The sequence below is a fragment of the Periophthalmus magnuspinnatus genome, chromosome 6 (genome assembly GCF_009829125.3).
Source record: "Periophthalmus magnuspinnatus isolate fPerMag1 chromosome 6, fPerMag1.2.pri, whole genome shotgun sequence".
Lineage (NCBI taxonomy): Eukaryota > Metazoa > Chordata > Actinopteri > Gobiiformes > Gobiidae > Periophthalmus > Periophthalmus magnuspinnatus.
In genome coordinates this window covers 19,209,792-19,498,149 of record NC_047131.1, presented here as the reverse complement: position 1 = coordinate 19,498,149, position 288,358 = coordinate 19,209,792, and the positions used below count along the sequence as shown (strand labels likewise).

General features: G+C 38.7%; 7 protein-coding genes across 7 annotated transcripts in view; 4 read left to right on the top strand and 3 right to left on the bottom strand.

The window, feature by feature from the left end:
• The first annotated feature begins 37,836 nt into the window (after window positions 1-37,836).
• Window positions 37,837-65,639, top strand: pparab (peroxisome proliferator-activated receptor alpha b). The gene is made up of 7 exons (XM_033968228.2): window positions 37,837-38,069; window positions 53,598-53,858; window positions 56,046-56,206; window positions 57,825-57,963; window positions 60,330-60,529; window positions 62,634-63,087; window positions 63,628-65,639. The coding sequence occupies exons 2-7, from the start codon at window positions 53,636-53,638 to the stop codon at window positions 63,870-63,872; spliced, it is 1,422 nt and encodes a 473-aa protein (XP_033824119.1). The 5' UTR covers window positions 37,837-38,069; window positions 53,598-53,635; the 3' UTR covers window positions 63,873-65,639.
• Window positions 65,640-67,962: 2,323 nt separating this feature from the next.
• On the top strand, window positions 67,963-71,335 carry yars2 (tyrosyl-tRNA synthetase 2, mitochondrial). Its single transcript, XM_033968226.2, has 5 exons — window positions 67,963-68,756; window positions 69,226-69,393; window positions 69,467-69,622; window positions 70,315-70,485; window positions 70,971-71,335. Exons 1-5 carry the CDS (start codon window positions 67,969-67,971, stop codon window positions 71,128-71,130), a joined length of 1,443 nt encoding a protein of 480 aa, XP_033824117.1. The 5' UTR covers window positions 67,963-67,968; the 3' UTR covers window positions 71,131-71,335.
• A 1,168-nt stretch (window positions 71,336-72,503) lies between these two features.
• Window positions 72,504-75,928, top strand: cdkn1bb (cyclin-dependent kinase inhibitor 1Bb). Its single transcript, XM_033968229.2, has 3 exons — window positions 72,504-73,311; window positions 73,474-73,594; window positions 74,583-75,928. The coding sequence occupies exons 1-2, from the start codon at window positions 72,876-72,878 to the stop codon at window positions 73,587-73,589; spliced, it is 552 nt and encodes a 183-aa protein (XP_033824120.1). The 5' UTR covers window positions 72,504-72,875; the 3' UTR covers window positions 73,590-73,594; window positions 74,583-75,928.
• Window positions 75,929-91,528: 15,600 nt separating this feature from the next.
• kcnq1.2 (potassium voltage-gated channel, KQT-like subfamily, member 1.2) lies at window positions 91,529-261,605 on the bottom strand. The gene is made up of 18 exons (XM_055222387.1): window positions 261,121-261,605; window positions 251,294-251,384; window positions 244,583-244,709; window positions 244,377-244,455; window positions 243,002-243,098; window positions 242,784-242,924; window positions 240,603-240,713; window positions 240,428-240,523; window positions 240,221-240,358; window positions 237,806-237,971; window positions 236,047-236,073; window positions 234,832-234,885; window positions 234,231-234,348; window positions 165,249-165,324; window positions 163,883-163,977; window positions 161,401-161,441; window positions 160,633-160,694; window positions 91,529-91,757 (listed from the first exon to the last, which is right to left on the bottom strand). Exons 1-18 carry the CDS (start codon window positions 261,603-261,605, stop codon window positions 91,611-91,613), a joined length of 2,151 nt encoding a protein of 716 aa, XP_055078362.1. The 3' UTR covers window positions 91,529-91,610.
• Window positions 261,606-264,386: 2,781 nt separating this feature from the next.
• Window positions 264,387-270,697, top strand: mrps35 (mitochondrial ribosomal protein S35). Its single transcript, XM_033968704.2, has 8 exons — window positions 264,387-264,531; window positions 265,017-265,069; window positions 265,137-265,304; window positions 266,068-266,128; window positions 266,521-266,660; window positions 267,983-268,092; window positions 268,194-268,263; window positions 270,358-270,697. The coding sequence occupies exons 1-8, from the start codon at window positions 264,399-264,401 to the stop codon at window positions 270,625-270,627; spliced, it is 1,005 nt and encodes a 334-aa protein (XP_033824595.1). The 5' UTR covers window positions 264,387-264,398; the 3' UTR covers window positions 270,628-270,697.
• Window positions 270,698-272,022: 1,325 nt separating this feature from the next.
• Window positions 272,023-274,044, bottom strand: LOC117372627 (MANSC domain-containing protein 4-like). The gene is made up of 3 exons (XM_033968448.2): window positions 273,825-274,044; window positions 273,616-273,750; window positions 272,023-273,046 (listed from the first exon to the last, which is right to left on the bottom strand). The coding sequence occupies exons 1-3, from the start codon at window positions 274,042-274,044 to the stop codon at window positions 272,106-272,108; spliced, it is 1,296 nt and encodes a 431-aa protein (XP_033824339.1). The 3' UTR covers window positions 272,023-272,105.
• Window positions 274,045-277,928: 3,884 nt separating this feature from the next.
• LOC117371850 (transcriptional enhancer factor TEF-3-like) overlaps window positions 277,929-288,358 on the bottom strand; it is a 30,666-nt gene continuing 20,236 nt past the window's right edge. Inside the window, exons 5-12 of the mRNA XM_033967527.2 lie at window positions 287,077-287,211; window positions 286,632-286,675; window positions 286,098-286,159; window positions 285,451-285,581; window positions 284,995-285,168; window positions 281,522-281,662; window positions 280,070-280,222; window positions 277,929-278,726 (exon numbers count right to left, since the gene is read on the bottom strand). Coding sequence (XP_033823418.1) covers window positions 278,613-278,726; window positions 280,070-280,222; window positions 281,522-281,662; window positions 284,995-285,168; window positions 285,451-285,581; window positions 286,098-286,159; window positions 286,632-286,675; window positions 287,077-287,211 — 954 coding nt within the window. The 3' untranslated portion in view covers window positions 277,929-278,612. The remainder of the gene's footprint in view (window positions 278,727-280,069; window positions 280,223-281,521; window positions 281,663-284,994; window positions 285,169-285,450; window positions 285,582-286,097; window positions 286,160-286,631; window positions 286,676-287,076; window positions 287,212-288,358) is intronic.

The following is a 288,358-nucleotide window of genomic DNA, read 5'->3' as shown; positions in this document are numbered from 1 at the left end:
ATTGATGTTAATTTTTGTCAATATTGCCCACCCCTGTTAGTATATCTTAAATGATATAAAACCTTATCAATAATAAAATTCAGACAAAGGTCTTGAGGTTTTAGCATCTATAACAAGCAAAGATGTCATATTATTTCCAAAAGAGGTCTTCATCAGGGCGTAGCTGCTCCTTCTCAGACTGGCCATGTTTGCTCACATTGTTTTATTGGTGATATACTCTACAGGGCACTTATTGGTAACTTTTGGAAGTAATGAAGATATAGCAAAGATTCTACCTGAAAGACTACCCCTGCTGTGATATTATTAGGGTCCCCGCAGCTTGGGTTACAGATAGTTTGACTTATAAAGGTTAGGAGATAGCTGGTTAGCAAAAACATCATCCCTTTGTACTACTCCACAGCCAATATTGAACCTGGAAACAAATTACGCTTTTTTCATATCTATTAGTAATTATTCTAACCTCTTATTCCCTCAGTCTACCTTCCGTCTTACCAGCGTCTAGAACCCAACTCCGCAGCACAGCGTGAGTGTGTGTGTCTGCGATGTAGACAGAGGAGGAGGGGTGCTAGGGGGGCTTTTTAATTCTGCAGCCGGCCCCTTCTACTTGTGCTGGCCCCATCAGACACAGGGCCGAGCGAGGACTTTGGAGAGCCAGTGGTGGGCCCGGTCTCCAAGCGTGAGTTATGGAGACTGGGGAATGGCAGCCAGCCTAATTACAATGAGTGATTGGCCGTCCGTTGGCATTCCTCACATGGTGATTGTCGTGGTGTGTGCAGGATACGAGGAGAAGGCGGAGGGGCTATTTCTCATTGGCTTCCCCTTTCCTTTCTTTTGCATGAGAACAGCCTCGCATTGGGCCCTGATTGGCTGCGGAGAAAAGAGATGTTTCACAATTTGGCGAGGGGCAGAATTGGTTTTTAGCCAGAGACAGGTGATGTTGCAAGTGATGGTGCACGCTAGCCAAATCAGAGTTTGGCACCAAGTCTTGCATCATTACTTTATCAAGATATTTTTTTTATATTCTTAAAACCAATTCAGTCCACATTTAATTGTGGTAGGATGTGAAATGTTCGAGTTTTATGAGGTTTAGGTGGTATAAAAGCAAAAAGGTGTGGCCCTAAGAGGAGTATTCTGAAGTATGCATGTTACAATAGAACTTGTCTTGCCTTTCTTTGTCCAGTGTTTTGGCATTGGTTTGTGCAGTAATGAATTGTGGACGTCTTGGCTAGGGCTAAAGTGTCTCGTAGCAACTGGCAAAGAGAGGGCAGATCGTGGGTTTCGTCCAAAAGGCAAGATCGAACAATCTATAGCTTTGTTTTATCAGGAAACACAAGTGGCCAATGTATAAGAAATTATTGGCTTCATTAAATGTCTGGCATGGAGGTGGTGTGCAGCTAGTGTGCTTCTCTTTCAGTCTAAAATGGCTTGTACTGCTATTGCTTATCCCCACGCTATAGCAGGATACGTGTGTTGAGAATAAAATTGTATGTACCAGAGGTTATTTATGTTCTCATTAAAGTGCAGGTTCTAAGTAGACTGAAGTAAGCCAAACTATTGCATGTAACTGGAGCAATACCTGCAGGTAGGGCCATTTGTCAAGTTAGTGAAAGATTGGACAGGTGTTGAGAGATAGTACAAAAACAATGTGTCTGCTTTATTCAGTGTAATGATGACTTGTATAACAAACCACAAATTAAGTAAGATTCATTAGACCAAAAAAAATAGATTTTTTTCTCAGATTGATCATTTTTTCGCCATACAATTTCCTTGATTTTCTGAACGTAAACAAGGCATATTTTTAATAATTGCCATTTAAACCCACAAATGGTAAAATGTCTTCTTCCAAAGTATGAACTCAGCTCCAAAGCGCATGCTTTTACTGATGAAAGGTTATAGACCTTGTTTAAAAAGACCCAAGCTGATCATTGGAAATGATCTTGATCAGTATTAAAATTTGATTAATTGCACATCCTTAAATTGGATGTCACTGTGTTGTTCAGCAAAACACTTCATCATTTGCTTCTGTTGAGTTTGATGTGATGTTGGTAAAATACTTGTTGAAAGTTGAATAAAAAAATCTGCAAAACATAACAAGGACTAAACGTGGACTATTAACACATAATCCATTTTCTGTTATCTATATTATGATGAAAAAAGAAAAACAAAGATATATTTATATTTTTGCTAATTACCCTGTCAGTTTCACACCAGTTCCATGTTCCTCTTAATGCAAAATTGGATCTCTTTTTGCCTGTGTGTGCTCATATTTATTAACCGTCCGATGTTGAAGTCAGCCATGTTTGCCCTGTGACCCAGACACTACCTGTCTGCTGCCATGGTTACGAGGACGGCGCAGGTTTAGTGGGCAGACTCGTGGGATTACTTTCCTCTGGTCTTAACGGTCCAGCTTGTGTCCCAGTGGCTGTAAAAGGGAGCAGACTGCGCTGGTACAGTTAAGGGGGCACTCCACTGCGCCTCAGCCTAATTGTTCTGGTGTCACCGAATAGCCCTTTGTGAGTTAGTACTGATTAGCTGAGCATTACATATTTATCCTAGAAACTTGAGTAATCAAAAGTATTGAAAATCAGAAACTAATCGATTAAAAAAAAAAAAAAAAAAAAAAGTATCAAAACTACTAATTTGAGCAAACATTGATACTGAAAAGAAAAAAAAATACTGGACAAAATTTGACCTTTCCTGAATATTTTTTGAATGATCTTGAGCTTGATCAGAAACAAGTATAAGACCACATGGTATAATAATGTACTATTATTTTGCATTGCAAATTACAGTTTATTGTCTAGAGCATTTTTTTCTATTGTGATGTTGAAAATGGTATTGAATATTGAGTTCCAGAGTATTGAAATCAAGGTTGAAATTTTTATATCGTGACAGCAGTAATAGATACTAGCGATGGGACAAGATAAGATAAATTGCCACAAGATTGTGCACACATGCTTAGAATGATCTTGTGCGATTTTTTCCACGTGATTACATTTGTCTCTAACAAAAGTGGATTGAGTTACCGAGTTACATCCATCTGAGAACCATAGATAAAAAAATCAGTGCTGCAATGACTGCATTTTTTTATCTTAATAAATCAAAAATTTGAATTGAGCCACACTATTTATTTGCTTTTTGGTGGTGCAGAACTACCACTTTTACAGCGCACTCACACTTAGTGCTACTGTTACTACCAATGCTATTTCTTCTGTTACTATTGTAGTTACTTCTATTACTATTGTAAGTATCACTTCTTATACTAGTAGCCTATACTGCTGCTATGGTAAACTGATAATATCTGTATTCTAGTTTGGTGAAAAGTAAATAACAAGTAAATTTGCTGGCTAGTGCTGTAGAACCTCCTCTTTTTGGCTGATCAGATTGGTGTTGACATTTTAACTGCCATCCGTTGACTGCTCATTATTTATGTAGCATTTGATTTAGTGATGCAGGCTTGGATATATATACTCTGGATATACCCCACATGGCAGCCAGGGCTCGGTCTGCCAGGTCAGGAGTCTACCGAACACTTTCTGGTGACTTAGCAGAAACATAAAGAAATCTGCTCTTGTCTTTCACAGCTACTGAGACTTACAGGTGTGATCCAGATGCTGTAGGCACTTTGGATGGGCCCTCTCAGGCCAGTCACCATGGAGATGTATGTCCACGTGCACTATAGTCTTCTCGTTGTATGCAACATGTTGAAGGCTATTTCCCATTCAGACAATATAATATTTGGTTTTAAATTGTTAATCACTATGGCAACGGTCATAATTAAATACTAAAATATAATTTTTTTTGAATGGCTATTGATAAGACAAACGTTTTATTACCACTCTACTCAGAACAATGAATTGGAATGAAAAATATAAAGGCATGCATGAATTAAGGTTGATTTTGACAGAATATACACTATTATTAAAAAAAAAAAAAACATATTAAGTATTATGACTAACTAGGGAGGCAAACTGTTTATTTTTGGTGTGTGTATTGCTTTGAAAAAATATTTGCAATTACAGCTGTGAACTCAGTCAGCTCTAAAATACTTTATGTAGAAAACAAAACACTTGACCTTGTCTGATTACCTAAATAATTTTCTTTTATTATGGCTGCAAAAATATGACTTGCTTATAATATTTTGGCAAAAGTTAAATAAAATTTGTAATGAATTACTATGCGGGACTATTGTGCACTGATTGTAAATCTCTATGCAGTGTCATGTAAATGAAATCTATGTGGAGAGAGTGTAGATGTCTAAGAATGTTGAGAAATGTTATATTTGTAAAATTAATATTCATTTGCAAATAGGCCTGTCATGATAATTACTATATCGACTTTGTTGTTCAATACATATACAGATGGAACAATTATTTTTAGGGGTCAATATTTATCGTGGGTACTTTTTCTTTGTATCAGTGGATGTTCTATGATTTGAAGATTTGAGCCATAGAATACAGCAATATATCGCACATCACGTTTTTTTTTTATCGTGAGGCAGACTAAATGCTATATTCATCATCATTGGCTTGTGTTTTCAGTCTAAGATTAACCAATTTCACATTGTTAAACTGTTTACATTTTGTTTTTTATTGTACATTTAAAAATACGATGAAGCTCTCAGTAGTATATTTGTAGTTGTCCATGAATGCTAAGCCCATGTTTTTTTAAACGTTCCCGTAAAGTATCTTGTCGAGTGTCTCCTGTCCTCATTTCAGTACGAGTATTAGTGTTGACCTCATGTTAGGGGTCACAGGAGCAGATCTGTTTCAGGACGTTGGACCAGATCTGCCTGTCTCAGAACTAAGGCGTAGATCTGTCTCAAGACTCAGGAGCAGGTTTGTCTCAAGAGTCAGAAGAAGGTTTGTCTCAGGACCAGGTCTGTTTGTCTCAGGACTGAGGAGCAGGTCTGTCTCAGGACTCAGGACTCAGGACTAGTCAATCTTAGGACTGAGGACCAGGTTAGTCTGTCTCAGGAGAAGGTGTGAGTCAAGAACAAGTATGTCTCAGGACTCAGGAGAAAGTCTTTCTGTCTCAGGACTCAGAAGCAGGTCTGTCTGTCTCAGAACACATGAGCCAGTCTGTCTTAGGACTCAGGAGCAGGTCTGTCTTAGGACCTAGGAGCAGGTCTGTCTCAGGACTCAGCAGCAGGTTTGTCTCAGGAGTCAGGACCAGGTCTATCTGTCTCAGGACTCAGGAGCAGGTCTGTCTCAGGACACAGGAGCTTGTCTGTTTCTCTCAGGACTCAGGAGCAGGTCTATTTGTCTCAGGACTCAGGAGCAGGTCTGTCTCAGGAGCAGGTCTATCTCAGGACACAGGAGCATGTGTGACTGTCTCAGGACTCAGGAGCAGGTCTGTCCGTGTCAGGACTAACTGCTAACGGATGGGACTCACCCTTCATGACTAACCGAAGGCTATACAATCCTGATCCAGTAGCACCCTCAAAGAGTACAGTCCCAACCAACTTTCAGCCAAAAGCCTTCACAACATGGAAGCTCATGTAAGGTGTCATTGTGGCTAAGATAAGTGGGCACATGGATCAATACATAGCACAGCACAGAATGGCATCGGTAAAGATATCAGGGGAGCCAAACACTAGCTCTGTGACTGTAGAACCCTTCAGAACAACCTGTGCACATCCTGGATTGATTACAAGAAAACCTATGACTCAATACCACTCACATCATTGAATGCCTGGAGCTGTACATCATCAACATCAACAGGACTCTAAGACCCTTCATTGCAAACTCGATGACGTTGTGGAAAACCACCCTGAGGCCAATGGAAAGCTACCTGCAGAAGTTACTATCAATTGTGACATATACCGAGGAGACACACTGTCCCCAGTGCTGTTCTGTATAGGTCTGAATCCCCTCAGCCAAATCATCACAAAGACTGGCTCTGGATACCAACTCAATAACGGAGCTACATCCAGTCACTTCCTCTACATGGATGACATCAAGCTGTACACTAAGAGTGAGCAAGACATTAACTCACTGATCCGTATCACCAGAATCTACAGCACAGGCACTGGTATGTCATTCAGGCTTGAGAAGTGTATTCTCACTTCCACAAGGAACAATAGCAGACACTGGAGACAGTTAAAAGTACCTTGGTATCTCACAAGCAAATGAGGCAATAAGGATATTTGACTATACCAAATACCTACAAGGAGTAAGGAAAGTTGTAATAAGTCAGCTTAATGCAAGAACCCGGGCAATAAACAGCTACTCTCTGCTCTCTCTACTCTGCCAGTAATGAGATACCCAGCAGGAATCATAAGGTAGAGATACATCCCTCTACATGTCCCAAGGGAACATAACTGAAGTGGCTGATAACAAGAAATCCTATCAATGGCTTGAGAGAGCTAGTCTGAAGGATAACACAGAGCCAGACATCCTGGTTGCACAGTAACAGGCCTTGAGAATGAGAGCAATAGAGCTCCAGATCTACCACACCAGACAAGATCCAAGGTGTAGGCCACTGAGACAATCCAGCACATAACTGCAGGGTGTAAGATGCTGGCAGGTAAATCAGCATTAGTCCAGAAAAGTGCAGTACCAAGAACAACAAAGATACTGTGCAGAACCCTCATGCTCCCAGGCCTGGTAGAGGACCTGAGCTTGGAAAAAGGAGGAGACCACCCGTGGAGAGTAAGGAAGAGATTTTTTTTATTCTCAATATTTCTCTCTCACAGGGATGTTAAGTCTCCCTTAAGGTCTCTGCACTGGAGCAGACACAGTGATGGCACTCGTTGTAAGAGCGGCCCCTCCTTCTGTGCCATAGGCCAGGCCTGGGACCTCCATGTGCACAAAGAGCCTGCTCTATCTGCATACGCTGCACATAAAAGGCCCTTTTGTCATGAGCTCTGCACACATGACCGTCCACTTTTCACCCGCACTATCCGGCACCTCCTCCAAGCAGGCTCCGCCCCAAAGTTAGTCCTCGCCCCCTACAATAGGCCACTCCCCTTTCTGGTCTGAGGGCTGCCTGTAAACTGTGCTGAACACACAACATCACATGGGGCTGCATCCATTAGTAAGTTCTTGCTCCATTTTTCATTTCCCCTTTCCTCGTCTGGCTCTGCTCTGTCCTGTCCTCAGGTGCCCTCACTGCAGACTATGGTGCATTATTACAACTGCTTCTCTCAAATATAAATGCACCGCTGTCGTGCCATCTCTCTGACATTTAAGGGGCATTAGCAGTTGGGTGTGTGCCAGGTGTGCCCCCTCCACCTCATTACAGAGGCTCAGTGACAGGAGCAACTGTCATCAGGATCCTGTTTTTTATCCCTGAATTGTCATGTTATAGATGTACAGTAAATATCCCCTGCAGAGGTCAGGCGAGGTGCACTAGACACCTGACGGACTGCCATGTGGGCCTCTAAAGATGACACAAATGTGTGTTGTGAGATTTGACTTGTGAATGAGTAAAAAAGCTCTATCGCACAGTGAAGTGCACAGGGCTGCCACAAAACGCCTCCTCAGCGTTTCCTTTGACACACTCAGCCCGGTGCCTTGCTTGCAGCCAAACAAGTGTGGATTTTGGAAAGCTCTGCAGCTCCTCTTGCTGTGGCTGCACTAGGGCCCGTAGTGCAGCGGAAGGAGAAGATTGACTCCTCTGTAAAGCAGCAGTATACCCTCTGTGTGACCTCTGTGTGACCCGGGACAGGCTAAGGGTCAGAGCTACTTAGCACCCTGCTCAACACCTTGCTCTCACCCTCTCAGGACGTTGTGACACAGTAGTCGCATACTGCATGACTATATCACAATTCAAAATAAATATTTGCGAAGTAGAAACGTGCAGCAAACAAGTACTACATGTTGCTTAAACGCTATGGTGATATATTTTTTATTCAGAAAAGTAATAATTGCCTCTTAACTTTAATGCCAAATCCTTGCGCACATTTGGTCTAGTTGAAGTGTGTTTTCTGGATCTGTCAACAGTGCTGTCAGCTGTACTGTATAGTGCTCAGTTCTAATATTTGCTAAGTGAGTGTGACATGTGCGTGCTGCTCATTGCACAAAAGAAAACTTATTTAGAAAGTCATAGTCGTTTCACCCTAAAGCTTAGCATGCTTCAGTATGTTTGAGGTTTAATATTCTCTAATATTTTTGCTGGACAGAAAACATAAGTGCTATAATGTTATCTAGTGCACAATACAAAATCACCTACAATGGGAGCATAAATGTTGAATGCAATAATTTTGGATGAAATAATAATAATAATATTTGGGCATGCACCTTATTAATCTAGCGTTTTTAGATTGTCCCTGTTGCAGTGGTGGGCTGTCGGGGCAGTAGTCAGCTGCAGTAGTCACTGGTAGGGCGCGTCCCTCTCTGATAGGTCGTCCTGGAGGCCTGATATCGAATAGGTCCAGAACGCTTGCTCTCCCTGGAGAAGCTCTGCTCACTCTCTTTCTCCCTCCACTCCTCTCCTAACTCTGCCCTGGCCCAAACACCGAGGTAAGAGCTGTTTATTCTATCAACCTTTTCTTTGGAGCATGATTTGTCTTCTGTATGTTCACTTTCTGAACGTGACTTTGTGGATTTGGGCGATTCTGAGGGCTACATATAAATTGCACACCGACAGGAATAAGCAAGATGTGTGTGTGTTCATGTAAAATGCTTTCTTTGTATTTTTGTGCAATCAAGATGCTGTCTTCATATAGGTAATTTGACTTTAATATTTCACTCAAATTTGTATATTTTACAAAACAAAAAAAAACAATGAATTTGCTTACAGAAAAAAGTGAAGCGGATATTGTTAATGCAGACGTATGCATGGATACATTTATAAAGAGCATTTATAAATAACCATATTGTATACATGTCAATATGAAATTCTGTTTCCTGCAGAGGAGTTCTAAAATTAAATAAATGTTGTAAAATTCAAAATCAGTCTTAAAGTGATTGACTTTGAATGGAAGAAAATTAAGATTATTTTAGCATCTACTTTAACAGTAGACTTTGTGATAGTTGAAGCTATGTTTTAAATCCATTACGTACATACCTTGTACATATTGATGAAAGTTTATCAACTTTTAACTTTTTATGGTAAAATATGGCTTTTATTTTAACATGCTGTATAAGACAATGATTGATAACACTAATAATGACCTAAATACAAAGTAGTTAACATTTTGTATTATGTTCCTCATGGTAGTGAGGAGCACCCCGATCAAGGCAGAGGCAGTAGCACTAGTCGTGCTGGATCAGATTGGGGTTGTTCCTCCCGACACTGTGCTGTGGGCTCTGGGCTCACGGGGTTAAAAGTATCTCTCCTGCAGCTGCTCTGTCTGCACACTTTCTCATCGCAGCTCCCAGAGTTTGAGTCTAAACTTTGACACACAACGATCATCATCATTATTATTATGTGATACTCGTACAGGGGGGTCAGTTCTGCGCATGTCCACTGGCCGCCATTTTATGCTCCCAACTTTATGGACCCCATTTTAGGAACTTAAGGACAAGCGGTCTTCAGTCCATGTAATGAGACTGATGTTCTGTTTTTTGTTTTTTATTGCTTGCACTATGACAATCAGTATAGTCTACTTTCTACTTAGGTTTATTCTGTTGGGCTGTCCCAGGTCCCCATGTGAAGAGACAGGAGAACAGACAGGGAAAGCTCGGTCACGGTCAGCTGGCTGAGGTGACTGCAGGGGTCAAAGGTCAGCCTGCCTTAATGAGACATGATGTGTAGCAGAGGGACCAGGTCCCTGGAGGGCCTGCAGCTAATCGGTATTAGTTAATGTGTTGGTAATCTTTACCTTCTTAAAGCAAACAGCAGTGGGACACTCAATGGCCCCTGTGGCCTCCTATGTAACTCTTTTGACCCTAGGGTCATGACCTTTGCCCCAGCTTGGTGGGGAGTGCCCTCAGAGGTCTCGGTTGTAATTGAGAAGTTGTTTAGACACGTGCGCTGCTTAAGCAGGACCACCTCTCGTCTTGGCTGTGCTCCTGTCACGGCGGTGCTCACGTCTGTGGTCCCAGTCATCCTTCTGAAGCCCTCCATTAGAGCCCATGCGTTTTATGTGCCACATATCATGCAGCGTGTTGATGTAGCTGTGGTTGCTGACCAAGCACCAAAGCCCCTCTCCCTCTGGTCCTAATGCCTCCTCCATGTTTGCAAATCACTGAGTGCAAATGTTGTTTTTCTTTGTGGATCCTGTGGCAGCACTCTCATATTCCTCTGGGCTGCCCTGTTATTTTATACACTGAATGTGGCCTACTCCAACTTTAACTTCAACTTTTTATGAAAACTGCTGATAAATGAATATGTCTGTGCTGGTGGATTTTATGGTATATGTGCAGCTGAAAAGTGCAGAATAAACATGCCTGTGTATCTTATGATTTCATTATAGACTTTTAAATAAATAATAAATAATATGTATCGTATTTATTTGCTTTGTTCAATCATCGACACAAAGTGGGTGTGATTTCTTTTGCTTTACACAAAATTGCTCGCTAGAAAAAATAACCCCTGATTTACAAGAGAGTGTTGAAGTTGAAACTTACCATGTGCAAAAAAAAGACTGTGATCAAAAGGTGCACTTAACCAAAAGCTTGTATTCTGAATTGTACATTTCAATACCGCTCTGCCTAACGTCTTCTCTATAAGTGAACATAAGTCTTACACATTGACCCCATATTGAAATCATGGCATTTTCAATTGGTTCAAACGTGTGGCGAGGTGTGACGTGACTGCTTCTATAGTAAACGTCTTCTGCTGCTGCTGCCAATGCAAACTGCTGCTTGGGCTTTGATTTAAGGCACAAAACTCAGCACAGATCGACATTTTTTCTATGTTTTTCCAGAGCTCCTTCAAGAAAAGTGTGTGCAGCTACTAAGGAGAAGAAAACGTAACTCTGTCTCTACCAGAGCAGCCATATTAGATAAGCCTCCATACACTATGCTAATAATGAGTATATAAAGTTTACCGCCCCTTTTTCTTTCTCGTTGTCTCTACAGCCCTCTTAAAATCTCAGTATCGCAAAAGCAACCAAAATAGTTCCTCGGTAGCAGGCACACTCTATACACACTTCCTGCTTTTCTTCCCTCACGCTGCTGCTGCAGTTCAAGGCCGAAGGGAAAAGTTAACTCTGCCATAGCCCTCCATATTCTCTATACGCAGAATCACGGCCAAAAGAGACAGGAAGTGGCCGTACAATAGTGGTACAGTAATCTGCCTCCAGTGGAAAAAGCCAAGCCAACCATCGCGTGGAAGGTGCAGAATACAGCCCAAAGAGAGGGAGGGAGAGGGGCGAGAGAGACAGACTGAACACAGCGAGATTAATCAATACAATCTAAGATGGAGGAGACAGCCATGTTTGTGAGCTCAACCCACATAATGCTTAGATTTGTCTTTGTCATTTTGAAGCGTAGTTTTTGCATGATTTCTGGTTTAAAATCGTGTCTCAACTGTTGAACATGAGGTTTGCCTGGCAACTGCAAAAAAAAATAAATAAATTGTCCGCCGGACTTTGCGGCTGACTTGAGGTGAGGAGGAAGTTTGTGCCATACATGCCACATGCTATTGTGCTGTGCTGCTTATGCTGTCTACATGCTGTTTGTGAGCTCTGAGCGTACTCACTCAAGTTACTGTGGCACGCTAAAGAGTTAACTCGCTGGGAGCCAAAGCTGCTAGGACGGGTGCAGCCACATGAGCTGTGGTGCACGTTAAAAGAATGGCTCAATAATTCATAGTCTTCTCTAGAGTACTGCATATTTCAGAGCTCCTTTAGCGGGACACTGCACTGCACTGCGTCTTGTTCCGCCACTGCTCTTTTCACTAGTTGATACAGGAGCTGAGCTGGTGTAAAGTGTATCCCAGTATGGCGTGAGAGTGCAGTGCGTCTGCGCACAGCCAGAGGAGTGGATTTCTATGTCATTCTTCCTCCTCCACTCCCAGAGCGCTCCACCCTCCCCTCTCTCCCTCTCTCTCCCTCTCTCTCTCTCTCCCTCTCTCTCTCATCTTCGGCCCATACTCTCTCGCTCGCTCCTGTCTCTAGTGCAAATAGACTTCCTTGCCGCGTTGGTCTGATGGTGTAGTGAGGTTGGCGCGCTGCGCTGCTCCTCTGCTTCTGCTGCTGCTTCAGCCCGCTGCTTTTCTCTGCTTTGGCTCACTCTCCTCTCTCTGCTCCAGCCACACGCAGGGGGAGACTTAAGCTTTGCCAGGGGAAAAAAACAAAAAGTGTGCTGCTATTTCTACAGTTGGGCCTCCCCACTGCCCGCCCTCCACACACCGAGCTTTTTTTTCACTCACTACAACTGGATTTTAACCCTCTGCCTCCAACTGCTACACAGCAGCTCAGCCAAACCTGGCAACAAGTTGCTTTTGAGGCCTTTTCTCACTTTTGCGGCATACCTGATTGCACCACACTGGATTTTATCAAACGGGTTTGAATTTTTGGGTGATTTTAGAGTCTTCAGTATTTCTTTGTCCACAAGTTATATGAGTTCTCTGTTTTTGCCTTGGATTAGATTGTACTGGCAGTGTGTTCTGCATGGATCCTCGTTCTGATGGACTGGAGCGGTGGTGTGTGTGGTAGTAGTATATGGCCCTGCTGTGGAGATGCCCACACTAGCTGCGGGCGCACGTGTTGGACAGCCTCAGTAGAGTTCCTCCTTCACTCAGGCTGAGTAACCTGTGTCTGTGGCTCTGTGCGGAGTCACTGAGCAAAGCTGCTCCATCTGGGACAGGTGCCAACTGCAAACAAAGACACGAAATCAGTGTTTTAAATGTAGCTGAGCTCCCTGTGTGTTTACCATGGCCATAGTGTACCCCTGCTGCATGTCTGTAACAAGTATTAGCACAGATTTGTGCCACTAAAGCTCAGGGTAAAGGGCATATCTGAATAGTTTGCGACACTTCTTGTAGTGAAGGCATGTGCACAGGGCAGAGGGAGCTGTGGGAGCACCATATAGACTGCTGAATAATTCATGTGGCCATCCAGGCCTGGACCGCTCTCTGTGTTGTGCATAGGCAGACATGCTGTTTGTCTGTTTGCTAACATTCCTCATAGAGAGACGTGTCACAGCAGACGGGCTACTCCTGCTGCTGCTGGAGTCTTCAGACAGCCTCATGGCCTCCCATTGTCCCAAGCCTCTGCAGGCCTGTCCAGCCCGGGACAGACCTGAGCCTGGAGCCCAGAGCCTGGAGCACGGAGCCCAGACAGAGGCACGACTGTGGAGCAAATTCACTGCTAAGACTTGAGCATGTAGCGTTCGCTTTTTCACTTTAAATGTGGATACGGGCAAGAAGAGGCCACACTTTCTGGAACTCACGTAGAAGGTAAGTCATTTGTTTTTAGCGCACCTGTGTGGTTTGAAGTTTCCCCGTGTTCTGAACTGGTTTGTATAGCCTGTGGCCTTCTCTTCTGTGTTTAATGGTAATGTCTGTGCTGTATCTCTGAAAACATGATGAATGACATACAGATATGATGATAACCAGAGTGTTGTCTATTAGGACTGGACTGAGAGGTGTGATGAGGATGCTCCTCTGTGTCCTATGGCCTTTAGGAACGCCATGTTCTACTCCTTTACACTTCACTATTTGAACCCAGCGCTATGGGTCCTCGTGAGATGTACGTTATCATTTTGTTATAATTGTTTAATTTAAACACTATAATACTGAGCCTCATTTATTTCAATACGGGCAAGAATTTAGAAATTTATGAAAATACAAATTTTTAGGCTTTTTTAAACCTTACTAGCTTTACAATTAGCAAATCTGTGTTGTCATGGATTTTGTTGCATTGAAACTGATGAATACATTTTAATTGTATTTATATTAAATAAATCATCAATTATATGATTAACAATACTGTTGTAATAATGCAATTTTAGGTCTCAGGTTCAATCCTTTATAAGTTAGGCTGTGCTGGGGCTTAGGGCTATCTCTTTGTGTAGAATGAGGGTAGAAACCTACCGCTGTGTGGTTAAAGTTTACATCTACTTCATGTACATTTGCTGTTGTGTGTGGGTCTGTTGTTGGCGTGAATGTTTGGTGAGCGCTGGGCATCAGGATGTTGCATTTGTGGCATGGTGTGGCAGTGGGCCAGGGCAGGAGCAGGACAGGAGCAGGGCAGGTGACCCGATCAGGCCCTGAACACTTCACACACCCCTTCCTTCATTTGCTTTGCAATGCAAAGCTACAATGTACATACTTTTAATTCACTGTATAGTAATATTTAGAGTATAATCAAATACATTTATTTCAGGTGAACAATTATTGATACACTTCATGTAACCATGTATTTTAGTTCACAATGTTCTTACCTCAGAATGTCTGTGTGTTGTACCAAACCTCTATAACAGTAAATGTTTAAAGAAATGATTAAACATCGTAAATGTATTTTAGATTTAATTTCGCTATGTGGCATCAGCATTTAGCTGTGTTTTTTGCACAGAAAGTATGGCAAAGGAAATAAGTCAAGAGTGTCCGAACTTGAGCTTAAACTTCACCTTTGCAGCAGCCTTTGAACTTGAACTTGACAAATGTCTTAAAGTCGAGCATTTTGTGTTTGTAGTTTCTAAAGCAAAAAGTTTCCGCGACAATATTGTTGGATCTTTAAGTTCATTAGCACATCCACAAGGCAAAGGAATGTGTCCCCAACAAATAAAATAAAAAGGTTTTAATTTATGCTTATGAACCAAAGATATATTTTGTACATGTCGTGTCCAGTTGGATTTATTTTTTCAAACATTCTTTGTCTTCTTTTAAGTTCTATTTAGACCACAGTATATATACAGTATTTCTACAGAGTGTAGATGTGCTTAAAAGTGATCCCCCCCCCCCCCCCCCCCCCCCCCCCCCCTCTGTTCCATGTAAAATATGGAATTATTTATTTGCTATTCTTATACCATATAAGTAAGGTAATATTTTTATTATATGTATCCTATATACATACATTACATATATGTTACGTTATAGAGAGTGTGTGTGTGTGTGGGGGTGGGGGTGGGTGTGTGTGTGTGTGTGTTTGTTTTAGGCAGACATGTGTTCCAGATTGTATGGATTTCCACTCTTTTTTTAGATTAAAAAAATTAAATAAAGTCCAAAATTCTTGCACAGAAATATGTAAAATATAAATCAGAACTATTCTATCATAATTTGAATTTTTGGGTCGGATGTTCGGATGTTATTTTTGCATAATTTTCAATAATTGTGAAACATATTTAAACCGGCAAACAAGATGTTTTTGGTCATTTCATACCCAGGTTTTGTTTAAAATGTGGCAAATGAAAAACATATTGAAAACGCGACACATATTTATTGCATGTCTTTATTTGATATCTATAAAACTCTATCATATATATATATATATATATATATATATATATATATATATATATATATACATACATAATGGTAGTTTGAGTCTTGGATAATCATAATAAAGTGACATGTGCCATGTATAGCTTGCATACGTCTATAGTGTATAAAAGCAGACATTCTAAACTCAAGTGTGTGTCAGGTGCCAGAGCTCTTTTCAGCAGTGCAGTGTAAGCCACACACTGCTCCATTTGTGAAGTAGATCAAATGCTATTTAAGATGTTGTGATTCTGTTTCATTTTCCCGATTTGCTCAGTTGTGGCTAATTTTATCCAATTTCCTCCTGGCACATGCAAAATGTACTTCATATGCTGTGAGTGGGGAGTTGAGCACTAGTTTCCTTTTCATACTTGTAACGTAGAAACTAAAATATAATAAAATAAGAATCGCTCTAGTTAAACAAAGCCTACTTATATTGTGTGTGAGCTTAATGACAGTTTGATTGGCTGAAATGTGTACTAGGAAAATAGACCGCATTGAGGACTGCATTGTCACGTTTGCTCCCTGTATTTTTTACTAACTGAAAAAGATGTAGTGCTAAATGAAATACAAAACACCCCAAAATTCCAAAGAAGTAGAGTAACAAAGTACTTTTTAGAAATGGATTGACTCCTTTAGATGTGAGTGAATGCTTGTTTGTACTCAAGGAATTACACAGCCTACATTATCCTACATTTCTTTATCAGTTATATTTATTTATTTATTTATTTTAACTCTATTACTATTATTATTATTGTAGGGAATCTATATTAAAATTTTTAAATACAAAAATTCCGTAGTTCTAAACATTAGTGTGTGAGGATAAAGTAAGTTGGTCGTAAGTCTGTTTTATTAATTAATTTATTTTCGTTATTTTTTATTACTCTTTTTTTCCTAATAAAAAATACCATATGCTTTTAATACAAAAACTGTAAAAGGTTATACACAGCAGCACTATAGTACAAGCATTAAAGTGGTAATCTAAATGAGTATACAGCTTCTCCAGTGTCAGTACTATTCAGCTCCCTATATTGCTCAAATGCTTATTCCAGCCATGAACTCATCTTGCGTTTGTTGCTAATATATAATAATAAAGTAAACCATAGACCCAAATCCGACTTGTAGAGTGGGTCTACAGTGGCCACTACAGGGCATCGGCTCCACACAGCAGAGGAGCAGTGAGAAGAGGCTGTAACGTTTGAACACATCCAAAATAGAAGAAATGTAGGAGCTGACTTTGATGGTTGCAGGCTTTGACTTTGTGTGGTGTGTATGTAACATTATTTATAAAACTTTGTCAGACAGGAATTCCCAATTGCTTTATGCTTTATGTGTTATGCTTTATGCCAATTCATTTCGGAATAACAACTATACCATTTCTTTAACCAAAAGCTAAGTCTACACCAGCATGAACGCTGTGTGGACGAATATTGTACAAAAGCATAGTATCTTCACGTTATAGTTGTATGGTAATTTCTAATACATTTTTGATATTGGTGACATATAGCCTACAAAGGTATCTGCAAAGAATTGGGATTTTTATGTTTTTTATGTAGTGCTAAATGTTAAAATGAAAAATGTCTTCTTATATCACTATTTATGTATTATATGATTTTTTTCACCTGAAGTTGAAGATCTGACTTTGACTTTTGAAATAACTTTTACCGGTAGTATCCAGCTCATACATTGGCGTAAACTTGAGTGTATGTGAGTACTGCTTTTAATCTCCCATAGTGTTATCTCATGTTATGTTAAAATCAAGGCCATTCTGAGTTACAAGAAAATCAATGAAATAGCCTTTTTATTTAACCTATAGATAGGACCAATTTTCTGTGACTATAATTTCATTTTCTGCTTTGCTTTGCTTGACAATAGGAATTTGACTTAGATCAAATTTGCATATTGTCAACCAGTTTTACACCCAAATTATGTACTGATTTAGAAAGACATACAGTTTCCTAAAATGGATGGCTTTTCCAGTGGGTGTGTCATGTAGACTATTGTATTTTTTATAGTGTATTCTAAGGCTGCAAGATTAATAGCAAATTGAAATCACAATCTGCATGGAGTTAATAAGCAAATCATGAAAGCTGGATTTTTTGTAGCATTACAATTTCCAACAACAAAATATTGTGTCTTAATTTGCTTAGTTTTTAAGCAAATTAAGACCAACCTGAAGTTAAAATCTTTTTGGCAGTTCCTCTGGATGAGTTTAAAATTTGAACTTGAACAGAATCCTATTATTAAAATCTACTGCAAATCTAATCGCAGTGCTCGGCATAAAAATGGCACTTTTCTACTATTTTCCCAAAATTGTTCAGCCCCAGTCTATACAGCTGTTAAGTCATGTCACAAATGATAGTTTTTCAGTCCTCCAGAGTCTTACTAAAGCTCCCATGCTTATATTGGGATGGCTTATATTCACATGTGTACTTAAACCACCCCTTCACCACATACTGTAGATGGAAGCTATTAGTCCATTACTGCGCTGGCTACTGAGAACTGGCTCCTATTTATTCCCCCGTGTTAATCAGGACGTCAGCAAGGAGCGTCACTTGTAATTTATACACACATGAGGTTAGCACAATGACACAATAATGGCATAATAATGAGTGGTTTTGGGAAAGCGACAGGTTTCTGCCCACTTTCTGCAATTGGGAACTTAATTTTGCTGGTCATACTGCAGTATTTTCCTACGTACAAGTCGTGTCTAAAGTTGAAGTGAATATAGGGCTACTTTAAATATCACAAAAGGTGCAGTAGAAAGCCATCTGTAAAATGAAATATCCTGTCTTTTTAAGGAAACCCTAACTCCTGCGCATGTCTTAGAACGTGTGGGATTCTTGTACTAGTTAATCATGTCATACTTCAGTTTTTTATCAAATGTACAAATGTTAATGTTCCTGGACATGTTTAAAATGTTCACTAAGAACTGAATTAAACCTCATTGGAAAACAAAATTCAATCCCAATCGCATACTTCACTGAAAAATCACAATTTGGTTATTTCCAAAATTCCGCAGCCCTGATATGAAGCCAATTCTGCTCACACTGATATCAAAAGTGGCTTACATTTGTACAACATTGGACCAGTTAATTTGAAATCAGGGTTTAGCTTCCTACAGGTTTCTCTTAATAGATGTATGGTATATAGAACATGTCTTTTTATTTTTTTATATATATTTAAATGTGCTGTACAGAATTTTTACTATTTTCTCTACTTTGTCTTAAAAACATGAAAAACACAACCTTGCCTCAGTCCAAATGCATTTTTACCATTAATTTTAAGCACTTTTCTCAATTTTCCGAGGCCAAAGCGGAGTTCACTGTCGCAGTAAAGCTAACAACAACTAGCACGCCATTGCAGCACTTCCTGTTTTGCAGAGAATGTTTGATAGTTAGATGCAGAAAGCAGACATCAGTTTCATCTCAAGTCTCAGTTTCACCCTAAGATCTGCTTTTACAATATATCTGTACTCGGGCAAAACAAATTTTACTTAGATGTGTACAGCCCATTTAAAAGACTGTAGCGTCCTGACTATGGTGAAATAATATTATAGGTTTTATTACTTCACTTTACAGTCCATAACAGGTTGTTTCGGTTTTATTGATTTATGGTTTCCACTTCTTAAGAAATTTGAAATTACAAGCCACCTTTCTGCTGTTGTGTGAACATTACCTAATCCGAGAATACATTACGAGCCTTTTTGATGAAGTTCAGCAAGTTTTTTAGCGGTTTGTTGACGCAGTATTTTCTTACACACATTTGAACCTGCAGCACAAGTGGACTATTACAATTCAATGGCTCTCATTTAGGGTGGGATCCAGGGGGAATTGGTTGAGTCCAGACTGATGTGTTCCACCCGACCACATTAATAATTTGAATCCTGAAAGTGAGATGCTGTTTTCTTAACCCCCTAAACCGCATAGAGTGAAGTTTGTGCTTTTTGGTCTTTGGCGCTTGCCGTACGTCACATTTAACCCTTTCTAGGGACTGGTCTTTAGGGCCACATGATTTTAGAAAAAAATCAAGTTGTGGCTATTGCTGTAGATTTGCAATTTATATTTTTAAAAGTAGGATTCTGTTTATAGAGTACATTGTAACGTACTCCACATTTGACCAAAGACTTGAATCTGAACTGCTGAACTTATTAAAGAATCCAGTGCGTTTCATATTGCAACATATTTAGTTGTTAGCAGTGGACATTGTATAACCTAAATATTTGCGATTTGATAATTGTACCTTATCAAATTGCGATTTAAATTTGATGATGAGGGTGCTATATTGTGCTGCCCTATTTGGGACAGATCAGTGCTGTCACAATACTAAAATTTCAAATATTTTGATACTAGACAATATAGACTGTGATTTTCAATATGACACTAGTACATTTTTGTTACCATATCCTCTTGCACTAATTCTGATTACTAAAATGTATCTAGTTTCGCTAATAGTTTTAGTAGTGATTAGTATCTGATTTTCGATACTTTTGACAAGCCTAGGACAGCTACAGTGGACCTTCCAAAGCGATATTCCAGATTAGGTCTTTAAGCTGCTGCACCCACTCACTTTCTGGAGGGTTTTCAGGGCCCCTCTTGTCGCCAAGGCAATCCAGTCCCAGGCAGAAAAGTGCACGGTCAGCACATTTGTTCCACTAGGAGGTAAAGTTGGATGTGATGAGAGGAACTGCCTGCAACTCTTCCATTAGTTAAATACTGTAAATCCCACTCCCAGCTTTCTCTTGTCTCTGCCCTATAGTGTTCAGCATTATGTTATCAGGGTTTACAATGTATATTAAGTGATTCTACATGTAAAAAGTGTTGAATTATGGCAGAAATTACCATTCAGTAGCTGTCAGAAGTGAAGATTTACATACGGCGTTGTCACGATACAAACATTTCAGACTCGATTTTGTTACCGATTTCAGTACCGGAATAATTTATAAAAACACTTTTTAATATACAATAGAATGTAATTTTCAACACATACAAATTGTAGTGCTTTCTTGAATAATATCATGTGTGATACTTATATATTGATGAAGACCATTCTAAAACTGTTCACACTCCAGTTTTGTTCTTATGTGATTTTTATTTTAAATTTTTTTTTTCCTGTATTGTTACTGGGTCAAATGAGTAACTAGTTTCAATTCTTGTTTTAGTATCAATTAGTATCTGGGCTTTCATAGCCTACTTTTGACAACCTTACACCACTTGCTACCGGTGTTTCTAGTCTTGCCAAATAAATGTATCTACTTTGAAAATTATTAATTTTCTTGTTTCTCTGATCATATGTTCAAAGAGCATTTGTCCAGAGGCAGTTTATAATGATATATAATGAATGCAGTGAGCTGAATGTTTAAAGGTTATGTTTAGATGTGTTTGTTTTTAATTTTCTTTTTCAAATGTCTGTGTAGAGGTTGAAATTACTTGAACAAGCTACAGTGACAAGTTGTATTAATTTGGCACTGCAAAACTGGACAAGTAGTTATTTGAACATATGTGTATGTTTAAGTCATCCATCTGCGGAAAAAACAAAGACCAAATGATCAGAGGAAAGCTATTAGCCAAGTTGCAATCAAAAATACAAAAGACACAAACTTTTGGACATCTGCCACCTGTGTGTGCTGTGCACTTTGTTTACTTGTTTAGATTTTTTAATTTGCTGTTCCCTGAATTGGTGTGAATCAGTCTTTAATTTAGGTCATCCACCAACATCTCAAGAGCTTGCCCCATAGTTTGCTATGTGTTGTTTTCTTCATATATTATGCATTACCCCCTCCAATCATATTACGACATAGTGTGCGCAAACAACAAACATTTGAATTAAATCGAGTTTTATGTTTCATGTGTAAATATACTTTTACATTAAAGCTGGTGTATGTTTGTATAGTATGATGAACCATCACAAAAAATATGCAGCTTGAAACAAGATTTAAGTCGTCTATCTCCAAGCTGTCCACAAAATAATACAATTTGCATGAGAATACATCTTTGTAATCCTCCATGGCCTCCTATACGGTACATATACAGGCTGTAATGCATTCTTAAATACATTTGCCCTGTACATAATGGCTGTGCTTGGTGAATCATCCACTGGAACATGCTTGACAAACACAGAGTGCAGTGAGTGCAGCAGACATGGATCTGCCTCCACGGGCCGGAGGAGTAGGGTTACTCATGAGCCCATAAACATGTGCTGGCAGCGGGCCAATCCTCCGCACTGTAATTACAAACGCTAGAAACAATATATAAAAGAGGCTTCGCGGGAAGCTGTGTGCTGTCCTGCAATTAGCCAAGGCCGCTGCTCAGTGATCAGCCCTTAGCAGCAAGGGGCAGGCTGATTGGGCTGGCCTAATTGGTAGTGTCCTCTTCAGGATGCCAGAGGACAACTGCAACATCGATGTGGGCATTTTTATGCTGCTGACTGCCTTCTTAGCCTGGGGAAATTATTAACATTGTTGTTTTTTATTTTTTGTTTGATTTTATATTTTTGTTTATTTGTTTTTTGTTTTTTGTTCTTAGTTTGTTTTTAAGGTGGCATTTTTTTCAAACACAACATAAAAATGCCTATTTATCTATCTGCCTATCACAAGGATTGTAGTTTTTTATTTTTATCTTCCAAGGTTGTCACCACAAGTAATCTACCTCCTGGTCTGTGGTTATTTGCACAGGGACTGTTTCGGGATAGGTTTTACACCAGATGCCCAACTTGACCTTTCCATTTATCTGAGCCTGAGACTGGCACAAAGAGCCACGGCTAATGAGTTTACGGTCTAACTAGAGTTTAATATCAACAGAAATAAACAAACATATATAACGTTTGATTATGGAGCCTTATACGTTCTCTCCTGTCCTCATTCACCTCTGCACCCTGCTATCACACACCCACTCATGCTAAGCTAACGTGCGCACATGTAAAAAAAACTAGCCTCGTAAATTAACACTGTGCGGTCTGTACATGCCCTCTTTATGTGTGTGTGTATGTGGGTGTGCGTGTTTGAATTTGAACCCAGCATTGCTGCCTCCTGCGTGTTCATAAAATCGCTTTTTCGGCTCACAAGTACAGCGCGCCACATTGGCCACTTCACCCACGCACATGACAGAGGAGCGCTTCGAAGGTTCGGAGTGGGTGCAGCGAGCGAGTGGGTGCTGCCGGGCGAGGCCAAGGCCAATGAGGGTGCTTGTGTCTGTGTGATGGGTGAGCCTGTGGTGGTGAATGCAGCCAGATTTGGAGCAGCAGAGAGGGAGTGGTGTGCTACATGTTTCACTAATGAGTTTGTGTAGCCAGGCAGGACTGTGGGGCAGGCTTATTAGTAAATATGATTTTTAGAACAGCACTTAGCCTCCCTCTCTTGCCCTTTGTGCACCTTTTTGTATCATAAAATAAAAATAAGTTCAAATACATTTTGCCTTAGAATTTTCTTACACTTGTAATATGTATGTGTATTGTGCTTTACAGGCTTGTGGAAGCCAAAGTGCTACACCGTAGTCATTTTTGATTCACTTGGTGGTGAAGAGTTACTGTCGTAGCCACATCTTCCCTGAGGCAGACTGTCAGAGGTGAAGCTGCCAATGTGCACCTCTGACCACCACCAATCACGCACACACTGCATTCATACTAAAAAATGTGGGTAAACTGTCTTGCCTAAGGACACAATGACAGAACTTGGTCCAAATGGGAATTGATCCTCTGACCTTAGAGTTGGGACACCATTACTCTAACCACTGAGCCACTGTCGCCATTTTACCCAAACCAATTATTTTCCAGTACTGCCCATTTCTTTTCTTTTTATTTACTTCAGTCTTTCCATTGTTCAAAGTTTTCCTCTAGGTTTTTGCTGATTTTATATAGATATAAATATGGATATAGATTTTTATTTTTTTTGGTACAACTCATAAATCAAACATAAATGAACAGTTTATCTTGCCACTATTTTGGTTATGGTGTCACTCATAAGATACTTTTCTGTTGGAGGATCTGTCACCTGCTTGTTTCCGTGGAGATGTAGTTGCTTTGCCTGAAATGTTTCACCGTATGGCAAAGTTGGCCTCTGGTTCATAACCTGTTCTTTTGCCATTTACTTCTTTACCATTAGCATGCATTATATATTGTGTGCATGGATCATTTTGATATTAACAATGTACATTCTTTTGTTGTTTTACAGGTTGTGTATCTGACTGAGATGTGCATAATTTAGCCAGCCATTCTTACGTGAATCATATGGACCAGTAACACAACCCCTGTAAGTACCATAACACTAATGTATAATAAATGTAATGTCTTAGTCTTTTCCATAATGCGATTTGGCCTGTAGTCACACCCTACTATTTTTGTTATATGTTAGATGGGTTCCATTTAACAGCTCTCATTGTATTCGAATGGATGAGAATGGTTTTACATGATATGTTTGTGCAGTCTGAAAATTGTTTCCGACTAAATTTTAAAACCAGATATAATTGTAAATGTTCACAGAAGGCTTCATTCTTTATCGTCCAGTAAGTCGCGAGTCTGTGTTCGGGTCTTGCACTGTTATAAAATGGCTTCCCGTCTGCCTTCCAGTGCCGTGCACCCGCCGCCATTTTGTGCCAAAGTAGTCAGGTAGCGGGACGAGAGGGGATCCCTAAAACTGGACCAAATGGTAGATTGAAAAAGAGCGTAGTAAAAAGCATTGTGTTGGGCAGTAGTAAAAGTAAATCTGTCATGTCCTCACGGAACAGCGGCGGTGATTGTAGCCTCCCTCTGGCCTGCTCCCAGCTCCTCTGCTCAAAGGGCTGACCTTGGGTACGTGCCATCGACAGTTCTTTTCCAATGGGGCAAATGTGCTGGCAGTGTCCGCAGCTGCATGACCCCCGCGCACCCGCTCCCTGCTACACTCCACCATTAGTTTCAGCAGCCTGGCACTAAAGTCACGCCATCTGCACTGTTACTATAGACCTACGGAGACAGCATGGATATGCTCGCAGCTCCGTCTATCTGCTGTACCTGCCTCCAGCTGTCTCAACCTTTACAGTGCTGGATCATGAACTGACTAACCCCAGCCCCACCCCGCACCGTTGGCTCTGGAATCCTGTGTGTGCCAGGCATTTGATTACATGTGCAGATGTTATTAAAGGCCTCTTATCCTCTTACCACTCAACGCCAGATACAGTGTCGAGATTGGAGCTTAAGTACAGATTGGCCATTTGCAGAGTAGTCTTATGGACAGTGATATTACAGTTATATTAAAACTTAATAAATAAGGCTGATGTCATAGCACAGATGTAAGTGTGTGACATATTTCTGCAGCTCAGCAGACATGTGCTGAGCTGTGCTGGTCTGATGAAATGCCTCTGTCATTTGCATAGCCGCATATTTCACACAGTGTCAGTGGGTCAGGACTTATTGATAGTCTGCTCACAGACACTGCACAGTCTGTTACAGAGCAGGAGTAGTGTTTAAAATACTGCCACTGTATCATTGGTGTGAAACTGATTCAGCCTGTGCAGAATATAGAGGAGGTCCCTGCAGCCGGAGGACCTGGCCTATTTAGGCCTGTCATATACAGACTCCCATTGACACACAGGGGCTGTGCGGAGATTTCAGAATACTCTGTCCCTCAGGCTCACACTCTGTAATCTGCCCATGTGTTTGCATATGGGACATTGTGGCCTCTATATTGTGTTTGTGGAATGAATTATGAATGCTATTGCATAACCACGGCTCGTTTCTAGGGCATATCTCTACAGTATCTACCCAGAGACCAAGGCATGAATACATTTACCCGGCCTAGACCTCTTGGAACTGATACTGCCTGCATTTGTTTATGATTATATGGAGCAGATGGCCGTGCAACATGGTCCGCATATCACACTCAGGGTGCTCTCCTGGCATGGCCAAGGCTGCACAGGCTCTAATGTATGGCTAGTTAAAGAGAAATGGGCTTGTTTTCTTCTTGTGTAACTCCAAATGGTTTGATCAAAGTACATTAGCATACTCGAACCTTTTTGGTGAGCACTGGCTCTGACTACAGCCAGCTGCAGCCGGGAGCTAACGGGCTCTTCAAGGTTACACTGTGCAGATGCCTGTCTGTCTCCTCTGTCTGTCAGCTCAAGTTCATATGCAGCACAAAGGTATGTGTCCCATTGCCTAAATATAGAGCCACAGATGCAGCAGAGGGGCAGTGCCAGGCTCAGGGGCTCAGTGGGCCGACCGGGCTGGGCAAATTTGGACACTGTCAGAACTGATGAAAGGGTCAGCACAGGTCAGCAGACACAGGAGATGAAAGCCTCTCCTATATTCTACAGCTTTCTCAACAAGACTATACAGATCTTTCTCTTAATTGATATGTGTGCTATTGGATTATTTATATAGTATAGTATGAGTGAAAAGTGATAAAAGAAATGCGTTTAATGGTGCTCGCATTCCAGACCCAAGGAGGGTTTCAACATCAGCTTTCATTCTTTCTTTTCTCTCCATATAGTGCAGTGTACAGTATGTAATGTATGTATTTGTTTGAACAGAGCAGCTCAGTAATTAGAAGTGAGTGTCCTCTTTCTGTAACAGACACCTGTGCCCTTCATAAACAAGTGGTTTCCATGCTGACGTGTTCTGGCCCTCTCCCTGCGGTGCATCCTGGACACATGGCTCACAGTGGATGTGTGGACATGTGACAAACTGTACTGTACTGTGCTGTACTGTAAAGTCAGATGAGAAGCAGCTGCTCAGGATGGACTGGCTGGTCATGGCTGACCCCTGCTGTGTGCCCTGTCATTACAGTGATTGGGGTCATTTTTTACCTCTAAAGATGGGGCTGGGGGCCCACTCTAGGCTCAGTGCGGTCTAAGTCAAGCCTCTTCACCTGGCATGTTTATAGCTGCTGAGGGGGCGGAGGGTTGGAGGGGCAGCGGGGGCAGCGGGTTTGTGGCCAGGGCCGGTTCATCTCACAGTCTGACAGGTCGACACACACATTATGCACATAGGCGTGAGTACATGTGCACTTCACACGTGTGTGCCGCTGCTCCATGTCAAAGAACACAAAGCCCAGGATGCATGTTGTACCAAGGTCCACTCACACATGCAAACACTTTGATAAACAGGCTTCAGGATCTACACAGCCTGACCGGAGCTCCACAGCCCCACATGGAGAGTGCTCTGTGGGCCGTGAGGAGGTGACGGAGAGGTCAGCCTGTCTGACTTTGAGCACAATCCCCCTGCGGCCTGCCCCAGCCGTCCCCCCTGGCATGTGTAACAGGACCTGTCCATGCTGCCTCTCACACCACTGCCCTCCCTCTCACTGTCTCCCACTGGCCTGGGTATAAATAGATGGGTCACGCTTGCTGCATTAGCCTGAGGGGGCTACGGCAAGGTACTTCTGCTGTTTTAGCCTAGACACCAGTGTAGGTTACCAGAGCAACATCTCTACTGGTAGCTCAGTAAGCTCACGCCACTCATAAGCTCAACAGTGTATCGACTTTTATCACAATTCAAAAATTAGCTGAATTTTAACTGAACTTTGTAATGATTGCAAATCACATTTTTTCTTGCAACCCTTGTAACTTTCCATTTAAAACCAAATAAAATGTCAGTTATCGTCGATATTATTATTATTTTTTTCCTATAGACATGACAAACGTAGATCAAAAGCCATCAGCTCTCCATCTAGTCAGTGTTGTGCTGCTTGTGCTGAATCACCTGCCACTCCACACACTGACCACTGGACCACATAAACCCACAGATCCGGTTACACGGTTATGGCCTGCCCCTGTGTTGTACTAGAGTCCGCTCCAGTATTGATCGATTGCAGCTCTGTAGCACTTAGACTCAAGAGTGATTAAATTAAAGTGGCCTTTTAAGCCACACGTGTCTTTGCTGTGAGATTCTGATCAGATAAATGAATAATGTGTTGTCTTCTTGGTAAGGGTGTTTTAGCTTTATATGTAATTGTTTGTGTATCCACTATAAACCATAATGTGTCATTATTTGATTATTTGATAGAAGGGTATTTGCACATGAGTTTTCTAAAGAGATTATCTACTTTACTTTCCCTTTTGCAGTAAGTGCAACAAATGTGTCTCCTCTCTTGCCTGGTAAGCCCAGAATGGTGTATTTTTTTTATACAGATGTCAGTCTGGTCACCGCTTACTGTTGCACCTCGAGCTAGATTCAGACAGAACCTGGGAATCAGATTTTTTATTTCAGTGACACATTTGAGACAAGGAGCTCATTGGTCATCTGTCATTTGGAAAAAAATCTAACTTCTCCCATCTCAGTGTAGAGTTTAGTGCTTCATACATTGATCCTTTAGAAATCTGTGATGTTTTACAGTTCCCCATGCCATGATATATATTTTTTTATTTTTTCCTCGTAAGCAGCCATGTTTGTTTAGATACGGACAAACCCTGCGTGTCCCCGACTGGCTGATCTATCTGTCAGTCGTGCATCTGAAAAAGGGGGATATTCAACAGTGCTCACATGTACTCACATGTTTGTGAAGTATTGGAGAAGTGTGTATTCTTGATCCCATTCAACCTTATGTTTAAAGATTAGCATGTTTAATATTATCAGTAGGCTTTACACTAGTTGCTCTTCCATTCTTAAAATGAACTATTCCATTTGGATCTGAATTTTATTTTAAGTAACCCAACAAATATGGTTGAATATGGCCAAATGTCACATTTACATTAAAAATGTGCAAGGACGACATGGGAAACATTTGACAATTTATTACCTCCACCAAGTTGATGTGTTGAAAATGTAAAACATTTGAATATCAAGTTTGAAAAATAAATAAATACATAATAGAAAAATTTTGAAAAAGTTGGAGTATCTTTCAAACAAGGATATAAGCATTGTGGTTACTTTTACAGTAAATTTTTATCCAAAACTTGAACCACAACAGAAAACCATTTGCACACTCATTTTTGCATGTCTCACTTGCTTGCCAAATTTATAATAAATCTATCCATAAAAATATTGAGATATATATTCTGTCAACATCCCCCACGCCCTGACTAAAAGTACTATATATTCTATCAAATAACCCCATAAAACTCCCTAAATCAGCTTGACGTGTCTGCCTGTATGCTAGTGCCAATGTAACTGTGTGGTTGGAGTTGGCGGGAGTTGAAAGCTGTAGTCTTCCTGGCGCTGCTCTGCTGGTCAGGACCTGGAGCCATCTACTATATTAGATTGAAGTGTGTCCAGTCAGCAGAGTGAGAGCAGAGCAGTATTGACCTCATGAAGTCTGAGCCCTTCAGCTTTTAGCCAGGCTGCGCAATGAGTAACTTCTACTGCATGCTAATAAGACTTACACATTTTGTGAATAGGTATCGTATAATTATGATCAAAAATTATATATATATTTTTAATTATCTCAATTGGGGCTGAGTAGTATGGTGGTAAAAATGTAATCGAGATCTCACTGCTGTGTTGCTATTTTGGTAATGTGGTTCAATACTTTTGTCTTGAATGCAGCTCTATGCTCAAAAGACGATCCTCCGGCCTCAGCAGTCAATGAGTGAGCTGGATTTAACCATTTGCAATGAAGTGGGAACTTTCAGGACAAGCAGATGACAATTTTACCTCTTAAAAATACAAAGTGTAATCTGGCTCCTATAAAATTATGATACTATATTTTGGCATATCACTCACCCTTAGTTTTAATGATATGATATTGAGACCCAAACAGTCAGAAATGTGCTAAAACACGTCTGGAAATATCATAGTTGAGGTTTAAGTATCAATAGAGTATGATTAACTACAAAAGTCAAGTTGTATCACTTCGTGCACTTGAAAGTTTACACTGCAAGTTTGTTTTAATTTTAATTTTTAACCAACAATTTTTCAGCTTTTCTAATCTTCTATTTTTGCATAACTACAAAACAACCATTGTGTTATGTTTTGATATATCTCCTTTAAGCAGCCACACACATCTTGTTACATTTGGGACAAGAAAGTGATGTGAGCTAGTGCTAATTTATTGAGAAGCTAGGTCCAAAAAAACAGTGGTACGATGACACCAAGAATTGAGTAAATAAAAAATGGTGAGGTCAAAATTGTGAACTGAACCACCTTATATAATTGTGTCTCGACCCACTCCTAATAAACAATAGTGCGTTCTAGTCCTGGTTTAGTCCGAGTTCAGTCCTCATTAGGTCCTAGTTTGAGCCCTGTTAAGTCCTGATGTAGACTTGTTTTCGGTCCTATCCTTGTTCTGGTTTAGTCCTGGTGTAGTCCAGGTTTAATCCCAATGTAGTCTTAACTTTATGTATGCAAATGTGAATGTGATTTTAGTCCCTGTTAATCTTAGTTTAATTCTGGTTTAATCCTGGTTCAGGCTTCTGGTTTAAATATTGTTACAGTTATATTTTTACTTTTGTTTTTATTTGTAAAGGTAAAAAAAACTTGGCTACCATTAATTCCAAAATTTCTTGAACCTTTTTGATTGATTTTTCCAGTATTAGTCACCATTGTCTCTTGGTTGTAATGTGGATATACTGAGCCTACTCATTTGGTGCGGTCTTGTCTCTAAGCCTGTGTTGAATAATGCACAAGCCCTCGGACCCCCCACTGAGCCTACACAACGCGCCTCTGTACATGGAGATATCTGCGTTACAGCTCTATCTGAAGTATGCAGTGTTCATCTGCACAGTGGCAATCGCAGTATCACAAAGGCATGTGCTGACAAAGGCTCACCTCACGCGACTGCAATGTGCCTTATGCAAATCGCTCTACGTTCAGAAAGTAGGACACGTACTATACGATACTACTATAGCCACTAGGTGTGTTTTATGTGTCACTCCAGGGCAAGATACAACAGGTGAGGGCTCATTCAGGTCAGGCGTTAATCCAAATGTTATGGAGCAATTTGTTTAAAAATGGCAATTTGACAGTTACAGTTATTTATTATATTTATTTATTACCAATTAGTTTCAGAAAATAAATAAATAAAATGAATAAATAAATCCAAATTCAAAATCACATCTTTCATCTTGTACATATAAACTTTTACTAGAAAAAACATGTATATTTCAGACTGATCGATTGACTCAAAACTGACTTGGTTTTGCCAGTGGCTCCCAAACTTTTCACACCAACTACCACCAAAGAAAAGATTTGACTTTCCAAGTATCACCAGCTCTAAATCAAGTGTATATAACGGAGCTATTCCAGGTATAATCTAGGGCTAAAGCAGGTCTAAAAGTGGACTACATCATTTCCACTGTAGTTCTAAAAAAGGACAAAAAGTGGAAGAAATTAACTCTAAATTAGGCAAACCACATACTGAAGGCAACCACCTGAAGGAATTCGTGTACCACCACTGGTACACATAGCACTTAGTTTGCTCTGTCTTTTATATATGTGATAGTACTATAAATCAAGACAATAACTAACAGTGACAAATGTTTGCAATAGCTCCTACTTTGCATATTAAAATGTATTACACCAAGCATGCAATAAATAGTTATATAGTAATGTAGCTGAGATAGTAATGTTATATAGTGTTAAAATGACCTCATGTATATTATGTGTTTGTTTTGCAGATGCAGTCAGCCTGACCCAGTCTCTTGTTTGGAGGTGAGATGGAGCAGGTGAGAGACATGTCCAGCAGCTGCAGCTCTGCACATGTGAGCTCAGCTAGTCCAATATCTACACTACCAGAGCAGTGGATTGCTAACTATAGTACAGTCTAGTATATATACAGTATAGTACAATTTATAAATGTCATAGCCTATATAGCAATTGACAACGCCTCATCATAATTTCAGCAGTTAAATATTTCAAAGATTGTTTTAAAGTGCAAAACTCTGTAACAACCTTGGTCTAGTTCCTCCGTATCTCACTAAGATTTTTTTTCAACACATTTGAATATGGAAATGAACTATCTATGTTATTTGTTTAGGAACACGTTTATTTGAATCTTCTGTCTCCAGGAGTGAACCCAATGACCCGACCAGGACATAGTGTTCTTACAGCCCTCAGAGTGGCACGTGTTTTTGTCTTTCTCTTTGAATGAATACAATTGTACGAGAGCTCTGCGTGACAGAAGAGGAAGGAGGGAGACCGTAGAACGCACTGTCCTTTGGGGTGAGGTAGTAGGTTGTATAGTTTTAGGGTGTACCCTCCCAGTCAGATAACTATACAACTTACTGTCTTTCCTGAAGTGGCTGTAATGTCACCGCTGTCTTTGTTGGAGACGAAGACTGACACTGGAATGCGCTGGTTAAACACTGTCAGCCAAGAACACAGCTCCTCTACTGTAAGGCAGAGGACTCATGGCACGCCAGGATTTCCATGCAAGTTATTGTTAGTTTTACCGGTTTCCTATGTGTTCTTTACATTTTACTCAGGCATTTTGCATTTGACGTTAGTGAAGCTGTCATCGTTCTGCAGTGTTGTCACAGTATGTAACTTTCAAAGTCAAAGTTGATACCAAGGAAAAGGCTTGACACTCAGTACCAATTTCAAAATCACAGAGATAATAAAAACAGCACTTTCTTTAGACAATAGAATGCAATTTTCAACAGCATAATAGTAGTTTCTATAATAGTTCCATGTAGTCTAGAGTCTAGACCATTCTACATGTTCAATTTTGTCGTATTTGTGTGATTTTATTTTTCAGAATTTATACTTCAAATGTGTCTCAATACTAGTTTTCAATAAAAGTTAGTAACTGGGATTTTTTTTTTTTTTGGAATTGTATAGTGAAAGTAATAGTCGTAGCAATTACATTAATGATTTGCAAGCAACAAAGAAGTAGAAGGGGTATTCGAAAAAGTCATTATTGTTTCCATTTGTTCATCCGTAATTATGACTGACCTTGCCTGTGTCGGGAACGTTGCTGTGACTGTGATGTTCGGACGGGGTGAGGTAGTAGGTTGTGTGGTTTCAGGGTGGTGATTTTGCCCGATCAGGAGATAACTATACAACCTACTGCCTTCCCCGAAGGGCAGCAATCCTTCACCGTGCACCAAGCCTCCTACATCAGCTCTGAAACACAGTGTGCAACTGGTGGCCATCACCCAGTGTTCATCATAAATGCAAAAGGTAATATGTGTTTCTGTATTTTTTTTTCTTAAAAATAATAAATTACATGGACATAATCTGGAGTGTCTGTATTTCATTGTGTTATTTTTGTTTTGATTTTTAAAATTTAAGTAAGGATTATGAGATATAGATTTCTTTCAAGCAATATCCAATATTTGTGTTGCTGTTGTGGCTGATAATATATTTGCTTTGATATTTGATATTTGTTTATCAGTATTTTAGAAATTTTAGTTAAATTCTCTGATATAATTTGTTGTACTTATATGATGCACAGCCACCCCTTTAACGTTTTCTTTTCATTAGAAATAGGTAAAAAAAAAATTTAAAAAATGGCCCGGTGTATTTGAAAATTATAACAATAAATATTTTAAACAATTTTAAAAAAAATCCTTGATATTGATATCCACACCAACATATCAACCATCCTTATTAAAAAGAATAAACAGTTGTAAATAAAATGGATTAATATACAATGTGTGTAAATAATGTAATTGTAAAAGCAAATATGGTTCTGTGTTGAGTGTCTGTGTGATCAGAAAGCCCAGATGGCCCTGGTGCAGTCTCACCTCCGAGTTGCACCATGATTCATGTGCTAACAGATGACACTACAGTACTGAGCCCTCCCTGGACACACACACACACACACACACACACACACACACACACACACACACACACACACACAGAGAGAGGTGGGTGCCAGCAGATACCGGGCCAGTGGGCATGCCACAGTGTCTAGGACTGCAGACCCATATCTTATATCAAGCTCCTGATAAAGTCCTGTATTTAAAACTTGTGCTAACTGTTGCATCTAAATCACCCGGTCATTATGTTTGACCTCCCCTTCCTCGTCCTCGTCCTCTTCCTCTTCCTCGGGGCACCTCAGCATACTGCATATTCATTCTGTCTAACTTTCATGCTAGATGTTATTCTTAATTCCATTACTTTCATGGGTTTGGAGCTGCCACAAATGATACACTGTCTTCTTTCTACTAGACCTGGGCAATATGGAAAAAATGCTACTTTATAATAACAACACCTTAATAAAGCCTTAATAAAGTATGAACTTCGAAATTAAATAAGGAGGTTAAGTTGTTTTTTTTTTATGAACTAAGACTGAATCATTCTTAATAAACTATTATTTAAGTCTTCCTGCTTTATTAAGTCCATTAAAAGTGTATCGATCACTAATTACAAATAATAGCCCTCTTTTCCTGACAGCAGATTAACTGTGGACCTTTCAATTAAAAAGCCCAAAGCTCATGACGATTTCAAATAATTCTATTAAAATCATTTAGGCTACAGAGACCAACTTTCTGCATCCAAGTATTGTGCTATTTACATCTATAACATTCTCTGCTTAGTTTATTTGCACAATTTGACCCTAAAAAGGAAACTGACCGAGTTTACAGTGTGGGAAAAACCCAGACTTTACGATCATGTGCTCGGGCCGGCGCTGTCCGCTGGAGCTCTACACCCACGAGGTGCTCCGTTGCCAGTCCATATTGAATTGATTTGAGTGTTGGCCCTGTCCCGGGAGCAGAGTGGACTGAATACTAAGGCACTGAGGACAATGGCTCTGTGTGCGTCCTGTCTCTGGACTGTGTCTCCGAATGCCAGGGTCCATCCTTCATGCGCCCCAGCCTCCCAAAGGTGCCCGCGCTGGGACGCGCTCTCATAGGTCCACACGCACGTGATGAAAAGTCCTCTGGAAAACTCAATTGGGTCATGTAAGTGTCTGTTGCTTTCGTCCAGTTTGCCAGGAATGTGGGGTAAATAGTGTTATTTTTCACTGGCTTCAATAATGTCATGACTTTATAAATGGTGAAAGAGGATAGGACTGAAGAGTGGTCCAGTCACAAATAAGCCACTCAGCCACGTGCACTTTACAAAACATGTCCAGATTTGGTTTATTGATTTAGTAAATTATAACAATGAAAATTAAAAACATTTTGAGGTGGTTTGCTTACCATTAGAAAACGTATAGTAGCGTAATATTTAATGTGTTGACAGAAATCCGAAAGCCACATTATGTTATACCTCCACCAAGTGGTTGCTTGTTGGCACCACACCACAAGTTTATTGTTTGAAGGACTGGTTTGAAGCACTACCTACTATTTGTCTCTAATGAATACCTCCAAAAGTTTGGGTACTACTTGGGTACTTTTATACTTATTGCCTTTTCTGATTTGTAGTGTTTTTGTATGTTTTTTTTCTGTGTCTGTAGCACTCTGAAATTTCTTTGAAATGTAAAGTGCAATACAAATAAAATGTATTATTATTATTATTATTATTATTATTATTATTATTATTATTATTATTATTACTAGATAAATAAAACTTTTTCCTATAGTATACTGTCAATCAGGCTCTTATATTTTCTCATTTTAATGATATGTTTGTCCAAAATTTCCCAAATGTTCTTACGTATGTGAAAATGTACTACGATGCACATATTTTTAATTCAAACATTTTTATTCAAATGCTTTTTACTTTCTTTTTTCCCCTTTTTAATCTGAAACCATTCCAAGGTCCCCTGGTCAGTGCTTTATAGGGACCCCCAGAGGTCCCTCTACCTCTGGTTGAGACTTACACTGGTTTAGAGTAGGAGCATAACTTTGGTTGTTTATTATGAAACAACAGCACAACATGTGTGTATGATTATTTAATTGGAACATCAGTAAAAAGGAACATGAGGAATAGAGAATTACCAGTGGCTCAAGAGCAGGAGAAGGCATAGACGGTGAAGGCATCACTGGTGCCTGTGGTCATCAGAGCAAAGATACTGTGCAGAACCCACAAGCTCCTAGGGTCAGAGTTTGATATAGGCTATATGCCTTTGTTGCCTAAAATATTTACATGGCAACAAAATAAGGTGCAGTATTTATGTATTGTGTATAAATGAATTAGACACCGAACACTGACACCTTCTCACAGGTAGATGGCAGCATTTGACTACTGACAAAGTCCTATACAGCAAATCATTACCTAAATTAAAGGGCGATACGTTGTAAATAAAATAGTAATACACATTCATAGATATTTTAATATACATCTAAATAAGTAGTGTATTTGATAATATGTGCAGAAACATACTATTTAACCTTACTAATCCTTTCAAAGCAGGACACTGCTTTGGCCTATGACAAAATTTTATTCCATCCGAAGCTGTTGCTGACAGTTTCATTGCTGTTAGTATCTGGTCAAAGACACATCGTTAGCAAAAGATGAGTTTGCCATCTATTATATGTTTGCACGTGGAAATCTCTCAGTTTTTTGGGGTCTGGTTGATTGTCAAAGCAGCTGTAGTCCAGACACTGTTCTGACCAGCCCCTTATTGTAACTACATTTGTGCTCCTCTCCAGTAATGTCACAATGGCCCGTATCCTCCAACTCCTCCCCGCGTCCCCCTTCACATGGGGAAAGGATCAGCTGCCCGGGCAGTTAAGAGGCCCATATGCTCTGCGAAACAAGTATGCAATATATAATGTTTAAGAGTTGTATGCAATAACAGGCTGTCAAAACCTTATCAGTATGGATCCCCCTGGAAAACAAAATGGATGCTGTGCATGTTAAAGTGAATGACTGTCTGTTTGTATTTGAATTTTATTGTACTGACCACTATGGAGGCTTTGCACCATTTAAAGTTAGTGCACATAGGGTCCAGAAGATGTCGCAGGTCAACCTGACAAATAGCTTGCTCATGAATACTAATCAGAATGTGGGTCTGGTCTGAGAGTAGATGCAATGTGCGAATGTACAAAGATATCGAAATCCTCGTAAAACATCCATTATGTTACATTTTTGGTGGCATGTGCTATGCTTTGCCTGGAATGTTCTACAGAAAAGTTTACTGTTTAAAGTGCATGTTTAACTGTACTGGAATAAAATAACTATAAAGTAAGAAACACTGTTGCATGCAATGACATACAAACTATATGCAACTGTCCTTTTTCCTAAACCTAAAGCTGCACTCTGTAATGTTTTTCTGATGGAGAAGAACGACACGTGGTTGTATCCATGACAATGCCCAGAATGTTCCACAGCATGGCAATTATCATATTTAGATCCATGGAGACAAGCAGGTGACACCACCAGTTATAAGTCAGATCTGGTATTTTGGAGTAATTTAAACTAAAGAAACACCTGTAATTTAACAAAGAAGATTTTTAATGCCATACCATGGGACTTTCCTGAAAAACTAATAACATCACCATGGAGACAAGCAGCTGGAACTTCTCCTAGAAAAGCTACATAGTCCACCTTTACATTTTAGATAGCTTCATGTGAATCTGTATTATTCTCTCCATCACAGTGCAGAGATTGTTTGACTATAAATGCTGATCCTGCAGAATGAAGCCCTGGCAGAGCAGAGCAGACCAGAGTCTGTCTCTGGACTGGAGCCAGGGTGTAATGTGACGCCCACATCGCTCTTGTTCAGACGTGGACACAATGTGATGGACACGGCACAGTGGGTAACATGAGGAAACAAAGGAGGAAAAAAACATACACACACATGCACATGTATAGCCTCTATATGTAGGACTATAACAAAGAGACATCTATGCATCATGTTCTATACACAGACATAAATTATGTCACAGTGCTCCCATGTGCACTTAGAAATACAGCCCACCTGGACTCATCCCAGGACATATGGTCTCTCAATATGAATACAATCATTTACAAGATGTTGGCCAACCTGGAGCAGCTATTACGTGATATAATAAAACACTGGAAGACACAATTTGCATAACATTATATTCATCTGGACTAGGAGCATTTATTATTGAATAACCATGTTGCAATACTTACACAATACTTCAATGCTTATACAATACTTCAATTCTCAATTTGTAGTCAGTATTGTACATTTTTTTAAATAGCTGCATTGTTCTGATTATCTTTTGTAGATTTTGTAGGTTTAATATATTTTACTACTATTACTTTTCTGTTTGTACTGTTACTGTGTCTTATGTATGTATATATATATATATATATATATATATATATATATATATATATATATATATATATATATATATATATATATATATATATATATATATATATATATATATATATATATATATATATATATATATATATATATATATATGCGCGCACTGAGTGCACTTTATTTGTGCCACTTGTGCGCACAGACCAGCTTAGTGGTCGCCTCTGCAAGTGATTAGAATAGCTGAACGACTTGAGTAAGTGGGTCATGCGAGGACATATGCAAATGTATTCCTCCATTATTTGTGCTGCCAACTCTAAAACGCCCCTGACACCGCGCGCTGCAGAGACCCTCGCTGCTGTGCCATACCATAGCCCCCACTGGCCTCGCGTTATGTGCTTTATAATCGCTATTCTTTGCCATTTTATAGGTCTCTCCTCTCGCGCTCTGCTTCTGGTTAGGGGACGTCCTTCGCCATGTCCGTAGCTCGCCGTTTATTTGCTGAGAATATAGGTGTGTCAGTGGGTGTGCGCCTTCCCATGTGTCAATCAACACGTCATTTCCTACGGGTGCGAACCATGGCCCTGCTCTGGATGGACGTGGTTGAGGATTTTTGACAGCCGCAGCGCCGTGGTTAAAAAAATAAAAGAAAAACACAAGGACGCAGCGTGTGACGGACTGGATTTTGGCCGTGCGTCTTTCTTTGGATCTTGCGCCCAACTCTTCCCGTTTTGGTATGGCGGTTTCTGATGGCGGTGTTTGCGTCAAGGTACGTATTTTATTAGGCTTTTTGTCTTGTGTTTGCACAGAGTCGTGCTGCTGCAGCTCAGTGCCTGTCTGTAGAGGAATGTCACTCCTGGGTAATCAATGCATTGTGCAAGACGCGGGGCTGAATAAGAGAGACATATCCCTCCACTCGTAATCTCCACATCACGTCCCATTTCATATATTTTTGCACAATTCTATACCGTTGTTATTGTCTGTAGACAGCGGGGTAATCTTATTTCAGCTTTCACGCCTGCGCAGCTCTGTTGGTGCTGCTTGATCAATAGGATGGGTGCATTTTCCTTTAGTACATGAAATTAAAACATCAACAGGATTTTTCAATATTCTGTTTGCACGCCATTTTTGTCTTTGTTGTGGTTATAAAGAACCATTTGGGTGATAGCTTCCTGGTTCTGGTTAATTCATCTTTCTATCTAATGACACCTATAAGACAATGCTATTGCGTTAAGTGCAAATATAATGGTGGTGTTCAGTTTGCTCTGTGGATTAAGAGGCAGGTATGGCAGTACAGTTAATAATATTCTCATTAATTGTTGCCTATGAAGAAAATAAAATTCTAACTAACCTACTGGAAAAAATAGTAGTACAACCTCCATAAAAGCAATATTGTTTTCAGTAATACAGTTAAATATTGCATAGATAAGCATAAGAAGTAAAGGGAAGCCATATTAATTAAAGCAAACATCAGTGGCTTGGCAGGTGCGGCTGAGCCTAGTGAGTGCACCTTAAGCTGTCACTATTATTGAAGTAGTGAACAGAACCAAAATGCATTGTTGGTGCAACTGAAGTATTGAAGCAGATGACTTAATTACTGTTATTAAAATCTAAACTCTAAAATCTTGAACATCAACCAGTAATACCTTATACTGGGAATTTATTCTGTTGGGGCATCAGGATTATATTGTCAAAATGATAAGATAAACATTTCAGAAAGGAAATTATTTTAGTGCGTTTAAATCTGTTAAATAGAGAGAGTTATTAACAATATAATGGCATTATACAAAAGGAAGTAGGGTTGTCAAAAGTATCAAAAATCAGATTCTAAATGATAATAAAACTAGTTTTGAAACTAGATACTCATTTTGGGAAAAGGTTTGTTACACAATAGCCTCTGGCCTTAAACCTTGCTATCTCCATTAAGACAAACAGGTGGTGCCACTGTTGATGCTGCTTGATCAATAGGATGGATGCATTTGTCTTTAGCATATTATATTAAAACATCAACAGGATTCTTCAATATTCCATTTGCATGTTACTACGCCATTTTTATCTATGTAATGGTTATAAAGAAGCGTGGGGGTGATAGCTTCCTGTTTCTGGTTAAGAGACTGGCTACTGTATCTTTCTGTCTAATGACAAGTATCAGAAATCAGATTTACAGCTCAGGTCTGTGGAGAGACTATCCTGCTCACAGTAAGAATCCATTTTTTCTAGATATTTTTAACAGTAAGACAGCCATATGCAAATAAATGCTATATAGAAAAAGTTAATTAAAATATATACATTTTCCAGAACATGAGGTTGTGTCTTTTTGGCTCACTTTCAAATCATGCGACGAGATAAAGGTATTGATTGAACTTAGTGTGTTTTTGGTCTATTCAAATATGCACACTCAAATACAGTGGTGTTTAATGGGCTGAGTCTGACCCTTACACAGTCTCCACATCAGCATGGCATTTCGCCTCTGTCCAAAGGTCTGCAGCCATAACACGCCGTTTTATGCTGCATGGAATGTCATGTCACAATGTCACTCAGCTCATGGACAGCAAGTAGAGGAGAGCAGTACTGACAAAAATGTTCAACTTGATTTTGATACGAAAAAACACTCCTCAATATAAAATAATAACATTTTTGTACTAGTCTGGTATAGATCAAGACCAGTGGACTTACCCTGATGACATATTCAGGGGATTTTGTGAAAATTCATTCAACCTGTAAAGATCTTGACTCAACTATTGCTCAACTATTTATTTCAACTATTTATTTCAACTATTGCACAAAAATGACTGAACTTTGAAATTAACCCCGAAAGTTCAGAAATATCACTTTTCACCCCTATTTTAAAGATGTTTGTTCTATTTTATTTTTAATAGATTGTTATTTTACACAATATTCTCATTTGACATGCATCCAAAACAACTTTTACAATAAAAAGAACCAAATAAAAAGCCCTTACTGATTCAGACTGGCAATGATCTTTTTTTATCTGTGAATGTGGTAGGTATCTTTGGTCTATATATCAGAAATATCTTTTACCCCTTGTTGGCTTTTGTGTCTTTGAGGCAACTAGTAAACTGTCGTGCATTGACCCCTTCAGTGAGACTATATTTGGACAAAATGTGCTGCTCAGTGGCACAACAAAGTCTGGGGTCAGGTGAAAAGGGCTAGAATCACTATGCCACTTATAGAGCTACAAATTGCAAACAAAATGAAATTGCAGTTTGAATGGTCATAATGAGCAAATTGCACAGGTTGCTATCATTTTGTGCATACAGTTACAAAAATCAACAAAATATCCTGTGAAGTGTACCGGTAATTATAATGCCTCCTAACCTTGTAATTTAGATTCAGGTTTTCATGTTTTTCTAATTATTACTCGGTTTGGTGGGATAGTACTTTTGATTAATATTTATAATAGTTTTACATCAGTCAGGTTTGTGTAGAAATGAAGGGGGGTAAAAGTTGAAAATGACAGGAAGTAGTTCTGTGTTCTAAAAAGGAATGTTATCCAAAAAAAAAAAAAAAAGGAATGTTATCAATTTACACAATTCATCAAAAATGCAGGCAGTTTTTGTGCAAATGAACACATTTCTAGGAGTTTTAACATGTCTTGTTTTTTTTGTTTTTTATCACAATTATTGGGAAAAGATAAGCTTTGGCCCTTATTTACATCCACAACTGCCCTGTCCTTTTCAATGTTTGTTTTTATCTGAATGCTTTTAACTGTATGTTCATAAATGTTGATTTTAACTGTCTGTAAATTGTATATTATATTGTATTGTAAGGTGACCTTGAGTGCCCAGAAAGGCGCCCTATAAATAAAATGTATTATTATTATAATACAAATTCTTCAGCCCTTCCACTTTGTCTTTGTGCTCTATTAAAGTCAAACAAAGTGTCTCTCCCCTTTTTTAAAATGAGCATAATATATTATCTAACACATTGTACTTTTTCTTGTTAAGTAACCTCTCAGTGACCCTGTTTTTTGTGGTTTTGGAGTTTTCTGTGGTTTCATTCTGCAGATTTAGTTTCTCTGAGACATATAATCTGAGTCACCCTCACAAAACACGAAACAAATGAGTAATACGAAAAGGGAATCAATGGCCTTTTTTTTCTACTCAAACTGGACTTTCAGGTTCTCAACCGTCTGGAAGCTGTAATTCTGTTATGGCTTCACAAACTTGTTCTACTAACCTATTTGTTCATTGTTTTATCAATAACAATAAGGCTGTTTATGCAGGTATATTCCAGTTTAGTGAGAGTTTATTTTTAATGTGTAAAAATCCATTGGAGATGATGATGATGTGATTAGGTCCCAAGAATGTTTTTCACTTTCACTTTCAATCAATATGGACCTAGCCATGTTTTGAGCAGCTGTACATTGATTCTGTAAAGTTTTAGAGATGCAACTTTTAGCATGACCAATATTTCCTTTGTAAACTATGTTTTTAGTGTGTTTGGTAAAGTGTTGTTAATTATGCAGAGAGAGGAGTGTGTTGTTTTTAATTCTTACTACTTGCCCTGATTATTGCTAAGAATGAAGAAAGAATAACAAATTGAAAGCATTTCAATTGAAAAATCTTTCAACAGCAGTTTAGACTTCAAATTTTTTTCTGAAATGCGTGGGATTTTTGTATTAGTTTATCAGTTCAAATTCTTCTTAGATGTGAATGCTCCTGGATTTGTTTATGATGTATGCACTTTGAACATAATCTTACTTAAACAAATTTTGCAAATCTAAGCACAATCATAAAAAGTGTCAGAAAAATCACAATTCGAATTTTTTTTTTTTTTTTTTTTTTTTTAAAATCCATCGAATTTGAGTTGGCACAATTATCAAATAAAAAAAAAGGCTGCAGTTATTTATGTCCTCTATATTTAACAAGACCAGTTCACATTTCAGTCTTTCAAGTGTTAATGCTGTAATTCTTTATAATGTGCAATCTAGACCGAATCCTACTTTTAAAATAATATTGCAAATTTTCTCACAATGCCATAATCCGTAATTGTCATGAAAATGTATGCATCTACAACTTATGTAAACTATACCTTTATCTGTACTTTACCAATAAAGCATTACCTAAGTATTACTCAATCTATTGGCTCTATGTGGTGTTAAGTCATTGTGTAAACAGACCATAGTACATATTATAACTAAGCTGCTTTTTTCCCTTCTTTATTGGCTTTTTTTTTTTTTTTTTTTTTGTAGTTAGGTTTATTTACACTGCCTGGCCAAAAAAAAAAGTTGCCACCAAAAAACACACTCTAATATTTCGTTGGACAGCCTTTAGCTTTGAATATGTCACACATTCGCTCTGGCATCGTTTTGATAAACTTCTACAATGTCACAAGATTTATTTCCATCCAGTGTTGCATTAATTTTTCACCAAGATCTTGCTTTGATGATGGTCGAGTCTGACCTCTGCACAAAGCCTTCTCCAGCACATCCCAAAGATTCTCAATGGGGTTAAGGTCTGGACTCTGTGGTGGACAATCCATGTGTTAAAATGATGTCTCATGCTCCCTGAACCAACTCTTTCACAATTTGACCCCGATGAATCCTGGCATTGTCACCTTGGAATATGCCTGTGCCATCAGGGAAGAAAAAATCCATTGATGGAATAAACTGGTCATTCAGTATATTCCGGTGTCAGCTGACCTCATTCTTTGAGCACAGACTGTTGCTGAACCTAGACCTGACTCACTTATACCTATAGGCTCGTACCTATTTGGTTAGTTAAATACAGGATTCTGTTTCGAGTGCACATTGTAAATAACTCCATAAGCATCAGACTCAAGTATAAACTGTTAAAATAATCCAAGAATCCCATGCATTTCCAGAACATGTTTGTAGAGGTCTAAACTGTAGGTGCAACAACTTTCTAATATCTAAATAAATCCAGTTTTGCGATTTGATAACTGCGGTTTCATTGTGATCCTAAAACTGCGGTTTCATTGTGATCCCTTCCCTTTACAACTTTCCATCAACTATGTATCATGTGTTGTCAATAGTCGCTGTGTTTGTTGCCTGTTAAGTCACCCAGCTTTGACCTTCTTGAGTGCGCACGGGCGGGTGGATGTTTTGGTGGTGGGTTGTTGGTTTTCCACGTTGGCTGCACCTCTCTGAGCCCTCCTTCTGTTCTGGTCCCATTGGGCTGGATTGGGGCCTTATTGTCAGTCTTACCATAAGCAGCTCTAGACTGGAGATTGTCTGTGCTAATGATTAGACAGGCCCGCTCTCTGTAAGCTACAAGTGGAGTGTTTGACAAGTGGTCATAATGGCTTTAGTATACATAGAATTAACTCCTCTTCTAATTCTTAACAACAAATTCAGGAAACGGTATGGCTTGTTAAATGTAATAACCCTGATTATTTCTTCTACTCATTCAAAGGGACAGGATTGCATGGGTCAGTGATGGGTTAGGTAACATTAAAAGGTTCAACTACTCCTGAAAAATTATACCAAAAACTGGTGCCAAATAATACTAATATTTTTCATTATGAACATGGTTAGCTAGTCTCCATGTCCGGAGATCCGGTTGTCGAGGTCCCTGCCTTCGACTGCCGCCCGGATCTCTCCGCACCCGCCCCTCATGGCTCCTCCCGCAGGTGGTGGGTCCACGGGAGGACGGCCCCACGTCGTTCCTTCGGGCTGGGCCTGACCGGGCCCCGTGGGAAAAGGCCCGGCCACCAGGCGCTCGCTGCCGAGCACCCACCCCAGGACTGGCTCCAGGGTGGGGCCCCGGTAACGCCAGTCCGGGCGACGTAACTGGCCTCACTGTTTCTCTATCCATAGGGGCTTCTGAACCGCTCTTAGTCAGACCCGTCTCCGAGGACCTGTTTGCCATGGGTGACCCTACCAGGGGCATGAAGCCCCCGACAACATAGCTCCCAGGATCATTCGGGTGCTCAAACCCCTCCACCACGTTAAGGTGGCGGTTCGGGGAGGGGCAGGGCGCAGAGTGGCCGGGCGCACCCTTAGGGATAGGGTGAGGAGCTCGGTCACACGGGATGAGCTCGGAGTAGAGCCGCTGCTCCTACACGTTGAGAGGAACCAGCTGAGGTGGCTCGGGCATCTGCTCAGGATGCCTCCTGGACGCCTCCCTAGGGAGGTGTTCTGGGCATGTCCCACCGGGAGGAGGCCCCGGGGAAGACCCAGGACACGCTGGAGGGACTATGTCTCTCGGCTGGCCTGGGAACGCCTTGGGGTCCCACCAGAGGAGCTGGAGGACGTGTCCGGGGTGAGGGAAGTCTGGGAGTCCCTGCTTAGACTGCTGCCCCCGCGACCCGGCCCCGGATAAGCGGAAGAAAATGGATGGATGGATGGATGGACATGGTTATTCTGTTCAGTTGTTTGAGATCAAGCATTCCCAAACTTTCAGACCCCCCAAAACAAGCATGCAACCAACCCAGAACCCCCACTGCAAAATTAAATTGGCGCTTGTAAATCATTTCAAGTTGTGAAACATGAATCCACATCTGGATTCATTGTATTCATTTGCATTTGTATTCATTGACCTAATTTCAGAAAAATGTACTGTTTTCAATTGTCATCAAAATTTTATCTTCCCAGGCATCTCACGACTCCCAGCTCAGTGTCTCATGATGCCTACTTTGAAAACCGCAGTTCTATATAATGATTAATAAGTAAGGGAAAAAAGGGGCTTCCCATCTGGAGATTAGAGTATCTCCTAATGTAGTTTGGATGTTGTTTGGAGTTGTTAGAATACAGAGTGCAGCACATTATTGGCAGAAGGTCAAAATATTTCAAATTAATCTCCTCCTTAAATACACCGACTGTCAGAAATGAGGAACACCGAGCGGTAACAGAGCAGATCCTAAGATGGCTATTATTTGTTCTTATTCCTAGCAGCAGACGGGACTGGGTCACAGCAGGATACATTTGCCCAATAAGCAAATCATACTGCAATTCCAAACACACATTGAGCCATTCTATAACAAGTAGTTTTGCAAGAGTCAGAATAATCTCGTGTGTATATATCTTCCTTCAAAAGTGTCCATCAGACTCCATCCTGAGTCCTCCTTGGTCTGTCCCTGACCTGTCCCCGTGCTGTCCCTGTGTTGCCTGGCAGTGGGTGTCCTTTGGCAGGTCTCTGGGGACAGAGCAGCTGTATACACTTGTACATTCTCTTCTCTATGTAGACATTATGCACTATATTATATTGGCCAATAAAATCATATCCGTAAACATGGGGCAATGATGTCCCAGTCATAAAGGTAAAAGTGCTTGATCATTGTACGCCTAATTGAATGCAGCTATGGTACAAATATGGTCGTTTATACTCCTCTATCTGTCAAATGATGGAGATTGTTGTTGTACCACTATATTAAATTGCAGGTTTATCTTTTAAGGTGGTATAGTGACCTTTGCCATAAATTCGTTCCCAATGTCTACGTAGGACACTTCACTAACACGGCCTAAATGCAGGCATCGTAAATAAGAATTTATGATCTACAGGTAAAAAAGGTTAAAGAGTAGTACAACAGAAAGGACAGGATGTTAGGTTTAGGTTTTTCTATCGGAAAAACAACTACTTCAGTATTCTCAATATATTATAGTGTTTAGTTTTTGTAACAGGGGCTGTGCAAACATTACAATCCTATTTTTAGCTGATGCAATTTTCCATCTGCATACCAAAGCAGTGGTGTATATGTGATTAAAAATATCCAAATGTACAACCAAAGAGGTTTTAAAATGCACCCACATTAATTGGGAGAGTATGTTTGATAGTGAGAGCCTGAGGGGTCGGGACACATGGGGTCAGCCGGAGATTGGTTCAGCTGGGACATAGTGAACACAGCAGGGTGGAGGTTTGCTGCAGAGCTGTGGGCCAGAGTCAGGGGTACACACAGAGACCAGACCATCTCACTAATGCTGACATATCAGAACATAACCAGCCTATGCAGAGAGCCTACATATAAATATCGTGGTATTAAATAACTCAAGTCAATGGAACATCTGCAACTAAGTGTATATCAAGAAATAATAGAAAAAAGCAGTTGTTCTCATTTATTTTTTGCTTTTGCACAGTTGTCAAAAGCACCCATAGAATTTTTATGTAATTATTATCAGCCAGTCCTCTCACTGGAAATGTTATGTATTGCTATACTGTGGAACATTCCAGAAAACATGCATTCTTACTGTTAGATTGCCTCTTCACAGATCTAACCTATAACTTAACCTGGTAATGCTACTTTCTACTGTGGAACATTCCAAGACGGTTATAGCATCTCTATAGAGACAGGAGCCTCATTTGCACTAGCTGGGTTCGCTTGGGGCCACCTTGGCTTGAAACAGTTTGGATGGGGGTATTTCCAGTGATGACAACTTATACACTGCATACCAAATTATTATGCAAATTATATTTTTAAAAGATTTTGCCAAATTGTCAATATAAATGACAGTCATCATAATTTTCAGGTCATCAACCTTAAGCGTCCAATTCGAATGTTCCTGAACAAACCTCCCAATGATAAAAGTATTTTTTCAAAAATAACTTAAAATGCACTGTTCAAAATTATTATCCACAACAGAGTTTCAAACCATGCTATTGTTGCAAAGAACAGAAATGGTCATTTGTTTATTTTTCAATTAGAAGTATTAGCATATTACTGAAATCAAAAGCTATTTCAATCAAAACATCTTAACAGGTCAAGTTACATTTTAACAAAGGACCCCTTATTTGATAGGAGCTTCACAATTCTTGCATCCATTGAACTTGTCAGTTTGTGGAGAGTTTTTGCTTGAATTTCTCTGCAGGATGTCAGAATAGTCTCCCAGAGCTGCTGTTTGGATGTGAAGTGCCTCCCGCTCTCATAGATCTTTCGCTTGAGGATGCTCCAAAGGTTCCCAATAGGGTTGAGGTCAGGGGAGGATGGGGGCCACACCATGTGCAGAGGTATTCCTTGCAGCATGAGATGGTTCATTGTGATGCATGAAGATGATTTTGCTACGGAAAGCACGGTTGGTGTTTATGAGCCTTGTCTCACAGTGCCACAAAGCTGGGATACTAAATGCCTTTTTGTGATTTGCTGAGATCAGCCTTATGAGAGTATAATTCAGGTATGATTTTGTTATGTTGAGGTGACATCAGTGTTTCACATAGCAGAGCCCTGCCCCTGGACCCGGAGCTGTACCCGGAGCATGGAAACGCAACTCGGCTGGAGGGAGCCGCAGTGGCGTGCTGGTCCTCCAATGATTGCCCAAGCGTTCCCAAGCATTCCAGACCCCTTTAGAAGGTACCTCCAGTGGTTCATTTTGGATCCCTAAAAGGGGGCGGTACAGATCACTTTATGCAGTGGAAACCCTCGGGGTCCGCACCATAAAGCCCCATACGGACCCTATGGAAACGAGGCTACGGTGGCATCACCTTTGTTTTATATTTTAATGAAATGATCTGAGTCTAATTGTGGTTAACTCCCCTTCCCTTGGCTGCTCTGGCATGCCCAGGCCATCATTGTAAATAAGAATTTGTTCTTAATGTTTTGCCTGGTAAAATAAAGATTAAATAAAATCACCTTCTCGCGGAGAAGTTACATAGTGCACTTTTAAAGTCTGTCTATGTTCATGTTGTTTTTAATTAGAAACTAAAATCATGATTGACCAACTCAAGGAGAAAATGTGATTAATATTTTCATATATTATCCAGCCCCCGTATAATTTATAGTAATATAATATTTCTCACCACATGAATGCATGTTTTGGTCAATGGAAAATACATGGCAATAAAATCACCCACATCCCAGTTCTTCTACCTACTCAGCATCTACTAATGTGCTGTAAACAACAGTGCACAGGTCATGATAACATGATCCACTGTTATACTCTCTCTGTTAAGATCTTTATGCTAATATTGAAAGATTTAAATTTGACAGCACAAGGTGTGTTGTCAACAATAGGTCCAAGTTGAGCAGTGCTTTGTTCTACATTTGATTAAAGGCATTGCATTTGACTGTTCAGTGGCCAATGCTAAAAACATTGGTCAATTTAAACAACAAACATGGCAAACTGGTACCTCTGTCACATAATTCTGACATTGTACCATCGTTGAGAGTTCATAACCACATACAAACTTGTACTGCAAGATTTTCACAATATTTAGACCTATGTTCTGAAATGATTGTTATTCTTCTTTTAGTTTAACAGTTCGTGTAACTTAAATCTAGTGTTTATACTTCTGGATGTGTTAATAATTTTGTATTTTGAACAAAATCCTATCCTGTTAAAAAAATCACAACTTAGAATAACACCGCTTGTCAGAAAGATCATTATTAGACACTGTATTTTAAGTAAATGTTTCAGCCCCACTTCCATTTTGCCACACAACCAAGGTTAGAGGAAACTAAACAACTATGAATAATGAATAATTCAGTAATGATTTTTTTTTTTTTTTTAATCCAGATGTGATTTTGTATCATATTAAGCCAATACAGTGTAATAGATTTTGTAGATACATTGTATATAGGCTTAATAGAAAGTGAATTTAAACCCAAAATCTTTTAGAATTTTTATTGTTATTTCTTGTACAATTGCCAGACAATGCCTATTAATAGCCATCTGAATTTCTGTGGCATAGGTGAAGGTCCTGGAGGTTGCAGTATTCTCCAGTTCACATATTGCTCTTAAAGTCCAATGTCAGTGACTGGTTTGTACTTTGGTCCCTCTGTGCAGCGATAGGAGGCAAGCAACCTGCTATCAGACTGATAAGGAGTCCACTTAAGTGTTTACAATGTGGGCACGGTACAAGCTCTGCTCTCATGGTTAGCTCTCCAAACGAATAGACAGATAGACCCAGGACAGCCCCATCAGCCCATGACCCCTCTGCAGTACCACAGTGAACAGTCCCACAGGTCAGCACTCGCACCACATGATTGACTGCTTACACATTAACCCAAAGCACTCTCAAACACACCAAACTACAAACGCGGTAGAACTTGATGCTAGGAGTCACATAGTTTGGATGTGGAAGGTACGGTTGAATTGTTTTTTGTTCATTATTGTCAGTGATAGTACTTGATGTTCATCCAGCACTGTGTACAATATCAGTAATGTGATTCACTTGGGTAGTACTACTTGTTTTATGGTGTTTTGTTCCACGCCTTTTTGCAGGGCAAGTCTGAGCACCTGTGTGTTCCTGGCACATAGCCAGCTCGTCTGGACTCAGTGTTTGCTGTCAGCGTGGTTTTGATTGATATGAAAGTGGCTTTAATTAGCCATTGTGGTAGTGTGAGGAACATAATAGACGTGCAGCACTCTGATTAGCTATGCAATTATAACTCCTGAAGTTTTTGTAAATATGATGGTGCGCTATGTAACATTTCTTGAGGACAAGACACCTAATTGTCTCCATGGAGATGTTATTGTTTTGCCTGAAATGTTCCACAGTATGGCATTAAACGTATACAGGTTGTGCAACCAGGCCAAGTTACAGGTCAGATCTGCGGAGAGGCAACCTCGCTCACAATAAGAATACATGATTTTCAAGGTATTTTTAGCCATAATAACACCTGTAGTTGATCCACCTTTTATTTGTTCAATCTGATACCATACTGATACCATACTGTTTACTACCATACATTTAAAACAAAGGAAATAAAATCTCCATAAAAAGGCAGGTAGTGGACCTTTCACCAGAAAAGTTACATATGCACCTTTAAAGTAAATTCTGATGAATGAACAACTGAATCTGCATCTTCTATACTGTATGAAGAAGATACTATTATTTTGGTAGTTTGGATGTTTGTTGCATGTTTGGATGTGAACTGCCTCCCGCCCGCATAGATCTTTCTCTTGAGGATGCTCCAAAGGTTCTCAATAGGGTTGAGGTCAGGGGAGGATGGGCCACACCATGAGTTTCTCTTCTTTTATGCCCATAGCAGCCAATGATGCAGAGGTGTTCCTTGCAGCATGAGATGGTTCATTGTGATGCATGAAGATGATTTTCTATGGAAATTGTCATTGTCTCATTGTGTCTTTATCTGCAAGAATCCGTGTGTCCTCTGAATCAGCTTCACATCTCTTTATAGTACGATGATCACGCTTAAGTTTTCATGAAATATGTAAGGTTTTCATACCTTGTCCAAGGTATTCCACTGTTTCGGCACTAGAGAGATCCTTTTTCTTTCCCATATTGCTTGAAAATGGTGGTCTACTTAGTAATGTGGAACATCCTTCTTAAGTAGTTTTTCCTTTAATTGGACTTAACTGGCAAACTAATTGGCACAGGTGTCTGAGATTGATTTCACTGACCCAAAGAACCCTGAGACCCAATACCATCCATTTTGGAACATGATGTAAATAGGATTTTTGACAACCAATTAAACATATGGTCATAGCACTTGCTATTGTGCCATTATGTTGATCTTGGTCTTTAGATGATAACTTTATAGTATTTGTCATTTTTAAGTGTGTTTTCACTGAAAAATACAATGGAAAATGTATGGAGGATTTTGTGAGCTGGATAATGTGACCACAACCTATACAGGTATATAGGTCATATATAGTCACCATGTTGCGTCCTTTAGTTTTCTAGTGTTGTGCTTGGTAAGAGTGGCCTGTGCCCTCTGCTTGTTCTGTGCAAGTAGAGATGATTTATTGCACGTTGCTCTGTACTCACAGTGGTATAAATGTCACTCAGTAGAAGTACCTGCACCCTGCCTATCCCAAAACGCAGCTTGTCCCAACACCCTGCCCGTCCCAGGACCCAGCCTGTCCCAACTAGATAATGACAGATTTTGAAGTTCGATATATTGCTGAAGTAAATATAGGCGATAAATGATAATATTGTAACTAAGTTATGCCACTGACTCAATAACCCAAGAGCAGATTTAAACCACAGTACTGTTCTAAATGTACAATATTGTAAAAAATCATGAGCTACAATAAATAAATAGCAGAATAAAACGCTGTGGTACTTGGATTGCATCTGTAATGAATTATTAATTCAACCTTTTATAGCTTAAATTTTACTATATAGCCAAAAAATGCCTTGACCACAAAAATATATTTTTCCTGTTTTCATACATTGAACAATAACAAGAATAACACCCTGCCTGTCCCAGCACCTTGCACCCTGCCTGTCCCAGCACCCTGTCTGTCTAAAATAGGTCTTGACTCATTGGATGGGGTAATGTTGGGGGCTGGGTGACCCTGTTCAATGACTGTAGATCCATGGGATAGTATGGATTATTTATGCCAGCCTCCCTTACATGCAGGATTTGATCCCTAATGCTACAGACCTAATACACATTTAACCTATTTTTCATGCTGACTGTTAGGGTGTATTGATTTGCACAGGAAGGAGCCAGTGCTAAGTTGTAGTGGCCATCTTGTGCCTGTTGTCCTTTGCTGCTTATTTTAGCCCATGATCAATGCATCAGCATTGGCCTGACATCACCATGGTGACCCAGGGCTCCTTTTGTCTGTGCTGCCCCCTCTGGTCCCTTTGGTCTCCTCGCTCTGTGAGCACACAGGCAGTATGACCCTGCTCGTCCTGCTTGAGGAGCGGCTAAGCACTCACAGACCTGAGACAAAGCCTGTTACCATGAGACTGCTGCACTCCTCATTGTTCTGTGGGACCAGCTCATAATGAATGTAGCCACATTCCTCTCCACTTGGCTGGTCTCTGTCCTGTCCACCTAAAGCAGGACTAAGCAGCTCTGTGTGTTTACACTGGGCTGTAGTAACGGCATAACAACAGCAGGTTCAGAGCCAGTGTCAGAGGGTCACTAAGGTCTGGAGGTATGTATGTTATATAAATACACAAGTCATACCTGTATATGGGACTGCGTTGACACAAGACCATAACATATGCCCCCTATGGTTTATGGATATTCACTAGGTAAGCAGGACAACTTCCATTCATTAAGACTGAAATGTCTAGAAAATAATAGAATAAAGTATCAAAGTATCATTTGCTGTGTGCACTAGCAGAGGGAAGTGACCAGATGCAGTGCAAGCAATCTGAGAGTAGTCTGAATCAAACTAAAACCAACTTTATGCAAATGTTAAGCAGACTCTTCGGAGAAATTGGTCAGACAAGGTACAGCCCACTTTTACTATGTGTGTACCTTTTTAAAGCTTTGCAAAAACACTCTATTATTTATGTTTCTAGAAATGAAACTACATTGCACTAACCTAAAGTTTATCCAGTATCATTATTTTTTTCAATTGGTTTTGTTGTACGTGACAACACTCTCACTTGTCACACAGCCAGCAGCCCATTACACTCTGCGAGTCAAGTTAAGGTTAAACTAAAGGTGCTCATGTGTACAGGTGTATAAGTGCTGGGACATTGGTCTCCTAAACCCCACCCCTTTGGTCATGTGTCCACTTACCTCCCACCCCTTTGTTCCTGTGTCCACTCCCCTACTCCCTTCACGGAGGCTTGGTTTGATGTCATTAGAGGGGCCTGATGCAAAGAGCTTAAGGGAGATTGACCCAGTTTACATGTGTGTGCCCAAAGTTTAAACATGCATCGTAAGCTCCATTAGCCAAGCATAATTATTATAGTATATCAGTGTACATTTACCCTCTCTTTAGCATTTCAGCAGTGTATGTCCTCTCAGCTCACATCAGATGGACTGTCTCATACCAGCACTTTGTAAGCCAGCCTAGAGACCTAAATTCCAATGTCCATGCGGTGCCCCTGTTTCCCTGGGGCAGCTCCGGGACAGGCACCAGAGTAGAGTTACTGGGAACAGGACTGGCTCACCCGGAGGTGTGGAGCAGCCGTGTTATGTTATTAGATACGTTCAAGCCTCTACTGCTCGCTGGATTTTTCACTGTGGGACTGTATGAATTTATATATTATGTAACAGAGCTCCCGCCTGTGTTATTCTGTATTTTGTAATGCCAGTTTTTTCAGCCAGGCCACCCACCCCCAACTCACCAAAGAACATTTTTGTCTAAACATTTAAAATTGTCTTTAAAAGATTGTCTGTGGGGTAAAGTCTTGGGAAAAAATCAGACGACAAAAACATATAAAAAAGTCTGTAGAAAAGTTCAAACAGTTTCATTGCATCTTGGCTATAAAAGTTAATACCGAGACGTTTCGGCCAACATAGCTGTCATTTTAATGGACTAGTCATGATTATTCCGGTTGTATGTAAGTTGAATGCCAAGTCCTTATCCCACCTGTTCAGCAATATTCTACTGGAATTGCATATTTTGTCTACGCTAGATTTTACATTATATAGCCTTGTAACTATGACAGACACCCACACTCCATTATTAATTTAAAATAACCTCTACTCTCTTCCTCTTCTTCAGTCTGATGAGTGACCCCTGTGGCCCTCCGAAGCTCCGTGATGGTCGACATGGAGGCCCCGTACCGCCCTCCGTCCCCACTGGAGGAGCCCATTCTTGGGGACTCGGGGCTGGGCAGTCCCCTGTGTGCTGACGAGGACTTCATGGACGGGATGGAGGAGCTGCAGGACATCTCCCAGTCCATAGACAACAACACACTGCGCTCCTTCGATGCCCCAGAGTACCAGTCCTCCAGCAATGGCTCTGAGGGCTCCACTGTTCTAGGTAAAGTTTCATGACTACAGGGTCACACGATGAGTCTAGTGGAATATGTTTCTTTGTTCTTTTCTTTTGTAGTTTCTTTATATGTATTTGCTGTCGACAGTACAAACATACAGCCACAGAGGGGACACAGAGGTATGCATTAACCATATTGTACTGGTTTTCTCTGTTCATTAGCTTGGTCGCATTTTGGCCCAGAACATCTCATAATATGTGAACACGTATTAATACAAAACTTTTCTGTCGTGTAGAGCTGAGATTACGATTTTATCATTATTCATGCAGAACTGAAGAAGCAGGTTTGCTGCTCATCCAACTTTATGTTCAGTTGACTGATTTGAATTTTTCTTTTACTTTTCATGCAGTTAGAGTCTTTTTATCCATAGGCAGGGCCAACAGTAGAGAATCACTTCTGCAGTTTTTGAACAGGAAGTAAAAGCCACTGTTTCTGTTATTAAGTCATTTTAGATCAGTATTGCGTCTTACAATGATTGAACTGTAAAATAATGATCTGTCATCTACAAATGTAATACAAAGTACAAGCTGTACAAATTAAAGCATAATTTGTCTTCTTTAAGTCCATCTGTCCAGTGTTTAAGCACACTATTGTACATTTTGTACTTATCCCTCTGACTCCTCTGTACATTTTCTCCATAGGAAAGCTTGCTGCAATACATAATAATTTACAACACAATATAGACTTGTGGCTTATGTAAGGGCTGTCATCTCTCCCAAACTCAACAGTTGGTTCCACATTTAGTTTGGAACCCTCACATTCCCGAGGCACCAGGCAGCACCTCTACGGAAACATCCACTTTTCCCCTGTTTCCTTCTGCATACACATAAGTGTCTGGAAAATTTATGTCCCCACTACAAAATTATGCAACAGGCAGGGGATAGCTGTGGACCCACTTTACTAATCTTAAGAAAAGGCTGTATTGAACTGCAGGGAGAGAGGGGTGAAATAAATAGTGCAGGCTGTCGTCATGGAAAACATTTGATGACATCACAGAAGAGGGTGCAAGGATTTATGGGTGTTTATCTGAAGGGGCTGCATACAGAACAGGGACAGGCCTTATACTGGCGAAAAGTACCGCTGTGTTTCCAAATAGTTTTTATCCCAGATCTGGCGTTACCTTCTTTCCACTCATGTGACTTAGGGTTGCTGTTAGGTGCCATTTTATCCATGCTATTTGTGTCCCAGCATGTTCCCTGCATAAAGTAGACCCTAGTGAACCCCGTGACCTGTCATCTGTGCCTTGGATCAGTAATACAACTCCAGTTATGTGTGTACGAGTGGCTGCAGACATGTATACAGATCTGTAATAAATACTTAAAATTATATCATGGAACAAACTGTCTTTGTCATAATAAGGTCAGAGTTGAGGCAAATTGAATATGGGGTAAAGGTCTTGTGGGGTCATACATTATGAAGCATATCCAGGTGTGTTACAATTTTCTGAAACATGGAGGATAGAATACTTCTCCAGCCAGGTACTCCTTATCAAGATCACAGTCCAAGCTCTAAAAATGTAAAGTACATATTTTCAACACCAAAGCTTACATAAGTGTTTTACTTGAAAAAAACTAGTGCTGTAATATTTTGACTTTAATAATGTCCTACACTGTGAATCAGGGATGCATATATTATTGATAATAAAATCTGTTCTTTAAATCTTGCTAATATTAATGTGGTTTCCATTATAGATTTTGCATAATAGGGCTGCACAATAAGAGGGAAAAGCAACATTTGTATATGAGTGTGTATATTATAATATACAGTCATTTTTATTAAAGCCACAGTATGTAATTTTTTAGCCAAAAAGTAGGCATGGTTTTCATTTTGTTTGTTTTCATTGCACTGAAAAACATGACCTTTAATTGGCTAGAAGAGAGCTGCCTCCTGCTTTTTCTGTAGAAATTATTTTGGTTCCATTCCAAAGTATGATTTTAAATGTCTATTTCCATGGAATCATACATATACCATTTCCAGAAAGTTAAATACTGTTCCTTGAAGTACAAATAAAATAAAACAAAAACATCTTTTGTGGCTGGAATATTTCTTGCTATATATTGGATCTTGCATCTTCCCTCACTTCCAGTATCATTTTTAGACTGCCCTAATACTACTATTATACAAGCCTTTTGGTCTAATACATTTGATTAACTGTTACGCTGTGTGTCCTTCAGATGCCCTGACACCAGCTTCTAGCCCCTCGTCAGTGTTCGGGATGGTCTCGGGCCCGGATGACTTTTCTACTTCCACCTCAGGACTCAATCTGGAGTGTCGGGTATGTGCTGACCGCGCATCTGGGTATCACTATGGCGTTCACGCTTGTGAGGGCTGCAAGGTAAGACAACTACACACGGTAGTTTCAACTCTGTCCACAGCAGATTAGATCACATATATGTTGTTGTAAATTGATTTAAGGGTTAGATGTGTTCATGTGATAATTGCTTGTATATGCTATGTAGACTTTCTCAGTCTCTCAGTGAAATGATTGTCAAAGTGTGGGAAGTGAACTGATGACATTTTCTGGTGGTACTTATAATGTACAGACAAGCAGGTTCTGCCATGTGCTTTTCTCCATGGAGATTTACCTTAAATGCTCCACAGTATGGCAATAAGCGATATTTAACTCCATGGAGGAAAGGATGTGTTTGCCACCAGGCTAAGTTACAGGTCAGCTCTGTGGAAAAGCAGACACTGAGACTGAGTAAGAATGCATTTTAAAAGGTGTTTATTTATTTTATTATTATTATTTATTCATTCCTTCTATTTCACGGTTGATTGCCAAACCATGGAACATTTCAGGCAAAGCAATTACATCTCCATGGAGAGAACCAAGTGGCTGAAAAGTTGTCACTGGGAGTATAGTAGTAGAAAAGAAAGAAAAGTGACACAAATTCTGTTAAATATATAATCCTCTGAGTTAACTGTTGACCAAGCAGGACAGTCATAAAAGCCACTAAAGCACAAATATTTAATGTGAGGAGAAGGGTGTATGCATTCCCAAGCTGTCCTCCTTTGTCCCTACTATTTATATCCTTTATTATTATCCTTTTTTAATGTTCAGCCTATTTATTTTCAAACTTGTAAATATTACTCTAGTCGCCATCTTTGACACTGTTTGATAACTTCTCTGTTTACGTGTAGTGTGAATCTGAGGTGAGTTAGGGTTTTTGAACTGTGGGTTGTCAGGTGAAGTACTAAAACTATAAAATTAGGCAATATTACTACGTTCACGAGTAATAAAGAGCTTCTAGGTAAGACATAAACAGACTCTACTAATCCACCATAAATCATAATCAAGGCTGTTTCAAGGTTCAAAGTCCTCCCTTTATCCTGCGGTTATATGGTTGTTTACTTTTATTCATTTATATTATTTAATACTTTAAAATCACATAGACCTCGCATCAAGTCACTTATTTTGCCTTGTGATTTGACTGGAGCTTATGATAGTGGTTGTTGGGAGTCACTCTTGTCGAGTTTATATTTTTATTATGTAATCTTGGAGAATCTTGTAGCATTTAGGAGCAAATGTGTAACCTGCTTGTCTCCATGGAGATGTTTGCGTTGCCTAGAGTATTTCACAGTACACTATTAACCTATCTTCCATGTATAAAATTATAGATGTGTGATTACATTGAAACACATGCATTCTTATTGTGAGTAGGGTTGGCTCTTCACAGATCTGACCTATAACTTGGCCTGATGGCGTCACCTGCTTGTCACCATGGAGAGATACTGCATATACTGAACATTCCAGACAACATCCCCATGGAGACAAGCAGGGGCCAGACCCACAAGAAAAGTTACATAGTAAATCTGTTGACCAAAAAGCATACTACGCCTGGCTGTTGTAACAGAAATCCTCATTGTAATGTCATAAATACTGTCTGATCTATATGTACTCAAAAATGGAAATGCTATTGTATCTATTCATTATTGTTTTTCATTTTTTCCAGGGATTCTTTCGGAGAACCATCAGGCTGAAATTGGAGTATGACAAGTGTGAACGCCGTTGCAAGATTCAAAAGAAAAACCGAAACAAGTGCCAGTACTGCCGCTTTCAGAAGTGCCTGTCTGTGGGCATGTCCCACAATGGTGCGTGTGGCAGGTTCTCACACAATCAAACATGTTGGGTTTACTTGCATTTTGGAGATGTTTAATTGACTTACATTCATATCCCGGAGATTTTAACCTTAACCATAGTCTCTCCTTGCCCGACCTGAGCGCAAACCATAACCTTAACCTATTTTAACCCATATCTGAATTTCAAACCATGTTGTTGAAGTTATGCCAGATTTTTGCCCTCTTAAGTGAGTCAGGTCCCCATAATCTGAGTGTGTATACAGATTTTAGTACACACAAAGTGATAAATACCTGCCCACAAGCACACTCAGGTTACACTGGGTTTGTCTAAAAGTACGTAAGTGGATGGGTGCCAGACAGCTATACACTTGATTTAACCCAAATAAGCAATCCTAGTCCAATACAAGGTGTTTGGTTACATGTTGGAAGAACACAAATGTGGGTTAATGTCTGGTTTCTTTGTTAGTAAGATCGGATATCTTAAAACATTGAAATATCAAGAGAATAATGTACTTTTATGCCTGGTTATCCTAAGAAGCAGTCCCATAGAAATGACTACTTTTTCTGTATAATCCATGCTGCATACCTCCTGAAAAAGTATAACTCCAGTACCAGTATTGTTAAAGTTAGGCTTGTCAAAAGTATAGAAAAAATCTGACACTGATCAAAAACTAGTTTCGAAACTAGATAATCATTTGAGCAGGTATCGGTACTAAAAAAAGTCACATACAGGATAGAAAAGAACCTTTCCTGAATAGTTTTAGAATGACCTTGAGCTGTATCAAAAGACACATAGACTAGTATACACCCATGGACCACTATGGAACCTACCTGGACGACTGAGGTATTACACAGATATAAGTCCAGATTGTTTTATATATACAAGAAAGTACTATAATTTAATGTTGAAAATGACAATCTATTGTTGAAAAAAAAGCGTTTTAATTATTATTGTGGCATCAGGATTGGTGTTGAATATCGAGTCTATTCCTTAGTCTCGAAATTGAGTTTGAAATTTTAGTATCATGACAACACTATTTTTTTGCCAGCAAAAAAATAACAATGTTGAATGACCTCTAGCAACATTATGACATATTTATGCTTGTATATGCCTTGCAAAGCCACACATTGCAGCAGTAAACCAAAGCAGCATTGGTCCATTATTGATGTACGTATTGATAATGTCTCATAGAGTTTCTAGTGGAGATGTCTCTTCTTCTCAGTGTAAGGTGTATTTTCACAACAGTGTCTAAAACTCCCATGCAGTTGTATTTTACTCAGCCCCACTTCCTTTTACGGTACATGTGTGTCAAATTTCATTGGTCTAAGTGTAACTAAAGAAGGGGAGGAAAGAAATGGGAGAAGTTACTGCAACTGGATCCTTTAAGTTAGTGGGCTTACGGACAACAGAACCACAGCAGTGCTATGTTTGGCCCATTCCTACTTTTATATTGATTACCTATTGATTTCTCACCGCTGAATCCAAGATTTAATAATTGAAGAGTAGTTTATTTTGGGTACTACTGATCGGACATGCATTCAGGATATCAGTTCATTCAACTGCAGTCTCTGGTCTAGACTCATCCTTCTCTGTGGTGCTTTACCAAATGGACTTATGTGCAGCTTAACATCACTCACTTCATCACTTCTTAATTAGACTTGGCTCCTGTTCAGCCGCCTGCTGCAGGCTTCATCAGCTTTAGATGATCCATCCACTTGTGAGCAGTAATCTAATGGGCTTCAGACAGCCTGTTATCCCAGCAGGCCCTCACTCTCTAGGCTCAGACAACCTTCAGTACAAAGAGTCTACTCCATGTTTGCATATAGACCTGTATCCTCAGGTACACTGTAGTAGCATCTATAATATACATCAATAAGATGTATCAGGATGTGGTTAAAGCAGCATGTGGCTGCTTAAACTGCTGAAGGGGTTAAAAACAGTTCACATCTAATCTCATTAGGTAAATGGGATCAAGGCGTCTGCTAGTGCTCTTGTGGAAAACAACTGTTGTTTTGTCCAAATGTATGTTCATATGTTGCAGTAACATTTTTACCACCCTTTTTATTCTACCTTCTTGGGGCTTAGCTTGTCAAGTACAAGACCAGTCCAAGCCAATATAATTTTGGTTACCTGATGTGAACTTGAAGTGTGGGCATGTTTTATTTATATTCACTGCCAAGGTGAATTCTCATCCATCTGGCAGTGTCCTAACCTCCACTTTTCAACAGAAGAATCCTGTATTGGAGAATTACTTAAATGTGAAACAGTAATTTGGCTTGTCTAGATGTGTATGTGCAGAATCACATATACTTAGACTTTTCTTTGTCATGTACATATTGATGCCATTGTTGAATATCTTTTCTCCATGTGTCCCCAGCGATCCGTTTTGGTCGGATGCCGCAGTCAGAGAAACTGAAGCTGAAGGCGGAGATGGGGACGGGGGACAGGGAGGTGGAGAACCCTCAGGTGGCTGACCAGAAAAGCCTGGCTCGACAGATCTACGACGCCTATGTGAAAAACTTCAACATGAACAAGGCCAAGGCCCGGACTATTCTCACGGGAAAAACTAGCACTCCTGTATGTCACCAATCTCAATCTTATTACATCTAGAAATGCCACATAAGCCTCATACAACATGAACAAGGCTTCATAGGTTATGTTTAGCCTAGCTAGTGACAGAAATACCTTGCTCAATCAGTAGCTAACACACAGACCGAACAAGGGAAGGTCTGTCTGACTCAAAATAACATAAAGATCCAGTGTATGAGCCATGAAGCCATATTAACCACTGACTTCTCCTTTTAAGCTTTCAAATACACACATAGTCTTTGAATCACATTTTCTCACATAACTCTTATTACAGTTATTCCCTCTATTTTCATCAAAATGGTAGATTTTTTTGGGTCATAGACTGCCAGCCTGGCTACATTCCACAAATAGCTGTGTGTAGGTGTGAAACGGGTCAAAAGGGATAGTTCAGAGAGACAGCTCCTCTGTGTTCAAACATAGACGTATTGTTTAATCACTGAACTTGCATGTTTTTGATGTTTATTTTATTCACTTTTCAAATTATTATTTTAGGTATAAATTGTGGCTATACTATTTTTTTCCTGTGTAGTTTAGCAAGATTTGTTTCACCCCTGTGCACATATATTGTATAAACAGCTCTTAAGGTAAAAAGGAGACTGTAGCAAAACTCTGTTTTCTCTGTTTGCTCCGTTGTAAAACACACTTATAAACTAACCATGGTGAAAAATTAGGATGCTAGGAATGCATAAGGTACAAAAGGAATAACTTTGGACCACTGCAAATTGTTTAAAATAAACTAGTTGTGTTTTTCATGTTTTGAAGACAGTAAAAATCAGGTACAGTGCCTTTAATTGCATTCACTGAAGGGTTGTTTGGAGCCTCAAAGTAATCTTGTGGGTTTGGGAGTCAATATCTAGCTGTATCAAACACACATTTACGGTACAGATGTATTGCATTGTTGAAGTAATAACTTTTCAGGCTGTTTGCTGTGACTATGACGAAAACTATGTGTAACCGTGTCTAATCTCCAGCTGTTTTGTCATCAGGCTTAACGGTCTGTGCTATCCAACAGAGTAGTCATAAATCTGTCATCAGCAGATGCAGATGTTGTTTTGAAATGTATTTCATTCATTTAGGTTGCAAGCATATGCCCAATAGGATAATATAAATTTAAATGTACTATATGTATTATTCAGTATATTTTAACAAAGTCTTCAAAAATGTTTTCTAGTCACTCTCGAAACCTCCTGCTGTAACCATGAGTTAGAGATTTTATGTGATAGACAGCGGCAGATAAAGTAACTTTTTTCACCAATAACCTTGTGAAATTGCATTGATTGGATTGGTATGTTATTCAAGTGATTTAGAAGCTGTCACAGTTTTGTCATTACATAAATACAGGAGTAAAAATAAGGGCTGTGGGCTCCTTTTTGTGGAGCTTGTATAAACAGCATGTGCCAGCAGCTTTAGGAGGGTGCTTCTCAGATCTCTATTTACACAAACAGTCAAATGAGGTTGATGGTATATTAGTGGTATATAATATGGTACATAATCATTCTGTATGCATAGCATTGTATTACAATTGAGAATGCAAAAATAATGTTACAAAATGATTTCTTTTTCATACTCTTGAGAATGTGATGAGGCAATACGTCAAATTATAACACACCATATAAGATGCACTTTGGATGCACTTTTGGATTGTTGATTTCATTTTTTGTTTTAATAGTTGGCATATGTTCAAAGTTTACAGTTTACAACACATACAGAAGAATTGACAAAAAGGCTGGCATGTGAGGTGACAGATACAAGAATCACATTTCATGTTTGTACACATCTTAACTACAGGGTTAGCATTTTTTAAATTTAGAATAAGACTATTATGTGGAAAAAGTATGGCACTTAAAAAACGTTGCTAATTGTGTCAAATTGTGATCTTGCAGCCCTACACCGATTATCAAATAAAACAAGAGGCCACTTGACAGGCCCACAGAAAAAGAGAACAAACATTTTGCTAGAGAACTATAAACAATACATTTTATCATAGGAGCTGGAGGCCTGTGTCCTAACTTGCCTTTGTACCACACTTGAAACTTATGTTCAAGCAATAGTGGTATTTTTCATGCTTTGAAAATATCTCTTGTTTTTTCAGCCTTTTGTAATCCACGACATGGAGACATTGCAGTTGGCCGAGCAGACTTTCGTGGCTAAAATGTTGGGCTCTGCAGAGATGTTAAAGGACCGAGAGGCAGAGGTGAGGATTTTCCACTGCTGCCAGTGCACCTCCGTGGAAACTGTCACCGAACTCACAGAATTTGCAAAATCAGTTCCTGGTTTCTCCAACTTAGACCTCAATGACCAGGTGACTCTTTTGAAATATGGCGTGTATGAGGCTATGTTCGCCATGTTGGCCTCATGCATGAACAAGGACGGCCTGCTGGTGGCCTACGGCTCTGGGTTCATCACCAGAGAGTTCCTCAAAAGCCTGCGGAGACCCTTCAGCGACATGATGGAGCCCAAGTTCCAGTTTGCAATGAAGTTCAACTCACTGGAGCTAGACGACAGTGACATCGCTCTGTTTGTGGCGGCTATCATCTGCTGTGGAGGTAGGAAAAACCTGTTTTGAAATGTATTTGTCCAAATTACAAAACAGCATGAAGGCCAATATTCACAAAAGGAAAGTTGGTTTGAATTTTAAGTAGGAAAGGTGCAGTAAAGGTGCACTGAAGGGTCCACCACCTGATTGTCTCCATGGAGATCTTATTCCTATTGCAAACAAATTTTCCAGTGTATCACATTAAACACATCTATATTGGAGAAAAGTAGGTGGCAGAACCAGGCCAGATCTGTGAAGGGGCAACCCCACTCACAATGCATATTTTTTATAGCTCAAAAACTGAATTGAATAAATGCAACTGACGTTTAATGCTATACTGTGAAACAGTCAAGACAAAGCAATAACATCTCCATGGTGATAAGTAGAGATGTGACATAGTGCACCTTTAAAACTTGTTAACTGTGACTCTTACTTGGTTGATAACTTTTACAAACCTGTTGGCATATGCACAACTTTAGAATAGCTATTTTCACACAGCAAAGTGAAGCAGGGTGGAATAACATATAAGATTCTGTTTTATTGCTGTTAGACCGGCCAGGCCTGGTGAATGTGACCCACATTGAGCGCATGCAGGAGAGAATCGTGAGAGTCCTACAGCTCCACCTACTGGCCAATCATCCAGACGACAGCTTCCTCTTCCCCAAACTTCTGCAGAAACTGGCCGACCTGCGGCAGCTGGTCACAGAGCATGCTCAGTTGATACAGGAGATCAAAAAGACTGAGGACACGTCTTTGCACCCACTTCTACAGGAGATATACAGAGACATGTACTGACCAGAGTGAAGGAGCAGAGACAGAAACATTAGGAGCAGTAGAAGAATCCTCCTCAGGCTTGGGCTGAACCACTTGAACCCAAAAGCTTCAAGAGTGGTGTGGGAGCTAGGTCTGCTCAATCTCTCACTCCAGAAGGCGCTGTGGCCGTATCAATCGTGCAGAGGCCACATACAGCAGAACCAGCCCAGCATCTCCAATGTATGCAATGTTTAATGACTGAGGTGATAATAGAGGTATTCATGTTTAAAATGATACACTGATACTAGACCAGCCACTTACGTGAAAGTTGATGTCAAAGAGCCATGCTGTAGCTAAATTAGGGTTGTCAGAAGTATCAAAAATCCAATACTAATCGATACTAAAACTAATATCGAAACTAGATACTCATTTAAGCAAGTCTCGATACTGAAAAAAAAAATCACAAAACTGGATAAAATTTGACCTTTCCTGAACAGTTTCATTTTGACTTTTATCAGAACTAGTGTGAGGCCACATGGTGTAAGAAACAAATATTGTTATTTTGTGTTGAAAATTACAATGTTGTCTAAAAAAGAGCCTTTGAGTATCAAAATTGATATTGAGAATTGAGTCTTTTCTTTGGCATCAAAATCAAGTTTGACATTTTAGTATCATGACAACACTAAGCTGAATACAACATATTTACAAATTACAACACCCAAGTGACTTTAGTAACAATAGCAACAAGTACATAGCAACCATAAGGCAGCTCTTTACACGTTGACGTTTAATAACCCTCCAGCACTGTCTTGGTATAAAGGTACAGCATGTAACTTTTCTAATGGAGGGTCTCCCACCTGCTTATCTCCATGGAGTGTTTATTATTTTTAAACAAATGATTCCACATTATTGCATTAAACTAATCAATCTCCATGGAGACAAGCAGATGATGCCATCAGGCCAAGTTACAGGTTAGATCTATGGAGATTTTTTTTTTTTTTTTTAGCACCTGTAACACCTTGAATAAATGCAAGATAAATGCTTTGAATGCCATGATGTGGAACATGAGTAAACATATATGACATCACCAGGGAGACAAGCACACAGAAACCCTCCACTAGAAAAAGTACATGGTGCACCTTTTAAGGCAAACCCATGTGGCATTACCAGATATTTTTGTGTCTTTAAATTAGGTTTTGTGAAATTCTGCTACAACATGCATGAAGACATAATTGGGTTACTTTTATGGCTCGCAATACTGTATTTAAATCACAATTTAAAGTCGCAGATGTATTTAAGGGAGCTTGAAACGACTGACAACTACGACTGAAATGAGAGTCACTGTGTAATAAGCACCACAATGCACACTTAAAGCACTAACAGCCTGTGACCTGAAGAACTTTGGTAATGCCTTTTTCACCAAACCTTTGCACAGATTTTGGCACTCCATCAGTTCAGTGTCCTGGTATCTAAGGGCTACGAGATACAGTGCAGCTGCTGACAGCCAATGCATCTTCTGTCCTTTTTCGTTCATTCTCCTCATCTGTTTTGGCAAGATTTACTTAAACTATTTTTCTTGTTAAAACGTATGTTCCTAAGTGCAGTATCTAAGTACATATAAAAGTATAATATGAGATTACACTTCTTACAGTTGATGATAAATAAGATATCTGGTTATAATATTGTTCTACATTAAAAGGTATTTTACATGCTTGTTCATACTGTCTAAACTATTGACCTACTTATTTGATCACGACAAAAAGTTTTAAAAATGCATGGCTGGATCATTTACTCAAAACTGCATGAAAAGACAAAACTTAAACTGGTTAGCAGATTAATTAATAGAATAATTTTACAAACGATGTATGATATAGAGCCAATACCAACATCTTGCACTGTTGGCCCTACTTAGATGTACTAATAATGATGATCCATGTTGTAAATTAACTGAATACCTTTCTGAAATTGTAAATGTAGTTCTGTATTGTAACTTCTTTGACAGATAATTGTGTCTGAATCGACTCAATTGATCATATTTTTATACTAAAGTCTATATAATAAGTATGACAAAATCAGATAAATGTTTATTTGAAATGGCACTATTGGTAATGTAAATGCAGTGTAAATACATGGGATGGGGGTATATCCAGATATCTGAATCCCATCTGGGACATTCCTTTTTTGGTAATTACTTTTAGTTTTGTGGCTGCTTCAAGCTAGAGTTTTAGCCAGTTGTTTTTTTTTGTTGATCAAGTATTTGTTTTTAGTAAACAGTTTAGTGTACTAACATAATTCCTCATGCTTACGATCAACAAATCTGCACTGACTTAACAATTGCCTCTTCTATTTATGCTCTCAGGTTTTGCATTATGAATTTAGGCTCACAATGCCTATTTATAATTACTCTCTTGCCTGTTAAACGTCGAATCATTTGCCATCAATTCACATGCAGTATTAAGCAATAGATATGCAGTTTTCTAAATGCAGTACACGATTTTCTATTTTGTATAGCTTTTTGTCTTTTTCTGCTCCTCATTTGCTGCTATTGTTGTATCCAACTCATCCAACATTGCCATAAGCAGATTTTTCACCGTCAAGCTGCCTCTTAACTGCATCTTGTTTTGTATCAAATGTTAGTCTCAATACAATTTCATTGCAACTTATTTTTTCCTATCTGCAAATTCCTTGGAATGTTTGGTAGGAATTCTGCTTTTAGGGAATAACCACAAAACTTACTGTGCCTTAGCGTGTACCCTGCCATAAAGCACTATTCAAACTGATAGAAAACTTGATTATAATTGTAAATTCATAACACATTGTAACAGACTAAATGATATGGGATAACCTTACAACCGAGACAAGAACAGGCTTAACAATATACAGTCTGAATAGGATACAGAAAGGTTTGATGTTGGTCATGCCCAAAAGAAAAAAGTAAATGTTTGTCTGTTTACTCTTACCATTTTCTACTTTGTGTTGAATTGATAAGGGAATTTCTAACAAGTATCAGGGAAACCTAGTCCTCTTTTGTTGTACTAGCTCAGGACGTAAACAAGTACTGATGTCCTTTTCTCTCATTGTTTTGTTGTCTAATAATTACTTTCCTGTGCTCTGCCTTACATCACAAAAACTCCAATGACAATATGGAATCATATTTTTAATTTTACAATACTGACAGAAAAATTGCCTATATTTTTTCCAGGCAGCAGTCATAGGAATTAGATATTTGATTAAAAAATTGTGTTTGATGGAGTTTGGTTTGTGACCTAGTGTCATGTTAAGAGTCTTTGGATGTGCTGTTCCTGTGTATTGTTGTGGCTTGATAACAATACTGTAAATGTGTGATGAATGTAAATCTAGTCATTTTGAAATGAATTTAATGATTCTCAATGGATTTCAAAATAAATCATTTTAAAATCCATAAAATGTGTTTTCTCCAAATTATACAGATTCTGTGGAAGGGTCATACAATCCTATTCAATTAAGCATAGGTTGCCATCTAGTGGTTGTAAGATGTTATTAGAATATATTATTTGTTAAACTTATAAATCATAAGACATATATTATGCTTTTTCGGGTAGTTAAAATTGAACTGTACTATTTTATATATTTTTTCCAAATATAGTTTAGTTTTGATCTAAAATGGCTTACTAGTAGAAATGGGACATTGGCTCTTCATAGGGGAATTTCACCACAGCAACTAGTGGTTTCATTTTTCTAATTCATTTTTCACATTATTATTATTATTATTATTATTATTATTATTATTATTATTATTATTATTATTATTATTATTATTATTATTATCATTATTATCATCATCATCATCATCATCATCAAATTAAGTACAGGGGTGTGGGCGGAGATAGGTGAAAATTGATGCCCCAGATGCAGAAAAATAAATATTACTCAAACTGTGCATAAGCTCATTTAAGTTGTTAATAATAAATTTTATAGCTTTAATGGATTTGATTATATGGGTAAATGGCCAACATTGCATCTTCTACCGAATCCACTGTATATTCATGAAGACAAAAATTGCATAAACACAAAAAATATTAGATCCCGTGCACAAGAGGGCGCTCTTGTGCTACAAACCTTATTACATTCTTCTTCTGTCTCTGTCACATTGTCCAAGATGGCGGCGTCCATAGCGCGGACCTGTGCTTATGCTTCATCACCTGGTTTTAGCATTTTCCCCAAAAGATCGCGTCTTTTTCTCACTCTAAGAACCAAGCTGCACTGTTCCGCTTCGGTCTGTAGCGGTCTGTTATTCAACCTCAACAAACGCGGAATAATCAAGGACTCTTTCCCGGAACACGCCGCTCAGGACGCACTCCCCGAGCTCCTCCAGTCCGGACCTCAGACCGTGTACTGCGGCTTCGACCCCACCGCGAACAGCCTCCACGTGGGGAACTTACTCGCCATCATCGGCATGTTACATTTTCGCGGCTCGGGGCATCACGTCTTGGCGCTTCTCGGAGGAGCCACTGCGCAAATAGGAGACCCAAGTGGGAAAACTACGGACAGAGAAGCGCTGTCTCCGGGTACAGTGGAATCGAACACTCACAGTATACGAGAAAGCCTCCAAAGGATATTCACCAACTATGAGCTGTATTTCCACAACAGCTCGAAAAAACTTGGCACGGTAACTGTACTGAATAACCTCAAATGGTACAAGGACTGGGACGTGGTGAGGTTTCTGTCCCAGACGGGTAGACACTTTCGCATGGGCACAATGCTGAGCCGCCACAGCGTACAGTCCAGACTGAAGAGCGCGGAGGGGATGACCCTGACCGAGTTCACGTACCAAGTGTTTCAAGCCTATGACTTCTATCATCTGAACCAAATATACGGCTGTAAAATTCAGCTAGGAGGCACTGACCAACTGGGCAACCTCATGTCTGGACACGACTACATTCATAAGTAAAGACCCTAGATCAGATAGTGTTATTATTGTATATACTTAAGCAATATGTAAAAAAAAAAAAGTCCACAAGTAACTGCAGTGTTCAAATTGTGTTCATTGCTTTGCCTGAAATGTTCTACATAGCATTAAATTTAAATCTTGCATTTATTCAATTATATGTGTTGGATCAAATTGACCAAGCACACACTATTACTGTGAGCAGGCTTGCCACTTCACACATCTGACCTATAACTTTGCTTGGTTGCATCCCCTGTGTTCATGGAGATGAATAATAAGTGTAATGCTATATGTGGAACATTTCTGAAAAAGTAATAGCATCTTGTTTGAGACAAGCAGGTGACGGATATGCCACCAAGAAAGTAACAAAGTGCGTCTTTAATAATCCATTGCTTTTAGGCTGCTATGTTGTTCTTTTGGTTGGCTCATTCTTAAGTAACCACTTTGTATTGTATCATTTCTTTGCAGAGTGAGTGGGCAGGAGGTATACGGCCTGACCATCCCTCTGATCACTAGCTCTGTGGGAGATAAGCTGGGGAAGACTGCAGGCAACGCAGTGTGGCTTAACCGGGACAAAACCTCTCCTTTTGAGCTCTATCAGTTCTTTATAAGGCAACCAGACTCTACTATAGAAAAGTGTGTATGCATGTTTTTGCCTGGCAGATTCCATAATTCACAACTGAAAATAATTCCTTTTTTGTATCACCAGGTATTTAAAACTATTCACTTTCTTGCCTCTGGGTGAGATTGAGAGACTAATGGAGCAGCAGAGAGAGGATCCGAGCAAACGCCTGGGACATAAAAGACTGGCCGCAGAGGTTACCAAACTGGTGCATGGAAAAGAGGGACTAGAGAGTGCAAAAAGGTTTGTGAGTAGAACTTTTTATTATCAAGCTTTTTAACATGAGTAAAATGTGGTCCCCTAAGAAAATTTTCAAATGTTTTCTGTCAAAGCCTGATCTCATCAGATCTCAGAAGCTTATCGGAACTGGGTCTGGTTAGTTCTTTGATGGAAGACCACTATCAGATTTCATGATGGTCTGCCAGTTGCAAAACTGTTGTTGTGTCCTTAGGCAAGACACTTCACCCACATTGCCTAGTATGAACATGGGATGTGCCTGGTTGGTGGTGGTCGGAGGGGCAGATGATTCTGATTGGCAGTTTCGCTTCTGTCAGTGTACCCCAGGGCAGCTGTGGCTACAATAGTAGCTTATCACCACTGAGAATGGAATGGATGAATAATGCACAAAATTGTAAAGCATCTTTGAGCCAAAAAAAAAAAAAAAACACTATATAAGATAAATAGCACAAATAATTAAGAACAAATATTATGAAAGTTACCTTTAAGGAGTATTCAGTAGTGAATTATGTATTTTTTATGTATGGTAAATTTTCACTTTTATGTCATGATAAAAATGTTTTGACCATATCGTCTTGCCCCGTTAAGCAATATGTGCAAAGAGACCGTAGTTAAATAGGTGCGGGGGATTAACCTACAACTGCAGTTTGCAATTTGGCCACCAGATGTCACCCTCAAGTAATTACTTTTTCGCACAGATGCACCAATGCTCTGTACAACAGCAGTGTGGAGGCCCTGGAGGAGATGACTGATGAGGAGTTACAAGAGCTCTTCAGAGAGGCGCCTTTCCTTGAGACACTGTTTGAACCTGGGACCACTGTGATAGAGGCCTGCCGAAAAGTCAATGCCATTCCCGATGGGCCAAGAGGGTAAGGGCTAGCACAAGTATTAAGTGGGATTATGTTAGTGGTATTATGCAAGTGTCAAAATGAAATCTTTTGAATTGTTAGTTTTTATGGCCAGGGGTATTATGTTTTTGTGTCTTTTTAAGCACTACAGAATTGTACTGTCTTTTCAATATTGTAGAGAAAATATGTAAAAGTACTAATTAAAGTCCCATAAAATTTCAACCCAAAAACAAACTGCACAACAAAAGTTTTTTTTATTTTTTTTTCACATAGAGTAGGCTTCCCTCTTCAGAGAGCAAACTCGTAGATTGCACTGGCCTTGTGTGTTTGACTTTCCTATTTTATGCTATCATGCAGCTGGTTTGTTTAGGCAGTGCTGCTTTAATATTATTTTATGATATATAGAGGAATAAGAAACACTACTACTAGGAATACCAGATGTTTTTGCAGATGTTCTTACTCATTATATTTTTAACTTGAACTAAAATATATCCTGATTTGTGCAGACATCGCATGGTTTCTGAAGGAGCTGTCCACATCAATCACAGCAGAGTGGACAACCCAGAGCAAGTACTGGTTCCAAAACTCCACATTCTGTCCAACGGGTTGAGTCTGATACGAGTGGGCAAGAGGAACTTCTACATCATCAAGTGGCTCAGTTTATGAGGCCTGGGACACTACTAAAGGACCTATGCACTATAAAACTCTGACAGTTCAGGTAGGGCCGTTTCTCCTACAGGGAAGCATGGTGCATGGTGTCTGCTACTATAGCAGCAGCTACTTGTTATTGTATAAAGATGTATGTGGTTTGTACATATTCTGTATAGTAAAAATAAGTATCATATTTAATAAAATTCTTGGAGACTCTTTTATAACGGATTTCAGTTAATTAAATATGCATCAATACCACTAGGGGTCAGCATTGTCCCAGATATCATGATGTCTTGCGGACACTCTTAAAAACTAACAAATACGTCCAGGAAAAAAATAAAATAAAAACTTTTTTTTTTCTTTTTTAAATATTAATGATGTTATATTCAACTAGATTGAGTGTTATAATTAAAATCCTTAAAGCCACTCACCCAAAAATAGTGTCTGTGTTTATGCAGATTGAGGGGTGTAAACTGCTATTTTAGAAAAATTTTAAAATTCTTCAAAATTTTTCTAGACTTAAACTTTTTACGAAAATGTAATTTTTTAATGGGAATATTTATTTTTCAGCTTTAGGACTAGTTCCAGTTCCAACATTTACAATACCTTTCCAAGAAAAGCTGTTTCTTCACTTGGTGTAAAAAGTGTTGATTTTTAAATTTGCACATACAGGTTTTCAAATGGACATAATCTACTGTAGAGTTATTTTTTATTATATTTACCTGTTTTTACGTGCTATTATTTTATTTAGAGTTTGGTTCATTAAACAAAAACACACAATCATACAATGTTCCTTTTCACACATGGCTTACACTACAATGAAAAAAAATAATTACCACACAAAATTTGATTCTTACAGCGAAAGAAAATATTAGGAATTATAATACATTTCAGAAAATAAATAAAACCTATACTGTAAAGTAAATTTTGATAATCATTCATTGTGTGCATGTAAAATATTATAAATCTGATTCTGAATAGGTTATAAAATAGGTTGGTTATTGCAAATAGATTTTCTTAGCAAAATGTAATTCACTGCAATTTGGAAAAAAATATATATGTATATTTTTCGATGAATCAATGGCTTAAATCAATTAAGTAAATTATTCACGTGTAGCCAGCAACATGTTTAATATAGTAATATACAGTGATGAATATAAAAACAAAATAATAGACAAAAACTATAAGTCCAATACATCCAATAAATGCTAAAAGATTCCCATCATCTTTTGGGGGTAAAAAAAATATATTATTGCTAATTATCATTTCGGTGAAGAGAAATGGTAAAATGCGAGGGATTTCACATTTATGGTCCACCTTAAAGAGAGGGGCGGGCCTTTAAGCCGTTGGACCAATGAGAAGCCTTCTATGTATTTAAATAGCTGTGTCAATCATTTTTTTCTTCTCCCCCAGTCAAACCTCCCTGCTCAATCCCCAGTACGTCTCTCAATCGCCATATTGGGTACTGATGGTTTGTCCGCAGTTTCGCTCACTACTGGACCAAATTGACTGAGCGGCTTCAGTTCCTCTGCACTTTGTTTTCATGACCGCTGGAGCGTGCTTTTGGCAGAACACCGCCGCGTCCATTACACACTGCACCGTGACGAGTGCGCATGGCATAAGTCGTTTTACGCGTGTTTTGGATATTGCTCGGCGTCAAGGAGATACCCGTTGTTATTGAGCGGCTTGTTTTTTTTTCCTGTGAAACATTTGGACGCTTCGGGCCACTTGCATCTCTTCACGTTCTTGGAGGAGGTAAAATGTCAGATGTGCGTCTTTCAAATGGGAGCCCCACGTTGGAGAGGACGGACTCCCGTGTGCCGGATCACCCCAAACCGTCCGCCTGCAGGAACCTCTTTGGCTCCGTGGATCACGAAGAGTTAAAGAGGGATTTAAAGGGACATTTGCGGGAGATGGAAGCGGATGCCTCTGACAAGTGGGGCTTCGACTTCGCCAGTAGCACGCCGCTTTCAAACACTCGGATAACCTGGGAGCGGGTGGATTGTAGAACGGTCCCGGATTTCTACAGCAGGCAGCCGCATCGGGAGAAGGGCGTCTGCTCCGCTGGGAATAACCATGTGGATTTGAATGGAAACCATAGCTGTGTTGTTGTGAGTCCGAGCGAAGACCGGTCTGACGGGCAGATGGAGTGCCCGGAGCAGTGTGCAGGAATGAGAAAGAGACACGCATGCCACGGTACGAACTATTTTCTCTGTTTTGCTTCGTTTTAGCGCATCAAACCCGTGCGTAAATTCTATGCGCAGTGTAATGGTTGACCACTCAATTTTACAAGTGTGCAAAAAAGATACGTTGTAGTCGGTATTGAAGTAATTCATTCATCTAAACTTTGCTTGACAGAACATTCAGCCCAAAGCAAGAGGTCGTACAGCAGCCCCGAGGAGATGAGCTGTCCCGGTCTGAGCCGCTCCGCAGAGCACACACCCAGAAAGAAGAGTCCCAAAAGACAAACGTAAAAGGGGTAAGATTTGAGAAACTTATCCAATATTTTGTCATTGATAACACTGTTTAAACAATATTGTAATTTAATTATAAATTAAGTTGGATGTAGCTTTTTAAGTACGCAAAGTCAGTGCGTACCAAATTGTTTTGTCACCACTTGAGAGTTGTAGTAGTATTTGTTGTAGTAGTAACCTTCGTGCAACCCCCTGGCTGTTCACTGATTGTGCAAGTCGAATAGTATTTAGGGCGTGCGAAGTTTTGACAAGCAAGGTGTTTTTGTTTTTGTGTGAACACGTCAAGGGCGTTGTCAGGTTTCCTCCTTCCCCTACGCACTTATGCGCCATAGTAGTGACTCCGCACCATCGTCTGTTTAAACCCGTATTGTATATTTTCTTGACTCCAGTGGCACATACTGGTTTTAAAATACGATCAAAGATAGTTCAGTGCATTTTATCGACTTGTGGTGGTGCTTTTATACATTTTACTATGGCCACGGTGCGCCCGGAGTATCCGAGAGCATTGTAAACAAGTCTGGTGAACAACAGTGTAGTAGTAACACGTCAGCAGCCACTGCCCTCAGCCGGAGCAGAGCGGGGACGGGAAGGGGCTGGCTCTTTCGGGCTGTGTGCGCGCGCGCGTGTGAGTGACTGTAAGTGCGCGCAGTGCAGCAGTGTGCTGCAGCACACATCTGCACAGAGTACAGAGCGCAGCACTGAAATGTAGTGGAGCGCAGGGACAAGGTGAATTTGCGCTGAAAAAGTGAATGGCCTGTCCGCAGGCTCTAGGTGAGACATGTTTTAGTTGTGGGTTAATGTTCAGCTCTTTACCATAGAACACAAACTTCGGATTGCAGTGTGTGTGTGGAAGTGCTATTTTAGTTATAAAAGTTATTCTTATTTTCTTATCTGTATTTCCAGATGCCAATAGCATTACACACCACATCTATTTTATAATATGTGTTTCAAAGCAGCACACTCTTGACTAACCTTATTCTGGTGCGTTCACAGAGTCTGTGAGTCTTGGGAAAACTCAGTGTTGGCCGATGGAGGAGGAATTACAGCACCAGAAACATATCATCTCTCCTGACGACGGGAGGACGCTGTTGAAGCACTGAATAGAAACACTAAAGTTGTGGCACTCAATTAAAAGTTGCTGCCTCTAAAAGCAGTCAATGTAGCAGTGTGCAATTAGGTTTGATTTCCTTTTTTGCTCATTTTTACTACCTGTGTGTACATAAATATATTATATATAATATTATATTTCTCTCCATATGTAGCACATAAAACATTATGATTTGAAAACAAATCTCTTTATGTTAAAAAATTGTGAATTTTGATTTAACTTGAAGAATTGCAGTGTAGTTTGAGAAATGTTTCCCAAATGCTGTTCTGTTTTTTTATTTTCTAAAAGGCATTGCTACAGTTTCCAATCATGGTTTCTTGCAGTTTAAGTGTGCCTCGTCATCCTCCTGCACCTGCAGTGAAGAACGGTACAAATGTAGCTCAATTCTTTCTTCCTCTGGTCATTTCAGTGTCACAAAGTGCAAGTTCTCCCATAAAATGGCTTTATCCAACGTTTTTCACTTATCATAGTGCTAGATCTATTTGATCTTCATTATATGAAACCTTATTTATTTTCTGTGGTGCTTTGGCATCAGTCTAAATCTGGAATCGTCTCTTTAGTTCCCTCTGTAGAGTAGAGGTACTCAGATATTGAAGGACAAAGACCATAACTGCACAGGGTGTTAGCATTTGACTGTGTTTCTTTAGCCTAAGGCTCTGGTGAGGACGAGGCTGTCTGAAACAGGCCGAATGTCCTACAATACCAAATACATGGTTGCTTCTGTATATGACTTCACATTGTCTTACATTGTGATAACTAACCTAGAGTTAATTTCCATAGTTTTATTTTGAAACTCATGTGGTTTGCCTGCTGAGGATGCAAATAGAAGTATCCAAAAGCGTCCCTTTATTTGCTTAGAGTGTGGGTTATGTCCAGTGTAAACAAAGAGCGAACGGTTGTGTCAGAAGTGCAGTCATCATGACCTGTGTATTTGTGTAAATCTTTGCAATGTACCTTTGTACATAATTTTGTAAAAACACTGAGAAATTATACTAACTTATTTATGTCAAACTTTTTTTTATGTAGATTAAAATGGGGTTTTGATTACAGTTATCCAAAGTGGCATTTACTTTATTATAATTGTCTTATTTTGTAAAACCATATTTTTGGTAGATTTTGTTTTTCAGATAAATATGGTTGCAAACTGAGCCTGATAAAAAATATTTGATGTGCATTTTGTAATGTGTGGTTAAAATGTGTTGCAATCAATTAAAAAAGAAATATAATTTGATTTAATTTGTGGTTGTGTCTTACTATCTTAAAATTATGTTAAGAGTCTGAGTGTGTGCGTGTGCCTCTGCTGAACTAAACGCTCCCATTAGAGTCCATTTTAAAGAGTGATGATTGACACTGGAAAGCAGACCCTTTGTTGCAGCTAGTAACATTCAGTAACTTGTCATGTACACATACAACTTCTTTTTTTTCTAGATTTTCTTTACAAACCTGTGTCACTTGTGTATTTCCCCTTATTCTCCTTATTTGTTTATTGCCATAGCTGTATCAATTTATACCAGATGCTCTTGCTATTGCAACCAGAATGTGGCAGCAGTGTGGGTAATATCCCAGAAATGCAACAACTTATTCATGTTTTTTTTTTTGTTTTTTTTTAATACTAGTTTTCTTTTAGAAGCACCCGTATATTTTACACAAGTCCTGGATGTCATGTTGAGTGTTATATGACCACACTACTCTTATCCTGACCCTGATGACCTTTGACCTCTACTGCTCCTCTCCACATATGTCTGTCTTCTATCCATCCTGGGGCATTGCTTCTGCTCTGACAGGTCAGGACACCCCTGCACCTGACTTTTAAGCCCCCTCCCCTGGTGTATGTTATGTTCTTCAGGTGGACAGAAGTTCAGTTCAGCCCCCACTGTGAGTCCACACTATTGTCCAGGAGCTTTTGTGTGTGTGTTTGTGTGCATGTATGTGTGTGTGTATGTGTGGAGGGGGTCTTTGTGAGGGGTTGTTGTGTCTGGGACGTCTTGGTGCAGACAAAGAGCTGTCTACGAACCTCCACCCAAACACTGAGTGACCAGCCCTCTGACTGACTGCATGGGTCACTGGGCCCACATGGGACAGGCCCCATTCTGCAAGAAATACAGGGCTAATTACTTTTGCACAATAGTTATGTATACATGTATTCAATAACCTTTCTGGTGCATTTAACAAGTCTTCATATTTCACAGAATGCTCGTATTTGCATAAAACTACATTCAGTTAAAGCAGCAAAACATATGATTTCTGATGAAAGGCAACCTGCATGACTCTACTTCATAGGGAATAATCAGTATGCTCTTCATGCTAAATTACACGTCAGATCTGTGAAGAGGAAAGCTCGTTTGCAATTAGAATGTGTTTTTTCAAGGTTTTTAAGTGCAATTGGTGCGTGCAAAAAACTTTTTTTCATCAATTTTTACATTTTTACCTTCTCATCCTGCTAAAGTGTAGTTCATCTTTACTTAAAAATTGTCTTACAAATATACACATCATTGCAAAATTTTACTCATATTTATAATTGCATCTATTATACTATTTTTATCTTGTATCTTTGTATCAAAAAAAATGTCCTCAGTGACCTGTAGCTTACCTCTTATTTTTATTTTTCAGTAAAAAATGTTAAGTAACTCTCAAGACTTGATAAAAGAAGTAGCAGCAGGTATCTGGGGGTATCTGGCGTAAAACCTTTCTACAACATAATCAACATTCAAATCAGTCCATGCAAATTACATGACCCCAGAAGTCAAAAAGAACTAACACAAAACACATAAGTGGACCTGGCACTTCCTGACGCAACACTGCACATTGTTGCATAAGGAACGCCACTTGACCAACAGCTGGAATGTTCCTCTCCCTCACCCCTCCACCCTAACACAAAACAAAATCCACAACGGACTTGAGGAAATGCTTGCTGCGCACTCCATCACAGAAACACGGAGGCAACACGGTGACCGAATTCTCAGCTCGACATTTTTTGCCAAGAATTCACACTTCCTCGCATCGACGTAAACAGGTTATCTTTTCCTGTTAACCTCTCGAGCACTTCATATAAAACCACAAGTTCCTCCCCGAGCTTCCTGTCCAGGCCACAAACCACGTCAGCGCAAGATTCCCCTGGCACCAGGGTCGTGAATGAGAGCAAACAAACAGCTGGCATCATCGCTGTCTGTCAAAATCCGCCATGTACTGTAAATGAACCAAAAAAAAAAAAAAAAAAAGTTTAAAAAATGCACTTTTGGTTCTCATCTGCTTTAGAAGAGCGGGTTGTGTTGGTTTAAAGTGCATAAAACAGGTTAGATTAAACTGATTTCACTAAAACAGAGTTAGCATTATGTTTAAGGCATTACAATTTATTTATTTATTTATTTATTTATTGGTTACGTCAGTTTTACTTCCTGGTTGGAGAGCAGTTGTGACATACACAGAGGTAATTCCACAACTGTGACTTGAAGCAGCCATAATGTCATAATCAAACAGGCCCAAAAATGTCTAAATTACACAATAGTTATGATTAGACTAATAAAAATATTTTGTATTTTGTTAAATCAATGTGTTCCTTGAATGTAAATGGTCCCTGAACTTTGGATGTTGGATGTTGTTTTTGGATGAGTTTTCCCTGTTGATGACTTCCTGTATTTTTGTTCTTTTCTTCTCAACTTTTTTCCCCTCAAAACCACCACTCACCTGAGGCTAAACATGTGTTATGGTGATTCATCTACACATTTTAAATAGATTAAGTCAAATTATTTGGTTTAGATTCACCGAAAATAAATATATAAAATGACATCGACATATTTAGTTTAGATCAGCAATTAGTTTTTCTTAGTGTTTAAATGTTTTTTATGTATAAATTATACATTATTATTTTTTAGGGAACCCTTTTAGAGCATTTTTGATCAAAGACAAGGCGACCACTACTACACTACTACTACTACTACTACTACTACTACTACTACTGCTACTACTACTATTACACTACTGCACTACTGCTGCTACTACTACTACTGCAACTACTACACTACTGCTGCAACTACTACTACACTACTACTGCAACTACTACAACAACTACTGCTACTACTACAACTGCTACAACAACTACTACAGCTACTACTACTACTACTACTACTACTACTGCAACTACTAATACTACAACTACTACTACCACTACTAATACCTACTACTACTACTACTATTACAACTACTACTACTATAACTACTATTACTACAACAACTACTACTATTACTACTACTACTACTACTACTACTACTACTACTACTACTATTACTGCAACTACTACTATTACTACAACAGCAACAGCTACTACTACTACTACTACTACTACTGTAACCACTTCTATTACTACAACAACTACTATTACTACTACTATTACTGCTACTACTACAACTACTATAACAACAACTACTCTTACTACTGCAGTTACTATTGAAACACTTGTGGACTGGTGTCATTGGGAGAACAGTCAAACAGTTTCCGGATCCCTCTCATTTGACTCCATTAGATTTTCTCAGTTTCTTCACCCTCCAAAAATCTTTCCAGGATTTTTGATCCAGAGAAAAAATCCAGAGAAAGTGGAATGTACTCACCCAAACAGGGATCAAATGAAGCCCTGACAGGTTATGTACAAAAACTAGAACCTGGAACGTCGACACTACTGGAAAATCAGATTGTGCAGATGTGGCGATTTTTTTTTTTTTTTTTTTTTTTTTGGATAAGACCAAACGTAGTAGGCCAAAGGAAGAGGAGGGAGGGGGGGCTCATTAAAGCGGCGCACCTGCAGCCTATCAAAGAGCCTTTATCTGTTATCAAGGAGAAATCTGCTCAAGCACGCGGCATACGTGAAAACAAGCAGAGTGTGGCGTCCGCTCATTCTCACTCTCCCTTCTTCTTCCTCCTCCTCCTCCTCCTGACCAAACCAGCGCCGGTACCTGGGCTGTAATCCGGTGAGGAATGCTACGGGATGCGTTGGGATGCAGTTGGCCGGCGCACACAGGGAAAAGCTCGGGGCTGAACATCTGTGCTGGAGCGTAGGCCAAGTGTCGGTGCAGGCTGAGAGATACGCTCTTTCAGTCAGCAGTAATGCAGTGGTGTCGAAACACAAGCACAACTATCAAGACATTTGGCACTGTTTTACGCGGGCATGTGTTTGAGAAAAGTACACAGTATTTTTTAGACATTATTAGATTTGCAGTTTCAAGAGAACCCTTATGCAATGGGGAAATTAAAGTGTTGCAACAGCAGGAGAATAGACACATACAAAAAAACAACAACAATCCAACTCGAATATTTAGTTTGAATAGAAACACAAAAAGGCGTGGAACTACAAAGAACAGAACTAGTAAGTACTATAAGCTACTATGAGTATGTTTATGTAAAGTACTGCAAAAGAAAGTTGCATTTTTAACTTTTACACAACTTAAACACGTTCAAATGCATTTTCTCCTTGGGCCTTTTCATGTAGCTCAATTACGTGCTTTAGATAAACGTGAAATTAGTTAAATGAAAAAAGATGATGTGATATTTTATGCTAACTTTTCATTTTTGTGCGCGTATTAATCCTGTCTGGTGTTTTTTGACTTATGTACTGGGCAGCCATGTTGACTTTTAGTACTTCTTCTCAAAGTTTGTTGTATTATTTCCTATAGGTTGTAAACAATAGTGGTATGTATTGTAGTAACCGAAACGCAGCTGAAGTAGTTTAGTGATTATTCAGATTGATTCACTGATTTTTGCGGCGGCCTTGAAAGTCAAAACACATCAAAAACACAGACACACAAACCAAACACTAACATTACCATTGCGTTACCACTAAACGGCCCCAGCTCAATGGTTTCCTGTTTCCACATAGATTGCTGTCATTATTAAACTAATTGAAAAAAGCAAATGGATCTCATGTCCCTATTCAATTTTCCAGAAAATGATGATGAAGATGAGAGGAAGGGCGTGTCGTGGGATGTTGCAAATATGACGTCATTGAAAATATTTCCATGTGATGCAACTTTTGGTAACTTTTGCAGTCTGCGCTCAGTTACACGAGCGACCACAGCCTTTTTGAAATGACATCTTGTCCTTTTGAGCCTTCATGTCAAACGTGATGAGAAATTGGCATTGCGTTGACGAGCGGAAGATTTTTTTTTTTCATTTTCTGAAAAAACTGTAAACTTGTGGTACTGGTATGTCTCTGGCGCATGATTAAAACTTCATCATAAGTTGTTTATACTTGGTTTTGCTGTGGTGCATTTTGGTTTAGCTCAAGTTAAGTCTTTGTTTAAACCTGTTTTTTTGAGTAGTACTTTTCTTTTTAAGGCTGCACTATGTAACATTTCTAGTGAGGGGGATATGCCACCTGCTAGTCACCGTGGAGATATTATTTCTTTACCTGAAATCACCACAATATAGTATTAAAAGTATCTATTAATACAATTATATGTGTTTTTTGCTAAAACAAATCACTGAAATACATGAGTTCTTAAAATCTAACCTGTAACTTGGTATCATATCTAGACAGCGTCCCTTGCTTGTCTCCCTGGAGAAAGATAAGTGTAATGCCATACTGTTGAACATTCTAGGCAAAGTAGTACCATCTCCATGGAGACAAGCAGGTGGCTACCCTCCACTATGCATACCCATTTTTTTTTCTTTTTTGTAATTTAGTGATTCATTTTTTCCTATGTCCTTATACGTTATGTTTTCAGCCTAGTCTATTCCTGGTATGTCAAGAAATAACCTCCCATTAATCCTTTAAATATTGCACTTGGATAGGCCTATATTTTCTAAGGCGGTGCTCGGTGTCAAAAGTTTGAATAGCCCCGCTTCTCTGTATCTGCTGCTGCTTGGTCTGCTCTGCTGCCCTCATCAGGAGACTGCAGGCTCCTAGGTGTTGAAAAATGTCCGGCCTCATATGAGACAGACAGAAACGTGTTTAGGCCTAAATGACAAAAGCAGACGTCTGCTTTTGGGACAGATATGGAAATGCTCAACCGCTTTTCTGTAATATTCAATTTTACTCTCCATCCTCAATTTTGCACTCACCGGGGATTATGGACTTCTGCTTTTCTCATTTTTATTTTCAACCAGTTATTCAGAAAAGCTCAAGGATTTTGTGGTGGTATCCAGTCACAGAAGTTCAAGTGCATATGACAGGTTTTTCATGTTTTTTTTTCTTTCAATACTTTGTTTGGTGGGATAGTCCTGATGTGATACAGCAGCTTCCCCTGGACGTATACAGTCAACTCTAAGTTCACTGTGGCCGCATACACATATGGTCCTGGCTCAGTCCTATGTCACTCTGGCCGGTGCAAAGCCGACAGGGCGAGCCCAGCCCCTGTCCCGAGTGGCAGCTCAGAGCTACTGCTGGTTGTGCGCCTGTTCATTAAAAGCACGCTGACTTTAGTTTTTATTTTACATCCATAAACCTCATATTTGTGAAATTCAGATTATTTAAGCTCACTGAAAAAATACTGAATTTTCATGCGGCACAAGCAATTCTGAGCCCTTAAAACCCTGGGGCCCGGGACAACAGACCCCTTTGTCCCCCCTCGTTGGCTCCCCTGCTACTGGGGACCTGTTAAACCTATTTTAATGTACATAGTAATTGATTTAATTTCTACCAATCATCACAAATAAAAAAACAACATTTAATTACAATTAAAAACACTGGCTTATTAAAAATATCCAAAAGCATTAGGTCTGTGTAACAAATACGGATCAATAAAACAGGCCAGCAATAACACCATAATATTATAATTATGATATTATTATTATGATAATGTGAAAATCTGTTTTAAAATAGCTTGAGTTATAATCAAATCATATACACACATTAGATTAGTAAGCTTAGCCTATAATATCAATTGGTATTAAAAATGTTTTGTTTTTTTATTATTATTATCATTATATCATTTTTTCCCCCCCAAATCACTGTGATCAGGGGGCTGGTCCAGACCAAAAATCCCAGGGCCAATCTCTTCCCCCAGTCCAGCCCTGGTACCTGTGGTAAATACATTAGTGGTAAATGTGGTGCTGTGGCAGATACACCTGTGGTTTTATGTCAGTCAAGTGGCAGTTTGTGAAGAAATGTTGGCATAAAAAGTTGAAACCCACAGGAAGTAGAGAGTCTCTATATGTCACCAGTACAACAAGTTCCATACAAAAAGTAGGACAATTAACACGTCACACATTTTTTGGAACATTTAACCATTAATTTAAGAAAATACTGATGTCATCAAATATTTTTATTTATCAAACAATAACTATCGTCTAGGTTAGACAAGCTTTGACCCTTTGACCCTTGTTTATAGTTTAGTTGGTAGGTAACAAATTGTTAAACAAAATCATCACTGTAGCAAAACCAAAATTTTGACATATAAATTCTTTTCGTGGTATAGAAACAAAAAACAAAAGCAAAGGATTAGGGAAGTCAAATCAAACATGTTCCATGAAGAAGATAACTTCTTGTTTCCAGATAACATCAATTTACATTTTTAGGTTTAGTGTCAACATCATCATCAAAAGCAGTATTTTGTTACTTAACTTCTACGGCAACAAAATATATCACTGTTCCTCCAACTTCTTCAAACTATACCTCGGCGAGAAATTATGTTTTTTGTTTTTTTTTTGTCCCCTCATCCCATATTTAGACAAAGATCCACTTTCTCACTGATGCAACATTATAAACAGTGAGATTTATACATGATAAATAAATACTTCTGTGGGTGTACTGGCTTTCAGGGTTGTTGGCATCTATTCCTATTCATGTTGTGTGTGTTATGCTTGATCAGAACTAAAATCAGATATGATGGTATTGTAATTTTTAGTCTCATTCTTACTGAACCTCTTTTATGCTCTTAGTGGCTCAGTTTCTCCTCTCAGTGTTGATGAAGAAATTAGTGAATACTGCACCTCTTTACAAAGCGTTATAAAACTTGAGCATGACCTCATATTTCCTATATATTTCCACACCGGTGTCAAATGCATCAATGTTCAGTAGAGGAACATTAGTGAGTGCTGAGTTTAGTGACAAGTCTTTGGACTAAAGAGGGACTTGGATAGGGCCCCTGGATCTAGCCTCAGACATATGGCTGAGGGAGCTCTCTTGGAGGTCAAAGGTCATGGGGGTCAGCCTAACCTCCCAAAACAGCCTGACCTATGGTTGATTTATGATCCCAAGGGGTGATGTTGTCCTGCTCAGCTCAAATAGAAGAGGGGCAGGGGGGAGATATACTGTAGATAGATATCTGAGACAGCTTTCAGAATGGAATACAACAAAACATTTATGAATAAAAGAAAAGAGTGATTTGTTAGAGAGTGGTTAAACACTTTAGTTCATTTGTGCTTACAGAAAAGTTGTGCATATGCCCATAAACAAACAAGGCCAAATAAAACAATAAATAAATAAAACAGAACTCTGACCTGCTCTGGAGCTCCATAATAGACTAATGTTAGTTGTTCTTGTGAACCCCACTTATTAGCCCGTCTGCTAATGTACCTGGGCCATGCTGCGTAACTTTTAAGCCAAAATATAGACAAAAGTAAAAGCATATTTAATTTTTAATGTTTTTATTGAAAGACATGTATTCTTACTGGGAGGGTTTGATCTCCACAAACCTGACTCATATTTGACCTGGAGCAGGGCCTCCATGTTCCTGTTTCCATGGAAATGTTATTCCTTTGGCTGTACTCCACAGTTTTCATAGAATAAAATGATCTATCTCCTAGCTAGCAGAGGCCCACTCAAAAAAGGAATATGGCCAATTCTAAGGCCAATATATTGAAAGGATTTGGGGAGGTGGGGTGTGGAGGGTCAAACTTGAATGTAGAACAACTGCCCCTTGATGGCAACTGCTGCAGCCTGGGCTATTTCAGGAGGACTAGCATCAGCTGCTGCTCACTTTGTTTGTCCCACTGCTTCATACAGTGCACACACACATAGACACACGCGCAGACACACACCTGTCGGCTCATATCTGCTTTCATATAGACCACTGCTGGCCTCTTGAAGCCTGGGCCTCTCTGGACAGGTGGTGTCCAGGCTGCACCCCCCACTGGGCATGACACACTTCACACACTCAGATACACGTTGGGTTTCCATGCTTCTTGGAGACATTATATTGATTTACATTATTTTCTTTTGATAACCTTAACAATGGTCACTATTTTTAACCTAAAACTAAACACTAACTATAACCAATTTTAACCCAGATTACATCACAGAAACCTGATCTTTGTACCTATCTGCAGGCAGGTCTCCATTAAAAATCCCCTATGTAACTTTCCATCTGCAAGGAGATGTTTTGCCTGGAATGTTCCACAGTATCAAACTTGCATGCATTTTATTACAGAAGTGTTTATTGCACAAAACACTTTCTTACTGACTTCTTACAGTGTGTGGGGTTGCCTCTCCACACTAACTACTGTAACTTAACCTGGTGATGTCCCCTGCTGGTCTTCATACAGATATGTCAAATGCCATACATTGGAATATTCCAGGCAATGACCTCTCTATGGCAATAAGTGTGTATAATGTCCCCACAATGTGATAAATACACGTCCATGTAACTTCAAACAATTCCATAATTATATTTTAGTATTATAGCCTTTTATATTTTTCTATGCATTTACAGTGATACCAATAAGCTGATGAAAAAATACTTAGATTAATTCATTGCCGTGCCATTCCAGATATGTGATCTGAAAGCAGACAAGCAGGTGGCCAACCCTCCACAGGAAAGTTACATAGATCTTAAAAGATGTCTTGGATCAGAGGTTCTCACTCTGGGGTCCAATGGTCGACTCTGGACCTGCTACAGCTGGTGTATAGGCTTGATTTTGTTACTACTACTACTACTATTTTCCTTATGCTGAAATGTAAATTCCCATACAATGGTGGTTAAATGAGTGCTGAAGTAAAGAGAAGACTTGTAGGTGAACAGTTCCGAGAAGAACCCATCAGCCCATGAAGCTGGCCCTGCTCCAGGCTCACCTACATGATCCAGGAGGGCTTTGTCCTGCACCAACTGCCCCATACATTCAACCTAACCCTGAGAGACACCACCACATCTAGAGACAACTCACAATTTCTGTAAGTGCCACTGATACATTTTTTTTTGACAACATTTGGAGTCATTCTGTAATATATGTAACAGCTTTATAAAACAAAGATACTGTAAAAAAAGACAGTATATTATAAATTAAACATTACAGAAATTTCTCTATGTATGAATTTTGAAGGTATGAATGAGGAAAAAAAAAAAAGAATGGCAAAAAATTAAAAATGGCAGAATTTCATAATCAGTTACTAATTTTCTATTCATGCCATGTCTATAAAAATTGCTGCCATTTTATGAATTTTAAGTAAGGTTAAGTATCTCAACACTTGAAATGTTGCTTATTTTATCATTTTTATTTTTATTTTTTATAAAATTTGGTGTTACCGTATTTTTATTATTGGTGTAACTTTGCCGTTGTCTGTTTATAGCTTCTTCCTTCTCACCCATAATACATCTGCGAGCACATCCAGTTGTGTGACTCTAGTTCAGTTCCCTGCTGTGACAGAGCTGCTGGGATCAAAGTTGACATGGCCCTTCATCAAAGCTCCTGCTCTTAAATTTCTGACCCCTCCTCCTTCCCTTTCTCACAAACACACATACACACACACACACACACACACAGTCCAGACCCCACTGTCCGGCTGCATTTGCGACAGTACTACCCTTATACTCTGATTCTGTTTTTAGGCTGTGTGCTCCTGACTTCAAACCGCCGTTTGAAGTCTTCTTTTTGTCCCGTTTGGAGATGAAAGCGGTGCAACTCAGGACGTCCTCCGTGCACTGAGGAATAGCCATGGGGTTTCTGTGCGCCCTTGTCCCATGCCAAATGCAGCAGCGGCAATGATCGAAAGCAGAGCCAGAGCAGAGCCAGCTGAGCAGTCGGTGTGTCCTATCTTGGGATAATTGAAAATGGCTTAGGTCTCCTGAGAGGTACCCTTGCTCCTGCTGGCCCGGCTCTGCCCTCTCCCTGTCTCCGGGGGCGACCCTCCCACCCCTCCATGCTGTTCTTGGGACATCCCCAGTATTTTTTGGCCGCTCAAGTGAAACATAATTGAGTGGTAATATGAGAAGTTTTCTCCTCAGAACAGCGAGACTCGCCCAATGGCAGAGGCTCTCAAACTGTTCTCAACGAGTACCAGCTCACAAAATGGTTCAAAGTATCATCTAAGCATTATTAAAGGTGCACTATGTAACTTTTCAGGAGGAAGGTCTATCTGCTCGTCTCCATGGAGATGTCACTCCAGTATGGTATTAAAATTATCTCAAAATGATTTATCACCTTGGAGAAAAGCAGGTTTCAGGTCAGATCTATGGAGAGACAAGCCTGCTCACATTAACTTTTTAAGTGTTTTTTGAGCAATAAAAACACCTGTAATGGAATGAATGCAAGATAGTGCCTAAGTTTAATGCCATACATTGAAACATTCCACTGAAAGACAAGGAGGTAGTGGGCCCTCTACCAGAAAAGCTGCACTATGTAACTTTTCCATGGAGATGTTGCATTAGAATGTTGCAGAGTATGGCATTAAACTTAAAATTGAACTGGCTTAAAACAAGAAACCAACCAGGTCTAGAAGGGAATAGAAGACCTGGTCAAAACAAGAGTCTACCAAATATTAAAAAATAAACAAAACAAGAAAAAACCTTGCCTTTGCCCCATTATAACAGTTTGAAAACCACTTCGATAGGACATTGAAGGCGAAAGTAGGTGCAAACGTGTTATGTTTTCAGTCCTTTTGAGATTGGGAAGAATCCACAGAGCAATTTTATTTGGATGGAATGTGGAATCTGAAAAACTCTGTAAAATAGGTTTTATGCCTCCAATAAAAGCAAATTATTGAATAGATGAGCAGGGAATTGAACTCCACCATAAGCCAAAACAGCGGGCCAGATAGTAATGAAACAGAGATTTATTATGTACAGTTGAGCTACAGTGCAGAGGGTGTGTGCATATATCTTTTACAATCAAATCCATCCATTTCAAAGAATACCTTTACCACTCTATATACACGCATTGGTCCTTCCACAAAAAATACTTAAATACAGTTACAATAAGGCAATGATCCTATTTACAATTCTTATAAAACTGTACAAGAGGTGACAACATATATGGACATGGGTGAAACTTGATGCTATAGAACTTATATTACCCAAAATTAACTCTTGGGTCTTATAATGTTGTTACCTCGTCAAAAACACAAGCCGGAGTTGTGTTTTGTGTTGTGTTTTAATTGCTCATTTCACACCGTTTGAGTAATCCTTTATTATTAGTCTGTCTACATCTCCAAAGCTCAAAATGCTCTGTTACACTTCCTAAAGTCATGAAGCGGTAGTTCTCAAGTTAACAGAGTGGAGCACTTCCTGTATTAGCACATGACATCACAAGGTGGGACACAGTGTTTGAGAAAAGAACACAGTCTAAATATGCAGGGTTTGTGTATTAAACATGTGTGAATGAAACAAAAAACAACTCCAGGTCTGTTTTTGATGAGGAAACAACATTATAACATAGATCAGAACATAGTGTAATATGGGCAATTTAACATTTGAATTACCGCAAAAAGCGATAACTTATTTTAGTCCATGTTTGCTTGTTTGTTTTGTACATCTTTTTAGGAATGTCATATAATTATAGGAGGCCACGCTACGGAGTTAGCTTATTTTCTATTTTCTACTGGCCGCAGTGTCTTGATTACAGTGTAAGCAGGGCAACAATAGACACAGAAATGACAGTTAAGCCCAAAATGAGTCATACTCCGGCAGAGCAAAGTACATTTCATTTACTCATTTTTTTGTGTAGAGTGGAAAAACAGAAAATCAATTATAATAAACATAAAATTGAGTTAGAGAATAAAGTCTGTGTTTAAAACTATTCATATTGCAAATGCGTGTATTCGCTGATTCTCATTTGGATTTTTGTGTATTTTAATGCATGCACACACAGTTTCTTGATTAAAAAAATTAAAAATAGAAATGAAAGGGTCTACATAATGCAAATTCACTTTCTATTTATTTTATTTTTTTTTTTGCTTTTCACCATTATAATTTATTCTCATGAAAAATGTCCCTGAAGTTTTGGTTTGCTTCATTTGCAGTAGCTAATATTTGAGAGAAATTTGCGTAAAAGTATTTGTAACAACAATAATCCACCACATGCCTGGATTTGAATATGGCCCTCAGCGAAAAAATAAAAATAATAATAATAATTGCCCACCTCTGCTCTAACTGTACGTCACTAAACATCAAGTTCTTTGTGTTTTTATAAACATCTTCACCAAACTAGTTTTAGTCCTGTCAGTGCTCAGATTCTGTCATTAATCACCGTAAAAAGTGTAGCAATAGCAGGCTCATGGTATTACTCAGACTAATTTTGATTTCAATAAGTCTGCAGATACAGGTCCAGCATCTACTGGCACTTTTTATAACTACATGTCATAAGTAAGTTTTTTTTTTTTTTGGAAATGTGTAAATTTTGTGTTTTACGTGAGTCAGTTGTAGAGCCGAAAGAGGCAATGTGATTGACTGCGCTCAGGCGGTCCTCCACAATTGTACTTCGGTGTATAACAAACCCATCCAAAAATGAATGCACGTGGACATTAGCAATATGCCAAAGGGTTTGTGAGAGCTGAACAGATTTAAATACCTACTTCCTCCTTCTGTGGTGTGAAAATCAGGTCACCTAGTTATTCTCTCTAAGCATACATTCTGCTAAGAGGAACTAAAACAAATGCCATCACTATACTATGGAAAGTAGTTTAAAAAGCCCCCACATGTATAATATAGACCCTTTCATTTCTATATTTGTTTTTTTTTTTTGCATAAATTTACAATAAAATGATCCCATATTTGAATTATTCCCATTTCTCTGTGCGAATATTGTTGTGCAAAGCCAGAGTACATTTGAGCTAAACTGTATACATTTAAATGACTGGCAGTTGGACAGTGGTGGCCTCTCAGGGGTCAGACTTTTGCCAGTATTTTTCCATTAGGTACACACAGGGAACAATATCTCCCTACCAGGAATCCAGCACTTAATTAGCTCAGGAGAGAAAACAATAATAATTACAGCTTTAATGAGGTAAATGTGGTTCAGATTGCACACAGCAGCGATTGTGCAGGAGAGGGTATTAGAGGACATTGTCCAGACCCCAGCAGTGAGTTTGTGACTGTTTAACCAATTAGAGCCAGTCATTATATTTTACTGTATTTCAGTAACAGAGGTAGGTTGAGATCTACACAGCTTTGAATAGCACAGTACTCCTTAAAGATGCACAGTATACGGTAATTATTTCTAGAGGAGCGTTCGCCACCTGCTTGTCTCCGAGGATGTAACTAAATTGCCTGGAATGTTTTATAGTGTCGCATTAAACATATCTATCTCCATGTACAACTCACATTTTTATAGAGAATACGTGTTTTTCAAGGTGTTTTTGTACAATACAAACACCTGAAGTGAAATGAATGCAAGACAGAGAAGTTTAATGACATACTGAGGAACATTCCAGGCAAAGCGATGACATCTCCATGGATACAAGCATGTTGAGTTTTTAAGCGCACCTTTAACTTTACACTACATTTAACATATTGCATGTATTTTTCATAATTTCTTTTTTAAATTTAATAATGGTCTATTTTTATCTTTAGTTCGAGGAAATATTTAGAAATGCGCTCCAAAGGTTTTGACAAATTCTTGCACTTGACTGACAATTTAAATAACTTTCATTTCATTTCATACCAATACTATACTTCAGTACAATTACCTTCTCTACCTACTGCGCCATAACAGCTCCTGTCACAATTGATTGGATGATTTTATTAGCTTTTAGCATAGCAGTAAATCAGCACTGCGTTAGCCACCTGATCCGTGCCAGACACATATTTTTAGTCCAGTTTTCTTTCACTGCTAGCTTCAGCGCCAGATAATCTTCCTTTTCCTGCCCGCGTTATTCGATCAGTACTAACAAACAGCCACAAATACAGTTAGGCTGCATATGGCTGCGAGGCTATGGAAATAAGTGGGTGTGGACGGTGCCAAGATACTCCCAAGGATTTGAGGAATGCCCGTACCATGCCTTAGGGGAGCCTCTTTGCTTTGATTGCATTACGACTTCATTATGGAGTTAGTTAGCTTTAGAATAATATTTGTAGCGCAGGAATGTGTCTCAGTTACTGGTCTTTTTATTATTAGGCTGAAGTAGTGAAATAAAATCCAGCAGCCGATGTTGCCATTTGAAAAGTACAGTACTGCTTTGGAAATTGGCTTGAAAATAGTGATGGGTGATACTAGTGATGTTTGTTTCGATAAAAGTAAGTAATACTATAGTAAGTATCGCAATGAGTGTTTTATTAAAATACACTGAAACTCCTTTTTACATTGGTGGAAATATACTTAATCTAAAAAAATGTCATATAGGTGCAGATAACCTAAAATGTAAACAGTGAAATTCAAAATATTACTAAAAAATTTAAGATTTTTTTTTTTGCACGAGAATCAATGCTTTGCGATTCCTCAGCCAGTATTGATATATTGACATTTGGTATCGATTCACCCATCACTAGTTCAAAAAGCAAAAATCAGAGCAAATTGATTATTATTTTTAAATATTTGTGCCACGCCCCCACAAGTCCAGTGCATTGTGAGTTCCACTGAAGTGTAAAGTGCTTGTTCAATTAAATAAAATCAAAAGTCAACGAGATGCCGTAGGATTATAAATACAAAGGAGGATAGAATTTTGGAAGACTTGAACGCAGTCTTTAGGTCCCGTTCCAAGGGATGAGGTTGTTTACATACAAGTCCCTCTCTCCTGTAATTGTCCTCTTTTTTCTGACATCATCAAACGGAGACATCAAGGCCCCTCGTCGACGCTGATGCCCATACGCTTCTGGATGGTGACTCTGCGCATGGAGGGCTGGGACGTCAGCTCGGGTTTGGGTTGGAACTGCTCCTTAAGGATGCGCAGCACGTTGTCCATTTTCTGGTCCATTTGATGCACCTGGAGACAAGAGGCAGATGGGTTTGTGTCGCAGTAATGAATCAATAAAAAATATACAAAAATGAAATGTGAATCTGAACTAGAAGCACTAGCCAAGGCACTGGTTTTGACTCCACCTTCAATATTGAGCTATAAAGGAAAAAACAACTTGAATACCCAATAATGATTTCCACCACACTGAAAAAACATACTTACAATAAACTTAAACTACACTGATGTATAGTGCTATCATTTTGAACATGGAATAATAATCGTTGCTTTCATTTTCTCATCTGAAACACAAACGTTTTTCCTTAGTGGTCCACAGTTAATACATATTATCCGGCTGTGGGCAAAATCTACTTTGGGCACCCATACATAGTACTGATACTTGCTCACCACTTTGTATGGGTATCATTTTTTCCTGACAACCCTACTCCTTATTTTGAACCTAAAAACCCGAGTTTTTAAAAGCACTGGTTAACATCATTTTTACACCTCCACAAAGCTTTAACCCAACCTAGACAAGCATGACGAAACCTAAGAATGCTTTTGTCTCTGTCCTCTTTGAGCTGGTCCAGAATGACAGAGCAGTGTAATGACATGTTTGAGTGCTCGTCGCCGTCTACCTGCCAAAGCCCCTCATTACACACTGTACACAGACAAACACACACGCAGTACACAGTGCACACACACATGATGAGAGGCAGACACTGGTGTTTACAGGCAGACCAAGGTAAACACAGGTGCGTCAGTCAACTACTACCTTAACACAATGGTACAGCAGACACAAGTTCATTTGCAAAAACTGATATTTAAGTTTGGGAAATTTCACATTTTTCTCTATATTGAAGGACGTAAACATCATTGCTCATAATATCAAAGATTAGACTAAAAGGAGGTTTAGGACTTTCATGCAACACTGCACAAACACACTCCATCCTTGCCCTATCGCATAGAAAAGAACGTACTGTGACAATAGATAGATTGTGTAGCATGTCCTCCCAGGTCAAGCTGTTACAGGATAACGCTGCGCCAGTGGGGCGCCTGGAGGGTAGAGGAGTGCCAGAAGGAAGAAGAAGATGTCCAGGCCCAGCTACTGAATATTCATGATTTATGTTTAAATGTGGCGTTCAGGGTCAAGCACTCAGATCAAAACGGGACTGCCCCTGAGATCTCCGTGCACGTACTAGGGACAGCAATAATGCCTGACGTGTATTAGATTGGATGTATAGGGAATAATAAAACTCGAGTGATTCTACTCTCTGGTCTCCAGTGATTCTTCTGATCGGATTAAAGGAACATGCTTACAATATACACTGTCATTTATAAAAAAAAAAGAAAAAAAGTTGACTGGAATTCATCAAAAAGGGATGGAATATATTTTATTGCAGTGAAATAGACATCAATAGACAAAACAGTTGGGCATATGCAAAAACTGAACACCTACAAAGGTACTTTTGCAGATTTTTGCAAATGAACTGGTTCTAATGTTTGATAGGTAAATGACTTATGTTTTCCGTAAATGGGACGGAACTGTATACATACAAGTACAGGTACAGAGTTTTCAGTATGTTTTCTAACAGTATCATTTTTCTTGGAGGAGCGTCACATTTTTCAGAATAATGTAATTTATGCATTAACATAACTTACAAACTGTCTTGCAAACAACAGCTCATTATTCTGTTGGTCTTTATACATTAAATCAGGCCTCTTTTGTGGACTTTTTTAGCTGTCCGCTGTTTGGGGCTCATGTCAGCAGTAAACAGAGTCATCTCTCAGTAAAGATCTATCAGTGGCACAATAAAGGCCACTGTACCACCGCTTCACTGTCATGTAGGATATTTTATATTACTTGGCATAGGTTTTACAAAGTATTCATCCAAACTTTAGCCTTTCATCCAAGAAGATCTGTTTACTTCACATATTTCATCTTTTACTTTTCAAACCAGATTTGCAACACAACACGGCAGGTAAATATACATTTCTCAAATCTAAAGGGTTTCCCTGTGTCACAGGAACTGAATTAACTTGTCAAGTTCAGCCCTGACAAAACCCAGATGAAACCTTAGACCTGCAGTGATGTCACTACAAACTATTTAGCCCCATACAAATCCATACCTCCACAGTTTGTGTGTACACTTATGACCACAGGAGGGGGCGGGGCCAAAGTGTACACACATACACAGTGGCTCCTCCACAATGCACACAACTTCAAAGGACTTCAGTGCATCTCTGTGTGCAGCCCTGGCCTTTGTTTTACCCCAGCACTTATCTAGTTAGTCCTCCTTACTCAGCAGCAAAGACACACACATGCACCAAACCCACTGGCTCCAAAAGAGAAGAGAAAATGATAAAGATGTGTTTCATAAATCACAGGCTAAAGAGCAGAGGACATCAAAGAGACACAACATGTTACGCTCCACTGGCCCTGTGTGTGTGCGTGTGTGTGCGTATGTGTGTGTGTATAGAACAGATAATCACAGCCCCACTTGCTTTGGCACGGCACATACATACTTAACATCTATGACTTTTTGAAAGGCTTGGAGGAGGAATGCCTTTTGGTTCTCCTGAGCTTTTAGTGCGTGAGCGTGATGGTCCAGACATCTTTATAGCAAACCCAGACATTTACTGCCTATTATTGTTCTTGAAGTATGAGGCATTTGTGAAGGAATGAAGCAGGAAGATTGCGGTGTGTTCAAGACTGCATTTATTTATAAGTGGTGACTATTAATTTTTAAATCCTGGATAAAGTATGTAACTTTTCTGGTACAGTGTATATCGCCACAAAATGTTTTGTCTGGATATTTCAACAGAATGTTATCACACATATCTATCTTGCATTCAATTACAGTTAAAAGATAGACGATAAACACGCATTCTTTCTGTGAGCTGACTCGTCTCTCCACAGATCTGACCTGCAACTTGACCAGGTGGTGATTAATTATCTCCTTGGAAATTAGAAACAAATGCTATGCTGTGGAGCTATCTAGGAAAAGCAATAACATCTCTATGGACTAAAGCAAGTGATAGACCCTCCACCAGAAAAGTCCCATAGTGCGGCTTTAAGCAAATAATAAAGACATGGATGTATCTTTCTTATATAACTTGTGTCAACGGGGCATCAATGTAGACATGCGTGTACTGGGTGTATCCTACTATTTAAGTAAAATGTAAGTTGAATCAGTCTTGTTTACTATAATCTCTATTAAATGTGGGTGTATGACAGGTTAAACTACTCATTGCACTAAAACAGCACATTACATTTTGCTTATTTTTTCTAGTTTCCCGTGAATTTTACTTTTACTTCCTGGTTGAACAAGCGCAGCAGATGTCACATACACAGATGTAATTCCAGTCCTGTTACCTAGCAACCGTACACAAGGGTCAAAGATCATCAAATTTACCAAATAGCCATCATTGGACAAATAAAAATAAATCACAACACATTTAATTTGTTAAATGAAAGTACAAACTGCAAGAAATGATGGGTTTTTGGTGATAAAGGCAGAGGTAAATGTATTCCGTTTTAGAACTCACCGCTACTTCCTATAATTTTCTTCTCACTTTTTTTTTTTTTTTTTGCCACAAACTGACACTTGACTGCTGTAAAACTATGATGAATATTTACCACAGGTACTATCCAACCAAACCAACTCATAATTAGAAAAACATGAAAACCTGTCATATGCACTTAAATAAAGAAGCTTGTTTGCTGATCTCCAAGTGCTTTCCTCTCTGCTTGTACTGTGACCTAAATAGTTGCACTAAGTCGACAAAGCACGTGCTGGGTCCGGATGAAGCTTAGGGAATAATAGACTATCATAAACATGTTGGCCCGTAATCTACAGATTTCTCAACATTCTCCTCAGGGCTTAAAATGGATCAGAAATTCCTCCCGTGGCGACTTTGAATGCAGCAGCCCCGGAGACTTGTGAGCGGACAAGGAAAACATATTAGGCTGACGCAGGACACAAGACTTATTTATCGCCACTTAACCGAGGGCCGGAGTGAGGAGTGGGGAGGGGGCAGAGGAGGGCGGAGGGGAGGGGGTAAGGGATTGTGTAAGAGCTGCTGCTGTTTTAATGTACAGTGTGTCGCAATGGGACGTTATGCAGAGGGGGAAAAGTACTCCAAAATTGCAGCTAGAAATACTCTTACAAATAATGGTACTTCTTGACTTCAAAATATAATGAATGATGTGATTATTACTACTACTATTACTTACTACTATTATTACTTTGACAGTGATTAATTCCAGGCTCAGAATAGTTCTGTTTAGCTGTGCATATGGCTGAAAGGTTTTTATTCTGCACTCTTGTTAATTTTATGATGATTATTTGTGTTTATTAATGTTTTGATTTGTTGTATTGTGATTTTAATGTCTTTCTTATTCCGTAAAGCACTTTAAATTACTTTGTGTGCTATACAAATAAACTTGCCTTGCCTTATCATTATAGATGGAATGAAAAATTATGATTGTTGTCATAGTAACTGACAATTTAAACCAGAATATTATACATGTTTTAGATTGTGAAAAGTCATCAAAATGTCACCTATAAGATGAAACTTAAACCATGAATATTACTGTACTGCTGATGCCTCAAGTAAAGCATGTGACGTAAAGTGGAGAAGTGACTGTGCTTGAAACTTTGTATTGAAACTTATCTTCACAGAATCAAGGAGGTGATGCTACCAGGCCAAGTTACATGTCAGATCTGTGGACAGGCAAGCTAGTTCCTAGTAACAAGTTTGTTTTTTAAATTATTTCTTCTTAGCAATAAAACACCTGTAACTGAGTGAAGACAACTTGATTTCTTTGTACAACATTCCAGGCAAATAACATCTTCATGCAAACAAGCAACTTCACTAGAAAAGTTAGATAATGCACCTTTAAACTACATATTTTATGACATTAAAAAGTCAAACAGGTCAAACTTCGCAACGAGCCAAAAAAAAAAAAAAAAAAAAAGCACGTAATCTGTAACTAAAATATCTACCTACTTCATTAATGCATAGGCCTACTTCAGACTGGAGGTTACAATTGGTTTAGAATACTTCAAGGTACAAAGAAGCAATTTCTAGGAAAGAATAACGATTATAGTTACATGAACTATTCGTCAGCTGTTCTGAGCTCTTGACACCTTCTAGCCACCCTCGAGGCTGCAGCTTCACTGTTATGTAAATATCGAGCCATAGCTCTTGTATACAGCAGCCTCTCCATACAGTTCCTCATGGCTGATATACTTTCTTCCTGTGTTTGTTTGACTGTACATTGTCATGATTTGTGTGACTTTTCCATTTTTCGACATATGACATCACTTTGCGGTAATTTACAGCAGCTCTTGGCAATTGGAAGCCTCTGTGCTGTGTAAAATCCTATAGTCTGATACCTGCTGCCAGTAAATGTAAAAAATGTAAAAAACATTACGTCTAATCTATGCTATAAGATAAAGTATGTAGTACAGAAGGTTTGTGCTGGTAAAGTAGTAGTAGTAGTAGTGGCGATGCTAGTGTTTTGACCTATATAATGTCAAATGACATGTGATTCTTCAGCTGTCCCTCTGACCATAGAAAACACATGGGAGCGGTCACAGCAGTGGGGACTTCCCTTATTCACCATTTTAGGCAGTGGCATTTAAAACTACAGCTTGAATGGCAATTGTAATACTACTGAACTTAAAATGTACACAATTTTAAGCTTTATTATATTTTACCAAGAAGTCCCTTGAGATAAAATCACTTTTTGGAGGGAGACCTGACCAAAAGGCACCTCAGAAAGAGTAAAGCATATTTACAGTGAATGCAAAAGGCTAGAAATATAAATAAATAAATAAATAAATAAATAAATAAATAAATAAATAAATAAATACCACACATCCAAAAAAAGTACTTTACTCTTTCCTGTTTTTGGTATTAGGCTAGTGTAATTATCTATACAATTTGGGGCAGCTATAATAATGTATAAATGTTGCTATAATTTAATCATACAAAAAGTCCTATTTAGGAGTTCAGCCTACTATTGCATGCAACATTTTGAGGGATTTTTTTCCATTCAGAAGATATAATATTATGTTGTTAATATTGTTAGTTGCTATGGCAACAGTCTTAATTATTTGCAGCTTTCATTCTTGTACACACATCACATTCAAAATTGGGACTGAATTTACACTAAACAGATACAAACCAGAACTACAACAGTACCAAAGAATGTTTACATCAGGATTAAACTAAGATCAAACCAGAACCAAACCAGGACCAAACCAGGACCAAACCAGGACCAAACCAGGACCAAACCAGGACCAAACCAGGGCATGTGTGAATGGCCCTGAATTTAATAATAGTAACAAGGAGGATATACCAAATAATCAACCAATTTCCGATAGCAATATGCCAAGTGTGTAACAATATGGTACGTGCTTGAGCTGAGTGAGTTATGGATACGTGACTTTTGTGGACAGCGATGGAGGCGCCTCAGAGCTCCTATTCTCAGGCCAGCCTTCCTGGACCACGTTCTTATGGCTCCCTAGGGTGGGCCCTTTGTCGTCTGGTACATAAGAACAATAGGAACAAACAGCACAGTAAATATGTAAACACAAATGGCTTATAAATATGTTTGTTTCGCTAGATCACAGGCCACAGTCCAGATTAAGAGTCCATATATTTAGTCCATTCATTGATGAAAACAGTCTATTGTGTTATAGCAAAAAGGAAAGAAGCTGAACACTACGTAAGTGTCAGAATCAATTACTAGTTGTCTAAAGTTTGTTACATGGTTATGCTTTTTCGTTTCAGTTCCACAAATGTGTTAGAAATTAAAGCAATATTTTATAACTTGTGTGCCTTTAAGAATATTTTAAGTTTGTAAATTCTTTGTCGAGAATGGTTTTAAGCTTCTAAGCAGTTAAATGGATAAGAGGCAGAAGCTGGCTTTTGCTGATAGAGCGATTCATACTGCCATCTGTTGGGGAGTGAAAAACCTGAACAAATCCTACAGCAGCTGAAAATTCACAATATATTTCAGTACTAAAAGTAAAGTGCATAAAATAAATAGAAAATAAAATATGCCATGTATATGCTTGTGTAAAGTAACAATAATTTACAGTATTTTAAAGGCAGTTGTTGTTCCTGGGTACATTTTCTTACATAGATAGTCCTATGTACTTCGTTAAGGTTCGCTGTCTCCATGGAGATGCTAAAGCGTTGCCTGCAGTGTTCAAAAGTATAAAATTCAATGTATCTATCACCATGGAGATAAGCACGTAACATCACTAGGCAAAGTTCCAGGTCAGATCTGTGTAAAGGTGAACCCATATTTTTGTGCAATAAAAACTGCTGTCACTGATGTTTAATACCATACTGTGGAACATTCCAAACAAATGAAAATAATCTCCATGAAGACAAGCAAGCGGCAGGAGTTCCATTTGAAAGGTGACATAGTTCACCTTTAAATAATATGGTGGAGTGACTCTATTTCTTCCTAACATACGGTAATTTCAGGACTTCTTCAAACTCCACTGGTTAGAATGTTGGACAAATCCTGGCTTGACTACTAAACAGACAGATCACCATTTGATTGTCCCTGTACATTTGGAAGGGGGGGCATCAAAAACCTCTAAATGGGACTGTCGCCGCATCTTTTGTCCCACTGCTCGGTCTGACAGGCACTTTGAGAGACAGGAGCAGACAGGAGCAGACAGAGAGGTTTGGGCAGAGGTGCAGCGGGGCCAACAGCCACACAAATTAGCTCAGGAATGTGTTGGTGCCATGTGTCTGACAAGGCTTTTTAGCTACACTTAGACAATAATGCCACACAGTTTTCCAGTTGGTATAAACTATAGTGTTTAATGTCCCACTGGTGTAACAAATGTGTAGTTTTCAAATTGCATCGAAGTAAACGCAGCTATTATGTTCATTAGCAATGACCTTTTGCTAATGAGTCAAATGAATGAAGTTTAATTTGCCAGTTTAAGTCAGTTAGTTTACTTACAGCATTAATAGAGTACTGTGTGTTTGTGCTACTCAAGCTAATAACTTTAGGCCCAGAAGAGGGTTATGGAGTTGGACTGAAACATGCACTGTGTAGCTTTTCTAGTTGAGAAGAAGAGAAGAAGATGGAGGATTCGCCATCTTCTTGTATTCTCAGAGATGATTTGCTTGGAAAGTGTCAGAGTATGGTATTAAACCTATCTATTGTTCATTTATCTATTCTTGAAAAAAGATGCTTCTTGCTTTAGTCAAGTTGCCTCTCCACAGACCTGACCTGTAAGTTGGGCTGGTGGTTCCGTCTGCTTGTCTCCATGGAAATAGCGTGTCACTTGAATGAAGATAATGAAGAAATTAGCATCACTAGCAACACACACACGCACGCAACTTGAATTTTAACAGCACTTAACATTTACTATTTATGGATGTGTTGGAAGCCATTTTGAGGACTTTTGACTACTGATTTTGCATTGAATATAATAACTACACCTTAATTAGCCTTAATAAAGAATGAACAAAGACTTCATATCTCAGTAAAATGTGTCTTGCCCCAGTAGATATATTCTATAAGCAACTCTTGAGGTCAAAATAAATCCGCTGTGTACTGGATGCATTAAATTATAAAGCGCTTTATTGTCAGAGAATCAGGAAGTGCGCACTTAGTATTGCTAGTTGTGGTTAGCTTTATTATTCCGGGAAAACTCCGCTCTATCTCTGAAATTATGAAACCTATAAACTCATCATTGGAATGCATAAGGTAAGTGAGGAATAACGTTTTTGTTTAGGACTGTAAAAATCTGATACAGTGCTTTCATTCATGCTTTATTAAGGCTAATTAAAGTGTAGTTATAAAGTAACATTCTCTGCCTGTAATGCATTGGGGTCAGTTCAGGTAAACCTCCGTGCTTGGGTGGCTCTCCCTGACGCTGCCTCACTTCTCTTACACACACACACGCTCGCACACAGCACACACACACACACACACGCACACACATAGAACTCAGAGTTTCAGCCCCAACACAATGGACAAAGCATCCAAGGAGATGGGTGTGCGCTGGCCTCACTGGTGGTCCAATAACAAGCTAGCATTACACGGAGGTCATCTTTATCATCCCTGGAACGGCCCCGCTGAATGGGGAGAAGGACCGGCGTGGAGGGTAGGGGGACAGAGGCCACGAGCGCAGAGTCAAGCCAGAAAAGATTTGTAAAAAAGACCAGAGAGAAAGAGAAAAACATTGCAGAAGGAGGAGGAAAATCAATGACAGCTTTTGTGTGTGTGAGAATGCATAACACAGGGGAAGGCCCACGCTCCCACACACGCACTAGCATCAGAAGGACAAATGGGACTGGATGGTATGATAGAGGAATGAAGAAAAGATAAGGAAGAGTAGGTAGGAGTTTTAGATTCACTGTTTAAACATACAACAATACTGTCAGTGGAAAAGACGTTTGTTGTCCAATTCCATTATTATAGTAAGAATTAGGGCTGATTTTGGAAAAAAAAAATCTACAAAGTATGTGATTTATGTTTCAAAACAGAATTCAGCGCACATTTTAAACATGTCCAGTAGCGTTACCATTTGAGAGCAGACTGTAACTACTGTCATCTGCAAAAAAAAACCTACAAAAATCCCATGAATTTTAGAACATGTTTGTAGCAGTCTAAACTGGGTCAGCAGCTTTTGGGAATACAAGATATAAATTACCTAATTGGAACTTTTGCAATGTGATAATGTGTCAATAAAAAAGAGGTAAAACTCAAAGAAGAAGTACACTTTGTCATTGCTTTCCCTGGAATGCCCCACAGTATGGCATTAACCTATTTTGCATTTAGTGAATTGAAGATGTTAGTGGGGCTGCCTATCCACAGATCTGAACAGCTGTAACTTGGTATGCACGGCCACACCTGCTTGTCTCTGGATAAATAAGTTTAATGCTACACTGTATGTGGGTTTTTATAGGCAAAGCAATAACATCTGCAATAACAAGGTAAAAAAAAGTGTAAAGAAGTAAAGATTTGCCTTAAACTGAAGTGTAACCAAGCTGAGTTACAAAAAGCTAACATGACAAGTGAGTGGATGTGAGTGTCATGTGTACTGAGATGCCACCCGCACGAGTAACCAAAGCTCTCCACCATGTCCTCTGGTGCCAACTGCAACCAGAGCTACTGCTGCCCGAGTCCACTGCGGAGCTGAGCCGTGCCAAGCAGAGGGGATCAACTTTTACACCGCCCTGTACAATATGCTCTTTGTTTTTGGAGAAAAGGTAGAGATCTGGGAGAGGACGTGGATCAGAGGAAGACAATGGAGGAAGAACTAGCGAGTGAAATCACGAAAATTGTGGTTAAAATGCACATGACAGGTTTTCATGTTTTTCTAATTATGAGTTGGTTTTGTGGGATAGTACCTGTGGTAAATATTTATCATAGTTTTAAAGCAGTTGAGTGGCAGCTTGTGGAAAAATGTTGACAAGAAAAGTACAAAAATACAGGAAGTGGCGGTGAGTTCTAAAAGGAATACGTCATTAACATGGAAAAAAACATCCAAAATGTAGGGACAATTTAAGCGCAAAGAAGCCAGTTTAAACCTTAGCAAAATAAAGAGGTTGCTGTTAATTATAACTATAACAATTTTTTGGCCCTTGTTGACAATATGGTTGCTTAGTAACAGTCATGGGATTACCTTATATCTGCTGCCTGTGTCCAAACAGGAAGTAAAATTATAAACTTCAAGAAAAGAATAAAATCAAGAAAAGGCTAGCCAAAAGTTTTAGTAAAAATACAATTACGTTGACTGTGTTTTGGTGAGTCTAGTGCACTTTAAGTTTTAAATGCAGCGGAAACAGGGCCAGAGCACCTGACGCACATGATAAGTATCAAGAGCTATGCCACGTGCCGCTAAAGTGCAGCCAAAGCTCTCTGTGGAGGAGGGGGGAGGAGGGACGAGGGGGGAGGAGGGAGTGCGGGCTAATCTCTCCTCTGAGTGGGAGTGCACTCAAAGCTGCTTTTGTTTCCGAGGGATACTTTCACGAGGACGCACAATCCGCGGCTACGTCCACTCCGCGCCCCTCCTCCCTTTGGTCCTCTCAGGGTGTTTATCATTTCGATGGACGCAGCCAAGGATTCAGAGTATTTTGCACACCACTCTGTGTATGACAAGTCTGTTCTAACTACTTTCAAGCACACATGCAACAGTTTATTTAATCAAATCCTGTGTTACGATAAGACAGTTCATCTTTTGTCTGTTGGCTTTCCAGAGCAGTAATATGATCAATGTTCAGTATGAGCTAAGTTTCATTCAATTTCACGCAGTGACAAATTACAAATAGCTTTAAAGAGCAAGAATTACAGTTTGTAAGCACCAATGTTAGTGCCATATGAACCATCTTGCACAGGAGATCTCAGGGACTGGCCTCCTGTTGGTGCCCAGAGTCAGGACTAAACATGGGGAATCAGTGTTTCAGTTTTATGCAGCTAAAACCTGGAACAGTCTTCCTGAGGATGTGAGACAGGCCTCTACTTTAACAATGTTTAAAGGCTCAAAAAAGTTCAGTTTAAATGTGCATATGACTGAAACTGGCTGTTTTAATGTTAATTTTATGATTTATTTATTTATTTAGAAAAGGGACAGTGCATATTACTGAACATAAGATACATATGTAAATATGCCAGATTTTAGCCGCAGGCTAGTTTCCATCTGTTGTCCCTGGACAGGTTGATGGTCACATTTAACATAAAATACCACATACACAAAATACAGTCAAATACATGATGATTATTTGTGATTATTTATGTTTTGATGTGTTGTATTGTGATTTTAATGTCTTTTTTATTCTGTAAAGCACTTTGAATTACTTGTGTACGAATTGTGCTGTACAGATAAACTTGCCTTGCCTTATCATTAAATACATTTACAGTAATGATTATATCTTATCGAAGCACTATCTTCTGGGGCAGAGACTACATTTAGAAACTACAGCTTCTCAAGGAGGTGTAACTCACGAGCACTTAACACTTTTCTCTGCAATCCAAATGTAACTACAAGGACAAAAATCTCACAAGATCATTTATGGCAATTTTATCCCACAAGATCTTGCGGGAGAAGATCTTCAGAATGTTAGAATATTAAGTAAAAAACACCCACTTTTTCTAAATTAGGAAGTTGTCCATGAATAGCAAGGTAAAGTAAATGCACCTACACTTGGCAGCCCATCTAGAGCCTTGATGGTGTTTTATAATCATTTGTTTAGACTTGGCTGAGAGAGAATCGTGTGTGGTACAGACACTTATGGTGCTTTGTGTTTGGAGACATCCATTGGGACTGACATGCTTTGAGCTTCTATAAGAGGTATAGATTGCCACTTAAGGTAAATTATGTTGCAAACAAGCGTCATGCAACTTTAAATATTTGCAACAACAAAAGTGACTTGACGCCATACTTCATTTTACGTACAAGGACCTACGTAAACAAGTTTTTAAAAGGTACACAGATGTCTCATTGAATACACAACGAAAGGCAAGTCAAACGTTAATTAGCCCACATTTTAACAGCAACTAATAAAACATGTACCCTACCTAACCTATGAAAACTTCTAGCACCTTTAGTTACTTAGGACCTGTCATCACGAGAGACCGAGGTATGGGGGAGTTGATAAAATGCTTTTCAGTCCATAAAGGCCATGTAGTCGACACGCAGGGGCGAGGGAGGAGGAGGAGGTGGGCTAAGGTGGGGCAGCAGCAGCAGTTGCCTGGTGAACATTTGTCCCTCGCAGACAGCTGCTCGTGATTAGCTGCTAACTGGCCCCTGGTGTGGTGGCCCTCGGAGCAGACACGCTAACAACACGCTAACAGCACGCCTGTAACTCAGTCGTAAATGCACACGCGAGATCCTAAAAGTACCAAAAACCATCTTGTGCATGGACAAAGCAATTGTAATGGATGACAAACGCTTCTTTAAAAATCAGCTTGTCCTGATGTGTAGGCAGTGATGGAAAGAATACTTTGAAAATATATTTAGTTACTGAATACTGAATATCTGTTTGAGTCTGGTCCAGTCCTGTCTGGCTATGTTTCCATTGTAGGGAGTATTATATAGACCTGTCTTGATAACACATAATGACATATTGCTGAGGTAAATATAGATGATAAACGATAATATTGAAACCAAAACATAAAGCAAAATTATCCCCCAAAGTATTCTAAATATACAAAATTGTTATGCCTAGAATTATACCTCTGATGACATTGGCCAAGATAAGGGTTAAGCTGACAGTGAGTGCCCTTGGTACAGCACAGAAATGGCATTTTCTAACACCTGTAGTAAAATGTTACAAGGTATTATATTCTGAATACTCGGAATTATTATATAATATTTAGTTGTTACTTGCTATATTACTTATTCCATATTTAGTAACAGTGTAAAAAGGTAATACACACAGGAGCTGTATTTTTTGTTTTGTCATGTCGGTGTGTAGCCTAAATTGCGTTCTCAAATACCGCAATCTATTTCTTTCATTTTAGGAATGTAACTTCTGAATACCACCAAATGATAGTAACTGTACTATTAACTACTGTGAGTAGGATAAAATATTTTTTGTCCCACTAAGTTACCAATCAGCTTGTAGCACGTCCACCCAATCAATCCCAAACCACCAAACCAGCTCGAATCATCCACGTATATATATCACAAATACAGTTAGTGAACCAGATTTTGATAAGTAGTTTGAGCGTTTTGGCTGTTGTCAAATAAGCGTCTGGAGTATGTGGCGCCGCACTCTGATGTGTGACTAACTGGGACAATGACAAACTGTACACGGGCGGTCCATAAAGCGCACACCTGTCCACTACATGAAAGAAACACTTGGACCAGCCCAATCTGCACAGGCCCATGAATCACCACTGATCCCAGGCAGACTTCAGTGTGGAGTGCATCAGGGTGTGGCAGACGTGGCACTCACACAGGGCAGTCTTTATAACCAAAACCCCCTCCCCTCTCTCCACTTTTCTGCCAGCTGCCACAAACACCAAATGCCCCCCACCTCCGCCCTCTATAGCTCACACCACACATGCCCCGGCCTGGTACCCCCCTCCCCCCTGCGCCAGGCGGTGTGGCAGCCAGCGTGGCATGGCCAGTCACCAGGGAGGTGCCATGTTACTCCGGCCGCTGCTGTAGGTCTCCCACACTGTGCCTTTGTTTCCAGCGTCAATAGGCCAGTCAGCCGCATGCACGTTATAAATGATGAGGGGTGTGCCAGCACCCTGGTCCACGCTTAGGGCACTGTCTCAAACATATACTAATAGCACACAGGTTTTTGACAAGTATACAGCAGGGAAGCTATAGCAGAAGATACCATAGAATGATCAAAAAGGCACAAGTGCTGAGTGATATCAATATGAAAATCATGATTCAGTTCTCCGAGCATTTTAAACATTTGAAAGTAAACTGAAAGATGAAGTGCCCATAGAAGTCTACCATTGTCTATCAAGCTCAAACGATCTCAAACAATCTCCTACTAATGTAATAACTGTTTAAAGACACAACATGTAACTTTTTTAGCCAAAACATAGGCTAAAATCAAAGCTTTTTTCCATTTTGAAAGTGTTTATTGCACAGAAAAACAGATGCCCTTATTCTGACTAGTTTCCAGAAACTTGACTCGTTCCTTTTAGCTGTAATCTTCCACAGTATAGCATAAAACATATTCATCGCCATGGAGAATATGCTCTGAAGTATGGTTTTAATTTTGTCAATTATTTCCACAATTTTGTCCTCCTCTAGGTAAGTTACTGGTTGAGACTACTCAAGTTTGTACTTATATTTTAGACCTATCCCTTATTAAGACCTGAAATGGTAGAGTTTCAAACCTGGTTTAGATCTGGTGGTACTCGGAAACCAAATGTTTTTTTAAGCGGTAAGTGGTATGACAAGCTTGAGAGCTACTCTAAACTATACTTTTTATATTGGTTTTGTTTGTTAACACTAGATAATAAATAATCTTAAATAGTAAAATAGTCGAAAATTGCTAATTAAAGTTTTTAAATTCTATGATTTTTATTGAAAAACTCATGCAAAAGTGTTCATATACTGTCAAACAAATCCATGCTCTCTATTATGTTTATCTAATCGTGTAGTAGGGAGATCCCCACTCAAACCCAGCTGTCTGCTCTGTCCAGACAGCGGCTCGTGCCTAGTGCCTCAGCCCAGTGCGTGCCAGCTGATCGTGGGGCACAGTGACCCTCGGCACACCCCCTCCCTCCACACTTTTAACCAGCCGCTGTACATAAAGAGCCTTATTATACTATACACAGCAGCTGGCCATACATGCAGACAGTAGGGCAAAGCAGAGGCAGACATGTTCATGGTCTCTCTCCAGTTTCCAAATTTAGCCTCTCTTCCCGGCCCACTCAGAGCTTGTTTGTGTTATGGTGGTGTTTTCCCTGTTGAAAGATGCACCCCCGCGTACACAGGCATGCATCTGGCACGGAGCAGACTGATGTTTGTTAGCTTAAGGAAAATATGAGGAGTAGAAGTAGACCAGAGATGCCTAGTTAGTTAGCTGAATTGGCAAGAGGATGATTTTGGGATGTTTTATTGGTCCAAAGAGCCAGTAAATTTCTGTATAGGTGTGAGGGAGTGCTTGAGAGTAGGAGCTTTAAAGGGGCTGTAACTTTTTTATTTATTTTACAGATAAATTGTAAAAGAAGCTCTTGGGGTCAAAATGAGACCGCTGTGATCAAATGACATTCCACTGAAATTCCAATGAAATTTACTCAAAATTATAAATCCGATGACGCGTCCAAACTTTTACTCTTTCAGTTACTCTTAGTTGAGTAATAGTTTCCCCCTAAAACTTACTTAAGTCATTTCTTGCACCACTACTTTGTACTTGTACTTGAGTAATATAATTTTGAAGTGAGAGTAGTTTTACTTAAGAACGATTTTTGGCTACTCTCCTCATCTCTGCCTAATTCATGAAAAGTGTGTGAGAATGTCTGAATGAAACGCCATGCTTGTGGAATTACTAATGCTGGAGGAATGAGGCCGTGTTGCTGTACATTTGCCATTTGTGGAGCAGTGGTGTTATTGCAAAGGCACTCTTCAGAATAACAGCCTGAACTCTGCATGATGAGCCAACATTCTTTAGAGATGAAGGCTTGCCTGCTTTAGAAGACCAAACAGATATGAGAAGGTTATATGCTCCCTGCTTATGACAGACCGATAGATGTACAATATATAACTAAATAATTATTGTGTTTGTTGTTTTTAGAGATATGCAAAATACTAATTAAAAAGTAATGGTATAAATTTTAAAATGACGATTCTGACTGTTTTCTCGACATTTACAAGCATATTTTAGCACATTTCTGATCCATGATATATTAAAGATGTAATGTGTAACTTTTATAGTGAAGAGCACAGAGGCTGCTCCATAGTCTGGGTGCTGCCACAGAAAAGGCTCTGTCACCTCTGGTCTTGAGCCTGGCTTTGAGCACAGCCAGCAGGAGCTGGTCAGCTGACCTCAGGGCTGTGGGCGGAGTATAGGGTTGGAGTAACCCCCTAAAATCAAGTGGATCCATAGAGTGTACACATTTAAACATAATCAGTAACATTTTGAATTGCACCCGATATAAAATAGGGAGCCAATGCATGTTGCACAGCACAGGCGTTATGTGGTCTCGTCTCTTACTTTTTGTCAGCAGACAAGCTGCAGCGTTCTGGACCTCGTCTGCTGACAAAATCTAAGAGACTAAATATGTATAATGACATACTGTGAAACAAGAGAAAAAACAATAACAACTCCATGGAGACAAACAAGTGTCTAACCCTCTCTCTAAAATGTTACATAATGTAACTTTAATGTGTAAGGTACTGTAAATAAGGTGAAGTGCATTTAGTTTATTTTGCAGTAATCTAGTGTCTTTCCCTTGCCTCTGTAAAACATCCTTGAGTTTCTTTTTGACAGCGCTATATAAACATAATAATAATAATAATAATAATAATAATAATAATACATTTAGTCCAGAAAGAAGTTATACAATATATTAATGCTTAGTCTCCCTTGTAACCACCCGACCATAGTTTAAGCATCTCGAGTATGTCAATAACAGCTCTGCACTGGCATCTAGCTTTACCTTGTCTGGGGCCTTGGATTCCTCACAAGCCTGCAGCCCTAATCTGATCGTCCACACAGAGAAAGGCATTTAATCAGAAAATCAGTAACTACTTTCATTTTAGATTTATGGACAGGCACACACATAACTGCCTCCATATCTCCCCTCCATTACCTCGTCATTTGAGAAGGCCAATTGCTTCTTGTCATTAGGGTTTCAGTGCACAGTTTGAGTGGGGCTAGACACACATAGACACACATACTGCTTGTAAAGGCTATATACAGTATTTATGGGATTTTACATCAGTTTCAACAACAAAGTGACTCATTTTGATTCACGGTCATGACCCATTTGGGATTTGTAAAGATTGGAGGGAACAATTCTCTTTTCTCTTTTTAACAGTAAGCCTCTGTGTAAAACATACGGTACATGTTTAGTATTAAGCAACTAGTGGTGACATACAGTATTACTGTATTATAGCTCAGTCTAAGAACAGTCAAAGGTTATTCTAGTTTGGGAATATATTTTTAGGAGAAGAGTCATTTGTAAAGAACATGATAAGGTTATACACCAGAAAGACCAGTGAAGTGGAAACTAGTGTTCTAATGAACCTAAAAAGTTGATATAAAACTTAACAAATTAACAAATTTACAAAATATACAATTTTATATTTACTTACTTTATTATGGCTAGTTTGAGAAATACATTTAAAGGATACATATTATGCATTGGTATTGACCTTTAAACATGCATGAGTACCTTGGCATCTCATGTTTTAAAAGTTAAAATAAGGTCTATGTTTAGAGAATGTTTACATCCGCTGTGCTGCCCCTACTTGGATTTGGTGTTAGTACAGCATCTACTGGCAGCAGTGGGAATGAATCATGGAAAAAACAAAAACGATCCATTTACACAACATAACCAGCATGCTAATATAAGCAAGCAGCTGTAATGAACACTGTTGAGGATTTATGGACTTAAAACCAGCGCAGGAGACCTCAGGATTTCTTCCTGTGAGGTAACAATCTGGGTAAAATTGTGACAGGTTTTCTGGTGATCTCTGCGGCTCAGAGGAAAAGGACCTCGTAAACAGGATTAATTAAATAAACAGGAATGCAGCAAAATACAACTCTAGGTATGTTTTTGATGAAGGGACAGTGTTATATGGTTAAGAGCTAAGAGCTAATTACTAGGCAGGTCACTTGTTACCATAGTTGTTTAGCCCCCATCATCCAGTGTAACTTAATCTGGGCTATCTAATAACTAAATTACTTGTATTTATTATTAGGCCCGAGCCTGGGACTACGTCCTGGCGAGGGACTCATTAAAACCACATCCGGAGCATGGAAAATGGCAAAAATCAAGTAGTAAACACGGCCCGACATGGCAGTGGCATGGCAGAACTCGACGAGCTCTAATTGTCACAAAAGACCCCGAGAAAAAATAACGAAAGACGACTCGGTAGCGCCACCTCAAACTCGATTTTCATGGGGCCAATGGGAACCCAACTCGGAAAAAAGTCAACATAAAAATCCGAAACTCTCATCAAAAAATAGAACATGTTAGGACATGACAAAAATGATATTATGGCCCCACCCTAAAATGTACAGGAAGTCGGCCATATTGGATCAAACCCGGAATGACAAAAGTGCACACCCTCACATTCAGGACATTTCCTCGCACAGTTTTCATCACAAACACTTCAAATTTGGTCAAATCCCACTAAACCCATGTGTGATTAAAGATGATCAATCACATTTTGATTATGACTTTGGGTGTGGTCAGGGTGAATTTTCAAGAAAATCACAAATTTTTGAATAATTGAAAAAAATATTTCTCTTTCACACATTTTTTGTTGGGAAAACGCTAATACAGCGTTTATGCACATTTGTGAGCTGAACGTAATGATATGCAAATCAAGGCACTCTCTCACAAAATTGCTCTCTAGCGCCCTCTTCAATTTTCATTTTCAAAAATTCATAGAAGACAATCGATTTGTTGTGGTGTTTTGAAGAAATTCACAGGGGCCTTATTTGTGATGATGCACAATGTGAGAAAGTCACATGACTGTAGCTGTTATGGTTTAGGAAAAAAAAATAATGGGTGGAAAAAAATTACCATTATTATTATTATACATGCCGGATTGAAGCCACTTTTGACCCCCTGAAGGTTAATGAAAAGTCAATTTTATTGGACCCAAAATTCAAGGTTGGCGAAAAATTTAATATTTTGAAAAAAATTCATGTTTCAAAATTACTCAATAGCGCCACCTCAAAATTTGAAATACATTACGGCAATGACAGACCTTTTTCATCGTAGACAAATGAATTTTGGTACAAACATAGAACATGTCAAGACAAGTAAAAAATTATATTATGACCCCACCCTAAACCCTACAGGAAGTCGGCCATTGTGGGCGGAACCCCATTTTTTCAAAATTTTACCTCTCACATTTGGATTTTTTTTTTTTCAAAGGTGTTACCATGCCAACGTCTGACATTTCTCATTGAAATATATGGATTTTGGTTCACTGAGATGAAAAGTTATTACTTGAAATTTGGTACACATATTCCTCTCATCATACTGAACAAAAAAGCCAATGAAGACACACCTCTATTTTCAACCGTTCAGGCGTGACAATGTGATAAATGGTCTCATTGGAATGAATGGAGTAGTATTACTGAGACGCTGATTTTGGGGGGAGGGGCGATGTTAGCAGGAACAAAAGGCAGGATCTTCACTGTGGCGTGTACCCCGCGGTTGCAAGGGGTGGCGAGGGCCTTTATCACTGCTTGCAGTTTTAATTATTATTTTTATTATTTATTTATTTTTGGGCTAATTTTCAACACCAGTCTATAGGGGGACTTTAAATAGGTTTGTAGCCTCATGTGCACAAGGCCTGACCTCCATAACAAAATACGTGAGTACAGTGGACATGTGTGAACAAAGCCGTCTCACACACTCACGCACACCCCTACACACAAACACACCCACACACACACACACAAACAGACTGTATATGTGGAGCAGACACCACAGGCCATAGCAGCACCTGTTCTCTCCCCTGTAGCAGAGTTGGACGGGCTCACAGTCTCCATAACATACAGCTGTCGGGCCTGGGCCAACAGCGGTGCATAACATCCCCCCTCACCCAAAACCAGACTGGAGTATTTTTAGCTTATAGTAAACAGAAAATCCTGCCTCTTTTCTCCAAATGGTCCAAATAAGCAAGTAACAAAGGTAGCTACCACTTCACAACATCACAAGGTGCTGTTGGAGCTTTGGAGATGTGGACAAATTAATAAACCAGCATTACTCAAACATGTGTGAATGAAACAAAACACAACTTGGATTTGTTTTTGAAGAGTTAACAATATGTAGGACTAAATTTGGACTGAACTATACCAGATTAAAACCAAGACTAAAAAGGGTCCAAGAAGGGTCTAAATTAGAGCTAAACCGACCATGTCATGAATAGAACGTTAAACCAGGTTCAAGCGACAACAAAACAGACACTAGATGTAAGTGAATACATCAAGATTAAATATATTAAATACCAATATCAATCGCCATCAGTGGTCTTCAGTTAAAACCCCAACTAATCACTATTGAAAAGTGAAAGACTCACCACTAGCCCCAGGAAAGTACATGTACAACTATTAATACTTGTTCCACACTTTGAGAAGCGTTCAGTCTAGGGCTAATCACAATCAAATCAAAATCGCAATCTGAATGAACACAATTAGCAAATGAAAAAGCACAACTTCCTCCACAAAATATCCTGTGTTATTTAGCAAAAAAAAAAGGCTCACCCTGTAGTTTAGACATGAACAAACATGCCATGAAATTAGACTCTTGTATTAGTTTGTTAATTCTTCTGGAGGCGTATAAGGTGTGAACTTTGAACAGCATCCTATTATTAAAACCTAAATTGCAACTCTAATCTCAATGCCTGTAAGAAAAGTCACAAGTAGATAATTTTCCCAAATGGTACAGCCCTAGCTCAGTCTCTGCCCATTGCTTGTCAAAGAAACCAGTCAGAGCTCATTGGTCTATAACAGGAAAGGAAACATGGAACAGTTCAGGAAATGTCTGCAGGTACTCCAGTCTTTTCAAGAGCCCCAGTCCTGCTGAATTTACACTTTATTTTTACCAACCACCTGAACAGAGCGTGCCCAGTGCTCGCCACAGAATCAAAGGCAATGTTGTAAAAATATAGCGTGTGTCCACAACCTATTTTGAGTTCTGTAAATAGAGTGAACACAGTCATATATGGGCCACTGCTTGGAATCATTGCATAAATTAGGCCTCCCCATGTGATCGTAAGTGTTCATCATTCAAACCTAATGTTATGCAATTTTCCAAGGTTAACAGGAGTAATGAGAAGGGAGGGGATGCCACCCACGTTGGGCAATAGTGACCCAGCGCCTCCTTTTGGCACATTGTGGTTTATTAGAGCAGAAATAGAGCTGTGTGACACATCAAGCTTTCCCCAAACTAACCTAGACTGTACAGTAAGTCAAAACAGTCACCTGACAATGAAGGAACCTAAAATGCTGGTTAGGGAAAAGGACATGAACTTAATTCATGATAAAGCATAACCAAAAATCATCAAAGAGTATGTAAAAATGGACTGATACACAGTCTATCACAGATATTGATGGAAAATAAACGTCAAGTTGATCTAAAAGGGCTCAACGATAACATGCCCATTGACGTCCTATTCAAAATGATGGAACTCTGCTCCTGGTCGTCTGGTCTCTTCATGGTGGCATTTCACCATAGCATATGATTCGTGTATGAGTCTTCATTTTTTGAGGAACAGCACGCAAGAAGTTGGTCGTGAGTCGGGATAGGAGATACAGAAGTGCAAGCTAGACTTCTGCATTTAGTCTTAAATTCCGGACAATACAAAATTACTCAAACATAGATGCATCAGTCCGAATGTAATTCCAAAGAAGCTAATCAGTAAGGAAATTCTTGCCTGGGATTCAGAATACACACTTCTCCAGTACTTTATGAAATGAGTCTGGTCACTGGTTAATCTCCGTGAGTGCAGATGGGCGTGATTGACAGGTGGATTGGTCAATGTGGGACACGCATGATATCAAAACAAATACGGTCATTTATGAATAAAAAATAAAGGAAAAAATATCACAGGGGACTGAACTCTGTTAATCTGAGGTGAGAGAAATTAGATTTTGTTTGTAAATAATAAGTGACAATGAGCTCCTTCATTTCACATGAAAACTGAAATAAAAGGATCTGACTGTACAACCATGTTTGGAGCTGGCTCAGGATGTGACAGAGTGTATGGTGACCAGACTGATGTGCCTTTGTATAAAACATATAAAGAAACATCATTCAGGATTAGCCAGGTAAAGGGAATTCAAATATGGTTAAAAGCTCAAAAGCTTTTGCATAACGCCTTTCATTTCACAAGTAGCATGATGATGATGGTGATCTGTACATTTCTCATATGGTAATAATAGGAATCTGCTGACCATTACTTCCTCCCCTGAGTCAGGACATGCCAGTCTTACGTGTGGTTACAATTTATGACTCAAATCCAGATCTTCCTCATTATTTAAACACATTACTCTTTCCTGTACATTGAAGTCCCGGTCTGGTGACACTGCAGCACTAACAGCAGTCAGGCTGTTTAGTAAAAACACTTAGCCCTACGCTTTAGTGAGTTTGAACAAGGCTGCGGGTGTGAGCTCTGACCCTTAGTGACCTCTTTGTAGCATCCGGACAACTGCTGCCAGGACACTACTCAACCATCAACTGCAGATGAGATGTAAGGATGCAATGAAACACCCAATTTAAATAATAACCGAAAGGTTGCCTGAGGTGTGAATGAGAGAATCTCATGTCTGCAATCTTGACCAATCAAACTGTTTCCCAATCAAATAATTTCCAACTAATAATTGGCCCTCGCCACTCACGAAGTGATGGCGAGGGGCATTGTTCTTCCTGGGTTTCTTCTTCTTATTATTATTATTATTATTATTTTTCCGCCAAAAGGATCGCAGTTTTGACCCCCTGAACGTCGACGAAAAGTCCCACATATATATATAGGATTGACCGGCTCGGCGAAAAATTTCATAAAATTGGCATCGCGACAATGTCCGAAGCACACCGGCTCGACAGCGCCACCTAGAAAATTCAAAATTTTAAAATGAATTGGGAGCCGACACACATTTTTCGCCCTAGCTCGACGAAATTCACACCAGTGATAGAGCTCATGGAGACAAGCAAAAAAGCCAATCATAGTGTGGCCCTAGGACGGACAGGAAGTCGGCTATATTGAATCGAAAATTCGCCAAATTTTTCGCAGCGTGTTTTCAAAACGCTACTAGTCTCAGGTTTTTGGTCCAAATGAGCTCAGATTTCACATGCCACATCCAGACACATGGGTTTTCAAAAGTTATCCACGTTTTCTCCAAATTCCACACGGTTCGCCCGTACGCCGCCACCGAAATACGCCTTCATTTCCTGTTTTTTCGATGTCCTCTCACGACCACAGGCATTGCCCTACAGAGCTCACATTCACATCACATATGTGAGATTGGGGCATGAGTGGAATGCAATATTAATTTTAATCAAAATGAACACTATAGCGCCCCCTACCATAGGGGTGAAACGCAAACATTATCGGATTCCTACGAAATTCGGGGAATAAATTGGGGGCATGACGAGGACCAAAAAATAATATTACGGGCATAGGTCTTTTTTCACACTAGGCCACCGGGGGCGCAAAGACTCCAAATAAAATCATTTTAAAATGTCTGACACGCACATGCATTGGTCTACACAGCTCAAATTCACATCACACGTGTGATATGAGGGTATTAATAAAATGGATTATCAATTGTAATAAAAATGAACACTATAGCGCCCCCTATCATAGGGGTGAAACGCCAATATTATCGGATTCCTACGAAATTCGGGGAATAAATTGGGGGCATGACGAGGACCAAAAAAAAATATTACGGGCATAGGTCTTTTTTCACACTTGGCCACCGGGGGCGCAAAGACTCCAAAAAAAAATCATTTAAAAATGTCTGACACGCACATGCATTGGTCTACACAGCTCAAATTCACATCACACGTGTGATGTGAGGGTATTAATAAAATGGATTATTAATTGTAATAAAAAAGAACACTATAGCGCCCCCTATCATAGGGGTGAAACGCCAATATTATCGGATTCCTACGAAATTCAGGTAATAAATCAGTGGCATCAGAAGAAACAAAAAATTACATTATGGCCATGAGTCATTTTCCACGGCGAAATACGCCTTCATTTCCTGTTTTTTCGATGTCCTCTCACGACCACAGGCATTGCCCTACAGAGCTCACATTCACATCACATATGTGAGATTGGGGCATGAGTGGAATGCAATATTAATTTTAATCAAAATGAACACTATAGCGCCCCCTACCATAGGGGTGAAACGCCAACATTATCGGATTCCTACGAAATTCGGGGAATAAATCAGTGGCATCAGAAGAAACAAAAAATTACATTATGGCCATGACTCATTTTCCACGGTTGGCCACCAGGGGCGCAAATACTAAAAAAAAAAACATAAAAAAATTTCTGACACGCACATGCATTGGTCTACACAGCTCAAATTCACATCACACGTGTGATGTGAGGGTATTAGTAGAATGCACTATTAATTGTTATCTAAATGAACACTATAGCGCCCCCTACAGTGTTGGTAAAATACACAACTTTGTCCGATTGGCATGAAACTTGGGGAGATAATTGTGGGCATTAAAAGGGTCAAAAAAGTCCATTACACCATACCTGTATTATGTACACGGTTGCCGGTGCAAAGCCACAGACCCCTCTCATATAGAGTCAGGGCCACACAGCTCAGGGCCACACTGCATATTAACATTGTTCTTCGTTTTTCCGCCAAAACAATCGCATTTTTCACCCCCTGAACATTCACAAAAAGTCTCACATGGGGGTATAGAATCGACCGGCTCGGCAAAAAATTTCATAAAATTGGTGTCGGGAAAATGTCCCATGCCCCCTGACTCGACGGCGCCACCTAAAAATTCACCCCTATGGGAGAGGAGCCTGGTTAATTTTGGAAAACACACACAAAAAGCAGAACAGTGATAGAGAATGGGGGGACAAGCATAAAAATGAATTGAAGCACTGCTCTATGACAGACAGGAAGTCGGCCATTTTGGATCAAAAATTCGCCACTTCATTCGCAGCGTGTTTTCAAAACGCTACTAGTCTCAGGTTTTTGGTCCAAATGAGCTCAGATTTCACATGCCGCATCCAGACACATGGGTTTTCAAAAGTTATCCACGTTTTCTCCAAATTCCACACGGTTCGCCCGTACGCTGCCACCGAAATACGCCTTCATTTCCTGTTTTTTTGATGTCCTCTCACGACCACAGGCGTTGCCCTACAGAGCTCACATTCACATCACATATGCGAGATTGGGACATGAATGGAATGCAATATTAATTTTAATCAAAATGAAGACTATAGCGCCCCCTACCATAGGGGTGAAACGCAAACATTATCGGATTCCTACGAAATTCAGGGAATAAATTGGGGGCATGACGTGGACCAAAAAATAATATTACGGGCATAAGTCATTTTTCACACTTGGCCACCAGGGGCGCAAAGACTCCAAAAAAAATCATTTAAAAATGTCTGACACGCACATGCATTGGTCTACACAGCTCAAATTCACATCACACGTGTGATATGAGGGTATTAATAAAATGGATTATTAATTGTAATAAAAATGAACACTATAGCGCCCCCTACCATAGGGGTGAAACGCCAACATTATCGGATTCCTACGAAATTCGGGGAATAAATCAGTGGCATCAGAAGAAACAAAAAATTACATTATGGCCATGAGTCATTTTCCACGGTTGGCCACCAGGGGCGCAAATACTAAAAAAAAAATAATTTACAAATGTCTTACACGCACATACATGGTTCTAGACAGCTGAAATTCTCATCACACATGTGATATCAGGGTATTAATAGAATGCAATATTAATTTTAATCAAAATGAACACTATAGCGCCCCCTACAGTATTGGTAAAATACACAACTTTGTCCGATTGGCATGAAACTTGGGGAGATAATTGTGGGCATTAAAAGGGTCAAAAAAGTCCATTACACCATACCTGTATTACGTACGTGGTTGCCGGTGCAAAGCCACAGACCCCTCTCATACAGAGTCAGGGCCACACAGCTCAGGGCCACACTGCATATTAACATTGTTCTTCGTTTTTCCGCCAAAACAATCGCATTTTTCACCCCCTGAACATTCACGAAAAGTCTCACATGGGGGTATAGAATCGACCGGCTCTGCGAAAAATTTCATAAAATTGGTGTTGGCAAAATGTCCCATGCCCCCTGACTCGACGGCGCCACCTAAAATTTCACCCCTATGGGAGAGGAGCCTGGTTTATTTTGGAAAACACACACAAAAATCAGAACAGTGATAGAGAATGGGGGGACAAGCATAAAAATGAATTGAAGCACTGCTCTATGACAGACAGGAAGTCGGCCATTTTGGATCAAAAATTCGCCACTTCATTCGCAGCGTGTTTTCAAAACGCTACTAGTCTCAGGTTTTTGGTCCAAATGAGCTCAGATTTCACATGCCACATCCAGACACATGGGTTTTCAGAAGTTATCCACGTTTTCTCCGAATTCCACACGGTTCGCCCGTACGCCGCCACCGAAATACGCCTTCGTTTCCTGTTTTTTCTATGTCCTCTCACGACCACAGGCATTGCCCTACAGAGCTCACATTCACATCACATATGCAAGATTTGGCCTTGAATGGAATGCAATATTAATTTTAATCAAAATGAACACTATAGCGCCCCCTACCATAGGGGTGAAATGCCAACATTATCCAATTCCTATGAAATTTGGGGTATCAATTCATGGTCTCAGAAGAAATAAAAAATTACATTAGGGCCATGGGTTATTTTCCACTGTTGGCCACCAGGGGCGCAATGAATTGAAAAGAAATTGGCACTTGGCACGTTGACTTGCATGTCTATGAATTATATCTACTCCTAGGTTTTTCATCCGAATTACATCAAACTCCACATACAGCATGTACATATGTCGATTGTCAATAATCATCCACGTTTTGGGGATATTCTTTATGGTTCATGAGTAGGATGCCCTCAAAATATGACTTCGTCATTGGATTTAAATTCCTACACGACTTTTCCTTAAGTGCAAATGAAACCTGTCTAGTCCTAGGTTTTTCATCCAAATTTCCTCAAACTCCACATACAGCATGTACACATGATTATTGTCAATAATCATCCACGTTTTGGGGATATTCTTTCTGGTTTATGCACAGCACACTGTCAAAATATGACTGCTTTCCTGCATATTTGATTCCCTCTCACAGACACGTGGATCAGACTAAAAAGCTCAAATTCTATTCACTGATGCGGATTAAAACTGTGAATAGAGAACCATTATAAACATGTGGCCAGTGACCTCCATAGCGCCCCCTACTGTACAGGTAAAAAACTCAACTTTGTCCGATTGGCATGAAAGTTGGTGATATCATTGTGGACCTCAAAAGAGGCAAAAAAGTCCATTACACCATACCTGTATTGTGCACGAGGTTGCCGGTTCAACGCCGTGGACCTCCATTATAATGTGTTGGTCACACATATTTATATAGAAACTGTGTGAAGGGGGGCAGATTGCGGCCGTGGGGTGGCCATGCGGGGAAAATGGTGCGTGGGGGCGGTGGCCGGCCCCAGGCGGTCGCGCGGGGGGCGAGGGCCATCATCGCCGCTTGCGGCTTTAAGTGTATTTATTTCACTTATATAACATGACTTAGGATTGGGGATACACTTTGCCCACTCTCAGTGAAGATTCCTTTGCTGTTTACAGTTACAGTTACAACTGAATACAAACTAGAATAGAATTGAAAAAAGATGGAAAAGAACAATAACTTAATAACAATTCAGTCCGGTTTAAACGCCCTATATGTGAAGGTGCTGCGTAACCTTTCTGCCACAGCATGGTATTAAACTTCACTATCTTCACAGAAACAAACAAGTTCCATGTCAGATATGTGGAGAGGCAAAACTAAGAATGTATGTTTTAAGGATATTTTTTGATATAAGTTGAATTGAAAAAATTGAATATATATATGTTTAATGCTATACTGTGTGCGATTCCAGTAGTGTTGTCAAAAGTATTGAAAAATCAGATATTAATCGATGCTAAATCTAGTACTGAGACTAGATACTCATTTGATCTGGTATCAGTACTAAAAAGTCAACTCTACAGGACTTGATATAAGTATAAGACCACATAGACTAGTATACGCCCATGGACCACTATGGAAACTACCTGGATGACTCAGAGATTACAGGGATATAAGGCCACATGGTAAAAGTAAGTAAGTACTTTTTTTTTTTTTTTTATCTTTATCATCATGGTATTGGAATCAGTATTGAGTATGGAGCCTATTCCTTAGTATAAAAATTGAGTGTGAAATTTTATCATGACAACACTACATTCCAGGCAAACCAATGGAGACTAGCAGGTGGCGGACACCCCATCAGAAAAGTTGCATAGTCCAGCTTTACATGTCAGTCAGGGAGATTAATATGGAAGCAAAGCAAAACATGTTTTCTGAATCTAATAGATGAATCAACAGTAATGTGGAAGGAAGTCTGCTGGGCTGCCTGTCTGGGAGAATATTTATAGGCTGCAAAACAAAAACTAAAAACAGCCATTTTTATTCCTAAAATAACATGGAAGCAATCTATATAAACAACTACATAATCAACAGCTGCTGATGGGAGCTCAAGTGCGTGTAAACAGTTTGGGAGGAGGACAGAGTGAATGTCTTTCCGGGACAGATTCTTGTCCAAACACAGAGACACATGGGGGCTTGTTTGTCCATCTGCCCTCCTGACCCAGGACATGTGGGGCAAACCGGGATGTTTGTGTTGGAGTAAAGCCGTAAGCAGCACAGTGATGGAGGAGATATTGAAGCATGACCTGTGGAGGCCCAGGTCACATTATCACTATCAATATATTTTAATGATAATGAAGGTTTGCACTGCTGGTAGTGGGCATTTCAGGTTAAGTCTTAAAAACAATAGCATACAAGTGAGTAAATGCATTCAAAATTGATATCTGTGAGCTTTAATTTTGAGTGGAGACTTTAAAGAAAATATTAAAAGACAAACTTGTCCTTGGGTTTTTGTCCGACAAACTCCAAACTAGTGCAGTATCATCGGATATATCTGGGATTAAAAGTTGTTAAAAGAATGTATCTAAGCCTCAGGATGTGGTCATAATGAGCACTTAATGAAACGGCAATTTTGAAAGTATAAAAATCCCTGTAACTTATGCAACAATTGTCAGATCTGGACATACCCAATGTAGTTTGTGCGTTTTGCTGACCTAGACATAATGCAATATAACCTTAACATCTATCTTTAAAAAAATGGCTCTCTAGCACCCTCTGCAAAGTTAAAATATGCCGGAAACATTTATTTCCAAGGTGACACCAGAAATACTGAATGGCATAGCCAGGGTTGATAGGCAGGCCTCCCACTGAAGCATGCTCTTCTGTAGCCGCAAGGGTTATGAGGGCCCTTTATCACTGCTTGCAGGTTAACGTATTTGTAGGATATTTGTTTTATTTTAAAGGTGTACTACATCATTATTCTTGTGAGGGATCTGACACCTGCTTGTCACCATAGAGATGATATTGCATGCCTGAAAAGTTCCACGGTATATCTATCATCTTATCTATCTTGCATTGATCCATTAACAGGAATTTTTTATTGACAAAAATACCTTGAGAAACCCCTCTCCACAGGTCCGACCTGCGGCTGTGGACCAAGTCTGACAGTACCGCAAGTTTACTTTTATGGAGACAGGGTTAATCAATGCCTTTATGGACATAGGGTTAGTTAGTTTAATGGCATGCTGTGGAACTTTCTGAGCAAATCAATACCATCTCCATGCAGATAAGAAGGTGGCTGATTCCTCATCCAAAAAAATAACACAACAGACCTTTATATTAATACAATAATTCAGAGGAGTTTAGCCTGTAGAGTTTATTTCCTGCAAAACATTAAGAGAGGAGCATCTGACATATTGTTCAACAACTTTAAACTATAACACAGAAACTGTCTGGTCATCATTTCGAAGTTAAATGAAAACCGTATGGATTTAACCTTGAAGCAACACTAATAGTTTTAAAAGTAGAACTCTATTGAATTCAGACACATATTCAAAGTTGATTTACACAAAGAAAAACACCAGCTTAACATTTATGCACTTTATGTTATTAGAAAGCAGTTGGTGTGCGGACAGTATTACCATTGGCTGCAGCTTGTGAAACCATCAGAGGGCTGTGTGAGTGGCGTGTGGTGCAGACAGACACGCAGGTGCTGGTTCACTTTAAGAGAAGAGGGAGAGACGAGAAGGGCTGCGTCTGTCCTCACATCTGGGAGAGGAGGAGGAGAGGAGGGAGGGGGGAAGAGGAGGGGGAGGAGGAGGAGAGGAGGGGGTGGAAAAGGAGAGGAGGGGGTGGCGGAGCAGGGGGAGGAGGGAGAAGAGGAGGAGGCGAAGGAGGAGAGGAGGGGGAGGAGGAGGAGGAAGGGGAGGGTCGCTGAAAGTTATGGGCAAAGATGATGTGTGTGTGGAAAGCAGAATGATGGGTTGAGCACTTTATTTCAGAAGAGGGAGTGGGAGAGGTAGCACTGCACAATGAGAGAAGGATTCGAAAAGTGGTTTTGTTTCACTGTTGAAATGAGAGTTTAAAGTGGAGATGGTAATTTTCTTTTTTTAATATCTCTACCCTCTCTCATCCCGTTTCAGGTTTGGTCTATCCAATAAAGCCATCAAGCAAGAAAAGTCTCAAAACAAGAAAAAAACTAAAAAAAACTGTAAACACTGCGCACGGGGCCATTAAGTACGCAACAGGCTGATTTGATATGGTGAAAATACATTGGAATTCTATTTTTTGAGTAGCTTGGCAACAATCCACCAAGCTACAGCTAGAAAAACAACACAAATAGTCTGAAAATAAACTTCTGCTACACGATCAAAGTAAAGCCTCACAAAACATAACAAAGTATAGCAATGGACAGACCCAGAGTTAATGATGAGATTTTGGGTATTTAGAAAGGGTCAGTGACAGCACATAATAACATGTATGGCTATTCTCTTTGAAAGATCTGCTTGTGATCATTTATGTGACCCTCTGTTCCCACTGCATTTTACACCAAAGGAAAAACAGACAAAATATAGTGGGACCACCCCCAAGGCAATGTCTGGCACCAAGATGCACCATGACTTTGAAGTCCACGAAGCCGAAGGAAGCCCTGGGGATGTGACCCTCACTCAGCCAGAGCAGTCCCAGCATGCATCTCAACCCCAAAAGTTCTTAAGAGGATATTTTTAAATATCGTATGAAATTGTTGTCACTGTGGATGGTTTTCTGTTGACTTTTGAAATTGTGATTTTAAAGATGCTCTCTGTAACTTTTCTGATGATGGGTCAGCCGCTTGCTTGTCTCCCTGATGTTGTTGTTGCTTGTCAGCAGTTTTACATAAGCATATCTATCAACAAAAAACTAACATCTAAGAAAGAAACAAAAAAATATCACACATCTATGAGCAGGGTCGCGACTCATTCTTGAAAAAAAAAAAAAGAATTCTGTCAACAAAAACTTGTCCAAGTATAACTGGACAATCAGAACCTAGGAGAACAGGTCTAACCATTCCCTACACAGCTGGTGTGTCTGAAAAGCTTCAGAGGATTTTTAGACAACACGAAATCCCGGTCTATTTCAAACCTACAAACACACTAAGACAGAAAATAGTTCACCCAAAGGACAAAACCCTGGTCACAAACAAAGCCATGTGGTCTACTCTCATTCAGTGTAGCAAAGAGTGTAGTGAGCGTTTTATTGGAGAAACAAAACAGCCGCTTCATATGAAAATGCACCAACACCATCTTGAGAGCACCAGCTCCAGGAGTGGTGGCCTTAGACATAATTTATTTCCTTTTAATAACTCCATCCTGATACCTAAATCAAAACAAGAAGAACAATAGGGTTAACCAGTATACTGATAGGTGTGAAAGGAACCATTATGGGCCATTATGCAAAAATATGACTCAGGCGCAGTTCATATTCAGTGCAATTCAATAGACCCCGGGCTACAAACAGAAACTGTAAACAATAGGTGTGTTAGTTTCAGTGTAGTTAGCTCCTCCCTTCAGATAGATATAAGGCAGTGTCCACCAGTAAGCTGACCAAAACTGAAAAAGTGGCTTGGATGAGCAGCAAAACATCCTCACTCAAATATCAGAATTGATTATTTTATTTACTATGGATCATATCTGGATGACTGAGGGATTAAACAGACTTCTTGCCAGCATCTATAGAGTTATGCAAAAATAAATACATAATCACAGTATGCAGTAAAAGTATACATACATATATACAAAATATATATAAATAAAAACTCTGGCCAAGTAGTCACATGGCCAATCAACTATTATCACAGTCAAAGAAGAGTTTACATAGGCACGTAGATTGCAGAGAGTCACCAAATGGAAAATGGTTACGGGTGTGAGAGGAGACGGGCAGATGTTCCAGTGAGCAGCAGTGAGGCGTGCAGCTGCAGCCTCGTCATCATTTAAAAAGAGGACATTTCCACTCGCTTCATGTGCGTCCAGAGCTCATTATGTTAAACAGTGGTACAAAAGGAACCACAATATTAACGGATTGGGAGGATTTAAGATGCCAGATAACAGTGTGTTTTTTAAGTAAAATGAGAATATTTTTTTTACAAGATTAGATATAAAATACAAATATAGAATGTCAAATCAGATACTAGGAAGTTAAAGACTGCACAAATATAAAATACAAATTTCAAACTTGAAACCTGGTTTGTCCCATTTAAGGCTAAAGAAAAAATCCCCAAAAACATTATCTATACTCAACTGAACACTGAACAAAACTGGACACTCTTAGACTCAATCTTTATCAGAACTATAAGATCACATTCTAATATTAAATAAATGACTAAATAAAGTTCAGTTGTTGTGTCCTTAGGCAAGACACTTCACCCAAATTGCCCAGAAGGAATGTGGTGCGTTTGTGAATGACAGGTGGTGATAAGAAGGGGTGATAATAAAGATTGCCAGCCTCACTTCTGTCTATCCCACTGAGTATGGAGTGAATGAGTAATGACTAAAGTGTACAGTTTTACATTGCAAGCCTGTAAAGTGTAAAGTGTACAAGTGAAAGTCAATACTATTTGTTGAAAAGTACAATCTTTACTATAAAAAGTGTTTTCACTATAATTGTGGTACCGACTATGAAACTTCTCCTTTTAATCAGAATTGAGTTTGAAATGTTCATATTATGACACAAAACTACATGATAAACGAAATACAGATTTTGTGCACTCAATCTTATTTTCAATTTCTGTGTTGTTGTTGAACAGTGAATGAAATGGGATCACCGCACTAAACTGTGGGTGGTGGGGCTCCCTCCTCACAGCTGTACAAATCCTGGAGCAGATCACGTCCGTATGTGTTAGCCCGGGCAGCACCTGTACAAAATCTCATCTTCTCTGAGAGGCCCTCTGAAGAATTTGACACCACGGTATAGGAGGTTAGCAGCGCCGCGCACTAGCCAAAAGCAACAGTGTGGAGCGGGACCTCTGGTGCTCCTGTGGCACGCGCCCGTCCCCCCTCAGCTCATGACCCAAGATGGAGTTAAGAGACGTAGGGGAGGAACAACTGTACTGTTCCCCCAACAGCCCCCTAAGCTCCGACTGCATATACCCCCCAGTCCATTCAACAACAAGCACTAGACCATGGGTATGGACTTTTCTATTGTGTAGGATACAATAGAGCAGAAGATGAAGTGATAAAAAAGTCTTACCAAATCTAATCATGAAATGAGTTGAGGTAAGCTCTTTTGGCCATCTCATACATTCATGATATATTGGCATGGTGCAATATGTACTTGAACTTAGTATTGCGATAGGTCACATTTTTATATAGCGCTTTTCCACCTTCAAGACACTCAAAGCACTTTACATCAAGGAACCACTCACCCATTCACTTACACATTCATACACCAGTGTACACAGACACTGGGGACAAGATGGCTTAAATGTCTTGCTCAAGGGCATAAAGACAGTATTCATTTGTGGGAGCTAGAATCGCAATGCCAACCTGTGGGTCAGTGGATTTGACCGTTCAGCCAAAGATGTTTATGTCGAGAGTGGGATTTGTACCACCAACCTTCAGATCAGTGGACAAATGCTCTACCAAATGTGCTACTATTGCATGTGGACTGCAGGGAGATAGATAGAGATTGCAACTTAGACAGTGACTGTGGAGGCTCTGTTGGCACGAAAAACATTAACAATAAGACTGGAGAAGGAGTGGAAGCAAAATTTACATATCTAGCCTCTGTACAACTATTATAAATGCCTCCCTGAAGTATGTTTTTTGTCTGTTAAGTCTAAAAATGTATCATTATCATACATTTTAGGGCTAATTTAGTCTATATCTCTCTGCACTAGATACAAGTATATTGCTTTCCCTGTAATGTTCCTTTAAATGAAGTGACACCACTAGGCTAAGATCTGTAGAGAGATGACCTCGTTCACTGTAAGACTGTATAATTTTGCAATGTGTATTTTTACCGAGAAATAAAAACATCTATAAATGACAAAACGCAAGTTAGATAAGTTTGTTACCATACTGGAAAATTATTCACTTTAATTCACTATCGGCAAGTAAGATCAGATTCATTAACTGTACTGACTTACACATGCTATTGAGAAAACACTATAGAAGAATGAAGACTGAAGTTGATCCCACAACCATCTCGCACATCAGTGAAGAACAAAATCTCCAAGATAGTGAACTCTTTAGCCTAGAAGAATTTACCACATTGAAAAGTACATAAATATGACTAATGGTGGTATTGTGTCTCAGTATTCGCTGGAATCTTGGCTCATATCAATGTTTTTCTCTTCTTGGCCTTTTCAGTGATAACTTCTAGAAGGAGAATAGCTTCAGTGAGGTGGTCTACTGATATTTGGAGGAATGTTTGAAGGACACAAGAATGCTCTATTTCAGGGTCAAGCCTATTTCGGGAACTTTAGTCATAACAACGGCACGCTTGCAAGATGGCCGATAAGACGCCCATAGGGTGAGCTCACTGTGCGGAATGTGTGCCTGTTTATATGGGGACAGACACAGCCAAGACAAATACAAGCACAAAGGACAAGGAAGAGGAATAGGTTGGCTTTTTATCATGAGAGAGATGTGGCGCTGACGTCAGAGCTGTGTTTGGTGAGAGCTTCCTGTTTAAGGGGTTTCCAGATCACACAGAGAAGAGGTAGAGACATGGCTGTTTTTAGTGGATTAATAAAAACAAGAGGAAAAAAGAAAAACAAGTATACTTCACATTTATGTTCAGTGGAATTAGTCACTGTTCATGGTTAAGACATTATTCATTCGCTGTTATAGCAGTTCATAGGTCTCAGTTTCAAAAGTGCATTGTGAACTCAATCTAAATTTTCTCACAAGAATCCATTTTTAACAGCTCCCAACTTTTGGCTCAGAGAAGATAGTGGCTCAGAGCATATATTTTCAACAAAAAAAAAAAAGTTGAGTTAGTTAACAATGCAGTAGGGGTAAAAACGCAATGTATGAAGCTACATGTTAATTTATCAAAAAAAAGTATTATTTTAGCGTTGGCTCCTATGATCGTCTAATATTCCATCAATGAAACTCCTTCCTTTTTCCCAGACAATTTCAACAAATGCTGTTCCAGATTGATACAGAGTTAATCTTATAAGTACTGTAATATCAGTTGGGCTTAGATTGGGCTTGGGCTTGGATCTGAAAACATAAATCATTTGGTGTCAAAATACACTATTCCATTGTTTTCCATTGCATTTTTTCAAGACAGTGACATTTTCAAAGGTATTTCTTACTTAAAATACAAAAGTAAAGTAAATATTTCTGTAACATTGGTGCAGACACAAGCTCTGCCTACAAACACATGCAATCAGCAAGCTTTTTTACAATGCCACAAGTCTCCAACAGCTCCGTTATGGGGACTGCAACAGGATTCCGTTCATCTTCCTCTGTTGTCTGGTTGGCTTTTTCCCATCCCATCATACACAATTATGATAAAGACATAAGCATGAACCATAACATGTTTGAGGAGCAACCCTGCAATCCCTCAGAATCCACTTGCTCGAGACCACCACTCATTTATACCAGGGGTGGGGGGATTCTTCCTCTCTTGCGTTTTCATGCTTTCAGTTCTCATTAAAACCACAAAAAGAGAACTGCAAAGGCCCCTCGCTGCCTCGGCCTTGGAAATTTTGCTACGCTAACCACCTTAATGTGCGCTTTAGTCCCACTTGCATACTGGAGGGGGGCTCTCCGGTTGCCGTGTAATAAGTCCTGGCGGTCTAGGCTTGTAATTGGCCATAATTAAAAGGAGGCAGAAGCAGACGTGGATCTTCCTCTGAGCAGGAGGAAGTAGTAAAGACACGCTGTCTCTTCCTTTACTAGGTGCTGTTCCCTTTGAGCTCCTTTTCCCTCACTTCCTGTCACTCAGCGTCTTTGCGGGCTGTGTTTTGGGGGCTCTGTTTGCAGTGAAGAGGGAGAAGGAGGATGAGGGGGGTAGCCAGTGTAAAGTCTACCCTTTTATCCTTAAAGCCCCTCACCGCTGCTTGACTAGGGATACGTGTGAGCCCGGGTTTATGTGTGTGCATGTGTGTGTGCGTGTGTGTGAGTGAACAGGACTTTACCATCTTTGTCTGTTGCCTCTGTAATTATTCAGTCTGTCTGTTTGTTGTCATGTAAGCATCACCTTGGTGCGACATCCAGGGCGAGCTGTAGTCTGCTGTCTGCTGCTTTAATCTGAATCGTTTATTTCAAAGTAAAGTCAATTATAAGATACAGGTGGTGCTGAAGGCATAGAATTGTATGTGTTTAAATGTGTATTTCCATGTATTCATTTTAACAAGAAATGAGCCTATGATTTAGAGCATTTTACTAAATGTGTGTGGTCTGTCTAGTCTATATCATGTTATATGATGTTACATATAGACTTAAATATATGCTTGTGCATCAGATAAACTGAACAAAAGGAGCAAAAGAAGTGGGTACAAGTAAACAAGTTCAGAGACCAACTTGCTGTCCACAGTGTCCAGTTAAGATGCTACATCCATATAGCCAAAAGGTATTTTTTTTTATCTATGAATATGTTCTGCTGGTTGCATGCAAACCTGTGTTTATACTTAGGCAATGTGAATAAAGAGCCTTGCCCATGACATAATGGGAGTTACAAAGCAAAGGCACAGAGCCACTGCTATCCCATCTACCATGTAGTTTCCAAACCCAGCCATAGTACACCAGGCCTTACTCCACACCCTCTGTGCCTCTACAGGAAACTTCCGAACCCGAGTGAACTCTGCTGACTACGTCTCCTCTTCTGTTCTTCTCGTGTCAAAGATGGAAAAATGACACGAGGTCAGGCAGGGCCCACAGGCGGCCATATTTCCAGGGGCTCCTCCTGTGGTCTTCACAGCCAAAACACACAGGACAGACAGTGGGAGGATTCTGCGTGACCTTTGACCCTGACTGGGTTTCTCTGGGGTCAGCAGGGGTTACTTTGCGATGGCTGTTGGGGCGAGCACCTGGACCAATGGACCAGGGCCGATCTCTGTGTATGTGTGTAGAAGTCTCTCGGGACATGAATCAGGCACTTAGTGCTTAGCTCCGCCCCCTCACTTACAGACAGGACCAGAGGTCAACTCTCACCCGTCCTCACATTTGTGAGTCTTCAGGACCACTCTCCCTCACCTCTCCCCCAGCTTCCCCCTCAGAGGTGAACAAGGAGCCATTTTACCCACACCATGCACTGGCTATTTCTATGGACTATACCTACGGTGTGTAGACAGACACTGGCCCTCTGTCACACCAGTAACTAGGATAAACACAGGCCACACACAGGAGACTGTGTACTATAGGCTATAGGCTATAAATGTATATCAATGAACAAAAAAGTGACTATAGACTACAGATGCAAATAATTCACTAAATTATTGCAATGTATCACAAAATGGTAGAGAATACCTAAAGTTAGTACTCTATTACTGAAATATTCTAAACCAAAATAATCTATTTACTGATATAAAACACATTTTTATGCCTGGACGTTTTTATTGTACAGAAACCTAAATTGTGGAGTATTTTCCACTCCAACAAGTTCAGGTTTTTTGTTTGGAAGTGAGTACAAACCCGACACACAATCCAGCTATAATTGTACGTCTGTGCCCAGACTATAATTAAGTATTTTACATCTCATGAAGGTGTAAGAGCAGGCAGTGTGCAGTCGACAAAAGACTGTTTTGTAAGATCCCAATTTAGAAAAGTCTAAATCTGTTTAAGCCCACACGGAGAGCGTCCAAACAGTGTGGATAAGGTGGATTTACACCACTGCACAAAAGCTCTTCCATTGTGCCAGTGCAACAGGAACGACACTGGTTAAGAACATTTTGTACTTAGTGGTCAACTGTTAAAGAAGTAATCCCAGACATTTATAGTCGTTTTTGTTTGAGATTGTTCTGGCTTGTGTCCTAAACACACAGGTTAAAGCTATCTTTTTTCTTTACACTATACACCAGCCAGAGGTGGGTAGCACTCAGTTACACTTATTCAATTACATTTACTTGAACAACTTTAAAAAGACATTGTACTTTTCAGAGTATTTTTCAAGCAGCATAATTTTACTCCTACTTGAGTAATAATTTTATTGAAGTAACAGTACTCTTACTTAAGCAAAAGTTTTGGTTACTCTTCCCACTGCCAAGTCACAAATGGTTTATGTTAACAATATGTAATTTCCCGACAGTTACTCTTTAAGTTACTCTTACTTAAAGAGTAACTGCAATTTCTGGGATCACTATTTTGTACTTCTACTTTAGTAATATTATTTTGAAGTAACGTTACTGTTACATGTCAGCAGTATAGGAGTCAGATGAGTACAATCCATCTGTAACTGTGCCCTCATATTCCCCTTTGTGGTGGCTCTAAACACCCACAGAGTCAGGACTGTACCACATGAGCACGAGCACCAGTCCTCACACTGGTGCTGCACAGACCTGTAGACCACAGAGCAGACAGGGGAGTGTGCTGTGTTCTGGTGACATCTGGCTGTAAGAGAATCTGTGGCCCTCAAATCGCCCCAGGGCCCGGAGCTGTTGACAGGGCCTCACCAGAACCATCACATCCCAGACCAACTGGCCCCCAGCACTGATCTGCAGACTGATAAGACAGAGAGAAGGAGAGAGGGAGAGAGAGAAAAGGACAGAGAGAAAGTGGGGAGAGAAAGAGAGAGAGAGAAAAAGAGGGGGAGGTAGAGAGAAAGGAAGGAGAGTGGACAAAAAGAGAAAGGGTAAAAGAGGAAGAAAGGGTGAGTGAGAGTGAGAGAGGAGAGACAAAGTGATGAAAGGAAAAGGAGAAGAGAAGGTAAAGGAGAGACAGAGAGAAGAAGAGAGGTTGAGGGTGAAAGAAGGAAATAGGTAGGGAAAGAGAGAGAAAAAGAAGGAGAGAGAGAGGAAGGGGGCAAGGGTGAAAGAAAGAGAGAAAGCCTGCCTCCAGCTGCACATAACACTGCTTGAGAACAATCATGATGTTTAGTAGTTTCCTGGGACAAAAGCAGCCTGAGCAATAGTGGTTGGAGCACTTCCACCAACCCCAAGGTCAATGGGTCAAACTCAGCTCGGACCAGTGCGTGCTGTTGTAGAGTCCTTGGGCAAGACACTTCCCCCACCTTACCCACTTATGAATGTATATGTGGTTTGTGAGTGAGTGATTTCTGATTGACAGGGCTGATCAATACAATTATAAAGCATTATTATAGGGTTATTATTCAAAATTCAAAACTTAAATTCCTTGAGGAGGAGTTGAGGTTAGTCACCTGAGAGCTCAGAGTATAGCCACTGCTCCTCCATACTAAGAGAGGGCATGTTCCACCTTAACTGATGTTAGCTTACTGCTAGCAAAACACATTTTCATCCATTACACCAAATACACCTCAACTTAATTTAAACATTTTTGCAGAGTGCACACTTTGGGAGATTGGCTTACATTAACACGATCTGTCTCGCAAACCACTGACATATCATTGTGTGTCTTTGCGGGGTCCTGTTTCCTCTCTCCACATTGCAACTGAGCAGCGGTCGTGTGCAACTGGATCTGTCAGTTGGCTCCATCAGATAGGTGTATTTCTATGTGTACCCGGTACTACCTGTCGGGGCTGTGTGCCTGTCATCCAGCCAGTCAGACAGTGCCACTGCCCCAGCACTGCTCTACTTTATCAGGATAATGAGGGGCCATTACCAGATGACCCCAGGACTTTCTCTGCTGCTAAAGTGGGTGCCGTGTGCCAGTGATGGACAGGGAGAAGGAACGTGATACAGGGCTGTGGAGCAGGTATAGCACTACTGCATGGGAACATAGGAGCAAACTGTGTGTGTTGGCGCAGAGCCTCTGGGCAGACTAATGTGTCAGAGGGGGAAAATTGCTATGCTGTGTATTGAGTGTGGTGTTACAATAAGCTCTGAACCATCGCCAGTGTATCAGTAGCATCTAAATGTAGTAGGCGAAACGCTACACTGCTATCACCAATGTTCCATTACTCCAAATAAAATCAATATTTAATCAAGATAAACTCATTAGATAAAGTCACGCAGCACCAAGCTGTTTGTTCTGAGGTCACATTGACCTTAACAGGTTGTGTTGTCACTGGACTCAATCAAGAGAAGTCTTCTGTAGGTCTTAGGTGGATTGGAGTCATTCACTGCATTAATGCTAAAATAATAAGCATGTTTATTATCTCATTTATAATCCTAAGTTTGTTCAGCACTGGCTTTTGTATCTATATAGAGCTTCATTGTTTACGCAACATGTAGTACTTTTTCAAACTTTTTACTTGACCTACTACTACTACTACTACTGCTACTACTATTATGACTACTACTACTACTACTACTACTACTACTACTAACTACTACTTCTGCTGCTACTACTACTACTGCTACCACTATTATGACTACTGCTACTACAACAACAACTACTACTACAACTATATACTTCTATTTGCTCAAATCAATCTTACCTAATATGTATGTTAGACTAATAAGATTTTTTTAATTAGAAGAAGAAAAAAAAGATGAAAAAAATGACAAAATTCCAGTCCAGAATGTTACAGCCAGAACTCTGTGAATGCGTTCGGGGCTAGCATTACATTTTGGCTATAATTTAATCTCGGTGTTAATTAAATTGGATCAAGTTTACACACAACACACACTGGCCCATTTGCCATATAAAGCCCTGCTCATGCATGTAATAGTTTATACAACCATCTCCCATCATGTAAACCACAGTAGCCGCCTATTCTCCCCTCGCTCACTCCCTTCCTTCCTCTTGTGTTCAGAATCAGTCAGCAAAGATAATCTATTGATCCCAGCCTCTAAACAAGCTACTCTTTGTTTTTCCTTTTTCACAAATTGCTGGACTACAGTTACGGAAAAAATGAAAACAACATTCAACATTGATGGGAAAAACTGCCGAAAGTAGTGCGTGCTCATTACCGCATTTGAACAAGATAATTAGTTACAAGGAGGCTAAAATAATGGGTGCATCAATCAAAGCCGAGGTTACAGCGCGAGGCCAGAGGGGGAGCCGTCCGGGGCAAAAGTGGCGGGAACATGAGTCAGCAGATCCAGGCCATGGGAACTGTCACAGAGTCAGCTTGTGTTATGAATGTGTGAAGAAGGACAATTAGGGAACATATTTGACTTTCTGTTCCACCAATATAAAACTTGGTTGTGGTATTGTGGTATTAAATGAGACAGGCAGTTGGCAAGAAGGCCTACCTGACTTTGCTGTTGTATCCTTTGGCAAGACACCATATTCATTCTACTCAGTGTTCAAATATGGGTAGGGTGGCTGCCACATTTGCGCTCAGTTTGTCCCAGGGCAGTTGGAAGCATATGTCATACACTGAATATACTATGATTAAAATGAACCAAAAACACACTCCAAAAAAAAGATTAGCAGCTTAGCAGACAGCTTTATAAGCAAGTGGTTTCCAATGCTTCTCTGTTTATGAGGACTTCCCCAGCAGCCTTGTTCTTGGGTGTAAGTGGAGATGTGTGCTACTGTGGCCAACTTGTCTCAGTGCTGGTTTTTGAACGAGCAGAAGACGGAAGTCATACTGATGGCCGTCAGATTTGATCAGATGCCAAATAAGGTACTGAGATATCAATCCAATACAGATACCAATGAGTTTTAAATGCCCTGAACCTCCTATACTACAGAATCTTACCTTGGCGTATATAAGAGACTCATTTGTTCAGGAGTGGTCCAATGTGGAAAAGTCTGCCAAATTACAATATGGATATAATGACCCATAATGAGGCTAGCTTGTAAACAAATGCTGGGCAGAAGCCATTTAACTCAGTGTGAGTATAAATCCTAGTGTCTCAGATGAGTACCAGTAAATTGAAACTGGCTTATGGATGAAAGTTGGAACATCTTTACTTCAAAAACAGTGTATACATACATGTATCTCTGCAACTTTACCTACATGTATATAGGCTATCTTTATCTTCCTCCAAGCCACCTTATCTTATCTAAAAAATAAACTTATATGTCATGATAAGTACTATAACAACTTAAATCGTTCAATATATAAAAGCTGTTTTGTGTGGAGAGATTTTGACATTTTGAGATTATTTCCTCATTCTGGTATTAATTTGTTGCAGCTCGTGCCACTTAATGATACTGTCTCTTTAAAAATGTTTACTGGGATTGGGACTGGAATTATCTTTATTGTTATTGTATCAGTGACACAAATTAGTTTCAGTATTATCATTTATAGCAGTATTTCTCTGTAGCAAAACATCGCGCTTCAAAATGTGTTATTGTGACAGGTTTATGCAGATATACAACATATTCTTGAAATATTACATGTATTAAAATTAGATTAAAAACTGATTTTTTGAGAATGTTTTTGCATGTAAATCCTTTTTTTTTTTTTTTTTAATTAAATGAAAGACAGACAAACATAGTGACGGTGAAGTGGGGATAAGACATACCCAGACATACCAAGACATATCCAGACATAACATGGTTTGTAGACATAACAGCTGTTTACAATTGTATGTGACAAGTTTGTGTTTGGTGTGTGTGTGACATTTCCATGATTTTGGAGGGGAAGTGGTGGGGACAGAAGCGTAGAATGCTAGTACTGGGGGAATATTATAAAAAAAAGATAAAAAATATAATAATAATAATAATAATAATAATAATAATAATAATAATAATAATAATAATAATAATAATAATAATAATAATAATAATAATAATAATAATAATAATAGATATATAAATATTTAGATACTGAATTACTTATTATTATCACTAGAATCTAGCAAAAAATAGGCTGGGCATATGGCAAAGATCATCTGAGTTTGCAATTGGCATTTTACAAGATGGAGAATGACATTAAGGAGAAATCTAGTTATTTATGAGGCAGTCATGGAACATATATTGAATCAACCTATTTTCTACATTTATGGACAGAGATTGCCCTTAGCGTCTTTAAAATGCCTCCAGCCCCGTTAGGAATAGTGAAGTATTTGAGGAGTTGGACTGATTGCTGCTTATTTGTTGGTGCGATGGCTTCACGAGTGCATTGCGTGGTGTGTTTTTTGGCTCGGTGACTGGAAAGAGTAATTGTGCGAGTCTTAAGTGTCCCATTTTTTACGAGGCGCATTAGTGTTTTCCATCGCACTGCAATTACGGCTATTCATACACAGGGCAGGACCTCTTCAGTGAGCGCTCAATGGAGCCAACTTGCTAGTGCTGCTCGGTAGACAAGTCACCAATTCATATGCAAAGTATATACATGCTGGTATGCAAACAAGGGTGGACGTGGATAAAGTGGTGAAAACACAGCCAAACTCATGCAAATATACAAACTGTTGAGTAGGGTCACTCGGGTCTTAAGGTCATAACGGCTATTCAAAACACAGTTGGGATGGTTGGTAATGTTTAAAGACCTCAGATTTGAAATCTTTGAATTACTGAATCACTAATAGAGATGTGGTGAATAGGACAGGTAGAGATTTTTTATTTATTTATTTTTTACATTGGATCTAAACAAGCAAATAAATAAAATAATAAATAAAATCTGATAAATATTAAAATAAAAATGTCCAAAATCCTTCTTATTTATTTTTTGTATGTGAGTCAAGAGAATATTTGAAATAAGGTTGCAACTAATGTGCAAATAATATCAAATGTATAAAGATATGTAAAAAATCTATGGAGCCATTTTAAGGATGACTGACTCATTCATTGATTTAAAAGATATAATATTTTGTTTTGACTTGTTAATTGCTATGACAACAGTCCTAACGTTCCATCATCTGAGAAAATTATTGATGAAATCCACTCAAGTATACTATCATTTATAATTATGTATAGATGTAATGCATGTAATTTAATTTTTATTTTTTATTAATTAATAAAAAAAAAAAATTGTTTGCAAACTTTGTTAAGTAAAATGTATTTGCTTGTGAAAAATGGTGATAATAATTGTGTAATAAATGTAGCCTTATTTGGGGCTCTAAAGCATCCAAAACTATACTAGAATATGACTATTGTATACTCGCCATTCAAACTCAAATGTGACCAATTAGCTTAATTAGCTTATGTCACCCAATTTCTTTTTAAATGGTAAAACTGTGGGAGTGGTTCAGAAATGTATGACACAAAATATGGATGATATTTTCATAGTATCAAATCCTGTTTATGGAGCAGTAATAATGTCATATTTCTCTTTCTTCCTCCCTGGAAACCCAAGCAAAATATTGAATGTAAATCATAATTTCCGCTCAATTTCCCACATATTGTACAAAGGCTGTGCTGCCAGAGTCATGTCGGCATACACACACGCCCTAGTGCTATGTAATGCTTACGTCCTGGATTCGGGAGGAAAAACTTCCCTTATGCTGCTCTCGCTCTCTCTCTTTCACAACCACAGCAGCACGTCAGCTGCAACTTTAAAGATACAAGCACGGGGAAGAAAGACACATGGAATCCACAGTCATGTTAGCATACACAAAATACAACATAGTGTACTTCTGAATACTATTTCTTACTGACTTATACTTTTTGTCTGAATAATTGTGCTTTTATGTGTGGTAATACTACTACTGCTCCAGCTGGTTTTATGGACTGAAAAGGTTAGTTTTATAGTCAATGAGTAACAAGAACGATACTCAATAAAGGCAACAACTTGAAATAGCTAGATATATATACACACATGCACACACACACACATACACAGACTTAAATATGTTATGATTTTCTAGTTCTTGGGTAAATGTGCTTGCATCAAACCCAAAAGTATCGAGCGTATCATTGTTTTCATCTTTAAGTTTATCTATTTATGTTTTAACGATGTACAGTGACATAATGCCCAAGGGAAAGATACCACTGGATTCTAGCTCAAGACACTAATTTCCATCACAATCCTTAAACTGAATTTTTGTTCCAAATCTTGATATGACTCAGACTACATTTTTCCTTTTAGCACTCCTGGATCTTAACCATGATTTGGACCACCAAAAAGTACACAGTCTATTCATAAAATTACAAAAGAAATAAACTATTCAAGCAACAAGCTCATCAAAATATCATGCCAACACTGTCATTTTCAATCTAAAAGTACTGGCCTGATAAACTAGAATTTATACAGTCTTTTCGTGGATTATTCCTGGACAAATGAGGGAATACATTCTCCAAAGTGTGTTTCTCACCATATCCCTCAGCTCCTGTCCTGGTTAATATATGACTACTATGACTAAACCTGGCTGAGTTTAAACCCTCTTGGCAACAATAGTGTATTTTATGTTGCAGTAAACTTATGCTGCAGATAACAGAACAGCAGCAGGGTGGGTCCCCTATGGAGCTGGAACTCGCGTGGCTGGTTAATATGTACCATGATGTTAAGTGATGTCAACCAAATACTACTGAGAAAACTGTCAGGCTTTATAATAACTACACTTTAGTTAGCCTTTATAAAGCATGAACAAAGACTGCATTCATAATGAGCTAAGGGTTTATTAAGAATGATTCAAGCTTAATTAATAGCCTAACTCCTAACCTCTTAATGAAGCAGTTACTAAGCCTGAATCATTCTTAATAAACTGTTAGTTTATGTTTCCCAAGGATAATTAAAGTGTAGATGTTATAAGTGAAGAGGTACAGAGAAAATGAATAGCGCCAACTATGCACTGAGTATCCATAGGTTTTAAAATGATGAAACATTAGGTCAGTTTCTATAGTGATTTGAACTTTACACTTCAAAGTCCTCAAAATGTAAAGTTCTTTAAAAATCTGTACTAGCACAGCCATCTTCATATATTGAATCAGACCCAATAAAAATTAATGAATCATAAAACAAAATGGCATAAGCTGTATCTTCCAGCCCGACTTTCCCCACTGAAGCTATAAAGCAATAAAAGTGTTTATTTTAGCCTTACAATGTAGTTAGCTGTTAATTGGGCCTCATTTGTGCAGGGATGGGCTGGGAGCCATGGGGAAGCCTTAAGATGCGGCGCGGCGTGGGAAAGTTCACTCCTATGTAACCGCACTCTCACATTTGATTTCATGGCAGAGCCTCAGCATCACTAAATGTGTCCAAGCCCTCAATGTTTGCTCAAACGTATAGGGCTGTGTGGCAGGTCCAAAATAGCTAGAGCAATGTAGAAGTGACAACAGAAAAATTGGTGAGCGCTTGAAACAGAACAGTGATTATATTATGTTAAACCGATTTTGTTGTGGGGGGAGCCTCAGTAACAAATAAACCTGTGTTTGTTTTGTATAGATGTAAATCATGCCAACTACCGCAACTACTACAAATACTTTAAGGCATTTCCAAGACACAAAATTACACATTACACAACAAGAAATATAAAGGCTACTGACTACAATGATATTTAAAAACCTCTATAAAATTTCAACTTTTTTTTAATGATTGAAAACTTAGAAAAACATGTGCCTTTACTCTGAGCGAGCTTGCATCTCCACAAAGCTGACTCTACCTGCTTGTCTCCATGGAAATGTCCCTTCGGTCACAATATTCCACAGCATAGAATAAAATATCTACATGGTTGTCCGCTATCTCCATGGAGACTTTCTATTTCCATGGAATTATGAACGTTATGTGACACCTTCAAAAAGTTATGCAGTGTTAGTCAAGCTCATTTTGTTCTTTTAGTCAATGTTTATCTAAAACAACTAAAAAAAAAAGGTCCATTGACAAATCTGCAGAACTGATTGTCTGTTGCTGGCCCCACCTCTGCCTCAAATATGGGACAACCCTGTATTATTCAAACATGCATGAATCACTCAAAATACAGTTATGAGAAAGATAATGATAGGGAGAACCATAATAACATGGTTTATAGAAGAACATTTTGCTTAAGCTCTCTCCTTTAAAAGGCCCATATTACACTATTTTCTGATCCATGTAATAATTTAGTTTCCTCATCAAATACATACCTGGAGTTGTGTTGTGTTTTGTTTCATTCGCACATGTTTAACACACAAATCCTGAGTTCTCTTTCTGAGTTCTCAAATGGAAAACACTCTATTCCACCTTGTGATATCATGTGGTAATAGAGGAAATGCTCCACTGTTTCCAAACTCCATACACTACTGAACTAAAGGTAAAAGGTAGCTGTTATCTTGAAAACTACCACTTAATGACATCACAAGGTGGTACAGAGCATTTTGACCTTTGGAGATCTGACAAATAAAGGATTGCTCAAAAGTGTGAATGAAGCAAAACGTAACTCCGGGCATGTTTTTGAAGAGGTAACAACATTCTAACATGGCTTAACACTTATAAGAAATTGCATAAGACAGGACCTTTAAGCACAGTTATTCACTTTTCACACAACTGTACAACACACTTAAAACTCATTCACAAGTTACTGTAAGTAAGTACTGTAAGAAATTGCTTATTTCTGATATTTTCACTTCTCTAAAAACCTGTGTAGTCAGACTATTTTGACGCCAATCTGTGTAACATTGTGGACAGCTCCGTGTATTTTTGTCAGCTCTTTTCCTGCGGCCTGTCAGAGTACATCTTGTGATACAGCGACCGCACACGCACCACTGCACGCCAAATCCAGCGTGACCCCGCCCCCTTCTGACAGAGATTTCACAGATCTGATCCCACTGAGCTACATGTGCTTTCACTCGGAGCCTCTTAACATGGCATGCATCAAACACAATACACTAGACTGGAGGAGTGGATTTACACAGAGGTGTTTGGAAAATGAGTGTGAAGTGGAGGACGCACTGTGAAGCTGGAAAGTACGGCGGCTTCAAAGTAATGTTACTCACCTCAGAGGTAAAAGGATACCAAAAAATGCCATCTTAAATTTAAGTTTAAAAAGTATTCAAAGTAAAGTTAACTTCTACTAGCTACTAGTACTAGTAGCTAGTAGTAGCTACTAAAACTTGCACTGAGTTTTGCTAGTTCAGTTTGCAGCCATACAAGCATATTTCTTACTTTTCAAACACATTCTTAGCAATCCAATTACTCACCATGATGAGTTTATAAGCACAACTTTCAGATGCAGGGTTTGCCGTCACACCACTGCTAACAGCAAATAGCATGCTAATAGTGCACCAGCCTTACTTCCTGGTTTGTGTACAATAAAAATACATTATAATCAGAAATGGATAGAATATGGTGGTCTCATTTTGACCCATAGAGCTGCTTTTACATCTGTACTGGGGTAAAACTAAATTTACATCCCCTAATAAAAGAAATCATTTTCCCATGCGTAGTAAACAGTGCCGACATAAGGGAATTCAGTTTTTTCCATATTAGTCCCAACTGTACTTGGCCCCACGTAGCCTGGTTCTGTTTCCACTCTGCAAAGTCTGGTATAGTATCCATAGAGACTGCCCACAACAAATTGATATTCGATGATATGCCATGGTAACTGGAGACCACCAGCACTCTGAAGAATCAGTAGTGTGTTTAGTGCCTTCTTGGCCTGGTTAAAACCCCGACCAGATTGGCACAAAAAAGTACCTGGTACTGGTAAAATGGGCCAAGGGAAATGATCCACACTGAACCAAGTAACCAAATAGAGTGAAGTAGGGCTGGTAGAAATAGACAGTGGTGGAAGAAGAATTACATTTTGTTTGTAAGTAAAAGTACAGGTATATATCGGTGCAAAAAAAAAATTAAGTAAAAGTAAAAGAATCTTATGAAAGAAATGTACTTAAGTAAAAGTATTAAAGTGCCTGTTTAAAATGTATTGTATTGATTTTGATACAGATTTGTGCTGAATTTTGTTCAACAGAAACAACTGACTTTTTTCCCTAGCTGATTTTATTTGTATATTTTTGTTTGCTCAAACTATGACCTTGAGAAAAAAAAAAAAACCCTCAGGCTTTTCAGGAAGTCTCTGTTCAAAAATGTAGTGGAGTAGAAATTACAGATACCAAATCAAATGTAGTGAAGTAAAAGTAAAATGTACGCAGTACAGTATAGATACCTTACATTTTGACTTAAGTGCAGTACTTCACTACTTTTACTTCATGATGTTCCACCACTGGAAACAAGGCTGCTATTTTTACCCTCACTCCAAGATGGAACACAAAAATCATCTACTTACCCCATGGATACTATGACAAAAGCCCTATAGCTGTGAACACTCCTATCAGAATTACTACCACTACCCACTTTGCCACTGAAGAACAAAAACATCTAACTTTACCATCCCAGCAAAAAAATTTTCTCAAATAACATAGTCTTACAAAATAAATTCAGACAACTGTAGCGTATCGAGTTACTTTCCAGCTTGAGGCACGCTCTAAATGAGCGGTGTGTGCGCCCTGCTGAATGGGTGACCACTAATAAGCGCCTGGAGCCAAGTCACCCGGCGGTTTGTGTACTGCGGCTGAGGAGACACGCACACACAAACCGTCCCCTTGCGCGTGTGCGTTTTCACCTATGTCCTGATGAGCGCAGCCCATCATTACCTCCACAAGCGGGCTGGAACCAATCAGCCTCTGCCCCGAACCCGGCCCGGAGTCAGGGAGTTCAGACCTGGAGACCCGAGACCGCAGATCTGAACCAGCCTTTACAAAACACGGGCAACAGAATCTCACAGAGCGTATCAGGGCGGCCGCAGCAAGACACAACACGCACACTCTCCGACAATGAGTTTCAGTGGTGTTTAGACTGATGCATTGTAGTCCAGTCCAAGCTTTGGTAATGCATGGGCGGCTGGGGTGGCGAATTTAACAGGCCCAGAGTGAGTAAATGTAAACAAATTATGTAGAATGATTTGGGATTTTTTTTTACATGCTTACCAATTTCTAATACATTTATTGATTTATTTTTAATCAATGAATGATGATTAAAAGCAATGAATTCTAAGTCAACTTAAAGGGCCCATACTATGCTATTTTCTGAGCTATGTTATAATGTTTCCTCATCAAAAACATACCTGGACTTGTGTTTTGTTTCATTCACACATGTTTAACACACAAAATCTGCATAGTTAGGCTAAGTTCTTCTCTCAAACTGAAAACACTTTGCTCCACCTTGTGATGTCATTTGGTAATACAGGAAGTGCGTCATGTTTTCAAACTCCACACACCTTCACCAGAATCATTTGGAGTTCTGATCTCTACTGAACAAAAGGTAAAAGATAATTGTTAATGTTTTGAGCTTTGGAGATGTAAACAGACTAATAATAAAGGATTACTTAAACATGTGTGAATGAGACAAAACATAACTCCGGGTATGTTTTTGAGAGCAAGAACATTCTAACACAGCTTAAAGCTCACAAGACTCAATTTTGCGTAATATACTAACCCCAACCCCCACCCCACATTTTGCACAGAAGATGGCATTGCGGTTTCTGGTTGTTAGACAAGAGACTCACATTCTTGTCTGAGAGCTGAACAGTAATGGCATGGTCCTAAAAGACTCTAAATCTTATAGGAGCTGACAGAGGGACATACTTGAGTACACAAAAATAAACATGGCACTGAGCATAACCACCATAATGAATATGTTTATAGTCGCTCGGAGTACTGCTGGTGCCTGCAGGAGCACAAGGGACAGAGGACACTGGTATTCTAGGGCTGGCAATGGGTGGAGTCCAGATCAAGTTTCGATCCAATTCAGAGTTTTATATTGCTTGTTTTGTAAATTATATAACCTGGGCGTATAGGAGAAAGTGACAATAACCGTGTGTGACTGGAAACAATAAATGAAAAACACTCTCTTAAAATGACTTTCAAATGGGGAGTAAAACATTTTGTTCAAGTCAACTTTAAAAAATATGTGTAGTAATAGTAATAGTACTGATGAAATGAACAACAAGTCAGTTTAGAATTGATAAGCGTTAGAACTGTGTGTAGTTGAAAAGTACTTATGCAAATATTGTGGGTGCTGTTTTTGAAGTTGTGCACACAGCTGAATGACTGTATTATTGTGTATTTTTCTATGTAGCTCATACTTTGAATAGGTCCTCAGGAAGAATAACTTGCTGCAGTTGATGGGGTGTAATCATAGACTGTAAATACAAAAAGGCATAGCTAACGTGCTAGCCATCATATTCCAAATAGGAAGTGAGCCTGGGCTCGCTTCCAGCTTTATTGACTCTGGCTCCGATTCACTTTCTATTAAAAAACTGTCGCTCCTCTCTTGTCATCTTGTCATCTTAAAATGTTTGTATTAATCCACACTACATGACCCTGATGTTTTATTTGGCTATTTTGTACATAAATCAAGATATGAAAATGAATAAAACAGTGTTGCTAAGTGAAAGGGCATTACCTTCAACAACCTCGCTTCGGATTGGCTCTGTGGTTGCTATGATACTCACGTTTGAAATTCCAAATATAGAAGTCAGCTCCAAATTTACCCCTGTAACTGCTAACCTCGATGAGCTTCATTTGACTGGAGCCGAACGTTATGGGTGACGCTACACTTACTTAGTCCACTTCTTTGTACAGTCTATGGGTTTTAATGGAAATACGAAAAATAGCAAGGCAAATGATAAGGCAATTACACAAGTGAAATGATCCATAATATAATTTATATTCATGAGAAAGAAAGTGAAAGTGCCTATAACTACTTTGCATTTTGTTTACAGTGCAGTAGCATATGGAAAGCACTGGGCACGCAGACACAACAGCTTGAGACTTGCAGCAGATAACAGCTGTCATAACTGAGCATGACATGTAAACAATAGCTGTCAACGCCGTCATTGTCAAATTCACTTTAGATTTGCCATTACATGTAAAATGATTGACAGCTACGATGGGATTGTTTTGACATTTCAGCAGAATCTGTCTGTCTATCTTTGCTTAAACCGCTCCCTGCTGTGCCCTACCCCCGGATAAGCAGAACAAGATGGATGGATGGTATCTATGTGACAACAAATACTTAGTTAAGACAGTTCTGAAGTAACCAGGGAAAAAAGAACACATTTTTAACAGTTTAATAAGTTAATAATTTTAGTTCAAGCTATATCAGATGCTAAAGTCAAATCCATTTAATCAAGAAAGAAATAACCTCCTTTTCAAAGTGTGATAGGAGGATTTTAAGGGTGAGGGAAGTCTGGGGGTCCCTGCTTAAACTGTTGCCCCCATGACCTGGCCCAAGATGGATGGAATTTTTATTGCATACAGTGGTGTAATTCTGTCACAAAGTACAGCCTTTACAATATACTCTAAAGAGCAAAGACTAAATCTCTAAACATTTATTTGGAGGTTTTTTTCCCTTCACAAATAAACTTTACAGATAGATTTACATCCTTACCATCAATGACTAAAAGACCATACCAACAAAAAATGAGTGGAATAATTGTTTTCTTTTCGGGAGTGTTTAAGAGAGGTAACAGGGAGTAGACCAAACAGAAATGATTTAAGCTCTGTTCCAGGAAGAGGAGATGGAGCAGAGATGTATGCCGGACGGGTCAGGAGACACTAACACCACAGCTCCAACCCCCAAAAGACTCCACTGATGAGGGAAGGGTCAAGTTGGGCCCCATATACACATCCATTGCCTTTTCCTGCTAAACCACTCACTCAAGTACCTGCCCGCTCCTCTGTCACACCGCGCACGCTGACATGACAAGAACACAGCCGCGCAGACAGATAGAGAGGGCTTCATTGTGTCCTAATGAGGGGCCCCGTAGAGATGACCCCAGGCCCTCAGACACCGCCAGACTGCCCTGCACGGGGTTGCTGCTGGGAATGACCTTTGACCTCTTAGTCTTCACCTCTCACCACGAGCTGCTACTGACGTGCCCTGATGGGTGTGTTGCTACTGCAGGGGTACTGTACTTTACTATACATGTTAAAATAGTAATATAATAGTAATAATATTTTTTGTTAAAGGGACAATGTGTAACTTTTATCTCTAATTAACATTTAAAAAACATGACAATCAAACCTCAAAACTTTCTAAATAGAATAAATTAAAGAAAATTAAAAATAACATGAATATTCACAATAAATAAATCCCTAAATTAAAGGTGAATTGCATAACTATTCAGTCTCCACAGTATAACTATTCAATTACAGGTGGTACAAAAAAAACAAATGAACATTAAAACATTGAAAAACAATTTTACTATGAACGCCACCTCTCCACAGATCTGACCTGTAAACTTGGCCTGGTTGATTTCACCATTTTGCCTTAATGGAAATAGATAAGTTTAATGCTACAAAGACACAATGCAATTGGCACCAGAAAAGTTCCATAGCGCACCTTTAAGTATTCTAATCTTCAAAAATTCCTTTATAACGCACTCATGTAGCACTTCATCTGTTTTCTGGACTTGTTCCTGGTCTTAAAACCTTGCACAAAACTAACTTCCTTTAGCCAGTCAGACATCTTCCCTGTGGTCTCCTCTCTACTTTATCTGCTGCTCTTATCAGCTCAAACACTCCTGGCAGGTCTTACACTCAGGAAAATGTCAACCAAGGAGACGTTTATACCCACAATTTGAAACCGCTGTCTCTGGTTTATCTATGTGTCTGTTTTTAAGCTAACTACTGGAATGAGAGAATGATGTCGTAGACTAGCCTATTTGTAATTCGGAGAAATATGTTGAAAAAAAAAAAGTCTGTCTAAAACTACTTGAGTTAAAAGGGCTGTAACCAATTTTCTTTTCATATAATAAAGTAAATTGTGTTTTGCCAGTACAGATATATTGCTAAAGCAGTTCTTAGGGTCAAAATGCAATCGCTGTGTGCTGCCTGCTTGTAATTATAAAACGTTTTATCGTCCGCAAACCAGGAAGTTATCTGGTAGAATGCTAGTGGTGGTTAGCATTACCATGACAGCTCTGGCCTCTGAAAGTTGCTAAAATCGCTTATTAAACTCACTGCAGTGAATATGGGTGCTAGGAATAAGTTAGGTAAGTGAGGAATAAAATGATCTTGAAGATGATGATGCCTTGAAAAAACAAATAAAAATAAAATATATGTAGAATCAATACTTAAAAAAGGAAGATATTTATAAAATGACTCAACATAACAATTCATGCACATTACTCTATGTTTCACTTCTTGTTTGCCAAACCACCAAACCAAGGAATTAGGGAATTGAGATGCTTCGCAAGTAAATAGGTCATACACTACAACACTGCAATTTACAGAAATCTGCAGCCTCTATTGAAGAACAAAACTTGTTGAAAGTGCGCACAGGGCGGTCACATGTCTTTTGATAACTGTTATTCACTGGTCTTTGAATATGCCTTTCCCATCATACACAAACGTAGTCTCAAATAAGGACTTCCTGATTCCCCGCATTGTACAGTATGAGACTAGAAGTAGCCTGTATCCTGTGCGCACTACAAAGTTAATTACACACAATTGGAAGGTGGGTCTCTTTAATTGTTCTGCAGGGAAATGCTAGGCCCAGAGGTATAAAAAAGCACTATTATGTTAGTTTACAATCACTGTACGGCAGAATATATGAACTTCAGACAAGCTTGAGAAACGCAATGAAAAGGTTAAAAAGAGATATTTTGAGAAATGAACTTTATAATTGGATCATATTGTGCAACTAGCCTCACGCTTAAGGGTGTATTATGTAACTTTTCGGAGGTTATTGCTCTGCTTGAATGTTCCACAGTATGACATTAAACTCATCTATTCAGTATTTATGATCAATCAGTTACAGGTGTTTTTATCACCTTAAATCCGCCCATTGCTCTGTACTTACTTCGTTCCTCAATTTTATTTTCTCAATCGGTCATTGGCATAGGATTTGGCAGCGTCGCGTAATCATTTTGGTACAAATGAAAAAAAAAAAATTAAAATATTCTAACACAAAAGTCAGCGGGCTTGTTTCTTTTATTAAGACATTTTAGATGAATATTTCGATATAAAATGTGCATATTATAACATATTGATCCACATATGTCATAAAATATAACTATATAGCAGACACAAGCACAATAGGTAATATTTGAAGGTTAAAATTATTTTCTTTACTGATTTTGTCAAAAAATAATAATAATAATAATAAAATAAAATAAACCACTAAGTTATTATAATCAATCAATAAAATAGTCTTACTTAAGTCAAACTGGACATCTGACTGAACATTTGTAAAAATCGTCAAGCACCATTTCCCACATAAAGCAAGATACTACAAAGCAAAAACACACACACACACACACACACAAAAGTCCTGAGTCCTGTTATAGACAACCAATATCCACATTTCCAGTGAACTTCAAGAGCGTATTGGACCAAGCAAAGTTGTTGAGCTTTCAAAAAGACAAATGACCAAAAGTGTATCTATAAAAAATAATGACTTGGTGTTCTGAAATGTCTTTTAGGAGCCAGTTTTAGTGGAGCCAAGCCTCAGCAGTGGCCCATCAATTTTTACTGTTTATGGACTAAAGCATGTCTTGGCATGATAAGATCTGGCCAATGAGTTACAGGCTTAACATATGCAACTAAATACATTATGTGTTAAAGATAAATTGTAGATTCGCTAAGAACAGAACGTGGTGTACGTTTGAGCGCGTTCTCTAGACGGCTTTAAATTTAACAGCCTTGACATTTACACATTGGGTCTCTGGAGTCACTTACACACCTTGGCAATACTGGCACATAGATTAGCATTGCAAGCAGTAGACTGACTTAATAGCATTGAATAGAGAGGTGGCACCGGCGCTACTTAGCACTGTGCGTTAGTGAGACTACAGGTCCCCATAAAATTTTAAAAATGGCTACTATTTCATGCCCTGAACATGGACCCATTCGTAACCCGCTTAAACAAACTCATATGTTCCTGCTGATAATGAAGTGGTCTATGTTGGGAGTACATTAGTGATGAAGTCCGACCAAAAGTAACAGCGGCACACAGCCAAAACAATAAAATATATATGTGCAAGAAAGAGGCCGTAGAGACTTCAGGGCAATTAAAATGGACTATAGTATGAGTATTTGCAGCCAATAGCAGAGCGGGTGCTGGGGAGAGAGCAGACTTGGATGCAGTTGACAGCAGTGGTAGGGCACAGTGTGATTTAGATGCTGTGAGACTGGAGGCCTATAATTGTGAAGGACGAAGCAAACCGAAGAAGTAGGGACAAAGCCAGAGAAATACGTGGCAACTGTAAAAGTACACAAAACTGTAACGTGGTACTACGTCATTGAGAAAAGCTTGAAAGACTGCATATTTTTGTCTGAGTACACGTAGTGCATTGCATCACTTTTGTTCTAGATTTGATAGTCACTTGAAAAGCTGTTGCTAGCCGTTATAGTCACATTTACAAATTATTTTTTAGCTGTATTGTACATCAAATGCTATGTAGGAAGTAACCAGGGTTGGCCCAATTCTGTTGGGAAATTTGGAAGGGTAGAAGGCAACCATTCTTCTAACTCCATGATCTTGGAGTTTCCAGCTGGTGGATTACTTACAGCAGCAGGTAGCACGGTGGCTAGCTGTCTTGCCTCATAACACCCAGGTTCGACTCCTGGAACAGTTCGGGCTCTTCTCTGTGGAGTTTGCATGTGTTTCCCTGTGTCTGAGTGTGTTTCCTCTGGGTACTCTGGTTTCAACCAACCCAAAATCCTCCGGCTAAAGAAGCCCTGACTAAGCCTAACTCAAGATCTGAAGATAGGCCCACTGCTCCTGACAGGTGGCCACTGTGACATTGAAAGATGGGTCAAATGCAGGAGACAAATTAGGCACTTTACACTAAAATATGTATTAAAAGACACACAATGCAACCTCCCTCTAGTTTACATCTGGGTTAACAGAGCAATGTCTGAACCACAAGCGTCTAACTCCACCTTTTACATGCCCATAAACACAACTGCATTAGGAACAGTGAGGTAAAATCTTTCCATTTACTGATTTGGCTACCATACAATGACATAATACACTTTACTTTCCAATAGCCATGTCTCCTGCTTTGCATTTATTTGACCAGTGTGGGTTTGTTTGTTGTTTGGTTTGATAATTATTCAGACAGCCAGACTGTTATGAAAGACCCCGCAGGAGCCAAGAGAATGTTTGTGCCAATAGGTTGAATTAAACAGTGAAAGCTATTCCAGATCAGAAAAGAAATCGACTCCCAAATACTAATTGATACTTCTACTTTACTGAAGCAAGATACTCATTGGAGCAGGTATCAGTACTGAAAAATACATACACTGAACACATTTTGACATTTTTGGAATAGTTTGGAATGGTTTTGATCTGTATATGACCACACTGTAATATTGTTAAAAAAGATTTGAATTTTGTGTTCTATTGTATAAAGAAGAGTGTTTTTTGTTATCATTGTGGTATCGAAATTGGCATTGTGTCTGAAAATTGTGTTTGAAATGTTAGCATTGTGACAACAGTAGAAGCCAGACACGCAGGCAGACTGTCCGACTCTGTTTGTGGGAATGTGGTGAGGACACAGTAGTAGGCAGGGTCTATGGGCTCAAATTAAAGAGTGGCGCTAAGAGAAAGGAGCCAGAGCCCGTCTACAGCTGCCACGGGCTACATCTCCTGCTCAATAGGTTGGGTTCATGTATACTGGAATTTACTGATGTTATCGCAACATGATAAAAATGTAGCACCGTTGTCACAGCAATTAGCTTTTGAGATCTCCTCAAAATATCACAGGAAGTTGAAACCATGGCATAGACTGTATAACGAAGTGGACTAAAAGACTGGACTATAACGTCACCCATAGCGTTCAGCTCCAGTCAAATGAAGGTCAGCGAGGCTAGAGGTTATATGTGTGAATTTGGAGCCAAGTTGAATAACAGGAATTCCGACTACGGGTACCATAGCGACCAAAGAGCCAATCCGGAATGAGGTTGTTAAAGGTAATGCCCATTCCTGCCCGTACCGCTTTACCCGGTTTAGCAGCAAGCAAGCGCTTAGCAACACTGTCAATCAAACCTGTTGCTACTGCTAGCGGGAGCGAAAGAAGGCACCTGTTCATATCTTGAGTTATGGATGAAATAGTGAAATAATAAATACCAGGATCAATTAGAGCGGGTTAATACGAACATTTTAAGATCAAAATGACAAAGGAGCGACAGTTTTCTAATGTGAATTGGAGAGAGTCGCTGGAGCCGGCTAGCGGGTTAGGTATGTCCATTTATATATACTTTTTATTTTTATTTTATTAGTTTATTTGAAGGGACAGTGTGCAAAAAAAAAATATTAATAGATGCTTTGCACCAGATTATAGCCGAAGCTAATTTCCATCTGTAGTCAGTCTATAGTTGAAACTCGTAAATAAAGTGCTATGGACGATTTACTGGTTTTGAAAGAAATACCAAAGCTAATGATCCACAAATGTTGGTAAACCTTTATTAACATTATTTGCTAGAGATTAGAGCCAAAGAATTGTGCTTTCAACTGACAACAATCACATTTTTGGGGTTGATTAATGGCACCACTTTCTGAAGCTATTGTGGAAAAAATATTTCAACTTAGTTCTTTTATTCAGACAGACTTCAAATTTTATTCCACTTTTTGTTTCATGTGGATAGTACAAAAAGATATTAAGCATAAACCAAGCCAAAAAATCTACAATCTGACAGTTAAATAGACAATTCTACCATAGAATTCTGACATGATCTCCAGCTCAATTTTAAAACATTCAGTGGTTTTAGGTTTCTGTCCCACAACATTTTTTCCCCATTCAAAAGATATAATATTTAGTTTTAAATTGTTAATCGTTACGGCAGCGCTTCTAATCATTCTGAAACCCATGAATAGACAGAATGTTGTGATGTGACGTGAACTCAACCCTGAAACACGACTTACAACTGGGCCACGGGGGCAGATCGCACGCAGCCTCAGTCCTGGTGAAGTACTATGAGAAAAACACAGAAATAGTGGCGTGTTATTGAGTTCACAGGACTGTAAAGACACCACATCAACAGGGTGAAGTGGCGATGTGAGAAAGAGCAGCTTGTGGGGTGGTGCTGTCTGTTAACGTGCACTTCTGGAGCAGGGGTGAGGGCTGGGAACCCAAACCACTGTGGGAAAAAGTGGCAAGACTTTGTAGGGCTCATTAATCTGAAAATAAACCCTTTTCATGACATATTATAGTGTAAATCTGGTGTTTTAGAGAGCATTTTTAACACGTCAACACATCCTGAGTAAATGTGGTTAAATGAGCTTAGATCCAGTCTGAGATAAGACGAGAGAAGCTTCAATGGGGAAATTTTTAACAGCGTAGTACAAGAATAGCACAATGGATTTAAGATGTATTAAAATAAACTCTTTCTAGTTTACAGCCAGTATTTTTGGTAAACAAATTATAAATAGAACTTAGAACAAATAGAACTTAGATTCATAGATAACCCACTTTTATGCATTTTTCTGATGTGGAAGACCAAACTTCTGCCTTCTTCAAAGCAAAAAAAAATTAAGTTTGCCAATTATGTCCAACTGATTATGTATACTGCTATCCTATTGTGAAATGTGCATTCCTTATAACAATAGAATAGATCGATAGAATTCTATAAAAAACAAAAACAAAAAAAAGAAAAGAAAAAATGAGCTATTAATATGTCAGACAAATGAATAGTCCAAATCCAGTACTGTCTGGACTTTCTTCCTGTACTGTGCAGAAGGGCCACTGTGACCTTGGAGCATCTCACTGCAGAACATCTGATTGTGTAATGTGTGTCAGGGGTCTGGAGCAGGACAAAAGAAACACAGAGCCAAGTCCTGTTCCAAGCAGGACTTGGCTCTTTGTCTTGATGCTTGCAGCTCAATGTGCTCGTCTGAAAAGAGGGAAATAAACAGCCAACGGCTTTCACTCAAAAAAAAAAAAAAAAAAAAGTGTGAATTCATTTTGTGGAGGATACTTCTTTAGTAGTGATTGCTACTTTTAGATAAAGAAAATATCTATTTAAAGGCACTACCAAAAATGTATTTCTTTTTGTTGAGGAACAGACTATGCAATGTGTTGCATAAAAGTAGCTAAATACTGTATGATTTGTATAGCCATTAGATGAGAATCATAAAGTTGTCCACATTGTTGGGTGAGAATCATATGATATGGAAGCAACTGCCTGGCACTATCCCTGACAGTTTTTTTCCCCCCATCATGGTGCAACACTGGAGTGAGAAGTGGGTGGAGCTAAAAATTCAAAGTTAAAAGTTTATAGACCATGGGCGAGAGTGCGGGGTCTACTAATTACTTTATGGGAAATAATATTAGTGATAGAAATCAGACTGACAGTATTGTGAAGAAGTAATAGTTGTTGTAGTTGAAGAATTAAAAGGTTTTAGTGGTAGTAATGGTCCCTCTTAGAATAGTTGATGGATGTAGAAATCGTAGTATCAGACTTGAATTAGAAGTGAAGTTGTAGCACCTTGTAATGCACCTCTACTTGAGTCATTTGAAGTAACAGTACATTTTCACAGATTTTGCGTTGTAATGCAAGTGTGAGTAGTATTCCGGGATTTGTGTGTTGTGAGTGTGCTTCCTTTGCCAAGTTTCCTCTCTTTGTTTACCGCCTCAGGTCAGTGCAGCTCCCCGCTGGGCAGACTGTGGCCAAATACAGGCATATATCAAAACATTGGACAACAACAGGCCCGGCGCTCATAGGCCAAAAAGGGGCTGGGAACAGGGCCAAAGGTGACTTCTGCAAAACATGCTCGAAAAATGAAGACTCAAGAACTACGGGAAGGTATGACAGCAATGGATGGAAGATCTAAGTCACGTGTTTGAGTAAGCAGATGGTGAAATAATAGACAAAATGTTATATTATTGTTATGAAATTCTTAAAATAGCTTGAATTGAATAGGATGCGTGCATATTTCAGAATTTTATAAACTTACCATATTAATCTTAAGGCTTAAAGTCTTTAGGTTTGTACAATATGGCACCACTTTCTGAAACGGTGCAACTTTATGCCAGTTTTTGTTTCATGTGAATAGGTCCAGAGATATTAATTATAAACTTATATTATAACAATGATCTGCAACCTGACAGTTAAACAGCAAATTCCACTATAGAATTCTGACCTGTTTTTCAACTCAGGATTGGAGAATGTTGTTATGTCATGTTTGTGGCATAGTGACCTATGACCCATTTACGCTGTAACGGTAAAAACAGTACATAGAGCTGTCTGCTATCTCCAATCTCCAAACCTAAGACCCCTGAGCCGCAAAGTTCCTAAAAAGCATTGTATTCATGCCTGTTGTGACTGAAAACAATAAGTAAGTGGCCCTTTCTTACAATTGTCAAAGAAATTCACATCAAAATGATCGATGAAAAAAATTTAAAAATGTAGGAATTTGAAGTTTGGCAAATCAACAAAACTGACTGAAATAAATAAAGCAAAAACTGGTTGTCTTTTGTTTTGAGTTTGTTGTGGTGACAATATTGGTTTAAGGAACACTTGAGACAGCCTGAAGGCTTAAGGGAACACTGCATGAGTTAGTGCAGTTGATGTGGTTAGGCTTGGTGTGGTTGTCAGCAATAATCAAAGACTCTATTCACTGTAGCACACACATTATAATTTCAATCAAAGAAGCTGCACTGTTCTCACTCACTCATTTTGTGTATGAGCTTATGATTTATTTACAGTGCTACAAAGAGTGTGTTTGCACTTGTCCTAGTTTAGTCCTGGTTTGAGCCCAGTTTAGTCTTGATGTAGACTTGGTTTGGTCTTAATATAGTCCTTGTCTAGGCCAGATTTAGTGGTCTCCTTATCTCGTTGGTCTCTAGTTTAAAGGGCCCATATTATACTATTTTCAGATTTATGTTATAATGTTTTCTCATCAAAAACATACTTGGATTTGTGTTTTATATCATTCACGTTTAACACACAAACCCTGCATATTTAGGCTGTGTTCTTCTCTCAAACAGAAAACACTCTGTTACACCTTGTGATGTCATGTGGTAATACAGGAAGTGCTCCGCTGTGCTTTTACTTCATTTCCTTCACTAGAATAATTTGGGAAATGAAAAGGTAAAAGGTAGCTGTTAACTTGCAAATTACTGCTCCATGACATCATAAGGTGGAACAGAGCATTTTGAGCTTTGGAGATGGAGACGTCCTAATAATGCAGGATTATTTCAACATATGTGAATGATACAAAACACAACTCCAGGTATATTTTTGACGAGGTAATAATATTATAACACGACTTAAAGAGTCAATTTTGTGCAATACAGGACCTTAAAAATGTGCCATAAAGTTATTTTTTTCTTTTTTCAAACAACAAAACATTGTGAAAATAAACACATTAATAAAATAAAATACTGAAGAGTTTGATTTCACCTTTCATAGCGCATTCATTTCACCCGTTTCATCATGTTATGCAACTAAGACCATAGCAAGTCTTTAAAACTGCATGCTGTCCAACTCAATTAAAGGCAAACTATGTAAATTTTCTACTGGAGGGGCCACCAGTTGGTTGTCTTCATGGAAATGTCATTGCTTTTCATAGAATTTTCCGCATTATGGCAACTTATGTATGAGAAAAGCAGGTCACACTACCAGGCCAAGTTATAACTTCGATCTGCAGAGAGGCGAGCAAACCTAAGAATTTCATGTTTGTACAAGGTATTTCACACCAATAAAAACAGTTGTACTTGAATTATTGTTCGTTACTTGTTTATTTTTAAATGTTCTATATTTTGATTGAGTAAAAGCAAGGTTTAATACCATAGTGTGGAAAAGAGACAAGGACCCTCCACACGAAGAGCTATGGTGCACTTAATGTACTGCAAAGTCTGGCTAAATTGAAGTCTGCTTTGGTGTGTTTACTATGACCAGTACTAGCCTGGTTGAGCCACACATACACATATACACATAGAGCCCCCCTCAGAGCCCTGCTTTCAGAGTGGAGAGGCCCTAAATGCCTTACAGATGGACTCCTCACAAACACTAACCTCCGTCGCGGCCCTCAACTATTCCCAGTATTTGGCCTTGCTATAATTTACAACATACTTACCTAATTGAGATGCTATTAAGGTCGGAGCATGCATTCTTCAGCCAATATGCCTTCTGCTAATGCACGGGATACAAGTAAACCGCAATATATTTAGGAGCAGGTCTATGGTCCGTATAGGGCACTAAATAATGTTGAGAGTAGTCATGTCGGTGCACGTCTAAAGGGTGTATTACAGCTGTTTTTCTTTCAAATAACTGCTGATACTTAACACTGATTAGGGGCCAGAGTGTGATTTCAGAATACCACTGTGGAGTCTGAGTTAGGAATAAATAAATACTGATATGTCGCTAATTTCAAAAGACTTAAAAGAGTTTTTTAAGAGGTGGGACTTAATTTGGTACAGCTAGAGACAATATTTTAAGTTGTATGTGCTGCCCATTGTAGTGCAGTTAGTGTGAACATTGGTAGTAACATTGATGATACCAGTATAGTATGCTAAGAAAAAGTGGGGATTATAGGCTGTATAAAGAAGTGGACTAACAGAGTGTGATGTCACGGTTGGAGCCGAATGCTATGGGTGACATCGGGTGGAGTTGAGTTTCATATTTAGAATTTCGACTGCAAGTATCACAACAACCAAAGAGCCAATCTGGAGCGAGGCTGTTCAAGGTAATGCCCCTTCCTGCTCACTTCGATGGTTTGCAGGGGCGGGCGTTTACCAAGGCTGTCAATCAAACCTGATTGGTTTGGCACCTCATTGTTCATATCTTTATTTATGCCAAAAAAATAAAGCCAAATAAAAACACTAGGATTATGTAGCGCAGATTAATAGGAATATTTTAAGACCAAAATGATGAGTCTGACAGCAGCAGTTATGGAGAGAGGGGTGATGGTTTTTCAAAAGAGAGTGAGTTGGAGCCAGAGTGGATGGCGTTGGAAGCACACACAGGCTCACTTCCTATCTTGAATGTGGCGGTTAGCAGGTTAGCTATGTCCATTTATATATACATTCTATGGCAAGGATAAGTTACAATCTTGGCTAAAATAAATACAAAATATACAATACGGATAGAATCGAAGTACAACAAATCAACCTGAAACAAAAAAGTCATGATCCTGATTCTCCAGTGCTTCATAATATTGCTAAGGGAGGCCTTTAAAGCTGCAGAGTGCAACTTTTCTAGTAAAGGGTTTTGTTACCTGCCTGTCTCCATAGACATGTTATTGCTTTGCCTGGAATGTCCCAAAGTATGGCATTAAACATATCAATAGGCAGTTCACATGATCAGGGCATGTTCCAGTCAGTCAGATCTGTGAAATTATTTTTAGCAATAACAACTACTGTAAGTAAATTAATACAATATAAATATGTTTAATGCCATTCCGAGGAACATTCCAGACAAAGTAATAAAGACAAAGGTCTAAATTTCCATAGAGACCATTAGGCATCAGACCCCTTACCAGAAAAGTTACATAGTACACCTTTTGTGTTCTGTAAAAAGAGATAAATCCTATCCCCTATAAACACTGGTAAGATTTAGTCTAAGCTGAGAAGGCAGACACTGGCCCTGGCTCCCTGACAGGCCGGTCTCCAGGAGGACTCATCACTGGCCACTGTTGGAGCTTGTCTTTGGGGCATTTCTCATGGAGTGTGTCTGACAGAAAGATAACACCATGTCACAGTGGAACATTAGTCTTCGTTTCCATGACGTTTTCTGCAGAATTCAATCTTCTGGGTGTGGGGGACGACACCAGGGTCATTCATCAAACTTGTACTTGTAAGTGTCTTCTTTGTCTTTGGCACTATAAATCACTGTCTATCTCTGTGCTAGACCCACAGTGCAGGAGTCAGCTAAAGATAAATCTATCTATAAGTGACGCGCTGACAAACAACAAAATGGCTATTTCTCTCACAGTTCTAGAAAAAAGTGAGAATTTTCTCAACTTAAGGCGAGATTTTACAGGAAAAGAATTGAAACTGTGAATAGGAAGAAACATTATATTTAAAACTTCTTCTGTAATTTGCTTACATTTAAAAAAAAAATCATGATGATGTCTTGTTTTCTTACATAAATGAGGAAATTGCACATATAAATATATAAATCAGAAACATGGACACAGTCAGGTTAAAATTGATCTCTTCTTTTTGTTGATATACTGGCGTAAAAATATACAGAAGTGATTTGGGGAAATTGGTCTAAAATTCAAATTTTGCCTCATTTTGCTGAGTTAAAACTTAAAAATATATAAACATCTTCAGGTGCAGATTGTTTCCAGGTAAAAGCTTATGGTAGATATTGACAGAGCAAACTGACCAAAAAAAAGAGAAGAATTTTGCCTCCTTTTAAAATAATAATAATAATAAACAACAACAAAAAGTCTGGAATGAAACCAAGCCAGAGTGTACTGGCATGGAAAGGCACACACAAGCGCACATTAAGGCCACATAGTTGATGAATAATGGCTGGAGGCAGTTAGGAAAGGATCCGTAGTGGAGTGATTCAACTGTGACACCCAGATTTTGCTTTCTGTGCACTTGGTTTTACTATTATGAGTAACAGGAGGGAGGGTGGAGGGTGATGTAATACTGCAATTATACAACGCGGGGCAGGCTGTGCAGGGGGCTCTGAGAAAAACAGCTGGAGGACACTGTTGACCTAAGGAACTAAGCTAAGAGATATTACCAGACATATTTTTCTATTTTTAAGACATATTAAACGTGTCTATTTTGCATTTATTGAATTGCTTAGAAAGCCTCACAAAAATATGCATTCAGTGAGCTGAGTCAGCTCTCCACAGAGCTGACCTGTAATTTGCCCTAATGCAGTTAACAGCACGTCTCAGTGGAGAGATAAATGACTGTGGGACATTTCAGACAAAGTTATAGGATCTCCATGGAGACAAGGAGTATCTCAACTCAATGAAATCCAATATTGTGTCTCTCTTTTGGCTCTTTAGCCCTATTTCATCCCATTAATGATTGATTGTATAGTACAGTAAAACAATAGACAAATGCTGAATTGTACCAGTGATGGGTACTGCTGATGCTGCTTAAAGGCCCTATATTACACAAAATTAACTATTGTGAGCTTTAAGCCATGTTATAACCTTGTTACCTTCTCAAAAACATACTTGGAGTTATGTTTTGCTTCATTCATGTATACTTGAGTAATCCTTTATTGTTATTCTGTGTACATCTCCTAAACTCAAAATGCTCTGTTCCACCTTGTGAAGTGGTAGTTTTCAAGTTAACAGCTACGTTTTAAATCTGTGTAATCCCTCAGTTGTCCAGGTCTGATCGATAGTAAAAGCCAAAAGTACTATAGCTACCTTTTACCTTTTGTTCAGTAGAGATTGGCAATTCCAGGGCTGAAATTATCCAAATGATTCTAGTGAAGGTTTATAAAGTTTAAAAACACAGTGGAGCACTTCCTTATTACCACATGACATCACAAGGTGGAACAGAGTGTTTTCTGTTTGAGAGAAGAACACGTGTGAATGAAACAAAACACCACTCCGGGTATGTTTTTGATGAGGAAACATTATAAAATAGATCAGAAAATAGAGCAATATGGGCTCTTTAACAGTTTGGAGGAGACCAGAAATGTGCAAGTCCAGGGGTGAATGGGTTTGTTCACCTGCCTGAGGGACAGGAAGTAACTCATGTGTAACAGGTGTGCAGTGCCATCAAAACAAGGAGTGCACATAGAGCCACAACACAGGACTTACCACTAATAAAGAGTCATTACACTGGATATAGTTTCACTGTAAATTCATGATTCACAGGATATTGTTTTGCACATTTTTGCCTGTGGACATTAAAGTGCATGACAGGCTTGCTTTTCAAATTATGACTTTGTTTGGCGGGATAGTACCTGGTTGGAAATAGGCCTACTTATGTCTCATTTGCTGTCTATTTTTTCATGTCTTAATATAGTATAATATAAACTGTCATATGCACTTAAAATTCGCAGAGGGGTCACGAGCCAAAAAAACAAAACTTAAAAAAATAATTGTTTATGGCAAAAAAAAAATATAAACAAACTGCTTCGTCAAATGCTCATTATGTCAATCAAACCTGTTGCTAACGCTAACGGGAGTGACCTCAGTTAAAGAAGGTGCCTCATTGGTCTGTTATTAATGTTCATATCTTGATTTATGGACACAAAAGCAAAATAAAAATACCAGGATCATGTAGCACGGATCAATACGAATATTTTAATACCAAAATAACGAGCCTGAAAGCAGCAGTTACAGAGAGAGGGACGACAGTTTTTCCATATAAACTGAATTAGAGCCAGCTCAGCCCACGATCACTTGGAACGCGGCGGCTAACAGTTTAGCTATGTCCATTCATTTATACAGTCTCTGGTGAGGATAGGATACAATCTTAGCTAAAATAAATACAAAATATACATTATCAAAATTGTGTTAACTAAGTTTTAGTGATATTTTTAGTATACTCATATGCACTTAAAATTTGCATTGCACTTAAAAAAAACTTCTCTCTAAAATGCTGGCTAAAAAAAGCATTATGATATTAAAAATGGTGCTGTTCTTAATTTGAAATCATCACACGCTTACATGAACACAAGCTGGTTAATAGAAAGGTCCCAACAAGAAAAGAAGACGAGAAACGAGGTGTGAAGTTTGTGTTTTCAATCAGAACATGAGTACACTTTTCCTGACTTTTCCAAATCTGCACATTTTATCAGTTAGTGCCACCTAAACAGGCACCAGATGTAACCGCAAAACAACACCAACCAGCTTTCCGCATATGAATTGTGCATAAAAATCATGAAAGATAAGCAGAACATGCAGACCGCAACCTTTGTTATACTTGTTAACTTGGCATATACTGACATATGATGAACCTAGTCGAGTTTCATAACATAGCTGTAGACATTTAAGCTACCAAACAGTATTTAGTTTAGAACGATAGTGGAAATTTAAACATCCAACAACTAACGTGGCCAAACTGCCAATGAAAGACAAATAATCCCAAAATAAGATAAACCAGAAGACCAAAGCATGAACGAGTACTAAGATTCAGCCTGACAACTGCATTCACAAGATAACATTAACTACGTAATTAACTTGACTTGAACTTAGTCAACTTTTACCAAGAGAACAGTTCCTTTAAGCCTTCCCCAAAACACATAGACATTATAAGCGGTTAGAAGTAAGAAGTACCAAATATGTGAGATCCTACCTTTGTTTCCATTCGGATAAGTCTTGCACCAATTGTTGGATATTCTTTGTCTTCTCCTTTGCCTGGTTAAACAAAATATTGAATTACTTGCAATGACATTTGTAGGCACTAAAACATATGCAGTGTACTATATATATATATATATATATATATATATATATATATATATATATATATATATATATATATATATATATATATATATATATATATATATATATATATATATATATATATATATATAAACACTATACAATATATTTATTAAATCCTCACGTTGTTTCTGAGATATATATTTGCACGTTTAGGGTATGGGCTATCGGCCTTCAGTCTCCAGCACAGGCAGATATTTTGTGTTGGCCGACCTGCTGCCTAAAGAATATATAAAGCTATAACATCTCCATGGAGACTACTGCAGAAATTGTGACTACAGCTCTCTTAAGATTTGTCGTGAAAAAAAGGGGGGTAAGTTTGTAATAAATTTTAATGACATAATTTGAGGAAAATAATCAAAGTCGGCCCTACATATCCGTCCAGAAATATCAGCAGAGGTTATCAGCCATTTCTGAGACAAGCGAGGGGCAACACAATGCCAAATTATAGGTCAGATTGGTGGAGAAGCGACCCCGCTGACACACATACAAAGAGTGCATGCCACAGAGATCAGCTTGTATTTAGTCTGCTGTGTCTGTGTATGTTTGACCCATAAACATAACGATGGAAAGATGAGGGGGTTGTGTCTATCAGATCCAGACTGTGGGCTTGTACCTGGGAGAAACATTCCTGGCTTTCCAAGTGTGCCATCCAGCCTGCAAAACAACACAGAGAGATTAGACAGAGCACAAGACAAGAGGAGGAGATGTTACAAATATGCTGCACTTTTTGAAGCTTAAAGTGATTAAGATTTACTTGAGATGAACTTTACAATACATTGATTTGCATTTGTATTACTCTGATTTGCATTTGTATTACTTTAAATTTCCATATGCAGTATACAAGTATTAAATAATTTGAAAACAAAATCACTTAAGCCTGTTGAAAAGTAAACCTATTTGACTTTATAGTACATTCTACTTGTTTTTACTTCTTGGTTATTGCAAACTAGTAAAATAGCCTAGAACAAAATGAATTCAAATTAACATTTTCCTTGAACTTACAAAATAGGGATGTCATATCATGTGAAGACCCAGCCTCAACACAGAAAAATCAGTCTTAAAGGTGCAGTGTGGGAATTTCTTTTGCTTGTTTCCATGGATATGTTATTGCTTGTCGGCTATACTGTTCCACAATATAGCATTAGATTTAACACGGAGACAAGCAAGTTGAGCCATACTCCGGAACATTTCTGGCAAGCAATAACATTTCAGTGGATACAAGAAGTTAGCAGTTCCTCCACCAGAAACATTACATAGTGCACCTTTAATGTTGACAATTATAATCAAGTATAAACAAGTAAACAATGCAGTTTTCATACAATCACTATATATAATTATAATGCATCTCTTTCGCTAGCCATCTCATTTGATCTAAAAATATTCCGCACTGACCTGTATATGTTTAAGTCTTATGTCTGCACTCTACAATTTGCTGAATTCTGGGTATGAAGAGTTCACAGTGTATGGTGACCGGGGCATGTGGCGAGACAGACAAGACTTTTAATAATAACCTAATGATCAGGGATATACACTGTTTGAAGTACACAGTTCAGACATGGAACACTGGGGTCAAACATGGGCCGCAAAGTAATGTAAAGAAATAACTGCGGTTACAATAAAATAGCAACATAAAGTGTATCCATGTGTTTCAGAGTTATAAAAAAATACTGTCCCTATAGCAATTAACAATTCAAAACAAAATGTATCTTTTAAACTATGAAAAGTCCTCAAAATGTCGCCTATAGACAGAAAGAAGAAACATATGAAACATATAAAAGCATATGATGTTATAAAATGTATAAAGTGTCTATAACATTACAGCGTATAAATGGACTTTCATATAGTGTTTGTCTGAGTACTTTTTCTTACGCACTTACTTAGGTGAAGGTATTGTTGTCCATTAAAAAAACAACGTAAGGAAGTTTCCAAAAGCTTTATCAAAAAGTAAATGTTCTTAATTTATGTAGCAGTAGTGACACTGCAATTGTGCATGAAATATGTTGTTTTTATACAAATATAAAAGCTTTGGTGCGACCACTGGGCATTCCCCTTCTTTTGATGACTGGCATGAAAACAGAGATGTAATAAATCAAGAGGCCATAAAGTCATTGTTCAAAAAAGAACATTTTTGAAAGAGCCAGCACAGAAGAAGTCTGCATACTGATAGAATCTTATTGTTAGAAAATAATTTATTTGATTGGTGAGATTATTGCCTAGACACATTTGGTAGACTGGTGTTCCACACCCATTCACTCTCTTAAATAAAGTTAAGTTGTTCTAAACTTCTTCCAGATCAAGCATTTTTGGGTCCAAGATTAAACCAATATGATTCATTCATGGCTATAGGTTCCTTATGTCCCGTGCAGAGATGGGTAGAGAAGCCAAAAAGTGTGTTCAAGTAAGAATATTGTTGTTTAAAGATGATATTACTCAAGTGGAAGTTCAAAGTACTGGGCCAAGAAATTACTCAAGTAAGAATAAAAGTAGTCAGGAACTAATATTCAAGCAATAGTAAATGTCTGGAGCATCTGATTTGTAATTTAAATGATTTGATCATTGAACGTTCCTTTCATCGCTCTATATTGATTTTATTTATCTCTTTTTGTGGTGAATCCTTTGAGAATACCAGATTTTGCTTATTTTGTAATGCTTTGTGTTTCCAATCACATAAATTTGAATATTGTAAATATAAAGCCTACTCATAGAAAATGTAACTAAGCTTTTAGAGTACTGTTACACTGTAAAAACAAAAAAACTACTTAAAAGTAAAAGTATGGTGTCTGAAAACTACTTTGAGAGGTACAATTTTATTCTACTCAAGTATTTTAGTAAATATATTAAATTAAACTGAGTAATACCCACCTCTGGATCTCATGTCATCTGATTCATAAATGTCTAGGTAGCTGAACCAATGTTAATTTGTTTTGATCCCTGAAAATCCAAGTGAAACCAAAGGGAACAAGATAAATACTTTCTTTTGGGGGGAAAAGCTGTCTGTTCAAGTCAACAATTCTAATTATGTACCCTGCAGTAATTTAACCCTTTTTATTCAATATATTTGTCAAAAACGGTGGTGAAACTTGAGAGCCATGCACCTTCTCTGCAGCTCCTTGATGCGGACCATCATGTTTAGGTGGCCCTGGGAATACTGCTCGATCACATCCCTCACATCGTAGGGCTTCCGCGCTTGCTGCCAGTCCGCACACAAAAACACACACAAAACACAAACACAAAAGCCATTGTCAGACTGCGCCACTGTTGGCTAGCCCCCCCAAAACATCCCCGGCCCACCCAACCCCCCTTTAGGGTGCAAAGGGTTCATTGTTAACCCTGCTATATGTGTGTGTGTGTGTGTGTGTGTGTGTGCGTGCGTGAGGGAGTGAATAGTGACAAGAGCATGGTCTAGAGAAAGCAATCGTGTTAAGGTCTTTTCACAGCTTTGTTTAGAGTGTGGGTGATACAAGCAGCGTGGTCGTGAACCTGTTGAACTCTTTAGGGGTATCTTAGGTATACATAACATAGCCTCCACAGCTGACTTCACTTATGGACTATAATTGAAAACACGCCCGGGGCTTGGAAGAGTGTAAGAATATAGAAAGCATTTTGGAAAATAGACTGGCATGAAATTACATCTCAAACATGATTATATTTTGAAGTGGAATCCCAAAAGGGACTCTGCAGAAACATAAACAAAACTAAACTATTAATAAAACATGTCTATATTTCGTCCAAATGTTTAAATGAATGTTAACATTTTTCCAAACTTTTTATTAGCGGTTAATATATTGTTGCTGCAAAATTCAAATTCAAACTATTGTTATTTGTTGTGAAATGTATATGCTTACTAAAAGATGCACTATGTAACTTTTCTGGGGGAGGGTCTGCTATTTCCATTGCTTTGCCCGGAATGTTCAACAGTATGATATTAAATGAGTCTATCTCCATGGAGACATTGTGTAAATGAAAGATAGATAAAAGCAAAGCAATAACATCTCAACCTCCTACCAGAAAAGTTACATAGTGAACCTTTAATCTGTGGATGAAAACTCAACTTAAATTGTCAATATTTTTCAGTTTGCTAACTTCTGCCAAGCTCGAGTCCATGTGTCTATTTTTATTGTTCGAGTGTGTGTGTATGTGTGTGTATGTGTGTGTAGTTTGCATGTAATGAATTCCTACTAGGGCCCAAGAGACCAGTAAAACCGAGATCCCATGATACTAGCAGCACTAAACGGAGACTGAGAAGACATGCAGGTGCAAGTTACAGGCATTTTCACACAAATATGTACACTATACACACACAATAGCATGAACAGCAAAACACAGCTGATGTGCCTCCTCCCATCCCCCACCCCCCCCAAAAACATCCCCCCGCTCTCTTCCTGTGTAACTAGCTCAAAACATGTCTGTCTCTGTTTAGCAGCTAGTCAGTTCTTTTTGACCTTTCAACGCTTTTCTCACCTGAAATTTCCTCCTGGCCACAAAGTACTGCATACGGCGAAGGACTTTGACTGCTGACCGCTGGGCATGGGACAACCTGGAGGAAAGATGGCAAAAAAAAAAAAAAAGAAGTATTATATAACATGAAATTAAAATTGTAATGGTTAAAAAAGAGGTATTTATTTAAACTCATGTAATAAATAAAAAATTGTTTTGCACAAAATGAAACCGCTGTGTGCTTTCTGCATCTAATTATAAGCCTTTTTATCATTAGTGAACCAGGAAGTACACTGTTAGCATGCTAGTTGTTGTTAGCGTTACAGTCAGCAAAACAGTGCTCTGGCCTCTGAAAGTTGTGAAAAGCACTTATAAACTCATTGCTGTGAGTATTTAGGATATTAGGAATGCATTTTTGAGCGGTGCACGCTTTAAAAGGAACTAGTTCTGTTTTTTTATGTTTTTAAGACCGTCAAAATTGGGTACAGTGGGCTGGAATAGATTCAGGCAAAACATTTGCTGCCATTACATTCAAAATCAATATTTGTGAAATTGTAAAAAGATATCCTTGTGGCAGTAGCATGTTTACTACAGTGAATAGTCTCATTTTCACAATTCTAACTGCATCTGGTTCTGTGTAGTAACTGAGAGGACAACCAGACACCGATTGCATTGATTTGAGTCCCAAAACACAAGTCCCCTGGCTCCAAGCTGCACATCTGTGTCAACACTGTGTACAAGCCCAATGCTGTGGAGTGAAAGACGAGAGCCGCAGCCACTGGAACAACAGTTACTGCTATAAAACTGGAACTGTAGTATGACAAGACCAATGTTGGGTTTCAGTACAAAAGACTTACAAGTTTTGATGCATAGAAAAGTACTGAAACAAGGTTTTAATGGGCTATGTGATATGCTGCGTACTGTAACATCAGCACATTGTATATAGTTAAGCAATGGAGCCCCTAATGCTATAAGGAAAAGGACGGCTCAAATTTAATCGGTGGAAAATTTAAAAAAAGTTGCACCCCTGAAATGAATAACCAGACACGCATTCATGGTGATGTTAGGGGAACTTTTAATAAGAGTCTTCAGTTAATTTTAAAATAAGAAGACAGTAGGTTTAAAGAGGCCAAGATGATACAATATGATTCTCTGACAATTCATTTATAACCTTATTTTATTAGAAACTGAACAAAATGGCACTGTATCACATTTTGTGCAGTGTCTTCTGTGTACTTAAGTGCTCAAATAAAGCTTTATGTGTATTCTTTAGACAGCTGGTCGGCCCAAACTAAATATTGGCCTCTGCTGGATATTTAAGACAATAAAAAATAGTCTTAAAAATAATAGAAACAACAAATTATGTAAATTTTAATGTTTTTAACTGTCAAAATAAAATTATTTGAAGGAGTTAAAAGTACAATTAGAGTTTGGCCTCGACAAAATGCATGAAATCCTAAATATGTTACAAAGCTAAGGAGATATTAAAACAAAAACTCACAATAAATAGTTGGCTCTGATAAGTATATTGACACGATACAACTCAAAAAACTGAACTAAACACGAACTTGCACTCTTCCTTCATATGCTAATGGTTCAACTTGGACTTGACTCAAACCAGGCTTTAGTAACTCGGACTTAAACCCGGACTACGCTGCCCCTCCCTCTCCTCGCAAAAGTCCATGGAGTCAACAAGTCGCTCTGAAGTCTTAATTAGTCTGAGGGGCAACAAAAGACCTACACAGACAATGCACTAACATGGGGGACCATAAAACTTGCACATGAAAGCCACTGGTCTGTGTATAGGAGGAAACACATACAAACAATACAAAACAAGTGCAGTTAGCCACGTACACCATAGTGCAAGGAGAAAGGATGTATTTTTTCAACTACTACTGAGGTTTGGACATAATTGGGAACGAAAACATATGTAGGAAGCAAAAAAGGAGTGTGGTTTTTGATGGTTGTAGAACTTCCTGACACCACATATGTTCACACAAGAATAACACGGGAGAGATTTAGTCTAACACAAGCCCCCGCCTTTTGGTTCCATTAAACATTTGGCGAGCAGAAAGTACAGCAATGGGATTCTTACATCTCTTTGTTGAGGCTGCACTTCAAACGCACACTGGTTTTGGGTTTATACATATTGCCGCTTTCTATATTGAAGTGCCTTTACCTGAATTTGATATATTTAATTGAGGAAAACGCCTTTAAATCTAAGAAGGTCTGTTGTAAAAGCAGTTATTTGTGGGGGAAAAAATAGACTGAATGCTTATATGTCTACATTTTTGGGATGAGAACCATAAGAAAGCAACTACCACCACTGACAAACAATTTTATCCATTCAGAGACTTTGTTGGATAAGAACCATATAAACAAGAGGATTTTATATTTCAAATGCTGGTTTACTTTTACCCCTGGTGCTGGACAGTAATGGAGAAGGCAAAACAAAGTCAGTTTAAGCAGGAATACAGCAAAAAGTAGAGGGGGCAGTTCAGAAAAAAACAATCAATGCTAACTACTGGCTAATAAACAGTGTGTTGCTTTGACAACAAACACTAGTCTTTATTTGGTGGAAAACCGAGCTGACCCAGCACAGAACCAGCACCGGCACCAGCCCGAAACCAGCTCTGAACCAACCCTCCATCCCATCTTCTCCTTATAGTTTTAATCCTAGTTTAGTTCTGTACAACCCGAGTTGTTCTTGTTTAGTTGTTAATGTAAAAGTATCAAACACTAGGTATTGTTGGTGTTTCGGTACCAAACCCCCCCCCCAAAAAAAACAAAGGTTCAATGGAAAGGTACCCAGCCCTCTGTTTGTTATCCTTCATCTGACCAAAGTGTGGGTTCTGAAATCTCTTCTTCTTGAATCTGTAAATGTCACACACCCACTTCCCACAGCCCTGTGACTTAAAGTGGGGAGGGCTCTTTTGTACGTATGTAAGACAGGATTAAGCCCACCACCAGGTTCCTGAACAGACAAACTATTCTTCATGAGGTCACCATCTGAAGTCATGTTAAGGCTATTAAAACAAGTGACAGATTTAGCCTCGCTGCCTCCTCTCAAGTGCTTAATAAGGTCTTTCATTTTAGGATGTTCACTTTGGGGTGGTCAGTGGCAATTCTCCCACTGACGCACATTTTATACAAAGGATCTTTAAATATCCTTTTTCATTCCAAAAGCTTCAGAGCACTGAGTTACCAAAAGTACTGAATTAATAACAACAGTATTTAATAATGTACAGATTAATAAGTAGAAGTTGTTTATGTTCTGATACTACAACAACTACAACGACTACTGTTGCTATCACTATTACTACTACTACTAACTACTACTATGGTTACAACTACTGATACTTCAATTGCTACGAAAAAGGAGAATACTATGTAGATGATGGAGTAGAGAAGACAGAAAATTATCATGATACATTTTAAGTCACTATATACAATATACACAAAACAATTATTAAAGGAGTCATATTATACAAAACTGACTTGGCTTTTAACCAATAGTTTTCTCTTCCCGTTTACCAACTTGAAGTAGTATTTAGAGTCATTCATGCATGTTTGAGTGATCTTTATTTTTCTACATTCAAGACACCATTGCTCTAAAACCCCATACACGCTCACTGCTCTGTACTCACTTTGTTCCCTGATTTAGTTTTTTCTTACACAGTAATACATCAGCGGTGTTACAAAGCCGTTTTGGCACAGATTAAAAATAAACCCAATGCTTGTGATCATGAACTGCAGCAATTCATAGATGAGGCTTCCAGCATGGACCGGCAGTGTGGCACTTTGTTTTGATTATCTGTTTTGAAGACCTGTTTCAAAGTTGTTTAAATCAAAATATAAGATTTCAAATGTCCTGCACATAAATTATAAAAATATTGATTGCTGTCTGAAATGAACTAGCAGTCTCTATTAAATGACATAAAGACAACATTGTCAATAACATGCCCACTGCCCGCTCTTATTTTGAAGGGGCATCTTTCAATTTCCTGTGCTTCCATGGCGTTTGGTAATAACCCAGAGGTGAAAGCGTCCTCAGACATGAATGCACTGTGGTGGGACTACCAGCGAGCCGGCAGTAGCCTACACCAAAGATAAGCCTTGTGCCTATAGTGCTTTGGTCCTTCTGCTCAAAAACAGACATCCTTTTATCATATCTTGAAGGGATAAGACCGCTGCATTCTTCCAGTCATGTTTGATCTAAAAGTGATGGCATGCCAGCGGGTGTCATGGTAGGAATCGTAAGGGCATGCTGCTTAAGATACAACTTTCCCACTCAATCATTCTTTCAAATGAATGGCTTCCCCAAAGTGCTCCCATGTGGATTCTCTCGTGCCTAAATGAAAATAGAAGGAGATTAAAGAAATGTTTCAGGACATAAAGCCGGTGTTAAGCTCTGGGAGACAGTAAATCTTGTTTGTAAGGAGTATGCAATCATTAAGCCTCCAAAACCGCAGTGTATATTTTGTTTATTTAATTATACTGGGATAATTAAAGCGCTGAGGTTGGATTAGGGCTGGTGGCGCTCCACAAGCTTCTGCGACATGGATGTTTTTGAAGTCATGGACAACATAATGAGATGAGAGTTATGGCGATGACTTGGTGTATTTGCAATAAAGGGACATCATAAAAATAGTGCACATTTGATTACTTTACTTTGGGCCAATGATTCTCTAGTAATGTGTTTATGGCCTACAATGTTTTCATTCTATTGCAATTTTATGGAATCAAAGTAAGCACCGTGTAGCTGTGTTTCTCAGTGTTATTAACCATTTTTAAGAGGGTCTGTATGCAGTTGTGTCTCTGTTATGGTTCAGCATCGAAGTCATAGGAGGGACTAAATTGCTGAGGCTAAAAAAATTGGTAAAAAGCACCTCAGTATACTTGCTCTACTCCCACTATCTACAAATAATGCTTATCCTAGAATTCAAGCACGGACTACAAAAATAAGTGGAGTGTGATGTCACCAATAGCATTCGGTTCCAGTCAAATGAAGCTGATCGAGGCTAGCGGTTACGGGGCGGATTTGGAGCCAAGTTCCATATTTGGAAATCTGACTGTGAGTATCATAGCAATCAAAGAGCCAATCCGGAGCGAGGCTGTTGAAGGCAACGCCCCTTCCCGCCCACACTGCTGGTTTAGCGGGCTGCAGGAGCTTAGCAATGCTGTCAATCAAATCTGTTGCTAATGCTACCGGGAAGATTTATCTGTTATCAACGTTATTGATTAATATTAATATCTTGATTTATGGACACAATAGTTAAATAACAACATCAGGATCATGTAGAGAGGGTTAATATGAACATTATAAGACCAAAATGACGAGCCTGACAGCAGCAGTTACGGAGAGAGGGGCAACAGTTTTTCAATAGAAAGTGATTTGAAGCCAGAGTCGATGAGGCCAGAAGCCTGCCCATGCTCACTTCATATTTAGAGCATGGCAGCTAGCAGGTTAGCTATGTCCATTATTATATACAGTCTATAATTTCAACTCAACCAATATACTGCTATAATTATGTTCTAATAATGTATCTATTATGTAACTATTGCCACGCTACAGCTTTTACTACTTATTAAAAGCACTTATTTTTACTACTTTTTTTTTTTCAATTTTAACCACAGCTTCTGCTTTTGCTGGTTAAAACTGTTAAGAAATTGTCGCTCTCTCTTGCCTCACAGCAAGCATGTTATGAGTTCGACTCCCGGGCGGTGTGAGAGTGTGTGACATTCTCTCTGTATCTCCACAGGCCTTCTCCAGGTGATTTCATTTTCCCTACCACTAGAAACAAGACATGTGCAGCTGGGTCTCTTCTGGGGCCATAGAATCTTCTAAAACTTTATTCTATTATATGCAAACAATGCTTAGTAGGTTTTAAATAAGTCAAACTACATTCAAACCACCCTTTAACACCTACACCCTACAGACTCACTATATTGATCAAATATAGTGAGGCTATAACAATACACAGCTGGTTAATAATTACTACCTGATATACATTCCCCTGGTGTGGCTTGTTCTGATTGGCTCTGTTTCTCGTTTCCAGTTCAAATAGAGTCTCATCAGGACTAAGGCTGAGTGGAGACAATAGTGGAGCAAAGCCACATAAAAGGCCAGTGCATTAGTAGCTGATGACACAGAGGGAGCAGAGAGGCTTCACTGATTTATGTGTGTGGCTGCAACAACACTAGAGCGGCCCTGAAAATAGTCAATGTCAAAGATGTATTGCTAGAGGTGGGTAGTACTTAGTTACATTGTACTTTTCTAGCAGCATACTTTTACTCCTACTTGAGTAATATTTGTATTGAAATAACAGTATGGTTACTTACCCTTCCCACTGTGAGTAAGTCTATGAGTGACAAAAACTTTATGTTAAAAATATGAAAGGATTTGAACAGTTTCTGGCACCTCTCCTTCAGATATAATTTTTTGATTCATCTCATTTTGTGTCTATCCTTTGAAAATACCAGATTTTGTGTTTTGTTTTGTCCTTGAAATTACATTAACTTCAAATTATAAATCAGGATACCTACTCTTTATGTTACTCTTAACAGAATAGTAGTTTGCACAGATTTTTTTTTACTTCTTGGACCACTATTTTGTACTTCTACTTCAGTACTTAATTTGAAGTACCACAATTTTTGACTACTTGCTAAAATAGTTTATTTTTAGATATATAGATATTTTTGTACCCAATGAAAACTTTGCAAGCTCCTGGTATTTGTTAATATCACACACGTAGATCAAAGTTTTACATTCTGTGCATCATAAACTGCAATTATAAGTGAGACATATGCCAAAAATATCATCCATTTCTAGAGCCAAGATCACTATATCGAATTTTATCACTATTTGTGTAGTTTATAGCATTAAATACGACGTCAAAACACAACTAAAGCCACCTGCAGCTCCTCAGAGATTACATATCACTGTGATTGGTTAAATTCACCTGTCACTCAAAACATGGTGACGGCTGACAAATAGGAAGAGCGGGTGGGGTATGTGTCTGCGTTTGAAGCAAAGAGCTATGACATGAAAAATTCACCAAAAAAGCACATTGTCACAAGGTAAAGAGCACAATTAGATTTTTACTACCATATCACCAAGCCCTAACTGCAGTATCGATCTAAAATAAAGTGGTCCAGTGACATCCAAGCAGTGTTTCTTTCATTTACAGCTCAAGAGTATTTTTAACCCTATACGTGTGTGACCTGAAGTTCAATTTTTTCTGACAATTGGAAAAAAAACACAGAACTGTGGGCTGGGATAGGTTGCAGGTGCAAACAAAACTCTCAAATGCAGTAGAACACAAGATTACTTAAAGATGTATGAATTAATTAATCAAAATACAAAATACTCTGAGTAAGCTACAACCCAAAAACTGTTTCAAACCTGAGCTTAAAGTTATATAAACTTCATACAACAATCTCATACACCACAGGAAAGGGGATTGCAGACTTCACACTTCACTAATGTACATTAACTATTTTTGAAACTAGACACTGTGGTTAGCATTTGCAAGTCATGCCAAGAAGAGCAAGAGAAAAAAGTGGTTAGAATAACAATGTAGGCATGTCTAGACCAGGTAATCTTTCAAACACAACCCAAGTATTATGAGTAACTAAACCGGAATAGGACTACTCGGTAATGGACCAACTTGGTGCAACTTCACTGAGCCTTAATGTTCGAAACAAGGCGTGGCTCTGTGTGTTTTATTGATAGTATCTAGAAAAACAGCATGATATTTCAAAGTTTAACTACTGTAACATCATTTGGTCAACAGAGTACATAACTCAACATAAAATGATATATAGGTGGAAAATGGAATTGGCCGTGTTGATCTGAGCAGAGGTAGTATACTTTTACTCCTACTTGAGTAATATTTTTATTGAAGTAAAAGTTGTGGTTATTCTTCCAACTGTGAGTAACTCTACAAGTGACAAAAGCTTTATGTTGACAATATTAAATTATCTGATATGATTTAGTCTTTTAAAAATACCACATTGTGTCAATTTTTTTTTATGTTTTGTCTTTCTAAATACATTATCCTCAAATTATAAATCAGATGTTATGTCCTGACAGTTACTCTTGAAGTTATCTTAATTGAGTAGAAAACAGAAAAGGGTTTACATTTTTATATAGTGCTTTTCCAACTTCAAGGCACTCAAAGCGCTTTACATCAAGGAACTACTCAACCATTCACACACATATTCAAACACCAGTGTACGCCGACACTGGGAGCGAGGTGGGTTAAGTGTCTTGCTCAAGGTCACAATCATAGCATTCATCTGTGTGAGCTGAAATTGCACCATGAATGTGTGGGTCAGTGGGTCTGACAGCTCAATCAATGCTGTTTACATCAAGAGTTGGATTTGAACCGCTAATCTTCATATCAGAGGACAAACGCTCTACCAAACACTCTACTGTTGTACTTTTCCCAAATACTTTTTTACTCCTACTTGAAGTAATTTGTATTTCTACTTGAGTAATAGGATTATTACGCTGACATTACAATTTTGGCTACTGTCTAGATCTGTCAGTAATAGTTTGATGACCCCAATCTTATATAATACGAAAAGTGCTGAAGTCTTTGAAATAACTGTTGTTTTTGTGTGTTTTTATCCCACAGTGTGTTTATAGACTGGAATAAAGTCGAATAAGTCTGAAGAATTGTGCAGACATTTTGTGCTAAAGTTCAAATTTGATGTAACAATTAATAGTGATACACCGGGTCTGCCGCATTAGAGCCTACCATATCCTACCATTTCTCTGTATGTAACACAAGGAGTATGTTATAAAGGGAGAGGGGGGCTTGGGAGGAATGGGTGAGATGGTGAAGTAGGATTTATAATTCATGGCCTAATAGGATTTGTTGCTGTTTAGCGGGATTAGGCATGTTAGAGAAAGAATCTATTTATTACTGCTCTAGTCTGGGGGTCCTCTGTGCTGCGCGGGTGGGGAAAATTTCTGTGGGTGTCTGGTGCAGAGGTGAGGTCAGGGTGGGTGCATGCATGGGTGCTTTCTTCTCTACCAAAAACGACCCCTCCCTTCCCCTCAGCACAGCCGCCATTTTGGGATTAAATTGGCTGCTTCTTTTTCACTGATAATCCAGGCACATGAGCACAGTGGTTGGCCATGTTAGCGCTCGTAGCTAGTCATGTGTGTTGTGTCTGTGTCTATGTGGAAATGGCAATTAGCAAGCACCTTAGCGTTAGGGGAGCAAGGCCCTGCTGGAGGTGGCGGTCACAGAACTGCCCATGTTCAGCCCGGTTTAAGCCATAAGCACAGCGTGAGGAAGAAGTAATGGTGGCCTTTCGTAAACCAGTGGATTTGAGTTATGAAAGCTCAAGTTGGTTTTTGAAAGAGCATTGTTCTTGGGTTCATGTGTGACTGAGTACAGCAGCGAGCCCTGACCAGAGTTAAATCTGCTTCATAAACGGCTCCTTCTTTTATTGGGAAGACATTCTGTTCCTGTGTGCTCTGAAAATTGGTCTGTTGATTAAAGTGGAAGTAAATTGTGTCTGGAAAAGAAGAAATAGAGTGATCATTATAAAAATCTCTCACCAACCGATATAATTAATGTGTATTTGTAAACTAAATGAATAGACTGATGATTGATTATTGCAGTTTTGCTTGTTGAAAAAAAAAAAGATCTAATTGTGGTTGAGAGTAGATTTGTGATTTATGCTATAATGATCTATGTTAGAAAGATTCTGTTCAAAGTTACAAAACGATTGTGTAACTAATAAAAGTACATCATGGATTTCAGAACGGCTTTATAGAGGTCTTTTTTCTCCACAATAAGGGGATATTTTGGTTGCAAAGGAAATACTTGAGCAATTGCAGTATTTGCCAACTTTTAATTGGAGCTTAAATGTTTTGAAAAAATGATTTGAATCTTGAAGTCATAGAACAAAGGAAAGATACCTGACACAATTCCCCCTTGCCATCACTGTAAACAGGAATTATCCTCATTTGACTTAAAAAAAAATACTATCTGCCTGTATGTCTGGCGATAAGCTTCCAAACTACTCTCGTCAGCAGAGTCGGTGAGGAAGGAAAGGAGCCTCTAGAATCCTCCAGTCCAAGGGGAAATGGTAGTGGACCATGGAGTCCCCACAACAATACAAACTCCCCAATCCCACAGACTGTGACCACTTCTCATGTTGACTTCATCTGAGCAGAGAAAGTGATAGAAATCTTCAGAACAGAGCATTGAATTACAACACGGAGCTAAGTGAGTTTAAGATAAGGATTATGGGTCACAACAACAGCCAAACACAACAGTTTTGTGTTTAAAAAGGGGTAATTAGTGGGAGGAACATGTGATAAACACCCGTAATTAGTTTAACCTCAGTTCACCCAACATGTTTTACTGCATAAATCAGTCAATATTTGTCTTTACATTTTAGCAAATAAAAAGTGACCAAACTTAGGAAAATATTAGATTTCTCTCTGGCAAAAGATCCTACTTGCAATGCAACAAACTTAAATAGACCCTAAAATAACTTTTTCAAACAGTGGCATTCTAGTTAGTCTAATCGAATCATGGAGAACAAACCATGAAAACGTGTGTATACTTGCACAATACCAATAGTGTAGTGAAGGTCAAGGTTAATTCAAGGGTGTTTTGATAATTAGCTGAAGGTCAGAGGTTGATTTGGGGCAGAGGCAGGGACTCTACTATCAGCCTAAACCTGGAGGAGTTATATTTCTTTCACTGAACAGGTTCTCTGCGATGACTGGGTGATGCTCATGAATGAACTTCTTGTTGGCACTTCTTTCAATTAATGTGGAAGTATACTGGCCGATCAACATCAAATATAATATATATATGTTGTTTTTTTTAAGCTTGACTGAACTTGAAACTGAAAATGCAATTATGTTTTTGTGTATTGACATAAGCAGATATTTTTACATTTGGTAATACATGCGGACTACAGTTGTCTAGGATCTAGACACACTTCTTCAATATGTTAGGAAGATGTGAATCTGGTCACCGGTGAATCTCACTATTTTCAAATGGGTGTGATTGACGGGTGAATTAGCGAATCAGGGACACACATCCGTACTGGAAAAAAAAATCACTGTATTTCTGCAGAATCGATGCACAAAGCAGTAAACTCTGGGGTGAGATAAATGCAACTTTATTTGTAAATCATAGGTGACCAATGAGCACCTTCGTTTCACATGTGTCACTGAAAAAAAAAAAGATCTTGCATGATCACCTTTGATTTGGCTTGAGACACAGCGGAGGACGTGGGGACCAGACTGATATCAATCTGTATTTAAAAAAACAGATATATAATACAGTGTAATAGGCACTACTTTATAGAGTCAAATTACAGTACATGTGTAACTGGTGCTGAGTCAGTGCAATAGTATTGACCTCATTCCAGAAGTAGCCAATCATTCTGGTTGTGTGATTTTGCATAGGGCTGCCAATCTCAACAGCAAATACGTTCTATACAGAATGAGCTGTCCTGGTGATCCAGTGAAAGTCTGCATTGTTGACTTCTTGGTGCATATAAAGAGTAAACATTGTACACAAATCAACCTAATTTATATATGTTTGTGGCAAGGGTTTTCATTAAGCCTCCATAGAAATGTATGGAATTCCCACTTAAATGGTAGAGAAACACAACATATGCACCATAATAAAGAAAGAAGAATATGTGGTATGCCTATAATCACTGGTAATAGCAAAACATTTCTTTGCGGGTATTAGTCTAGTAAGATCATCTGTAAGATGTCCTGTCCTATCTACTTTTAGTTCCCAGTATGTTCCCACACAGTTAGCAGCATATGTATGTCCTATAATTAGAACTGCATTAGATAAGTGAATTTTAATATAAAATGTAAATTAGGTAAAGAGAAAGTACAAGTAAAGCATACACTGGCAATCTGGCTAGCTGCCCGGGGGGATAAAGTCACACACTGCGGGCCTACATTCAAACTAATTTGTACATTTCTATCTAAATTCACTTAATATCACCTGATAAGTACGCCGTGCCTTACCTCACATTGGTGCAAGCTGCTACTCTGTCAGATTAGTTCAAATTAAACTGCACATGTTTACAGTCTAACGTCATATTATAATATTTTACTCTTATATTTTTAAGTTTACATCAAAATAACATTACTCAAGTAAAAGTACAAATTTGTGGTCCATGAAAAGTATTTAAGTAAGAGTAAGTAGAAGGAGTAACTGTCATAGTATTGGATTCAGTTCATGTAATTCGACAAAACATAAAATAATGCATTTCATTTTGTATGTTCCAATGATGGACCAAAAAAACAAAAATGTTCCTATATAACCAATACTGAATGTTCAAATCGTTCAATATTGTAAACATAAACCTTTTGTCAGGGTTAAGTATGAGTAGTCAAACAGTTCTGCTCAAGTAGGAGTAAATGTATGATGTCTGAAAACTATGGAAACAGGTACAATTATAGACCTATTAAATGCTACTACAGTAAATTTACTTGGGTAAATGTAAGTAAAACCCACCTCTGCATATCTTACTTTGAAATATTGCCTGTATAAAACCCTCCATCCAAGTGGTTATTAGAGCAGTTATCTGACACAACTGCTGGGAAAGAGGGTGCTAACTTCACCATAATTGGGTGCTTGTCCCGGGCCAATTTTTCAGGGCAAATTATCAACGCATGGGCTGGGTGTGTATTGTGGAGGAGGGAACAGTGGGTGCTTTGAGGGCCCAGCGTGAGGCCCTAATGCAATAATTTAGCCCACTGGGACAACCACAGCATGTGATGGAGCGATCCTAGTCCATGCATCTGTTATATCCATAGACTGTAATATATAAATGGACATAGCTAACCCGCTAGCTGCCATATTTTAAATAGTAAGTGAACATGAGCACACTTCCGGCTCCATCAGCTCTGGCTCCAATTCACTTTCTATTGAAAAAACGTTCCCTCTCTCTCTGTAACTGTTGCTGGCAGACTCGTCATTTTGGTCTTAAAAGGTTCGCATTAACCCACTTTACATGATTCTGAGGTTTTTATTTTGCTATTGTGTCCATAAATTAAGATACCAACATTAATAACAGACCAATAAGCAACAAGTTGAGCGACAGAGCTGCTAAACACCCACTCCCTGCTAAACCAGCGGTGCAGGCAGGCAGGTGCAAGTTACCTTCAACAGCCTGACTCCGGATTGGCTCTTTGGTTGCTATGACACTCACAGTCAGAATTCCAAATATAGAACTTTGCTCCAAATTTGCCCCCATGACCCCTAGCCTCGATGAGCTTCATTTGCCAAAGGCTATGGGTGAGGTCACACTCACTTAGTCTACTTCTTTATTGAGTCTATGGTTATATCTGATACTACGCCTGCTGAGGAGCTGAGTCAGGTCTGGGGGAGGGGGGCAGGGGAGAAGTGCAAGCGTTTGTTTGCTCATGAGTTTTACTTTGTGCAGAGCCAGAGACTGTCTATGTCTATAAGTGTGCAGTGGAGTGGAATGATGACTGGACATGTTAGCTCCAGGAGGGCGAACCTGTGCCATCTTGCCTAAACCTGGAACACCTTCAAGGCTAAAGCAGCATTTGCACAATGTGATCTTTTTTTTGTTGATGGATAAATAATAAACTTAGTAGGGTTGTCAAAAGTATTGAAAAAAAAAAAAAAAAAAAAGTATTGAAACTAGTTAATGTTGAAAATGGTATTAATTGCATTGTTTTGTATTACTCAGTATCAAAATAGAGTTCTTAGAAATTTTAGTATCATGACAACACTAAAATCACTTTACCGTGAAAATTAATAGTTGATATTTTAGAGTAAGGTGTGCTAATGCTTTTACATGATGCAATGACACGTGCGATGAAGTAAGCCTCACTTTCTCGTGACTGAGGGTGTGAACACATTGTGTTGAACAGCAGCCAGACCCAAGGGGAGGACATTTTATAGATGCAGTCCTCTCTTTGCAGGAGGCGAAACACCATAGAACTGTCAGAAGCCTGCTCCTCGACTATAAACTAAAATGAGATTTACACTTTAAGGTGTTATTTTTGTTTTTGAAATGTTCCACAGTAGGAGATGATGCCACGGGGTAGGTTATAGATCAGATCTGTGTTGCCAAGACCCTGGCCAATGTAAGAATACATGTTTTTCCAAGATATTTTTGAGCAATAAAAACAGCTGCAATTCAGTAAATGAAATATAGACCATACCCCATTTTCGATAACCAATCCCATTTGATCTCAGAAGCTAAGCAGGGTTAGGCCTGGTTAGTACTTGAATGGGAGATTGCTGAGAATATCAGATGTTACAGTGTCCTTGAGCAAGACACTTCCCCAACATTGCCTGGTATGAATACGGTGTGTGGGTGAGTAATTGGTGGTAGCTTCTGTCAGTCTAGAATTGTATTTTACCAGCAAAGAGAATGAAGTGAATAAATAATGTTAATTAAGAAAAATAATCATTGTAAAGCGACTTTGACATATGCCTGAAACTCTCCACTATAGAAAACATCAATTAATACAGCATAAAGTTACATTGGATAGATTGAGTTAAATACATGGGACTAACAGGACATGTAAAACTCAAGAAACTGCTATAAAACCTGTGTGAAATTCTTTTATGCATGCTACAAAATAATACTGAGAAAGAGAGGGAGAGAACAGAAAAAACAGAGTGAGAGAAAGGGCAGTGATAGAAAAAAAAACGATAAAAAGAATGAAAGAAGGGCTGCGCAAACAAAGGGGAAGTCAGTTACACACAGGGAGCAGAGAGAAAGCTCCAAACAAAATTTAGACAAAAAAAACTTGAGAGGGAGGAGAAAGAGGGGATCATATAAAGAGAGCGTAAGAGAGAGAGAGAGAGAAAGAGAGAGAAAGAAAGAAGGGAGGAGAGTTTTGGAGCTGGAGGTGATTACTCCCTGGTCCCTCTTTACTCAGACACGTGCGCAGACTTCATCAATACGACGCCACATTTCCACATTATACTGCACCCTGGCCCACTGCCTGACAGATCCTTCAGCCGCTCCTCCTCTTCCTCCTGCTCCTCCTCCTCCTTGTCTCCTCCTGCCCTGTCCCAGTGCCAAAACACATGGGAGAGCTGCAGGGAGTGGACATCAGGCTGATTACAACTACTGCACATGCACAACCTGAAGAGGGAGTTTGGAAGTTATTGACATGGTTTGTTACTGCAAAGTAGTGACAGAATACCCGATTTTTTTATTGTCCAAAGACCCCTGCAAATATCACACATCACATCTAGTGGTGGTTTTAGTCTAGATGCAATTTCTTTGCCTGCGCTTGGGATAAAGGTGCATTGACAAAATTTCAATTTTTTGGTAGAAAATTGTATTCTATCAACTGTACAAAAGAGTTAGATCACCCATTAGGGGCATGAGTATGCAAAATACGACTCAAGTGACAGTTCACACCTTAGGGCAGGTCAATGGACTTAACTAATAACAGACACTCCTTAATGTAAACAACTAGGGTGTATTAGTTTCACTGTTGTTCGCTCCTCCATTCAGACAGATATAAGGCAGTGACATACAGAACTGGGGAAATGTATTAACTCAACAGTTGATGATCGTGACTTAGTTTGATGGTGGATTAGTTTTGCCACTTTTTGCATTTGCACTGGTTAAGCCCTGTACTTTAGATGTACTTCTGACTCAACTCCCAAACTCGAAGATTCAAATGATTACTTAAGTGTAACGTAAGTGCATAAAAAGCTTTCAGTGGAGTAAAACAAATTTTGAATATCCTGGTTTTAGCATAACTGAACCAAAATTTTAACACCTTTTACCTTTCTAAGTACGCACTCTACACATTTAATTCTTGGTCAATGGTGAGCACTGCACACTTTTCAAACTATGTTAATAATTTCAATTCTGTTTTCATTCCTGACATTCTTCCCTCCTAAAATACCACTTCTCTCTCCTACACCTCTCCTGTTGCGCTCTTTTCTCCCCGACTGGAGGCCAAGTGTTTCCAGGCCTAAGGTGGGTGTGACCATGTTATTTAATAAGTGGCTAAGCTCCAGCACACGCCACAGAAACACCGTGACTGACAGCAGCACTATAAAAATGCACTCTGCGTTTTAGGTTAAAGTGCACAGCGAAAATGCCTAGGCCTGCGGCGGGTACAGCAGAAAAAACAAGTGCTAAAATGACAGTATTATTGCGCTTTAAAAATATTTTCAAGTAGTAGCAAAAAAGATGTAATATTACATAAAAGTAGATAGGCCAATATACCAGTTAGCCTATTTATCAGGCTGATATTTGTACTTGTTAGTGTATCGATTATCGGCCTTATATCTCTTGTACAGGCTATATTTTGTTTTTGCTACATAAAGAATACACATAAAGCTTTATTTGAACACTTTATTGCAAGAAGATAACCGCACACAACCTGACTACACAGTTCTCTTAAAGGTTTATGGTAAAAAAGGATTGTGGATGGGTTTATGATATCAGCATCTGCCATGAAAAAACCCATATCAGTCAAACTCTATTATTAAACTTAACTTTCCCCATGGGGACAGGCAGGTGTCACTACCACGCCAAGGTACAGGTCAGATCAGTGGAGAGGCAATCATGTTCACTATTTATAATTAATGCAGGCAAAGCTGTAAAATCTCCATGGAGACAAGCTAACATCCACCAAACAATGTGCACTTTAAAACTTAGTGCAGAGTAAAACTAGAACAATACATTGTCCTACTACTGAATGCATGTGTAAAGTAGCCAACAATTACTTCAAAAAACAGAGGAAAGTAAGTTATACCTTCTTCCACATTTTATTAAATAAGCACCTAAGCTAACCCCCTTTTTACAGTGCACTTCTGGATCCGGTACACTTTGCTTACAGTATTCCTGGTAATGCCTAGTCTAATCTCCCCTCCCAAAAGCCCCTAATAAAAGCGGTAAGAGAGATTTGCTGTACACTTTGTCAGCACAACTCCTGGTGTGTGATCTCCATGACCTGCTATAACAAGGGCCGTGTGTGCCAGGCCAATCTGTCTCCAAATGATGCACAGGTGCTGTTCTGATAAGGGCAGGTCTATGTGCACACTTGTGTATCAGCTTGGCCCTATATCAAGGCTAAAGGCTAATCCCAAACATATGCATGAATGTGCACATGAAGCCAGCGGGGGCTTTCAGCACGCTCCTCTGACCTGTGAGTGAGGCCTAATTAAGTGAGAGGACATGACAAAGAACAAGGGGCTGTGATAGGGCCAGCAGTCACTCACTCGGGGTGGCTGAAATCAACACTCAGGTACAGGTGTGCTGGCCCGGGCAAAGATATACAATTTGTGCAATCAAGTCAACGTGGAAGTATTTAAGTATGATTTTTGGGATATGGCAAATATACATTGCAGCGTAATTATGAATCTATATGTCAAGTAATCAGTTTGGAAAAAAAAAAAACTCGAACACTCAAAGCACTTTACATCAGGGAACCACTTACCCATTCACACACACAACATACATCATACATCAGTGTACACAGAGACTGGGGGCAGGCAGGTTAAGTGTCTTGCACAATGACACAATGACACCGTTCATCTGTGGGATCTGGAATCGTTCCAACCAATCTGTTGGTCAGTGGATTTTACCAGTCCACCCAATCATTGATGTTTAAATCTCAACTCAACTGGTGCAAAATAATTGTTACTATAATGCTACTTGGTACAGACAGATAATAAAAACAAGTCTGAGAGCCCCAGGGTAAGGACAACCAGGACAGTGAGAAAAACAGTCAGAAAATTTAACTTAAAAAGAGAATCAAACAAATATACTGAGACTACTAATCAGTACTAAAACTCATTTGCTCATTTGACCTTTCCTGGATAGTTTTAAAATAGCCTTGATCTATATCAGAACCAATAAGACCATGTGGTAATTGTAAAGAAACCACTATTATTTTGCCATGAACTACTTTCTGTTGAATCAAATGGACTCCTTTTATTAGTAGTATTTAGCATTTTCCGTAGTATTGAACTTGGGTTTGAAATGTTAGTATCGTGACTACACTAATCCAGTATAGCCACAATAACCCAAATCAAATGTTTTTCCTGTGTGCTAAAATGAGGTAACAAATTGGAGGGCACAAACCAGGCCTGGTGTAAGCTATACCAATTTCCATTCCTGATTTGAATTCTAAATAATCAGTGCATGAATAATGTTACCAAGGATTGTTACCGCATGCATGTTTCCCTTTCACACTGGGCTCAGGTCTGGCCCTCTGACTCCACGTTTCCACTTCCACTGAATGATTACACGTCAACATGTTATTTCCGAGGGTCGTGCCAAGGTAAGTGCCACAGCTGGAGCCCGCTGTTTTATGGGCCTAATTAACAGACGCTAATTGTTTCTGAATAGGTATAAATACAGCAGTCAGTGGAGCGCATCCCACTGTTAACGGATTATTTCCTCTTTCAAAACAATAACAAAATGTTCCAGTTTATTCTCAGTGGAGCAGTTAAAACGTCTTGTCCTAAATTCATTGCTTAAAAAATGTTTGAAGGCCTGCACCCACATCAAAACTTACTATAGCTATGTATTTTATTGTAATAGTTCAGTCCAAGTAGTCATCCATAAAATTGGAAAAGCATTACTCAAATATGGAAATTTCTTTGATGAATTGGAAGTTTGTGCTATCCCGTTTGGCACAATCATTTTTGGGCTTGTAATTGGACAGGGCTCCAGCCAAAACAAAAGCTTTGTGAAAAACATGTTTTTATTTCCGCGTCCTGGTCTTTCTAGTACTGTGAGGACAGGAAATGAGTCCCGACATCAAAGTCTGTGGAGGAAGACGGCCTTTTCCTCTGCACTGTGAGCCTGCTACACCTGACGCACACTGTGGGAATAACAAGTGCAGTTTCCCAAATAAATGTATGCAATATTTGTTTAACTATATACATGATTTTAAAGTTTTATGGGTAGTAAAATTAACCAAAAATATATTTTGGTAATAGAGGGATTAGAGGAAGAATTCTTATGCTATGATGCTGATTCCCTTGGGCTTCTTTTGGTGTATATGAATACTTTTTCCATGAAGTAACAAGTACAACTATGCAAAAGCAAGATTAAGGATCCACTTAAACGAAGTCATTTTGGTTAGAATGATTGGGTTTTGTAAGTATACTGTTTGTCAATACACAAAATAACTATCTGGTACTTGAATGTCTACCAGCGCTGAAACAAATACTACTACTGCTTGTGCCTGATAGTGACACAGTGCATTTATACTGTAGTAATAACTACAAATAACAAATACTATTATTACTGCATGTAAACATATTAACTATCCTGGATAATAATGTCTAAAAATGTAATTATGAATCGAGTTTAACATTTGGGAGAAAAATACTTACTTGAAATAGAAATATTAGTAAAACTTTATATTGCCATGCCTTGATAAAATATGAACAAAGACAAACTATTTATATTTCTTTTCCCTGTCCTGTACACTGTTTGACATTAACCTGCCGAGACACTGAAGATGGAAATTAGCCACATTACATATAATCTTTACATATTTACACTTTTAAATGTTTATTAATATGTGCTGTCCCTTTACAAATAATAAAAAAAGAAAGAAAAAGTAGTTACTAAGCCTGAATCATTCTTCATAAACAATTTTTCCCTTATAAATGAAGTGTTTATACATACTTTAATAAGGCTGTTGCTACATGTATTCTGAAAACATCACCTTTAAACTTTTCTTGTCTGAATAACAGTAACTCAGTACTAGTGTAATGGCAGATTAGGGGCCACAAAAACGTCAAGAGCCACTTGGCGTTTTATATGCTCTGTGAGTTTGCATTTTGTGGGGAGGCTCGTCGTGTGGTGGAATGCAAATATTTAGCTTGCCCCTTGTATAAAATGAAAATTACACAGTGCAACAGAAATACCTGTGCACTACCCAGGTGACCGCCATCCTGGCTCCTCAAACCAGGACATAAATATGGCAATTACCCAGAAACCCCTTGGGCACACAGTGGAAGAACCTGATAGTTGTAGCTGGACAGATGACTCATAATACAAAATGAACTAGGAGTGAGTTAATGCCGTAGTAATGCACATAATAAATCCAAAAACTCGTATTTGACAGTAGTTACAAATTGTCTCTTTAATGAAAAAAATCCAAAATGATGGTTGGAGCACTATGTTATCTTTCTGTTACATAACACATAGTGCTTGTCTCCGTGGCAATTATATTACTTTGCCTGGGATATTCCACAGTATGGCATTGTGCTTGTCTGTAGATGGATAAGTATAATGTCATACTGTGGAACATTTTAGACAAAGCAATAACATCTATGTAGAGACAACTGGATGCTGTACTCTCCACCAGAAAAGCTACAAAATATGTTACTTACTATTAAACGTATTTCCACAGACAAAGACTAACAATTACTGACCCTTAAACCCTTTAATAACTGTACATATCTTAATTTATACTTTAAAAATATACATATTTTGCATATTTACAAGGTTAACACACATGCTAGTTTATGAAAAAGTGTGCGTCTCAATTTATAGGTATAGAATTATTACCATTACTACAACTATTACTACTGCAACTACTACTGCTACTACACAGAGCTGCAGGCTGAGGAGATGTCATAACCGGAGGAGCAGGCCATGAGAATGTTTCTTGGGATCAGGACAGACGTAAATATTTGTTTCTTTGCGATAACGAGCAGAGTGTTGGTTACTGCGGAGACACAACACTCAAGAGTCATAACAACAATTTCATCTCCTTTGGGATCAAACTAAAACTCTAAAAATATGTGCGATAAAAGCATTTTGTAAACTGCATTTAAGTCAAGAAATTCTTCAGAAGAATTCACTACATCCAATATAAATGTAGATAAAAATATATAAAGAGACAATTAATATCAGAAAAAATAAATGTGTAAAACTATTGGGCCTTTGCAAAAAAAAAAAAAAAGAAAAAAAATGATGTTATGTTTTTATTGCATAGTGAATTATTTTTATTTATTTATTTATTTTTTTTTACCTTAGAATAAGCCATATAAAAGGAGTCAGCTCTGGCTTGAGGCTGTCAGCTTGCACCGATCCAGTCTCTGTCCCACACTATCTGTTGACTCAAGCCAAAACAAAAACAATACAGAAAACTTGCCTCTGCAGTTGGACCCCTGTGACCTCTTTGCCGCAGAGACGAGCCTGGACTAATCAGTGTGTGTTGTTACAACCTATGGCCTCTCATTCACCTCCACTGCTTTCATAGTAACAGCCTCATTCTAGTCTCGTGATCGAGGCTGCACCGTTGTAGCTAACACACAAGGAAAATGGAATAAAAATATTGACGAAAATACAGCACTGGGAATCGTAGTGGAAAACGACAGTGCAGATGGTTAGACAAGAAGAGGGAGAGTGCCCCCTACAGAGAGGAGAAATGTTGCAGTTGTTATGAGTTCATTTTGGAGGGAAAAGAACTGACTCTTTTCTGCATTTTTTTCAAACAAAACAATGAATGAATTAGCAATTGAGATATTACAATGTTTCCTTTTACAATGATAATATGATGTTTATGAAGTATTAGGCTTGGTATCTACCCCAGAGTTTGTGTCTGTATGGAAAAAAAACTGTACTACTAATCCAAATACTGTACTGCTAATTTACAGTGCTGTTTTTTTATTGCATATATTAGAAATATTTTTACATATTCATTCATGTTCATGTGACTAGACTAAAAATCCACCTCTTCTCCCTGGAATTTAGTTACAGAATATCTTGGTGTTTTATTGTACTTTTCCTGTGTATCGCGTTATCTGTGTGTGTATATATATATATATATATATATATATATATATATATATATATATATATATATATATATATATATATATGTGTGTGTGTGTGAAGCACTTTGGGCGGCTGATGTTGGTTTTAAATGTGCTATATAAATAAAACTAAATTGAAATGAAATGTTTTTATTGTTATAGACAATATTGTTCACTGGAGCTGATGCCAACAACTATAGCCTTAGATGCATTGGCCAAAGTTGGTGCAGAAACATACAAAATACAACATAAATTACATGGTTTATATGCCTTTGAGTATCCATGGGTTTCAGAATAATGAAAATTAGGATCGTTGCCATAGCAATTAACAAGCTAAAACAATATATCCTATCATTTGAATGGTGAAATTTGCTCAAAATGTTGCCAATAACAGGAATGTGAAATCCATAAATATAAATACAACTTTTTAGAGTTTTAGTCACATGAAATGAAAATTTACACAAAGTAAAATGTTTTCTCTGTCAGCACAAAGTAATCAAAGGGAAGTCATTTTTTTACTATACAAGCAGTGCCCTTATTCCTCAAAGACTTTACACCATGAGAAAAAGGAGCTTGTAGAGCTAATCTCTAGCAAGTAAAGATAAGGTTCAACATTTGTGGATTTTCTGTGCGGGGATTTCTTTCTGAAACAGAGAGTCTTCCATAAAGTTCTATGTGCCACTGCCCTCTGCAACCTATTCAAACAACAATAATGATAGTTGACTATTCTCCCAGTCCCCCATCACTGTTATGGTACATGTGGATCTTAACTTGAGCCGTGTCCCTATCTGCAGCCTGCTGTGTGCCTGTGCGGGGTTTTTGCAAAAGCTTTGATAGATTTTCCAGGGGCCTTGCGTACAATAGCGATACCATGTGTTGAGTTCCTGCACCGGTACAGTATATGGGCCCTGACGCATGCACTGCCTCCCTCACCGCAGCACCTGCTGCACCATAAACACACCTGCGGCACAGTCCACCATCAAACAGTCACCAGGGAAACACCTGACAACAACAAAGCCCAAAGTGGCACTGAGGTGGCAGCAGCTGTGCGTGCGGTTTACAGCACAATGTATATACAGTATCTACAAATATACAAGACTTATATACAGAGGGGGAAGGACAGGAAGTACACCAAGTCTGTAGTAAAAATGCTGGTTTCTGTCGGTATGTTTAGAGAATATTATCAACACATTTGGGATATCACTTTAGTAACACTAGGACACTGGCATCACACCTACCAGAAAGTAATGGTGATGGGCAGTTAGCATGCTAGTTGTACTGTGACGGGAAAACTCTGCTAAAGGCTTTGAGAGTTGTGAAGTTGTCCCTATAAACTCATCGCAGTGAAAAATTACAATGCTAACAATGTATTAGGAAAGTGATGAATGAGTTTGGACCATTGCAAACATTATAAAATTAACAAGTTCTGTTTTTCACATTTTCAAAACAGTAAAAATAAGGTGCTTTGCCTTTACATCATAATAGTAAAGGTCACAGGCACTAGTGCTCAAATAGGCCTACTAAATTATATAGAAATACGCATAAATAGCACACAGCTCTAAGTTAAAAAGTTGGGCTTGCTAATTATTCTCAACAAAACCATGTATAATTTTGTGTCCATCTTTCCCTATACACAAGTCAGAACCTTCTTACTCCTTTTGTCAACACAAATCTTGACTTTTCAAAAGCTCTCCAAAGTCTGAATAACTATTTTAAATTTCTTGTGTGAAACGTCTTCTTATTGGACAAACCCTTTAAAAACTGGTGGAGTAATTAGGGTACGGGACATGGCTGAATACATTTGGTTAAGGGACACTTTTTCCTTAATGACTTTGCCACACAATGGAGGGGAGTTAGGTTGTTAAGCAGGAACATCGTGTACAAGACGTTTGGGAAAGACCTGGCAGTGAAATGGCCAACCGCACTGCCCCCATTCACTGCACTCACTAAACAGGCAGTAAACCCCACCCCAATGTTTGACCGTTTCGGATAGGCTCAGACATGGGACAATTAAACCTATATTAAACAATGGAGGAGTAACGGAAGAGTATTCCTAATGAGGCAATACGATAATGATTGATGGAGTGTTTAAATATGGGATGTTGAGCCTTGGAAACTGGACTGGATCCAAATGGCATTATTCCCTTGCTTCAACCGCCATGAGTTAATTAGCTCTATCTTTACAAGGAAACCTAATAAGATTAAGGGAATAATAAATAAATAAGTAAAACTTTTTTCGTCATCAAATTCCAAACCTCTTGCACTGCAGGTATCAGTCAACAGAAAAACAACTTGACACATGTTTCTACCTTTTTCAAGTAAAATAAGCTCACCCTTTAAAAATACACTATTTCTGTCACATTTCTGAAGGAGCATCTGCCACCTGCTTAGAGCCATGGAGATGTTAAAGCTTTACCTAGAATGTTCCGCAGTATAGCATTCATTAAATCAAGCAGGGGACACCAACAGTCCAAGTTACAGGTCAGATCTATGGAAAGGTTAACCCACTCTCAGTAAGAATGCACGCTTTAAGGTGTTTTTGAGCAATAAAAAGACCTGTAATTGAACAAATGTAAAATAGATAAGTTTAATGTCATAGTTTGAGCATTCCAAGCAAAGCAAAACATCTCCACGGAGACAAGAAGGTAGTGTCCCACCTTTGAGAGTGTGCAGTGTACCCTATGGTGTTACTATGTGGTTTCTCAAAAGCAAAAACATGTCACAACCAAACTATAGCATAGAGTCTTTAAAAGGGTAATTAGTGGACGTATAGGAGCCGAGTTGTCAGTAAAAGGCCTAAATGTCGTTCATCACCTCAAAGGGCCATGGGTTCAGACAAGGGCGTCTCCAGCTCTGTCAGACTTTAGGGACGTTAGTGATAGAAACAAGGCACCGGCAAACTTGTCATGCAGTCATCCTTGGGTAATGAGATACGCTGCATTGTCAAGGAAAACCTATAGCTTGTGTGTGAGTGGTGCAATTCATCAGATTTTAATCAAGACTGAGTCATTTCAAATTGTCAGTGATATGTGGTCTTTATAATGGAGAGGTCTACAGCCAATCCTCTGTCAGTAAAAGCATGTGGTTTGGATGTTCAGATGTCTGTGGGAGAAATTAGACCATTTCATGTTAAGAAAAACACAAATTAAAAGTGTGTGAGCCATTTGAGACATAATTTAATCAAAAATGAAAAACAAGCAATATTGAATTTGCCTTTTTTGGTGTACGCGTTTAAAATAAATATTATAATAGCACTGTAATCGACTCATAAGAATTACATCTTTGACCCAATAAATAAACCCTAAATAAATTACCATAGTCTTTGAACCTCCTATTCATCATAACAAGACTTATAGATTTAATATTACGTCCAGTCAAAATAGTCCAGAGAAGACCTGCATTTACTTCAGGGGTTGATTGTGAAGTTTTGCTCTAGCCTTGATCATCGCGAACGGCCCCTCTGCGTGACTGCGGCTGGTGGGAGCTAAGACGCTAACTGAATTATCACAGTCCCTGATTTAATCTCATAATAGTTTGGCTTTAATGTCCAAATGAAAGACATATGTGACTCCACTTTGGTTCGTTCACACAGACCTGGCAGTGCAACCTCTCAGGGCAAGAGTCTGTGAAGAGAACTGCATCTGAACTGAGGCGTACAAGCTAGTTTACTGTGACGCTAATTAGCCGCGACGTTATAATCACATTTGGTTTGTAGATATGCACATCTCAACTGTAACATAGGCGGGGTGGGTAGAAAACCTAAAAGTTATACTCAAGTAAGGCCCATGTTACTTTTAATAATTCTAAGAAAAAATGTATCATATTTGATGGAGCAATGCAAGAAACACAAATGTTCAATTTTTAAATTATTGTCATTTTGTCACTTAAAGAAGAACTATTGTGCTTAAGTCTGCTATAGTTATTATCTATGACACCCATGGACCTTTATGTTATAATTTGCACATTTTAAATCACAATATTCTTCTAAAACACCTTAATAAAAGAAACAATCTTGCTGACTTTGGCGTAAAGGTCAACACAAAAAAGAGCCGTGGAGCTGTCGGCCTCTCTTATGGATAGCTGCAGATTACACAAGCAAGTACCAGATTTTTGTCATTTGTACCAAAATGGCTACGACGCTGCTATGGATATCAACAATTAAGAAAATAAAACTGAAGAATGAAGTAAGTACGTCATAGTGGGCGTATGCCGTGGCAGTGAAAACAGGGATTGATTGGCAAAATTGAGTCTTGAACATAAATGATTAAAAACTGCCCAAAAAAATCACTTCAAAAACAACTTCATGGGGGGTAAATGAGAAGGGGAAACAACTATAACATAATTAAAAGCTGAATAATAGGTCTGCTTTAGAAGAATAATCAAAACCTTTACTCAATTAAGAGTATTGCTACACCGTAAAATGTATAATTCAAGTATAAATATGTGTGGTGCTAGAAAACTACTGAAAGAAGTACAATTTTATAGAAAAAAAATGTACTTGAGCAAAAGTAACATAGTATCCATCACTGAAGAAATGCTGTCTCTCTTTTATAGGCAGAACAATGCAAAACACAATACACTAAAAGGATCGATCATAACTAAATCCACCATTTTTCACAAATGACTGAAGCTTGTAGCACTAGGAAGTGATCCTGTCATAAAAACAAACCTAAACAGTTCATAAAATAACAAATATTTGTGGTGGTGATCATGAACGGGAAATACAGAAGGAAAGAAAAGCTAATGAAACAGCAGGCACATTGTATCTTACAGTAGATAAGAAGCCCACATGTCCAGCCCCACACAACACAGTCAGTGGGAGTGTTGTGACGGAGAGGAAAGCAGGGATTTGTTTAAGACAACAAGCCCATGGGAGCCGCACTGAAGGCAGACAATGAAATGGATCCTACCACCATAGTCTATATCACTGTCTGGATAGGCCTCACCAAAGACAGCAACACTCTTCACAATTCAGTTCAGTCTCTGGACTTTAAATAAAAATAAAAACAAACTGGATTTCAAGTAATAAGAAAATAAAAAATATGTTAACCTAAATATGTTAATCTAAACTGATCAATTTATTTCTTTTAGTTCAGGAAAATGCTCTTAATACAACTCAGTGAAAAGTAAAAACAGGTATTACAAAAAACAAGGAAAAAGTTGAATGAGAACCATATAGAAGTGATCAGGTGAGAACCATGTAGGAACAACTGCCTGTAACTATCCCACACAGCTGTTTGTCAGTTATGGTTCAACTTCCAATTGATAGAAAGTTTAAACACTGGGCAGAGGGCTTTAAACAAAGAATGTGCTTAAAATCAATTAAAAAAGGTGGTATTTCTGATACATCTGTAGATACATTTACAATCCTTTCATGTTTGTCGTAATGATACGTAACACATTCTGGTTTAAAGAAACATTTTAGCATATTTATGTAGGAATGCCAAACACCCTCAAATTATTAAACAGCTTTGCTCTGGCTTGTATTTCTGCAGAGTCAAGCATTGCATTGTGGTCACTGGCTCTCCTGCAATGGGATTACACTGTGATAACACTCTGGTAGGTCACAGGGACTGGCCCTCGCTCTGTCCCGGCTGAGGCAGTGCACAGCGTGTGACCGGATGGACTGGCCCTTTGTCCCGGTGGCAGGAATGGGACAGAGAGAGAGCTGTTTGGGCATGAGGAGGGGAAGTGAGGATTTCAGGTCTGCATATGCGGCTTCCATCTCCGAGGCCGTGCATGGGAGAGTTATTGTAGCTACTGTTTGGGTCAGCAATCGACTCCAGCGGGGGACAATAGTGAAGATATGCTGCACAGGGGTGGGACGAGACACCATTCCCACAATATGAGACATTTAGGGCTAGAAGTTTTAATAAAAATTGCAATTTAAATGAATGCAATTAGAAGTAGAATCATTTCTTTCTTTCTTTCTTTTTATTTATACAGGGGAATCCAAGCACAGCACTTGGGATTTCTTTTTCATGGGCGCCCTATCTAAAATACAATACAAGCAGAAAAAAACAAACAAAACAAACAAGTATACAAGTCCATATAAAACATTAAAAACAGTTGCAGGTGTGTGTATAAAAGTTTGATAACAGATTATTAAATTGTGATTGTGCCACCAATGTATCCAGTTTTGCTTTTCCTTGGAGTGTATTCAATTTTTGAAGTAAAACAGCTAAAAGCCCTCTTTCCTGTCATAGTTTTGGTGCAGCTAGTCCTTAGCCTTATGCCAGGGGTGTCCAAACTTTTCTCATTATGGGCCACATATAAAAACACAGACAAAGCTGAGGGCCATAGACTGATCACCAATACAGTAAATACTTCAAATCTGGGTTATTATTATAAGATAGACTGAACCAGTAGATCTTAATTCAGGCTTACATCCTCAGTGGGACACATTAAATACTTAATATGGGCTTGTTGAAGTAGATTTTCAAAAATATACAGTAAAAAGTACTGTTTAAGGTAATATGGGTCAATTCACCTGGAAGCTTGAGGGCCAAGAAAAATTGGTCTGAGGGCCACATTTGGCTCCTGAGCCGTAGTTTGGGCATGCCTGCCTTATGCATTCATGTGATCTGGTATTACATGCTCCAGTATCAATGATTAACAAGCAGGTGAAATATTCTGGGAGTTTTTGAAGTAGTCCCTTATAGATACATTTCATACAGTGCTGTTCTCTTCTAATAGACCATTATGGCTTACCATGGGCTTCCTCCACAAACAACACAATGTCCTGTCTACATAAAAACTGCTAATCTTATAGTTTAGATCTGTATGAGCATGTTCTGAAACGTGATTCTTGTGTTAGTTTGTCAGTTCATATTTCCATCTTTTTGTCAGTTCTTCTGTAGTGGTACACATGCGAACAGAATCCCATTATTACAACATTAAAAAAGAATCTAATTGCAATGCTTGTCAGAAAAATTGCAATCTGATATTTTTCCCTAATCATTCAAATAATACATAAATGACTATGTTGAGTTCACGGCGTCTGTGTGTGTTTTGTCTGTGCCAAATAGAAGCATGGAAAAAAAATTACACAAGATAAGTTTCCACAAGTGTGCAAAATTTTCTGGCTATTTTGTCTCACAAGATCTTGTGGTGTGAGATCTTGTCCCATTCATATTATGGCGTGATAAGCACAAATATTAGGTTAGAAGCTGTAATGGTTTTCAGATGGCTTCAGAAATTTGAATATACTTTCAGCATTGCCATGGAAAATGATATGTCACCTGGTGCAGCTATTTGTATTTTTATTTGGCATAAATTTTACACCTGATGGCTTTCATTTCCATTTACCCTAATATCTATACTAAATTATCTTGAACCTGGACAATATGCACCAATATGCACCATTACACAGGCATGTTATTGAGAACCATGTGAGAACAACTGTCCATATCAACTGTAACTATCCCAGCTGTTTGTCAGTTATGGTTCAACTTCAAAGTGATAGAAGGGTTAAATGCTGAGGAGTCTTCCTTTAAACAACGAATATGCTTTTAAAATCCAGTCTTAAGAAAAAAGGTTGTGATGTTTCTGTACTTTTCTAGGTAACTTTACAAACAAAACATAACTACAGTACACTGGTGCTAAGGGGCTACCTCAGTTCAGGTAATACAATCAAAATGACTATTTATGACTATTTCCACCTATTTATTTCTTATTTAGGTGGATTTACCGGTAAATAGGGGTAATACAGCCAAGTCCGGGCATCTGACTTGATCTCTCCTGAGCTGTACTTGGACTGAAGCACATCCTGGATTAGCATGTCGAAACCGTATCTCGCGCTCCCAAACTGTGGATTAGGTCTGGTCCTTGTTGGCCTGGAGAGCACGGCCTCTCTTTAAGACTATATCCACCTCGCACTTTGGCCCCATAACCAACAGGAGAGCTCTGAACAGCAGCCAAAAGCTACGGGGCTCTACGGGCTGCACTTCCTGCCTCTGTGCGATGTGTTTTGTTAGGTGCTTTTTCTAATTATATTCTGCTGTTGTAGTACGACTGTTGTGGTAGCGTGTGTGTGTATGTGATTTTAGGCGAAGGTTCAAATAAGGCTGTGAGGGTCCTCTAATGCCAATGTGTCCCAGAGGAGAGCAGAGGGACAATGGGAATGGGGCAGGTACTAACAAGGCCCTCCAGACTGACCTTTCCCATTGTATAAGCAGACAAACATACAGTAGGCCTAAAGAGCTCAGGACTGTGTCGTCATATCTGGGGTTCTTCCACAGCTTTTGTGTTTATGCTTTTGTTTTGTTTTTTTGTTTTTTGTATCTATGGACCTACAAGTAATTTAGACTGAGTTTCTGTGCAAACTATTAATTGGAGCGAAACAGCTTAAATAAGACTAAAACAAAAGCTGTTGTTTTGTCTTTGCAAAACACCACTTGTAAAAATAAAAAAAAAGTTTAGATTGTATTGTTTGTAGCAATTATGTGTTATTCATTGTGATTGTGATTGTAAATTCTCATTTTGGTCCAGGTACTTAGACCCTTGGAAGAGAGCACTCTGGTCAGACAGCTCTGTGAAGAGTTGGAAAGCACAAGGGGTAAGCTTGCAGATCAGATCCAAATAAGCAATTCTTTGGACCGCAGGCTTAAGACTTAGGACAGAGTCGACCAAGAAAAAGAGAGTTGCAAAAACTCAATGACACTCTCCAGAAGAAGAACAAGCAACTACAAGTTCCAAATAAACACACATAAGGAGATTCAGTACCTGTTTCATTTTACAGTACAGGAAAATGTGCAGCTAAAACTACCTAATGTTAGTCCAAGAGAAGATGAAAGAAAAACAGGACAATATAATCCCTGAGATGAAAAACTAAAACAGAACAGATCTAGAGGCTTGCAGTGGTGGAGAGAAAGTCCACTGTAGCAGAGAAAACACCAGGGCCACTGAAGTTGGTGGCGATCCAACCAACAAAAAAAATGAGTGTCCAGGAAGGTGCAGGAGCTGTCCTCAAAACGCAACACAACACAAGAGAAGCTGCATTTCCTGAAAATGTTCTCTTAAACATCTGTATAGTAGTTGTTCATGTTTATTGTTTTGCATGTCAAAACTTTAATTCACATGCCAGCCACATAACATGCTTGATTTATGCAGAAATTGGTAAAGTGGATATACAAAAAAATTATGTCATATCATGTATAATAATATAATAATATATGTTTGATTAAAATGGCAAAGTGATCGTTTTTCACTCAAAACTATGTTTTATTGCCTGTTGGAATCAAATGTAATGCTTTTACTTTTAATGATAAAGTTGCTTTTGCAATAATAATAATAACCACAAGTATTATCACCATTCCTCTTCTGGACACATCTGACTTCACACACAAGTCCTATTTTTATTGCATATCTAATATAACCTTACTATCCACATATACTCCAAACATTCTGTGTCTGACCAGACACATCACAACAACATCATGTGACACTTCTGAGGAAGATGACAGAGTGCAGCCTGAATTGTCAAGGTATGAAACAGTTAGAGGTCTGTACATAAGAGTCAAAAGTATAAAGAATTTGTTACATTGGTGGGTTTATTACACTTAAAACGTTATTTTTTGTTATGTCTGTGGTTTATTACATTTGTGGGGATTTTCACGTTAGCGTTGTTAGTGGGTATTAGACAATATAAAGACTATTTGAGATTTAATTCCACTAGTTAATACAGTGCTGAAATAATCCATGACAAGTTGTTGGACTTTAAAAACAGAGAGAAGGACTTTCTGGAGCGTTGTGCAGGTCCTAAACTATTACATTATTATATTTGTTTACTTTTACTGCTGAAATTGCTCTGAAATCACCTTGTGTTGATTGAAACATTTTTTATAGATCAATACAATTTAGCTCCATAAAGCAGTGGCCTCCTCTCGAACACACATGGTACCAATATGGACACATCCCAGGACGAGAAAACCAACTGTGCGTGTGATTGCCTGCATGTTTTTGTGTTTTTCAACATGAGACAAGTGTGTGGCCATGCGTCATGTGTCTGTCTGCCTATCACAAGACACTTGCTATCACACCATCCAATCAGGCGCCCACGTTTTTTCTCTCTCTGTCTGTTTTTCCTCATCTATCTGTCTATCTCATCAGTGTCTACAGCTACAATGTGCTAGTCCTAACATATCCCCATTTGGGTAGTTTTACTCTGGTTGTGTTAGTGTGACTGTAAGGCCGTGTGAGTAAACAGAAGTGCCCTGACCTGTCTCCAGGATTCATAGCCTTGGGCCTAAGGGAGAGGAGAAGAGTTGCAAAAACAGCTGCAAGTGCACATCGACAGACTATCTGAAACAAAACGAGGTATAAAAATAATTCTATGACATGTAAAAATCACAGACACGACTATATATAAAAATAAAAATGTCTACAGCTGTGGTTCCCATTGTGGAGTCTATGTAAAGTAAGCGACTTTCTGGTCTCCATAAAGATATTGTTGTTTTCACTGGAATGTTCCTCAGTAGGGCATTCAAGTAATCTGAAAAAAGCAGAAGATGCCATCAGGGAAAGTTACATGTCAGATCTGTAGAGAGGCAACCACGATCATGGTAATATGTTTTTGAAGGTATTTTTGATGTACTTTGCCCTGTTTGGCGTGCAGGGCAATAGCTTCTGTTTGGAGAGATAAAAGTTACATGGTGCACTTTTAATTGAGTTTATTTGCTCAGAATGTTATTTTGTATTCTACATATCTATTCTATATAACATAGTAATAATCCAGTTTTTTCCCTTGTATATAGTTCCTAAACATAGAGAAAACTGGTATCACCTCAGCTTATGGTAAATGTGACCTCATGCAGACATTATGATCTGTCAGCAGCTGTGGTGAGGTCAGAGAATCCAGGTGGTTAGCTCCAATAGAAAATCGAAATGATTCATGATGACTGTGCATAAGACAGTACTTTACCCAGCCGTACCCAGCCTCTCCTCGCACAGTGGCAAAGCGCTTGTGGTTTCTCTGGGCTGCCTCTTTAAAGTGTGAATATCTGCTGCAGACTCAATGAGAAAAACACATGTTACCAGTTAAAAGTCTATCTGTGACCATAATATCCAACATTCAAGGTATTTGTTGTGCCTGTACAATGGTCTGAGGTGGGGAAAGTAGATACAGTTGTGCTAAAATAGAGCAAAGTTACTTTAAAAAAATACAAAGTAAGTACGATGTTGTGGTCCAAGAAATTATTTAAGCAACAGTATAAATGTATTTGGGGAAACTATTACAGGTCTGGACTTGACATCTGTTTTTTTATTTGAATTTAGTACAATTGGACAAAATGCATATATTCTAGTATTTCCAAAGCAAAGACCGCAAAATGACCGCAAATGTTCAAATCATGTCATATTGTCACACAGCCTTTTTCACTTATAGACTAACTCACAGAGGGAGACTCAGGTTACTCAAATACTCAAGAGTACTGTTATTTCAAGTAGCGTACATGTGAAAAATACTCCATACTACCCATAATGGCTGTGCATTTGGGCATGTAGAGGTGTTTATTCAGATAGTATACTGTTAATGCTAGCCTCAGTGTTTTTTAGCTCTTTTTAATCACCCAGATGTTTCCTTGTTTTGCTCTTGATGTTATATTTCACAAAGATCCCTCCTCCTATCAAGAAAGCAATGTGTTTTTGTTTAATGTGTTAGTGAGTGGAAGTAAAAGGAGAAATTCATTTCCTATTCATGAATACTAAGGAGAAAACCATCTTTGTTTTGCCTGTAGATAGTGTCAAAACAAACCATTATTCTGAGTGTGTGGTGAACAGGTGTCTTGATGTAAACATATAAACTTCCTTTTTGAGATTTGTAGCTTCGTCAAAAGCTAAATCCTACAGTCTTTTCACTTTTTTAAGATAATAGAGTAAAATTTGTGCAGTACAGATGTATTGTGCAGTTCTCCTGTGTGCTGTCTGCATCTATTTATAAAGTGTTGGTTCAGAAACACTATTAGCAGGCTAGTTGTTGTAAGCAATAATATGACTCTGCACTGGTAGAACATTTTCTAAATTAAAATTATTATTGTGGAATCTGCTTGAATTTTTCAAAAACAAAATAACACAAATCAGATTTTTGCTTCTTGTGTTTACAACCAAGCCTCACAGCTTCAACATTGAAATTTGAATCCACTTTTTTCAACACGACTTCCTCTTTCTTATAGTTCATTAGTGCGACCTCATCCTCTGAGCCTGGAAGTCATGTATCTTTAAAGAAGAACAGCTTTTCAATCACTTTCTGTCCAAGCTGACTGGACACTGTCAGGGGGCAGTCTTATTTACAGTTTCCATTATAGGCGCCAGCACGACACACAAACATTACCAATGGGAACGGGTGGAAAAAAAGCAGATTAAGCCTGATTCAAATGTAATAAATGAATAGTCAGGGGTTATGAGAAGATAGAAGTGAAAACATTACCATAAGACCATATCTAAATCCCCAGCAGGAGCTCTCAAACCAACCTTGACCATTTCCAAAATGCACCCTCCTCCACATGGAGACAGATGTGCCATTGAATAGCCACAGACACAGGTATAATTCTATCCTGTAACTTAATCCTGACTCGCTGACACTGTTTGGCTGCTGTGTAACACTAGCCAAACCTATACTTGTGCACCCCATCACACACACACCCTGTGCACTAGGCGCAGCATATGCAGGGCTGATGCTGCGAAGTGAACAGGCTCTTTCCTATACAGCCACCGGCCATATGGTGGCCAGGGGCTGCTCTGGTAATTGATGGTATCTGTCGGTCTGTCCGTGGAGAGGGGCCCTGGACCCCGGAGCCAACCTAAAACATACAGCGGTCCAGCACAGGCCGTGGGTCTGTGAGGAGGGGGAGATGCTAGTGTTTCAGCCGTCCTCTCTATTCATCCATTCAAGTACACAAAGAGTTAACTCCCCCAGCTCCCACACTGCTCCACACCATTGTGCTTGGCCTTGCTGATAAAGGGCCTTCTCTCACTTCTGGCTCTGGTGCTTGGCCAGACCCCCAGTCTGAGACCCCCAGTCTGAGGGTTTGGGTGAGGGGCAAACACCCCCCTGGTCTGGCCTGGTCTGCCTGGTTCTTCTGCATATCGCATGGGCCTCATCTCTCTGCTGCTGCATATTAACCCCACAAGCAACTCTTTGACTGGGCACACGGGACAGATGGCACCCACTGATGGAGAGCACTGGGTATAGTCAGGGAGGGACCATGGAACTGGCATTGGCATCACTCCCAATCAGCCAATATTTTCCCTGGTTAGAGTTTTATGCACTTGTAAATAAGTAACACACATCACAAATATAGTGACCATCAATCCCCGAGGACTGCATCTGTGGTGATAATAGTACTGCTATAGTGTAAAACATTGTAGAGCACTAGTCATATACAGCCCCTATATATTCTCTTTCCTTCTGACCTGGTGGCCATGACACACATGTGTGACTTTTTCCACAGTGGTGCTCAGTCCACCACACCCAGGACAGGGCGCAGCAGAGGTGCTCCTAATGGAGCGAGAGTGAGAGCGTGGGAGAGCGGGAGAAAGAAGGAGAGAGAGAAAGGGAAAGAGAGGGAAAGAGAGAGAGAGAGGAAGAGAGACAGAAGAAGAGAGAGGAGGGATAAGGGGGAGAGACAGGGAGGGAGAGAGAGGGAGAGAGAGGGGCCAGGCTGGACTTGTTCCCACAGGCCTGACTCATGCTCTGCCATCACAACAAAGAGCAGTGCACCGGGGCAGGGCACCCCAGAGAGGAGTCGACACACTACACCCTCAAAATGAATTCATAAACCCACACACAATACAGCACTCTGACACTATTTACAAATGTGTGACCGATGGGTGTGCTGTCCTGTATGGATATGAAAGGACATCAGATTGCACTAGGGATGGTCTGATATGGACTTTGGTCTTGCTGCTGTGGAATATACAATACTTGCAGATACATATGTCAATATTAACATTTTAAAATCCATAGCAAGGCCCACACATTAACATTTCATGTCTGTAAAAATAGTAACAAAAGTTATTCATCTGTAATAAAAACTATTTTAAATTGCACCTTAGGGATGAATGAATGAGAGCGCTGTCTGCTGACTGCATATAAAGCTACTTCATCTTCTGCAAACCAGGAAGTGAGGTTGGTGCACTGTTAGCATGCTAGTAGTTGTTAGCATCGCATGACTCTGCTCTGAAAGTTGTGAAAAGCACTTTCAGAGGCTCGGTATCTGATTGATTAATTGACAGATTCATAGTTTAACTTAGCTTAAGCCTTCTGTTTCCATGTTTACTCACTAGTCCATTAAAAACACAAATCTGATGGACAAACTGTGATTGACACATAGGCACACAGAGACTGAGCCAGTGCAAAAAAAATATCGGTGCCAAAGTTTGACATAATTTTTAATATGGGACCCATCCCTACATTGCACCACATACTTCATTTTTACAGCACATAAAATGAAAACTCTTAGTGGTTCATACATATGCCTGATTTAACTTTTCCTTTGTGGTTACCATGTCAACCGGCCAAATAACTACGCCTTGCATCATTCAGATTTTACAAGTGCAAGAATATTTTGAGCACTTGAACATGAACTTTCAGCCTCTCGATGCATGAACTTGAACTTCAAACGCGGTGAGGGCGGTTCAGCCATGGAACAGAGCCGGTCACATGACGCTATGTCTCTGACCATCTACAAAAACAAACAGCAGCGGATAATACATCAGCTTAAACGCCAGATGACACATGCTTTAAAGTCTGCACACTTTGTTCCCATTTGAACCAGGCAGCATGACTACATTGTGTATTACTAGCACTACTATAAATAGATTGACTAAAAAGCTAGGAAAAAGCTCTGAAACTAGAGTTCAGTGTGAGGTCAGGGAGGACAATAGAGAAAAAAAGCCAGGTTCAAATTTTGATCATTAGTCACCAAAAGTCATCTTTGTGTAATTTTTAGCTCTGTAGGACTAAGCTGCTACAAGGCGTTCATTCATAAATCATATCGTTACGGCTTTATGGAACTTTAAATGAGATTAGATACAGCTATAAAATCCCTACAGAAATGACTTAAATAATGTCAGTGACTAAGATCTCATCATTGGTTGGAGTTGCGTTTCCAGCTCCCACAGATGATTACTGTCGTTGTGCCGTTGGGCAAGACACTTAACCCTCCTCGCCCCCGGTGTCTGCGTACACTGGTGTATGAATGTGGGGTGAGTGGTTCAGTGATATAAAGTGCTTCTATATCAAAATGTGACCATTTACCATGAGATCTAGTGTATAGTGTAGCAGAAACGTGTAATTCATGATCATATAAACAGCACAGATCCAGGCAATTTTACACAGTGCTTAAGATATCATGATGAGGAATGAGTTTGCACTGCATCCTGACTATTTTAAAGGGACACTGTTTAACTTCTTTTTTTTTTTTTTGTCTGTACAGCTTGCTATAGAAACACATGTAGACTGATATGTGGGTTCGCCCTTCCACAGGTCCCTCTGCCCAGCACAGCTCTGACTCTGGACAAACAAAGATGACTATAGTGAATGAGTGCTGCTTGAATGGCCTCTCTTATCAGCCGTACGCAGACCAGGGTAGAGCAGGAGCACATGTGCCGATGACAGCCCCACTCTGGACAGACCTAGGCTAACAATACCCCCCACTGTGCACCTGTCCTCTGTGTGGACGTCCCGAGAGATCTGGTGTAAAAAAAAAGAATGAAGTTCGGTTTTAGGAGCATTTCTGTTATAAATGAACCAGGCCAGCAAGAAGAATTCTCGCAATAATTGTGAGCTCAAAAACCCATGAGAATTTATCTGGCTATTATGGTTTGGGGACAAGCACAAGACAAACATGGCAATGTACTTAAAGGTGCAATATTATGCAAAATGTAGTCTTGTGAGTTTTAAGCCATGTTATAATGTTGTTACCTCCTCCAAAAATATATCTGGAGTTGTGTTTTGTTTCATTATTCATTATTAATAGTTTGTCTACATCTGCAAAGCCCAAAAATGCCAGGTCTGTTTGTGATGAGGAAACAACACTATAACATAGATCAGAAAATAGTGTAATATGGGCCCTTTAAACCTATTTTAATAGAAATACAATCTGCAAAAGTTGAACTTCTCAGCTTGTTCCAGATTGATAAATGTTACCAAGTTAGTTACAAATAGGTTCAATATTCTAAATGGGTTGGTCATCACTGTCTATTAGAAAAGAACAGCACTGTAAGAAATGTATCTATAAGGAACTGCTACCTCACCTGCTTGTTAATCATTGATACCGGAACATTTAATACCAGATCACATGATTGCATAAGGCTAAGGGCTAGTCACACCAGAACTGATATGGGAAAAGAGGGCTTTTAGCTGTTTTGCTTCAGAAAAATGGAATACACTCCAAGGAAAAGCAAAACTGGATATGTCGGTGACACAATCCCAATTTAATAATCTGGTAAGAAAATTTTTATACACGCATGCTCCTTTTTTAATGTTTTATATGGATTTGTATGGATTTATTTTTCTGCTTGCATTGTATTTTAAACAGGGGCCCATGAAAAAGAGAGCCCAAGTGCTCTCATCGGGTTCCCCTGTTTAAATAAAGATAAAGAAATAGAGGTGGTTAGGATTCAATGGCAGAATGTTGTTGAATATATGGAATATATTATGTGAGTTAATATCTCACATAATATATTTTAGAAAGACAAGAATGTAACTGATTGAACCATTTTTACTTTTAAACTGGGCTAGACCCCGTACAAGGACACAGTGAGATTTATCCCCTCTGACCTGGTGTCCAAACCTCCCAGTGTCTTTGTGTAGCCCGTGTTTGCCCTGAGCCGGCCCAGAGCAGAGCTGTTTGCACTGTGAGGATGGAGGGGGCGATAAAGAGCACCAATGGAGAGGCTTCATTTGTATAAGGGCTGTGGCAGCATTCAGGCCTGTGCGCTCTGACAGACGGAGGTGATGGAGGGGCGCGGCCTGGCGGGGGCTCAATTAACCACTAGTGGGGCAGGAGAAGACCGGGACTCTGCTTCTGTGGAGATGAACAAGTGAACTGCAGGGAGGGGAGGCTTGGCAATTTGTCCGGCTGTCCGTGTGTCTGTATGAGCAGGCGAATATCTGTCCTGCCATCTTTCTCTGGGAAATATTGACTTGAACTTGAACTCGTCTCATTGTGTTTTGGAAGAGAGGTGAAGAGAAAGATAAATAGCTCAGAAAGTGTGGCCTGGAGGTAATTGCTAAAGCTTTGGCTACGCACTGCAATTTCACAATGTGTTTCGATAGCCAAAACCTGTCTAAAACTGCTCCCCCTGTTTTTATTATAGCCAAGTTTAAGAGGTGGAAAGATATTAATAGGCTTGTTACTGTAATCAAGAGTGTACGTTTTTCTTATAATTGAGTATAATTTCATGTAATTAGCTACATTTCAAATCGAAATAGGACATGGAATAAAAAGTGCCTAGTCCTCTGCTCCTATCAATATCTAAAAACACACATAATACACAGATTGTGGTTTAAAACAATCCATCTTCAAAATGTGTAATCAATAAAGTTTTGTACAACGGTCTGGTCTAAAAGGCAACTAAAATTGTCTAGAAAGTAACCAGTAACTATTGCTTTGAGTAGTACTTCCCATCTATGGTTTACAGGTGTAGTACTTTGGCAGTAGTACTATGTAACTATGTGCACCATGAAGATTTTATTACTTTACTTTTACTAGTATAGCATTAAATGTACAGTATCTATTTACAAGTAGACAAGCAGTAAATTAACAAATTATAGGTCATATAACGCATATATTTCAGTTTATTTGTAAGTCATAAAATCACCTAATCGTAATACATGCAAGATATATATGTTTAAAGGGCCCATGTGTTATGTTTGTTCATCACAAACATACCTGGAGTTGTGTTTTGTTTCATTCACACATGTTTAACACACAAACCCTGCATATTTAGACTGAGATATTCTCTCAAACGGAACACTCTGTTCCACCTTGTGATGTCATGTGGTCATACAGGAAGTATTTTTAAACTCAATACACAAAATTTGACTCTGCAGACAAATAATAAACGGTTTCTCAAACATGTGTGAATGAAACAAAACACAACTTCAGGTATGTTTTTCAGGAGGTAACATTATAACATGGTTAAAACCTCACAGTAGTCAAATTTGTGTAATATAGGACCTTTAATGCCATATTGTGGAAGATTCCAGGCAAAGCAATAACATCTACATAGAGACAAGCACATTTAATACTAATACTAATATTGTACTAATTACGTACAATAATTAATGGCTAATGTATGCTGTTGCCATTGCATACAATAGCTAGCAAGCTAGCAAGATAGATAGATAGATAAATACTTTATTAATCCCCAGCCAGGGAAATTCACCTGTCCAGCAGCAAAACAGAGACACAACACAAATTGCACACAGGTATAAAATCACAAAGGATACAAAGATAAGAATACAAAGATAAGATAATAAAGTGCACCCGATCAACAAGAGCTGTTATACAGTCTTATAGCAGCAGGAATGGCTGATCTACTGAACCTCTCAGTTCTACAGTGCAGCGAGAGAAGCCTGGTACTGTGGCTGCTTCTCTGAGCTGACACAGTCTCGTGCAGTGGGTGTCTGCTGTTGTTGTCTTCTCCACCAGCTGCTATGCAATTGTACTTTTACTTGAGTACAATTTGTTGTCCTTTTTTCATTACTGCCACGTTTAGACCATACAAGCCAGTACTGAAACAAGAATAACTTACGCAGATCTGGAAAGTCAACAATGTTCTTTTGAGGTGCTGTTTGACAATGTATGTAGCCCTGCCTATACGTGACTGTCATTTGTGTACCTTACGCACTCCACACCAGCTAGCTTCTTGCATTCACATTCAAATGGGGACCCAGTAGGACACAATAGTTGGGGATTCGCTCAGAGCAATTAGCAGTGGACTCCTTCAGTGTCTGGCCCAAAGACTTTTAGCCCTGTGGTTTCTTCATGCAGAGGCGCTGACCCCTTTCAGAAGCACAGAGGAGGAGGAGAAAAGACGGTTGGAAAAAAAGAGCTGCCTAGCGACGCAGAGAGAGAGAGAGAGAGAGAGAGAAAGGGAAAGAGAAAAAAATGAGAGAGTAGGGGTTTGGCAGAGTTAAAACTATGTTGGTTTTTCTCTCCTGACTTTACACCAAGAGACAAGAGCTGAAGTGTGATGGAGGAGGTCCCAATGAGAAACAATACAACCCATCAGTCAAGTACTGCATGTCAAAGACACATACATGTATATAAAGTTTTAAAGCAAAGCAGATACTTCAGATTTGTAGTGTTTGCAATTAAATTTGCAGTATTATGTTTAAAAAGTACAATTTTGTTAGGGTGCACATTGTAAACAACTCCAGGAGCTTTAACATTTGAGAGAAAACTGAAATATGAACTGATAAACTAATACAAGAATCCCATGCATTTCAGAACATGTCTGCTGAGATCAGATACACGATTTTAAATAAAAAGCACAGGATATTTTTCTCTTTGCAGACAAGAAAATAAATAAAGATCTGATAACTGCTTCAACTCCAAACAGAAATATAGTTTAGATTGCAATATTGTCCAGCCCTACCCACAACATCAAACATTTTTATCTTCAAAGAAAGATAAAAAAAAAAAAAACTCAGAAGAAACTGTATGAACTTTCCGAAGCATATTTGAGCTCACAGAAAGAACAGTGAAACAAAACTATACTGTCGCTTTTATTCCTGTATCCACTTCCTGTCTAAGTGTATGCTAGCTGTAACCTGCATATCCTGACAGGTGTTTGACATACTTAAAACACGCAACAAAAATGAGGAAAAAGACAACACACTGATTGAGTAACATGCTGCTCAACCACATCAGACAACGGCGCTTTTCTTGCAAATAGCGATGGAAACAAAGAAATGAGTTTGAGCAGATGTGGAAACAAACGGGTAACTTGACTTCCAATGAGTTATATTCTTGTTACCATTATGGTTCCTCAGTATCTTTTATAAAGATAGAATGTGTATTTTTTTTATAGGGGGAGTCCGCTACCTGGTTGTTCCAAAAGAGCTGTTATTGCTTTGTCTAATACCACAGTATAAAATTAAACTTCACATTTATCTAGATTGCATTTATTCAGTTAGTGAGTGGGGCTGGCTATCCACAGATCTGTCCTGTAACTTGTCCTGTTTGACATTACTTGCTTGTTTAATGCCACACTGTGGGACATTGTGGGAAAGCAATAACATCTCAAACATCTCAATTGGTCCAAAACAATGCTATTAAATATTTAAGCTGAATGTCTTTCCATATCAAACTATCATAAAGGTGTTGTGGAACCATAAGAGCAGATTTTGTTCCTACGGGGGACATAATGATGTGCGCAAAACTGTTTTCCATGAGATGATGGACAGCAGGTCAGTCCCACCTGCAGAGTGCGGATATAGCCTGTTTATACAGTAGAGCACAACACATGACCCACACTGACACCACAGTTCATTTGTCTCTCAGAAAACTATGGAAATATAAATTAGACAACACTTTTCCTTATAGTGAGTTTGTACAAGTCCAAGTGTATGTGATGGTGTTGCAGTTGTATGTATGTGTGCATGTATGTATGTATGTATGTATGTATGTATGTATGTATGTATGTATGTATGTATGTATGTATGTATGTATGTATGTATGTATGTATGTATGTATGTATGTATGTATGTATGTATGTGTGCATGTATGTATGTATGTATGTATGTGTGCATGTATGTATGTATGTATGTATGTATGTATGTATGTATGTATGTGTGCATGTATGTAGGCATGTATGTAGGCATGTAGGCGTGAAGATTAAGCAAAGTTCTGAAGTATTAGCCCATAACACATAGAGCTACAAGGAGCTATCATAGAGTTTTGATATACTTTTGTTACGGGTGCCAAAGAGAGACTGACAAAGAGAGAGACAGTACACTATACTGAGATATTAAAACCAGTGTCAAAAGTAGATATAAATCCTTTATAGGACACATATGGAGCTGGAGTTTTAGAATTACTGATAAAAATATAGCATTCTGATATAAGGATGAATTTCTTCTATTGGTTTATTTTCTGAACACACGCGCTACTGTGGGTCGTAACCCATGACAAACCAAGAGCAAAACAACAGCAGTGTCAACTCACTAGAGCCAGTCTCCAAACTGACCAGTCACTGACGAATCGAACCTTCACATCAACTTGTCAGCATAGCGACCAAGTGTCTGTACAAAAGCAGTTACATTAACAACAACACAAAAGGCGTCAACACTGAGCTAAACACAAAATATCAGATCATTACAATATCAAATAAACTGTAATTTTCTTAAACAGTTACACATAGTAGAAAATACCATAGTGAGTCGCAGGAGCAGCAGATGTTTGTGAGCTCAGTTGACTGTGGGCTGACCTTGGACCTGCCTGTGTCTGGTCCGACCTGTTTTCCAGCTGCACACACACAGCGCTGTCATCCTCTCACTCATCCTTCAGCTCAAACTAAACATACTCCTGTGGTCCGAGAGACTCACCATTTCACATACAGTAGTGACACATTCACCTGTTTGTTCTCACTGGGTATGGATAATCTAATTCTTTCTGTACATGTTTTAGCCAGGTAATTTATTTTGTCTTATTAAAAACATATACAATGATTTGCAAGACGATTTAAACAATACATACTTTTAGAAATTGCAGTTTAACACACAGATTTTCTCCTCCAAAGTCAAGAACTTGACCTTGTGGCTGTGATATCCTTGTGGATGTACCTTTGTGTTATATATCCTCTTCAAGTTATCTAATTTTATGCTAAATAAAAGCTTAAACTGAGGTGAAAGATGCACTATGTAACTTTTCTTGTCTCCATGAAGATGTTATTTAATAATCCACCATATGGCTAAACAAATCTATCTTGCATAATTAAATTTCATTATTGCTCTAAAATACTTTGTAAAACATGCATTCTTACTGTGAGCTCACCTATAACTTGACCTGGGTGTGATATCTGCTTGTTTCCATGAAAATATATATTTTAATGTCACACCGTGGAACATTTCAGGAAAATAAATAACATCTATATGGACTGTACAGAACAACAACAAAAAAGTGTTTCATGTTTGTGGGCAGTAATTATCTACACAATATTTGTTCGTTCTCAAAGTCATGCTAATTTCCAGGATCTTCTCTCACTGCATCACTCTGCTCCTGTGAGGTCAAACTCAGGTCGTAGTGATAAAAGCTGCCCTCCTGACACCCAAAGCCAAAACTGAGACAACTCATTGTGCAGCGGCAGATAGCAGACACAATTATCCCTCCTCCCAGACATGTTTCACCAAATGCTTTGCTTCTTCATGGGACACGTTAGCACTGACATGTAGCGCGTTCTTTTAAGGTTGGTTAGCCACCCTCATCGTCTGCGGGGGGCCTGGCTCAAACCTTTGTTCAAATTTCACACAAGAAAGATTTGGTGTTCCGTCTTTAAACCCTAATAAAAGTTCTCTTGTTCTCTTCGAAATTTTGGCACACCCTTTTTACAGTTTTTGTTTATTTTTTGTGCCAAATAGTAAATGCTCTGGTTAATGCTCTCAGATGGAGGCAAGCTATAATAAATGCATTTCAAAGGGCTTAATTTGCTCAAAGATAGACTGTGTAACTTTTCTAGTGGAGTGTCTGCCACCTGCTTGTTTTCATGGAGAGTTTGTTGCTTTGCCTAGAATGTTCTACAGTATAGCATTAAACTTATTTAACTCCATGGAGACAAGCAGGGGATGTCACCAGGCCAAGTTACAAGTCAGAAGTTTAATTCTATACTGTAGACCATTCAAGGCAAGTAGTAACATCTCCACATAGACAAGCAGGTAGTGGACCCACCACCAAGAAAGTTACATTTAACTTCTCTTATATTATATAATTCACTCATAGTTTCCTTCTAGTCAAGTGGTCTAAGCTATTTTCTGAATGTTGTCACCGCTCTTTACCAGTGGTGGAACGTAAAACAGTAAAAATAGTAAAGTACTGTATTTAATTTAAAAAAAAACATTGTAGGTATCTGTACATTTTGAAAAGGACTGAAAAGTAAAGGTATTTTTTACTATAGTTTGAGACCTGCAGAAAGGCTTGAGGGGTTTATTTTAACACACTTGTAATGTGAGCAAACAAAAACAATAAATTAAATTGCTTCTGTTGAACAAAATTCAGCAAAATCTTTATCAAAATCACTATATTTGAAGCTTCATTAGACCTCAAAATCTGTGTCTGTGTGAAATCTCTTTAAGTACATTTTTAATACTTTTACTTAAATAGATTTTTTCATGTGATACTTTTACTTTAACTTGAGTATTTTTTTGCTCCAGCATCTGTACTTTTATGCAAGTAACAAAATACTGAAAACTTCTTCCACCACTGCTCTTCACCCCCATTTCAAAAACAACACTGAAAAAACATACTCAGAAGAATGCAACATAAGCATCATGTTTTCATTTATTTTGATGGCAGTATTTTCAGTAATGTGCAGTCTCATAAAAATGGATTGAAGTGTGAGTCAAAGCCAGGAACAACGGCCAAGCAGCAGGTGTGAACGCCCCGGGGCCCGTGCACCAAAACTGGGCAGTATTTCAACTCGCCCTGCTTATAATCTCTGACCCATCTCCTCTCTCACACCTACACTTTATCAGAAGGGCCTGGGGCTGTTACTATCCAAACCAGGTGGCTGCGAGGAGAGGGGAAAAAAAACATGGTGCAGTGTGGTGTGGATTAAAGCTGCACAATATGCATTCAATTAATTCAAATCTAAATCACAGTTTGAGTTATTAGCTAATAGAAAGTCCTCTGCAAATACTGACATATCTCAACTTTATATAATCTTATTGTAGCTGTAGTTTAGACTTCTATACACATGTTTTGAAATGCATGGGATTCTTGTTTCAGTTCATAAACGGGGTAACGCCTGATATGTGGCAATACTCCCTGAAATGGGTTTTACACATCAGTCTGGAATGGCTCTTGCTGAAAGTTTACAGGAAAAGGTAGAGCGTTATTATGAATATTTGAATCTAATTGGTCAAAGCATCACAACAGCGGAACAAGATGAAAAATCTAACTTTTTTTACATCCAGGTGAGAGAAAAGCATACACATCGTTCCCCATCCACAAATACACAAGGCACTTTCTCATTTTTCAAAAGCAAAATAGACCATATTTCTACTTTAACTACATCATTCTGTGACGCCATGTTTGTGTAGATTAATTTGGGCACTTCATCTTTGACCTAAACTACAGTTCCACACTACTGAAAAGAAAATTTTAGAAAAAAACTACAAAAAAAATGTATCTTGCTGGCCAGGTCAGTCAGTTCATATTTCCGTCTTCTCTGAAATGTTATTGCTGCTGGATGTGTTTACAATGTGCACTTTGAAAAGAATCCCACATTTATCACAAATCTAACCGCAATATTTGGCAGAAAAATCACAATACAATTTTTTTTTTTCAAAATCGTACAGCCATAGTGTGGAGTCTTGCCCCCTGCCCCAACACACACAACACATCACTGATCGGAGGTTTTGGGGTACCCCTTCCCAGCTGTGGTTTTGGCCTTTACCATCTAATAACCATGACCTTCACGCTCTGCCTCTCCGCGCTTTATGAGAGCTGCCACAGGGAAGGAGGGAGAAGAAAGAGCCAGAGGGGTAATAAAAGCCACAGATGGGAGTGGGACAACACAGCTGACAAACAAAGCTATGGGCTTTTCACATACCGTCAGTCAGGGAGGATGAGGATCTGCTGAGCCTGCACTAGAGCTCACACCTCCACTTACATGCAGCATTCAACACATGTACATCAATATATGCACGAGAAAAGAGATGCTAATTTTACTTTAAAAATCAAATGCTTAGAGGGGAAATTTAGATTTTTGTACGCACTATGTCTGTAAAAGTACCCAGATACTAAAACCAGTATATTTGTTTTGATAGTTTGTGCACATGGTAAAGTTTTATTCATTCTTTTTACATTTTGGCAACATTTTTTTTTTTATTCAAAACTGGTATTGGTGAAAAAAAAGTAAACAAAAGAGACGTGGAAGAACTTCAATAACTATTCATAGGTTTCGGTTTACTGTTTACCATTGGTTTCAGAATGATACAAAATTAGGACCGTTTTTTTAAACCAAAAAATTATATCTTTTGAATGGTGAAAAGAGAGTTTTTCACCATTCAATAGATATAATATTTAGTTTTTATAATATCATATTTTGTTTGCTATGGCAACGTTCCTCATTTTTCATCATTCCAATCTGTAACCCATGGAATGATTAATATATTTATCACACTCTCGGAAGAATTTGGAGTAAACATAGATGTTAGAGTCTTAAAATCTGTTTACTGGGCATAATCCCAAGCTCTTGCAATTGTCACAGAAAAAACAATTACTCAAATGAGGAAAATGGTAGGTCTATGTTACAACAAAACTATACTTATCTCCTGTGCTCTGGCCGTCCAAACGCACTACGTCCACACTAAAAATACTATCTAGGTTACAAAGCCCTGCCAAACCACTAAAACCAGAGTCCGAGGCTGAAGTCTTGAATGTGTTGCCATGGAGACTGCCCACATGTGCGAGTCAGATCGGGGTGAGTGGTCAAACGAACTGTCGGGCCGCGTTGTCTCCCTGACAATAATAGGCCTAAAATATAACCTTCATTTAAGCAGTCGCAGATGTGTTTAAGATAGTGGTTTGCTCTGGCAGGTCAGGCTCGGGCCATCTGATATTGTGGAGGTTCAGCAAACAACTCCAACTCACTCTTCAGGGGCCTTGGTGAGTAAGCTGCACCAATGTTCTCCAGTCTGGGAATGGAAGGAAGTAAAAGAAGTAATACTGTGTTTTATTGAAAATATAACGCAAAGAGTTATAGAAAAAACTTTCAAAAATATGAGAAAAAAACTGTAGTAGTAGCTTTGAGAGTGCAATACTGACCTTAATGTTTTTTTTTTACTCACCGTGTTTGTGCTGCACTTGACACCGTATTGGTCATAATTATTAACCCCTTCATATATTTTGTATCTTTGTCTTTGCCCCAGTATATTGTATAAGCAGCTTAAGGTTATTAACATATTATAATAAAATAATAACAATAATAATAATAATAATAATAATAATAATAATAATAATAATAATAATAATAATAATAAGTATTATTATTATTATTATTATTATTATTATTATTATTATTATTATTATTATTATTATTATTATTATTATAAAGTCCTTTATTGTCCAATAAGGAAGCACACTTAGTATGCTAGTTGGTGTTAGCATTACAGTTCCCTGCTTTGGCCTCTGAAAATTGCAAGACCCACTTGTGAACTCATTGTGGTGAATAATTAGGTTGCTCAGGAATGCATAAGGTAAGTGAGGAATAACTCTGGACCACTACAAACTGTTTAAAATGAACAAGTTCTGTTTTTCCCTTTTTAGGCAGTAAAATCAGGTACAGCGCCTGTACAGGTAAAGTGTATTTCCCTATTTTGTACTTTCTATCCCATCTGGAATCTCTCTCAGTCACTTACAATAGAATACATTTATTACAGACAATATTTAAACAATGCAGCACTGTGAGGAACTTCTAAGTATATGACCTGTTCTATAACACTGCCAGATTTACATCTATAAAGTAAGTACATATTGTAGATGTATTAAGCCTAAACCTAAATCATACAGGTTAAAATGTATGAAACTGGTCTACCAGATGGACATGAATGAAAGCAAATTCCATGGAGATTACATATTCATAATGAATGGCAGCATCTCCATAGACTGGCAGACACAGGTGAAAGATGAGCGTTTTATATATTAGTCATTATTGAGTCATTTATATGTTTTGAATCAAACCACACAGGGAAAAAAAAGTTAACTGAGGATGGTAACTTGACAACTTAAAAATGCACTATGTAACTTTTTTTGGTTATATCATTTAACAATCTATCTTGTATTTTATCAGTAACACATTTTATTGTTGAAGTTGCATTTTTAGGGGAAATTTATTTTACAAAATCTGAGACCAAGAACAGACATTTTATCTTTAAAGACAAGTTATAAAAATAACAACAGGCTGAATAGCAGTATAGCACGCTAACTTAACACATACACAACCAACTCAATACGTGTCTGGTATGTTTACGTAAGATATTAACATATACCGGCTTGTCCATAAGCACAAGAGACATGAGAGTTCTTTTCACTGATGTTTACTGTGGGCTTACTTCTTCATCACAGTTCACACTGTAGAACTATCAAACACATCAGATATAACATAAGCTCTGGCTCATATTACATATACACACAAAACTGCATATGAACACATGGAAAATACAAGCAGGCCACTTTGGCCTAGTAAATAAACAGGTGAACCGACAACTTTACATTTTACTTTTCAATTGTTCTTAAACAGTGCTCTGTCGGGTAAGACTTAGCATTAGCGTAAAAGACTGCACCAGAAAACAGGAAGTAGTTTTTGTGACCTTTAACTAGACTTATAATAAACTAAATTGACAATATTGTTATGAAAAATGATCACTTTTATGGTCTTATAAATGAAGGGGAAATAAATGAGGGGAAATTAAATATGAAATGTATAAAAGAAAACCAGTCAAGTAAATTTTCTTACAGGTATTACAAGCACACCAGCACCATCTAGTGGTCAAACAACTGAACTGTAAGATGTATAATCAACCGTTACATAGTACATACATTAACACGTACATGAAGCATAGACAGCGAACTGAAAACATGTCTGGTATGTTAACATAAGATATTAACGTATGTTAACGTAAGAACAGTTAATCAGACAACTAAAGCATAAAAAACTAGCTAACAACTCTCGATCTCACTCCAAATGACTAAATCAGTTGAATTCTTAATCCTCCGTGTCACCTCTGAATAACTCTGCCTGCTTCGGAAATAGATGAAGCGCCTCTTCAGCGTGGCTGCCATACTGGTACATAAGCCTAGAGTGCCCTCGCACAGTTGTCAGAGTGACAATAGCAAAGATGTGAAACTATATATTTTAATAATTTCACATATAAGTCGCATCTGAAGTCGTACCCCCCGACAAACTATGAAAAAAAGTGCGACGTCCGAAAAATACGACATTCTTACTGTGACTGTGGTTTCCTCTACACAGATCTGGCTTATAACTAACACGTAACATTTCAAGAAAAGCTATTTTATCTGCAGGAAGACAAGCAGGTTGCCTTCCACAAAAGTTACATAATGCACTTTTAAATTAATGAATGTGTCAAAGCCTTTTTAGCATAAATGGAGAAGTGGAGGAGACAAACTAAATATACAAAATCACTGAAACAAGCACAAATACATTCTATATAAAACAACATATTTTCATTGTGACATATTACACTGTTCTGATCTATGTTATAATGTTGTTTCCTCATCTAGTGAAGTGCTCCACTGTGTTTTTAAACTCCATACACCTTCACTAGAATCATTTGGATAATTTCAGCACTGGAATTTCCAATCTCTACTGAACAAAAGGTAAAAGGTAGCTGTTAATTTGAAAACTACAGCTTCATGACATCACAAGGTGGAACAGAGTCTTTAAACTTTGGAGACGTAGACAGATTCAATTTGCAGGGATACTCAAACATGTGAATGAAACAAAACACAACTCCTGTTTTTGAGGAGGTAACAACATTCTAACATGACTTAAAGTTTACAAGAGCTAATTTTGTGTAATATAAGACCTTTAAGTCGATACTTCTGCAGTGGATCTCACATAAACCCAAAATCACATAAACCCATAATCTTGTAGTTACAGATACAAAAAGGACCACATTTATGGCCACACCAACCAGTATAGTGTTACAGCTAGTTCCAGTCAATGCTTTCAGTTATAAATCCCCTAAGGTGTGAACATGTTTTATAGTATCCAGTGTATCAGGCCACTACTGGAAACAGTACACCCAATGTAAGTAAATATACAGTAAGTCAATTTACTGGAGAAAAATAAAATTGGACCATTTGGTAGGTTCCTGAAAGGGGGGCGAGAAGACGGATGTAACTGACTGCACTTAATGAAAAAAAGCTTATATTTTCACTAGATCAAAAGGGTGCAACACTTTGTTAATTAGCATGCATACATAATATATTTCTTGGCAGGGCATACAAAGGAGGCCTTATACTGAAGGATTAAACAAACACTTAGGTCAGCATGACATCACTACATTTAGTTGAACGCTTGCCTGTAAATGGGGACTACAGTGACCAGACTTACTCCTTTTAGAAGTCATGAATGGCTCACTACTTGCTGGGCTACTATGAAGTCTAAATGGGTAAAGGGGCTGTATCAGATTTTGTTTCATAATTATTTTGTAATAATATTGTTTTGCTCCAATACAAATATATTGTAAAAGCTATTATGATCAAAATGCAAGCACTGTCTGCTATGTTTTTATTGCTCAAGAACCAGGAAATAAGTTGTTAGCATGCTAGTTATTATTAGCATTACCGTGATGGCTAATTTACATTCTGACCCTTGAAAGTTGTGATAAGCACCTCTAAACTCACTGTGGTGAAAAAATTTTTTTGAAATTTCCTATGTTTTTAAGACGGTAAAAATGAGGTAACCTACACAGCTTTAAGCCCTTGTAATTCATTTTGTAAAGGTGTAATTTAGACGAGCAGGTTACTAAATTTGCTCTGAGGGAAAATCTTAACCACTCCATATTCATCCTATCATTTCAGATGATAATGGCAGAAAAGTCTTTTTGGGCTTCAGCCACCCCGATAATTTTCATTTTGTGATTGAGGCTTAGAAAAAGAGTTACAACTTTTCACCCAAATATGTCAGCAACACATATAATAATGAAAAGTAATGGGAGGAGCTGATCCAGTGGCCTTGCATAGAATAGAAAAGCAGAGCTATGTGTGAAGTGTCCATTACCTCGGCCTTGGAGACAGCCTCTTTCTAAAGGCACAGAGTTGAGCCAAGGTTGAGCTCTATTGAAATATCACAGGTTACAACACATGGGCTCCTTTCAGGGCTTTTTCACGCAGCTGCAGCAAAAACATATTCTATGGTGGAAAAAAGTCTGAATGAATAACTTCCTCAGGCTGATTAAATGGACAAAGGCCATTCTCACTATTTGTTAGCACATGTCAAAACAAAATTGTGACTCCAGAAGGCTATATTTGAAAAAAAAAAAAAAGTTAAAAAGTAAACAAAAAAATAATGTCTTTACTGTAGTGAGATTGTATTTTTGGTATAATTTGTGAAGCCATCTTTATCATTATACTGTATCTTGTATAATGTCTGATGTGCCTCATGTGTTATTACTGTTTGTATGTGTCATACAGTCTTGGCCTGTTGGGCTTCATCTAAAGGTGAGTATGAGGAGCCCCACAGTGGCATGTGCACAGGGCTTCCCCAGTGAGTGGTGCAGCTGTGCTCCTGACAGATGGGCGCAGGGCAGCGTGCAGCCGGCCCCAGCAGCCGGCTCCGGCAGCCACTGGCACATCAAAGCCACTGGCCCCACCGCCTGCCCCCCGCAGCTCTGCGCTGGACACTTCAAAGAGTTTGGGTGCATCGCACATTCCCATCAAAGGAAGGCTGGCCCACATGAGCGAGCCAGCCAAGGAGATATGATTAAAAGCACATTATTGGGCCAGGGAGGGGTGAAGGCAGGTTTAACAGGAGCAGAGGCACATCAGGCTAATATATCAGAATGGGATCAGACTTGGCCTTCGCTGTCCTTTTTTTTTGCAGTCCAACTGTCCATCACCAATAATTAAAAAAGTACAGTACTACAGTGAAAGGTTGAAGATAAAAGGGTGTATCAATACAGAAGTATACAGAATTATACTCAAGTGTACTGAAAAAGTCTTACCTTTTCAAGACAGGGTTTCTACATTTCTTTCAACATAGTAAAAGAAGAGAATTTACATTGGGCATTAGGTCAAAGTAAAATATTCAAGTGTTTTTAATTGTAATACTTAACAATAAAAGATGCTATAAAACAGGCAACTCTAGTCTGATAAACCAGGGTCAACAGTGCTTTCACTATAATGCATCATGAGCATTTTTAAGAACCAGTAAGCTTGGGACCTGATGTCAGGATCATTCAGTTCTAGACCTTGACTTTAGAGCTCCTCCTGCTCACTTGAGATCATTGTGTGACCTCAGGTGTGTGCTGCACTTCACTGTCTCCCTACAAACCTTTGTATTTGTGCAGAACATGTGAGGAGAAGCATCATGGTCTGCATTAAATGGACCAACAGCATGTACCTGCTCATTAAAATGCTGTTCAAAACTCTGGTCTCTGAACACACCGTGCAAACATGCTGGTACCTGCCCACATAAGAATCACACTTTTATTTTTATAATTTGTATCATTATAAACTCTAAATAGTGTGTTCCTTGTGGCCCTCAAATTGCAGTGGTCTTGGAGGTCCTGAGGCTTCAACAGGAGGTCCTCTTGTAAATAACTATACAAAATCCCAAGTCACTTCTAGACTTGTAACCCTTGCTGCAGGTCATTTCATATAAGCAACTTGTACTTAGCCAATTCACACCTGAAATTGCCTGTTGGTTGGAGCAAGTCTCCTTGAATGGTGGCATTGTTTTCCCAGTGGGAGGCTCAGACAGCGGCGCAGCAGTCAGCGACCACAATGGGGCCTTAAGGCTTGGAATAATGTCTAAATGCATGGGATTTACCAATGTGGATTATCACCGTTCAGACTTGCAAACCAATGACCAAAGAACAGGTCACAAAACATTAAAACACTAATATATACAAATAAATTACTACTATGCAAGTCCACCATAGACAACAATAAATATGTTTCGGACAGATTAATACATCATTTCTTCATATGTGTATGTATATATTCCAGTTTGAGCTGATTATCACTGCGAGACTGAGAGTGCCGTGCCTTGGCAGAGGTCTAGCATAGCTTCCACAGTTCTGTTTTGTATTACTTTTCCAACACACACTTTTGGAAAGATTGGAGGACATTCTAAACTATCTCACAGTCCACACGACCTTGTCAAGGCAGTTTCCCTTCCCTGTCACGGAGGTGCATCTCAATTTCCATTCATTTCATGCCTTGCCACGTCTTAACACAGCTAGCATATTGTAGTCGCTAGCTGCTGTACGGAGCCTTCTTCATTCTGCTCCTCCTGATATCTGCGCCGCTATTATGCCGGCTCATTAGAGTGGATGTCCAAAATGTCAGAAGAATCTTTTATGGACCGTTGAGAAATCACTCTCGCGCACAAGTCAGCTAGTGTTCTTGCATGCGGCTGTGGGTAAAGGAGGAGAAGATAAGAAGTTTATGCTCTTAAGCAGAGGTGGTGGGGGCGGGCTGCCTTCAGAGGAGCTTAGGGCCCAGAATTAAATAGAATGCCCAGACAGAATTAGTTCCAAGGCAGACTGGGGCCCATTATATGAAACTCAACAATTAGACGGATTAGATGTCATAACTTAGCATGCACAGACGCAGCTGCATTATCCCTTTCACCTAGCACATAAAGGAGCTGATGGATAGGCTAAAATCAACAAGGGGCAGAGAAGTAAAGTGGAAAATGTGGATAGGACTTGTCATATATTCACTTTTTATAGTAATGTATACAAAATTAACACATTTATGATGGCTAGGCCTGGTCCAAGTTCAGTAGTGAAAGAGGAATGTCGCTATTGAAAGCTGCCTCCTAATATTTGAGCCAAAGATATGCAAAAGTTTTGTTGTGGCTTAGATAACAATTGTTGTCCATTGATTAGAAAAGCCATGTTATACTTGACTTGTTGTGTCTTATGAAGAAAACAATATTTGGGGATCCCTATTTACATAAAGGTTCACTATGTTACGTTTTTGATAGAGGATCTGCTAACCTGTCTCCATGGAGATCATATTGCTTTGCCTTGAATGTCCCCAGTATGGCATTAAACTTATCAATCTCCATGGTGACAAGCAGGTGACCACATCAGGCCAAGCTGCAGATCAGACCTGTGGAGAGGCGAGTACGCTCACAGTAAGAACGCATGTTGTTTTATTAGTAAATTACCTATAATCGAACACATGCAAGACTGATACGTTTATTGCCATTTTGTGTAACATTCCAAGCAAAACGATAACATCTCCCTGAAGACAAGCACCAGAAAAGTTACATAGTACACCTTTAACTTATGTAATATAATTATAGATTAAAAAAAAACAAAACTGCTTGAACGTTATGCTGCTTGTCTTATCACATCTATGGATCGAAAAAACATTAAAGCTCCGCCAAAATGCTGCTTATGCCATAGCCTGTATCTGAGCACCCCCCCTAAATGCACCTGTATGTAAAGGGCCTTTGTCAGCGCGGGCTAATGTGATCTGACGCTAGCTACACATGTGGAACAGCTCAGCACTTCCACAGATCTGGCGTCACTTCAGTCACTTCGGTGTGAGTGTGTGTCTGTGTGCTTTAGGGTCCTGGGGTCGCTGGACACAGAGACATTTGCAGAGGAAGAAGTAAGAGTGTTGTGATCCAGAAAAAGCTTGGTTCACCTCACACAAACTTCAGCTCAACTTTCACTTCTTTATTTTCACTGGATTTCCCTTGACTTTGCTTTTTCCTTGACTTTAAACAGCAAGATTTATTTTAACAACATGCAGTTCAAAATTTTTTGGCATTCTGTAGCTTCAATCCATTCTATTGACGATATATGTAGTAAATTTTGAAAGTGTTGTCTTAAAACTGTTACGTAAGAAATGGTCAGATATAGATTTTTTTTCAGCTAGTATGATATTCTGTCAGTAAAAATTTTGGCCAAAATACTGGATATAAGTGGTAAGGATGGTTTGATCTATTATCTGCAATATGGGAAATATTTATGTATTTCCTGTACTTCCCCAGTCTTTGTGTTCCTTTGTGTCATTCCCATGTTGTTCCATTATTTACAAAAGTGAAAATTAATATGTCAATGTCATTATAACGTAACATAAATTTGTTCCTTGCTATGGATTTGAAAAGGTTAATATCAGTATTAGAAATATCAGATGCCTCTTTTCATGTCCATTGGAATAAGAAAAAATATAGAAAAAACACCTGAAATTGGAAATTGTACAGACACAGATATATGAAAACACTCCCAATCACCAATACCAATATAATCCCTATCCCTATAAAGAGCAGGAAGAGTAAATATGGCAGAGTGCACATTGAGCAAATAGGAAGGAACCAATGTCACTAAAAACATCCATTTAAATATATATTCTCATTGCTGTTTCTGGTTGCTATGGAGAGAATCCCTGTTTTACATTATGTGTCCCTGCTCTCCTGCATCTCCATAAGAGCCCCTGTCTCTCACTGCCCTCTCAGTCCTCACAGGTCAGCCGTGCTCTGGGCCCCTCCTGTGTATTCAGAGTAATCGCTCATGGCAGTGGAGGTGTCTGCGTAAGGGCCTGTCATAAGCAATCCACTGGCATATAAGTGGGGCTTGTGCAGGAACCTAATCCTGTCAGCGAAGCCAAATGAACACACGTAAGGGGGTTAGGAGCGTTCCATTTTTTCAGGTTGTAGAAATATACACCCTTTCCTCTTTACAACAAAAGGATCAAGTTCATTTTGGAGTCCATCGAGGTTCAATTGTCCGAGGTTGTGTTTTATAGCAACGTTGGTAACTTGGAGACAACTCAAAGTAAATATTTTGTTTTAAAAAAATTCACAAGCACCAAATTTCCTATTGTGAGCTCTTGCGGTTCAACAAATGCAAAAGTTACCTGTGAAAGAAAAACACTTCAAGATCATTGGCGTATAATTCGTTACCATTTTGAAGAAAGTCCAAAGTATCTGGCCAGACAAGATGATTGTCGATGGATGACGGGTAGAAAAAAAAAGAAACAGAGGACTGGGAAACAGTGCAGATTTCTGTTGGATCAACTAGCGAAGAACTAAACTCTTGGTTCTGAAGGAAAATAACTTATATATTTTGTTCTGAATGACGCAAGAATATTCAAGCAGAGATATCTTCTGCATCAGGGCCTTCTCTTCTTCTCTAAAATGCCAGACTCTTTGTTTGACTAGAATTCTTTATTTAACTAGCACTAGCGTAATCTGCGTTTCAGTTTGGGGAAGTTTGAAAGAAAAAGTCAGAATATGGATTTGGACTTTCTTTTTGGACAAATCATGGATTTTTTGGAAGTTAGTTGTCCTGAAACGTTCAGAAGAGCAACTAAAACAACTGGGCTACTAGCAAACTGTTTACTGACATATGGACTGCACAAAGCACAGAATGACTGAACCATGGATCTATTAAAATAACAGAACAAACTCTGATGGATTACACAAGTGAAAGTACTCGTCTGGTGAAGATAGCAGTGGTGAGAGATGGACTGGTGTTATACGATCATTGTGCAGTAACTTGGATTATAGCCTAATGAGAAAACATAAAGTTAAAACATGTCCATTATAGTTGTATTCAGTTGTTGACGGTGATGTGTGTGCATGTTCTGACTGGGCATGTGCACTCATGTGGTCATATCAATCAGCTGACACATTGTGAAGGGACATTTGTACACTTAAGCAGCAAGGTACTGAGCGTCGTCAACAAAAACAGTGTCGTATGTAAGTATCGTGCTGGTCCAGGTCCCGAGGCATGGTCCGCCACTGCATTTGAGAGACACATGTTACAAATTAGAGGTTGTGATTGGACTGTCACAAATAACGATGGTTGTCTTTATGGTCCGAATCCAGATCCTTCTGCATTCAAACAGAAAGTAGACGGGGCAAACTCACCAGGCAACCAAAGTACTTTTTAACAGACAGATGATGTAAATAGCTGTCTTTAAACACACTTGTAACATTTGACAGACTGGACAGGAACTAGGGGCCCGAGACCAGAAGTCGTACCTCTCCGGGGCATGGCGACTCTGCACAGACGCTGCAATAAGGAGTGGAGCCCCTGCAGCCAGACTCAAGAGGAGGCGACTTAAGGTCCTAAGTGTTTGGGAAACAGGCCCATCAATGTCAAAGCCCTTTATTGCTTTGGCTCCCTATTGCTTTTCCCTGCTTGGGGGTTAGTATGAATCTAGTCCAGCCAGGGCCAGTGCTCCGGCTCATCTTTCATCAGTCATAACCCTGGCAATTAAGTAAGCACACATGAGGAATGGCCACAGATTTAAAGAACAGGGTCAAGGGTTGTTTCAAGTGGGCTTGGACTCTAGCTGTTTTGTATTTCCTTATTAAATGGTAATGCACACTGAGAGGATCCAAGGGTTATCATATCAAAACATTCAAATATGGAACTAAGAGATCAGTGCAGACATAGTACACCTTCAAGTTCACAACAAATCTATAGATGGCAGTTGTGACAGACACAGAATAATTCACAAATGTCGCAGTTTAAAAAATCAAATTCTCATGTGTTTAGTAGGGATGGTGCAATATTTTTTTCAGTTTACACTAATGCACTGTGTCTTGCGGTTGTTGCCAATAACTTGTATTTGACTATACTTTAAATGGAAGGTCAAAAATTTACTTTTCACTTTCGTAATAAAATAAATACAATGTATTTATTTGGAATGCACTACAATGTGCTGTACTTTTCATGATGATTGTATAAACATACACCCACAATGCTTCACTGCTTGTCTATTTCCATTTGAACTCACTAGTCTATTTAAAAAGACAAATCTCATGCACTGAGGTCAACCTGGGAATGGCATGTGGGTGCAGAGCGACTGGGACAGCAAAAAAAAACCCAAAAAAACATTTGTGCTAAATATTGGAAATTTTTCTATCGTCTCAGTACTGATTTATTTAACCGCCCACCACCATACGATCTACCACTGAGTGTGTTAGGGACATTCAATCCTTTTTTCACATGTAATGGTTATTTTCGTGGATTTGGGTATGCATGGATTTTTTGTTGTTCTTTTTATTTGGTGCCATTTTGAGGATGGTTGACCATTCTAAAGATGTTATTTTGTTTTGAGTTGTTAATTGCTATAACAACGGTCGTAACTTCATGAATCTGAAACCGATGTATCGGAGCTTGTGACTGTGGGCTTTAGGTGGTATACAAACAAGATTATGTCCAGTTAAAATTAGAGCAAAACATAGAAACAGTCTTTTCCACAGTCTGGATGATTACAATTTTAACAGATTTTAATTGAGGTCAGAGCAGGGACTGCTAGTCTTTCAAGCAGGGGAAGCGGTTTATATTTTCATTAATTATCATATCCTATTATTTAATATAATTATATATATTATAAATATACATTATATGTAATCAAATTTTAATAGTTTAAATTATAATGAGTTAAAAAAGTCAGTAGTTTAGGAGTACACCTGTACATAGAAGTTCAGGAGTACACCTGTTTTATAATAATCCTTAATTTCATGATTTTTCAATTTTTCTAAATCTCGAGTATTAAAAATTCAAATTAATTAATTAATTTCATGAATAGTCCAGCCCTAGTTAGAACAGAGGCACACAGCGTGTTGACAAACATGTGTAGCCTAATTTTATAGTCCTTTTTATTCTAAAGGTGACTTGACTAGTGAGAGTAACGCAGGTCAAGCACATGTGTTGTTCGGTGCGGGGGGTGTTGGAGCTTGTCATTGTCCTGATTCCACAGAGTCTAATGGCCGCAGGAGGGATCTGTGCTCCAGTGTACTACAATATCCTGTTTGGACTCGAGCTGCTCTCTCCACTCCCCCACGCACACACACACACACGTACATACAAACACACACTCCACTCATGCTAATTCATCACGGTCCAGCCACAATTGAACTGCTTTCTTTTCATTACTTTTCTGCAAAAATGTCACATTTGCAAGATCATGTGACCACTTACTACTATAGGTTATATGTGTGACTACACCTATGTCTTCTGGAATCACAAACTGCACTTAAGTATATTTCCAACCTACACACATAACCACATACAATAGAAAATACAAAATGAGAGCTTTTTCACAAAATAGAGGGATGGTCCAATATGGGCATTCCAATAGTCATGTATGAACAAAATTCTCTGATATTGATATTAGCATAAATGTATTGTCCATATATAGAAAATGTATTGTTCATAGCAAACATAATACCCATTTAGTAACAAAGTCTGTTGTAATATTGTATTGTAGAGTTATTATGGTGTGGTAATCTTGATTACTCAGGTCACTTTACTCCATGAAAGACTGCAGTTTAAATGTGAATCAATGTATCTTACATGCCAGAAAGTACAGTATCACCCACTGAGCCCCACATATATTCACTGTTAGTCACATTTTGCAGGCTTAATAGACCAATACAACTGCTTTCCACAGAATTTCACTCATTCATTCATCAATCTATTGGCCTGCTGCTTACAATCACAACAGTGGAGCAACCCTTCACATATGGAAGAGTTGTGCTTCCCGTAAGCTGCAGCTGATAAAATTTACCAAAAAAAGGGAAAAAAAAATCTGGCTACAAGACAGATACCTCACTTCCCAACAGAGCGCAGTGCATTTCCTGAAACTCACAACTGCTTGTACTATGGCCAAGCCAAACGTGAAAAGATGGAAAAAGAGAGAAAGATAGAATATAATATAGAAATAAGTACACATACGCAATACATTTAAAATAACATTCTTATATTCTTATTGCACACACATTTCACTTTAATAAGGCAAAATAGCTGTATATCCAAAGATAAAAAGGCTGCACCTGAATGTATCTTGAAACTGAACTGGTAAAAATACAAATGAACTAGCTTTATCAAAAGTATCGAAAATAAGATACTAACTGATACTAATACTACTACTAGTATTGAAACTAAATGCTCACTTGAGCAAGTTTCCATACTAGAAAAGGACATAGGACAGAAATGAATCTTTTCTAAATAGCTTTAGAATGATCTTGAGCTGTATCAGAACAAGTATAGTCTAGTATACGTCCATGGACCACTATAGAACCTGCCTGGACGACTGAGGGATTACACAAATATAAGACCACATGGTAATATAGAAGAAAGTACTATGAAAGTACTGCGATTTAAAGTTGAAAATTACATTCTATTGTATTCTATTGTTTTTTATTATCACTGTGGAATCAGAATCGGTATCAATATTGAAAATCGAGTATATTCCTTTGTATCAAAATGTGATAAGTGATATTGTGCCTACTCAGTGCAACTTTTTTATAGACTTTGTGTTGGTAAAAAGTGCTATACAAATAAAGTTGGATTGCACTGGATTGAAGTTTGAAATTTTAGTATCGTGACAATATTAAAATGAACCACAAAAAATTACATTTCAAGAATGGAATTACTGTTAGTGCCTAGATTCATGTTTATGTTAATACTGAAAGAATGGAAAATTAGTATGTGGCAGTAATACTAGTAACAGAACCAGAAAAGCAGTGGCTAAGTGGTACTGGTGTTGATTGCATTGGTTATGGCTAAAGTCGTTTGTACAGTACGTAACTCATGAAAAGATTTCTAAAAACACATTTTCACATTGCCTCGGGCCCACACTTACTATTTCCTTTGGACCCTCACAAGAGCAAATGATTAAATTTGCACTAGAAAGGAAAGAGAGGGACTGACTGAGGAGAGGGTGAGGCAGTGGTGCCAGAGCGCAGCCTGCTGGTGAGAAAGAGGAATGATCATCAACTGCCCCTCCTCCACTGCCAAGGTTTCTGCTGAGTTTACTGCTAGTTGCTCAACGGTAATTTAGACAATACTGGTCCGAGCTCAGGGATGCTCAAGACTGCAATAAAAAGATACAGCAATTCTGAGTACGCATGTGGAGATAGATAGCTAATATTAGAATAATGCTAAGAAATGCATTGGTGCAAACAGTTATATTACAGATCTGTATGTGATAATTACATGTATCATTTATTATGGGCACATATTATCCTGAAAAGGTAAAATATAATGACATTTTACAAAAAAAAAAAAAAAAAATAGAAGACCAAGAAAGTTTGAGTTTACATTTCCTATTATGAAGTACAGACCAAGCAAAGCTGAAACTATATATTCAAAAGTCCCTACTAATCTCACCTTCTAGCTGCCATGAAATAAAGCATTTTTACGATGCATGCATTTAAACACTCCAATTAATGAACAGTAAGAAAAACAATAACATCTAAGTGACTTCAAATGCATCTGACTGCACTGTCTTTTGCCCATTTCTATCTGTAGTGTACCTGTTCCTTGTGCTTTGATTTACCACTGCGGGTGTCCTCCCTGCTTTAAACCGTCTGGCTCCAGAGGCATTTAAGGTCCACCCGATAACCCAGTGCTGCCTCTTTATCTGCACTAAATATATTGCACAGATCAGCACACGCAGACATATTTAATCTTTCCTTTAATCCCTTGTCTGGCTTACAACATACATTTTTACTGTAAAAGCGTTATGTAAAGACAAAACTGAAATGGTGAAAATATCCACCAAGAACTGTGTGGTTAGAGGTTTCCAGTAAAGAATAGAAAAGCAGCCAACGTGGTCTAAGATAAAATGCAAATGAGTTGTTACTTGGTATTATTGAGGAAGTGTGAATTCTTGAGAACTGCAACATTCATGATTCATGGTTTGCATAAATGCTATTAAAAATCTAACAGTAAACAGTAAACAATCTATTTTATCTTACTTTTGAACTCTGTAAGACAAGTGCTTGTTTCATGATCTGATTGTGAAGAACTGACTTTGCATATAAATTATGAAATCAGGAAGGGCATCTGGAAAAGAAATTAAAAAAAAAGTGTAACTGAGATGACTCAATGTGCACACATTACTTTTCAGAACATAACAGCCACTTATAACAGACACATTTCCTGGATTACCAAACATTTAACGTAACCATGAACCTATTTTAACACAAATTTTTACTTTAAATCATGTCATGTTGTTGATCTAATAAAGGATTTTTGTCCTTATAAGAGAGGCAGTTCCCCATGAATTGAGTGTGAATACAGATTTTAGTCCCCACAATGTGATGGCTACCTGGCGGATAAGTGGGTAAAATCCTGGATCTAAACGTGGACCAAACAGGACCAAACAAAGTCTACATCAGGACTAAATCAGGCTCAAACCAGGACCGAACAAACCAGCACAAAATCTAGCAACACGAGCACAGTTGTTCCTACGTACTTCAAAGTGTATTTCCACCTTATGCTGAGTACCACTGATTCACATTAACACAGGTATATGTCTTGGCCTTCTGCGTGTAAGAGCTCCAAAACCGCAAGGCCCCACTGACGGGCTCCATCAAGGGCCCCTCTGTTCACCTCCATTAGGTCGAACACTGGGCCCTCTCACGGAGCTCCGCACCTGGACCCGACTTCAGAAGCAGGGCGGTGGCAGCGATGGTCGCCACACCTGAATAAACCGCCCGGGCACACATCTGAAAACCTGAGCTCAAAGAGTGGAGAGGAATAGAGATAGAAAGAGGGAAAGAGAGAGGGAGAGCCAGGAGGGGTACAGGGCTACGGGACGTCCTATACAAACAGCCTGCTCAGGTGCTGCTGCTGCGGACCGGTGTTTTCATTCACAAGAAAGAGAGAGAGGAGGAGGAGGGAGGAGAGAAGAGTACAGAGGAGAGTGTATTTGTACAGGTGCTTTTAATAGGCTACTTGGAAGAGGCAGCAGACGACACGCCCTTCCAAGACAGGGCAGCGTCTATACTGGCTGCGCAGGAATGGGTCATCTTTACTACCAAGTTTTTGTTTTGTTTTTGTTGCAATTAGTAATTTTCGGTCCCAACTGTTTCTGTGTGTTTATCACAAAATTTAATGAAACTTGGGCAAACTGTTAAAGGTGCACTGTGTAACGTTTCTGGTGGTGGAGGATCCGCTTACTGTTTACCGCTATAAAGATGTTATTTCCTTGCCTCAATGTTCCGCAGTGTGACATTAAACCTATCTCTCTCAGTGGCGACAAGCACATATTTGACCTGTAAGCCAAATTACAGGTCAAATATGTGGAAAGATGACTATGCCTGTCATGATAATTACTACATCAACTTATATAAAAACTGAAACTATATATTTTGAGGCTCAATATTTATTTAGATTTTTGCGTTTTTTTCAGTAATACAGTGGGAGGGCTGAATAATTATGAGTTATGAATTGACACAGCACTATTATGTTACATTATATGTTTTACATTTTTATTGTGTAGGTGGCATATAGTAGTTTCAGTAGCAATATATTGAGCTCAAAGATTTGACTTGAATAAATGCAAGATAGGTAAGTTTAATGCAATATAGTGAAATAGTTCAGGGACAAGACAACCAGAAAAGGTTGCTGCACAAATGCTAGCTTCTATACGGTCTCAGGGTTGTGGTATTACTTCTTGGCTCTGTACTCTTACAAACTTACAAAATTAGGTAATTCTTCCATTAACCTAAATCACTGTATTTTATTATATCAGTGCAATCATGGTTAAAACCAGGTTTAAATTATGCCTGAATCTGACATGAGGTCAACACAGTGCAGCAGCTGCTCTCCACGCTAAACCATTTATTTATGTTCAAGACTCACTATTTTAGTCAGTAATTTGTCATTCTAATAATTACCAGGCAAGCAAGCTAAAACATCAAGACGATTTATTGCCTCTGCACATTTGATTTACAACTCAAAATTGCAAAGGGCTTACAACATTTACCAAAACATGGAACTATATAAAGCTTTCAAGTCAAATAAGGTTGCAGACGATGGATGGCTGCACCTCCATGCTATCAATACTGGAGTACAGTGGACATGAGGGGCATACAGAGGGACACAGACAAAAAGTCAATTTGTTCGGAGGGCTGCACAAAGGGGGCCAGTTGCTGAGCAGAGAGGGGCCCCTGTTCTTGGAGAGGCCGGTTGGTGATGCATGTGCCTTTGCCTGCAGTGTCCCGTGGAGCGGCTGGCTGGTCATTGTTTATCTGCATTTCCAGCTTCGAGAGGGGAACTAATGAAGCTGTGTCTGCAGGTGGGCTGGGACTGGGCAGAGACTGGTCTGGGACAGGGCAGAGGGGAGTGGGAAGAAGAGGATTTGTGAAACAGGAAGATTGGCTTTGGGTCGTTATGTTTCATGTACAAGGTGGAAGAGTTTAGTAAGTAATATATAGGCAAACAGACAATTGATGCAACATTACATTTTAGCCTTAGGAATATGAAGCCTGTGCTCTAAGAGTTTAAAAAACACAACTGAACCTGGGTTGCCAGTGCCTTAACCTGCAGACAGGACACATAAACACATTTCCTTATTCTTAAACTGGCAACCCAAATGACTCAGGTGAGGTACATTCTGCTTTCTGAATGGATAATCATCTCGGAGAACCACAATGCCAAATTATAACATAAACAACTTTATTAAAACCATAATTAAATTCTTACATATAGTTCTTTTAAATTGAATGTTTCAGCTATTAGAAAAGTCATCCAATTACAGGATTTTGTTTCATGCAGGTAACTGTTGCAGTTAAAAATGTGATAAGGTGCATTATGTAACTTTTCAGTTGGAGGATATGCCACCTGCTTGTCTCCATGGAGATGCGTGACCGTTACGTATAATGGCATGAGCCCTATGAGGCGTCTGCTGTAGTGATTTTTGGCTATACAAAAATAAACTGAATTAATAAACAGGTGGCAGAAAAGTTGCATAGTGAAGTTTTAAATGCTACTGAATTATAGCAACATACAGCAGCATGCAGCCTCTGCTCTGGCATTGACTTAACTTCATATTTTCTACTTACAAATACAAATACAACAAATACAAGCAAACAATTCATCTTTTGCTCTTTGGGACTAAAAGATTATAGAAAAACATCAAATTTAAATCATGCAAAGATTGTCATAATTGGGATTTGCATGGGATTAGAAATGGGATTTTACAACACTTTTTACTTGAGAAATGGCTGACAACAAAAAAATATAACGTTCTCTTTTAAAAGCTTGCATAGTCTTCCTCTGTTTGTGGGCGGTTTGGAGTGAGTGAAACATTTACCCATTCCTTGAGAGGCCTGGATTTGTGCACTTGGACTAGCCTGGACTTATTTGCCGTTTGTTATTATTTTATTCACTAAATCCCAGAGACAAGTGCACACAGCGTGACAGTCTACAGGAGGTCCTCTGAGAGTCCTGTACCAAAACACAATCACTGAGCTAAATCAGGCCTGACTGTTTGGACTGTATCAGGAGATGTGTGTTTGTGTTTTGGTTTAGACAAGATGAGTGCGTGCAGATACTACATGCACCACTTCCTTTGCAACTCTACAGCCCACATAGAGACATTTAATGTGGATTTATTCAGTGATTAGGGAGGCTACTTGTTCTTCATGAATTTGATCTATGACATTTCAATGTACAACTTGCATGTATAACAACAACATGCATAACAACAAACACAGTAACGTTAACAATAAAACTTGTGAAATAATCTAACTGATGTTTGATTAGTTTTAGCAATGATCTATGTTCAGCTGTCAATTACATAATTATTGTTACCATCATGAAATATGCTTATATATGCATCTAAAGATGAACAAAATATAGGTGGTAATATTATGCCAACGTAAAAAAATATTATATACATTTAATACATTTAAATTTGACGAATGAGTTCAAATGGAAAAAGAAAAGCAACGGAGCTCAAGATGCAGCTGTATCTTCACATTTTTTTACACATTGTAATATTTTTACAAAAGTTATAATTTAATATGTGAACTTCAGTACAGCTTGTTGGCCTTGCTATAGATTTTAAAATCTTTATATCAATATCAGTAAATCTGTAAAAGTTAAAACTATCCATAGCTAATTCAGTAAATACGTTTTATGTTTAGGTCATTATTTAAATTTTCAGTAAAAAATAAATATAGCTTGGTTTGTTACAAAATGTTGTTTCCATAAAGTCCATAAATTGTCAATTTCACAAAATGAAATGTATTATAATACTGCTGCTTTATACAGTGATTTTAATTGACCATTTTATCCATTACATAACTTTTTTTCAGTCCAGTTCTCTCCAGTTATATATGAAAATCTTTATTTATATTTCCAGCCTGAGGGATTGTGGGTGGAACGATGTAGATTTCCTGATAAGAAGCCAAATGACGGTGCTGCCCTTGATGGCGTGACACCAGGGGCAAAACAAGGCAGCTGTTATGGGAGGGGCTCGCACTGCACCAGCTGACCAGTGCCACAACAGCCGGGCAAACAGCGCACACATATACACACACAAGGGCGGAGATTATAGAGATTCTCATATCTCTCAACTCATGACGTATCAAAATCCTAACTGGAAACTGAAAATCCTCTAGTTCTCTGATGTGCAACAGAAAAAACATAGTACTTATAAGTAGTAGTACAAATATTTATAGCTGCCATGTGATCTTTAGAAATCTGCTCCATATTTGTATCTTTCCATTTGAATCAGACTAAAATAATTAAGATCTGCTGATTTTAATTTTAGAAAGACAAGGCGGTAAGATTTCAGTCACACACTTAAAGTTGAGCAAAAAAATATTTCTGGCAACCTATGGTACATAATGTTATAAATCTTCATAACTCCATCTCACTAAATGCCGCCATTGCACCCAAAACATTAAGTTGAATAGTACTACAATGAGCAACAACAAGCAATGCTACACAATTAATCAAAATGCACTTTACTGCGCTTGAAGGCAGCTAAACAGGGACATATCAAGGCATTCGGTGTCTCTAGTCAGTAATGTGATCTGCCAGTACTACAACTGAAATCAACAGTCCAGTGAGGTTCATCTGGTCTTCCGTTAATTTATTTTAATAGATTCTTTTTGCAGACCAAGGTTTAGTTTGTTTTCATACCTGACAGTTTCAACTGCTCACTCGTGCTCTTCCTCAAAGTAATCACTGTATCCGGTCAGCTGATTTAAACAGGTTTTGGCGCTGTCTTCTACCGGTGAAGGCAGGACGACAGCGCCATCTGCAGTTCAACTTCTTAAGGACAGCATCCCAGGTGCGTGAGAGTAAAAAGACCCCCTCGTCCCGGTTTATAGTCCCGTGGCTGAATTTCCTTATTTCAATTGCCTCCTCATTCCAGCGACGGTGTTTGTTGTTCTCTTTCAGGACTGGAACAGAGTCCGACTTCTTCAGGACTCTGTTCCAGTCCTGAAGAAGTCGGACTGAAAAACCTGTTTAAATCAGCTGACAGGACACATCACAGTAACATCACGTGAGCAGGTATGAAAATAAACAAAATCTTGGTCTGAAAAAATAATCAATTAAAATAAGGTCAATTCAATAGTAATACAGATCAAGTGCAATATTGATCATACTGCTTCAAAGATGTTATGGCTTCAAGAACAATGCTGACTCCTCTTACCTCTTACCTGTAATTATTTGCTGACTCATCCTTGTCATGAGGCCAAGTTGAGATTGTTCTCCAGAAATATGTGAAGTTACAGTATTCTGCCTATAGTTTAAAATTGGGCTTGAGGAATTCAGTCTTTCAACTGTCAAAATGCAGATGTTTTGTCCTGGTTTGTGATTAATACCTCTGTAATTACTGGTCCTTTCCATATGAAACAAAAACTGGTCCTCAGTACAAAAAAAAAGTGAAATTTGTGGAGCCAATCTCTAACACATTCAGTATAATACAGTTTGGTATTTCTTTCAAGAACTTTTAATTTCCCTTTAAAGTTACACAGGTCTTTGCCTTCCATCTGAAATTACAACATCAAATTCTATAACGTAAACACAACTGACCCTTTCTCCACATTCTGATCCTTAGTTTGAACTTGAGTTGTGTCTATAAGGCTTGAATCACTGCCAAACACATGCCAACAAGCAGTACCAATACTTAACTATTTACTGTGTACCCTAAAACAAAATACTATTACTAACTGTCTTCTACAAGTATGAGACAGAACACTCGATTGTTTAACAAGTCTGACAACCTTTGGAGAGAGATTTCTTGACATTTCCCACCAAACTGAAAGAATAATCCTCTTTTATAACTCTAACCTGATATGGCCTGGGTCCTTGAGTGCTTCTTTAGCCCACAAGTGAGTTCAACAAAACAACTTGATTTAAAAAAGCAAGTGGAGCGGCACTGGAGCGCGCGCACAAAAGGTGCTGGCGTGCTATGACGAGTGGAGAAATCAGTATTACGTACAGAGAGTAGGGGTCAGTGCAGTTTGATGGATGAGGGGCGGGACTTACTGTGTGTTGTCCGTGACGACAGGCAGCGGTATGTCCTCGCTCATGCAGTCCAGCTCATCCGTCAGGCTGTTGGCCCGGGAGATATCGATGGACATGCTGTTGTCCAGATTCTTCTTCACTGTGAAAGATATTTTGAAATTATGTATTTATTTGAAAAGCTTCATAGCACATCACTCTAAACAATATATGTTAGCTAGAGTTATGTTTAGCTGATTTAAGCTCATTTTTATCAGTACTTGACAGCAGCCTAAAAGTTAAGTAGAAATCAACATAATAATAAAAATGGGGCAATGAAAAAAATGAAAAAAATTGAAATACATATAGTTCCTTGGTTGAAGTGTGTGTAGGTTTATGTATGTTTTGTCATTGCTATTACATTAAGTTAACTAACAAATGAAAAATCTGATGTTTTGTCCAGACAGTTGTTCTTACTTGAGTAGTCCCCAACATACTCTTACATGAACAATATCTTAGACCAATACTTTCTACTTCTACTTGATATTTTTTGTGTGTAATGATACTCTGCTTGACTAGTACAGTATATGTTTACAGTAGTAAAATTGCCAGTAGGGTTAGGGTCCCGCAGAGAAACTGAAAGTACCTGGAGATGAAGGGCAGCTCAGAGTGAAAGATGACCAAGAGTGGAGTGGAGGGCCTGAGGTCATGCAAACAAGAAGAAACATCAGAAATGTAAACACAGATTAAGAGGAAATAAGCTTTTGGGGATTTTTTTTGGAAAGAGTGTGAACAGAAATGTACAGTGAAAGCTATACACTAACACTACACAAGTGTACTATTATCTTACTAACAGAAAAACCTAAATCCTAGCCAAAACCAACATTTGCTTAAAATCGCCTTTTTTCATTTAAAGGTGAAAGGCTGCCTATCAGAGAGGAAACCAAAACAAAACCAGACTTTATAAACAGTACCTTCCTCTTGTTCACTCTCCCATAAAGACTACACAGATGACAGATGTTTGATCAGTGTTCCCTTGCAAGTTACTGTAACATCTCTTATTTGCACTTTCTACTAACAATATTGGTATTTTTTTTTTTTTTTATCAGGAGATAAAGTAGGTCAAACTCCATAAAGTAGTCAGATATAATCAGATATAATTTGGTTTGGAATAGTACTAAAAGGATAATGAAAAACAGCTTAAAAGTGCACTATGTTTCTTTTATATTGACCTTATTTTATTTCTGGTGACATTGAGATAGATATGTTTAATGCCGTACCAGATAAAAATACATGGGCACCTTTAAAATCTGATTTAGCAGAAGATATGGGTATTTGGTATCTCCCAGACAAGAATTGGATGAAACCAGACAGATAAATGAAGCTATAATCTCTCCATTGACTAAACCATACAATGAGCAGTTTATTTCTGACCAGTGAAGCTCTACAATAAACTCTTATCAACTTCACATGCCCCTCCCTCCCTCTCTGTCCTGTCGCAGTCTGTGCCCCCGTGGTCTAGTGCCAGCCCTGGTTCTGGACTTGAACTTGGCAGAAGAACCAGTACCAGGGTCCCAGTCTGGCTCTGGTTTGGTCCGGTCCGGGACAAAAGCCCAGTCACACAGTCTAATTGAAATACTGTCTGGAGCACATTAAAAGGCTGGTTAGCTAATGATTAACTCGATGTGCTTTGAAAGGAGGGAAAGAAGTTCTACATTTGTCTACTTTTGGCTTTTTAAGAGTACTCGAGGTTTTTTGCATCAATCTCCTATCATGTTACCCAAAAAGACCCTCACAGCTTATTAGCCAATTAAAAAGATAATTATGTGTGTTACATTGAAGAACTGAGTAGGAGACTTGCCTGTTTGTCGGAACATTCTGGTTAGTCCTGCAAATACAGAAAAAACATAGTTAAAATAACCAATATTTAAACACCTTGAACATGCATTCTTACTGTTTTTCATTTGTTTTTCTGATACATCTCTATATTTGAGTTTGGTACAATCAGTGGTAAGTGCAAAGGTCTTGGGATTGGTAACAGTTAAAGGCCCTGTCTTATACAAAATTGATTCTTGTGAGCTTTAAGCGTATTTTGTTTAATCCACGCATGTTTGAGTAGTGCTTTATTATTAGGCTGTCTACTTCTCCAAAGCTGAAAATGCTCTGTTCCACCTTCTGATGTCATGTAGTGGTAGTTTTCAAGTTAACAGTTTTTAAAAGTGTGTATTCTTGACTGTCTTTTACCTTTTGTTTAGTAGAGATTGGCAATTTCAGAGCTAAAATTATCCAAATGATTCTAGTGAAGATGTATGGAGTTTAAAAACACACTTCCACATGACATCACAAAGTGGAACAATGTGTTTTCTGTCTGAGAGAAGAATTCACCCTGAATATCCATGATTTAAACAAACACATTAGATTATGATTATGGGAATTAAAGGTGCACTATGTAACTTTTTGGTGGGGGTCTACTACCGGAATGTCTCACTATATGGCATTAAACTTTTGCATTGCTTCATTTACAAATGTTTTTATTGCTAAAACAAACACCTTGAACAAGCATTCTCACTGTGAGATGACCTCTCCACAGATCTTACTTGTAATCTGATCTTGTGGGATCGCCTACTTTTTTCCATTGAGATAGACAGACTTAATACCATACGGTGGAACCTTCCAAGAAATGCAATACCACCAGTCCACCACAAAAGTTACATATTTAGTAGCATATTTACAATGAATGTAATTAAGGTCTAGTTTACACTTAACACATTGAAATCAATTTTGCTTCAAATGGGTGCAGTTCTGGAGATGCCAAGTCTATATTAAGTCTAAGGTTAATGTTCGTCTTCGGTTTATGATTGCACACTTGGACAGGAAAAACTCATTAAGTCTGTTTATGAACCTGAAGTCTGGGTCAGTTTATTTGACCTGACTGGCTTTTAAAAACAGGAAGTCGAAGCAACTCCTACTAAGCCAGTGATGTGAACTATTTTAAGCAAGGTGTCTCACGCAGTTACAAGTCCGGCTGCCCTGTTTGAACCAACGTGCTGACTGGAGTCTCTTTATATATTCGAGTAGGCTAAATAAATAAACGTTTGTATTTGTAGTGTTAAAAGCCTAAAGTCTTTTCTTATTTAAGCTGCTTGCATCTCTGTGGGTAACATTGGACAAGTGAGGCAGTAAAGAGCTTGTAACCATGACCTCTAATTACAGCTCAGACCGTAATGGTTTCAGCTGCCTTTTGAGACACCTGGTAGCCATCTTGGGTTTGGGAAGACCAGACCAAAAACCAAATCATTTTGAAATAAATGAAATTTGCCTCATGTCAGTTTAACAGAGATGTTTTTCATTCCCATCATTTTTTTCCCCTTTCTTTTTTCTTTATAAGCAGAGAAACCATTTGTGTCCTTGATTGGCTAATTGGCAAATTTTTTCAACCTTGCTTATCTGAATTCAGAGACTCACTAATGACCAGACTCACATCTTCCTAAAGTATTGGAGAAGTGTGTATTTTGGATCCCAGACAAATATTTAGCTCAAATACAATAAGTAGATTTGTTAATCCCTCAGCAGGTACATGTCTTACTGAACCACAAAGTCACTGCAGAAAAGTGTAGTACCTTCGACGGCTCCCCTAGGCTCCTCAAGGAAATAGGACACGTCTTTCTTCTCCATGGAGTCGTCGATGTGGTCATATGTGATCTGAGGGATGGACACTGCTCTCTCTGAGGGGGCCCCCATAGACCCATTACCACGAGACTTTAACCGCCTTTTGGTGCCTCTCTTCTGGAGGAAAAGTCAAAGGGTTTGATCAACACGTGAAATTGGGATCAGATTTCCAAAAGCTCTATGGACACAAAAAATAAAATCTTAGAAAGTGTACCAGTGCAGGTTAATTTAGATACACATTTAAAGATGATGAGACCCTCCCTAATGCAACACTACTGACTGTCACTTGGGACTGGTACAATTCAAGGAGAACCCTGGCTTTTTGGGACAGAGACACACAACAAGATGGTCCCAAGTTTGATTCCTGGACTTCCTTTTTATGTGGAGTTTGCATGTTCTTCCTGTGTCTGAATTGGTTTCCTTTAGGTACTTTAGTTTCCCCCTGAACCTAAAATACGCAGTAAGCTAATCCTCTAGTTACATAATCATGACCAGATACTAGCTGAAATTCTAGAGAGGGGTCCCTGAGTGTTGACAGATGGGGCAAAAGCAGTGGCCGAATTTCTACAAAATACACATTGTAACTAGACAAATTAGTTTTGTGTGTGAAAGTAGATCATTTTGAATCATCCGGGATGTCTGGTCAGAGCTTGAGGTCACAGCTCTGTGCCCTGTGCCCGAGTTTCTGTATTATCTAGAAGGTGATTAAAATGGTGCCAGTTCCCACACTAATTACCCAACTGTTATGGGAATGGCCTTTACATAAAACTATTGGATCAGATTTGAATGTTTATAATGTGCCAGCAATTAATTGTAAACAGCTTAATAGCTCATTATGGGGGTCGTGGGAAAATTCATAAAAAAGAGGTGAATCTGCCCTTTCAAGCCACATTAAAGTGCATATGGCAAATTTTCATGTTTTTCTAATTATTACTTTGGTTTGGTGGAATAGTAAATATGGAAAATATTTATCACAGTTTTAAATCAGTTTGGGGGAAAAAGTTGATAAGAAAAATACAAAAATATGGGAAGTAGTACTGAGTTCTACTTTTTAATTTATGAAGAAGGAATATGATTTTTTGGCTATTTAAATCTTCATTTAACAAAGTAAAGGTGCTGTCATTTATTTTTACTTGTCTAAGTGCTGGCTCTTGTTTACAATGGCTGCTATGGTTGCAAACAGTTGTGGCATTACTTCTACATATGTCATATCTGGTGCCTGTGTACAACCAGGAAGTAAAAACAAGAACCTAAATTAAAAAGTAGGAAAAACTAACCAGGATTGTTAGTATATCCTAAATGTAATGATGTCAGCTATACTTTTTGATTTTAAAAAATACATAAGAAGTATAAAAGTCATTCATTATGGTAAGTAAAGTTAGCTCGGTGCTCGTTCTGAGCACAAAGCAAAGGCACAAATGCAGATAAAACTATTTTTTTTCTAAGAAGTACGATAGAATCACATGCAGAAACAGAAAGGAGCGGATGCATGAGAGTTCAATGCTACACAAAGATTTTTTTGTTGTTGTTGAACTAGACAAAGGTTTGGTCCCATGAGAAAGGCGGCGGTGACATCATCTCCACTGACTGGCTCTTTGTCCAGCCCAGACAAAAGCCCAGAGTCATCCTGGAGCTGCGGCCGCAGGGTGCAACTGTGGCCTACGTGATGTGTGAACGTCTATGAGTAAGAGCTGATGGGAAATTTATTCAGGTAGAGTTTTATGCAAGATGGTTTTGGGACCAGCTATGTACCAGAGATGAAAATAAAGTTAGTCTTAGTGTTATGGTTATAGGGATCAGGCCAAAAATAGACATATGGTTCTCAAACATTTCAAAAAAATATACCGAATAGAAATATTTGGATATCTGAGAACTACCAGTTCTTAATCAGAATTACTTTTATTCATCCCCATGGCAATAATAAATTAGGTTTGTTTATACAAAGTGTTACCTGTGTCTGAGCTACGTCTAAAATATGTCAAAACAAGGTGTAACCCACAGGAGGAGTATGACACAGGAGTTTGAGTACCACTACTACAGAAAAATGCTAGTAGCTTTCCTACTAACACAGAAATATATTCTCACCAACCAATTTACTACTGGTAGCAAATAAAAAATTTTCAGAGAGAAGTATTCAGTACATAGCACATGGAGTGCATGCAGAAACTAAGATAAAGTAGTTGGATTCTTGCTGAGAGGTTGCTAACCGCTCTGCCACCATGCCCACTGTGGTGCAAACTCATTAACTATGAGAAACTGTTACCTAAATATACTCAAAGTTTATTACAACGCCATATCAACAGAACATAGAATGGGAAAAATAAAAGTAAGTAGCCAACAGCTTATACTACGAAAAGTAAACTCACTGGTAAGTTGAGTTTCCTGATGCTGGGACTGGAGCCGTCTAAGTCCACTGTATTAACTGCCTGTGGGGTAAGGACATACATTTTCCAGGTCGAAGTCCCACCACACGGTTTCTCTACTGAATAACATCTCCAAAGAGTCTGCATGAAAACATTTGAATTTATTTAAGAATGAGTTTCAGGGACCGTAACAAAAGTGTAATTTCAAACCTGGATGAGCGAGGCTGCTGCTGGAATCTGTCTGTTGAAGTGTTTCTGTCTTTGCTTTTGCTGAACTTTCAGGGCAAAACCTGAGCCCAAAATTCCCTGATAATGAAAAACTGTTTTAATAGAGTCAATAGTAAGTGCATAATACAAATAAATATGGTATAATAGTGGTTATTACAGCAGGTAGAGCAAAGAAGGAGATGGCGAAGACACTGAAACAGGACGCGATAGCTTTCCCAATCCATGTCTGGGGGATCTTGTCTCCATAACCGATTGTGGTCACTGTGACCTGCAAGTGCCAAAAAAACAAAAAAACAGTAAACCAATGTTATATTAAACTCTATATGTCTATATAAGTATACTTTGTACCAATCTCTTTCAAAAAACTAACTATTGTCAGATTTTCACAGCTCTATTCTCTATTCTCTCAAATACACTTTGTAACCTCTAATCCAGAGTGTAAGAATTGGATGAAATCACTCTTGCATTTGCATAGTCACTAGCTCTGAAAAGCAAGCCAATGGTGACACGTTCAGTACTATAGCTCCTTACAGAGGGTGTCCATGGACTGTGAAGCATAAAAAGGCTGTTGTAAGGTGAGATCCTTAAAGAGGATTTGGAAAAGTAGAAGAGAGAGCCTCACACGGCATCTACAAACGTGATGAATAAACAACCTTATTCTTACAATACAAGATGAGTGGTGCTTAGGAATAAAGGGAAAAACCTGCTTCACATCTGCAGAAAGGTCACAGAAGTGCCATTGTTTACAAAGGTGTCAAATCTGTAGTGAAAGTGCTTTGAACAGAAAAACAGAGTAGGAGTAATATTTTTTCCCCCAAATAATACAGTAAAATTAATCTTGCCCCAGTAAAACCAGCACTTAGGGTCAAAATTAGACCACTGTGTGCTGTCTGCATCTAATTATCATCTGTGAACAAGCATGTAAAGGTGTTACGCTGTTGGCATGCTAGTTGTTGTTAGCATTACCTCTGGCCTCTGAAAGTTGTAAAAAGCGCTTATAAAGTCATTGCAGTGAATATTTTGGATGTTAGTTATATGTTAGGAAAGAGACCATAAGTATAGACTGCTGCAAAGTATTTAAAATGAACTAGACCATTATATTACACGCACTTAAATGTCTTTTGTCAGACACCTTTACATAAGTTCTTATTCGTTCAACAATGTAACCCAACCAAGAAATGAGACAAAAATAGGTCCACTCTCTTTAGGAACTCTTAGTGATGTGTAACTATTTTATGATGTCTTGGAACAATGACGTCTCAGACCTTTGTACACTACACTTTGTTCTACAGGGTGTTTCTGGTGTGTTTGAGAGGGGATATGAATCATAGCACTGGCTTTTCCTCTGCACCTGCCCATTCTAAATATGAAACAAAACCAAAATAAGCCAAAGGAATCGGGAAATGATTTGCATATTTCCAGTCTAGGAGCTGAATTACTACGCTCATTTAATAAGTACCAGACAGCTGTACCAGACCATAGCCTCTAAACTGTATTCTTATGCAAAAACAAGGATGCAAAATTGTGATGCCCCTTTGAACTTGAAAATTAGCTTCTTTTTCCACTTCTTTCTATACAGCAGAAGAGAGTTACCTGACCCATAAGACCAGTACTACATAAGAGGCAGTAATCCCACAATTTAAGTTTTAATTAAAGAAACTGACACTTTATATTGGGGCTCGAAAAGTTCTTTGTGCGTGAAAAACCCAGAGATGAATGGTTCATTACAGTTGTATTGTGACCTGCTGTTCCTGTGCTTCAGTCTGCCATAGGTCTCTCATTACTCACAAATGTTTAATTAACTGCCCTGGAAACTCGAATCTGTGCAAAGAAAGGAAGAGACAAAACGTGCTTAAGCCACAAAAGACATGAGCACACCTGCCACAAGTGTAACTGTCAAGAGTGTGGAGCACCAACCAAATGAAGAGCCAATCAAAAACAGGTCAGAAATTACTACAGATTTCAGTTTTACATTGCAGATCTACTTGAAACGGCATTTGAACAACTTATTGGCTATGAAACTGTGCTAATGACATTTGCATATGATTTGAATGTGAATGCAGCCATCAATAAATTTAAATAAATGAATATTCTTACAATGTAACTATGAAAGCCTCACTATGCAACTTTCGAGGGGATCAAATCTCATCTGTAACCTGACCTGGCCATGTCACCTTCTTGTCTCCATGGAAATTGAAAACTGTAGTGTCATAGTGTGGAACATGTTAGTCAAAAACAATAACATCTTCATGGAGACAAATAAAGCAAGTAAATTCATGTGTACACTGCAAGATTTTCTGTCACTTCTCCTATAAAAATCCAAAATCCAAATCCTTACCACTCCCCACCACAGGGCATCTGCATAGCTAGAGAAACCAGTCTTTCCTTCCTCATCCACAGCATCCTTCTCCGCCAAGTAGACAAAGTAGGAAGAAAAGATAAGACCCAGGAAACCAATGTACAAGGTTGTGATCAGCTCCTGTAAAAACAATCAAAACATTATTATTGATGAAAGAAAGCAGCAGTAAACTAGATTACAGTAATATATTGTCATACTTGTCGATGAATAAAGACTACAGATCCGAGAAGTCTCCACGTGCCTCCTTGTCGGTCCACATGCAACATGCGCAGAATTTGGAGGAAGCGAATACCCCTGTGACACACAAAAGCATCTTAATATTGGATTTGATTATATATAAATAACTTGTACTTGTAAAGCCATTAGAAGTGAGTGTGTCTTCATTTTGGTATTTCAATGGCCACAATTATAAATCATGTACCTCCTGGCATAGAGTGCTTTGTAATGTAAATAGTCAAATTGTCAATAGTCACATTTTTAACCTTCGGATCAGTGGACAATCGCTGTACCAACTGAGCTACTGTTGCCCCTGTAATGATTTTATACTAGATTAGCCAGACTAGCCAGAACAATTGTCATAGCACTGAGTCTTATCTTGCTTCTAGAGATTTTATTTAATCCACAGCCTTCTTAGCCACATCATATCCACATCATATCAATCTTTTGCTACCATATTGCCGTTTTTCATTGACAAGACAAGAATTGGTGCATCTAAAAGCCTTTCTCAATAGAATGCTACTGGATTTGGAAGAGATCTACCAGCTGTCTCCACTTGCCTGTAAGTCCTGCTTTAGTGATGGGACTTTCGGCTCTTTTATGGTATATGAATCTTTTGGATCCATACACCTCAAGGAGACGTTGAAAAGACTGGCTCTTTTAGTATTTATTTATGACAGAAGCCAACGTGAGAAGTCATTTTATCTACAATTTAATCATAGAGAGAAATGACCAAGGCCAAGATTTGTTTAAAATGGTTCAAACTGAGAGAGGGAGTGTGTTTACCCTTAATAAAAACAAACCGTTATTTCGATGCCAGATATGTTTTTTGTGCACAAAACTCTCTGCCTACTCTGCTTCTGTGCTGATTCTTGTGTTGGTTTAGCATTAACCAGTGTAAAAATGCATAAATATTTGAAAGAAAAAGTGTTGGTTCTTTTGTCTGTGTAATCCCTCAGTCGTCCAGGTCTGATCCATAGTAAAAGCCAAAAGTAAAATCTGTCAACTGGACAAAAAGTTGTAGGAGTGAAGACGTTCCGCTGCTCATCCAAGTCACTTCTTCTTTCGACTCTTTTAAAAATTCAGATTCAGTTCCAACTGTTCACTTTAAGGAACCGTTCAAAAGAGCCAACTCTTTTGCGTAATGAAATGAAATGAATGAAATCCCATTCCAACAAAGTAGTATCAGACTGAATTTGGTTTTGACTAGTCAGGGTAACACTATGTCCCCATATAGTCTCCATTTATCTAGGCTTGGGACTGCCACAAAGAGTTATCCTGACTTGCAAACCATTGTGACAACATTAGACCCATTTGAAGCAACTACTATACTATGAAGTAGGAAATGTACTCTACCTGATCGCTGATGTGGCAAAGACCTGGCCATTGGATCCTACACCGAGTACAATGATTGATGCAATGACCACAATCAGATCTGTAAGAAAGGTCAAAGGTTACACAGGTAGTTAGCTTGTTCTGTTCCAATGGTTGAGATGTGTTACAAATGATTCACATAAACACCACATCAAACATGTGTAAAGCCAAAGTAAATGCAGGTGCACCTATGATGGATATGGGCTTCCTGATAAAGCGCAGGCGTCCTTTGATGCCTGAGTATTTGCTGCGACAGCCCGCTGACCACAGCCGCACCACGTACTCGGAGCCGAAGAAGACCACCAACACCATCTCCTGTGGGGTGCAAACATAAGACAAGGTCATTGTTTTATTCACAAAGACTAATTTAGGAACTGAAAATACAAATAAAATCACACTATGTATTAGACTAAAGATTCAGATATATTTTTGAACATTTCAGGTTTTGATGATATTATGAAAATTATTTTTAAATACTTTATCTGTGAGTTTATTTTTATAGTATTATATGCTAATACTACAATTGTCTTCCTTAAATTAAGATCACTTAAAGGAACTGTATGTAGCCTGCACTCTTACTTTTTTTTAAAAAAGGTACTAAAATCACTACTTCATCTGGGCTGGCGTTAATCTGAAGATAGAAGACACAAGTTTTTCTCATTCTCAGTATATGGACAGGCCACGGTGCATGTGAAAGCTAAGAACCTCCAGAATTCACTCACTGAGCTGAAAAGGCTGCACTAGCACTGATTAGGTGAGGCAAGGCAAGTTTATTTGTATAGCACAATTCGTGCACAAAGTAATTCAAAGTGTTTTACAGAATAAGAAATACATTATACACATACAATTGCAATACAAACAAATCAATACATAAATAATCATCATCAAATTAACATTAAAAGAAAAGAGTATAGAATAAAAACTTTTCAGTCATATGCACAGCTAAACAGAACTGTCTTAAGCCTGGATTTAAACATTGTCAAAGTAGAAGTCTGTCTCACATCTTCAGACTGTTCCAGATTTTAGCTGCATAAAACTGAAATGCTGATTCCCCATGTTTAGTCCTGACTCTGAGCTCCAGCAGGAGGCCAGTCCCTGAAGTCCTCAGAGTGTGAGATGGTTCATGTGGCACTAACATGTCGGAGATGTACTTTGGTGCTAGACGATGGAGAAACTTATACACAAGCAGAGCTGCTTTAAAGTCTATTCTTTGAGCCACAGGAGCCAGTGCAGAGACCTGAGCACAGGATGCATGTGCTTGTACTTCCTTGTTCTAGTTAGGACCCAAGCAGCAGTGTTCTGAATGTGCTGCAGCTGTGTTAACGCTTGTTTGGAGAGTCATGTGAGCAGGCCGTTACAGTAGTCTAACCTACTGGAGACAAATGCATGGATAAATCTCTCCAAGTTTGGTTTAGACAGTATACCTTTGATTTTTGCAATGTTTTTTAGATGGTGAAAAGCTGCAGATGTTATTGATTAATGATTGGCTGCAGATGCTGGGTTTTAGGAAGTGAGGATTCAGATCAGAGAGAGGCATTTTAGATTTAAATCAACTGGATTTCAGCATTGAAACTGGCAACTCAAATGAGAGACTCATGTGAGGCTCAATCTGCTTTCTGGCTGGATAATCATCTTTATTTGAACTTGTTTACCTTGTATCTGGGGACACAGATGGGTCAATTTTATGAAAAATAAAATTGAAATCTTACATACAGTTCCTTTAATATTTCTTTGAGTTGTTCTTAGAAGCTATAAAAATATGGATTTACTAATGTGGCAATATATCTACATACCTAACATAATATACTGTATTACCATTCAGCAAAAAATGCACATCAAAATAAAGGTCTCAGCAATATCATGAGAATCCATAAAAGACATAAATCATTTAAAAATGTAGTCACAATTAAGTTTAAAAGATCAGTGATTTGATCTGCATGTGTTTCCATTCAATATTTTTGCCAGTTCCTCATCATTTGGGGTGACACTGGCTCAGTGGTTAGAGTGTTGGTCCCCCAACCCGAAGGTTGGAGGATCGGATCCTTAGACAAGACACTTCACCCACATTGCCTAGTATGAAAGTGGTGTGTGTGCACGAATGATAGGTGGTGGTCGGAGGGGCCTCTGTCTGGGGCTTCTGTCAGTCTGCCCCAGGGCAGCTGTGGCTACAGTAGTAGCCCAAGTGTGGAAATGAATGAATAATGACTATAGTGTAGCGCTTTGAGAGGCTTTGAAAAAGCGCATTACAAGTGTAAGCCATTATTATTAGTCATAGCTATCATATCATGTACTGCATTTTTGTTCAGGCCTAGTATCCAATGGGTCAAACTGCACCCCTATAAAAACCATTAAGGTCATTATTTCCAGTGGCTGGGCTTATGGATATAAAATGAGCTGGTAATGACAGGTGTGTGAGATAGGAGACACTTAGGTGGTCTCATAAAACAGGACCACCCACCTGTGAGCAGAGATGGAGGGTGATAACTCTTTTGTTATTGAGGTGCGGTCAATGGCTAAATGATTGAAGCCACATGAAGAAATGCCAGCACAGTGCACACAGAGACAAGGGGGCTAGCATCTGTAGATGACATCTGTTATGAATGTAAACAGTGCTGCAACACTTCATACACCGAGTGGAGCATAGACTGTAGTGGGTCCAGCTAAACATGTGGAATTTACTTTTATTTTACTTTTATTTAAAAACTATCCACCTGTCTATATAGCAACTGCTGCAAAAGAAAATCTATGTTAAAAAATAATGTTGTATGTAGTAATAGAATTTAATTGAAAACACATTATGTATATTTTCTGATGCCGGGTCTGCCACCTGCTTTTTCCCTTCAGATGTTATTACTTTACCTGGAATGTTTCACAGAATGGCAACTTATCTATCGCCATAAAGACAAGTAGCAGGTGATGCCCGCAGGCCAAGATACAGGTAAGATCTGTGGACAGGCAATTCCAGTCACGGTAAGAATCCTTTTCAAGGTATTTGTTTAGCTATAAAAACACCTTTAAGAGAAGAAATACTAGAATGTGGAGTATTCCAGGAAAAGCAGTATGGAAAAAATTAGGTAGTGAACCTCCAATCATAAAAGTTACAAAGTGAGCTTTAAACCTGAAATGCAAGTCCCTATTTTCACAATTTTAGAAACTCTGTCCCAATTAGGGTTGTCAAAAGTATCGAAACTAGATACTCATTTGGGACTAGACGCCCACGGACAACTGAGGGATTACACAGATATAAGACCTCAAGTAATATAAATAAAGTACTATTATTTAATACTGAAAATCCCATTGTACTGTCTAAATTAAAAGTGTTTTTAATTATCATGGTATCGGTATTGAGTATCGAGTCTCTTCCTTAATAGATATACATTGCCACTCCGAATGAGAGACTTGTCAGCTATCTTCATTAGCCCGTGTGTGTATCCATAATATTTGGTTAGCATATTCGAAGCCTGTGTCCATGTGGGTGGTCATCTCACTGATTGCTTGAACTGACTGCACCTTGAGCGGCTCTAGTATGAAACTTAAAACCGCGAGTCTAACTGCAAAAACACAGCACCAATAAAGCCCCAATAACAAAGAGCTGCCAGTCAAACCACACATTATCACTGAGAATATAAACTGTAATCTATCATCTTTAAATAAAACATGGAGAATAGAAATTAGACTAAAAACCACATTGTGTTTTTAAGGGTCATTTGAGAGATTCTTTGGGGATTTTGGCTAGTATTACATCTTTAGGTAAAAAGGCCCTGGTCTTGACTTGGTTGTGGATTTGGATTGTTTTGGATCATTATATGACATTATACATATCTATGTACATGGAAAGAAGCAGGTGATAAGTCAGACCTGTGCAGTGGCAACCCAGCTAACAGTACAAATGAATTGAATTTATTATCATTATCATTATCATCATTATTATTATTATTATTATTATTATTATTATTATTATTATTATTATTATTATTATTATTATTATTATTATTATTATTATTATTATTCATGTTTTACAAGGTATTTATGAGCAAGAAAAATATACTAAAAATTTCCATGGAGACAAGCAGGTGGCAGAACCCCAAACAGAAAAGTTTACCTTTAACTAATAAACTATTTTAATTACACAAGCAACAAGGTTTTGCTTTTTTGTTTTGTTTTGTTTTTTTAGACAATAAACTGCATTGCAACAGAGCCACATACCTCCAAACATTAGGTGAGGAGAGTAAATAGTAAAAGTAAATACATTTGGGGAAATTGAATGGATTATCCCAAATGGGGTCACCCAGATGTATCACAAACTCAGTGTTTACCAAAAACAGCTGCCTGAGTGCACAAATCTAATCTCATCAGCCCTGTGCAAATCAAAGTGGGTATTATATGTTATATCAGAGGGCAATGATTGGATTGACTTCTGTGTCACAAAGGTGAACAACATCCAAAACTTCAATTTAGGATAGTGGTCAAATTTGCATATCTGGCCACTATGACACAAAGCAAAACTGACATTCTGCCCCAAATACTAACCACTAAATAAAATAAATACACAGTGACAGAACCAGGTTGTTCCAGTACTGACATTACTAAAAATGGCTTGTGTAATCCCTCAGTGGTCCATGGCAAAAGAATGTTGAAATCTCTCAGGTCAAAAGTTGTTTTTTTTTTTTTTTGGGGGGGGGGGGGAGTAAAAAAACAAAACAAAACAACAACCTCATTTTCCTATTCCTGAAGTAAATGGAGATGATAAACAATAATACTGAAACTAATTTATGCCACTGGCATAGAAGTCACAAAAACTAAATTAAATATTTTTTTAAACATGAGCTGCAATGAATAAATAGCAGAAAGAAACACTAGTTTGTCTCTATAATGAGTCAAAGAAGAGATTAATTGAGGTTAATTCAAGATTTCATTTTCTGGTTCAAATATTATCATATAGCCAGAAAAAAAAAAAAAAAAAACAAAAAAATCCCAGTAGTACAATGAAAAAGTACACACAATAAATACTGACCCCCAAAAAATCTTGTTTCAGCTTTCATATATTAAATGATAAGTCGATATAGTAATTATCATGACAGACCTAACAACAGCATGATCCCACACACTTAAACAAAAGTAAACAATTTTCTTTTTATTGCTATGCCTGGAATGTTCCACAGTATGATATTAAAGTTATGTAACATACTGTAGATTTATTCAAATACGGATGTGTTTTTATTGCTCAAAAATACCTATAGTTGAAGAAATTCTTGGCTGACTAAAAACAAACCTTGTACTAAAACTATTCATTATGTCAACTATGATCAGACCAAATATCTAACCTAAACTGCACTTACAAGACCACAAGATCACATGATTTCATAAAAAATAAATATTTATGCAGAAGTAGTAGAAGAGTAGAATTGTATTAACAAATACAATTTTGATCAAGATACCATCAGCCAAAACGTGGTATACAACAGTGTTAACAAAATATTGACTCAAAATATTTCAAATTACACCTTGTACTTGAGTTTTTGGGGGTAAAAAAGGGAAAGTAACAATGTTTGTAGAAGTCTTTGATTAGAATAACGGCAGTAGCACAAGTTCTAGCAGTAATCATTTCTACTATACTATTTCACGTTATCTCTTGAAATAGATAATATATACATTTCTAGTAACAGCATACATTGTACTGGAGAGTTCTGCCTCTGGCTAAACTTCCCCCTTGATAACAGTAATAGCGGTTTAAAGCAGGCCCTCCGTTAAGCCTTGAGACCCCATTCTCCCCTCTTGTCCTCTGGATGCCCCCGGAGCTCTGCACAGCTAATATACGTGTGAGTTCATCCATGTCCGTGTGCTCTGTCTGCTTGCATATTCACCACGCACGGGAAAAGACAGATGATGCAAGTTCTTTGTAAAGTTTCCAAAAAGCAGCCATAATTTTCTCTACCTGTTCTAAACCACGGATTTATTGCTTCACTTAGCAGCACTAATGGTCTAATAAGCCATTTAGCAGCAAGTACCAGCAAGTGCGGCCTAACCAAAGCCAAATGAAACGCAATCACTTCTGCTAAGTCCAACAATAAGTTAAATCCATACACGTTTTACTGCATAGTGGGTTTGGAGGAAAGCAGAGTAACTCCAATATAAACTTTTTGGGGAGCAGGTTGTGTGCAGTGAGGGAGAGTGAAGACCTGGCCACCAAAGATCTTATATCACCATCAAGTGGAAAAAGAAGGAAACTGCAGTAGCATCAGACACCAGAACTTAAATGTGATCATAAATAAATGCAAATGCAAAATAAATGCAACTTCAAGCTGTCCAAAAGAGAAGTGGTATTCAAACAAAATGAAATACTCGTATAGTATAGTAGTTTTCAGATTTTTATTCTGTGATGATGTGGTACTCTCAGATGGAGGTAAGAGCTGGTTGTACCATAGATAACATAGTATTTTCATAACAAATTGAATCTGAATTAAATATTACTGGTTATAGAATGTTGCGGTGTCATCTGAAAACCAACAAGTCTAATTAATTACACTCCCTCCACTACAAATGGTTGCTATAGTTTGTGTACCTGAATTAACTTAAATACATTTTCATTTAATTCAATATAAAATGCCTAGTTGTACATCAGGCTTTTCTAAAACTTAAACTCAATGTCAGTCTCTCACCAACCAGATTCACTAACACATTCATAAATATGCAAGACAAGTAAAGTGCCTTGCCCAAGGACACAATCAATATGTGCATTAATATGTAGATATGCGTGAGATAGAAATGATTTGGTGAACACATTTTTAACACCACTGAAGGATGAGAACATTATATGCTGTCTACAACTACATTACAGTAGTGGCAGAGCATAGTTGTAGTTACTAGCTAAAAATAAAATGTGTTTAACATGCGCTCACCATCCAGAAGAGGGTTCCTGTGGCGAAATCTGCATATTGCTCTATGGTGGACAGAACACTGAAGATTAGACACACCAGCACCATGAGGAAGCTGTGGGCAGAGAGAGTGCATGTTAGTCATGTTTAGGGTGTAAGTGGAAAGACTTCAAGACATGAACCACAAAGATGCAGGTGTGTAACCTCAAACTTACAGAGCAAGCTTGTTTTTTTTAACAATTTTGAATTAACTCTTTTTGCAGCCGTTTATTATATGCTATATTTAAATTAACATAACTCCAAAACAACCATTGCAAAGTTATGAGTATCTCAATATAGGTTAAAGTACATATCAGCAATTTGTCCTCTGCATTTGACTCATTGCGCAACGCCACTGGAGCAACCGGTCAGAAGCAGTGGGCGGGTTGATGGGGGAAACTGGAGTGTTCGGAGGAAACACACCAAGAAAAGAGAAACATGCAAGACATTTCAAGACATACACTGACAGAATATGTTCATGAGTTTTTAGGTGGAATTTTGAGTATGCTTCACCATTTGAAGGACAGAATATTTTAGTTTATAATGTTTAGTTTTGAGTTGTTAATAGCTTTGGTAACAGTGCTAACTTTTTATCACATTGAAATTGAATAGTTACCCATTATTTATCCTAAAATGATACAGCTAATAATGTAAATAATTACTATAACATAAATATTTCACACACATCTTGCAGAAACAGCTTCACAATAAACAATAATAATAAGATGTAGAGATCTTATTATTATTATCTCTCTTCTATTATCTCATGGCACCTTAAATACATTTGCATAATTACTGCCACCATACACTATACGCGTGTCTTATCGTGCTCTTGTAGCCTCTTGTCCCTGGGGGTGACGTGAGTCTTCCTCATTGATCTGTTTGTATTCACAGCTCACACAATATTTCCACTTCTCCTAGCAACACTGACACATTCCACTGTCCCATCTGTCCCTGTATACATGGGGCAAAACAGCATGGTCAGCAGCACAGCATCATGGGAAAAAAGGACAGGACTTACAGCTAAGACTCCATTACTTTAGGTGACTCCAGCGGTTAGACTAAGAAGATACTGTACATTTTCCACTCAAAATTGCAGTAAAAATAGAAATCAGCATAAGAGATAAGCAAGTACTTAAAAGATAAACCGGGGATTTTTGTTTTGAGAAAAAATTAAAAGCGTTGGGCTTCTCAACTATCTATATCACATGGAAAAAACTATATACATTTTCCCAACTAACAACTTACTGATTAAAAAACTCACCAAAATCTGTATTATTGTTTTTAAAGATTGCATATCTGCTGTTCAAACATTGCCTTTAACAATAATTCAATAAGACAGGGTATTTTACTTAGCAACTCAGATTGTGCTGGCTTAGAATGAATTTAAGTTACCAAAACATATAATGTCATCAGTGTTGTTTACTAAAAAACCCCCCACTATTTTCATGTCTTTCTGGAGAACTTTTGGCTGGCCTTTTTTTTTTACAGGAACAGAACATTAAGAGTAAACTGTGTGAGTAGCAGAATTAATCCTTGGGTTGTATCTTTAGAGCGGGTTTACTAGCGTTTGCATGTGTCCGCTCCATTACAAGGCTGTGCCAGTGCTGTGGTGCATTATGACTACACACTGGATTACAGGCCATATGTGATACAAGCAGTTATGTAAGGGCCGGGTGTTTATGCTAAACACAGCCCAAGATCCATTCACAAATACTCAGACTGCAAAATCAAAACGCTTTTCATTTCTGATAGTCTCTTGGTATATAAGAACTGTAGTAAAAAAGGATGTGTTTTTTTTGTTTTTTTTTTAGCTGAGGAGTCCAACCTGTTTGTTTCCATGGAGACGTAATTGCTTTGTCTAGAATGTTCCACTATAAGCTATTAAACTTATCTATCTTGTATTATACATGAATTCTTACTGCTTAGCGGCCTCTCCACACTTGACCTGGTGTAGTGGAGTCACAAACTTTTCTCCAAGGAAGCAGATAAGTTTAATGCCATAGTATGAAATATTCCACGCAAAGCAATAACATCTCAGTTGATACAGGCAAGTGGAAGATCCTCAGAAAAGCAGCACATCTTTAACATTTCATTAAAGGACACATATTAAGCATTATTTGCAGTGTGATTGGCCTTTAAACATGCTATTCAATACTTTTGCATGTTAGAGGACTTAAAATAATGCCTACGTATGAAAACAAATGGAGTCCACTAGCAGCTACGTGAATGAACCATGAATGAGCTATTTAACCAATGTGGTCGGCATTCTAATGCAAACATGCAGTTGTAACGGAGGCAATCTGACAGCAGAAATGCCCAAAATGAGTCCACTGATGATTTGTGGACTTAAAAACTGCACAAGAGACTTTGGCTTTCTACTTATGACATCACAATCCTGGAAAAATTGAAACAAATTAATTTTTGAGGCTCAGAGCAAGATGGCTTCGTAAATGGGATTAACAAAACAAGCGTGAATTAAACTAAATACAAGGCAAGGAATGTTTTGATGAGGGAACGGTGTTATAACATTAACCTCATAAAAGTAAATTTTCCATAATATCTGTGTGAAATAGGCCCATAATAATAAATGCTGGAATTAATGTTTATTTCCATTTGGCATTTTTATTATTTCCATTTTTACATATAGCAATCTGTATTCCCAGGGTCTATTGTGGCTGAGTTATTTTCTATTTTGCAGAAATAAATTCAGACTAAAGTCATAAGCAGACAGAGAGGGGTGATGTGAGGTAAAAGCTGGACTCTTCTATACATGGCCTGTGACACTGCCCAGATGGGACAAGGATTAGTGCTATAGGACAGCACACACTTCATCCTTCATCCTCTTTTCTTTATTTATATACTTATCTGTACACTTTTCCACTCTAAAGTCAATAAAATGATGGTGCTTACGTTTGAACATCATGTGTAACGTTAAAGCATCAGATGAGGCCAGTGCACACCAGAGTAGAAAGACCCAAATACTAATTGATACTAAACTAAGTATCAATACTGAATAATGTCACATAGGCTCCAACTGGGCCTTTTCCAGAATAGTTCAAATCTGGTCTGAATCCATATCAGAACTAGAACAATAACTAATGGTTTAGATAAACATTGCATTCTATTGTCTCAAAAAAGTGCTCTTTTATTATCATTGTAGAAACTTGTATTGCACTTAATGAAAAAAAAAAAAAAAAAAAAAAAGTCATATAGGCTACGCATCAGACGATACTGAAATTTGGTGAGAAGATTATCATGTCCAAAATAACTGCAATTAAAGACTATATCATGATGATTATTAAAGTTGCTGCTGTTTAAAAATGTTATGTAAATCAATAACTATCATTTTAATATTAAGAATAAGTTCCATGTTTAACCAACTGTTATAGTATTGTACGTTATTATCATTGAAAACAACTACGATCTGGCGGAGAATATTATCCCCCCCCCCGACAATTATATATATATATAAAATCTCTCACAAACGAGTATTGTCGACCCTTTTTATCATGATAAACGATATTACTGTTTATTGTCTCATCCCTAATACAGGCAAGATTTTTACAAAAAAGCATATCATTCTCTTCCTCTTTCCATAGGCATCATTGGCACATCATTTACAGATTATCATTAAAACAGTTCATTCACTGTCATAAAACAAAAGTTACTGAATTTGGGCAATAAAATGTAGCCAATTGTAAAAAAAAAAAAAGCCTTTATCTCTCTCCGTAACTTACACATCATCAGGCAGAGAATTTAAAGAGGAAATGACAAAGCTGCCAAAAGTCAAAGCAAAGCCCAGTGTTTTGCTCTTGAAACCGGATTGTATTATTAGGAAGAGCGTAAGTATGTCATCCTCTTGTAGGTCTTTGAGGGGTCGTGTAATCTGTGTGGATCCTCATGTTTGGGACAATGACGTAGGCACCAGCTTACATGCTTTGTTATATTAACTTTAATCTACATTAAATCTTTTATTTAGATTTGGAACTGACACAAAGAATATACAAACACAAAGTATGTAATAAAAAAAAAAACTACAATTGTGTCTTTAGGGTTGAATAATGGTACCCTTTAACCCTTGGTTGGGGTTAATGCATATTTATATATTCTTAAATGTTAGGTGGACACATACATGCTAATAATTAGTTAAAGAGGCAGTATTTTCTTCTATGGGATATTAACTACTAACACATAACATATTTAGATCACCATGTTATCTTTTACTGTTTTGTTATAATAGCAGAAAACAACGTAATAACATGTTTTATACGTTTCTGATGCTCTGAGTCTACCCTCCCTTAACTCTCTGTGCTAAGTCAGTCCCCCTTCAGAGCGTTATCACAAAACAATCAGTGTGCATCCCACTAATGAAACTACTACACATCGCATCAGGTTTGTCAAGTTGTTCTTGTGTAGTTTTGTATCATGTTTTTGTATATTTATGGAGAATTGTCGTGTGGGAGCGTGGATGATATAGACTTGTGGGCTGAGCACTGGACAGATGAGAGATCGCTAAATTACTGAAACATACATGGATGACATCTAAAACGTCTTCAGGCATGTTTTTGATGAGGGAACAATGTTGTAACATGGTGGAAAGCTAAAAAAAAAAAAGGTACTAATTCCTTCATTGGGGATCCCTCCCGTGTTCAACAATGAGTTCATCTGATGACAGGTGTATTGATATTCACTTGGTTCCATTAAGTTGACGTCGCTTGAGTGGGAGTAGCCCAGCCCTTTATAGTGACCCCCGCCCCCATCTATGGAGAGCTTAGGTTGGATTACAGCACATCAGCTGCCACTCACAAACACAGATATCGCATCATGGCTTAGCTACCATCTTGTCCCCCCAAATACACGGAAAATACATGTAAATCTATCTGCCCACAGGTCCCAGGTCAAGACGAAGACAAGGAGAAAGGCTTGTAGCGCAATTAGTGGTATCAGTCTGAACCGGGGACACGTGGTACTATGTGGTTAGCCTGATACCACCACTTAATCCATGAGTACAAATTCAGAGATTAAGGAGGGGATGTTTAAAGGGGCTCTATTACTCTATTTTCTGATCTATGTTATAATGTTTCTTCATCACAAACATATCTGAAGTTGTGTTTTGTTTCATTCACACATATTTAACGCATGAATCCTGCATATTTAGGCTGAGCGCTTCTTTCAGATAAAAACAAAAACAAAAACACTCCACTTTGTGATGTGGTAATACAGGAAGTGCTACACTGTGTTTTAAAACTCAATACACCTTCACTAGAATCATTTCGATGATTTCAGTCCTGGATAGCTGTTATTTTGAAAACTACCAGTCCATGACATCACAAGGTGGAACAGAGCATTTTGAGCTTTGGAGATGTAGACAGAGTAATAATAAAGGGTTACTCAAACATGTGTGAATGAAACAAAACACAACTCCAAATATGTTTTTGAGGAGGTAACGACATTATAGCGTGACTTAAAGTTCACAAGAGTTAATTTTGTGACTTTTAAACTACACTGAAATGCAAGTAAAAGTCAATTAAGTACCAAAAAATACATATTTTGTTTTAAAAGTGCGCTATGTAACGTTTCTGGTGAAGGGCCTACCACCTACTTGTTTCCATGGAGATGTTATTGCTTTGTCTAGACCATTTCATAGCATGGCATGTTCTTTAAGGTACTTTTGAGGAATAAAAACACCTGTAAAACACAGATGAATTTTGAGACAAAGCAATACAGAAAAACTGCCAGGCCAACCACCAGAAAAGTTACATAGCGCCTTTAAAACAAAACATATATTCTTTGGTACTTAATTAATGTATACAATGTAGACAAAAGTAGATCTAAAAGTAAGTTTATAAACCACTAACTTGATGAGGGCAGTTAGAGCGGCTGATGCCTTCTCTTCTTATTCTCTGTGTTATGTAAATTCTGCCACTCAGGTTGTGCATACTATTGCATAAGACTCTTTTCGGACACATGCTAGTGTAGCCTCTGCCTACTTTAGGGAATTTCTGCTGATTTTACCCAATGTGTCACCATCACTGTGCTCCTGTGTTTGTTTAGATTGTTTTTTTTAATATATATAAGACAATGTAATGTGCAGTCTAGGGGGTGGACAATATAGAGCTCGGGAACGACTTTTATGTTTGTTATGACATGTCCCAAATGTTCATAGAGATGGAACAAGCCGATAAGCTGCTGGGTCACTACTGGCAATTACATTTATAAAACTTTATTTTTAGAATACTTTTAAATGTAATCTAAGCATAGTATCTTAAATTTTCCATTGGTTTATGGGCTAACTGCAAATTAATTAATGAGGTGTGATGGTACAATCCTGACCCTTTTTACTTTTGGGGATTATTCCAATGACGATATTTAGACAAGATTATGACTATGCATCAGGAATGTGCCAAAACGTGCCTGTAAATGTCGTGGTGGGGGCTCAAATATCGCACAAAGACATGAATGACACTATAAATGAACCACAAAAGTGCAGAAGTATCATGTAAACGTCAAGTACATTTACTATTTTTCAATGTGTCTCCCACTTCTGCTTCCTCCACCACAGGCTTGGTCTCAACTACTTGGAAAATGCTTCTATTCCAACATATTTGCAGGACTTAAAGTCAAATTTGATCCAATGCTCTGTGAATCCAATATAGTTAAAATCATATCTGTATCACCTGCTGTGGCAGATGTTTATAGACAAACAGATGGAGTTATGTTCATCAGCATTTTAGGATATAAGCCTGTGTGGTCTAATATTCATTTATAGTAAGTGAAAAATGCAGTCCTGTTCCATGCGCAGCAGAGTTTGGGCTGATGCCTGGCTCTGTCTGGCTCTGAGGCTAAAACACTGGAGGTCACATTCAGTAAAACATGAACAGCTTGTCTGTGAGCAGATCTACCCCTGGTTCCCTCTGTGGAAAACTGCATAAGATTACACAATAAAAACAGAGCAGAAGTAAGCAGGAAATGCTCATACACATTATGGGGTTATGGGTTTTTATTCGGGTTATGTTAAATTTACATATACCTTTCAGGCTTTGGTTGTGTCACTCCAAGTACAGCACCATGCTATCCAGTATTTATTGCAGCTCATGTTTAGAATATGGTTTATTTACAAAGGTGTTTACACGAACTTTCCAACTTTAGGGTTACAGTGTATGGTGTAATTATCGATATTATTGTTTATTATGTTAGGTTCTGACACAATTTATTCCATTTGTGATGTGTTTTTTGTGACAGGACTCATGCCAACCTTTCTAATTTTAAATCTTTATTTTCTTCATGGTAGGACCCCAAAGCATATATTTGTGTTGAGTGTTTGTAGAGAGGTAAAAAAAATCATGCTGATCATTGAATGAGAATAATTGAAAAAAAAAAAAAAAAGGTTCAAAATAATCTACAAATATCTCCATCGTGTTTTGTTTACAAATCTTTGAACTCATTTGACCTCACAAAGCATAATATACCATCCATGGATGGATGGAAGCATAATATACCATTAAACATTTATTGTATTAAGTAATCAATTGTGCGGCTCCGCGTGAGATTTCCTGGCTCTAGGCAGAGTGAGACAAGACCAGGCCTTTATACAAAGCCCATGATAAAAGGTGTCCACCAGTGACACCATTGACAAGTAAGAGTTACTTAAGGAGTGTCATTGGCATCAGTCGGGACGGTTTAATATTCAATGTGCAGTCTCAGGTTCTACGCTTTGTTCTGTCACGGCTCAACCTTAGAGCCACAATTACTCCTGAGACACTTCATAATGGACGCACTTAATAAAGAGAGGATCCATTTGCCATTGATGATCATTACTCATTAATCAAGTTGGGGTGGTACTTATTTCATTATATGACACAGCGAAATATGAGTCAAATCTCAATTAGTTAATAGCCTTGTTTCCACTGGTTCACTTTGGAGAAGATCAGTACGTGCCGCAAGTGTCTCGACTGTCTAAAGTGAACCATACCGCCCCGCTTGACAGATCTGAAGCAGACCCTGGACCGTACTAGCTCCCAGAGGAAGCCAGCACGGTGCGGATGGCTTTAGCTAAGGTGTGGCCACACAAGAAACGAGGTGATTGGGCAAGAGAATCAAGACGGCAAAAGCAGATAGAAACAGAAAATGATACTATCTCCCCAAACGCCAAACTTGATGTTGTATTTACAGTTATGGCAACTTTATATGTTGAGCAGATATGCATGCAACAAAGCATGAATGCAACAGCTGTTTCCTGTTTATCGATGCCTGGCATTCACGTATAAAAAAATATTATATTTACAGTGTGTAATGCATCTAACTTGAGCCAAACCCAATGCATTACATAAAGAAAGGTTAAAACAACGTAGAGGCACAGAGAAGTGAAATAAATGCAGAAAAACCTGACAATAAACCTGAAGTCATGTTGTGTTTATGCTAGTTTCAGACACGTCTCGCAAACTGACACAAACTAAACGTCTTTTTGTTAATTGAAATAATGAGAATAATTCAAATACAAATTTGATTTTATTTAATAAGAAAACTTTTGTAATGTGTGGGTGACAGTGTCTCTTGGAGCAGAGCCCTGACCCCGGACCAGGAGTTGTGCTCGTGGCATGGAAACGCATCTCGGCTGGAGGGAGCCACACCAAACAGACCCGCTCCAAGGCAGCGCCAAGAGAACCGAGCCAATGGAAAAAAAGGCTAATGAGGGCAGGTCAATTATGAAACAAACTGATTGAGGTTGTGCAATAATCTATCTATAACAATAATAGACACAGATGGTACCAATTAAAGGTCTTGTTTATGTTCATTACATTTTATCAATTTTTTTAATGCCAAGTTACTCTTTAAAGTGATAGTATGTAACTTTCTGGAGTTGGATTAACTCGACTCAAGATTTTTACAATTTCATGGAAATAGAAACTTAAAACCATACTTCAGAACATTTGCCGCAAAGATAGATATGTTTTATGCCATACAGTGAAAGATTATAGCCAAAGGAACATTTCAGTAGAAACAAGCAGGAGGCCCTCCACCAGGTCAAGTAAGAGTTAGATTTATGGAGATGCAAACTCACCCATTTCAGTGCAATAAAAACATCCATCATGGAAAAAAAAGATTACACTTATGTCTATTTTTGGCACAAAAAAAAAAGTTACTGTGGCTTTAAATAATGCCTTGAGGTGTGAAAGCTAGTGACCCTTCCTGAAATATATATTAATAAATACTATGTATTTGTGTTAATTGTATTTTATATGTGTTTATTTTTATTTTCTATATAATGCTTTTCTTTTGTAAGTTGTAAACTTCATAATAATCCAGTAAATGTGTTAAGTAGAGGTCAGTGGACTCCTATAGCGGGTCAAGTGAGCAGCACAAAGCGGGTGCTCCATGTTTCATGCATGAACTGTTGGTTTGTTGACAGTGCGGAAGAGGAGGACAGTACTCAGCTCACCTGGGCCAAAGGTGTACTCACCACATCGCACTGACCTGCTTACATGCGACTGAAACCACCACCAACAAGCTCAAACCTCCTCTAATTCAGCAACCCCAGTCTAGACCTGGCCCTTATGACACTGGTTGAAGTCAGACACCTTGTAGTCTGGATTCAATACAAGGCAATTCGATACAACTTCTGGACAATTCCTTATCAAATATTCAACTTATTTATCCATCTATCATCCAGCTGTTTTATAACTACTAAGATAAATGCAGATAACAAAGGGGTCTGACACTTCTTACTTAAATGAATTAGCTGCATGTGATAAAATCAAAGTGGTCACTGTGTGATGTGTGTGCAGTGACACAGACAGAGTGGTACTCACACGAGGAAGTGGTAGAGGAAGCATTTTAGTCCAGCAGGTCTCTCTAGGAAGTTGTAAACATCCCCCTGCATGCTAGTCTTGATGTAGGGGCTCTGGAAATCCTTTTGGTGGTGCAGCCAGCTCGAGCGCGGGAGAGGTGGCGGGATAGGGGTGAGTGAAGGCTGGCCCGCTGTGATCTGCAGCGCTGGGTCCTTTGTGTCCACAGGCGGACAGTGGGGAATGCCTGATCCATTATTCACCGCTGTGGGGTCTAGTTCCAGTGAAACAGGAGAGTAGCGGCTCCTGTCAGGTACCTGCACGCCCAGCCCCTCTGCAGTGGAGTCCACTGAGCCCAGAGGGTCCACATCTAGGTCCTGGTCCAGGCTCAGACTGGTGCTGGCATATCCGTTTGGACTGTACCCAATAAAAGAGCTTCCCATGCGGCTGCCATAGTTGCGTTGCACATGGCAGGTCATGTGGAAGGACCGTGCCCGTCTGTCCTCCATTCTGCCCGAGGTCAGGCTTGGGCATAAAAGTCCTGGGACAAGCGTCGGAGGTTCACCTGGAAGGGGGCGGCCCAGCGAGAGACAGCTCGTGGCCAGGCATGGTTAGCTCCCTGAGGCAGCCAAGTCTGCACTGGGCTGCACAACCCGCTCGTCCATACCTGCAATGGAAGAATATGAGCCATGAGATAGTGTGACTGGAGGAAGCTCTACTCATGCACCTGTTATTTTAGCATCTAACATAAAAAATACACGACAGGGTCACGGTAAAACAAGATGGCCGCACACCATCAGGCTCCTTTTACATTACAGTATCATGGATATGTAGTGTTTTAACCTGTGTCAAACTTTAATGTGTTTTGTGCTATCAAGACAGAAAGAGAATCTCTATCTGCTGCGTCATCATTTGGTGAATACAGCAGCGAAAATATAAAAAGAGGATTATATTATTAAAAGACAACACATTGCTGTTACTGAGAGCTAGTGCAAGTGCTCTATTAATTTGTGGCTTCTGACCTGTCCCATATTAAAGGCTTGTTTTATTTTCTGAACACAGCCAGAATATGTCAGCTTAGATCAGAGCAAGTGCATTTCTGCAACATCACTCTGGGGATATTAGTATTCCTCTGGAAAAAAAAAATTATGTAGAATAATCCAATCAAACATTAACATTCGTGCAGACAATAATGTGACAATTACATGGTCCTTGAGATACTGACTATTACTAACCCAGCGCTTAACTGAAAAGTTCTGCAGTTCATGGGATTCTTGTATAAGTTTAGCTGTTTATATCTCAGTCTTCTCATGCACTCTCAACAGAATCTTATAGTTCGTTATCTAATTTCACTGCATTTTAGGGGGGAATTCACAATGTGTGCGGCCTATGTGTTATTAATACTATGTTATTTGTTCAATATTAGTAATTTGCAGGTTGTATGATGGTATGAGTGCTCCAGTTGCTATACAAGATTAGTTGTGGCTAAGTGCATGATTCTGACAGTGACACAGACAGCAGTAAACTAGCCTATGATGACCTGTTGCAACTCATGACCTTCAATCCGGCTTATATAAAATGTAGTGTTAATTACTTGATTGATGCTAAGTGGTAGGGTATCAATCTAAACAGGTATCTAAGCTTCGGAAAATGTAGATGGGGCAGTGGAGAGACAGAGTAATTAGAGTGCGCCTCCCCTGGCCGTATCCGTCTCCAGTCTTTGGATGAAGTGATGACAGGTGCCACCCGCGCTGATGTCCCGCTCTAGATAGTGTTTCCTACCTTTAAAACAACATGGCTACGATACACACAATGAAATCTGTCAGACTTAAGGCGGGATGTGCACACCGGGGACTCTACTGTTACAAACTATTGTGAGATTTTCCGATAAACTTCACACAAACCCTCCCATGGGTCTACAGACATGTTACAAATGATGCGCACGGGTTTAAAATGAAACAAGCTTTCAGTTAATTCAATATTTTTTCCCATCAAATATATTACTGTCCTTAACTGGTTCATTTAACGATCTAATGTAGGCTGCCATCAAGAAAACAGCAGTGTATTTTGGCGCGCAATCACTTTTACGCTCAAGGTAAATATTTTTCAAAAACACTTGCAGCATACTAAAAGCAACATTTTTTGACAAAAGCACGACGTCAATAGACCACAGCCTTACCTCCAATCACCAAAACATGCATGAAGTTACTGCAAAATAAAACGCTTTCATCAATGACGAGGGTAGTTTACTTTTTTAGGTGCATAAAATATAGGCCTACTTTGGAAAAATCATCAGTTGGTTTAATTCAAATAAAGTCCGATGAAAAAGAGAGTGCACGTCTTTCATCCGCTTGTGCGTGAGGAACTTGTCGCTTTGAAGTGCATCGCAGTCTCAACCTGCTGCGTTCAAAGTCAAGTTGGATAATGTAGGATAAAGCCGAATTTATAGGCATAGTTTTCTCGTCGTTGCTTTATAAGCTCTATAAAATTATGTGGGGTTTTTAAAAATTATTTTTACTTAGTAAATAACACTACAATGATGCATTTTTGTATTACTTTATAATAGTATATTTTAGGTTTTGCAAAAGTGTGTTAGATTTAGTGATACAAATAAATACATAATAAGCAATATGCAGAATATAGCTAGTATAGCCAGTCAACAAAAAGGCTGGATAAGCATCTTGAATTTTTATTTTTATTTATTTTTAATTTATTTATTTTTTGTTAATCTTCAGTTAGAGCCAAATACCCAGTGAATACGCAAGTGAAGAGATGAGATGGCCGTTTTTACGTTGTGAACCTGAACGCCTCTGGTTGAGCAGCTGGTGGAGAGACATCTGCAGGGGACAGCCGCTGGACACTACACGTGGACTCGTGGGAGCCTGTATAAAGTGTAATAATCACTTTAACTATCAAGAATATTGAACTTATTATAACGTACGTGGTATAATTGGTGTATCGTCGTGATTTTAAAGAGTTTTTCCCCTTCTTATTTTGGCGAGTTGAAACGCTGGTGGTGCCCACAGACTGTATTATGTCAAAGAAAACGGCTCGTAAAACTATATGTATGTGGTTATAAAAAGTGCCAATTAAACAAGAATCAAAGCTAGGTTTTCGTCTTTTTCTTACCAACTTTGCCCCTTTGCTTTTTAGTTGTACTACCTCAACACAGTCGCTCATCACCTCACTGCAGTGTTTATGCAGCAGACTGAATGTGCAGACCCGGAGACTCTACGGCGGAGACATGCGCGCAGCAATCACTTACGTCCCTCGTTGCTTTCCGTAGTCGCACAGAGAGAAACATGGCGTCCTACTCGACCAAAGCGTTTCTCATTTTAGGGCGAATAAACATCTCCCGATCCCGTCTGCAAAATGCTACAAACAGAGCTACATACGTGTCAGTTCTGTCTATGAACTCTCCTACTGGGAATAGAGGTAGGTTTCGGAATAGAAATAAACTCTTGGAGCTCGTTTAGCCTCACGCTGCTCTGGCAGCCATCGCTGTCATATTGTCAATGACATTTCTTGATAGAAAGATCATGTTTTAGTGCATGTACATACTCATATTTTATTAGTTGTAGTGCGTTTGTATCGATGAAGTGTTAGCCTATAAGAGCATAGGATAACAGGCCATACAGTTACAGCTACATTCTGTAGGAAGAACATGTTTCAATTTGTTATTCCCTTATATATTGAATAAATCTCTTCAATGACTATATGTCTATGTGAGAAAGTTTTAATAGACCTGCAGTAGTTGCAGTCGCAGTAAAATAGTAATTGAACAAGTAGTATATTATATCCATTATATCCTATTTTTCGTATAGTTAGTTAATCCGTTTGTTGGAAGCTTTGCTTTTCAGTGTATTTTAAGTCCAACACCTTTTACTTCTTGCATGACTACACTAAGTATATGTATGTAGGTTTGCCAGAGAGACGTGGCCGAGGTCAGGTTGGAAGAAAGCCCAGGAGAGAAGTAAGTGTTGAAGAACTGTTTGTTTAAATGTTTGTTCTCATAACTAAAAGCCTCTTGTCGATATCAGGTGGGTGTGCCACGGACAGAGAAAATGCCTGTAGATCAAGACTGGACTGCAGTGTACCCCTCTGCTGCTCCCTTCAGACCAAACGCTGTTCCGCTCCCTGTCAGGATGGGATATCCTATAAAGGGAGGAGTTGCCCCAGACAAAAAGGCGAACTTGGAACTTATTAAGGTCAGACTACTTCCCTTTTCGGTGACATTAGAGTTTACGGATTGATGCAAGAACCTTGCTCAAACACTTGGGCAGTGCACCTTAACCTGAAGTTGCTGGCTTAAATTGGAGAAGTATTTTGATGGAGCTGTATGACTGCCGGATTACTGAACCGCTGTGTCCAGACACCAGCTGTTCCATCTGGGCCCTCGCCACTTCCAGATCCACTACTCTTATCCCTCATAGCTGGAACTCAGCCCAGCCCCGCAGCTGACAACATCCAATTCTCTCTTTGCCTTGTTCTCTCTCCCTCTAAATCAATGGTTCTCAATCTGGGGGGTTCGCAAAATTATTTCAGTGGGTCCCCAGATGATATGGGTAAAAGTAAAAAATGTATGTAATAGTCTTAAACAAGGGTTGACTCCCTTCAAATGCCGTGATATGTGTAGGTTCATATTAGTTGGCCTACCATATTATTTTATCCAAATAAAATCAAACATCAGACAAAAAGCTACCTTATATTTTTGGCTTCATTATAAGCCTTTGGGGATTGGGAATACCAATGATTGTTGCTATGGGGGTTGCCATTCATGCCAATTTAGTAATAAGATAACTTATAGGGATGCCCAGATTATGAATGTAATACATTACCTCATTTTATTTTACTTTTACCTAGAACATAAATTTTGTCCCACTGTGTACCTTGCCCTTTCTCAGAATGTTCCATATACATTACATCAGTACAGCTTTTTAAATATATATACATTTTGATTTTCTCTTTCAGATCCCCAATTTTTTACATTTGACGCCAGCCGCTATCAAGAAACATTGTGAAGCTCTTAAACGTAAGTTATATTTCATAATGACAAATGCTTGCACATACATTTATATTTTAAAATGCTATGCCAGTGCATACATGCAATATCAAGTATTTAATGCTATATGTAAATAACATAGAATGTAGGGAATTGAAACTATAATGTCATTTGTTTTAGCAAAATGTTGGTAAAAACAAGCAAATCCCAAATATAAAACATTACATCCACTTGTATATAAAATTGAAAGAGGAAAAACAAGAACCTTCTATACCTTCTATTGGTATGTTGCCACTTTGCTATGATTTGAAATATTTAACACTGTAAAAACAATGCATGTCATTTTGAAACTTAAGTTTGATTTGGTCCAAAATGATTTACAAAGTATTGGAATTGTATTAATATTTAAGTTCTTTTTTTAGCTTTTTGCACAGAGTGGCCCTTAGCGTTGGACACAGATGCCAAATGTGACGAACACTTTCCCATTAAAGTTCAAACCACACACTTTGTATCAGCTGGTCCTTCACTCAGAAACCCATCAGCTCGCATCGTGCACCTCAAAGTAAGTTTCCCGGGTCACTTTCATCTCTCACTCTCTCTGGATGTAGGCTTTATCTTTCTGTCAGGTTCTTACAATGAATACAATGAATATTAAGTTAACTGTGGAGATTCCTAGCATGTAAAGTGAGATTATAGATTTAGTGGGAGGAATAATCACCATCTGACATCATGGTCCTGTGAATTATCCAGAAACAAGTGCATTGTTTGTGGATATTGAGCCAAAGAAAAATGCTTATATAGGCCTTAGTCTTTGTGTGTGCTTGGATCCTAGAAAGTTTTGTACATATTTTGTTTTCAGTTCATTTAATTATTGGTGAAAAGCATATGGCACCACCAGGGCAAGTTACAAGTTACATCTTTATTATGATTTTTTTGTATTGCCCATTCCTCCCCTTATTTTGGATACTTTTTACACTTCCATAAATACATACTTTTTGAACTACTCATGTGACAAACTTGCAGTTGTGTTGCCTGTTAAAATTCAACCATGTGCTTCAATGACACTAACTTAGATTATATCAGCAAGGTAGGAATTATTGTAGCATTAATCCCAATAGATTAAGCAGGAAGGGATATTAGATCAGTCTGAATGTAGAGCAAATGAACAGTATAGCTATAGCTATAGCTATAGTTTGTCAAAGCAAATATTTAATATGCTCCAGCTCCACAGCTAATCAATTTATTGGACCATGCAAATTACTATATTTAATATAGAAGAATTGTGCATAAATGCAAGTTTTAATAAAATACAGTATATAGGTCATTAAAAATTAAACCATAAGTATGGAAAAACAATTAGCATGCATTTTAGGGTGCGCGCTTGCACATTGAGCGCATCAAAATTGGTACTAAAACCAGATCTAACCCCTAGTCCGTGTTTACCAGGAGTAAACAAGGACTAGAGCAGGACCAATCCAAGTCCACATTAGAAATAAAATGCACTCAAATTAGGACAAAAATGTGTGAACATAAAAGTTCACCCTTTAATGTTACATTAATTCACACCCTTCTGTAAACACTCTTATTTTTGCTTACTTTCTTATAGATGAAAATCCTATATGTTGGAGCCCCACAAACACAATAATAAAATGTAATCTGTTGTTTTTGATCCTTGCAGCACAGGGCTTAGTTCATCTGAATGTTTCATTTGTGTAGGGTTTAAGCACCACAATCACAGCACTATATAGGTTATCAGAACACTTTGCTCTTCAGCTTTGCACTGACTTTATTAAATATTTACTGGTGTTATGGATGGGAATCATAATGAAATGTATTGTTGTACATTCTGAAATGAAAGTGTGTAAGAATAAGTTGTTTTCATAGGTGAAACTGTCCAGCTTAAATCTGGATGATCATGCACGCAAGAAAATGATTAAACTTGTGGGTTCAAGATACTGCAAAAAAACAGATATTCTCACTATTACTACAGACAGGTAAACCACAAACACTGCTCGGTATAACATGTATTAGAATAAAAGGGAAATTGATATGTATTGATTCTAATAATTTTGATTTGTGTTTTTGTTTTTGGCAGCTGCCCATTGCGAAAGCAGAATTATGACTATGCCATGTACCTCCTTACAGTCCTTTACCATGAGTCTTGGGTATGTATTTTTCTAGTATTTTTCTGCTCTTCAGAAAATAAACAATGCAAGCCAAATGTTTTTAGCCAATACACTTTTCCCTTAGAGTTGATGAGACAGAGATAATAATAATAATAATACATTTTATTTGTTAGGCGCCTTTCAAGGCTCTCAAGGCTCTCAAGGTCGCCAGATGAAAGTAACAGCAACATTTTGTTATCAACAATTATGATTGTATACGTTTTGGTTGATGTATTGTGATATTTGTTTAAGTTAAAACTATGTTTCTGTATTCATAAATGCCCATTTTAACTAAGTAAGCTTTAATTTGAAGTTTGTGATGACATTTCGTTCCTCTTCAGTGGTGAATCTTTCTCTGCGATCAGTGGACTTATCCCATTAGGGAGGTATCAGCTCTGAATGACGAAAAGAACAGCAAACAGCAGCATTGTCCATTTGACATTTCCTACAGCTGGTGGAGAACACTGACTCCCCTATCTGATCTTAACCCCGATTCACATTAAGCCACATTAGAGACACAGGCATTCAGGTCAGCACTTCTAGCCCTGTTCACATTCACAAACACAAAATTTCCCTACACAACTTCTATCTGTAAAGCTCTTCCAGTCATGGTTTAGTCCTTTCCAAACCTCTTGTGAGTAGAGGTACCAGAGCCAAAGTGCCTAACCCTGTCCGCTGGCCTTTAGAACTCACAATGGGGACACAGTGCTTGTCCGGCGTGGGCCTGGGGAAGCAGAGAGAGCAGCCTAACGTTCAGATTGTAACATTAGATCACAATAGGCCCAATTGTGTGAAGCTGCTGAGGTGATTGTATCACCACCACTCTCAAGCACAGCGACCATGCCAGCTGAATCCAGCGTGTGCTAATCCAGAGTGCTATTGTGGCCGTTATTGCAAGGATTTACTGTTATAGGTGCTCAAACTGAATTGAACCATACTCTCTACTCTACAATTTTAGCGTCTTTAATATAGTACTATTATATAGTATTTAAAGATGTGAAATTTTGGCGCATGTTGAGTGTATTTTTAGGAGTTTAATTTGATATTATTACAACTAGTAATAATATCAAATGAAACAAAAAAAAAAAAAACATCACTTCAATGTTTATTCACCAGATGGTGCATTTACGCCAAAGGACACATTACAGTTGATTGATTTACCCAGTTCTCCCCTGCCTAATAACACAAAAGACGGCTAACTATGTGTAATCAGTGCATCTGATGTAATTCATAGATGCCAGGCTTTGACACAAAACTATTTAAACTTGGTAATTGCCAACAATTACTTTTATATTTGTCTTGTTTTGGTTACATTTTTGTAGCATTTAGAGGAACTGCTGCCATGTACAGTAGTGGTATATTCTCCTCTCCTCCTGAGGATGTAGATGTGAAATGTATAGCTGTAATGACAGTCATTAAAGGCACACACCTGGACAGCAGTGAGCAGGGCTGTTTGACAGGAGTGCTTTAATCTGCCTCACAATGGGCCGCATTGTTCTGAGGGAATGTGATGATAGACACAGAGCCCCTGGATGGAGCCGTACATATGGAGAAATAGTATCTCTGTGAGAGGAGCATCAAAGGGCCATGGATTTCTCTATATATTACATAGAAGGGACTTTCTTATTTTCAGATGTCTCCAAAACACCAGCTTAATTTAGGCTCGTAAACACACATGCTTACAGAAAAAAATAATTAGGGAAGCACATATTGCTCTTTTGCCTTATTTAGTCCAACAACCAACACAGCCAGAGTCACACTGAACTCGCAGACCATCAGATAAATCTCAAAGAGCGATAAGCAGAAATGTGCAATTCACAAGTTAGAATATTGTGATTCAAAAAACTATGAATTGAAATTAAAGTACTGTATTGTATTTAAGATATTGTCTTTATATGGCTTTTCTAAATATGAAAATGAATATACAGAGAGAAATATAGAGAGAAATACAAAAGTTCTGACAGCAAGTCACAAAAGCTTTGAGCATACTATTTCAATACATTTTTCTAAATCTGATAATTTTTTTCTAAATCTGATTATGAATTTCATTTTTGACAAGTTTGAGGATTCTGAACAAATGTACTTTATTTCTAGAAAATTGAGGGGTGGGAAGCAGAGAAGACTGTGGCTGACATGGAAGAGTACAGCTGGGAGAACAGTCCATCCCAAAGAAATCTTCTGGACACTCTAACTCGCATGAAGGTGGTGGAGGAGGAAGGAGGGGAGGAGGTGCGCCAACAGCTCCTGGGACAGGCTGAGGTGCAGGAGTATAAGGACTCTGTGACCAGATTAAAGAACGAAGGGGAGAATGAAGATACTCTGCTTCAGTATAAAGAGGCCGTCAAGAAAGTACTCAAACTTTAAATTTTATGTGTTATAGACATTATCTCTACATGTGTGTAATAAGCATAAATTGTGTAATAAATTCTAAAATGTACTAAACAATTTTTGTTGATTATCTTAAATAGAGGGATTTTCTAGAATGTTCCTTGATATGACATTAAACATGTGCATCTCCATGAAAGGTATATATATAACTGCACATATTATAATTAAGTTAAATGCCAATGCCTGTGGAACATTCTACATGATGAAAAGCAGGCGGAGGACTCTCTTCCCTCACACACACACACACACCATCGAAGTTACATAATGCACCTTGAATAATGCCACCAAAAACATCCATTGTGTGTTAAAAATAGTTCCAACGCTCCCATCCACACTAAGTTAAAGCTGCCGCTTTTCATGTGAATGCAACCAACGCTCAAACTAATCTGTAGAAGAATTAAAGTTTTTACAAGGAGTGGTGATAGATGGCCTTTGCCTGGAAATCTTTTGAATACAGGATGGAGTGCTTGTTCTAGTCCATGGTCTCTTGGCACTTCTGTGGAAACTCAATGCACTGAGGAGATGCGCTCAAAGGTTGCACACACACTGTATGAGACTGTCCATCAGAGGCTCCATCAGAGGCCCCTAGACAATGCTCTGTTGACTTTGATCAGTCTGACCGTGGTGCATTTTCTGCTTCGGAGCAACCCATTAGAGCCACTTAAGACCAGAGCTCAGAACTGTCCAAAGTCCTCCAGTCTTTGGCATCCACATCAGTCAAAACTCACTGAGGTGCATCAAAATATAGGTCAGCCAAATGGACAGATAGATCGACTTCCTGTAGATATAGTGAATGATCGTGTTTTGTGTTACAAGTGGAACAAAAACATGCGCTCAAATAACCTAACATACAAGGAATTGCATTTTGTTCTGTCTCCACTCCAGACTCCATTTTATTTATCTTAGTTCATACTGGCTCGCATATGGGCTTGAACTTGAGAATGTCCAAACTCATTTGATCTCGGAAGCTAAGCAGGGTTGGGCCTGGTTTGTGTGGGAGAACACTGGGAATACCAGGTACTGCATCGGCTCTAATCTAGTGCATACTGGCATCTCTGAATGTGGTGAGTGAGTGATTGGTGGTGGTCATATGGGGTAATGCTTCTGTCAGCGTACCCCATGGCAGCTGTGGGTAGAGCAGAAGCTTTCCAGTGGTGGATGAAACATGCAATGTGAAATCCAATGCATTATTATTATTGTCCTCTAATTCTCAATTACCAGAAAACTATTACTTTTACTTATTGCGTTATGATTGTCAGAATTATATAGTCATTGTGTACAAAATGCATATAGTATACTATGTTCACTGAAAATAGTTATGCATCACAAAATCTTTAAATTATACATGTAGTGTTTTACCATTGATTTAAAAACTATGCTGCCTATGCCACTGTACCCTATATACACTTTACAGTAATAACTTATCTAATTTTTGTTTCTACATTACATAACAATCAGGAGTTCTCTTTAACCAGGACGTACTTAATGAGGCGCATGGACCCTTTCTTCCCTCTCCATGCTGTCCGGTATCGGCCCATCCTCTTCCTGTGCCCCCTCCAGCTGAACACAAGGACCACGGAGCAGCAGCACCCCAGCAGCACAGTCACACATATGGCCACCGCCACCAGCACTGTGTGGGTGGCTACATGCCAACCAGGTCCCTGTTCGCCCCACTGGTCACCCCCCACACCACCTGCTGAAACATGGCCATCCGTACCGACAGTAGTGTGATTCCTCCCCAAGTTCCCTTTGGTGTCATTGGTTTTGTGTTTGCTGCTCTCTATGTTGGCCGGTGCATCGCTGCTGGATATTGCAGGAGTGTTGGTGGTGGTAGAATGATTGGGAGGTTCTGTGGGGATTTCAGATGCCAAAAGAGGAGGGTGTAATGTGGTTGAGAGTCTATTAGCATGTATATCAGAGCTGGACGAAGCCTGTGTTTTAAAAGTGGAGGCCCTAATTGTAATTGTGGTCACAGTAATTTCCTGATGCGTGACAGTAGCCAAGCTGGAGTATTTTATCTTGCTTGTCTCAGGTCTTGTTGCTGTGTTGGTGGATTCTGTTGTAGCTGCCATGTTTGACGGTTCTATCCCAGGATGTGTTGTAGCTGTTTCAGTATTTGAAGGTACTATTCCAGATGCCACGTTGGAATGCTCTGTACTTGTTACCATGTTGAGTGGTTCTCTCCTGTCAACTGTAGTGAGTGATGTTTTAGAGGCATCTGCAGAGCTGGGCTGAGGAGCAGGAGCTGGTGGGACAGGGCGAGGGCGCGGGTGGATAAACTGCCTCTTGTCTGGAGGCAGAGGGTCTGAGGCGTTGGAGCGGATGTAGTGATGCGGTAACACACGCACATTTGTGTTGAAGTATTTACCAAACACCAATAGGTCCGGGTCCACTCCTACAGGTTTAGAAGAGAGTATGTTGTAAACTTCTCTGAATAAAACATAAAAATAAGAAATTTCAAAAATAAAAAAATATATATACAGTTGGAAGATAGATTATTAGTGAGAGCCAAGTGGTATACAGTATACAGAATCAAGCAACTTTCACACCTTCACTTCACTTCACTTTTTTCCTGTTATTACATGCGCCACTAGAATCCTCACTTCAAAATAGTTTCGACATTGCATAGGAAAAAGTAAAAATAAACCATGTATATTTTGCATCTGCAACTAAAACAATATTTATTTCATTAAAAACATTATCTACAGTAAACTATCCACAGTGCACACACATAAAAATATAACCATAAGTATATAGTAATTTACACTTGATTCATATTACTGCTGGTTCTGTCTAACATGCACATCATTGCTATTTCAAAAGTACAAACTTGTTCTACAGATACCAGTCTTAGTCAACATATTACACTTATATAAACTATATTTTTAAACGTGTCATAATATCACATCATGGAGAGTCCTCATAGTAAACAGTCAGCAGGTGTTCAAACTACACTCTCTGTACCTTTGGTGATGTTGTAGAGGACCACGTTGCCCCTGTGGCTCAGTATACAGCTCTCCAGAGTGGGGCAGTGAAGGTGGAAGCAGTTCACACTTTCTTGAGTCGCATCGTAATGGAAAATGGCTAAATTGCAAGAAACTTTACAAAAGAGACAAACAGTTAAGAAGGCTATCGTGTTACTGCGAGTAGAGCAGTTCAAAGTCATTGCTTACAGTTCCTGGTCAGGCAACAGGTGCGGCTACACTTGAGCGCAGTGTCCTCTTGATAAAACTTGAGTAATTGTGCGCCTCGCCTCAGGGACTCCTCTACGTCGATGTAAATCCCCGGGAAGCGACGGATCCAGCAGTTTTTGTAATAAGAGGTCGGAGAGCACCTAGGCTCAGCGCAGCTCACCACACTCAAAAGCGTCAACAAGCGCCATGTGGCATTCATCGCGCGTAATGTGGATCAGAGCATGGCTAGGACACATCAGAGAGGATTTGTGCGCCTAAACCCGGGGCCTGAAGGCACTTAGTGGAGCCAGTGCTGTGGTGTACTGGTGCCATACCGCAGGCGGAGTGTCACTGTTACGCACCTGCGGGAGGTGGGACCAGCCCTGCAGGAGCTTATGTCAGGTTTGCCAAGCACGGGGTATGCCAAAATGCCCATTACTCAAGGTCCATAGGTCATTTTTTAATCAATGCCTTAATGATTACATTGTACCTTAACTTGATTTGCAGAATTGGCCGAGTCTGAAAAATTGGTGCCCATTGAGTTGCCTAATCATGCATACAGAATTAGGAAAAACAGGCTATGCGCAAATAATAGTAATAGGCTTTAGTTATCCTATTAGCAGGACGTTGTATTTAATTCACTATTTCTGTTCCTTCTGTTTTCTTCCTATTTTTGGTATTGCTCCTTTTTTAATTTTTTGTTGCAGCCTATTTTACACAGGCCAAATAGTTATCAATTTCTCACCAGAGCCTTCTTCATGAGAAATTCCTCTAGTGGAAGAAAAACATGCAACCCAGCTTGGAATGAGGGCCATCTGAGAGCGGATTGTCATAATTGTAGCAACCTGCCTAAATTATTTCAAACAGGATTATGAATAAAAGGCTTGGCTGTGGGGAGGCGGATTGGGTACACCTGTTGAGCTGTGTCTCTCAGCTTTTGTGAGTGTGTCTGTCCATCACCGGAACACTCTCACTTTACACCGGGTAGTCCAAGGCTGTTCAGAATAAAGGGCTTGCTTGACTGCAGTAACTTTTTTAAAACAGTAAAATCAGGCATACAGTTCCTTTAACACAGCATCATAAATAGTTAAATCTGATCAGACTGTTGCCAGGATACTGCTTTATATCTACTTGAAGAGAGGCACTAACTACACTGAAACTAACACACTTATTTGTTTACAGTTTGTGTTTGTGAGCTTGTCCAAGTATTGAATGTTTTGTTTGCTATGGATCCTACCTGAGCGACAGGGGGAATACACAGACATCATACATGACAGCTAGTTGTCCCATTTGTACGGATTTGACAGGTGTGTAATGTACAGTTTATCAGCAGTTTCAACAGCAACACATTTCATCAATATCATATCTGGACAAATGGCACTTAACTTTCCAGTGCTTTTGACCTCATGCATGACTCTCTGTACTCTGTACATTTATCTGTGAATCTTTACATAAAGCCCTGCGAAATTTCACTAGTTCCGCATTGTTTGCTACATTAACAACATCCAGGGTTCTGATGGACATTTTTAAATGTGTTAATAAAACATGACAGACCACCATTCAAACATACAGCACTGCTGAATCTTTTCTTTAGTCATCCATATGTTTGACTGTGATAAAGAACTCCATCATTTAAAAGGCACTGGTAAATCCAGAAGCAGTTACTGAGACCTACATCTCCACATATTTCAGATATGGAAAGCCAGTAAGAAGGGGGCTATTTTCTTGTAGTGCGATGACCAAAAACCTTGACATTACCATTTAGTGTTTCACATTTCCTCATTCTTCTCTCATAGACATAAAAGTCTTCAACAAATGATCAGAGGTGATAGTATGTTTGGCTTTTGCTGGCAATTCTCTCTGCAACAGAAATTTTCTAGTTATCTGTGATGGGACATACGGTGTTCCATGAACATACTTAGAGTACCCATATTGGACTCAGATGGAAATGTTGAAGTTCCAGTTTGTCCTGCAGTAAGGTTTAAATCCTGAATACTGTAAATAAGAAGAGAAAGGAAAACCACTTTGATGATTTCCAGAATTTCGTATCAGTTGATCTCAGTGTACTAATCATCTCAAAAGGAGGCTTTATCATCCTTTTACACCTGTTTACCAATGTACCAGTGGGCTTCATTATTAGCTGTATCAAACCAAACCAAAAGTGTAGACAGTTACCGAGTAACTCCAAGGCACGCATTGTACTGATATTCGGGAATGGAGCCTTTTATCTTCACTTCTGGGAGCATCAGGTATGTCCCTTTCAAAACTGAACGGGTCTTCTTCATTCTGCGGATTAACAAAAAAAAAAGGCAGAAGTTAATTTTGAATGTAGATGAGAATGTAAATGTCAATGGTATTGGCATTTTTCACTAAAAATAAAAACTATTTACCATTTGAATATCTGTACCCAACAGGGTAGTTATAGATGAGTTTTCATGATCTCCTCCATTATCTTGGTCTGTCACATATTGGTCAGTTTCATTGATTGCACTGATTGTTCCCATAAACTTTAAAGGAACATGGCAGTGGAATTAAAACATGGACTTAAGGATTTAACTCTTGATCGTCGTCACCACACCAGCTTGTGGGTCAGTTGTCACTTACCTCTTCACTGAAGGATGCACTACTCCTCGTGCAATTGTGTCGTTTTTTTCAGTTTCATCTTTGTCCTCCAGGTTAATGAAGGGGGAAAACAAAGAGAGATTAGCAGGCATACAGTAAATTATATCTGAATAGTACAGTGTAAACTATTATACAATTAAAAGACAAACGATGTAGAGGTCATATAAATGTATGGGAAACAAAGCACTACAGTGTCACAGAGTTGTATAAAAATGTTAAAAAGGTGCTCATCAGGGATTAGAAGGCATAAAACAAGATTGCCCTTACTGTCTAGAGTGTGAGCATTTATTTACCAAAGGTGTGGGCTTTTGTCAATGACAGATGAGAGCTGTTTCTCCCTTTGCACAGCTGTAGACTATGGTACGTAGACTATGGGTACGTACCTCAATCTGTGTGTAAAGAGGACGACTCAAGTCATCCTTCTCCCACAGCTCCGACTTGAGTTCACTCAGCCATAGACTTGGATGTGGAGGAGCGCCAACACGGTCATTTCAGTGCTCTCCCATGTGCTCATCTTAACACTGGTGATGCGGCCTTGCCATTTACGCATGAGCAGTTGTCTTACTCCTTGAGGCTCTACTACTACGAGAGGGAATAGTCATGCCCACATCAGTAGCATAGCCTCTATCTCTCCCATAGACTGCATGATTTCTCCGTACAAACTGGCAAAACTGGTTAGATCCTCCTCTGATGCCGTAGTTCCTCATTTTACATATCACGTTATTTCATGATAATTTTGTAACATGACTGAGGTATTACAGACATCACTTTTTAACATGAAACTATCATGCGATTTGTTGATTTTTTCACAGGCTTGGCAGTTCCATGACTTGTACATTTTGGGGGCGCTCTTCTGCCTACCTGCTGTGTTCTCATGTAAACATGGCTGGAGCAACACGGTTGTTTTACTGTGCCACGTCATCTTTCTTTTGTGAAGAGGTTAAAGTTACAAGGAGCAAACAAAGTCGAAGACTAGCCTCTACAGTGCTTATGTAACCTTATCAAAATACACTTTATAAGATATAAACTGTACACACAGGGGGCTGAGGGAAAGACAGCAAGGAACATTTGGATTTAGATAAACACCTGCATGTTCAGCGAAAATACCACCAAATAATGATTGTTCTTGATGGAATACCAAACATAATAATTGTCAAAATGTTAGGGCATATTGCTGTCCCATTAAAAAAAAAAAAAAAATGTGCCAAGAAATCATATATAGTAGATAAAGATTTAGTGGCAGTGCTCAGAAGAATTTTGTCTGCATTTTAGCTTTAAGATTTCAAAGGTAGGAAATTGTGTTAATCATTTTCAGCAATTTATCCCTTTTGTTTTTTATGGTAACAGGCCAACAACGTAACAATAAGAGTGTCAAAGGAAAAAAGCAATAAGCAGATATATAATGATTATATCAATCATCAACACCTGAGAAATATGAGAAACTACTCCTATAATTGACAACAAAACAGTAGTCTACCAGTGTTTTTGTAAGAAACACTTGTATTTTATCTAACACAAATAAGGCTTATTACAATCACAGACAGAATCTGCAAACTCCAGTTTACAGACTGAGCTTGTTCAAGTTAGCAGTCTTATTTCATGTGCCACATTGTTCTCAACCAAAACCAGTAACACAACACCGAACACCAAACAACTGAAAAGCAATCATTTTAGCCTCTTTGTATAGCTCACATTAGAGGAGATGTAAAAGCACTAGTCATAATAATTACCTCAAATGTTGAAGATTGGCACCAACAGTAATAATATCAAATGTGCAATTGGTGACAACTATTTAGTACTTCATACTTCAGTCACTAGGTGGCATCCTGAGGCAGCCAAACTCATCCGTAAGCATCCTCCCCTGCACATGCACGAGTGTAAATGACAATAAAACAAACCCTAGCACTAGTAAAAAGAGATGAAAAACACAGTCACTGATATCTTAATGCGGTTCACTTGGCTCCTGTTGGATCCTTTGATATAAAGACCACAGCGTTGAACATGGACCTCATTTTCTTTGCCTTTTTCACATAAAGTTCCAAGTCTTAAGTTCATGTACTCTGCAGCAGGCCATCAGATGTGTTGAGTTGATCTGGTTTTCCAATGGCTGGGCTTTAAGTTTACAGAAGAACTAGTCCTTTGTGCTACAGTCCAAAGTGTGTGGGGTCAGTCTTTGACCAGTCTGTAGATGTGATGCTGTGCTCCGTGCTCACTAGTGGATACTTCAAATACATAGGCTATGCACAGCAGCGTCTCCAGTGTGTCCCTGTTGGTCACCACCTGTGGACAAACAACAAGCAAGTCAAGACTAAAAACATCTGACCGTCAATAGTGATATGTGTGATATTCCTGTACATAGTAGTATGCTTTCATATATCCCAGTACCGTTGTCTTGTCCCTCTTTTATTAACTAACACTCCATCTATTTTTCAACATAGATGAACAAAAGTCTTTGATGTAATAAAAAGTATATAACTAACTATATATTGTTAATATTCATTTTTTCAACTCATTTTCAGTTAATTACTTAGTTTGGTGGGATAGCACTTATGGTAAGTATAAATTAGTTTGTGAAGAAAAGTTAGGAGATGAGGTTGGAGTAATCACATTTTTCTATCAGTTTATTTTAAAGATTTTTTAACAAGTTATTCTCACTGGCAAAAAATAATTATTAGAAAAATTAGGTAAGCCATGATCATTGATCAGACTGAACAGTATGGGTGCACAGTAGCATTTAAGGAATTACCTCTTATTTACATCTGCAGTAAAAAAAAAAAAAAAAGAAAAATCCTTTTTTTTTTTTTTTTTTAAGTGAAATAAGTACTGCAAATCCAACATATATACTCCTAGCTATGACTTTAAACAAAATTTCTATGATAGATGTTTTACAAAAATAGCATGAGTTGTACATATTTGATTGTATGTTCATATTCAGTACTAAAATGAATCAGACAGTATCATTCTAATTGTCTCCAGTCCAGACACAAATACTTTGATAGACCATCAGTTATTAAATGGTGCATACTGTGTTTATGGGAGTTATGGCTAATACAAGCTAAATCAGTCCACTGAGAAACTTAATGACATGCTAACGTGTAGTCGTCTGCGTGGGCTCAATGTGGTCATTGTGCCGTGTCCAGTCGGAATGCAGCCGACAATGGAGGGGACATGAGTCTGTTTGAACCAGGTCCTCAGGGCTGCTCTGTTAGTATAGAGGCCTCATTCACCTCCTTCTGTGTCTCTGTATATTACCAGACTATATCAGAAAACTGAAGGGCATTTGAGAATACAGTACAGTGCAAAATTATTTGTTTTTGAGAAATAAAGATCCTTACTTGACAAAAATACAGTTTCTGTTTACATATTTAGTGTCAAGATATCAAGACACATCAAACAGACATAGCCAAATGTAACTGATAAAATTTACAAAATAAAGACATCTCAAAAAATACTATACTGAATTATAACAATTCAAATTTGTGTACAGAGAATAAATTATTACAAAATGTATTTATGTATTTTTATAATATAATATAGGGTGGGTCATATATAAAGGACAAACCATTGTCAAAGTCTGAATACTGGTTTGGACATTATATAGGCAGTATTTTTTGTGTATTTACCTGTAAGATTGTGAAGTTTTCCAGTACACTATTCATCATGTACTTCTCCGGTAGATGTTTAAGTTTGTGGATGAAATTGATCATATATTCACATAAGGGGGAGCGATGAATCCGGAAAACATAACGGCCATTCTCGTAACGTGCGTACTCCGTCTATGGAAGAAAAAAACAACCACAACGGCCAATCACTCTTGCGCATTGATTACATATTGTTTAAACATTACAACAGAAAACACACACATGCTATACGCGTCAGTGAAACTCAATTGGTTACATCTGATATGGATGTGTATGCGATAAGCTGTAAGATGTGAAATGTAATACACCTAATGGGGCATATACCATCGCAGATATGACAATAAACATATTTCTTGTGACAACCGTAATAACATTATGAAGCCATTAAATAGCATCATGTGGCCCACAAGGCAGATGGCTCTACCGCGGGACGTGTGTGTTTATATTGTACAATCCATCAGAGGTGTGGGACAGAGGGGAGAGGAGGAGGAGGGAGGGAGGGAGGAGAATAGGGGGAAGGGGCCAGTATTGTCCGGTTAACGGGAAGCATCACTGTTAGTCATGCAGTGAAGATGTGTGAATCACCTCTGTCAATAAGTGGCTGGAATGTGTTTCTGTCTTTAACATGATTAAAATGAAGTCATGACCTGTTGCAACCAAATAAAGAATCTATCTAAGAATTTAAAGACTTATACATTTAAATCCGCACTATGTAACTTTTCTGATGGGGTATCTGACAGCTGCTTGTCTCTCCATGGACAAGGCATTAAATTATCTTGCATTTTCTCAATTACCTCAATTACCTTGGAAAACATGTATTCTTACTTTGAGTGGGGTCACCTGTAACTTGGCCTAGTGGCACTATTTGCTTATGGAGATAGATAGTCTTAATGCCATACAGTGGAACAAGCAAAGCATTAATATATCCATGGAAACATCTTGCACAAATAGCAACTTAAATATATTTTTGAAGGATTCTGAGATGTCATATACTTCAGAACATACTCCTGGAGTATAGAGCTTGGATGTTAAAACTTTACATGTATTTTTTAACTGCTAACTACTGACAAACTACTACTGACAAAAATATAATAATAATAATAATAATAATAATAATAATAATAATAATAATAATAATAATAATAATAATAATAATAATAATAATAATAATAATAATAATAATAATCATGGTAATGATAATGATGATAATAATAATAATAACAATAATAATAATAATAATAATAATAATAATAATAATAATAATAATAATAATAATAATAATAATAATACATATTTTTGGTTTAAAATTGAAATTATTTAGTTTTATTTTAGTGTTTGTAACCAAGCAAATGGGATGTTCTTTGTGACCGATGATAATATGAATTTGAATGAAAATAAAGAATGGCTGACAGGTCCATATAGCAGTCTTCTTACCTCCACTTTCTCAACCACCTGTTTGCCAAAGGAGCAGACTTTGGTGGAGGAGGTGATAATCATGTTTTCAGAGCTCTCGTACTGACTGGAGACCCCGTAGAAGAAGTTACTGTCGTCCTGGAGGTTTATACTGAGGTCAGCCTGGAAACAGGAGCCATGCAACAATATGTTTAATAATCATGTCATATAAAGAAATCATAAATATAAACAAAAGTTACAAAAAAATACAATCTAGTATGTAATAAAACTTTTTGTACTTGTATTTACAAATAGATTCAAGAACAAATGCTAAGGAGATGATGGTGTTATGTGCTATAAAACATTTTTCACAATCCTTCCTCCAAATTCTTTTTTTTGCTTTTTTTACACTTGGTGCCTTACGAGATGCAAAATATTGTAATGTAATGGGCAATATGGCATCTTGTGTCTTGTCCAGTGACATAATGACATTGTGTACAAGGCAGTGTTTAAATTAACCCACTTCACCATCACCACACTACCACTGGAATCTATTGGAAACATGTTAATTATATAAATATGAAACTATACTGTACTTCATTTCCAGGATGGAGAGATACATCAGTTATTACTAATTGTTCTGAGAGGCAGAAAGCACATTTGATTGGGATACGTGTGTGTTTATTTTGGACTTGTTTTCGTCTCTTTGGTCAGATATGTTTTGCACAGTTGAATTCTCAGGTGAGATCTGTTTCACTTGATGCTCTCTGATGCTTTCATTATTATGGGTCTGAACTAAAGCCAGTGTAATCTCATTTTGGCCCAGACCAAGGTGCGACGTGCTCCATCTGACAGCGGGACGACTCTCCTGTCCCCTGTCAGACCCTTGTCTCTTAATGGGCCATTGAGACACCGTTCACCCTCCTCTCATCTCTTCATCGCCTCTTCATCTTCATCCAGGGTCCATGTAATTCCTCTATTTGTCTTCATCCCTGGGGCCCGCTGACCCACACGGACTACCATTGCCTGCTTCCCTAACAGCCTGCGAGGGAATTCATCCAATTACAATCAGCAGCGTGCAATTGCTTGATTAGATCAGGGCGGCAGGCTGGCTGTGTAACAATTTAGCAGATCCAGCTCAAATCGGATTCCCTGGGCACTTCAAAGGCGTAAGACAATCCGTTAGGACAGGGCCATGGGCGCAGAGGGGTGACACAGAGAGGAGGGTGAGCCAGCGGCCGACAGAGGGCTCTGGCTGAAATCTAATCTGGAGTGCCATAGCTCTGGAGCAGGGCCAGGCTGCTGTCAGCGTCTCCATGCCAACCTGCGCCTCACACAGCCGCGGGACAAGGGCTGCCACGAGGCTCTGTCATTAGGCCTGCGTTTAATATGTTTTACCATACCGAAATAGGGTTAGTGTATTTTCAGAAGTCTGCTGGATTTCATTGGGAGGATTTTGATAGCCACAAATATCTGTATTTCCTTTCTTCAGGCTGTGTGTTGAAATGCCCAGCTGTTTGGGAACATTTGTGTGTTTTGTCCTGGATGTTTGGAGAGCGGAGAGGAAAGAACCCCCGGGGGCCTGATGAGATGAGCTGTCTGAGGGGACAAGGTTAGGAGCTATTTTTTTGTATCTGGAGTCGTATGTTGAATCTGTTGAGTGGAGCACCGTCTAACATGAATCACAGAGTAATATTTCATTGATAAATATCTTGGTGAGGGGATCCAGCATCTCTTGTTCACAGTGTGCACTGACAGTACGTGACCCTGGCGCTGTCTCACCATCTTTATTGCGATCTTACTCTTTCTGTATGATATATGGCAGGATAATATGTCCCCTCCTTCCTCTCACCCCAGAATCAAATGCCATGGGTCTGACCAGCTGTTCATCTCAAGGACCAGAGAAAACTTCATCCAATCTGGTGTCAGCCATAAATGTCTTTTATCACTCCATAATAAATGATCTGCTGCTCACATCTCTGAGAGCATGAATGCCTCTCGTGCCATGTGGGGGCGGACGGTTGTACTGGTTCACTTTGAACTTGACATTCACAGTCTTTGATGCGACTCGATAAACTAAGAGATCATGATCGTAACATGATTAACCACAAAAACACACTGCACTCCTATTGTGATCTGCTTTGACACAACATGTGATGGTAACTAGGGGCCAAGCAGGTGGCCAAAATGCTCTTTTAAGCCAAAATATTTATCATGATGGTGTTCTTTCTGATCTGTGATGTCATCATAATATAAACATGACGAATGCAAACATGTGTTTTTTTATTCACAACTCAAAATTTGCCCAATAATCTCCACTTTTTGTACATTTGTTTTGCCAACTTTATATTATTGCATCCTTTTCTTCACAGTCTATCTCTCCGTCTCCGGTGTCATCTGATGTCATGGCCTGTTATTCTTGGGGTGATGGTGACTTGGGGTCCCTGCGTTTGTCTCAGAGCTTGTTTCTGTGTGTTGGTTTATAAATAGGTGTATAGGGGGTGTAGGGGTTTGGCCAGGCTAACAGTCCCGGGACAGGTGTCTGGGCTCACATTTCCCCAGTGAAAGATCAGGCCTGCCACTCGGGCTGCACACACCTACACACACACACACCTACACACACACACACACACACCCCCACACACACACACACACACACCCCCCCACACACCACCACACACCCCCACCCACACCCACACACACACACACACACACACACACACACACACAGACACACTGCCCTGATCCAACAATTAGACCCACTACTACTTTAAACTCATTAACATTCTTTTTTGTTTCTGCCAACAAATACTGTACAACTTTTACCACCATTTTCCACTCAGGGTTTTCCACTTGTATTGTATAGGTATTACAGTTATATTTTTTTTATAGTGGTTGGCATAACCTTGCATAGCAAGATTCTCATGAGTTCACAAAATCATGAGAATCCTTGTGGTCAAGCGCCCACTGTTGCAATAGTCCACCACCAGCATGGGGCATCAGTGGGACAGACACTGGACCAATCACAGGGAATTGTGGTTGGATATGCCTTATACACTAGAAATACTGACTATTGTGTATTTGAAAAATGTTCGACAAAAGATATATCCATCTGGTGTTAGTTAAGAGGCTTTCTGAGCAATGAGCAACCTGCAAATGAACCCATATACACATACAGATGTATAGATCAGTCAAGGGCACAACTTTGCGACTCCAATCTCATGCTAAATCATAGCTAAGTTCGTGTAACTCCGACGCTTAAGCTACTTCAACAGAGTTAACACCGTGAGGCCATTAACAGCCGACAGGTGTCACAAAACATTAACGAGGGTATCCACTGTACTCTCACTACAAATTAATGTGGATTAAAGGGCCTAATGTAACAAAACACACTTAACTGACTCTAAAATTAGCAAGAGGGGAATTTTGTATTAAATTATTCATAATCTCTGATAAACATGGACAATCTATTTGATATTTATAGTACATACGCTTGTTTAGTGTAAGTAATTTACCCAGAATTTGACCAGGAAAAAGGCATTATGAGGCCCTTTGTCAAACAGCTCCTTCAGGCCTCCTTTCTTCTCTGGGAACTTGTCGTAAATTTGCCTGATGTCCACTGACTCCAAATATGGGTCGCTGTAGCTGGGGTTGGACTGGCCGATGTGGACAAACAGGTGCTTGTTAAACTGTGGAGACAAATACGCATCAGGAAGTGAATGCAGCCAAAAATGTCAAATGTCCCGTTAGCCAATCTCAAACTGGAAATCCACGGACATCTGTCTAACCCCCAATGCACCGCACAGTTGTCGATTTAGCTCATCTTTTAAGTTAGGCTACAGTTAGATTCAACAGAAGTGAATTTGGTGGGTTGCTTATTGAATTTAATTTGTAAGAATGGGAACCATTAATTTTCTTCATTAAAAACTTTAATATTTTTAATTTTTATGTTTTCATTTTTATTTACTCACAGTTTCAGGGTCCTGGGGTTGCTCCAGGAAGGCAGAAAACTCCAACATTCGAAGTTTTGAACTGGCAATACATCTGCCCTGCCAAGGAGGGGCGCCAGGGGACATGGCCAGCCCTGCGGTGCTTTCATAACCTGTGTGATGAAGAGTAGTTTGTGATAAGTACAGAATACAGAGAGTCTATTGCAAAACAGTACATGCCTATTATTATTATTATTATTATTATTATTATTATTATTATTATTAAGTAACTTGTTTGTGACTTATTATTGATGTTTTGTTTTGATTTCTAGATAAAACAAAATATGATGAATTATAATGTGTTTGCAACACTGATATAAATATGAATGCTCTTATGTAACTCACAACTGCATAGTTTTAATATATTCAGAAATCAACCCAGTAACCTTACACTTATGTGTCAAGTGTGTCTGGTAGCTCAGAAAGGAGAATGGGGTGAGCAAAGGAATTTATCACAATCTGACAATAGGTTAAAATTGTAAGACTGAACTTGAAAGCGTGTTGTATCTTTTCTTAATGTGTGTAAGTCCTATTTGTGTCTGGCTCTTGATCCAGGGCCAGCCTGTCTCATCACTGGTCTGGCTGGACACTCGTCCTGTCAGCGGCGTGAGGGGAGGAAGAGCACCCACCTGTTATGGGCGTCGGGCCGGATGCTTGCATCGTGTAAGTCTGCTGGGAGAAAGGCTTAATGCTGGGGAGAGAGAGAGAGAAGGAGAGGGAGGAAGGAGAGAAAGGAAGAAAGAGAGAGCAGAAGGGAAGGAGGGATGAATGGAGAGAAATAGTGTGCGAGAGAGGGAGAGAGAGAGAGAGATAAAGAAGGAAGGAAGGAGGGAAAGATAAAAAAGCGAGAAAGAAAGAGGGTAAGAGAGGAAGGGAGAGAAAGAGAGTTTAATAGAGGAAGAGAGAAAGAGAGAGGGAGAGTGAGAAAAAGAGAGTCATGTTAGGCAAGTCTCAAACTCACAAGAATAATTGGTCCATAGAGTCACAGGAGGGCACAGAGGTATGCGGCTAGTCAGACAGCTGCAACTTCACTTTAAACGTACAACCATTCATTTCAATTTGTACCAAAACTACCACTAAGTGAAATGAATTAGAGGCTTCATAAATTACGTAATCAAAATGAAGGATTATAGATGAGGCAGTTACTAATAATAATAACTTACTCTTCGTGGCCTCCTGGCTGCCCCGAAAGTGCTCCGTGCCAAAACTAAGGAAACAAACAGACAAGAGATATTCAGATGTTTAAGTGTCAGACTTGAGTGTCTATGTTAGTTTGGTTTTCTATAAATGGGCAAGTGCTATTTTGTATCCACTTCAATGGGTATAGGGTATCAGAGGTCACTTGTAGATGGATTCTATCCCAGTTTGAGTCCAAATGTAGAACTTACTTAGATCTGAGTTTAGTTTCAGTTTAAAATTTTGATGGGGTGATTGTGCAAACTTTTAAATTGTGTAATGACCATCAAAACTGTACTATAAAGTGTAAGTTTTTTTTTTTTTTTTTTTTTTTTTTTTTATCTTTCACAATATGCAATGATTAGGATGATGCAACCCCTTTCAATCATACAGGCTTGGACCCAGCTGAAAGAGGACTGTCCCTGTACTCACTCCTCCACTGGTGGGATAGGCGGGCCGGGACAAGCCCTGAAGCGCCATCTTGTTCTGGAAGGCAGTGGGCGAGATGATCTGAGCCGACGACATTGTGGCCATACTCTGCAATGCTTTGTCTTTGGCGGCCTGGTCCTGAAGGGGGATAGAAACAGAGACAGTGAGGCCCGAGACTTAAGACAATCAAATACACAGGATTATCGGGGACTGTTTAAGTCCAGCTCATGCAAGCACGGCCCTAAATGGGGAAGTGGAGCGGGGGCCGTTTCATCATCAGTGAAGCTCTGCCAACAGACACAGCAATGTCATATTACACATACGGGCTTCAGGTCCACTGTAAGGTTTATTACTGTAGCATGAGCAAAACAATGATGACAAGCCCCTGGTGAAGGTCAGGCTGCAAGGTGCAACAAATATATACGTACTTTAATTGTTTAGGGAAAACATTGGCATGTATATTAGGATTAAAACAAGTTAACCAATTAAATGTAACAAATAGATTATTGAGATAATTGTCAACTAATTTAGTAATCAAATAATTTCTACTTGGTCTATACACAGACATGAGCTGAGAGAAGAGGTTTTACGGCTCAGAAAGATAGGCTTGTAGTCGAATAAAGAAATTGTTGATTGACTAAAGACAAGTCCTGCTGATCAATTACTCGGCAAAATATCTCAAAACTCTTGCGTATCTCTAGGTATCTGACCCAGAGTTCATGCAAAAAGTATTAGTCAAAGTAAAGTATTAATAATGAAAAATACTAAGGAAATCCTCAGCTAACTCACTGACTCACTAACTTCTCCTTTCTGCTGTTTTCCCATATGAATCCATATACCGGTAATCTAAATATAATGACTAGTCAACTAATACATATTTTGTAGACTAAGACTCCCTCAACCAATAACAACTAATCATGATAATGCAATGTTTTCTATAGAAATAATTATATTGTTTAGTAGTATAGCAAAAGGAGTATGAGAGATAGCCTTTTGTCTATTTTGCTCCAGTACAACACGCCTGATACATTCACACTTGATCTGGTTGGTTCTGGTGTTGAACAACTTTAAGTCCGAATGTAGATTTGATTTGGTCCAGCTCTAATTCTGGTCTAGTCCAGGTTTAGATGTGGATTTAGTCTCACTTTAGTCGTCAAAATCCTTAATATCTATACATTACTGTAATTCTGTATAACCTGTATATTTTTTGTCTATATTCTTTTATCAATTGCACAAAATGTTTGCTTATTACAGGCAGCTCTAAATTTATTTCACATTAAGACTA

Excerpts from the sequence above, each read along its gene's own strand:
- yars2 (XM_033968226.2), top strand. The coding sequence starts at position 67,969 with ATGGCGGCGTCCATAGCGCGGACCTGTGCTTATGCTTCATCACCTGGT. Across the intron at positions 68,757-69,225 it reads GGACACGACTACATTCATAA|AGTGAGTGGGCAGGAGGTAT; the intron begins GTAAAGACCCTA and ends ATTTCTTTGCAG. Across the intron at positions 69,623-70,314 it reads GGACTAGAGAGTGCAAAAAG|ATGCACCAATGCTCTGTACA; the intron begins GTTTGTGAGTAG and ends TTTTTCGCACAG.
- mrps35 (XM_033968704.2), top strand. The coding sequence starts at position 264,399 with ATGGCGTCCTACTCGACCAAAGCGTTTCTCATTTTAGGGCGAATAAAC. Across the intron at positions 264,532-265,016 it reads CTCTCCTACTGGGAATAGAG|GTTTGCCAGAGAGACGTGGC; the intron begins GTAGGTTTCGGA and ends ATATGTATGTAG. Across the intron at positions 266,129-266,520 it reads ACATTGTGAAGCTCTTAAAC|CTTTTTGCACAGAGTGGCCC; the intron begins GTAAGTTATATT and ends TTCTTTTTTTAG.
- LOC117372627 (XM_033968448.2), bottom strand. The coding sequence starts at position 274,044 with ATGAATGCCACATGGCGCTTGTTGACGCTTTTGAGTGTGGTGAGCTGC. Across the intron at positions 273,751-273,824 it reads CTGTTGCCTGACCAGGAACT|TTTCTTGCAATTTAGCCATT; the intron begins GTAAGCAATGAC and ends TCTTTTGTAAAG. Across the intron at positions 273,047-273,615 it reads CCTCTACAACATCACCAAAG|GAGTGGACCCGGACCTATTG; the intron begins GTACAGAGAGTG and ends CTAAACCTGTAG.
- pparab (XM_033968228.2), top strand. The coding sequence starts at position 53,636 with ATGGTCGACATGGAGGCCCCGTACCGCCCTCCGTCCCCACTGGAGGAG. Across the intron at positions 56,207-57,824 it reads ACGCTTGTGAGGGCTGCAAG|GGATTCTTTCGGAGAACCAT; the intron begins GTAAGACAACTA and ends CATTTTTTCCAG. Across the intron at positions 60,530-62,633 it reads CGGGAAAAACTAGCACTCCT|CCTTTTGTAATCCACGACAT; the intron begins GTATGTCACCAA and ends TTGTTTTTTCAG.
- cdkn1bb (XM_033968229.2), top strand. The coding sequence starts at position 72,876 with ATGTCAGATGTGCGTCTTTCAAATGGGAGCCCCACGTTGGAGAGGACG. Across the intron at positions 73,312-73,473 it reads AAAGAGACACGCATGCCACG|AACATTCAGCCCAAAGCAAG; the intron begins GTACGAACTATT and ends TTTGCTTGACAG.
- kcnq1.2 (XM_055222387.1), bottom strand. The coding sequence starts at position 261,605 with ATGGAGGACAGACGGGCACGGTCCTTCCACATGACCTGCCATGTGCAA. Across the intron at positions 251,385-261,120 it reads TTCCTCTACCACTTCCTCGT|CTTCCTCATGGTGCTGGTGT; the intron begins GTGAGTACCACT and ends CTCTGCCCACAG. Across the intron at positions 165,325-234,230 it reads GTCGTCACGGACAACACACA|GTTGTCCCATGCCCAGCGGT; the intron begins GTAAGTCCCGCC and ends TCTTTCCTCCAG.